Source organism: Bos mutus, chromosome 23 (assembly GCF_027580195.1).
Source record: "Bos mutus isolate GX-2022 chromosome 23, NWIPB_WYAK_1.1, whole genome shotgun sequence".
NCBI lineage: Eukaryota > Metazoa > Chordata > Mammalia > Artiodactyla > Bovidae > Bos > Bos mutus.
This window is the reverse complement of record NC_091639.1, coordinates 4111138-4354871: the sequence shown is the minus strand read 5'-3', so window position 1 is coordinate 4354871 and position 243734 is coordinate 4111138. Positions and strand designations below refer to the sequence as shown.

At 50.4% G+C, this 243734-nt stretch overlaps 1 protein-coding gene across 5 annotated transcripts; it reads right to left on the bottom strand.

Annotated features, from left to right (window-relative positions):
- Positions 1-7952: 7952 nt before the first annotated feature.
- On the bottom strand, positions 7953-174767 carry RREB1 (ras responsive element binding protein 1). Of its 5 annotated transcripts, XM_070360938.1 has the most exons (14): positions 129185-129291; positions 113709-113962; positions 69473-69588; positions 65806-65928; positions 65002-65214; positions 60702-60791; positions 59470-59633; positions 41046-41190; positions 40449-40585; positions 27731-27920; positions 24041-26900; positions 17782-17943; positions 12333-13133; positions 7953-11282 (listed from the first exon to the last, which is right to left on the bottom strand). In XM_070360938.1, exons 5-14 carry the CDS (start codon positions 65170-65172, stop codon positions 10771-10773), a joined length of 5232 nt encoding a protein of 1743 aa, XP_070217039.1. In that variant the 5' UTR covers positions 65173-65214; positions 65806-65928; positions 69473-69588; positions 113709-113962; positions 129185-129291; the 3' UTR covers positions 7953-10770. The 5 variants fall into 5 exon arrangements, with proteins under 5 accessions (XP_070217039.1, XP_070217040.1, XP_070217037.1 ...); XM_070360939.1 differs by lacking the exons at positions 113709-113962; positions 129185-129291 and adding an exon at positions 174647-174767; XM_070360936.1 differs by lacking the exons at positions 113709-113962; positions 129185-129291 and adding an exon at positions 129940-130210.
- Between the last annotated feature and the right edge of the window lie 68967 nt (positions 174768-243734).

Sequence of the window (243734 nt, the reverse complement as noted above, 5' to 3'; positions counted from 1 at the left end):
AAAAAAGCAAAAACATAACAGGAAAAACTGGGCTGGGTCAGTTCAGTGTCAATAAAAATGAGGAGGTGTTTCCCCTTTCGTGTTCACCCCTCGCCCCTGCCCACCTGGCCCCCACCCCACCGCCCACCTCTTCTCTGAGGCTGGCAGGTCCCCTGACCCTTTGCTCAGGGTCACAACGTGGGCACCTCTCAGCCCCACCTTCCTCAGCAGGATCCAAACCCTGGAGAGTCAGCGCTTAACTTGGGCGGGGGGTTGGGGGGAGCTGGGGTGGGGGCACTGGGCCCTGGTGCTGATGAGCGGGGAGGGAAAACAGCTGGGAATCATCTGGAAGGTTCTAGAAGGGTGCAGGCCAGGCAGGCCAGTGTTCTGCTGGCTGGTATAGCCCCGAGGCCCACCGAACCCAGGGGACGGTGCACAGGCCGTCCAGGGCAGACCCCAGATGTCACAGTGGCCTGGGCTGGCCAGGGCCATGGAGGTCAGGGCAGACTTGGCATCTGGTCCTGACTGTGAAGCCAGCCCCCAGCCGCTGTGACTGTGCAGACCCCGAGAGAAATAAACTGGGGCTTGAGGTTGGAAGAAAAGCTATGACCAACCTAGACAGCTTATTAAAAAGCAGAGACATTACTTTGCCAACAAAGGTCTGTCTAGTCAAAGCTGTGGTTTTTCCAGTGGTCATGTATGGATGTGAGAGTTGGACTATAAAGAAAGCTGCTGCTGCTGCTGCTGCTAAGTCTCTGCAGTCGTGTCCGACTCTGTGCGACCCCAGAGACAGCAGCCCACCAGGCTCCCCCATCTCTGGGATTCTCCAGGCAAGAATACTGGAGTGGGCTGACATTTCCTTCTCCAGTGCATGAAAGTGAAGTCTCCTAGTCGTGTCTGACTCTTAGCGACTCCATGGGCTGCAGCCCACCAGGCTCCTCCATCCATGGGATTTTCCAGGCAAGAGTACTGGAGTGGGGTGCCATCATCTTCTCCGAAATAAAGCTGAGCTCCAAAGAACTGATGCTTTCGAACTGTGGTGTTGGAGAAGACTCTTGAGAGTCCCTTGGACTGCAAGGAGATTCAACCAGTCCATCCTAAAGGAAATGAGTCCTGAATATTCATTGGAAGGACTGATGCTGAAGCTGAAACTCCAATACTTTGGCCACCTGATGGGAAGAGCTGACTCATTGGAAAAGACCCTGATGCTGGGAAAGATTGAAGGTGGAAGGAGAAGGGGACGACAGAGGATGAGATGGTTGGATGGCATCACCAACTCATGGACATGAGTTTGGGTGAACTCCAGGAGTTGGTGATGGACAGGGAGGCCTGGCATGCTGCAGTCCATGGGGTTGCAAAGAGTTGGACACGACTGAGCGACTGAACTGAACTGAGCAGAGGTTGGGGGGCAGCTGCCCTAGACATTCGGTCAGTCCGGTGAGGCACAGCATTTAATGGCATCTAGAATGATGAACCCTTTCCAGAAGATTTTCAGTTTACTTTGCCCAGATCCATCAGAAAAACTACTATCTATGGCAGCTTTAGCCTTAAGAAATGCATTTCTTAAACAGTGAGACCTGAAAGCTGAAACAACTTCTTGGTCCGTGGGCTCCTCAACGGTGGTTTAGAGGCATGAAAACAACACAAACCTCAGGACGGGAGGCGGGTGGAGGCACCTGCTCCCTGAGCTCGGGGCCCAGGTCGGGTCGCAGCTTCTCGGAGCTTCTCTTCCTGAGTATGGCCTGGCCACAGGGCCCCGTGGGGCCCCTGTGCTGATACAGGTGGGTGAGTAGCCCCACTGGCTGGAGAAGAGGTCAGGTGGGGTGCTTGAAGGAAGGTCCTGGCGTGTTTCCTAGATCTGAGATTTACTGCAGCCTGAACAATGGCCTCGAGGTTCCTGCGGGGCAGCTGGTGGGCAGGAGCCTGGGATAGTCTAATCTCTGCGACCCCATGGACTATATAGTCCACGGAATTCTCCAGGCCAGAATACTGGAGTGGGTAGCCTTTCCCTTCTCCAGAGGATCTTCCCAACCCAGGTATCGTACCCAGGTCTCCCGCATTGCAGGTGGATTCTTTACCAGGTGAGCCACCAGGGAAGCCCAAGAATACTGGAGTGAGTAGCCTATCCCTTCTCCAGGGGATCTTCCCAACCCAGGAATCGAACCGGGGTCTCCCGCATTGCAGGTGGATTCTTTACCAACCAAGCTACCAGGGAAACCCAATCTCTGGGACAGTGGTTTTCAAACTTTCCTGGGCTTCAGAATCCTCTGGGAATTTTCCCTCCTAAGATCCTTTGTCGCTTTTTGGTGGGCAATTTCATCCTAACAAGGCTGCCCATTAGCTGGCTGACCTGGGTAATTCATTTCATCCTCATCTCTGCTCCAAGGTGACAAGGAGTTTTTTTCCTTCCTAGTTCACTGGATGAGGGTGAAGACAAGAGACAAAACTCATGGGAAAACAAGCTGCAGCATGCAAAGTGCTGTATAAACACGTCCGAGAGGGAGAGAGGAAGGGACGTTGGGCCCGACTGAAACAGCAATATTCAATCAATAAAAACAATGCTGAGAAGCAAGATGACTGTGTTAACCCCCACCCCTCCACCCACTTCGTATTTACGGGCTTCCCTGGGGGCTCAGACAGTAAAGCGTCTGCCTGCAATGCGGGAGACCAGGGGTTGATCCCTGGGTCAGGAAGATTCCCTGGAGAAGGAAATGGCAACCCACTGCAGTACTCTTGCCTGGAAAATTCCATGGATGGAGGAGCCTGGTGGGCTATATAGTTCAAGGGGTCGCAGAGTCGGACTCGACTGAGCGACTTCACTTCACCCTCGTGTTTTCCTGCAGCTTCCAGAATCTGCACACTGAGCAGACATCACTTTTGCTTCACAGAGCTGCGGTCCTGGCACGGAGGCCAGCTGAGCCGCTGCAGCCTGGCGGGCCCCGCTCCCCTCACTGACAGCCGGCGGCGGGCACGGCGGAGGCCAGTGCCGGGCAGGCAGGCGGGCCCTCCTCCCGTCCTGGGTCTGTGGCTTCCTGCCAAGCGAACTGGGCAAGGAGTGCCCGCTGGTTTCTTATTTAGGACACCGCCTTGGCAGCCAAGAATCGGAGGGGCCGGTTTTATTATTGTTAGACAGTAACCTTCAATTTCAAGTTTAAAATTAACCTGGCCCTCTGGCCGAGCCAGGCCGCTCCGGGAGCTGGGGGTGGGAAGGGCCCCGGGCGGCCTGGCACCCGGGGCGGGGCGGCGGTGGGGTGGTGCGCCCCAGGGTCCTGCTTGCTCCTCAGCCCCTTCAAGGGGCCTTCGGGGTCTGTGCCTCGGGCAGCGGGACTCTCAGGTGGCTTGTGTGCAGGCTGCAGTAGGCACGGGGTGGGGGGCTGGGGGGAGCCCCCAGAGGGGCCCGGGTCAGCCTGGTCCTCTGTTCCTCGGAGGGGGGCTGGGCTCTCACGTGTCCCAGCTGCTCAGCTGGTCCCTGAGCTCCCGGGGGGGCCACAGTGCCCACCCTCTCTGGGTGCCCACCTGCACCCCAAGTAGAGAGAAACCAGCTCTGCCTCAGAGGAGCTTGTGATAGGAGGCTAGGCTGGGGGTCCCCCTGGGCTGTGAGTGCGTGTGGGGGTCTGAGGGAAGCCGGGGAGCTCACGGGGCCCCCTCCCGCCTCACCAAAGCTCCAAGGCCACCTCGGGCCAGCCTTGAGCCCGCAGCTCTGGATCACAGAGCATGGGGGCTCGTGCTCCGGGACCCTTGTCTGCAGGGAGCAGCTGGCTGGGGTTGAGTGCCTGTACTTCCCAGTCTCCCAGGCGGTAGGACACGGGTGCCTGGGTTTGGGGGTACGAGGGGAGGCCTGTCCTCCTCCATCCCTGAGGGCAGAGACCTGTGGTTCACGCTGCAGGAAGAAGGCGTCCTCAGAGGTGACGAGACCTGAGCTCCTCCCTCATGCGTGTCTGCCAGCAGGTCCCGGGCTGAGAACGCTGTGTATTACCCCGTGGAGTCTGCACGGCTATCCCTGGAGGTGGGCACCGTGGTCACCCCCTCCTCAGGGGTGAGGGAGCAGGCAGGAGGCAGCCTCGCGGCCAGACCCAGCCATCAGCCCTTCCTGCGCTCGCCCTGCACCCCAGCAAAGGGGCGGGCAGCTGCTGCGTCCTCAGGCAGGGGGACCCCCAGCCCAGGCGTGCTGCCTTCCACCTGCCCCCTGCCTGAGTTCCAGGTGAACACCCCCGTGTCTGAGCTCCTGCCTATCAGGCATTCAGTCGCTCAATCATGTCCGGCTCCTTGCGACCCCGTGGACTGTAGCCCGCCAGGCTCCTCTGTTCGAGGGATTGTCCAGGAAGAATACTGGAGTGGGTTGCCATTCCCTTCTCCAGGGGATCTTCCCCACCCAGGGATTGAACCTTTATCTCCTGTGTCTCTTGCATCGGCAGGAAGACTCTTCACCACTAGCCCCACCTGGGTTTCCCTGGTGGCTCAGTGGTAAAGAATCTGCCTGCAGTGCAGGAGACCCGAGTTTGATCCCTGGGTCAGGAAGATCCCCTGGAGGAGGAAATGGCAACTCACTCTACAGTCTTGCCTAGAAAACCCCATGGAGAGAGGAGCCTGGGTGGCTTACAGTCAATGGGGTCACAAAGAGTCAGACACGACTTAGTGACTCAACCACCCACCATCCTATCAGACTCTCACTAACAGGGTGTTGAGTAAATTGTCTTTCAAACACGTGATGTTCTTTCCACTTCCACAAGAACCCAGAGCAGCCAAAGTCCCAGAGACAGAAGGTAGGCGGTGGGGGCTGGGGGCTGGGGGCTGTGGGCGGGTACAGGGATGAGTGTCTCATGGGGACCGAGGTTCAGTCGGGAAGAGGGAGGCTTCCGCGGAGCACGGGCGTGATGGCTGTACCACGGAAACACGTTCAATGCCACAAACTTAAGCTCTCATGAAGAGGTCAAGATGGTAAACTTTATGTAGTTATTCTAGCACACACAAAAGAACACACACGCATGTGAGAAGCAGCAGCAAGAGGGAAGCAGCCCCTAATGCTGTTTCTGGGGATGGGAAGACAGTGACAGCAGGCATTGGACCTGCCCTGCTCGGACCTAAATTTAAAGGTGCAGAGAGGCTGACGGGTCTCCGGGTAGGCCAGGAACACGGACCTTGGAGTCAGGCGAGGCAAGGTCAAGCCCAGTGCACCATTTACAGACCTTGGCTCCAGCGAGGGCCGAATCCGATGAGGTCGGAGGCGGGAGAAGTGGGGTGGTGATCGGCACAGACGGTGAGGGATGTGTTTGAGTCCCTGATCCCTGTCTGGGGACGCAATCAGAAATCGAGGCCAGGACCACCTGGGTTAATGTCCACTCGGCCCATCAAAGCCGGTCCTGTCCAGGAAGAGTGGCCGGGCTGCGTCGGGAGCTGGACATCCCCAGGCTTCCCCCGCGCTGGGACAGAAGTTTGGGACGCGGCGCCTGGGACTCCGGCTCCCTGTGCCCTCACTCGCGTCTCAGGGCACCCGGATGAGGATGAGGGCTGGGGGTCAGGGTGGTGGTCGGGGCGGGGAGTCACACTGGGGAGGACGCTGCTGACCCTGGGGACCCACCCCAGACTCACGTGGCCCTGGCACCAGCCACTTCCTGGAAATGGGGCAGGAACGACCAAGGACTTATTTCCTTTCTCTTTTCTTGGCAAAGTACCCTCTACTGAGTTTAAGAAAAAAAAAAAAAAAAAAAAAAAGAAAAGTTTACTTTAAAAAAACAAGTGAAGCCTCCTCTTGTGTGAGTTCATTCTGAGGACCCGGGGGTGGGCCTGACCTCTGAGCTCTGACCTCTTGCCGGTCAGGGGTCTGACGTGCCATCTCCTCCTGTTGGCTCCGCTTGAGAACACAGCCTAGATGGGCCCCTTGTCAACAGCTGCCCCCGCTGGCTCCAGGCTGCCTCCTGGGGGTCTCTGTGCAGCCCCCGACCTGCCCGCGTCCTGGGCGCCCCCCAGTGCACTCATGACCCCCCTTCTGCTAGGACCCGGCCTCTCCCTGTCTGCTCCTGCTGCAGTGGCTTCTGGGGGGCCAGGCTGCTTCCAGAACCTTTCCTGCGGGGGCATCCCCAGGCGCGGCCCCAGTGGGTGACTTCCTCAGGGCTGGCGGCCTGCCCCCTTGAGGCTACTCTGCCCTCGGACTTGGCCTGACTCTCCGTTTCCCGCGTTTCACCGTGAAAACCCGCCTTCCCACAGGGAAAGGCCTCTCCCGTCTTGCTTGTTTTGTCCCCCGGGGCCGAGGGCAGCGCCTGGCAGACGGCAGAGGCCTGGGCTGCAGCTGGTTAACCGGACCCTGGAGAAAAACGAGCAGCAACCGCCCCCGAAGCTCCATTCAGTTCAAGGCCTCATCCTTGTCTTGACGGGTGCAAAAGTAAAACTGATCTTTACACGTGAACATCTCTGTTTCCCCAAATCTCAGAGGGAAGGTGCACCCGAGGAGGGGGTCTCTAACGGGAGGAGGCTGAAGGGGAAGCAGAGCTTGCTGAAGAAGGCCTTTGCGTCTCTGGGGCCACCTGCGCCTCACCGGCTTCTCTGCAGAGACAGCGGGAAGCCCGAGCCCACGTGTTTACCTAATAAACACGTCACCCTGAATGCTGAGGCTCACGACAGAAATCGCCCTGAGAGGCCAAGTACACACTCTGCCAGGAACGCCCGCTCTGCAAGACCCACAGGCTCCAGCCTGCAGGATGGGTCCTCCCCTCCTGCCCGGGGTTGGCGGGAGGTGGGGGCCTGCAGGAGGGGCCCACAGCTCACTCCCCAGAGGGAGGGGGTCAGCTCACAATCCCGAGCAGGGGAGGTGATGGGGCAGATGAACTCAGCTCCTCTTCCTAAGGAACGGGCTTGCTCTTTTGACAGGTCCCATCTGGCGCCTCCTGTAGGCTGCTTTCAGCACTACCCGCCCGGGGCTGCACGCAACACGCACACACACAGACATGTGGGCCTTTCCTGGAGTCTGCGCCCCATCTTGGGCATCCTATTCCAAAGGGGCTGACCCTTTGCCCTTCACATTGACCACGCACGGTCCTGGTTCCCAGCCGGGAACGACCCCATCCGCAAAGAAGCGGGGTGGCCGTCAGCGCGGCTCAATGGCCCCACGGCTGGACAGTTCAGAGGCCTTGCTTCCTGGGAGCTGCTTGTTTATGCAAAAGTCGCTCCCGAGTTATTTGGTTGTTGTATTAATACAACTCAGGACCCCTCACTGCACCTCCCCACAGTCAGTCTCCTGAGGCTAGTGTGTGTAATATGGGGGTAAGCAGCGGGGGTGGGCGCGGTCCCCGACACCGGGACCTGGAGGCCTGAAGGACCCGAGCACTCTGCGCTCAGAATTGTGACACAGTCACCTTGCTGGAAACATTTACAATCAGCTTCCCTGAACCCCGCTTCCTTCCAAGCTGCTTTGAGATCCACTCTGGGCTTACAGGATCTGGGCCTTGGCCCTTCTGTGGCTTTGTGACAGCAGATCCCGCAAATGTGGCTTCTGACTGGCTGTGTCCCCCAAACTCTGGAGTCACCGTGCTGTCCAGGCCCCTGGCCTGTGCACACCAGCAGGTCTGAGTCGGGAGCTCTCCGCCCAGGGGACAACTCAACCCCACACAGCCTGACTGGAGGGGGAGGGCCAGCACAGTGTGTCAAGGGGGTCGTGGCCCGGAGACACAGCCCCCCGTTTCAGCTGTTGTGAGCGAGGCCTGAGCTGCTGCCGCCGACCACTCGGGGCCCCGAAGAGACCCCCCGGGTGAGCGGGGACGCGGGCCCGAGGCTGAGAGATGCTGCCTGGGTGAGGGCTGTTGTGGGAACCCCAGGTGCCCAGCAGGCAGCAAGCAGGTCTGAGGTTCTCCCACCCACCGCCACAGATGCCCACGTCCAATGATGGCCCCCCACCCCCACCCCCAACAGGCAGCGGCCCGGGTTGGGGACGAGCTCAGAGGACCACAGCAAATCAAAGGACGGCCGCAGGATCAGCAACCTGCCGTTTTTAAAATATAACATTTATTGCTTGTAGATGGTTTGATACAGAACAGCGTTTCTTCTCATTTTGAATCTGGAAGTCTATACAACTGGACACAAAGAGGGACGAGAAGTACCAAACCCGGATCTGTGATTCTCTGTTCTTGTGGCATAAACCAGTTTTGTACACAACATGTAGCAGCAGTTTTTTAAGTTCCCTTTAGAAAAATATGAATTCTACACATTTATTATTGTTTCCTGTTTAATGCATGGGCTGAAATCACCAGGATCAACTTCCTTCTGGAGGAAAGAGAGGAACAGAGCGTGCAAAGAACGGTGAGACTTTCTGAAACAAACGGGCATCCGACTGCCACACGGCTTCCCCTGGGGGCTGGTGGGAAAAACAGCCCCAGGTTTTCGTCTTGTTTTCACAGCCGGGAGTTTCATGTAGTGATTGAATCTCAGCATCGTGTTCATAAATCAAAGAGAAAAAACAAAAGAGAGAAACTTGCACCTCAAAAAACTTTTCAGAAGATCCATATATATATATTTCTTTTTTTTTTTTTTGTAAAAGCCCTGAGAGAAGGAGAAAAAGAATCAAACAAAATGTATAGGAACAAATGAGCTGGACATGCAAACTAAGCTATGATTCACCCAGAGTTTAAACAAATCACAAATTTCACAGTTTAATACTGGGGGAGGGGACAGAACAACAAACAGATGAAACATCTCTCAACCTCACTAATAAAATGTGGCAAGACCTTATCGACTACGAGGGTACAGATGAAGGCTAAATAAAGCTTTAAATCAATAGTGATTATTGCGAGCGGCAGCCTTGGCCGCAGTGCCGGGCTGGTTCCGGCGACATCTCACCCCAGCGCAGAGTTAACTCGTGGCTTCTCCCCACAACGTTCCGAGTTTTAGTGTGGAGAGCTGCAAAGGAAAACAAAACACCCAAATAATAATAATAACAATGAAAATAACAGCAATCGTCTTAAAAAATTAAGGGATGAATGAACTGGTTTTAGGCAAGCACACCACACTTCGTATGAAGTGATACAGGGTCGGGGGCGGGGCGGGGGGGTCATTGGTTCTGATTCGTCTTCACCTAGAGTAAATAAAACCTCATTTTGAAACTGGTTCACACATCCCTAATACAGTTAAAAATCTTAATATACCTCAACCTTTCGCCTTTCACATGCAAAGATACCGCTTTTTCATCACATCAAGAACACACAGCTTCCTTTGAAGTCTGGGCGGTTGGATTTTGGCCACCGGGAGTGGGTGAGGAAGGGAGGGCGGGGGTCCCTGTGGTGGGCACAGGTCTGAGGACAGAGGAGCCCTGGGTCCCGGGGGGGGCCTGAGGCACTGAGGCTCGGGGGGTCCCGGGGGGGTCCCGGCTAGAGGACAGGCCGCTGAGCACAGCCCAGCTACAGTAGGGTCAGTTTCCAGTCACTGCTGGCAGCTACAGTGAGGGGGTCTATTGCCTGCATATGATGCTCACGAAAAGAAAATCCACCTCTGTACGCCCAGGGGCTCGGGCGACCCAGAAACTAGAGACACGTGTTTCTCTTCAAGCACCAACCCCAGATTACAGGAAGGGAATGTACATCCCTCCTCCGTCTCCCGTGTGCAGTTTTGTTACCAGTAGTAGAACTCCCTCGCTCTGCAAAGGACGGGGGCGCCGGTGGGTTTGGGCTGGGTTTGGCAGGAAGACCTGGCGAGCAACGGGTCCTGCCGCCCGGCTTCCCTGGAGGCCCCGGCGCCCACCTCGCCTCCTCTCCCCTCCCCACTGCCCCCCGGCCCCCCAGGGGCGGGCGGAGGACCGCGGGGCCCCTGCTGGGTGCTGCAGTCACAGAAGAGAGGCGTGTCTGAGTACAGTAGAAGAGCTGCCGCCCCAGGGGGCCTGGCAGAGGCTGCGGGTGGACGCTCACGCGCGGGGAGGCCCGGGCGGGGGCGGCCCGGGTCTCCCAGGACAAATATTGCCCATTTGTTTCTGCTGACTGCAGAGACCAGCAAACTGATGAACTACAAATAATAATAATAATAATAATATTATTAATACATATACCGAAAAGGGTGGGGGTTGGGGGTAGGAATCAGATATATGACATCTATGCATGTTTTCCGCCGGTTCAGTTGCCAGGGGGACTCTCCTCTGTCTGGAAACTGCAGCAGTAACGGCATGTCTAACGCTGAGAGTGGAAATGTGTCCCAGGTCGAAGCTAGAACCTTTCCTGGTTTTGGCTTGAACCAAATTGGAAACCTTCATCAACCACATCCTGCAGTACACCGAGGACCAGATTACAGCTCCACCATGTAGCAAACAGAAAAAAAAAAGTCTATTTGAGAAATGAGCATCTTATCCACATTTCCTCTGGGAATTTACATGGAATTCGCGTCACTTTCTTCCAGTTATTGGCCATAGGTATCCAAGGGCATGTTTTTTTTTTCGTCTGTTTCCAGCTCATAGAACAAACGTGACTATCACAGATTTGCAAAAACAAGCTCACACACACCAAGACAGAAGGTAATGTTAATGCTTAAATGAAAAGGTCCTCTCCAAATAATTCATTAAAATATTTGCTTTGTTTTTCAAAAAGTCGTTTTGGAAACACAACATCCAGGAGGACACGAAGGGCTGTAAGTAGTTAAGGCACTCGAATCGCTGGTGCGGCCCTTCCCCGCGGTCTGTAAGGCGATGGCACCCGGGGGCGACCGCCCCCTCTCTCTCTGGCCTCCCAGCAGCCAAGGGGCACTGAGGGCACCTCGGGAAGCAGATTCAGGGCGCTTTGCTCTGCTGGCTCTCGTCTGCGTGCTGGGGGGCGGGCCGGGTCGTCATTCCAGGCCCAGGAGCGAGGCACTGTCGGCAGTGGGCAAGAGGGGGTGGGCGGGCCTGCGGCCCGGCAGCTCCAGCAGGTCCTGCAGGAGGCCCGCGGGGCTCTCCCGGCCGGGGTCGCCCTGGGGCGCTGGCTCCGGGGGGCTGCCTGCGGCGGCGGCCCTGGGCGTGCTCCTGCCGGCCGCGGCCTGGCTGGCCCCCGCCGTCCGCGCCGCCGCCCGCTCCTCCCGGCGGCCGGCGTCCTTGGCGGCCAGGCTCTCCCTCCGGCTCCGCGTGAGAGCCACGTGGGCGCTGGCGTGCAGGCCCGCGTCGCCCTCGCCCTCCGACACGGGGTGCGGGCCGCTGTGGGCGGACTCGCTCTCGCTGTCCTCCTCGGCGTGCTCCTCCCGGTCGCTGTCCCTGCCGTGGCGCTTGGCGTGCCGGGCCTTCTGGTGGACCCGCTGGTGGCGCACCAGGCTGTGCTTCAGCGTGAAGGTCCGCTCGCAGGTCTGGCACTTGTACGGCCTCTCTCCTGGGGAACCGAGAGGGATTCAGGGCTGTGAGCCCGGCCGCCCGCGACCACTGCCCAGCTCCGCCCACGTACAGCCACGGCCCGAGGGGTAGCGTGCTGGGCCGCTGAGACCCCGGTCCGCTCACAGGAGCCTCCTCTGTCCCAACCACAGCACAGGAGGGGGAGCAGGGCCGCACGGAGCTTCTCCTCAGCCTCGGTCCGGTCTGCTTTCTCACCCCCGACCCGGGACCCTCGGGCACACAGGTGCCGGACAGGGCCCCCAGGGCTGGCCCCACTGCAGAGTCAGAGCTACAGACCCGCTAGCGCCTGGACGCAGAGCAGCTGAGGGGACCACCTGGCCGGAGCCCACGAACACCTCTGCTGGGAGCCCAGTGCAGGGGCTCGGCAGGGGATGAAACCTCCTTAGCCACCGGGAGTGGAGGGAAGCACAGACCAAGACACGGGGGTGTCTTCCTGCTCGGTGGGGCAAGGCGTCCAGGCCTCCTTTCTACCCAAGCAGTGGCCCCTGCAGGGGCTTTGTGGCCTCATGCCCAGAGGTGGTGGCTTCCAGGAGGAGCGGGGCTGTGCCCCGGGGAGCGAGCAGGTGCCCTCTCGGTTTAGCCCCATCAGCCCTGCGGCCAACCCAGCACCTGCTGGCTGATGGGCACACCTGGGAGCCCCCCCCCACCCCCCGCACAGGCCCGGGCAACTAGAGCTGGCTGACGGGCACCCCGTCCCCCCCCCCCAACCGCGTGCAGGCCCAGGTGCAACGAGCCCAGCCCAACTCCCGCCACACTGTTGCTCCCTGGGCCACCCCGCAGCCCTTCCTGGCACCCGTACTCCTCTGGAAGCTTCCAGAAGACAAGGGCAGCCATCACCCCCCTTTCTAGGGATAGGAAGACTGAGGTGCAGAGGGCAAAGAGGCTGATCAGAAGGCTCTGGAAAACACCACTGCCGCTCCCCGGGCCCTCTGGGTGTTAAGAGGACGGGCCTTCTGCGTGCCCAGTGTGCCCGGGGCCGCCAGCTCCATCCCCGCCCCCCCGCCCCGCCCAGTCTGCCCCGCCCCCTCACCTGTGTGCGACCTCATGTGCCGGGTCAGGTCCTGCAGGGACCAGAACCTCTTGCTACACACGCTGCACACCTTCTTCCTCTTGTCCGCCTTGCTGGCTGCGCTCCTGGGCGTGTCTGTCTTTGGCTTCTTGTCGTCGTCACTCTTCTCCAGCGGTCTCTTCTCGGCGGGGCCCTCCCCGTCCCCGTCCGCGTCCGAGGGGCCCTCGGCTGCCTCGCTCTGCTTCTCCGCCGGGGCATCGGGTGTGACCTCCGCCTCGGCCGGGGGCTCAGGGGCGGGGGGCTCAGGGTCAGCCGGGTGCGGCCCCTCGTGCTCCCGGGGGGGCGCGCTCTCGTCACCGGGCTCCTCGCGGTCGTGGGCCTTGCGGTGGCGGCTGAGGGTCGTGAGGAACTTGAAGCTCTTGCCGCACACGTGGCAGGTATGCTTGTGGTCCTGCGCGCCCGCCTCGCCCTCGGCCAGCTTGAAGCCCATCAGCGTGCTGGCGAGGTTGAGGTCCAGGCTCTTGTTGCTGACCGTGTCCTCCTCGGGGCCGTCGGCGGCCTCGGCCGGCTCCTCCTCCGCGCACTCCTCCTCCGCCTCCTCCTCCTCCGTGGGCTGCGCGTCCTCCTCTTCGGGATGCACGTCCTCCTCCGCCGCCACCTGCTCCGCCTCCTCCTGCGCGCCCCCCGGGGGGTCCTCCGGGGCCGGGGCCGCGGCCGGGCTGGGCTCCGAGGCGCCTTCTGGGGTTGGCGCGGGCAGCTCCCGGGCGGTGAGGTCCAGCACTTCGCTGCCAGCCGCCGAGGCCTCTGCGTCCGACTGGCTGTCTGCGGAGCAAGCACGGGGCAGGCTGAGACCCGCGCCCCCAAACACACCCCTTCCGAGGGCTCGCCCGTGACCCACCCCTCGGGGCCTGTCTCCCAAACCCCAGCAAGGGTTTCTCTCACCCGAATCCTTGTCACCCCTTGCATCCCCCAGGCGGATCTGAGGTTAATTTTAAAAAGGAGCCTCCACATGGGCGCACACACAGGCTGGGGTCCCAGGCTGCCTGCGCCTGCGCCCTCCGCCTTCCCCTCCACCCCTGGAGCTGTCCCCTCCACCCCCCCCACCCCCTCCCCGGGAACACACAGGGATGCTCCGGGTCCCCAGGGGTGGGCGAGCGGCTCAGGGCAGCCAGACAGACAGGACCGCGAGAGGACAGCGGGCGCATTCCAGAGACTCGCAGCGCGAGGGAGGTTGAGGAAGCCGAGCGGGAGAAGTTATTTTCCAGAGCAGAGAGCCGTATACACATGCAGCATACAAAGGACCAGCCCCCCGGGATCTAGGGGCTCACGGGACGTGGCAGAGCCAGGGTTCGGTGTCTGCAGTCCAGAGGCTCCCACCTGACGGCTGGTCTCCGGGAGAGCTCGCGGGCAACAGGAGACACATGCACACCTGTGTGCACACCTGAGGGCCCCCTGGCTGCTGTTGGGACCCGGGTAGGGAGCGGAGACGTTTCCTATCTCTCGACTGGTTCCTACCTGTCCACTCTCCACAGCAAAACCAGATGTGGACAGTCCGCCGGTTTCTATCGGCCTTCTTAAGGGCGGGCCCCCTGGGAACACTGTCGACACCCAAGAGATGACGGTATTGATCAAAAGCACCATCTCCTCGCCATTCTAGTCGAACAAGGTCTTAGCCCCTTATCCATCATGAGCTCTGACGGTGAAGCTGAAGCTTGCTGAGCCCAACTTTTAACTATAGTACAACGGCCGGGGGACTGCTGCGGCGGCAGGCTGACGGAACCCATTCTGCGGCAGACACGGCTCGCGCCGCCCTCACAAGGCCCGTTCTCTGAGCTCGGGTTCACACACCGAACCCGGCCCCTCCCCTGCCGTGTGCAGACCAGCACCACGCCGGCCTGAGGCACAGGCTCTGTGATCTGGGCAGAGATCAGGGCTGTGATCTGTGATCAGGGCAGCCCTGGGCTGGCGGCGAAGCAAAGGCATCGGCTCCACCAAGGCCCGCTACACGGCTCTCCCGCTTCCTTCTCTCCGTTGGTTTCACTCTGACTACTTTTTGGCAGCCTCTGTGCAAGTATCTCAGAAGGTTTCAGAAGGAAGCAAGTAATTGTGGGCTGAGTATAAAATTTCTGACAATAAATGGCTTTTGGCAATTACCCAAAAGATTAAAGAAGACTCCCGAGATACATACATATATACACACCCACACCAACATCTAGGCCATTTTCCAAGGAAAAATCAGATGCTCATTTTCTTTAATTGTTCGGAGAGCACCTTTTAAATGGATTTTGGTGTAAACTTCAAAATAAAAAAGTACAGAATGCTTGGTTTCCTATTTATTGGTTCGGTGGGTAGTTACATTAAAATCAAAGGTGTGGGGGGGAAGCCAAGGGGTATATGTGTGTGTGTGGTTACTTCCTGTCTCAGAACATTCTAGCCTGTTCCACTAATCACTATTTTTCTTTTTCACCAAAAGAACATGGGTTATTTAAGATTTCGATTGCAGTAGAATATATTTAAGATGATAAACTAAGTGAATTCTGAAACCAAACCCAAGTCAACATACTCAGATCAGTGTTTTGACCGCGGGGCCTTCCTCAGCGGGGGTGATGCTCTCTTTGAAGGCAGCGGAGGCCAGCTCGTTTCCTCTGGGGAGCTTGGCCGCCTTCTGCCCGACGTCCACCAGGGGGCGTTTACAGCAGCCGGGCCCTTGCAGTTGCAAGCCACTCCAAGAGCTTTTTCTTGAGCGCAACGGACTTAACCTCTTGGGTCTCGTGGACGCGCAACGTACAAGGCCAGGCCCTACGCGGACCTCGCTCTCCTCACCACGCGCCCTCCCCAAATGCAGGCGGCTGAGCTGGTGACTTTTGTAAGCCATGCGGCTTTAAACATTTTCTGTTCCCGTCAGCCAGGCCCTTGTTTGTGACGCGAATCTAAGAAAACTGCTAGAGGAAGCAGACAGCCTCTGAAGGCACTCGTAGATAAAGCTCCTCTCTTGTGAGAGTGAAGACCTCCGTGTCAAGCGAACAAGTAAACATCTACTGCTTCTGAGAAATCTCAGGCTCTCCAACTGAGCTGACAACCTACGTCCTAAACATCCATCTGCCTGGGCAGGGGAGAGGCCGGGAGTAAGGGGCCCGGCCCACACGGGCATGAGGGGCTTCAGGGCAGCAAAGGGGGCCACCTTACAGCGACAGTTTCAAAACACCCATGCTGGGGAGTTCCCTGGCTTTGAATGCGGTGGGCCCTGGTTCAACCCCTGGTCAGGGAAGTTAAGATTCCAAAGGCCACGCAGCCTGGCCAAAAAACCCAAAAAACTTCATGCTAACATTGATTTGAAAAGTCACCCGCAGGTGCCCACAAACAGGAAGGCTGCGACAAGCATCACCTGAGGAAGACCCAGGAGCATCCTCCGAGGGGACAAAGTGCACCTCAGTCTCAGCCTGGCTCTGAATGATCAACACGTCCCTTTCAGCTAACATTGCCCCATCCCAGCACTGTCCCCGTTCCTCTGGGGAAAATCTGGGGCACACTGTGATGAGAGACCTTCTGTGATTGAGAAAGTCAGACCTATGTTGCAAAACATGTTCTGGGATTTTTCCGAAAATGCAACCCAGGCATATAAACCTAGAAATCCCTCAAGAACGGCCTGGGTCGTTTCCTGCCTTTGTGTTTTTATGGTTTTTCTCCAAAGCCTGACTTTTTTCACTTCATGGGAAGGAGCCTGAAAGAAACCTCCACCCTCCATCGCCCTCACCTGGTGTGAAAAGCTCTCGAAAGCACGGAGCTCCTGCTCCCCGACCCTCCTTCTCTCGTCTTCTCTCTCAGCCTTCTTTCTCACCGCGGACTGTGACCACAATTACACCAAACCTATATTTTCTCTATGCTGGTTTTTCGTTACAACTCTCACTGAATTTTCTTTTTCTAGAGGCTTTGTCCCTTAAGGGAAACCTATACACCCTCCGGGCAGGGTCGAGGTGAGGAGGGTGCTGTGAAACTTGGAAAAGCCAAACTCATAACTGCAGTTTATAAAACAAGTACCCCCACCGTGAAGACGTGGAGCTACCCGGAGGCTAAGACTAGCTTCGCATCTGCAGGAGCCCTGGTTTGGGTGCTCCCTGGTCACACAGCTCAAGATGCTGAACCCAAAGTGTGCATCGTGGCTGTTACACTTTAAGACTCGTCTGCCAGCGTGGGCGCCAAGGGCGCCCCGCGGCCCCCTGGGAACCTTGATGGGCTGCAAGAGTGGGGCCGGGCAGAACCTGACGTGGCAGCGGAGACTCAGACACTGGCAGGGCCGTCCCAACGAAGCTGCGCCCTGCCAGCCCAGTGGCCAGCTTCGCGGGGTGAATGGCAGGTCACCCAGCACCATGGGCCCGAGGGCAGCAGTCACAGCAAGACTCCGTGGGCGCCCGGACTCCTCTCCACTAGCAGATCCTGGCCAGTCACGTGGGCCTGGAAGCCGGAGGGTCTGACCACGGCCGAGGGCATGGCGTCTCTCTGGCTGGGGGGAGGCGTGGCCCCGAGAAGAGGTTCCGCACCGACGCCCTCCCCGTCTCTGACAACACGGACGAGGCGGCCGGGGGCGGGGGCTAGAGCCGGCCCTCCAGTCCACGCTCACTCCCAGGAGAGGGGGACCCCCGCCCCACTCAGTCTGAGGGCAGGAAGCATGGGACACAGTGACCAGGAACAGTAGGAAAACACACCTGGGGGGAGTCTCCTCGGCTTCAGAAAATGGGGAAAAGTCAAGCTTTCGCCATCCGTCACACTGAACCCACACCTGCAACACTTCCTCAGCGTCAGCCCCCGGCCCCGCGTCTGGGCCACCCAAAGGCAGCGATGCTTGGTGTTGTTTCGGGGGTGAGGGACACAAACCCCCAGCGGTTGGAGATAATGGAAGGCACTCAACAGAGAACATGAGTAAATACAGAAGCTGGAAGGGAAAAAGGCGGCGGGGGACGCACGGGCAGCCGTTAATTGCTCTGGAGGGCTGGAGGAAGGAAGCGCGTATCAGCACACGAGAATAATACCCGGATTCGGAGCAAGCGGAGATGGGATTAGAGAAAGGACATGCACAGTGCTTTCTCAAACAGGACTAAGGTTTTTACTGGGAAGAGAGTTATTGAAAACACTCCGCCTGGCCGGCCCCTCCCCGTGGGGGGCGGGGCATCGCGGGTTCCTGCAGGACCTTCCCAGCCGGCCCATCCCTGCCCTGTAGGACAAGGCCCCCGCTGGGGTTTCCCAAAACACCAGCCCAGCGCTTCCACATCCCTCTCAGACGTGTTCCTACAAAGAGCGGGACTGCTCACCCTCCCGCACCGCCCAGCTCTAGGGGGCAAAGGGCAAGAGCAGGCGTGGGGGGGTGGGGAGGGGAAGGTCAGACCTTCCCCAGCAGCTGGGACACGCGGGCTCCTGCAGAGAAAGGGAGGCCGGGCGGCTAAGGGCGCCCCTCTCCACCGCCTGGAGGCACTACCTGTGCTATCACGGGCTCCATCACTCTCTTTTGACTGGGGGATAAGCCCATTTCTTCTCAGGGAACAGGCAGTAACTCCGTGTTTGCGCAACTGGTGTCGTTCACAGTTAGATTTGGTGGAAAAGAAGGCACCGCATTTTTGACAAGGGAAGGGTTTCTGACCTGAATCGGGGGAAAAAAAATACATATTTACCTGGCTTTCTACTGCAGCGAAAAAGGAAAGTCTGCTTCCGGTTCCTTCTCCGGGGATCACTGGCATTGGTTCCCACCCCCCACCCCTTTCAAGAAAATAAACAAAACACAGTAAGAAATGAACCCCGAGAACTTCAATAAGGCAAACGGTCATCTTCCCTCATCCTGAGTGGATAATGGGTTTGTCTTTAAAATACTGAAAGTTAACAATGAAAGCAAGACACATATCTTTAAAATAAATCTCACAATTAAAAAAAAAAAATCTTACATAATAACAAGAACAGAGGTGAGAGGAGGGACGTGCGCAGGCCCCCGCCCGTGGCCGCCACAGCGAGGATGCCAACGCACACCCCAGCCTGGCAGCACCGCAGACGCGGGGCACCGAACAGGATGGAGGGCCATCTTGAAACCCCGGGGGTCTCTAGGGGTCTGACCCGCCCACCTGGACAGGAAGAGCTGAGTCCTGGACTTCCCAGGGTGCCTCCCGCCCGACCTCTGCTCAAGGGTCCTGTGGCTCTAGCCAGCTAGACGGCCTGGGCGGGGGTGGGGCGGTGTCGGGTCTGCCCCCTCACTTTACACTCTTGCCGGTGGGAGATGAGGGGCCAGCAGGGACGAGTCTCCCCAGAGACCACGTGCTCCACTCAGCACCCCGAGTGTGAAGAAGCTGGGTCCCCGAGCGCCCCCCCAACCTGCCTGACCTGGCCACTATCTGCTGTGACCAGCGCCCCCTCCTTCTGTTAGGATTCCTTCTGGGGGCTCCATGGTGCCTGATCTGCGCCTGCAAGGATGGACGCATGGCAGAGCCAGGGCACAGAGTGAGGAGGAAGAGAAGCAAAGAAGAGGGGGGCAGGGAAGGGAGGGCGTGGGCTTCAGGGCACGGGGCGTGCTATCATCTCCTGCCTCACTGGAGTCCTCTGCTTTCCCCAGCTGCCACGTTCCAAGGTCACTGGGAAAAGGCTTTGTATAGCAACAAACAGGGCTCACCGCTATCTCATGACCCCAGGGCTGCCCTGGTTGGACACATACACACCCTCCGCCCCCGCCGCAAGACACAGCAGGCAGCCAGCCAGCGCTGCTCCCTCGACCTGCCGATGGGGGCTGGCCTTCCATTTCGATCCCCACGCGCATCACCAGGCCCCAGAGCCTGGTGAAGGCACACAAGCCCACACGCGGGTAATGGACAACATGGGCCTGGCGCCGAGATTCCCAGGACGGGAAGGGCTCGCACTGCCTGAATCCACACAGCCCAAGTTTGAGCATCAGCTGTAGCCAAAGAAAGGGACGTCCATTCTCCTCTGAGAGATGGTTCCAGACTGCTGGTAGAGGTTTTTAAATACAGATGTCTAGAACCATCAAAGACAGTGCAATTAGAAGGACGGGTAAGTGGAATCAGAAACCAGTCATGTGCAGGGCTTCCCTGGGGGTTTGGCGGTAAAGAATCCGCCTGCCAGTGCAGGAGACCGGGGTTCGATCTCTGGTCCGGGAAGGTCCCACACACATGCTGAGCAATTAGGTCCTAGGGCCACAACCACTGAGCCTGTGCTCTGGAGTCCAGGAGCCACACCTCCCGAGCCCAGACGCCTTGATCCTGCGCTCTGCAACCAGAGAAGCCAGCACAGTAAGAAGCCAGTGCCTCATGACCGGAGAGCAGCCCCACGCGCTGCGACTAGAGAAAAGCTCGTGCACAGCAACAAAGACCCAGCACAGCTGCAAATTTTAAAAACAGTTACTCTAGGGAGCTCCACGTGGGCCTGAGAGGATGAACTGGAGAACCCGTGCTTCGCAAACCTTGCAGATGTTTTGTGCTAAATTTATAAAAATTCCCATGTTAAAAAAAAAAGTCATGGCTTTTTGTGTGAAGACGAGTTGTCAAGTATTTTAATGTTTTCTTTGTGTGTGTGTGTGCCCTTCAAATTACTTCTGTTCACTAAATGTCAAACCTAATGTTTAATAATTATTTAGGCTCTGTTGTAAGGAAGAAGAAAATATTTTCCCTTTAACATTTCATTCTCCAAAAGCAACAATCACAGTCTCCCTGAGTCAGGCCAGTGTGAAAACACGAGAAACAGGCCTGAGAAGAAAACAAGTCAGAAGCTGTGACTGTGAGCTGTAATCTGGTTCTTGATTTCACACAGAGCGGCTGGCTTCTTGCTTCTCCCTACTATACGAGGTACCCTACGATCTCCACACTGGTAAACGCTTCACTTTTACAGCCGGTTTCAAGAGCCAGGCGGATATCTCATGATGAGGAAGATTCATGCTAAGGTTAAGTTTAGAAACCAACTCAATGACCTGGAAGTACTGTATCCAATTAGGAAGATTCCCAAAGTGACAACCAACGGGAGTCTTTAAAAGTCCCCCTTTCACTGCGTAAGTCACACATTTTTAAATAGCAGCGTGCCCTCCAGACGCACGGACAGAGGAAAACAAAAACCCTTCTAGTATTTTATTGTCACAGTCTTCAGAAAAGCCTTGCTGACTGGTGATCCGTGTCGAAGGTATCTGATGATTTTACCCATTTGGTAACAGCCACAGAAGACTGCGTTAGCAGGGCTGTTTCTAAGCGCACCTGTGACCACAGGCACCAAAGACCTTTGACACCAAATGCACCTTTGCACCAAAGACCTATGACACCCTGCGACTCACACTCGCGGTGTCGGAACAGGCAAGAAACGAGAGAAATTTTACAAGAGGCACATGGCGCTGTCTGGCAGGCAGGGCAGGAGGGAATCAAGGGTGAACGCCCAGAGTAAGTGTGATGACCTGGCTTCACCCCCTCAGCCAGCTCTCCATCGCCCTACTGCCCCCGGGTCTCTTTCTTTCAGGATTGGGCAGAGACAACGCAGGGCTGGCCAGGAAGACGCTCCCAGACCTGCTGCCTAAGAAGGTGAAAAGCAGTCAAACCCCAGCGAGGTTGGGAGCGCTCTCCACACAGAGGTGTGCATCCCACTGGGAGCGCGCTCCAAACTGAGGCGTGGATCCCACTGGGAGGGTGCTCCACAGAGGCATGCATCCCACTGGGAGCACTCTCCACAGACGTGTGCATCCCACTGGGAGCATTCTCCACAGAGGCGTGCATCCCACTGGGAGCGCGCTCCACAGAGGCGTGCATCCCACTGGGAGCACGCTCCACAGAGGTGTGCATCCCACTGGGAGTGTGCTCCACACTGAGGCGAGCATCCCACTGGGAGCCCGCTCCACACTGAGGCGTGCATCCCACTGGGAACACTCTCCACAGGTGTGCATCCCACTGGGAGCACTCACCACAGAAGCGTGCATCCCGCTAAGAGCACTCTCCACAGAGGTGTGCATCCCACTGGGAGCACTCTCCACAGAGGTGTGCATCCCACTGGGAGTGCGCTCCACACTGAGGCGTGCATCCCACTGGGAGCCCGCTCCACACTGAGGCGTGCATCCCACTGGGAACACTCTCCACAGGTGTGCATCCCACTGGGAGCACTCTGGGAGCACTCACCACAGAGGCTCCCTGCACAGAGGCGTGCAGCCCACAGATTCCAGCCCCAACGCAGTATCTGTGAACAGAGAGTGGGAAAGGTAGGTGGGATCCAGGCTGGAAGAAACATCAGTGAGACCAACCACGAGGAAGCGGGCGAGGCCAGGGACTAGGACCGGCAGAGCTGGAGGCACCTCAGCCCTCACAGGGTCCCGACGCTCCATTTCAGCAGGAGGAAGTTGGGTGGGGCTGAAATGAACCATTTTCTGGCACTGTCTTTTTTACCTGTAGCCTGAAAACACACGGGATGCGCACGAGGGGAAAAGGCGGAAACCAGAGAGCCATCTTCTGAAGAGGCGGACTGGTCAGGCCGAGAAGGAAGGAACCAGGGCGGCTCCCCTCAACTAGATGCCTCGGGCCAGCAGAGGAGCGGAAGGAGGAAGCAGCTGTGAGTGGAGACCACGCCAGGTCACGAAGTGCGCCAGCCATGCCAGCTTCCTCCTGAGACACGGTTCCTAGAACCCGAGTCACGCAGAGAGGGCTGCGACCACACGCCCCTTGCCTGAGCAACAGTGAACCCCCAGCTGGACACTCAGCCTCTGGGTTGCTTAATGCTGCCTGTTTAGGTGGTGGGATGGCCTGCAAACATGTCTGGGAGATCCTGCAGAGATGATGGAATTCCCTGTCCCTGCTGCTGAACACTCTCTAAAATCACTAGGCAGCTTGATGCAGAGATTGCCTCTGGAAGCCGAGGCTGTGAAACAGCAGAGTAGGGTAACTGAGCCCCCGGGGCGCCGGCCTCTGTCCGGGCCAAAGTGTGTGGCTAACACCATCCTGTCAGCAGCTTGGGGTCCGCAGCCATGCTGCACCTTGTCTCAAACCACCTCCCCATCCTATGCCTTGGGGATGGGTCAGGACACGCACGCCCCCCCTACATGCTCAGACAGGGCCGGGGCGGCGGCAGGGGACGCAGCCAGGCTCCCAACCCAGGACCACCACTGAACGCCTGCAGGCAAATCACTCAACCCACCCTGGGCCTCGGTCTCCTCCGGGCAAGATGGGGACAGCATGGCCCTCGTGGCCTGTCACCAAGACCAGCTCTGGACAGCTGCTCCGCCCTCCAGAGACAAGGCCTGCGATGCCCACGGCAGCAACACAGGGCAGACAGACAGGGACAGAGCCCTCAGGGGCGCGGTGACTGAGCAGGGAAAACAAGGTCCTGCCTGCCCCCACCTGCCCTGTCTCCCACTCCCCTCTCCCCCGCTCTGTGCCCACGCCTCCAAATCATAAACCAAGAGGACGCTTGGGCACTTGAAGGGAACTTCTGCCAGATGCCTACAGAGACTTGGCACAAGTCTGGAGAGGAAGTACCGGCCGCACGGTCCTCTCAGGGAGACTGTGGGCTTGCCGGGAAGAGAACAGAACGTCCGAGAGTCGGGGGGACCTGCTGGGCCCGGGGCGCCGGGGGAGGAGTGAGTGCGCAGGCAGCGCCGGCTCCTCAGACCCGACCAGCTGGCTGCTGAGAAGTCGGAAGAGGAGTGTTCACTTCTCAGAGACCCTGCAGATGACAGGTGGGCACAACCCCAACAGGGCGGCAAGAGAGACTGCCGTGGGGGGTGCCTTCTAAGAAACACTTTCCTCCTGAAGCCCCCCAGGGCCCCCGTCACCCGCAACGGCTCTGCCGCCCCCTCCCCATGTCCCCCTTCAGCCTACCCCAAACAGTGCATGGGAGATGCATACACTAAAAACCATCTGTTGCTTATTTGAAATCCAAGACTTAACTGGGGTCCTGTGTTTTATCTGGCAATCTTGTACCGTACAACTCTTTTGTTCTGTTTCAGGTCCGATCACTTTATATTTGGGTGGTCATCTCCAAAAGGTTAAGAATCTCACCCAAACTACCCTTAGTTCAAAGACATAAATCCTGTTTGAATCCTCAGTGACTCAGAATTAAGATGGAAGTTGCATGGTCACTTGACCATTAACTACCTGGAGTCAAATTACTTAAAGTGTGTTTCTTATCTTAAACTTCTCTTTATAATATATGAAAACATTTGAAAAATACTCTGGGGCTATCTGTTTGACAACTTAAACCTGTTACTTAGAAGAATATATTCGCATGTTTCTCTGGAACAATCCACCTTAGTACAAGTAAAAAATTTTTAAATTCTAAAACTAGTCTGACACTAATGATCATGATAACCAGGAGAAGGTGTCATTGCCTCATTGCACTGAAAAGTGGCTGCACAATCTGCAATATTTCCCTTTAGAATACACAGCAGTCAAAAGAACATCACAGAATGTTTGCAGTTTTAAAAGCTGCCTTGAGGATGGGATGCAAAATCTTCTGTCAAAGTCCCCGCTCCCTTAGGTGCCTCCTCCCAACCAAGGGATGAGATGGCCCAGGACCACCGCACCTGAAAACACCCCACCACCTCCCTTTTCCAGATGCCCTTGGGGGCCCAGACGACGGAGACAGGCCATTCTGGTTACAGACTCTTGGGCCATCAGGCAAGCCCCCCAACTCCTGGGACTGAAGAGGAGGACAAGCTGGGAATCGGGGTGGGGAGGAGGGCCGCCATGGCTCCCATTCCTCGCCGCCCGCTCTCTTACCAGTGTGCGTGAGCATGTGCCTCTGCAGGGAGCTGGCCCAGGGGAAGACCCGCGAGCAGTGCGGGCAATTGATCTTCTGCAGGCAGTTGGCGTATGAGTTGCGCTTCGCCCTCAGCAGCCTGTCCTCGGGTGGGCTGCCCTGCTCCTCGTCGCTGGGCCCGTTGTGGTCTGCGGGGGCTGCGGCCACCTCGTCCTGGGCGTCGTCCTCCGCGCTCTGCAGGAATGGGCTGAACTTGTTGGTGTCCGTGGTGGCCAGCATCTTCTCGATACTGGCGAACTCCCCGCTGGAGTCCAGGTCCACCCCGCCGCTGCTGCGCGCCCGGCTCCGCGCCCCCCTCTTCCGGCCCCTCTTCTTCGACAAGCCGGCTGGTCCCTGCTCGGTGGGCGAGGCTGCCTCTGGGCTGTTGGCGGAGGGGGGTGAGTCACTGGATTCTTTCAGGCTGGTGATGTCGGTGGTGGCTTTGGGGAGGGCACCCCCGATGCCATCTGAGGCCGCGGCAGTACCACTGGTTCCTCCCGGCCCCGGGTCGGCCACCTTGGTCTTCAGCAAGGTGGGGGCCGAGGACACAGATGAGATGATCTGGGCGATGGAGGCCAGTGGGGGCAACTCGTCTGTCACGGGGGGCTTTGGCAAGAGCAGGGGGGGCTTGGGGCGCAGCGGCCGCAGCAAGGCCGGGCTGCCGAGGGTTGAGCTGCCCAAGAGTGGAGAGCTGTTGACTAGGGCTGAGGAATAGAGGGGCACGGCGAGTTGAACGGGGCCCTGCAGGGGCAGCGCTGCGGCTTCCAGAGGGCTGGCCGCCGAGGATGCCGCGGCAGGGACCCCCGGCTTCTCCAGGGGCCCGCTGGCACCCAAGGTCGCTGGCAGCGTGGGGCAGGCTGGTGGGCCTGGGGAGGCCTGCTCGCTGCTCCCAGGTTCCTGCTCAGGCTTCTTGGCCTCCCCGGGAGCAGCCGAGTCCTTGTCTCCTCTCCGGAAGTTCTTGGGGATAGACAGGTCGATGGGCTCCATGGAGCAATCATAGGGAGCGGAGGGGCTCAGGAAGGCAGCTGCGTTCTCCTGCTTCACTTGGATCAGGGCCAGGCCCTTCTGGGAGAAGTCCAGGGGCTCGTTGAAGTCAGTGGCGAGGTTATTGGCGGGCTCCACTTTGACGGCAACGTGCGCGGGCAGAGGCTGGGCGGGGCCCGCGGGAAGAAAGCCGTTCTGGGGCTCCAAGAAGGCGGCCAGGGGCTTGCGCTCGCCCTCGTCGGTGCGGCCCGGGGCCTCGGCGGGGGTGTTGGCGGGGCCCAGGCCGTCGGCCGCCAGGACGTAGCTCTCGATGTCGCGCTCGGGCACGTGCAGGTGCTGCTTGAGCACGTGGTGGATGCAGTTGCGCTTGGCCGAGAAGGCAGCGCTGCACTCCTTGCACTCGAAGGGCTTGCGGGGCTTGGGGCAGCCGCCCAGGCCGCGGCCGCAGTGCGCGCGCATGTGGACGCGGAGCGCACGGTAGTGCTTCAGGTCCTCGCCACACAGCCGGCACACGGTGTCGGGGGAGCACAAAGTGTCCACCAGCTCGGGCGTGCTGCTCGTCACGTACTCGATGTTCTTCTCGATGTCCTTCCGTGTGGCCTTGAGGTGCTTCTTGCGCAGGTGCCGCTCGCAGTTGGCCTTGACCGTGAAGGGGTAGTGGCATATCTTGCAGATGTAGGGCCGCTCGCCACTGTGCGTGCGCAGGTGGCGGATAAGCGCGGCCTTGTCGGCGGCAATGTAGTCGCAGATGTTGCACTGGTAGGGCGAGATGCCCAGGTGGGAGCGCACGTGCGCGCGCAGCACGCCCGAGAAGGCGAACACCTGGCTGCAGAAGCGGCAGGGGTAGAGCACCTTGCGCACGGCCGGCGCCTTCTTGCCGCCGGGGCCCGCCACGATGGCCTTGAGGTCCCCCTCCGCGATCTCCTGCTTGATCTTGGCCTCCACGCTCAGCGGCAGCAGCGCCTCCAGGAGGCTGTCCTGCTCCAGCTGCGTCTTCACCTCGGCCTGGCCAGGCAGCTCGAGGCGCGGCGGCTGCAGGAAGAGCTGCGCCCCCGACTTGGGCGGCAGCAGGTGGGCGCCAGGGGCCACCTCCGCCGTGCCCTTGAGGAGCTTCAGCGGCGGCGGGGGCAGGCTAGGGCTGACGCAGCCGGGGGAGGCCTGCTGGGTGTTGACCAGGGGCGGGGGTGTGGAGGTGGCCACCACCGTGCGCGGCGCGGCCAGGGGCTTTGGCTTCAGAGGGGGCATGTGCTTGAAGACGGCCTGCAGTGGCGCGGCGGGCGCCTTGGCCAGCGGCGGGAGGCCGACCTGGGGCGGCGCGGCTGCAGCCATCTTCAGGATCTGCTGGATGTCCGCTAGCTCGATGGCCGGCTCCCCGGAGATGGGCTTCACCACGATGCTGCTGTCGGGCTGGATGATGAAGCCCTTCTGGAAGGGCTGCAGGGCCAGGTGCTTCACGCTGTCCGAGGCGGCCGGGAGGACGGCAAGCGCCCCGCCCAGGGCAGCGGCGTCGAAGGGGGCCAGGCTGAGCAGGCCGGCACAGCCGGGCTCCTGAGGTAGCTGGCACCGCAGTGCCTGGAGCTGGATCGCCTGGTTGTCGTCTGGCGGCGGCTCCTCCGCCGGCGCAGGCCGCACGTCCTCCGCGTGCTGCAGGCCCAGCACCGCCAGAAAGACCTTCTGGTCCAGGTCGTCGCCCGGCGGGGCCCTGGCCTGCAGCCGGTCCGGGCTCTGGTTGGCAGCCACGTGCGTCTGCTTGTGTAGGGTGAGCGAGGAGAGCATGGGGAAGGCCTTGTCGCACGTGTCGCAGACGAAGCGGTGCTGCTCACTGATGCACCTGCGCAGGTTCGTTTCACACCAGGCCTGCGGGGAAGCCGGCAGAGAGGAGTCAGCAACTGCTCCCGGCTGCACTGCAGGCCTGGCCAGGCCCTTATCCCAGCCCGAGGGGAGCCCACCCTCCCCTGCCCGCAAACACCCCTCGGCCTGAGAAAGGAGCACCAGCTACAAAGCACCTTAGGAACCCCAGCTGCCCAATGAGGGAGGCAGTCTCCAGGGCCTCTGGGCAGAGTGGCAGGAAAGTGCCATGAAGTACCACCACCACAGAGGCTGGGTTCTCTCTTTAAAAACGTGGTCCCTACAAACCTAAATGATGGTAACTCCCTGCCATCAGTGGAGACTGGGCTTCCTCTGACTGTGGGCGACAGGCACCGCCTGAGAAGGGCCTCCAGGGAGAATGAGGGGGTGGCGGCTGGGGCTACAAGAGCGCATAGACGTGGGTACACACGCGGATATATGCATGCGTATACATGTGGGTGTGTGCACACAGACGCATGCACATGAGTGTATACATACAGGATAAGACACTGAGCCTGGGGCTTCTGAAGAATTTCACTGTTGGTATCTTTTACCTCGATTTTTGAAAATTTCAAAGAATGACCGCCAAAGTAGCTTTGGCAGGTATTTTATAAGCAGAGAAGGAATGCAGCTCAGGTTAACAATGACCCAGAACGTTTGAACAGAAACTACAATGCCAGAGATATTTAGCCGTGATATGCATGTTAAAGAACCACTATTAACAATACAGATTCAATTCAGCTAGGGTTGTGAGGGGCAGACCGAGCCCAAAGGGCAGCGTCTTAAGGAGAGCCTGCCTCGGGTGGGGAAGCTGGGTCCCGCCTTGGCCAATGGCGTACCTGAGAGATGCGGGGAAACTTCCGACAGGAGAAGTCGGTGAAGCCCAAGTCATGGAAGCCGGCGGGGATGGCAGGGTTGTTCTGGATGAAAGGCCGTCCCAGCGCGTCCCTGGGGAGCTGCCTGTGGACCAGTGCATTGTGGCGCAGCAGGCCGCGGTGTGTGCGAAAGGTGACGCAGCAGACGTCGCACCTGCCAGGAGAGAGCACAGGCGATGAGGCGGCGGCCGCGGCCGTGGCGCTGCCCGTCCGGCAGCTGCGTGGGGTTCCCTCCTGCTTCATTTCAAGCGAGCAAAATAAAGAGGCTGTGATGTCAAGAAGCCAACCAGCTCCTGCTGAGCGACACCAAACTCCTTAAATAAAAAAAAAAAAAAAAAAAGGAGGTCCTCCCGGCCCCAGGCACTCCATCTGTGTAGACGGCACAGGTGTGAACAGGGCTGGCAACCTGAGGCCACCTGCTCTAACCTGCATTTACATTATGTGGAGCAAACACATCCCACCCCCAGCTCCGTGGATTCTGATGATCAGAAATGTTCGGATGCCAGAAAACGCAGATCTCCACAGCAGCTGGAGCAGTCACAGCAGGATCCCTGATGTGTGACTGGGGGAACGGTGATCGAGCCCTCCAGCCAACTGGAGTGGGTGACGGTGGCCGTGCAGTCCCGCTGCGATGCCCCTGGCCTCTGAGTAGTAACTATAGCTCCCGAGGGCACCCACAGAGGCAGCACGCCACCTGACCTTCATCCTCCAGAGGGAAACACGGACGCGCGACAACAGCCGGCCACGCGGTGGAGGCCACGCAGCCCGGAAGCAGCAAAGCCGAGACACCAGCCCTGTTCGCGTGCCCACCCTCCCCTGCCACCAAACTGGCTCCCTGCCCTAGAAGGCTCTTACAAACGCAGTCCACCAGAAGAGGAATGTCGTGCTCCACCTCAGAGACGATCGCATACACCTGACCTGGCCTGGGCCACATAGATGCATCACAAATACCACTTCATAATGTAATGGTATCTCCGTTTCCGCCACGTTTCAGATCAGGCTCCTAGGTCTTCACTGAGCCCAACCACCATGAGGACATCACCCATACCCTCCGAACCTGCACTGCATACAGACGCCATGAGAGCCTTATTTAAATGGAACTGAAACATCCCCAGTCACAGGGGTCCGTCTCACAGGCCCAGCCACGTCAGGCAGTGTAGACCTGGGGTGCTCCCAGGATCACAGGCGGTCCCCCTGGACAGCACCTCTTTCCAACCACATTCACATCCGCACGTGCTCCCACAGAAATCCCAGGCAGGTCTTTTCCCTGCCTTTCGAGAAGGAACCTGGGGCGCAGAGGGGCACAGCAACCTGCCCGAGCTGACACTGCACACACCTGAGGGGAAACTCTTTTGGCTTTGAAATTCTCTGCAAACCAAAGATGACACCTCACTTGTGAGGCGGCTGAGCTTCACAGGTGGCACCAAGGCAGCACCAAGTCTGTGCAGCTCCACTCCTGTGTCGGGCCGTGATGGCCCAGCCATCGTGGTCCCGTGTCTCTACCCCCCCACCCTCTTGACACGCCTACCCTCTCACTGTTGAAATTCAGTGTTATCATTCTGTTAAATTTAGCACAGTGGGTGCCTGTGAGCCACTTGGAACACAACCCCCTCTTGAGGGGCTGCTGCTTAAGCTCACCAACGGTGATAAAGGCTTAGGGGCAGTGATGGCTGCAGGGAGCCCAATGCCTTTAGGTGTGGAAAGATCTCGCAGCTGTGGCCTGCACAGCGCAGCTTCCGTGTCCCCGGACCCTGCTTCCTGCCACTGTTCAGATTCTCCCGCCCCACTGCCCCCCTCCCCCGACCCCACATCGTCAACTTTCCTCTCTGTCCTGTCTAGGCCCGGAGCAGGTGAAGGTACCGCCTGGAAGCTGGTCTGTGCCTTCTCTGGTAGGTGAGGTGAGAGGTAAGGAAGACAGGGAGCTGTCTGCGGCGGGCCCTTGGGCATCTCACCTGAGGTCTACGATGGCTCCCTCCTCCTAGTTAACCATTACCACTAACGACATATATTTTGTGTAGAATATTTGCAGAGTATTTACAATTAATCTTTACCAGCACCAGGACCTCGCAACATCTAAGCTCACAGCCTGCTAGCAACCCAGGGAGTGTGTGATGGCCCCATCACACTGGAAGTCGAGGCCCTGGCCCCACTCAGCGATGGAAGACAGCAGGGCGCGCTCCATCTGCTGGAGGCAGGCTCCTCGAGCAAAGTCAGGTAAAGGGGGTGGGGTGGGAACTTCATTTAAAAAAAGTCACGCACATTATTTTACTCAACCCATTCAGTGGACCCTTATTATTTGCAGATTCCGTGTTTGTGAATTTGCCTCCTTGCTAAAATCTGCAAACCCACATTTTTTGTGGCATGTTCTGGGACAGGGTGGGAGGAGTCAGCCGCTCGACACACATGTTCCCCGCTGGGCTTGGTCAAGGAGATGCTCAGCTCTGACTGGAAGCGAGTGTCCTTCTCGTCATCTGTTTCCCGCCACTTCTCTAGCGCTTCAGGGCCTCTTGTTGATGATTCTGTTTAAAATGGTCACCAAGAGCAGAGCTGAGCGCCGCTCAGTGTCCCCAACAGCTAGAAGCCCGTGACGGGCTTTGTGGAGAAAAATACGTGTGTGAGATGAGCTACAGTGCCATCAGCTGTTTGAGTTCAGTGGTCATGTGTCAATGGTATATATTAAACAGAAATACACTTAATAAAACAAGTTTATGTACTGATTACTACATGAAAATGTGAGCAGAGGCTTGCAGGAAACAAACCCCACGTTTCCTCCAGGAACAATGGTCCAGTGTCTGCTAACTCTGCGTTCCTGGAACCCTTATAGAACGTACCTACTGTGGAACGAGAGCCCACGGCTTGTTCCCTCACCCATCTTTTCTGGGGGCCAAGGTCTAGTTCCACCGAGTGAAAACCGATGTCCTTCTCACGGTGTGAGGTGCTGTGATACGACATCTCTGCTTTCTGGCTTTAGACGATTTAAGGTAGAGCAAGAACTGAGGTTTCTGCAAACCAAACCCAACCAGCACCTAGGTTCTCATGATCAATCCTCTCGCCTGTTCACACAGGTCTCGTTCACCCTACATTTGACAGAAAAACAAATAACTACAAAACCTACCCAATCTGAATTATCTGCAAGTCTGCCCAAGTTCGTTTTCATAGAGACTATTAAAAAAAAATTCACTGGCTTATACAGCAAATAATTACAAGCATTACTGACATAAACAGGTTGGGGAGAGAGAATCCTCTCAGCAGCCGGCACGTCAACCGCAGGTGAGCAGGTGGGCGTGGGCAGAGGGCTGCATTCTTGGACTTTCAACCTTAGAGTTGAAAGGTTTTTAAGCACATGTCGCAAATAGGCTTGCTGTCTGAGAAATGTGTGTGTTATGTATATTTTTGTATTTATATATACACATGTATTTGCATGCATGTGTACCAGGCATATTCAGTTCAGTTCAGTTGCTCAGTTGTGTCCGACTCTTTGTCCAACCCTGTGGACTGCAGCACGCTAGGCTTCCCTGTCCATCACCAACTCCTGGAGTTTACTCAAAGTCATGACCATTGAGTCGGTGATGCCATCCCACCATTTCATCCTCTGTTGGCCCCTTCTCCTGCCCTCAATCTTTCCCAGCATCAGGGTCTTTTCCAATGAGTCAGTTCTTCGCATCATGTGGCCAAAGTATTGGAGTTTCAGCTTGAGCATCAGTCCTTCCAATGAACGTTCAGGACTGATTTCCTTTAGGATGGACTGGTTGGATCTCCTTGCAGTCCAAGGGACTCTCAAGAGTCTTTTCCAACACCACAGTTCAAAACTATCAATTCTTCAGCACTCAACTTTCATTATAGTCCGACTCTCACATCTATACATGACCACTGGAAAAACCAAAGCTTTGGCTAGACGGACCTTTGTTGGCAAAGTAATGTCTCTGCTTTTTAATATGCTGTCTAGGATGGCCATAGCTTTTCTTCCAAGGAATATATTAAAATATAAAAATAGAAAGTTTTAGAGGATGAGCAAAAAAAAAAAAAAAAAAAAATCCTGTTACTTTGCTCTTGTGCCCCAGAGATCTTTTTGGGCACCCTCCTCTTTTGAGCCCACAGCCTCAGTGTGGGCTGCTCTGGCATTCCGTGTGGGGCACCACACACGGGTCACACGGGATGAGGGTGCCTCGGAAGGTGGTGATGTGGACTTACTGCCCGCTCCCACACCCGTGAATTTATCTAGGCGTATCTATTTCCTCCTCCATTCTCTTGTTGACCTTCAATCCCCTCCCGTTTCTGGCAGGTGGGACCAAGTCCCACCCATGGTGAGTGCTCAGCACACACGTGGCAGAAGCGCTCGGTGCCAGCCATAGGCCGCATCCTCGAGGGCGGGTGCGGAGCGGTGGGGCCTGGGCATGGGACCCAGACGCTGGGAGCCGGGAGTCAGAGTGGGTGGCCTTGGACAGCTTGTTTCATCTGTATTCCAGCTGCCTGCTGTGAAAAACTTCCCAGACGTGGCTGAGATAAGACTCCCTCAGGACCTTGTGCAAACCAGGCTCCCAGGGCCACGGCAGATGGGCTGGCATCAGAGGAACTAGGGGAGGGACCCAGGAATCTGCAGGTGAGCAAGCACACCAGGTGCCTCTTATGTCAGACAAGCTGGGAAAATAAATGACAGTGAGAAGTAAGCAAGAGGTCTGGAATATCTAGACAACTGTGGCTGCAGGCTGGGAGAGCTCTCTCCCTTGCTGCAGAGCCCTGTTCTCTCCCATCCGTATGTGGGCACCTTCAGAGTTACTCTGTTAACAAAGGTAACACTATGCTTGGAGAACTGCAAGGTACTAGACCAAACCTCTCCATTACTTTACCATGCTAGGAACAAAAAAACCATAACCCATTTCCTGGGAACTATCAGCAAACACAAAAATGCAGAAAACGTGGCATTTCAGTTTCAAAGGGATGCCCTGTCCTGTGCACTCGAGAACTTCACAGAACAGCAGAGGGTCTCCCCTGACGCTGGGCCACCTGGGGACGCCCTGGGAGGAATGCGTGCCCTTTCCAGTCCCTGCCCCGTGCCCTCTGCCTCCTTCCTCAGCAGCCCTCCGCCACACTTCACTCTGGAGCCACAGCCCCAACTCAGAGCCTCCTCATGACATGAAACGAGCCCTCCATCCACCACATCACACCTCTGTTTCCACAGGATTTCAACCAAGGTGCTCCTGTTTCACTTCTGATACGATACAGCCTGTCATCTCACAAACAAACTTTTCGAAAAGTGGCAGAGGAAAAAAAGCAAAATACCCTGCTTTGAAATCTGAAGCACCTCCAAAGGCTGGCTGAACGGAGGAAAGAACCCTCCGGGGGAAAGCGCCGCCTCCTGTCACACTTGGACCTGTCTGTGGACAGACTTTAATGAAACCACAGCAGAGGAACGTCGCCCAGAGATGGTTAGGCTGCCTTTGTCAGCCAGACACTCGGTTCCTCTGGAGGTCCAGTGGGGGTCACTGCAAACCTCCGGGCGGCGCTGCTGGCTGCAGACACAGGCCTGGGGCTGGCTGCTAACCTCACTCGGGCCTGGCGCCCTCATGAGGGCCACAGCCTCTGGTCGGGTGGTCCCCAGCACTCTCCCCTCACCCCCCGGTTTGCGGGGGGCGGGGGATCTTGCAACCCTGCCAGGAACTCGTGAACAGCACGCTGTAAAATATTTAGGTGAAGTGGAATTGTGCTTGGAGACACAGCAGAGGGAGTGCTGCAGGACAATTTCATTTTGCAAGTGATCTGACGACACGCCAGAGGGAGACCGCACAGATCCGAGAGGCTGCGTGTGGATTTTCTGGCACTGGAGATGGCCCAAAGTTGGAAACTGAGGGTGACTTTTCCAAGTGGAAACTCACTTCGCTGTCAGTAAGATAAATGCATTTAATGGGGGGAAGTTTATCTAGCTGTAGGGCTTCAAGAAGGTAATAAAATTCCATCCACTCTTCAGAGAACACACCTTTCTTGTTTTCAAGCCACACACTGAAATAGACTGCCATAAAGACGACAAATTTAAGTAAAGGTGAGATTACTTAACGAAACTCAGGGATGAAAACTAATATGGACATCCTGCCTGCCCTTGCCTTACGGAAGAACGATCACCTACATGTGATTGCCAAATCCTTCTGCTCACAGGAGTGGTGTTTCTGTGCCCCCTGCAGCTCACCAGGGCCCGCTGTACCCAGAACACTTGAATTCCAGCACATGCTGGCCAGTGCTTCGACGAGAAAGGAAGCCCGTTTGGTCCAGAATGCTGGGAGGGCACCCCACTCCTCCAACTGTGGGCTCCTTCCTCCCACGAGGATGCTCTTTTCGGGGGCAGGGGCAGCAGTTTACTGGGGTGGGGGTGGGGGGCTCAGGTTTGGGGGCCTGCAGAGCTGGAGCTTCTGGAAGCGGAGGGGGAGGCCGCTGTCTGAGGCTCGTCTGTTCCACCCACCATGGCAGCACCTGCAGCGTCACGGAGGGGTGTGGGGAGGGGTGAGGTGGAGACAGGAGGGGCTGGGCTGGGGGTCCCAGGGGAGAGAAATGCCTCGGGGCAGCTCGCAGCAGAGGGAGCCAAGTTTCCATCGTGGCCCTCGGGATTCAAAGGAACAGATGGCAGGACTGGGGGCTGCCAGCGCTGGGCCGGAGAGAGGCAGCGCCCAGGCGCCCGCAAGACGGGCCCACCCTGTCCCTTCTTGTCCAGAGACCACAGAAACTCACGGTCCCTCGGCACTGGGGCTGTGCCCCAAGACTGCCGGCGCTGCAAAGAGTGCACCGTAGACGTGGTCAGAGAAGGCTGACCCCCACGGGAGCGGCAAGCCACACTGATCCTGAGTTCCCTTGCTGGTCCCAGCTCAGCTTTGGCCCCCGAAGCAGGCGGACAGGACAGTGAGGCTGGGGCGGGGCCGCAGCTCCAGGAGGTCGGGGAGTGCTCGCCCAGAGGCTGGGATCAATTCGTTCAGTTCTCACAGGACTCCGATGCAAATGAGTGACGTTCAGGCCCAGATCCACGACTAGTCTCAACAAAGCAAGAGTCAGGATCTTAAAGACACGGGGTAGAAGACTGACACGTACCACCGTGCAGCCAATGGGGCAGAACACCGCGGAGGCCGTTCTTTACAACACGTGCCCTTCCTTCCTCCTTGGTTATTTTTCAGACGAAAACTGCAGAGTCCTGGGCTGGTGTGGGCTCTGTGCAGGGCGAGGGGGACAGGAAGGAGCTGGCCTCAGAGTAGGGCTGACAGGGAATCGGCAGGACTGAGTCACAATAAACGCTTCAGCCATGAAGCAGGGAACCGGCAGCCACTGTTGGCGCAGGTTTCCCGAGTAACCTTCCTGAAGGATCCACAGTGGGAGGGGAGCTCACACGCTCACAGAAGACAGAGTCAAGTCAAGATAAATGTGGAGGCAAGATCGCCAGCAGCAGAATCTAAAGTGGAAAACAAGGCCATGAAAGAGCTTTTAAAAAACGTGTTTTAAGCCTGTGGCTAAACAATTCTGGGCCTAACCCATCGCGGGGTTTGCTCGGTAACTCCTTGTTCATCTGGTGGCCCTTACTAGCACCCTGTTCCATCACGTTTCCCAGTTAAGGGACAGACAGCTGACCCCACCACTCCAAGAAAGGGTTAAAAAACTTTTTTCTCCTCACTCCGCTAAGCATATTTTCGAAGGACTGCTTTGGCAAATTTCAAACATCAGGAAACACATTTCTTTAGACTCTCAGGTTTCCCCAACCATCTAAGGGAGGCAACGCGCGGTAGTTTGAAGGCACGAAGTCCATTCAAGCTTCTGACCGCCGGGGGTTCTGCGCAGTTGGATCACGTCATTTGGGAGGCAGGACGCAAAACGAAATTTAGATTGCCATTCAGTTACCCAATCTTTACAGAAGTGAAAGGAGGTAAAGGTGCCTCTTTATCACGCTAAAGACTAAAGGCCAAATTGCTCTCCTGTTCTCAGTCAAGTAAACATCAGCAGGACCTAGAGAAGCTCTGGAATTTGCTGCCTTCTCTCTGTCACTGGAATGGGATTCCCAGGGAGCGACGGGAACCAGTAACTCTAAGTGTTGTGAGATTTAAAACATTAAAAACACGTGTTCTAAACATTAGTATCAGAAGTAAATGTTCACTGAGTATGACAGTCTGAGCACTGTGGCTGCCCCCTCATCCTCACAATGGTCCCCAAGTCTGTCTTCCAGACGGGGAGGCTGAGCCCAAGGCCACTGAGATGCCGGCCACAGGTCAGACTACAGGGGGCTGCCGTTCGGAGCACGGAGACAGCAGGTGCCCCCGGGCTCTGTACGCCCCGGGTCACATCCTTACCCCCTGGGCCCTGCATAGCGGCTTCTCCGGGAGTCCGCCCCACACCCCGTCATCAGAACCTGTGAAACGCCTTGCTGAGAAAGCGGCAGGCACCCACTCACTTCCTTGAGATACTGAACGTCTTGCTCATTATAGTGTTTTAATTGAGGGACTGACGTTGCTCTTTTAAAAGGATTTCATGCTTCGTTTTTCCTGTTCTGTCTTCAGAGGCGAGAAGGGGTGAGTGCAAACAACCTCTCATCTGAGCCCCACCCGCCTCAGACATTCCTCTCCCCTCCTGCCCACCCTCCCTGCCCTCCCTCGTGTCCTGGCCAGAGAACTGACATCCGACAGCTGCACTAATCTCTCCCAGTTGCTGGGAGCAGCGGTGAGGGCCCTGTGACAGGGCCCTGGCCCGCGGCAGCCTGCCCTCCCCACGCCCAGGAATCTGCGGGGCTGCACAAGGCGTCCCGACGCCCTGCAGGCCTGCTCGACCCAAGTAACGCAGGTGAAGCTGGGCAGGCCCAGGGACTGGCTTAGCAGGGGCCGGGGTGAGCCCGGGATCGGGGGCCACACTGCCCCACGGGGCTGAGTCACCCCTGGGCAGGGCAGGGGTGAGCCCTGATGAAGGCGCTCCAGCTTCCGTCCAGTCAGGGGAGGGGTCTTCCCCCGCTCGGCCCCCAGCGTGTTTCAAACCTGCCTCCGTCTGGCTGGCCCCGGGCCCCCTGGGATCTTGAATACGCGATGCTGAAGAGTATTCTGTGATGCCCCTTTCCTATATTTAGGGTGACATTTAGCAAGTGTGGGACCAGCGCCATGTGCGTTGGTCTCAGGGCCCCCGTGCAGGTGACGAGTGTGCGGGGGAGGAGGCGCAGTAAGGGAGGCGGCCAGTCCTGGGAGCCCAGCAGCAGGCTCTGGCGCCGCCCGCCCCCCGCAGCCCTGCCCTCCTCTGGTGCAGCCGCACCTGTAGAGCCCCCCCGGGCGGCCACCCCGTCCCGCCCCACGTGACCACTGCACCGTCACGACCCCTCTCACTGTCTCTACCGTCGCTGCTCTCCTCTTAAGTCTGGTCGCGGGCCTGGCACACAACAAGCACCCGTTCATTTGCTGGATATGTTTTAATGGAATTAAAAAATTATTTATTACCCAGTCTCCTTTAATTAAGAAGCCACGTAAGATTATACAAGAACTTCTGGAAAACTTCCCCCTCAGCTGCAGCTAACACCCTCTATGACCACCCAGCTGTCCCCTCTCCCAGCCAGGCCCCCGTTAGCCGGAGACCAGTCACTCAGACACTGAAAGGTGTCTTCTGCGACAAAGCCCTCCCAGCTGCATGTGGGCCTGGCTGAGGCCCATGCATGCGTGTGGACTGCTGGGGGCTTGGAAAGTGCGTGTTCCAAAGGGATGGGCTGCTCCCTATACTGGCTGGCAAAGACTGTGAGAGTGAGAATGTAAACCACGTCACTGACAACTTTTTACTGACGTTATATTTGGGACATATCGATACATCAGCAAAGCGAGACCCCCTCCACGACTTTCTCTTCCTTTTTAGGGCGTGGCTCCTAGAGAACTAAACGTGGCCCTTGTGGCTTCCCTCGTGCTCGCGCTGGCTGCTGCTGACCCGGACTTCCCTCCCGCTGACTCTCCGCGGGCGGTGGACAGCCTGCTACTGTTCTATTCTTATAACCAGGCCTGATATTCAACACCAGCACAGCCCCGCACAGGGATGTCCCCGCCGCATCCACCTGCTCCTTCAACACTCTGGCTTATCATCTCCAGTCCCCGGGGCCAGCTTTCAGGAGCTCTGCTCCTCGTCTGGGGGGCTGGACACGGGGCCGAGTCACTGCTGGTCACGCCAGAGCAAAAGTGAACCCAGCACGCGGAGACACGGTTACCACAGCGGCTTCGCGTCCTCCTCCTGCTCCAGCGCCCACTTTGTCAATGTGAAACACAGGGACTGCAGGAGAACGGCCTCGGCGTTTACACCAGTTTGGATTTCCAGTGATTTTTATTAAGGAACAGTGGGCACCTTGCCAGCTTTGGGGGTGGGGGGTAAGGGCAGGAGAGCTCGAGAGCGAAGCCAACAGCTGTTTCGAGTTATAAACTTCTGTCTAAACTGGTAGCATCCCACTGTGGTTCTGTTGCCTCTGGGGTTTGCAAATGGAGTGGGCGCCTATTTTAGCTCTGGGTTAACAAGCAGTCTCTCCCACCAGCTACTGTCACAGTTCCCTGCCCGGCTGGGCCCTGCTGGCTCAGGCCTGCCTCCAGGCATCCTGAGAGCAGGCGACTGCGTGGAGGGCAGAGCGGAGAGGAGAGAGGGAGGTTAACTCTGTTCTGTAATTAACTCCTCTGGTTTCCAGACACAAGCCCCACCCATTAGACCGGGCCGGCTGGTGGGCCCGTGGTGGACGCGGGGCAGCCTCCTCTCACAGCTCTGCCAGAGGGGCCCGCCGGCCACAGGCCTCCTGCGGTCTCCTCCCCAAACGGAGATAGCACCAACAGGGAGAGGGAGACGGGCGGTACTGGAGGTTTACCATCACAGCCGTGGAGTCCTGGGTGAACTGTATCCCAGATCACGTGGAGCACTGAGCCAGCGTCCGGGGCAGTCCCCGTTCCCATCCTCTCCGAGCGGCAGGCCCCGCTCCAGGAGCGCCCACACCCTGGGCCGGGCAGCACCGATGGGAGGCACCTCACCTCCCCTAGTCACCGCCACCCACTGCAGTGCAGGCTCCAGCTGCCCAGAACGCTCTCCCGAGAGCCAGGCTGCTTCCCGTCAGAGAAAATCTCCTAGAAGACAGTCACAGGGTAGTTCCAGAGACGTGTCTGATCATAGACCAAAGCCCAGAGTGAGAGAGAACCTGGGGAGGGCAGACACGAGCGGCGAGGGGACCAGGCGCCCCGCGGAGCCAGGTCGGGGCGCCAGCAGGGGCCAGGCTCGCCGAGGCGACGCCTGCCTCTTCCCACGACGCAGCGCATGAGGTTGGTCTGGTAACATGGGCTCCGCGCGTACGTCCTGGCTGCAGAGGATGCTGTCAGCCCACAGCCGGGGTGCTGCGGACGCTTAGGAAACCAGGAAGTCAAGCTCCTGACTCTCCCGGGACGACAGGGCCTATGAAAGGAAGAGCTCAGGGCTTTTCCTGGTACACAGAATGTCAACTGTGAAGAGGCGGGTTTCAGAGTCCGAGGATTTCCAGCCTGAAAGGGAACCTGGGGCGAGCTGGCCCAGCTCCCTTTCGTGGCTCCGACGCCACTGGTCCAGGCCCACGAGAGCAGCGGCGGGACGGGCCCCGGCCTGACTGCCCAGCCATGCCCGCCCGTCACACTCCTCGATTCCCTAGGACAGGGCAGTCACTTGGAGACATTTTCTAGCACTTCAACTGCTCAGACTTTAATCTCCCCATAAATTCTTTTTTCTCTCTAATAGAAAAATGTCAAGCTAATGTGATGAAGGATAATGGAAACTGACACGGCTTTAACTTGCTGGATAATTAGGCTTCTCCCTCGAACACAAACGTCTTTACTGCCTCGGACCTTTTCACTCCTCAGACACAACCAAACACGTGCCCCCAGAAAGGAAATCTGGTCCATGGATTGGTGAGTCAGACAAACAGATGTCCACATTTCCGCACTCCCAAGCTGCCTTCTGAAACCCAAAGCTGCAGCCATGTACGCCCTGGCCTCTGTGCTGGGAACCTTCAGCTGGGCCTCTCAGGACGTGCTACTTTCAAGTCTCACGAGGCCTGGGGCTCCCCAGGGTAGCCCATCTGGAGGCAGAGGGGCTTGCCCAGCAGGATCACTGGGCTCCCTGCCCGATGACAACACAGCGATGAAGGTGGGGAAGGAGAGCCGAGGCCCTCAGCCCAGCCCCAAATTCTGCCAGAGGCTTCATCACCACCCGCTCGCCCCGCCTGGGACCACCGAGGATCAGAAAATCCACCTCCCGTCACTGCGGCTGCAACAGGCTTCATTCAGGTGCCGTGTCCTGCAGGACAGAACTCGGCCTTGCTCCCAAACGCTTTCCTGGCTTCCTGTGCTACTGGCCTAGTCCACGTGCCCACGAGCACTGCCCTGCCCTCCCATCCTTACCACCCACACGGGTGCACCTAACGAGCACTGCGGCTGCAACATCTTCTGTGCAGAAAACGTGTCTGCTGGCCAAAGTCCTATGCTAGGAGGCTCCCTGTGTGCAGGGACTAACAGGGTGGCCCAGGAGCCTTGCTCAGAGTGCAGGAAGCACTGGGACCCTGGGGAAGCCTCCTGCGGCCACAGCCACCTGTGTGGCCTTGCCAGTGCCCCCAGCGCTGTGACGGGCTCAGCCACAGGCTGGAGGGACGAGAGGGAGGTGCGTCGTACCCTGCACCAGCACGGCCTGCCTGGCTCGCTCCTACCTCAGCGGGTTATCCGAGTGCGTCTCCAGGTGGGTCTCCAGTCCGTACTTGCACACGAACTCCTTGAAACAGAGTGGGCAGTGAGACACCTCCTCCGCTTTCCTCTCTGCGTCGCCCAGCGACCCGTCCTCCACCATCTGAGCGGAAAGGAGAAACACGGAGTCACGAGGGCCCCCACGCGCTCTGACCAGGCGGCCGAACACGCCCCTGGCCCGCTCCTCCCTGCTCAGCCCCCTCATTCAACTGATGTCCATGGAGCGCCCAGTATCTGCCAGGCGCTGGGCATAAACGGGGGACGACAGGAGAGGCCCCAGGGCTGGGGAAGCCCCCATTCTAGCTGGAGAAACAAAAACAGCCTCGAACAACAGAACACGCTCTTTGCGTCAACAGCGGGCTCAGCCGGGGCTCCACAAAGCAAGGGCGGGCAGGCACGCTTTCCTCCAGGTACCCTATGAAACAGCGCAGGGAAACACAGCTGAAAAGCCTGGGGGTGGGGGTCTGCCAAGTCCCCAGACTGAGAAACTTAAGGCTGGGGGGATTTCGGCCAGGAGCCCCTGGGCTGCACGCACATTCGTGCGGGGGCGGGGCCGGGAGGACCTTTTTGGCTGGCGCTGGGTCTTCCTTCTCCGACTCCGCGTCATGACTCAGTTTCCTCTTGGAGGACAGCCGCCTGCGCTTCAGTGGGGATGGGGGGGCTGCGGCTGGAGAGCTGTTGGGGTCCTTCTCGTGGATCTTCATGTGTCTACAAAGAACACACACACATACAACGTGATCTAGGAAAGAAAACTGGGTTGGTTTCTTTAAAATGCCTTCTATTTGGGCACTGGTACTTAAAAGTTTTCCTTAGTTAAGAGATATGGGGGTGTAATTTATACAGTGACTTCGTTTTAAAAGCCTTATAATCTCCTTGAACCCCTCTTAAAGCTCTCACAACGAAGTGCTGGCCAAAAACGTGGCTCAGCACCTTGCTCTCTGTTGGGAGATGTTCATGAACTTCGCTGGCACCGAAGAGAGGAAAGCAAGCCATCTGATGATCTGCTCCACATATGCAGACAAGCTGCACCATTTGGGGACACATAATTCTACAGGCAAAAGGAGTCCCAGGTACCACCACCAGTTCACTCGGTGGCCCCGGAACCCACCCCCTGTCTACCAGGAGAGCGTGTCCTCTCTTGCCTTTGGAAACATGCTGGGATCAAATGTGAGAAGAGCTGACCGAGCACATGTCTGAAATGCCTCCGACCTGAAAGCCTGCCCTCGCTCTCTGAGGTCTTACGTGAACTCCCAGATCATGAGAGTGGCTGGGACAATGGTTAAGTTACCTGTTCCAACCCTGACATCTACAGGACCAGGAATATACGTACAAGGAAGGATTACATTAGTATGCACATGCCTGCTCCAAAAAGAGTGTTACGGGTGACCTGACTTAAGTGACCTTACATTATCAAGTTCTAAAACATTCTAGGAACCAGGTCCCAAGAGCTACAGGAAAGAAAGAATGGCATTACAAAAAGATAGTCAGTCTCAATTTCCTCGCTTTGTGACATGAGAGGTTGACTTTTCCTAATGACAGTCATCATTGGCATCACCATCTCTGAACAGGGTTAAACTGTGCCAGATGTGGGAATGTAGCCACGGCGCTTTATAAATAACTCTGATGGGATTATCGTACTGCAGACATTCTCAGGAATGGGAAGAAACAGCAACGTTTCCATAAATGATCCTGTCACACTTCTAAAAAGAACTTCAGTTCAGCTCATGCTCATTCTCTGCTGTACTTTATTTACCAGAGACAGGCTTGGGAGGAAAGGGCTGAGAAGCTCATGAACCATGAGGAGCAATAGTTCAGGCTCTCAGGCCAGTGATTCAACCCGGAAGGCTAGATTCTTCATCTCTGCCTCTAGGGACACCTGTGAGTCCTCCTCCTGTGAGTGTGTGGAGGTGAGAGCCAGGGCTTCCCTGGTTCTGATCCCGCAGACATATTCTTGAGGCTGGAGGGGTCCCTGGGCCAGCCCCTGACCACCCTAACCCCTGTCCAAAGAGCACCAGCCCAGTCATCCCCCAGCAGGTGAGAAGTGGCCTCATCTTTGAGGAGTGGGTTCAGGGAAGGTGGCTCAGGCCAACCCTCTGCTTTCTTAGGGGGACTCAGTGCGGTGGGTCAGAAAGATCTAGCGGGAGAAAATGGAAAAGAATCACAGGCAACCGTCATGCCCACATCCACACAATTCCTTGCTCAGGTTATCAGGGAATGAAGCTTTATTATTCTTCTTGGCCTCTTAAAGCCTTCAGAGAGTTAATGGGAGACAAACAGCTTTGTTCTAAGCACCCCCTCTATTTCAAGGCGGCTGAGAGTTAGGGAGACCATCACTTAATATCAGTGTATGGAGAAAAAAAATGGCTGGCAAGTTTCTTTCAACATTCCAAGTTTCTTTCAAGCGTATTCCACTTTCAGAAGTGTAAAAACATTTTTTTTTTTTTTAGGCATCTAAGAATTGAGGACGCTTACTCCTTGGAAGGAAGGTTATGACCAATCTAGATAGTATATTGAAAAGCACAGATATTACTTTGCCAACAAAGGTCCGTCTAGTCAAGGCTATGGTTTTTCCTGTGGTCATGTATGGATGTGAGAGTTGGACTGTGAAGAAAGTTAAGCGCCGAAGAATTGATGCTTTTCAACTATGGTGTTGGAGAAGACTCTTGCAAAGGAGATCCAACCAGTCCATCCTAAAGGAGATCAATCCCGGGTGTTCATTGGAAGGACTGATGCTGAAGCTGAAACTCCAATACTTTGGCCACCTCATGCGAAGAGTTGATTCATTGGAAAAGACTCTGATGCTGGGAGGGATTGGGGGCAGAAGGAGAAGGGGACGACAGAGGATGAGATGGATGGATGGCATCACCGACTTGATGGACAGGAGTCTGAGTGAACTCTGGGAGTTGGTGATGGGCAGGGAGGCCTGGCGTGCTGCGATTCATGGGGTCGCAAAGAGTCAGACACGACTGAAGAATTGAGGAAGTATGATAATACTAAGGGATGTAAATTAGTACCAAACCCATCGTTTCAACAGATCACTCAAAATTAACTTCAACAATGAACACCCTTTCTACAGCCGACAGGTTACTGGTATGATTAACACGAGGCCACGATCACTGTGAGGACACTGGGAATCAGAGCTGATGACTGCAAGCAGTTCACAAGCTCATCTCAAGCTACACCTTTTCTATCACGTGACATCAATGGTCATGAGATTGGTGCTTTACCATCTAGCTCCTAGGATTTAGGAGGGAGGTGGTTTTCAGGGAGCAGAGGAAGAGGGGGAGACTGGAGCCGGAGACCTCACCTAGACTAAGATCGATTTCGCAGATGAGGCCGGCGAAGTGCAGAGGCTGACGTGCCAGGGCCAACTCCAAGGTCTGTGCTATCTCCCAGACTGCCTCAAAGGCCGGGCCTCTGCCTCTCTGTTCCAGAGCACGGGCCGGAACCTTGGGGCTCTTTCCTGAGCCCCAGACACTTCCTCCCTGAGCGGCCGTGGCCCACTGTGTTGCAGTTGTCACCCAGCTCTAACCTGCAGGAGAAGGAAGGGCTCCAGGTTGGGCCTCGAGGCTCCCACCTCCAGTCCTGGCTTGTTGCTGATGGCAGCGGGACAGGACAAGGGCAAGGTCGTCTCCGGGGCTTGGAGGCGAGGACAAGGCTCCTGAACATGCTCCAGCTCCCTCACTGATCCCAGCTGGAGTTCAGAGCCATGCTCCTCCAGAGTCAAAACCTGCTCACTGGCCAAGACACAGGGGTTCCCAGCCTGTCCTCGTAGCGACGGGAGGCCCAAGCTCTGGAGGTACACTTAAGAGCTTGATTCGGGGCACTTCTGGACTTGGATGTGATCTGCACTTACAGACTCTTCCTACCCTGACCCCTCTGCTTCTCTCCAACAGCAGGAGTGGTCACAGGAGTGTCCACTTCCTCCCAGACGCTCACAGGAAGTGGGGTGAGTCGCCATGAGGGGCCACCGATGGCCTCTTCCCTGCAAAGCAAGGAGGAGACGACCCCATTTCTCTTCTTTAGAAGACCTGGCTCTGTTGTTCTTTCAGGTTTCATTTCAAGGGCTAATTCATCTAATTTCTAAGTTTCATCCTAAGAACCAACAAATTACACAAGCCTCAGGCCTGGAAGTGGGGTGAGATGCTGTCCAACCACCCACGTGGCACAGGAAGTCCCTCAGCCCTGTGCCGCCATTCAGTTCTGACTGAATAGTTCCAGCCACAAGGACTCTCCATTTCAACAAGGCCAAGCGTTAAAACCATCCTCCTTGCGTTGAGTCAGAACTTCTGTCCTTCCTTTAAACACCTGTCCGTCCTTGGGTGTGAAAGTCAGGCTGCTTCTCTGCTGCAGGGCCGCTCCTCACACAGTTCGCAGTGACGTCTGCGTCTCTCCCAAGTTCCCCTCCTTGGAACCAAGCAGCTCTGAGTCCTCCAGCCAGCGCCTCCCAGTTCTGCCCTCCAGAGTTCTCTGCTGGTAGAACCGGTCGCTACTCATCTTGGAATACTCTCCCGTTTGTGAATACCCTTCGTGAAGTGACGGGTCAGAAGTAAACACCTGTTTGCATGCGGTCTGAGTGTGGGGCACACACCAGGCTGGGACGACACGTCCTGAGGTCGTGCAGATGGAGCTGGGGTTCTGAGCGGGGGTGTAACAGCGACGTCACCCCCTCAGCTCCCGCTCAGACCCCCACAAGTCCTATCAAACTGCTGTCGAGCCCCGTGTGCTGCATCCCACAGCTGAGCAGTGAACAGCTCTTCTCTCTCCAGGGAGGCAAGAATGGGAAAAGTTGACGGTTTCTGTGGTACAGGAGCCTACACAGTGCGAAGGCTGCTGTGGTGCAGGAAGCTGGCTCTCACGCGCTATGGATGGGGCTGAACCCTGGCAGCAACTTTCCCCCAAAGCAGCTGAGTGACAGGGATCTGAGTTTTAATCCATATGCCCTTTATTCCAATAATTCCACTCCCGGAAACTTGTCTTGAAGCCTAATAACTGGAAAAAGGTTCAAAGACCTATGCAAAAGGATGAACACAGATGGAAACGCAACAAACGCTGCGAGCCGCAGGGTTCCTGGCTGGTCCTAACACTGAACGCTGACCGCGCCGCTGTCCCGCTTGCTCCTCCTCCGTCCTGGGCCGGGTGAGCTTCTAAAGCACGGGTTCAGGCCCGCGCTCTTCGTCAACGCCTCTGGTGGTCCACTCGTGCACCTGCCCGCTTCTGGGGCCTCCCCCGCGGGCCCCTGCCCTGGTCCTGGGCACGTTCACTCCGGTGCTCCCCACGCCTGCTCAAGCACGACAGCCGCCAGACCCCAGTCATGTTCTTTAACCCTTCACGCTGCTCACAGGGCCATTCACTACCAGAGCGGGAGGCTGACACTTTCTGGACGTTAAGCGTTACACCTCTCCCAGGCTCATTCTTCAGTGTACCAGCAACCTTGCATAAGTCCACCAGGGAGAAAAACAGCCCAGAGAACTGGGAAATGAAACCTTCTTATCTCGGGGGTAAGAGTCCTTGAAAAACCCTCCGCAAGTTTAAAGGAGCACCTTGTAGAAGGTGTCCCCATAGCAGGTCTCAAGCCTCCTCCAAGCTTGCCCGCGTCTGATTTACGAGTGAAGGTCAAAGCTCAGGCAGGATCTAGATAGCGCCAGGGTCTGCTTGCATCTCAGTCTGAACTTCCACACAGGTTTCAGTGATCTGGGCTCTGAAAGACCTGACCCTCTGAGTGAATGGCATTGTGAGGAAGGTCACCCTTTTCGGTCAACGGACGCGAACTGTACACTAAGCTAGCCCCCAGCACCACTTGGGGCCCCGCCCGGTTCCCACCAGACCGCAGCCAACAGGTTCACACAGGTTTTTACAGCCTCATTACAGACGGCTCCCCATCCCTACCCGGGCTGGCTGTGCTTTTACAACAAAGCCTCGTGATAACCAGAGAGGGAGCAGATGAGATTAAGAGGCACTGCAGCCCTACGGCCTACTTTCTGGGTTGAAGAAAAGTTAAATCTCCAGAAGGATTTGTGTGTTTTCCCATCAGAAGCTGGGGGAGGAGTTCCAGGGTGCGGAGAGTGACCGTGTAAGTCAATCAGGCCCTGGGCTGGCAACGCCTGGGTGGAGAGTGAAGACAGGCGGAAGTGGGCCCACAGGCACCTTCTGGTGAGCAGGTGTGGTCAGGCTCGGTCACGCTCACCCAGAAGCAGGCCCGCCAGCCACAGCGGGGTGTGGGGAAGGAGGCGTGATCCGCCTAACAGGCTGAAGGGACGGAGCCTGGGGAAGGGTCTAGAAGGCAGCAGGGCATGAGGCACAGGACTTGGAGAGGCGTCCCCCGCGGTCTGCATCCTCTGGCGGCAAGGTGCTCCGGGTGGAACAGCTGGACGCTGCACACCCCCAGTGGCCAGGCCCCTGCAGTGCGCCACATGGCCAGTGGAGGCTGCGACCACAGAGGCTTCCTCCTCGTCCCCGACACTTGAGGGAAACGTGTCCTGAGACCAGGGGCCGCCTGCTCTCCTTGTGCCGACCATGGCCTGGTCCTCTGGCGCTGCTGTGCCAGGACAACTTGGCCGTGTGGGAAGTCAGGGGATCTCAGCTCAGGGCAGGCACAGCTGGGGCCCAGGGCCACGGGACTTGTGAACACACACCTGCCTCAGCCCTCTCCGCAGCCCCGCTCCAGGTTCCTGCTCCGTCTCAGTCTCACGGGAGGCCTTGGAACAGACACTTCTGTACCGATGGGCCAGGCTGGGGTCACGACACCTGAGGAGCATCTCCCCTCCCGCCCCCCCTTCTGCAGGCCATGTTCCTCTCCGATGTCCCGCTGACACTGGAAGCCACCACTTTCAGAAAAGGATCTCAGGACAAGCCTCCGGCCGACTAGTCAGAAGACAGAGCCTGTAATGCTCCTTCTCAAGTCCTCCCCTCCTGACCTTCAAATCCAGTGCGGGGAGCTTGGCGGTCAGCCCCGCTCAGTGAATACCAGCTCGTAAAAACCCCATTCTAGGCCTGCTCCTCATAGCCCGGCCTTTCAATATGACTTCCCTGAACCCTCTTGTACTTTCCCCCTTTACCTGTCCTTGTTTTGCTAAAATAATCTTTCACTTACTGTAATGCTCCCCATGAGTTACTTGGCTCCCTTGTTTAGAACACTCACGAAGACACTCAGTACCCATTTCCATGTAAAACTATGGATTCTGAAAAGAACAAAGGGAAGACCCCAGAGGCCGCGTGAGCTGACTGCTGTCCTGGCCCATCTGGTGTTAATGCAGAGAATCAGAGTGGCCGCTCTCCTCTCCGACAGCCCCTGGCAATTTCAGGGCAGCCGCCTGGTGCGTGGACTCTTCTCACCCCCGGGCTGAACGCCTCCCTGTCTTCAGCCTCCCGTACACCCAGGGCCGGCTGTGGCCCAGCAGGGCCTGGATCTGGGGTCTTCGGCGAGGGAGGCTTTCAGCTGGGAGCCATCCCCTCTGAGGGCAGCATTTGCCACCTGTGCCCCCGGAGAAGGCCCTTCCATGGCAGAGAGCTAAGAACCAACGCTTCAAGGCGGGAAGGGAGCACACGAGGCGCCCAGATCTTTCCTCACTTCGGCCCCGAGGGGAGCTTGCCTTCCCCTTCTACCCAGATGGCAGAACCCAGCTGTTCACATCCTTTTTCAGTGAGGAGGAGGAAAAGACGACTCTCTGGGGAGGAAGGGGGTGCCCAGGAGCTCTGGGCTGCTCCCCAGCCTTTTAAAAAGAGGAACGAGAAGTGCCTGGGCTGGGCCATTCGAGACGGCCTGCCGTGCCACAGGAGGAAGGCTGCCATGGGTGCAGGAGGCCACCACCACAGCAGGGGCACCATCTAGCATGACCTGGGGGCCGGCGAGACACAGAGAAAATGAATAGGGCCCCGCAGATGAGCCTCACCTGGGAACACCAACTAGACCACACAACCCTGCCCCTGAGTGCGGCTTATGGCCCTGCATCTGAGCAGAATGAAGACTCGCCGGGGGCAACACAATGGACCACGTGACATGCTGTGGGGAAGGAGGGTCCAGGTGTGCCTGTGCCCTCAGCTGAACCCTGAGCCGTCGCAGACCTCAGTCATACCGCCTGCAAAATGGGCAGGCCTCCCAAGGGCGCTGGGTTACAGAAGCCGAGAGCGAAGCTGGAGAGCAGCTGCTGCGTCCCAGTGACCCATTACGCAACCGCATCTCTGGTTTAAGGAAACACGCTCTCCCGGCTGAAGGCCAACGAGCTCTCCATCAGCCCGGAGTCCTGCAGGAAGCAGAGGAGAAAGGCCATCGAGGAGGAGGAAGGTGTGCATGCACACCCCCGCCACAAGTGGGATCTTGTGTGGTAGACACCCGTGCTAGGACTTCTGTGTTGCTCATTCACTCTTTTATTTTTTTTGCGGGGGGGGGGGGGGGGGGAGGAGGGAGTGTAAAATTTGCTGCTAATCACCTTCCTTAACAAATCAAAAAAAAACGTTGACAGTTTCGATGTCTGCTAGCACCGGCTTGTTCAGCCCAAACAGGTTGGACAAGTTGAATATTTAAACAAAGGTGGAAAAATGCGAGGTATAAAGCAGGACGTGCTGAGTGGCCTACAGCCAGCGCCCTGCAGGTTTAAGTTTGTGATCTAAGGCTGGCTCCCTCTCTTCCTCTGCCCTCCTCGCTTTGCTGCTTTCACGGTTATCAAACTGAATGGGACACAGACTCGGCTCAAAGTTCCTGGCTGTCAGGTGAGGGGGGCGTGTGTGAGAGAAGGGAGCCGAGGCCGCCTCCCCACGCCGCATCCTGTTCCAGGGCCTTGCCACCCGTGACCTGACTTCCACCAGGCACAACTGCCAGGCCGCTCAAGTGTGGGCAAGCAAGGATGCTCCAGATTTTGATGCCATTCGCCACTTTTACCTGGTGCAACCGAGCTTCCGAAATGTTTAGACAAGATAGGTCAAGACACCGTACCACCTGCACCCAACGTTTCTTCTGCGTCTGCTTAATCCCCAACACAAACTAAGAGACAAACACCACCTCTGCCAGAACAGAAGACAAGCTAAGTTGTAAACCTCAGCATCCAGTCGGCCAAATGGTAGGAGACAATTTAATTAGGAAGCAGATCATAAATGTGAGAAACAGTGATGCAAAGAAAGAAACGCCTGGCTGGTGTTTACCACCTGCCCGTGCTGGGACGGTCCTGTGAACAAACTCTCTCCAGCGTATGGGGACTTAAGCTGGTCCTTCAGAAGAAAAGGCAGAATCAAACTGAGAGACATTTTTCAAATATCCTTTCAAAAAATCAAATAAGCTCTGCTGGAGGAGTTGAAGGGGTCGCTCTGCCATTTCCTTATACTTGGCGTCTCACAGGAGGAATAAAATCCTATGACAAATTCCTGCCACCTGTTCTTTTTCTCAGAGAAGAGTGGTAGCTTTCTACCACGTGCAGACTTCTCAAATGTACAGTAAGAGTTTTGCAAAGGACTGCAGATGATCGCCAACAGCAAGTGCACATCCAAGTGAAAAATGTACAAACACCACAGAACAAGCAGTTCAAAAAAAGAACAACAACGAACTGGAAGTCTGCAAATAGCGATGAGGCTGTGCACAACTCAGAGAGGATACAGGAACAAGAAATCCTGTGCTCACGCTGTCGCGTCCTTGGGACGCAGCCTGCAATCCTCAAGGTGAAAGGGCACAGGGTCTGCTCTCTCGGCTTTGTAAATACCCGTGCTCACTGTCACAGAGGAGGGACTAGTGGGTTAGACTTTCCTCGGGGAGAAGAAAGAGGAAGCAAACTACCATCTGCTGAATATTTGACGTGAGCCAGAGGTGTCAGTATGTATTACAGCATTTAATCCTCGTAAGAACAACTTCTCCGAGCAAAGCACCACCCCCGTTACAGACGAAGGGATGGAGGCCCCTGTCCCCGTTCTGAGGAGCATCCTTACCAGCCTCAGCCAGAGAGGAAGGAAGAACTCTCGGGGGACCCACAGAGAGGCTGCCTTTATTTCAACAATGACTGAAGTTGAAATAAAAGCGTACAAATTTCAATTCCAGCCAACAAGATGTAAAGAGAGGCTGAAAACGTTTAAGTATAATCAAACAATAAACCATTTGGTGAAAGATTAATAAAGCTATTGGGGAAAAGTGGTAACTTAAGACATTCTGCTGTGATAAATGGACTTATAAATGTTCACTCTCAAGGGGAAAGTTCTGGGCCTCTTAATAACGCAGACTTCCAAGAGACGGAAAAGCATGTTAAGTGGAATGATCAAGGAATGGGGTAATACACTTCAATGACTTTTTTTTCCTGCTTAAAGAGAAAAAAAGGTTTCCACTTTCATAATAGAAAAGGCCTTTAAAACTGTACCAGAAGTATGCCCATTCCAGTAGAGAGTCCTAAATATACTGAAACCGCCTTGTAACCAAGTACTATCACGGAACAACCAACTCTTCACAGGACAGCCGCCAGAGCTGAGGGCCACGCGTGCAGCTCAGTCACACGGTTGTGCTGACTGCACAGACGACGAAGTTAAAACCTTTCACACAAAGCCCTCAGTCTTCAGAGGGCTGCCACGTACATCATCTTCTAAGGGCACCCGAGAGTGGAAAGGCTCCTGAGCGCCCCCGAAAGGCGTTTTCCCTCTGGGGAAGGGAACACTAAGTTACAGGTAAGAACTGTGTTAGCATTTTCCCCCTGCTTTTTAATAGGAATATTCTCAAGAAAACAAAACGCTCACATAGTCCTGGGTAGGGGGACCCCCAGACTCTCATCCTACAGTGACCTCCTCCTGATGCCTCCTTCTTCCCTCACAGGGACCGGGGAGCAGGCACCCGTGACTGAGACTCGTTTCCAGGTGGGGTGGGCCGAGCCCCGCGTGCGCACCTCCACTCCTGAGAAGGGGCAGGCATGAGGCCAGAGAGAGCGTGCCCCCAGGCACCTGACCATCACCATGGCTACTTTTCACAGGGCGCTTCCTCTTGCTGGACCCGGAGGGTACAGAAGCAACCCTCCTGACGCGCGGCCTGGTCTCCGCTCCTCCCACCTTCAGTGCCGGCCACCTGTTCCGACCCCAGCGCAGCGCAGACTCTCAGCCCCAGCGCAGCGGCAGAGGCCGAGGCCTGGCTGCTCCTGAGCGGCTGAGGGTGCCGTGCTAAATTCAGAGCCTCCGCGCTCTCATCTGTCACGGAGCAGGTCACATTTCTGTGCGGCCAATGTTCTCTTCCAGCATAATAGGAACACAGAAGCCTCTGTTCCTGAAGACGGCCCATGATGTGGGGGCGTCCCCGGCCTGTCTCCTGTGGGGAGGGATGGACTCAGGCATGTCCACGGCAGCAGGAGAGCGAGGCAACCGGATGACTGACACTCCAGGGGCGTCCCCGCCTCACCTCTACCTTCTGCACGCAGGGCTAAGGACACAGCCTGCTCTTTCTGCACTCCCCTCTCAACAACGGGGAAGTCGGGAAAGCGTGCTCCCGCCAGCGTCTCCCTCCTGTGTGTCCCTAACATGACAAGGACTCCGAGACTCTCTCTACAGCTTAAAGGTCTACAGTTTGTAAGATGAGGAGCAAAGGAGAAATTGATTTCCTATTTTCCGAGGCCATTATAGCTGCAAAAGGAAAATCCCCGTCTCAGAGGTCTGATTCTTTCCAGAGGAGACTTGTTGCCATTCTCTCTTTCAAGCATCATCGCTTCTTCACAGCTCTGCTGTCCAGCACTTTCCGGAAAGTTTTTGCACATTGCAAAGCTCAGTGCCCTTTTTCCTACACTGAGCTCTCCCAGAGGGCGTGCTCTGGCTCAGTTTCCCAAGTTTGTTTTGGAAGACAAGCACTGCTCAATCCAAAATTTCAACATGGGAGCAACTGATAAAGAGTTCTGGGAAGTTCAAAGCTGGAGCTGCAGCAATGTTTCCGTGATACCTGTTTTGCACTGCGATGGCAACCTATTAGTCTGCTCAGGAACTAAGCTGTGGTTCGAAAGGTTTGGGATAAAGGATTTTCAAACCTCAAAAACATGAGAATCCGCAGACAGGGAAGTGGTAACTTGAAAAACCGTCCCACATATGGTAATAAATTGAGATAGTCTCCCCCGAAACTTCTTTAAAATAAGCTGGAATCTGTATCACTCCAGTCTCCCTGTTTACCAGATATACAACTACTTTAAAAATAATTTAAATGCATTTCCTGGAATGACATTATAGTAAGTTATGGGCTGTACCTGAGCTACAGGGCAACTATCAACATGACGACACATAATTTAACCTGCTGATTCAGCGGTTTATTTTTCTTTTTATTAATATGATATTTCTAAAGGGTTGACTACAAGGTGATGGTCCTCTCATAAAACTAAGGTAAAAGAAACTACAAAAAGGTCGATTAACCTAATAAATGATGATAACAAACACACTCTCATATGAGTACGAGTGGCTGAAGGAGACAGAGTGACTTGCCTTTAGACAGAGGGTGGCTGCAAAGGGCGCCTCATTAAAATTAGCTAAGAGGAAACTGAACTGAAAAGGGCGGAGCTCCAGGGGTCCGTGCTGTGAGATGGATGAGCCCCTCTGGGTGCTGAAGCAGCCAGAGTCCGGGGTGGAGCCCAGATCTGCCTCCTCCACGGCTGCTCAGCTCTAAATCCGGGGAAGGTGGGGCTTATCCAGGGGAAAGGGCACATGGAGGCCGGTGCACCACGCGTGTGCGTGTGGACGCCCTCAGGAACGGGGTGAGCAGGAGGCCGATGGCAGGGGTCCTACGAGTTCCCAGACCAGCCCTGGCGAGTCAGGGCTTGGCACTCTGGATCTAGAGATCCACACCATGGGGGCTCATGTTTCGGCAGGGGTCTTACTGAATCTGCACCCCCGAGGGGAGGACACAGCAAGGAGCTGTGTCATAGGAGGCTGGCGCAGGAAAGGGGGCCCAGGACGGGTTAGAACAAGGCAGAGCAGAGACAGGGGCGGGAGTCTAGGCTGTACACGCCCGGCCTCCGCCTGGGCTCCGGAGCCCCCAATGGGGAGTCCCCGGCTCTCCTGGCCCAGATGCTGCGGCGGACCTCGGGGAGCGGCAGGACGGCCGCGGAAGGCAAATGAGAAACAGAGCTCTGGTCCTGAGAAGCAAACACACAGCCCACTGACTTCCTCCCAGGCTAGGAAAGTCAAGCAAGGATGCGACTCATCAGAACCAGGGGGCGCACTGTCTTTTCAGTCCCAGAGCAGCTCTGGGCCCTGACGAATGTAACATAGATACATGTCCAGGAGAGACCACAGCTCACCATCCCGGCATCAGATCTGGAACAGATCCACCGGACCAATGAATCTACTTCTGCTCTCTCTGGTACATTTTTGTAAGTGTTTTCACATTTTTATAATTTTGTCCCCCCAAAAGTACAGTTTCACCAACAAACGAAGGTGGTGATGACTGTGACTGATTACCAAACACCAAATGTTCTTTTTAACCCATGGTTTGCAATTTTCTGCAGCAAAGACAAAAAAGGAGTGTAATAAGCTCAAATATCCTAAGTAAATTCTTTAAAATTTAAGTTATAGGTTTAGGATAGCAAAAACAGAAAAAACCTCTTCATTTATTTTCTGGCATCTTACGACTAGTCAGCCAGCCGCTGTGCTTACTTCAGTAGCACATGCAACCTTAGTGAAGCACTAATGAGCTGACATTATCTTATGCGCACTGCATGTGCTAATTCCCACAGTCAATTCCCACTGAATCTCCACAACGCTCCCATCGGTACAGACATCACTGCCTTTTACGGATGAAGTAACCAAGACACAGAGAGGTCAGTTAACCTGCCAGGGTCACACAGCGAGGAGTGCATGCCGCTCAGAGATTATCACAGGATGCCGTCAGCTCTGAAAACACAAACTCAGAAACACCCTTCAGCCAGGACATTCCCCAGGTCGCTGCAAGCCTTCACAACGCTTTCACAAACACTGCACTTGAGTGCAAGTTCTACGTGAGGTTTTACCATGCCACTTTGGTGAAGTACAGAAAAATCAGAGATTTCTGAAAAGTTCTGCAGAAGTAAAACTAGAATTCAGTTCCCAACAATTAGTCCTCTCCTGTAAATCAAGATGACTCACACAATAAAATCAGCACAAAATAAAAAATTAGCACAAAATAAAATCAACACAAAATAAAAAATTTCTGCTTTAGAAGAAAAATACTCATAAACAGTAATGTACATAGATGAGAATCTCAGGGTAATATCAATGGTTGGTCTAGAAAAAATTCAATATAATTTTTAAGAACACACGCATGCTAAGTTGCTTCAGTCATGGCAGACTCTTTAAAAGCCCATGGACTGCAGCCCGCCAGGCTCCTCTGTCCATGGGATTCTCCAGGCAAGAATACTGGGGTGGGCTGCCACGCCCTCCTCCAGGGGATCTTCCTGACCCTGGAATCAAACCCGCGTCTGTTATATCTCCTGTATTGGCAGGTGGGTTCTTTACCACTAGCTCCACCTTATAAAAATCAATAGAAAGTGATTTCAGGCTCACCAAATAGAGTGGACTATGCTAGTTGGATGGCTCAAATAGTTTAACATCGAAAATGTTTTACTACTGGAAATTATTTTGAAAGAGGGTAAAGCTTGAAAGAGTGCTTTTTTCTAATATACAAAGTGACATATATTTTTTCTAATATACAAAAAACTGTATCAATTATTTCTCATGGCCTCTAAGCCTGACAGCCTATGTTCAAACCTTGGCACTGACTTTGATCCTAAGCAAGCTTCCTCATCTGCAAAATGGGATGATAACTGTACAAACCTTACAGGTAAGAGCACATGAAGATAAACAAAGATCTATGAGGAAACAGAAGGACGATGTATAAATCAGCTGGAACTGACAGTACTGCTAAAAAACACTCCACCCAACAACAGCAAGAACACACGCCCTTCTCAACAACACAAGACGTTCTCCAGGATAGACCATGTGCTCAGCCATAAACCTAGCCTCAATAAATTAAAGGAAAAAAAAATTGAAATCATGGAAAGCTTTCTTCAATTAACAATGCAATGAAGTTCAAAATTAGTAATACAAAGAAAGCTGTAAATATGTGAAATCAAATATACTCCTAAATAACCAATGGAAAAATCACAGAAAAATTAGAAAATACTTTGAGATGAATGAAAAGGAAAATACAACATACAAAAATTTATGGAATGTTATGAAAGCTATGTTTAAAGAAATATTTACAGCTGTAAATACCAGTCATAAAAACATTCTCGAATAGTCTTCTACCTGAAACACTAGAAAGAGATGAGCAAGCTAAACTCAGAGCAAACAGGAGAGAAACAGTCATGCTTAGAGCGGAAAATTTTAAAAATAGAGAACAGAAAAGCAACAGAGGAAAATAAATCAACAAACTGAAAAGTTACTTCTTTTAATGCTAAGTCGCTTCACTACTGTCTGACTCATTGCAACCCACTGGCTGTAGCCTGCCAGGCTCCTCTGTCCGTGGGATTCTCCAGGCAAGAACGCTGGAGTGGACTGCCATGCCCTCCTCCAGGGGGTCTTCCCGACCCAGGGATGGAAGGTCTTTTACGTCTGTGCGTTGGCAGTCGGGTTCTTTACCACTAGCGCCACCTGGGAAACACCTGTTTCTCTGACGAGACGACCAATAAAATTGTTAAATGTTCAGCTAGATTGACTACGGAAAAAAACTGAAAAGACTCAAATTACTAACATCAGGAAGGAAAGAGGAGACGTTACTGACCTTACAGAATAAGGAGGACTGCAAGGAGACACTAAGGACAACCATACGCCAACCAAGCAGATAACGTCCATGAGATGGCCGAGCTCCTGCAAAAGTCGCAACTACGGGAACTGACTCCGAGAAGAAACAGAGAACGTGACGAGACCCATCTCAAGCAAAGGACCTGGATTAGTCCTATACAAACCTCTCGGGAAGAAAAGCCCGGATGGCTTTGCCGATGAATTCTACCACGTATTTACATGAAAGGAATTAATATCAACTCTTCACGAACTCTTCCAAAACAGAGAGGAGGACGACAGAATATTTCACACCTCACTCTATGTGGCTCGTAATTACCTCAAAGAAATGCAAGCAACCCGGAATATCCAAAACAATCCAGGGAGAGAACGAAGTTCAGAGATTCGCATCTCCCAATTTCCAAAGTCACCCAGAGCCACAGTGATCGAGGCCGTGTTAGGCCTTGGGAGAGACACACAGACCAACGGAAGAGACCTGGCAGCGCAGATGGGACCCTCACGTTTACGGGTGACTGAGTATTGGTAAGGGTGCTGAGACAACTCAGTGGAGGAAGAGAAGGTTTTAAACAGACAGTACAAAAGGCTGAACCTGGATTCCTTCCTTACACTCTACACAAATGTCAACTCAAAATGAGGTGTAGACGTAAATGTGAAAACATCGAAATTATGGACTCATGGGGCTGCACTTCACACCTGGTGGGGTGGCTGTCATGAAGAAGACTGACAGTAACCAGTGTGGGCAAGGGTGTGTAAGACTGCAGTCCTCACACACTGCTGGTGGGAGTGCAAAATGATGCAGCTCCTCTGGGAAACAGCGTGGCTATTTCCCAAAATGTTAAACATGACCCCGCAACTCCCCTCCTCAGTGGCTACCCAAGGGAAACAGAAACACATGTCCACACATAACCTGTACAAGAATGTTCACAGCAGCATTACTTGTAAGGGCCAAAAAACAAAACCACTCAAATGTCTGCTGACTGATGAAGAGGTGAATAAAACGTGGTATGGCCCTACAATGGATTGTTACATGACAAGAAAAAAGATGCTACAACGTTGATGAATGTTTGTTTAAAGCGTTAAAGCTAAGTGAGAGAAGTTGGTTAGGAAAGCCTGCGCGTTCCATGAGAAGTCCACAGAAGGCGAAGGCACCGGGGAAGCAGGGCTCGAGGGTGGGACGTAAGGAGAAGCCACTGTGAGTGGCTGTGGGCTTCCTTCTGGGACAATCAAAGTGCCCTCAAATGGGGTAGGAGAAAGCGAGGAAATTGCCTGAGAAAGTAATACTTCCAGGATTAGATTTTGATACAGAAGAACAAAGAATTTTTTTTTAAGCAGGAGGAATAAAAGAGAGCAAGCAAAACAAAACAAATGGCACACAGAAGGCAAAATGATACTAACAGGCTAATGTGGAAGCAAAAAGCTAAAGCTAAAAATTATTGCTGTTTAGTCTCTAAGTCACGTCTGACTTCTTTGAGACCCCATGGACTGTAGCCCGGCCGGCTCCTCTGTCCATGGGATTTCCCAGGCAAGAATACTGGGGTGGGTTGCTATTTCCTTCTCCAGGGGATCTTCCTGACCCAGGGATCGACCCTATGTCTCCTGCATGGCAGGCAGATTCTTTACCACTGAGCCACTTGGGAAGCCCAGAAGCTAAAAAATTAAAATAAACATTCTTAGGAGATGAGGGGCAAAAAGAATAGGAAATTATGTATATATATATAAAAAGGTAACACCTTTCACGGAGAAGGCAATGGCACCCCACTCCAGTACTCTTGCCTGGAAAATCCCATGGATGGAGGAGCCTGGTAGGCTGCAGTCCATGGGGTCGCTAAGAGTCGGATACGACTGAGCGACTTCACTTTCACGCACTGGAGAAGGAAATGGCAACCCACTCCAGTGTTCTTGCCTGGAGAATCCCAGGGACGGGGGAGCCTGGTGGGCTGCCGTATATGGGGTCGCACACACAGAGTCAGACACGACTGAAGCAACTTAGCAGCAGCAGCAGCAACACCCTTCATCAAAATCCTTTAATATACTGATACATTCCACAGCATCATACTCTATCCTGCTTCAAGGAATTCAGACTGAGACATCCATAGGATTCAAATTATTGAGTTACTCAGAAATGCAAATAACAATAATAAGTAACACTGGTTGCCTGCCAACCATGTGCTGAACTCATTATCTTCTAATCCCCATCCTAGTCCAACGAAGTGAATACTATCAAAAATTTCAATTTAAAAAGGAGCAAAGTCAGGTACCAAGGTTATGCAACTTGCTCAAGGATGGAAAACTTGTAAGTAGCAGAGGTGAGATTTGAAATCAGGACCTAATTCCAAAAATCCATAAGTTTACCACCATACCAGTGTGTATACCACCACACCAGTACACCATCAGGGGGTCATAATTTTATGTAGAATAAATGGGACCGTCTCATTTGAGTACTTACATATGATAAAATACCAATTTGACAACTATGCAAACTTTTCTTTTGAAATACACATGTAAAAAAAAGTTAGCCAACTTTTTAAAAGAAATCAATATAATGCTTAAAATGGAATATGGAAAAATAAAAACAGCCTGATTTTTTGAGAAGGTGAAATTTGGGTCCCTTTAAAATGTTTTCCTAGATTTCCAAGGTTCCTAAAATATTTGTGTAAAAAAAGAAGACAAGTTTGTTCTGACCCCTAAATCCTAAGTCCTCTTTCTATTAAGAATATTTTCCATTGGTTCCTCCCACAATATTTTTAACATGCCCACCACTGAGCTTTCTCCCACTTCAGAGCAAGCCTCCTTCTCCCTCAGGAAGTAAATTCCTGACATTTATCAGATTTTTCCCTTCATTTTATCCTATCTTATCCTGAAGCTCTCCAGCCCACTTAACTATTTATTCGATGCTCCAGAAATGTTTCGCCCTGCAGGGAATCTGTAGGCATATGCAAATAGTTTTAAAAAGGCAAGGGTTACTACGCTAATCCTCTAGGGTTTCTCTGCGTCTGATAAGCTGCCCACCTCCGTATCTCAGCAAAGAAACTCCGACTGGCCAAGGGTCACCCTGAGGATTCCCCCATCAGCCACAGACCAAGCCTAGGTATCGCTGGCTCCCAGGAGCAGACACCTCTGACACAGTGGAGACTGTAGAGGCAGGCAGACAAAACCAGCGCTGGCTTCTCCACACAGGAGCGGACCTCCTCTTGCCTTTGGGCAAGACGGCCGGAAGGCCACTCTGCTTTCGGTCAGCCCCCTGCGGGCTCCAGGCTGCGGACGCAGGCCACCCGCACCCACCTGTGCATGTTCCCGTTGGTGGTGAAGGACTGCCCGCACACGGTGCACTTGTAGGGCCTCTCCCCGGAGTGCACCAGCATGTGCCGGTCCAGGGAGCTGGCCGAGCTCAGCGACTTCCCGCAGATGCTGCATGAGTGGTCGGCCCCGCCCGTGTCCGTGTTGTGCTGCGGAAAGCAAGGATCACAGCATCACCGAGGGGGACGGGTCAAGACTCCGCAATCGGGAGGGTAAGTTCAGAGCTTCACAAATACACGCACATATAAACACACACACACACGTGTATTAAAACACCAGCAATGCTTCTTGGCTGTTTTTTTGTTTCATTTTAAATGTCTTCCCGAATATCAAAATCCATCGGGACCAGAGACAAATCTTTGGTTCGCTCTTCCGTTTCCGTGTTCCAGGAATAACGAACAGTTCTTCCGCCAGGCTCAAAATGAAGGTGGGGTCTTTGCAGGTCTTTTTCAGAGGCACATGTAGATGAACTGACCACAAAAACGAACGTGAGCAGGAAGACTGAGCTATGCGGCAAACGCGAGGACAGGCCTCACTGAGTTCTTCTGCTTGATGCCTCGGTCTAGTGTCAGAGAGAGAACTGAGACCCGCCCGGCTTAGGGTTCCGGCCTCTGACGCCTCAGTCTAGTGTCAGAGAAGAGAGCTGAGACCCGCCCGGCTTAGGGTTCCGGCCTCTGAAACGTGTTACGAAGGAACATCTCTGTCCGAGCCCAAGTTACTAAACGGTGCTATTATTCAGCACCACTTATGATGTGACTACTGTCAGTCCTTCACCGTTCTGGGGTCAGTACTATCTCATGAACCATCCACAGCAGGCAAGGGAGAAGGACAAATCTCCTAATAAAGAAGAAGAGCCAAAAGAGATCCCAAATCAAGGGAACTCCCTGCTGCATGATGTAAGTTTACAGCAGCGCAGATAATCGGGATCTACATCTACAATCTCTGTGCTGTGAAGAGTCTGGTTCACGTATGATGAGAAGTCTGTTATTTGTGATCGGTTAGCTAGATGTTTGCTGAATTCTGAAAAGGTGTTCCGTGTGCCCTGGGACTCTGTCACAGTAACACGGACACACGAAAACTGTCTCATAGCCGCGCCTCAAAATTCTCAGGGTATTACATTTAAATTAAACAGCCACAGTTCATCCATTAAGATAAAAAGTCGCCTCCCCTCTTAACGAAGAGCTATGTGAAACAAAAACACAGGAGAGTTAGCTGACCTGGCGAATGTGCATGGTTAGCTGGTGCTGGGTGGTGCAGACCTTCTCGCACAGGGGGCAGTTGTAGGAAGACTTCTCCTCTTTCGTCTCCTGAAAAGAGAGGATAAAAGCATCCGCTGCAACCCACAGTGAACTGATGCCTCGCATGTGTGTTACACACACCTGTGTCTCATGAGCTGCAGCAACAGAGCAGCTGAGAGCATGGGCTCTGGAGCCTGGCTGGGTGTGAGCTTGTCTGCCCTCCATTTCCTCAGTTATAAAATGGGGAAAGCCATAGCATCCACGGCGTCACGCTACGATGAGGAGTAAGTCAAAGAGCTCACAGAAGGCACGAGCACAGTGCTCGGTTCAGGGGCGAGTGCTCGATAAACGGCAGTGTTCTCGTTAGACACCACTTAGTGAATCATCGGGGACAGTGAAAAATTAAGCGTCAAGTCACAGCTGAGCTAGAACAGGGCTGTACTCCTCCCCAAGTCTGACCCAGGCTCCAGTCACTTGTTTCTGCCTGGTCTTGAGCCCCCAAGATACATGAAAGGGAATGGAGTTCTCATGACAAAACCCCACCCTCCTGAGGGTGGAAGGCCCCAGTGCCCACCTGGGTGCCCAGTGGGGAATCAGTGGGACACTTTATGGCTGGAGCACCTGCCCACCACTGCTCATAAATGGTAACGAAGTGTGAGGAAGGGAGGGAGCCAGCTTTGGGGCTGGACCCTCAGGCATTTTCAACAGCCGTCTTTCTACTTGCACTCATTCAACTGAATTTCTGTTCCTTGTGAATAATACCAATTATTAAACAGTTACTATGCACACGTGAAATGGTGGTTTTTTTCACACAACCATTAGAAATGGCCACTGTTACAGATCTCATTTTCGGGATGAGGAAACGGGTACACAGAGGCAAGTAACCTGCCCCAAACCAGAGCCAGGATTAACACTCAGGCCAGCTGCTCAGAGCCCATGCCCTAACCACTAGGCGACACAAGTCTGACCCAGAAAGGATTGACCCCAAGGCACAGAAAGCAAACACCCTTGTGGCTGGCTCATGAGATGATGATGATAAAATAAAAGCCACCCTGAAAACCATAGAGACAGATGGCCCCGTGCACCATGCGGGGTGGAGTGGACGCACGAGGGGGTCTTGTCCTCAGCTCCCACGGGAGGCCCCTCTCGCTGCTCAGAGGTGAACAAGCCCCCTGGTAGGTCACGCACGCCTTCTCTCCTTGGGTCTGAGAAGTAAGTACGCTACACATCTTTACTCTCTTATTAAAAAAAATCACAGATACGTATTTTAAGGAAGTATATTAACCCAGAGACAATTAAAAAACAAACAAACAAAAAACTCCAGCCCTGCAGCCTCACTCGGTCATTATCCGCCTCTACCCCTCCCAGAGGCAGAAGGTGTGTGCACGCCGGGAGGCAGGTGCTCTCCGGTCAGGATGCAGCTGGCCGAGAACCACCAGACAGAAAGCACTAGCAACAGGCTGAGGGCCCTCGCCTGGCACTGCGGGATGCCTCCGGGCTGGCCCAGACTCTGTCTCTGGGGTGTTTTTGTTCAATTATTAGATTAGCAACAATGTGTATTAAAAAGCAGTTCTGGGGGCTTCTTCCCTGGGGGTCTGACTCCACACTCCCAGCACAGGGGCCTGCGTGCGATCCTTGGTCCGGGAACTGGACCCCACGTGCTACAATGAAGATAAAAGGTCTCTCTCATGCCACAACTAACACCCAGCACAGCCAAACAGACAAATGTGTTTGTACGTGGTTTGTTTTTTGCTTCCACTGTGTGGCACGCAGAACTTCCCTCACCAGGGTCAATCTGTGCTCCCTGCAGTGGAAGCGTGGAGTCTGAATCCCTGGACCAGCAGGGAAGTCCAAAAAGAACTTTTTTTAAAAGAGATTCACTGGAGGACGTAAATAAATGTAAAAAGCCAGGCCCTCCAAGTAGCCAGCCTCTTGAGGATGAAAATTCCCTAAAAAAAAAAAAAAAAAAAAATCACCCTGTGAGCCCCATGAGGCAGACACCAGAAGCGCTGAGTGGCCCCTGGGACTAAAGGGATTGACTCCGGGCTCTGCCATGAACTGGAGCCCGATCCCGTTTGGAGGCGGGCAGCGGTGCGCTGCGGCCCTCAGCACAGAGTCATGACATCCACGATGATCTGGGAGGAGGAGTCTCCAGACTCAGATGCGATTTTAAAGACAAAGCAGGCAGAAGAGGAAGCACTGCGACGCTGGCGGAGCCCTGCTGGAGAGGCCCGAACCCAGAGGCTGCGGCTGTGCTGGTAGAGGGAGCTTGCTTCCCGAGCTGACAGATAAAATTAGCAGCTAATGTGATAACTAACCATTCCATAATGAAACAATCTGGCACCCTTGCTGGCTTCCAGAGGTGGCTAATCTGCCCTGGAACTCTGCTCCTCAGGGCGCCCTCCAGCCCTCCCGTCCAGCCCGGTAGGGACCACGCTGCGTTTTTCTAACGCGCTATCTTCCCCATCCTGCCTCTCGCCCAGACCTCCTTTCAAAAGCCTAAGCCGGTGCCCTGAGGAGCCCAGAGGACACAGGAGGCGGGTGACGAATGGCCCAGACACCCCTGTGGGTCCCCTGCACGCCCCACGTGCAGACAGAAGGCCACGGGTCCCTCCACGGCTCTACCTACTCTCTGAATCCCTGGGACGGGACCGAGCCTGGACTTGGGCTGGCTCTGCCCCTGCTGGGTCGTGCTGGGCTCTCTCAGAAAGAGCTGGCACCCGGCACACAGTGCCTGGCTGGAAGGAATGAGGGGCAAACACTGTGAAATGGGGGGATGGATGGATGGACGGACGGATAGATGGATGGACGGACAGTCACGTGAGACTGAAAATAAACCTTTTCTTCCCAGAGCTAGCGCTCCTTCTTGGCTCAGGCCACAGTCAAACAGGCTGAGAATTTTCTCAGGTACCCACAGGAAGAGAGGCACGCGGAGAAAAGGAAAAAAAGAGAGAAAAAGTATCAATGCCCCCACCCGACAGCATCATTTAACTCCGAGTCTTCAGCCTTGAGGACGAGGTGGAGAAACAGACCCACCTCCGTCGCTGGAGGGATGTGAGGCTGGGACTTTTTCTGGAGGGCACCCTGTACGGGGCCGTGACTCACGCTGGACTTCTACCAGTGTATAGGGGACCATCACGCTGGGCTGGAAGGACTGTGCTCAGACAATTCTGCATAAGGACAGTCACTTTGGGATTATTAATAAAAAAGAAAACTAACTCACAAAAGCCCAACAGGTTTACCTTCCTGCCCATCCCCGGTCTCCAGATAGTCAGAAGGCTGCCTTCTCCCAAGGGTGTGGTGGGACTCCACCGAGTCAGGGAAGCCAAGCAAAGGATGTTCACACCATGTGGACGCAGAGCAGAAAGGGGAACGGCCACCTCGCTCCTCGGGCACTGTCGAGCACACTGCTGCAGGACAGCAACACTTTCTCAAGTGCGCCATGGGGACATTAAGACTCATCTCATTTCCCAAGGGAGGAAACACGGCCTTTCATAACATCCCTGCCGTTCTATGCCCCTGCCCACTGCGATGATCTCTGAAAACTCAAGAGGAACACATGGCATCCCGAGGGGGATCCTCAGGCACCCAGGTGCGTGCCTTGTCAAGGCTGGAAGGCTGGAGAGCAGTCCAGCAGAACGAGGACTCACTGGCTATCTGTGCTGCAGACACTTAAAAAATCAAGGAGGAGGCATCGTAGAACCAATTAACCAGCTGTGTGAGTGAAGAAAGGAACCACGTCACAGGAGAGGAGCAAGTTGAGCTCTCTGCCTCGCCTGTACCGTGAAGAGAGCATGTGTGTGTGTGTGAAAGTCGCTCAGTCGTGTCCAACCCTTTGCGACCCTATGGACTGTAGCTCACTAAGTTCCTCTGTTTCTGGGATTTCCCAGGGAAGAATACTGGAGTGGGTTGCCGTTCCCTTCTCTAGGAGATCTTCCTGACCCAGGATCAAACCCAGGCGTCCTGCATTGCAGGCAGATTCTTTACCCTCTGAGTTAAGAGACCTTGGGTTCAAATCAAGTCACAAGGTCACAGGGTGGGGCTGGGGGGTGCCGGTAGGGGTGCTCTCATCAACACTGACACTTCAGCACAGAAAACCTTCTCTGCGAATGGAAACCGACCTAAGTTACAATTAGCACCTGAAAAGGGATCATGGCCTCTGGGTGTGTCTGTGCCGTTCAGACCACGTCCAGGGTTCTGGCTCAGGGAGCTGGGGCTCAAGGGGACATCCCTCCCTCAGTGCTCTCACGGAAGCCACTGCACGCGCACGGACGCTTACCTGGTTCCTTCGGCCAATCCGATTTGGTCCCGGAGGCTTCGTGGGGGACTTGACGCTCTGGGGGCTCCCGCCATTCTCGGCGACCTTCCCCACACTCATGACTGCTGACATCATGGTGTTGATGGAAGACAAGTCTGAACCCTCCAGGCCAATGGGCGAGCTTGACGTCATTGGGACAAGGGTTTAAGCTTCTAGAAAGCCTCGGCCACAGAACTGAAAGTGAGAAACTGCTGATGTGATCGCTGGGAAGTTGAGGCACCGGGCAGGCAGGTGGCAGGGGCCACGGCTACCACCGCTGCAGCCAGGTTAAGCCCTCCCCTTCAGTTCAGCCGACACACGTGCCCACGTGACTGAAGCTTCCATCTCAACCAAGCGCTGTCACACTGAACTGACTGCCTTGCTTCCTTTCTGAGTATGGGCCACCGACGAGGTGACCCAAGGCAGGTCCTCTTCCTTTGCTAATCTTTCACGAGGCAGAGTGGGAAAGGCTCCAACAGTTAATAAGGCCGGGAGGGCCCATCTGGCCAGCGGCCTCCTAGCAGCCTACTCACTACTGCAAGCGTGTTCTAGACCCAAAAACGGAAGGTGAGAAACCTTGGCTCTCACCTAACTCCAGGCCGCAATACCCGATTTTAATGCGGGAGTCCAAACTGTAAGACAACTGAGAAGCCACACCACCACCCAACGTTACAATCAAATTTCAAATCAGCATAAAAAAGGCTGTTTCTTAAAACATATGAAGATGTAATGTACCTTCCCCCAGAAAATGGAAGGAAGGAAAACCCAGCCCGCACTGGCGATTACCTCCATTCTCCGCCCCAGCTGATGCACTATGAGCGCGTCATCTGCTGCAGGGGTTGGGCGCACGGACGAGGCAGCGAGGCTGGGGGGCTCCTTTTTCTCTTCTCTTCGTATCTCTCGTCGACACTGGAAGGGAAGCAAGGGCAGAAAGGTTCAGAAGGAAAAACAGAAACCACATTTGCTGTAATCTCAGACCGCTGCACTCACCAGACTACAGGGAACCGTACGGGAGATGTCTGAGTCTTCTTTTTCTTCCAAAACCACATTCTGTGGTTGTTTTTCACTCTTAACTGATGTTCCCTACAGCGCATCGCCCTCACTCCCAACAGCCAAAACGATTCTGTGGTGTTTTATTTTCTGAAGCTCACATGGTCCACATACAGCGAACTTTCTCTACCCTTGTTCCCCACAAGGAGTCTCAGACTCCCTCTTGACCCGTGTCCCGCCTCCTAAAACTGACCAAAGATGAGGCAGGGAAGGAATCCGCTAAAGACTCAGCGTCTAGGAGGGAACAGGTCAGACCTTAAAAAAACCTGGTAATACGGAAGGATGACTGCAGGGAACACTACAGCCCCCGGACAATCCAGCTTTACTTCTCCAGGCCTCTTCTAGTCATGCTTCTTCCACACAAGTACTATTGGCTATAGGAAGTTAAGTCTCCAGGTAACCCGTTTCCTTTATTTTATCTGGGAAGATTTTCTCTGGCCACGTACCCTGTTACCCTCCGGTGTGCCTTAAGTTCTGCACATCCACACTGCCTCAGTGATCAAGCGCATTATCTCAGGAGCAAAGTGAATGCTCAGGAGCCCCCCTGGAGAGGACATGACTGCCTGTGGTTCCCCTTCCGCCTCTGGGAGAAGTGACCCGGGTAGGGCGTGACAAACGGGGACTCCTGGAGCAGCCGCGAACGTGTCTGGCAGCAGAGCAGGAAAGGCTGGGGACACAGCCATCTGACGGCTTCACACAACGGACGGGCCATCAGCTGACAAGCCCCAAGCTAAAACCTTACCCAAGAGCCAAAGAGAACCTCAGCAGTAACACTCTCCTTGTCGAGAGACAAAATCTGCCTTCCTTGTTAGTAGACACTTTGAAGAACATGTGTGTGTGCGTGCTAAGTCGCTTCGGTAGTGTCTGACTCTTTCCGATCCCATGGACTGTAGCGCCCCAGGCTCCTCTGTCCATGGGATCCTCCAGGCAAGAATACTGGAGTGGGTTGTCGTGCCCTCCTCCACGGGATCTTCCTGACCCAGGGATGGAAGCCGCGTCTCTTGTGTCTCCTGCATTGGCAGGCGGGTTCTTTACCACCAGCGCCACCTGGGAAGCCCCAGACATTTTGAAGATATGAACCAATGGTTTTCCAAATGGTAGGTAAAAGGACTAACTGCCAAACACACAACTGTTCAGACCACTGACCCAGCCTCACCCTTGCATCTTCCACATGAAAAGAGCAAAAGGAAACCTCGGTCCCAAATTAAAACAAACAAAAAAACAAGACAAGCCCCTCAACCCCAAAGCTGTTTTCTTTCCATGAAGCTTCTCCCATATGGAAGACCATTTAAACTTATTAAAAACTGTGCTTCCCATTCTGACTGTCTATGAAAGTTCATTTGGGAAATTCCTCTCTGGGAAAAACATTCAACACAGGTACACACACAGAAGTATACATGTACATACCTCATTTTCTTTCTTTAAAGGATTTCTAACGAAAGTATCCTCAGTTCCCTAGAACTGTAATCCAGTCAGTGAACAATTATTTCCTTGATTCGTGTAAGGGGCACCTTCTATACTAAAACCCTCTCATTCTTTTAAATATATATCGCCCAGAGGTTTGTTTTTTAAAATACTTATTTACTTGGCTGTGCTGGGTCTGAGTTGCAGCACGTGGGGTCTAACTCCCCGACCAGGGATCAAACCCAGGTCGCTTGCGTTGTACGTGTGAAGTCTCAGCCACTGGGCCACCAGGGAAGTCCCCCTATCCCCACCACAGTTTCAATATACATCAAATCGTAAATGACTAGAAATCTTTACTGTGATTATATCATGTCAGTAAAAATGATCTCAACCTTTCTACCATTTATAGTGGGATAGTTTCAATGATCTTGTTTTTGTCTTATTATGGCACTTAGAGAAGAAAAATGTGGTAGAGTTTTTCAGACTAGGACTAGATTTAAGTCCTTTCAGATGGACATAAAATTAGAAGTTACAAACAACATGGTCCACGTCTCTCACTGAGGAGGGAAAGAAAACGGGACAGAAGGGAAACAGTCAACAAGAAAATCAACGCAAATATATTCACCAAGAAGAGGTAAAGTGCTAGTAAGAATTTGTCACAATCACTAAGATGGTAAAGAAACCTTCCCTGCAGACTCTGTAAATGCCCTAAGGACAGAAAACCCAGCAACAGTCACAACCGCTCACCAACCTACAGGCTGAAAGCTGCAAGTGCTTACATCCCAACTGGAAAATGAAAAAGTCAGGCAAATTTGCTGTTTCCCACTTTGTCTGGACAGGAAGACATTTGCTAAATTTACTTCCTCCTTTGGGATAAAGTGTGAAGTGTGACCCTGCCCAGTGATGACGCCGAGATCACCGACATTTACTTCCTTTTCCTAGTTCAAATGTAAGTAAATAGTAGTAGAGACTCTTCTCATCTCTGATCAGAAAGTGCAATTAACAAAATGAAACTCCTAGTTACACTGTTTGAAAAGAAAACGGTCAGTGGACTCATCCTAGGCAGCCCTTTCAGAAGCACCCATGCCAGCCTGCATAGAAAATCTTTTCTGAGATTTTTCTCCGGGTGTGCGCTTGTGTCTTATGTGTGACTTCTCCTTCTGGGAGGATGGAACAGGAAGAATGGAAGGGACCTGGTGTAAAACAATATAGCTCATTGTTCCCAGTTAGAAAAAACAAATCCACCTTAATATGAAGGTGCATTTATCCACTCATTTAACCAGAAGCCAGCGGCTAGAATTAGTCAGTCCTCCCTGCCCACGCCTGACCCTGGCCCACACTAGAGCAATGACCCAACTGACCAACCTACACCTTCCGATTCTCAATCTCAGGGGATGAAAGGAAGGATTAACAGTCTCAGGTCCATTTACAAAGCACATTTTTCTTTATAAATATTTACAGTCCTAATATTTTCAGTCTCTGCTCCCTGACACCTATCTATATATCTGCTCTATTACTGTAAATAAAAATAATAATAATAGTCATAATGAACAAAATAAAAATCAATGACCCCATGCTAGTATCATCTCCTTTATCTGGGACCAGAGAGGACTGGAAACCCAGATGAGATTCCCAAGTCACAGATGTGAGAGGAAATCCCTTTGACATGGCCAAGTGGACAGGACTGGTGTTCTAGTTTTAAACACAGAGTCCAAATCTGGGGGTGGCAAAGGAGAAGCAGGGAACAGGGGTGCCTGCAGCGTGGCTTCCTGTGAGCCAGGGCCTCGACACCCTTTCCAAGACTTCTCATCCCACGCCCCAGGCCACTAGCCCAGGGAAAACCCGCAGTCCACCGTGAAAGCTTGTCTGTGGTTTTGCATCAAAGCCTCAGGAGGACCCCAAGCAGAGGGTGGACCACTCCAAGGGGATGTGGGGACATGAAGGAAGACAACACTCAAAGTTACTGTGACTCAAGGAAAGTCAATCAAGTTAGACTGACCTGTCTTATTCGTCTTCTCAAGCGGGCCCTCCTTGCTGAGGAGCTGGTGCTGGCGGGGCGAAGCGTGGGCAGGGTCACGCCTCAAAGCCACCGCCTCTGGAGCAGAGTGCAGCAACCTACAGAAACGAGAAGCAGAGGCATGAGGAGGGGGTCCACACCAGAGAGGGTCCTGGCCCTGCAACACGTTCTGCACTTGCACCGTGGGAGCCACCAGCTAAGGACCATGGCATCCCCCCGCTCCCCGTGTTTCTAAGCAAGCTTCCAGCAATGAGGCCAACTCCACGTGAGCAAGAGCGACTGGAATCCAGCACGACCTGGAGAGAAGGAACCCTAAAGCACATCCCAACAACATCGCAGGCAACGCCACACGGGAATGGCGCCAAGGGGAGCTCTGGGCACCTTACTGGCGTGCTGGCAGAAGGCAAGGATGGATGGCCAGTTTCAAGGTGGAGAAGAAAAGACAGCAAGCACTCAGTGCTGGCAGAAGCAGGAGGAGAGAAGAAGAGAACTGAGAGGAAAACACGGAACTAAACAGCCTCTTAACGTAAAGCAGTGACGATTACACCTTTTCCTGAGTGATGGAGAAAGTGTCCTAAAGTGTATCTTTCCTTTTCTGTAAGGGACACACAGAAAACTCAAATTACACACACCCTTTGAGGGTCTGAGAAAGTCGGCTCAGGGGGCGCCACCAGGGGTCTCGGACCCCTGATCCGGGAGAAAGCTGTGTCTGGCCCTCTGGAAATTTAGAGAAACCTGGAACGTAACCTTTCCCAGAGCCACCCAGCCAGCACGTTCTGTCTCTGAAACAGCCTCTGAAGAGGGCAAAACTGGGCAAAGGAGGGAAGTGGTAGCCACGCGAACAAGCGCTGGAGAAACGTTCGCTCGATACGCTTCTATCAAACCCTGCGGAGCGCCTGCAGAAAAGCTGCCTGGCACGACACACGCCCAGTTATCACCCTGAATCTCACTCGCGTTGTCCGCACGGTTACTAAGCACCTAAGGTGGGCAGGCTCCCGCTGGACGGGTCTGCGGTGGGTCAGAAGCAGATGCTCAATGATTTCTGACACCACAACAGCTTCTCTCTTTACACCTCACTGCCTCAGGGCTCCATCGTTTTCTTTGTGCCTTTCTCTTTTGAAAAGGTCTTCAGATTTTGAACAAAGTGTCAAAGAAACCAGGAGTAACAGGGACAGCCCCTGAAAGACCAGAGACCGCCCCCTGGCCCTGGTAAACTAGGAGGAACCCTTATTACTACTCCAGTAATTGTCTCCGTGCTTCTTGTGAGCAAGACCCTCCTTGAGGAGCTGATGAAAATTATGGACCCTTCTATACATAAAAGGATATACGCCCATACCCAACATTTTCCTTCAGTATCAAAAGGATCAGGGACCCCAGAAACTCATCCTGAATAAGCAGGGTAAGAATCTTGGTTTTACTTAATATATATGAATTAAGACCATTTTATTAAAATTCCCATGAGGTTTCAGAAACAAACCAGATTATTCCCACCCATCTAAATTTAAAGATGCCTAAAGGTGAAATTACAAACTGTTTAAAAAAAAAAAAAGCAAGCAAAGTTTCCCTTTTTTGTTACTCATTTTTATTAATGGCAAATATTATCAGGAAGAAAATCTGGAGAAGAATAGCTCCGTGGTTTTTTCCCCCTCGGAACTGCCAAGATTTCCAATTGTAGTTTGAACTATAGTTTTTCACATAATGAATAAAAACGTACGTCAGAGAGACAAGTCTCTGGAGTTGAAACTGTCCAGAATATAACTAAGATTCCCATTAAAATGAGGACCCTCTCCCTCCCCTCACTTAAAAATGATACTTTAAAAGCCCACCAAGTAACCTCTTCCATCCACTCAGGGGAACCAACGAGAGGAGAGGCCAACCTCACAGACTTGACCCTGGAAGTTCCTGCCTCTGATCCTGGATGTAAATGATCTGAATATCAAGAACGTCGTGTGATTAAGCTGACTAACAAGAGTCACTGCCCTGTTTGTTTTGGGTTCCACCAGGCCTAAGGGACTCACACAACTCAGAGAGTGGAAAAGTACAGGACAGTCTTTGGAAGGAAATTCAAGATACCTTTTACTATCACCAGCACCTCAAAAAAAGGGGAGGAGGGGAAGACACACCAGGAGAGGCAGTACCTAGAGACAGGAATCCAGGAAGCTGGAGGTGGGTCTCCGGCTCTGGGGAAGGAGCCTGCATTTCCGGATCGCATCTCCGCCACCCCCCGCCCCCCCCCAACAGGCTCTGCCCAGATCAGACTCCAGGGAGGCAGGGTGGCGTGGAGCGGGCAGAGGTCCACGCTGGGGCTGCGGGGAGGGGCGGGCCGGCCCCAGCCCCTGAGGAGATAAGGGACCCTGCTATGCTCAGCCAGAAAGAAGAGATTAAGGACCCTGTCTCCAGGTCCAAAGAGATAGCACAGGAAAGATGAGAGATGAAAGGGAAGATAGTCCAGAAGCTAGGCTCCCAGCCTGCGCAAGCCCGCAGGCTTCTCGACGTGAGGTCTACAATCTGTCCTGAGCCCCCAGGAGAGATGGGGGAGGCTTGCATGCCAAGGATGACAGCGGGAGCCCGAGACCAGGCGGTGGGGAGCTTTACTGCAGCGGCCAGGTTGCCGCTCCTCCAGATACCGGGGACGGCCGATCCCCTGGTGGGAACAGCCGGTTCGGGCCGACGTGGGATGGAACCCGGATGGGCTAAATGAGTGTGAGTTTAGAGGAATTCAGATACTAAAGTGCTCTGGGCTACGACAGGGCTTAACCAGCAGCAAGGACATCTCTCTCAGGATGGGCTGACGCAGGAAGTCTTGGTTAGACTGGGATGAAACCCAACCAGGCAAGCTGTGCACCAAGGCCGTGCCTGTAGAGCTTGGGGCAAAACCGTCTCCTCTAACCAGGACAGCTTCGCGTGTGCTCTGAAGGCTGACAGCTGCGCTGACTGCTCCGAGTTCCAGGAAGTTGATGTGTTTCTTGGCTAAGGGTTCGGTGTGTGCCTTGGGTAGGGCGGCAACCCGTGCACAGCCCCTCCCCCTCGCCGCCTGGGCTTGGGTCAAATGGCGCAAACGGAGGCGCGGAGCGTCACTAGAGCCTCGGCGTGGACCGGCGCACGCCTAGTGCGGAGGGCCCCGCGAGCCGCTCCAGCCAGTCCTGCATCCTCCCGGGGTGGGGTGGGATGGCGCATGGGGCGGCGAGCAGAAGCACCCTGTGGCACAGGCCACGATCCAGAGAGCAGAGCTGGAGGTGAGGGGACGCGGCCTGCCCCCTCTCCACCCCACGCCCCAGCTGTCTCCTGAGCTCTGCCCCCACGACGCGTCTCCCTCTAATGGAGGGCTGTGACCCGCCCTCACAGCTCCCCATCTCTGCCCGCTTCCCTCCGGGTCTTCCTGCCCACTGGGCCCCACTCTGCTCAGTTTCCTCCCTCAACCCCATCCTTCAGGGGCCGCTGCCACCGCAAGCCTCCCTGATCCCCAGCGATGGAAGATTCTCGGCTCCAAACTCGACCCCCACAACACTAAGAGACTAGAACGAGGGTTTATGATAAGAGCGGCGAACAGTCTCTGAACACGCCAATATTCTTCTCTGAACACTGCTTCTTCTCTGAACACTGCTCGCTGCACGCTGAGCACATCATCTCATTTAACCCTCTTAACAGTAGCCCCGTGAGGCTGAGTCCCACCGGGCAGCCCCCCAAGACCATGGTGGAACAGTGAAGCGAACCCAGACTCTCCACCCTGCTCAGCGTCTCTTGGCCACACTCCCGAGGCCTGGCGCAGGCCTGAGAGCCCAGATGCGCTCCTGCAGTCACATTCTCGGGCTTCTAACAACTGTCTCTGAGTCACTCCTGCCCCTCGAGGCGGCTCAGTGCCCGACCTCCCACTTCCGCCCTTGTAGGCAAGAAAAAGGCACCCTGGACTCCCACCTTCGTCCTTGGCAGGAGCAGGAGTGGACCCGCACCCCACCCTGCTGCGCACTGGGGCCCACAGTCTGCACCCTGTTTCTCCGAGCAGGTGACTGGAAGGATGCCACTAGGCTCCTGAAACCCCAACAGCCCAACCCTGTCCGGGAGGCTGAGTCCCACTGATCCAACCACCAAGAGCTCACGCGTGGAGGGAGTGCTGGGGGGCAGGAGACATGAGCCCAGACGGCAGAGTGAGAACCGCACAGATCAAACCAGCACCAGCACCCCGGGGAGGAAACTGCACTCTCCTCCAGCCGCTGAGCTCCTGACCCTCCCTCCAGCACAGCCACCCCAGAGGCTTCCACAGCAGCATCACAGATCTTGCTTGGAAATGCAGATGCTCAATTCAAGTGAGTCGATCACCACCCTGTCCACCTTAAATCCACACAATGCTGTGTGTCAACTGCATCTCAGTTAAACTAAGAGAAAGAAGGAAGGCAGGTTCCCAGGCCTGGACACTGCCCTGGACCCTGTGTACTGGCTCCCGGGGGTTCAGTCCAGCTTTGAGAACCAGTGCTTCATACAGATTCTAGAAGAAAGGCGAGGGATCTCCCTGAAAAACGTTCTTTCTATGATGACCTGGAGGAAGGCCCTGGTTTATCATACTCCTGGGAGCAAAACTCATGGCTCTGGAGCAGAGACTCAGACCCCAGTTCTAACTTTAGCTTTATTTACCACAAAGAAATAATTTGGGGGGCTTCCCTGGTGGCTCAGACGGTAAAGAATCTGCCTGCAATGCAGGAGACCTGGGTTCGATCTCTGGGTTGAGAAGGTTCCCCCTAGAAAAGAGAATGTCAACCCACTCCAGTATTCTTTCCTGAAGAATCCCATGGACAGAGAAGCCTGGCAGACAACAGTCCATGGGGTCGCAGAGTCAGATAAAAAAATAACAGTAAGGGCAAGAGGACAGGGATCAGGCCGGTGTGCGCAGGGTCTATTTCAGCTTCCGCAGGAGCAGGGGACGAGCAGGCTGTGAGCTTCGGGCAGGGCAGGGCAGCCTGCAGTGCACAGAAAGCAGAACCACTCGGTCTGGGCCCCGGGCAGCTCTGGATACTCAAAGGCCCTCCGCAGCTACAGCCTTCACCAACCTGTGTGCCCCTGGAAAGCCTCCTTCCAGGGAGCTGGGAGCCGGTCTCCATTTCTGGCCTGGACACCTCCGAGGTCCCCCAGGTCCCTCCCTTCTCTGACGCTCCTGGCAGGGGTGGGGGGGCGGGGGGCAACCTCACAGCTCCCCCAGCCTCAGAATGAGCTCACATCTCCAGCAGGTTCTCTCTTAATGGGACCCCATCTCCAGCGGGTTCTCTCTTAATGGGACCCCACAGTGGAGGGAGGAAAATGGAATGGACATTGTCCCCAGAGCCTGGAGTGTCTGCCCCTTCCTGCCCAGGTACTGGGGCCCCCGTGGAGCCCAGGGTTAACAGAGACTGTGATGCTACCTTTTGGAAGGAACGTCTGCTGTCTTCACGTCAAGAGACACTTTAATGCTCAGGAGAATGTGGTAGGAAGGAGAGCCTTAAGGGACAGGGACAGTCTCTCTTTAAAAAAGAAAAACCACTTGGATGTTTTAATTGCGACATTACACACACTGTCAGCAAGGAGGCGTGTTGGCTGGGGAGACTGGGTTCTGCTCACCAAACCTATCTACGTGAGCCTGAGTGAATTCACTACTTAACACATGAACCGCGGGGAAGGTGGGGAGATGTCCTGGTCCCCGCTGGAAGGAGCCGTCCTGTGGGACCCACGTGCCTCCCGTATCCCTCCTTGGGGCCTTTCCTGTGAGGAGCGGGCTCCTCTCCTGTGCCCTCCCCCGCCCCCCACGTGCAGGATGCTCTCACCGCTGCCAGAGACGACGTGGGCCCCGCCACTGCGTGGCCACCACTCGCTCCCAGGGGCCTCTGTGGGGAGAAGCCTGGTGGCTCGCGGGCACAGCTCTGTCCCTCTCCCCAGGTGAGCCAGTCTTTTCCTGGCCTCCAGGATCTAGTATTTCATCACCTTCTTGCCCAACTTGGCAGAAACCTGTATGGCTCTCTGATCCACAAGGAAGCTGCTGAGAAGGGAGGTGGGGGAGCCCTCGGGCTGAGCAGAGGGACAGAGGACCCAGAGCATGCTCACCTACCCCTGGGGCAGGGCAAGGCAGGGTCTTCCCTAAGGCAGGAGACTGCTCACAAGAGTACCTGCAGGGGATAAGGTTTAGGAGCCTCCACCCCACCCACCACTCTTAGATCTGCTCTGATGGCTTATCAGGAAGGGTGGGGAGAGGTCTCCACAAGTTACCTTGGCTTGAGGAATTTATAAAACAGAAAAGAAAGCTATTGCTAAAAGAGAAAATAGTATTTTAGTTAGAGTATGTCACAAGCCTAGTGTTTATCCAATGACCTGTGTTTCACAGGATCCCTTCTCTAATAACTATGGGGTATTATCTATTGTCTCTTTTCAACCCCATGGAATGTACCATGGCTCTTCTGTCCATGGGAGTCTCTAGGCAAGAATACTGGAATGGGTTGCCATTTCCTTCTCCAAGGCATCTTTCCAACCCAGGGATTGAACCCAGGTCTCCTGCATCGCAGGCAGATTCTTCACCGTCTGAGCAAGAGGGAAGCTTTTTGGTAAGGACCTAATAGAAGTAGAAAAGATTAAGAACAAGCAGCAAGAAAATATAGAAGAACCATACAAAAAAGGTCTTAATGACCCAGATAACCATGATGGTGTGGTCATTCACCCAGAACCAGACATCCTGAAGTGTGAGATCAAGAGGGCCCTAGGAAGCACTGGAGAAGGAAATGGCAACCCACTCCAGTAATCCTGCCTGGAAAATTCCATGGATGGAGGAGCCTGGCAGGTACAGTCCATGGGGTTGCAGAGTGGGACACGAATGAGCGACTTTACTTTCACTTTAGGAAGCATTACTGCAAAGCTAGTAGAGGCGATGGAGTTCCAGCTGAGCTATTTCAAATCCTAAAAGATGATGCTGTTAAAGTGCCGCACTCAGTATGTCAGCAAATTTGGAAAACTGAGCAGTGGCCCAAGGACTGGAGAAGGTCAATTTGCATTCCAATCCCCAAGAAAGGCAGTGCCAGGGAACGCTCAGACTGCCAGACAACCATCCTCATTTCACATGCTAGCAAGGTTATGGTCAGAATCCTTCAAGCCAGGCTTCAAGTAGTGCGGGAGCTGAGAACTTCCAGATGTTCAAGCTGGATTTAGAAAAGGCAGAGGATCAGACTGTCAACATCTGTTGGATCATAAGAGAAAACAAGGGAATTCCAGAAAAACATCTTCTGCTTCACTGACTATGAGAAAAACTTTGACTCCGTGGATCACAACCAACTGTGGAAAATCCTTAAAGAGATGGGAATACCAGACCACCTGACCTGCCTCCTGAAAGAGATCTGTATGCAAATCAAGAAGCAACAGTTAGAACCTTATATGGAACAACTGACTGGTTCAAAATTAGGAAAGGAGTAAGACAAGCCTGGGTACTGTCACCCTATTTATTTAACTTACACGCAGAGTACATCATGAGAAATGCTGGATGGATGAATCACAGGCTGGAATCTAGATTGCCAGGAGAAGCATCAACAACCCCAGACACAACTGAGTGAGTGCACACGCACACTGCTTGAAAGGAAAGCTACGACAAACCTAGACAGCGCATTGAGCAGCAGAGACAAAGGTCCACACAGTCTGAGCTGTGGTTTTTCCAGTAGTCATGCACAGATGTGACAGTTGGACCATAAAGAAGGCTGAGCGCCAAAGACTTGATGCTTTTGAATTGTGGTGCTGGAAGAGTCCCTTAGACTTCAAGGAGATCAAACCAGTCAATCCCAAAGGAAATCAACCCTGAATATTCACTGGAAGGACTGATGCTGAATCTGAAGCTCCAATACTTTGGCCACCTGATACGAAGAGCTGATTCACTGGGAAAGACTCTGATGCTGGGAAAGATGGAAGGCAAAAGAAGAGGGCGGCAGAGGATGAGATGGTTAGACAGCATCACGGACTCATTGGACATGAATTTGAGCAAACTCCGGGGGACAGTGAAGGACAGGAAAGCCTGGTGTGGGGCAGTCCATGGGGTCGCAAAGAGTCTTAGTGACTTCGCAACTAAACAACAAGAACAACATTATCTACTGGGGCATAAACTCTGGGCCAGAAACCAGGGTAGGTACTTTGCATACATTTAATCCTCCCCAAGCTGTAACAGGTAATGAATGCTCTGCAGGGATGGGGCCAGGATTCTAGACCAGTTGTCTGACTCTGAAATTCTTGCACTTTCTGATGCCACAAAAAAGCATCATGGAAAAATCATTTGGAGACGGTGATTAGCAAACTAGAGTCCTGGGAAACCAAGTGAAGGGGGAGAATGGTTGGAGGAAGTGGAGACACCTGAAGGCCTGGCACATGGGAGAGGCACACTCGACCCCCATGTCCACCATGACAGGAACCCGGTCTCGGTGGGAGGCACCGAAGAGCTGGTTGGAACGCCGTCATCTTTTATACCAGGGCTTTGAACAGCCAGAGCTGCCCACAGATGGAAAGAGGCCCCGTAAAGTAATGAGCTTGCGGTCTCTGGAAGTAATCAAGCAGAGGGTGGATAACCACAACCCAGTCCTGCAGGGGGGCAGGAGACCAAGTCAGATGAGCCTTCTGACTTCCAGAGTCAGTGCTTCCAAGAGGACAGTCCCCTCCTCATCCCACTGTGAGTCACAGAAGGACGCACAACAGCCCAAGCAGCACGTGCTGGGCCCCCAGCCTTGCACTGGATGCGGCCTGCCACGGTGGAGCAACTTCCACTCCCTGAGCTACAGTTCTCTCATCTGGAAAATGCAGCTGGTGATACTAGCCCTCCATACTTTACAGAAATCAGTCAGAGGAATATTAACTAAAACACTTCACGAACAGGACGGCACCTCCTATGAGCTGCTGACGGCACCCGCGACACTGCAGGCTAGCTGGGCCTGGGGCCGGCCCTCCCCAGCCCCTCCACCACCTATGGCGGCCATGCCCTCTTAGATTGCCAACACTTGGCGGGCAAGGCCCAGTGTGCTGATCTTAAAAAAAAAGAAAAAATAATTTCTGCTCCAGCCCCTAAGTGTAACAATGAAATATAAATATAATTTAGCTTATCACAAATGCAACCCCATCCACAATTAGGAGTGGAACAGCTGCTGCCAGCTTGAGGGGCTCTGTGGCCAGCAGGAAATAAAACGCCTCCGGCTTCAAGTCGCTGCTGAAACAAATCCTGGCCGGCCTCACATATGCTTAATCGGGGAAGTCTGCGCCCGGCTCTGCCCACCCTGTGCTGCCTCTCCTGGCGCGGCTGGAGCGCCCGGCTCGGGGCAGCTGCCACCCAGCCTGCCCGCCTCTCAGCAGCTGGGCGGGAGCGCCTGGGCTGCTCTGGACACTCCTCTGACCGGGGCTCGGCGCCTTCAGTCGCATTTACAGCCCGGGGAGGAAGCTGGGGTAAAGTTCAGAAGCAGTTTGCAGGGAGTTTTAGGCAATATCCTGCAACTCTTTCACAGGCCCTGAGCTGGGCGCTCCTCTCCCACAGGCTCGGTAAAGGGTCAAGCTTCAGAAACAGGATTCTCCCCTTCTCCCTCGAGGGGGAAGGAGCTGGAGGCGAGCTGAGCGCCCCGGGGCAGGTGGTTAACCCCGGATCTGACTGCACATTCCCAGAATTCAGGGGGGGGTGGTCCGCATGACGCCCCTTAGAAGACCCCAGTGACTTTGTGGAAGATGCAAGTGCGGCTGGAAACGCTCAGGGGCAGTGGAGCCCACCGGTCAGCTGGGGTCCTCGTCCCACAGTGGCTGAGGGACCTTACAAGCTGTCAGCTGAGATTGACTCCAGCCACGGAGCCGGCACTCAGCGGCTCGGAGGGCTGCCCGCTGCGCATCCTCACGGGCGGCCATTCTCCCTTCTACTTTGCCTCTAAGAAAATTATTCACTTACTCTGTCTAAGAAGAAAAACAAACACTCTTTGAGATATACGAAGCTCATACGTGTTTATCACCGGCCAGCCAACCAAAAACACTAGCAAGCAAATGGTGTTTCTTCATGTAAACTGAGGCAACCCCAAAGTGGCTCCGGGCAGGAGAGAGGCCCTTGGGGTGCGGTGCCTGTCCTCCAGCCCCCAGCTTTAAGGAGCTGCTGGGCAGAGGCAGCTGGGGAGTCAGGCGGTGGTGGGCCAGCCAGTGCTGGAGGAAGCCTGAGGCTCGCAGACCATCTTGGTACTTCTCCCCACAGCCAGGAGGGTGATTAGTTCACGACAACTGCACTTCCTGGGGTGTCTGACTGAAGCAACCCTGAGGGCTAAACCCCTGGCCCCGTGGGTCTGAGCCAGTCACCACGGGCCGAGAGCATGTCCTTCTCTGCATCTGCCTGAGCTCACGCTGCCCAGGCCCCGGCTCTTCAAGGTGGGGGCCACACTTCACAAGCCCCACCCTGAGAAAGCCACTACCCCCCTCCAAGCCCTTAGCCCTCCCCAAAGTAACACGGGACAGGAAGGGACACCTCAAATGGGGGATCAACACCAGGGCTCCTCCCTTTGGCTCTGAGACCTGGCTGAGAACTCGGCCGCCCCAGAGAACAGCAAGAAGTCAAGGGCACGCTGGGGCCTCGGGTGCTCCCTCAGGGTCTGCGGTCTGCTCAGGCCCGGTCCCTCCTGTGGGTCCCACACCTCCGCTTGGAAAACCTCCACCAGGAGTTGGAAACCCCGGCTGACGCCCACTTAACTTAAGCTGACGTGATTGTTACCAACACTACAGACGTAGGGCCGCTGTGGCTGAAAAAGCCCGGCCCCTGCCAGTGTTCCCGAGACACAGACCTGACCTGTGTGTTTGGGAAACCCTGTCGGGGTCCTCCCGCAGAGCTAACACGTGTGTGCGTGTACAGCTAAGGGTCTCCCGCGCACCCCTGGCTAGACTTGCGTTCCTGTGATAAAGGCCCCCTCGTGCTGCTCAGAAAGAACCTCCCTGTTCCCCCCTTTTATCTTCCCTCCACAGTCTGCCAGCCAGCGATAGGAGGGGGCTCGCCTCAACAGTCCCGGCCTTTTATCTCCCGCTGACCTGCCCGTGCAGCAACACGAAGCCAGCGCCGGGCTTCCTGCAGCTCGCCGAGAGGGGCTGTTTGACTCGTTCAAAGTATGACTGGCCTCCAAAACCCTGGAACCGTGCCGAGCAACACCCACCCAACATCCATTTCAGTTCCAGCTTTAAAAGCCTTTGAGCGCGGGGGCCTAGCCCTCCCTAGGCCTGCGAGTGGGAGAGGTGGCCGCTTCCCAGAACTTGCTTCCCAGGCTCACACACACATGTGCTTTCGGTCCACAGCTAAACGAAGGGCCTCTCTTCATCCAAGTCCAGAAAGCCCAGGAGTCAGCTACAGTAGCTCCAGTTAATGTCTGCGTTTACACTGCTATTATTAAAATAATTCAGGAGCATTTAATAACATCCCTTGATCACGGGAACGCAGGCAGCACACCACGTGCTCCCCTGTGTTAATAAGCAAGCAGCCCGGGACACTCAGACCTCTCCTCTGCAGAGCGAGGACAGGCCGTGACCTCTGACGGCCTTCCCAGGCCTGACTCGCCTGGGAGACTCAAGTCTGCCAGGACGCCTGGGTATCCCCAGGCCTAGTCCAAAGACTTCCACCTGCCTCATGCCCGGAGAGCTCCCGTGAAGTATCCGGGCCCAAACTCCGCCTCTTATGAGTGAAGGCGGATGTGGGGCTGTGTGCCACTTCCAGGGTGGGACGACCATAGGGCGTGCCCCCTCCAGAGCACACAGAGGGCCCGGGCTCCCTGCGTTCAAGGCCAGGACTTCCACTTTCTTGGCATCACACCAGCATGTGTGAAGTTAACAGGTTCTGGGGATGACCATAAGATCAGATGTTTGAACCAGTCCCCCAGAATTCCTTTCTGGGATATGAGGAATCCTTCCAGAGCCAATTAAGAACAAAAGAAAAAACTTCCTGGCCTAGTAAGCAAACAACCCCCCAGCCCCTCCCGGTCTCAGAGGTGAGAGGGCCGGGTGGGAGAGGTGATGGAGCGGTGACACAGGCCAGGCCATGGGGAAAACGGTGGCAAACGAGCGACAGAGGCACAGTCACGCATTAAACCCTGACACCAGTCCCCGTGCCCATGCTCCACAAGGGAGCTGGCACTTTCAGGGTCTTTTCTGAGGCTAGATTTCAAGAGTAAAAATGTCTGCAGAGACCGGAGCGGCCGCGCTGCGCCCGGCGGGCCCCTCTCCTGTTGTCAGAGGACTGGGCCGGGTCGCTGGCCCGACTGAGGACAGGAGCCAGCCCCACGGCCAAACGGCAAGCGCTCCACATCCTCGATTTCCTCCCAGCCGTGAAGGCAGGAACAACCTGTACAGACAAAGAAAATAGAAAACTTGCGAAACAACGGCGTCTGCCGTGCTCCCTGAATATGCCCGAGGAAGCCTTTCAGAGCTCTGTGGGGATGCCTCACTGCCGTTCTGGAAGGAAACGCAGTCGTCCACAGCACCCAGGCACTCCGATGTCCACACAGACCCGGTGTCACGCTCTGCCGGCCCCACAAGGAAAACGCAGAAGTCAAAATGTAACCCAAGAGAGTGGCCCCCTGGTTACTTAACAGATCGGAATTGTAACTGACACTTTTCCAAAACTATATGAGAGGCCAGGGACATCTTGGCAGGTTTCCAATCTGGAAACAGAATTTTCCTAAGGGTCGGTGGGGGGCCGAGGTGGGGGGTCCTAACACATTATATAGTTTGGTACCTGGCTGCAGTGAAAACGCTGTTCACAGGAAAGATGGGGAGGTTGGGGTGGGGTGGGGGGAGACCTCAGCGTCTCGTTATTCTTTGCAGTTAACCCCTCATGCTGTGCTGGAGCCAAAGCATAACCCTTTCGGAGGCTTCACCCACAAGCACCTACTAACTGTGGTGACGACTTTCTTCACTCTGTCAGCCAAGAGGCTGTAATGGGACCAGAGTTTGGAAGACAGATATGCAAAGTAATTCTAGTCCCGCCGGCCTTACACTGAGATTTTCAAAGTACTGTGCAACTGGTGCCAGTCACACATTCCGTACAACTCAAATGTACAGTCAAGCATCATTCTCACTGACAACACTAGGCAAATTTTTGTTGTTTTAATTTTTTTAGCTCGAAGAAAGAGAAAACAAAGGGACACATTAATCCATCAGAGTCGTCAGGCCTTAAAACTCTCGCACTTATCATTTCTATGTCCTCAGTCACCAAACAGGTTTCATTAAAACACACACACACACACACACACACACAGAAAAACGAGTGCTTTCAGCTTTCCGCAGTTGGGAGTTCCCGGCCCATTCTCACTGCCCTCAGAGCCAAGGCCTGGCTGCACACACAGAAAATGCATGTCCTTGCGGGGGTTAAAATGAGTTAGATGCTCCATACTATTTTTGTGCCCGAGATGTAGGGCAAGATTGGGTCTCGTTGTGAAACCCTGAAATGGAATGATGCTCAGTCTCACACGTTAGTCTACTCAGGTTCCAGGTGTCAGAACCCCTGAGAGTGGGGGGACAGGAGTAGACAAGACTCAAGAGGCCCATTTGCATCCCAGGGAAAATGGGTTATGAGCCTAAAGCTTTGAAGGCTGCAGGGCTCTCCAGAGGTAAGTCATCAAGTGTGAGGGCAGTGGAGCAAAAGCAACCCCAAGCGTGTGGAACGATCCATCTTCCAGAAGGCAGGGCATTCCAGTTAGAAGGACACGCACGAGCGAAGAGCAGGGGGACCCTAGAGGAGCTTGGCGGGCACCAGCCCCTACAGGCCTACGTTTTCACGCTTCCCCAGCGAAATGCGGAAAGTCAGACCATTTACTGAGATTCTCACAATGCTTGAACATGTTCTTTTTTTTTTTTTTAGGTTAAAATGCCCTCTTTTAAGAGGAAATGATAAAGACAGTAGATGGTTCAGACAGTTTTTTTTAATGCCCTTACTTGGCGTAAGAAAAAAATGGCAATCCCCTGTGTAACTGCCAAAGCTTTGCCTTCAGTCTCTGCCCCGGCAAACAAAAACCCTTGGGAGCCCTGGGCTGCACCAGCCCACTGTGCAAAAGAGGAAGCGCGGAGGGCGAGCATAACCACGCGGGGGTCACGGCTCCGGCTCACAGTGGTGAACTTTACCCCTGTGGCTGTGGGAACCCACTGAAGACCCCACCCCCTTCTTAAAAAAAAAACAAAAACCAAAGAGAAACCTTTGGGATGAAATAATCGTAACCATATTTTCAAAAACTCTTGGCAGCAGTTTTAAAAATTGATGATCAGAGCATATAACCCAGTCAGGAAGCTACTGCAGTGCAGTCTAGGGACGGACCTGAGGAACAGGGGTGGGAGCGCCAGGAAAGCATCTCCGAGGGACCAACCTGACTGTGGGGAGTGAGGGCGAAGGTCAGGGAGCAGCCACTCGGCAGTTAGCTTCACGCAGGAGAAATTTCCAGCACAGGAGATAACAAAAAGAATACAGCAGGAAGGGACTGGTTACTGAGAAGCAGGATTAAGCAAGGGATTCTGTTTAAAAGAAAACCAAAGACTGTCCCTAGCCAGAAAGGAGCAGATGGAAAAAAGGAGAAGGCTCTGGAGGAGGTGAGCAAGGAGGGGAGGTGGGAAGGAAGGGGGCGCTGCCAGGCACTTGTGGGGAATGGAATAGGTAACATGCAGCTATGTACGTGTAGGCTTTCATTGTCAAATTGGCTGCTGGCGTGGGAAGGAGCGCTTCAAAAGCCTTCCCTTACATGTTACAAGTCTACACAAAACTCTAACAAATATAAAACAAGAGACCGACAAGACCATCCTTCTCTCTTTTTCCAAGAGCCTAGCCTGTAAGACACGTTAGGTGCTGGGTAGAACGTTTTATTGAATCGATATGGTCTAGAGCAGCGCTGTCTGAAGATGAAAAGAACCTTTTTTGCTGTCTAGTCTCGTAGCCTTGAGCCAGGCAAGGCCCATGAGCACATGACGTGAGGCTGATGTGACTAAGAGACTAAACTGTAAGTATTCACTTCAGTTAAACCTAAAGGGCCGTGTGTGGTTGGCAGGCTGTTGTACTGGACAGTGTAGGTCTACAGTACTCTTTTTCTCCAGTAAGCTTGAGTTACTAGATTGGAGTCCTTCACTCATTTGCTTCCCAGGGTTTTCAAGCCCTAAGTGGAATCACTCAGTCATGTCTGACTCTTTGCAACCCCATGGACTGTAGCCTGCCAGGCTCCTCTGTCCATGGGATTCTCCAGCCAAGAATACTGGAGTGGGTTGCCACGCCCTCCTCCAGGGGATCTTCCTGGGTCTCTGACACTTGGGTCTCTTGTATTGCATCACAGGTGGATTCCTTACCATCTGAGCCACCAGAGAAGCCCTTTCAAGCCCTAAAGCAGGAATAAAGATGATCATGTATGGTTTTAACTGTCAGGCATGGGAAGGCAGTGAGCTGACCCGAGAAGTAATTTACTTTTTCACTATGATTCTTCATTCTCCCCAGGGTTTATCAGAGCTTCAATGTGTGAAGGCAAATAACCCACGAAACCAACAAGAGAAGGACATCTCCTGAGCCAGGCTGACTTCTTCCAGGTGAGTCACCAGCTCCCTGCCCCGTCTACCCAAAACCTGCTCAGGCCCGGTCCCACCTCACACGTGAAGGTCAACGTGTGAAAACACGGGGAAACATCTGTAAGTCAGACCAAGGTTAAAAAGCAACCTAGGACACTCAGGCATTCTGTATTACACTCACAGACAAAGCCTGCAAAAGGCAGCCTGAAATGAGACGGCATCAGGGGACTAGAGTGACTCTTTATAAATAAAAGTATAATTTAATGTCACTGTAAATTTGATTTTTATAGTTTTTTTTTTTTTAAAGATACAAGAAAGAAATCCAACTGCATTCTTTTTAAGATGTGAAACTGTTCCCTCTTTCTCCCTTCTGACGTATCTTTAGTCGAGGCCCAGGGCCCGGCACACAGTAGGCTTCTGTTTAGTTTATCCTAAAACTCCAGGCCTATTATGGGCCACCTAGTAGGGTGACGTGCTCAGGCGGGTGAGCCCACTCTACAGGCAGGTGCAAGACTCACAGCCTCGAAACTGTGTAAAACTGGTGTGGTATCATTTGGGGCCAGCACTGACTTGACCCGACTTTCAAACCTTCCTTTTTCCTCTGAAGATGAGATTAACCATGCAATTCATTTCAAATAGTGTCTGATACATGACAACAACTCAGTAAAAGTTAGTGCCATCAATTCCCCCAACACGCTCCTAATGCGTGCTATGAGCAGCTAACTTTTGGGACAGAATTCGCCCTCCAGAAAGGGGGGGCGAGGCCTTTGTGAGCCCTCTCTGCGCCACTGCTTACGTGCTTTTGTTCTGTTTCTGTGCTTCCAGGATAACCAGTGGAACCAAGGTGGTTTCCTGATGCCCTTTGGTTAAGACAGTGCCTATTCTCACCAACTCTAGGCCATCAAAGGCACTGAGGAGGTTTGTTCCAAGATCCACGCATAGGTGTAAATGTGGCCCAAATACTAGCAATTCCTGGGAATCTCAAAGGAGTCCCAGAATAGAGGGTGGTCTTCTGGAGGATGTTTGTTTTGCACTTAACAAAAGGTAATGGGGGCATTAGTGAGCCTCTTAAATAGAACCAAGAATTAAAACTGATTCCCTCTATGTAGTCCTTGCTTGAATTGCAATGCATAAATAAAATAAATTGGTTATAAAAAGGGGGATTATATCAGCTGCAAAATTCGAGAGTCACAACCAGGGGAAAGTGATCATGGGGCGTGTGACTGAAAGGTGGCTGTGGTGGGGGGGGGGCGGTGCTGGCTTGGTCCTTGTTTTCTTATGTCTCCTTTGAAGGTAAAAACTAACCAATTTTTTTCTGGCCTTCAAGCTGTGAGAGGTTAAAAAAAACCTGTCTGTAAAAATAAACAAATAAGACCTGCAATCTCCCTTCAAAAGGTGGCGGGAAAAAATACTCCACCTAAGGCCCATAAATATTTCCTGATGATTGTTCCCTCAATTAGTAACTATCCATCTGCTATGAGACTGGAGAGGGCAGGTGGGGGGACGGTGGGGGCAGGGGAGAAGAGGCGCTCGGGAGCTTAGCACCTGGATGAGCAGAACAAAGAAGAGTCCCTAAGAAGGTAAGAGAACTCAGAGTTGCCTATGCGATACTCAGTTTCAAGTCCAGAAAAACCACCGGCTTGTCTAAGTGGAGGAGTGTCCAAGGTGGCAGAGAGGATGGGGGAGCTGATACCCAGAAAGGACCACAAGCAGCCGGGGAGCCGGGTCCTGCCTGCACAGGATACGAGGGACGGTCACAGGGAGCTGGGGACACCGGGCCGGGGCAGCAGCGGGTGTGGGCTTGGGGCGTGCACGAGATGATGAGGTCAGAGTTTTAAGGAAACCTGTTTGAACACGGCATGGGACCGCAGGGGAGGGAGACCAGACTGGAAATGGGAACAAAGGGAACAGAGAGGGAAAGATAAACCTGAATGCCTTTCAAAGAAGTGCAGAGACCTGTAAGCTGGCTGGATCACACTGCCGAGCAGAGGGAGCTGAGCAGGAAGTCACTCTGGCCACAGGCTCAAACTTCCTGGAAGAAGTTTTCAACTGTTAAAGGGGTTGGGCTCAATTATTTTTTAGACACTTGGCAAGTGAAGAAATGGAGTGGGTGAGAAGGGAGGGTCTTGGTACCAGAGTGAGAAATCAGGGCTCAGATTCAGAGATGAGAAGGTACAGGATGGGGCATGAAGAACAGCCATTCTGAGCCACGGATGTGGAACAGAACCAGGGCTGGGAGGAACGAGGTCCCCAGTAGGGAGAACGAGTGTGGAAACGTCGGCAACGACAGGGTGTGGAACCCTCCCGAGGAGAGAGATCAGGGGAGCTGAAGGAGGCGCAGAGGTGGAGGGGCCTAACCTCGAGCAGGCACGAAGCGGCACTCGGACACCCTGCGGATTAGTAATCTCAAGAACACAGGCAGCGGCCGTATGCTGCGAGGAGGAGGAAGAGAAAAGGGGAACTGGTAGCTTCAGGAGCCAGGACCCCAGAGAGGGGGCGAGAGGGGGTGAACGGGGCTGGGGGGGCTGGGGGTGCTCTTAGCTTAGGTCTTTACAACCATGTGACCGCGAGAATGGGCCCAGGAGAGGGGCCAGGGACCCTCTGGAGCCCGCTCCTCCTCCTCAGGTTGAGTCCGGCATTCTGTTTCCGACTCTGGATAGCTGGCTAAGAGGAAGGGAGAAAATTTCAAGGGGCTGCATCTTTCTCATTCCTGCTATTTGCTGCAAGCCTGTTATGTTTCTTCCAGCAGATGCCTGATTCACACAAGTAGCTGCTCCCCACCAGTAAACAAGTGTATGCCATCTACAAACAGCAAGGGCGCCAGGTCTGCGAAGGGAGAGAGAAACCTCCAAACGCCCAACCCACTCCAAATGGCTTTGATGGTGTTTTTTTTTCACCAGGGCTGAACTCTGCAACTCTCACCCAGATGCGCCTCGGTGTGGAATGCAGCCGGGAACCGCTGGGGACCAGGGAGTCAGCCATTCCTGAGAGGCACGCGGCCCACCCTGAGCATGGGCACCGTGTCCCGAGGTCAGCCGGTCCCAGCAGATCTGCATGCAGGGCCCGGTGATTCAATTAGCGTGACTTCAGTTGTTCTTTTTCAGGTCAGTTTTCTCTTCTTTTGTTTAGACCTGACTCAAGATTAACTTCAATTACCTACACGTCTGCTAGAGCACCTCAACAAATTAAAACTGCTGAAAGTGATGAAGGAGAGGAAGGACCTGGGTCTCTGGAGAAACAAATGGTCTCCTCCCTCCCCCACCATCATCTCTGTTCTCTTAAATTACTCAACTAAACAAGCAACTGTTTCTCACAGGAAAACTCGAGACTCTGAGTCTGAATGTGAAAACCCCGTGGTTAAGCCCTGGCTTGCAGAAAACTAAAAACTTCAGTGACTCTGGAATGAGATGTTATGTTCAGAGCTATACGAAGCGCTGCAGCTGTTCTCAGCCAACATGGAAACCGAAAGGGGTGATGCTATCTTTATCCTCTACCTACGGCCAAAGCTGATCCCATCCTGGGCAGGAGTCAGCTCAGTTCTAGGCTGCTGAGCCCAAGAGACAAGAAGGGAAAGGAAAGCAGGGGCTGGCAGGGCACACCTCAGCAACAACACACAACAGACCCACCGGGAAGAAAGAACATGCAGTTAATCATTAAAAATTTGAAAACGATGCAAGGAAATGGAACCGCCTGAAAAGCTGTTTCTAAACGCCATTTGGAAAACCTGTGTCAATCGGGTCAAAATTCAAAAGACTGGATCGCATCTGACTTGACCTGAATTTCCCAAGTGGAAAGAGAACCCTTTTATCCATTTTCTTGGAAGAAAAAAAAACATACTTCCCTATGCAAACTCAGACAGCGTCTTCAGACCACCTCATGGAGTCAGGCCCTAGATGAGCATCTCAGAGAGGGCAGATGATGAGGGAAAATGAGCCCAATCAGGAGGGAAGGTGCTGGGAACGGGGATTCATCCCAGCCCGGAGCTGGCACACAGGCTGACTGAAGAGCACGTTCCCCGGTGCAACGGCACCGCCTCACTCTGAGCAAACGTCTCCCCCGCCACTCCTGGCCGTGCACCCCCAGCCCCAGCCGGCCTGTCGGCAATGCAACCACCAACGAATGGAACTGTGGCGAGGGGCTTGGCACGGTGTGATCTGTCACCGACACACCACGCTTCCTGCTCATGCCGCCGGCCCATCTTCATTCAAGAGACAGCAACAAAACGGCCGTGGGGTGGCCAGCAAGCAGGACGGCACAGGGGCTGGCGAAGGAGCGGACTTGGGAGCCACGCTGCCCAGGTTCAAATCTGGCCTCTTCCCCTTGCCTGCTGTGGCGGAACCACCCTCAGCTGCAGAACCTGTATCGGCCTTGGTTTTCTTAAGACGACAGTAACGCCTATTTCACGTGGCGGCTGCGAGACCGAGGAGTTACCCGGGAAAGTGCTTAAACAGAGTCTGAAGACTTCCCTGGTGGTTCAGTGGTTAAAAGACTCTGTGCTCCCAATGCATGGGGCATGGGTTCAATCCCTGGTCAGGGAACTAAGATCCTGCATGCTGCACCGTGTGGCCAAAAAAATAAAAGAATACACACAGTCTTGGGGGGAAAGCATCAATTCCCCCATGTGCATCAGGACTTCAGAGCTGAGCTGCTAACTAGCAGCCCAACAGGCCCTGAAGACATTCCGTTCACCCAGGGCCGTGCTTCTCAAACGTTAACACGCTTCCAGAAAGCTCACTGAAACAGATCTGGGCCCCACCTCTGGTTTCTCACTGGAAGGTCTGGGGTAGGGCGTAACCATCTGTGTTTCCAACAAGCTCCCAGGTGATGCTGCCGCTCTGAGCCTCACACTTTGAGGACCACGGCTCTGTGGACCACTTGACTCCTTGTGTTCTATGCTTCAGGCCTAAGCCTTGGTTTGTCTATCTGCGCAGGGAGCCTGGATGAGACAACCCAAGGAGAAGGGCAACGTGGCTCACTGCACGGAGAAGGCCCGAGGGTCCTTCCACACCGCCCAGCACCCTGCGCCTCCACACCCTGCAGGTGGTAGGTTCTGGACAAGGGGCTGCGAGCAAAGACGACACACACCACTTCCAGTCTGAAGCTTTAAAGCGCCTGCTGGCCTGCGGGCTCTCTCCTTACAGTGGCGGCCTGGGGGCATGCGCAGAGCTGGGGGGTGGGGGGTGCAGGACCCTGGGTCACTGCCTGGAAAGGAGGTACTCGAGAGAGCTGCCGGCCTGCAACAGACTTCACATGAAAAGCAATGCCATCCTATGTGCTGTGCCACTGGGGTTTTAATATTTGTTTGATCGCTTTAGCTTAAGCCCACTGAAACAATTCCTATCACCAGTATAAAAAGGACCTTTACGCCAGCCGTAAGTCCATTCTATCAAACACAGATGTAATGTATCTTGTAACAAAACTGATTAGCTAGGATTTCTACTCTCATTCACTTATTCAAATGAGTTTCTTTTTTTTTTCTCCAACATCCCATTTTGGGGTCTGTTTTTCACCAGATATAAAACTTCTTCACTGCAGCATGATTGTGTAACAGTTACCAACAATTTTGAACAATCTAAATATACTAAGATGCACTGAAGATGTGAAAAATAAATACAGTGAAGAACATGAAACTGTGTGTATGTGTGCGTGCGCGCGCACACACACACACACACACACACACCAACCAGAATCCCTGGACTCTAAAAGGCAGGTCAGAAGAAAAGGGTTTTAATTTTATTTATTAAATCATGAGCAAACTGATATCATATTTTGCCCAAACAGGAAAAGGTAATCTCTTTAAGGTAAAAGCATCACCACTGAACCACAAAACTGCTCCTTAAAATAATAATAATAATTTCTAGTTAACCTAGAAAAATTTGCCCATCCAGGTTGAGCCGTCCACAGTATACCACCTTCCATTTTATGTGGAAAAAACAATAAATCCCCACCTCCAAGAACCACACAGCCAAAACAGAATGTAATCTACAATAACCCATCAACTAAAACTAGAAAATTTATGAAATACACAAAATTGAAAGAACTGGGGAAAGAGAATTTTTAAATATGCGCTAGAACCACATACAGGTCCTTCTGGTCTGTGAAGCAAACAGCACTTCTCTGGAGGGCTCTCTGCGGAGGACTTAGCTAAGTGGGATCTATGACGCACCTCAGAGGTGGGGGGCTTTCTTGCTGGAATTCTCCCTAGCAGGAGGAAAAGCCCCTTGAGCACACAGAAACATTTTAAAACTCAGCTCCTCGGGGGCTGGGGGGTGCTCTGCTTCCCCGTGAGCACCGGCAGAGCTGAGCTGAGGATGAAGAGCCCTGCTGCCCTGGCCTTCTCAAGTTCCTAGGCCCTTGAGCGCCTCATGCTCTGGGTGTGTCACATTCCACCTCTTGAGGTACTTCCACGTGGCCAAAAAGGAAAAAAAAAAAGGTAAACACTCGTACAATGCATTTGCTCACCTATTATAACTCAGCTGTAAAATCAGAGCTAAAAATAAGGCCCAACACTAATTTCTCTAATGTTTTATAGCTGTTCAGCAACTGCTGGATTTTACTGGTGAGTAGATTTTTTTTTCTTTTTTCACTTCTTACAGGAGATATGTAAAAGTCACCTTAAAAAAAAAAAAAACCTGAAAATTGAAACATTTCTATTTTCTCTAACAATCTCACATCTACCTTGAAAACACTAGGCAGAACAATAGAGTCTCCATGTAAACCAAAAAACAGGGTTTACTTCTCTGCTTTTCATTAAGGAGCTAATAACCCTGGGGAACCTTCTCTTAGGATACAGGCTAATAGGAATAATGTGCAATCAGATAATCGGCAGATCTATTAGTAATCACGCAACTAAAGAAACTCAGCAGCGCATCCATCCTGCCAGGACCCTCCAGCAAGGCCCCTGAAAACTCCTCTTACTCAGTAAGCGAGCTGACAGCGGGCATCATGGCTGGTTCCTGATGCATCCGCACGTCAGAGTCAGTGTGTGCTACTGCAAGAGACGCATACTAGGAAGGCCCGCGTTCAGAAAACGAAAGCCAGAGAAAAGCAGTCTCGTGTAACATTGCACTCTCATTTGTTCATTTCTTCCATAATCCTGTTCCTATTGAGAGACTCAATCTATAAGTCAAGGGCCAGGGGTTTATAAACACGATGCTTTATACAGCCCAAAGCCCCTTTCCACTTCTTATACCCGAAGAGGTCTGCGTGGCCGAGTCCTTCCTCCCCCCGTCCGCGTGTCCTGGTCCTTCACAGGACGGCTCTCCCCCCGGCAGCTCCTGCAGCTGCCTCCTCCACCTTGCGCCCGAGTAATAAATCTCAGGCCATACAGACATCACGTCCCTGTGAGGTGCAACTTTTACGCAGACCTGAGACTACGACCAAAACCAGTTCTGGCTCCGTGACTTCCAAGCCAGCCCATCCCACGCACTCCACAGCTCACGGTCTCCGTGGATGCCCCAGCTGCCCGCAAGGCAACTTGGGGGCTGGTCTGCAGATCATATGACAGCCCGAATCCTTCGGACACAAGCAGCCATTGTCCACTTTTCCTTGAAATCTCAAAATCCTGGATAAGACCAGCCATCAAGTTAATGCTTCAATCCTCCGACAACCTTAACTCCACTGACCCAACTCTTCTCTCTGGGTCTCAAGGCCCCCTTTATAAATAACGCGATGTCCAGGAAAAGCCATTTCAGTTGGCTTTTAAGGCAGACCCATAGCACTTACTTTCAATAAAACATTAGGATTACATGAAGGAGGGTAAGCACTGAAACAGTGGACGTGATGGACTAAGCTGCTAATAACGGACCCACAATTTCTGTCATGTCTTTAGAGTGCTCTGGGGACATCAGAGTATTAATGGATGCCTCCCTTCCACTCCACAGCAGCCTTCAGGCCCACGGGTGAGGCCTCTGTGACACACACAGGCTGAGCTCTGGGCAGCCAGCAGCTGCTCGAACCCATGCCTGGAAGCTGCCCCCCTGCTCCTCCAGCCTCACCATCCCAATCTCTCAACAGGTGTCCCGGAGCTGGCCTGCCCGCGGTGGGTGCCGTGCGGACACCATCTCAACCGAGCCAGCACGAGGGGCTGTAGGTCTGCACAGGCCATCGCAGAGGAGACCAAACCCTTCCACCCCCCGCCACACCCTTCCCTCCCGCAGCCCTCTCTGCGCTGTCCACACCCCAAAGGCCAGCCCGAGACCCGCTCCTTGCTTCTGGAGAAGTACTGGGTTTTACTGCTTTTCCATCTGCTGTGAGTGTCTAACATCCAGAGACCTCATTCTTATTTCTTACACGCAATTCATATACATTTTCCTTCCCTGACAGAGTCACAAACATCCAAGTCTAAGAGCATGCGTTCCACCTTTGGCATGGCAACCAGGAGGTGCAGTTCCCATGGATACCCAGAAGACCAAATTTCAAAACTAATCACATTTCTGAAAGGAACAATTTCTCTTGGTTAAAAAAAAAAAAAAAGCAAAACCAAGTGCACAAAAGATACAAATTTAATACTGTTAGAAGCTAATATGTATTTAAAATACATCTATGAGTATGATTATTAAAGTTCAGGCCCAGCAATGCTCTATACTTAAGTAGATAAAATCAAAATGCTTGGGAACTACTAGTAGGTATGAGCTACCCTGGGGAGTTTTCTACTCTGGGATTTCCATGAGAATATCTGCAAATACTTAATGATGCCAAGAGATGTTTGGTGTGTCACCACAGAGTGCCACAGGGACCTCCGTCTGTAAAATAGAGCTGCTAAGAACAAAATTAACAAAAAACTAAAAAATACACAGTCATTTCTGCCAAGTGAGCACATTTAATTTTTCAAGTTAGGATTAGTCCTCCTGCCAAAGAAACCACGAAGACGCTACCCCAGTGACATGGGCATAGACGTGAATTGTGGGAGAATACTCAGTGAAATAAAGGCAAACTTCTAAAAACAGGCCAAGTGACCTCTAAAGTGACCTTCCAACTCTTAAGTCCTAGGGTTCTTGGAAAGAGACTCGAGTTGGGATGAGGGGGGGGAAAACACTCCTTCCTTCTGTCCTTTGATGACTTACACTTAATTTTTTTTACTGTTTAAGTTTTCTGAGGCTTCCTTTACACTTGCAACTCCTTTTCCACAGAGACTCCACCTCCCAGGGTAACTATGACATCTATAGTAGCCACCAGATGGAGGGGCTTCTCTAGTCCCTGCTTTAAAAACTCTATGACATTCTGTGTATTAATATTTCAATTAAAAATCTGAAAGAACAATTCACATTAGGAATACAGAAAAGCAACCCTCATAAAAGTATCTGAACATCGTTTGAATCTGTTACTGCATCACTTTTTTTCCCTGCAAATTTGGTCAGAACAAGTAATATTTTAGTATGTATCTGAACCCACTGGGTTCGAACACTGCACGTTAGCTCATAAAGCAGCTGCGTATCAATGAGAATAAGGGGGAAAAGTATCAAGAAGTTCATTTCCCACATAAAACTCGTGGGTATAAATCTCTCTAAAGTATCTTTCAAACTTCCTCATCCCCTTAAGCACAGCGCGGTGAATCAACGTATGATTAATCAAGCCTTTTTGGGTGATGACTCAGGATCACTACGATGAACAGCATCACACAAGGCGCCTGTGGGAACCACGCAACAGCCTTCCTCCTCCAGCACTGCTCCTACGCCAGCCGGGCCTCGGCCGGCCATGCGTCCCGTCTTTTTAACTGAAACTGTTACTGAGAGCATGTGGGTACAGAGGCAGCTGTAAGAAACAGCACAGAAGGCGCCTCTGTTCACTGGGGACCAGCTGTGCTGCGCGAATGTGCCCGTCTTATCTCCTGAGAGCCTTTCTCGCGTGGCTCTCAGAACCTGTCCTTCTGATGGGTGTTTTTCACCCCCAACCATCAATTTGGCTTCTGATTTCTTGTTGACTGGAAAAACGGGAGACAAGGTGGTCAGGGCTGTATCTACAGTGAGAATAAACAGTACTAAATAAAAGTGTGGGTCTAAAAGGACCATCAGGAATCAAGGGGAGGAGTCTTAGTACTAAAACTTCCTAAACCTGCCTGGACAGGCTTCTTTACTTTGCATTACCTCCCCCCCCCCACTCCCGCCCCAGCACAGGCTAAAGATTCTGGACCTCAGAATGCCAAATAAGTGACCTGCACGTAAGTGATATATTACTTTTGAGTCAACTGAATACTAGCTAAGCAACTGCTGCTTCCATAACTGGTAACTGGCAGTACCCACTGTCTTACTCTGAACATTATCTACCAAGCACTGTTAAGAGCTTGACATGAAAAGACACAGCCTAAAAGATATTTTTTTTTTTTTCCTATCCTGGACACACTGATTTTTTTTAGGAAAGTTTTAACTTTGTACTACTTGGAACACTTCAATTATGTAAGTTAAAGGAATGAGGTTATTAAAAAGATAACAATAAAGAGCATAATAAATGTGCCTTAGAGACTTCAGTCAATAAGAAAACTGTCACTTTGTTCTACTGTGTTAGGAAGTTCTCAAACAAAGAAGCTTGATGTAGGCAGACAGAAAGGGGCTTATCAGCTTAAGAAACGGGAAGGATGGTACAATTAACTGTCACACAGTCAGATACAGTTCATGCTGATGAGGCCCATGACAGAACAGAAGGTGCCCGTCTTGTCTCTCTACATAACACCCAAACTCCCCAGAGTGGCAGACTGCTGTTCCCCCAGGGTCATCCATACACGAAGCCTGAGAAGGCGTGCAGCAGTCTTTGGAGGGAGTGGGTAAGGAAGGAAAAGAAGAGAAGAGAAGGAAGAGGAAGAAGTCTCTATCTGAACTACAAATGCCTCCCGCAGTCGGCTCCCTCCCTCCCTCCAACAGGCTGAAGTGCTGTGGCCTAGGTATTCCAGGGCGATTAAACGCGCGCGCGCGCGCACACACGCACATACACACACTCACTGCATTTCTTTCTTATTACGGTCTCCTCTGCTCCACAGACCCAGCCCTGCCAGGCGGAGAACCACTGCCCTGGGCTTGGCAGAGAGCTGGCACTCAGGCCTCGCCGAGCGGAGGTGAGGTGTTGTGAACGGGTGGGACGGCCCAGCGAGGACGCTGAGGAAACACAAGGGCAACTTCTCCTCCAGCCACGACAGTAACGTGTTCCGGGGGGAGCTCACCCTCGCGGCGTTAAAGGATGCTCCAGAAACAAGCAGTGGACGACCAGGGGCCATGAAACATGAACCGTGTGTTGTGTGAGAGGTACCAAGAAAAAGAAGGGTTCTGTTCTAAAACAGACGTACAAAGAGAATCCAGTCTCTCTTCATGTGACGATACAGTTTCTTGAGTTTTCACCATGCCAGACACACTAGCATCAGAAACATGCTTCAAACAGGGTGAGGATCAGAAAGAAAAGAGACGCCTCCTGCCTCCTCCCTCCAAAGGAGAAAAAGGAAAGCGGCGACAAGCCAGAAATAGCCCAAGCCTGCTTCTGGGCGCCGGGCGGTGCGTCGGGAGAGGCTCCCCTGCAGCGTGTGTTACAGTGGCTCCGCATGACTATATATGGTATGTTTACGGAGGGGTTCGACACAAACACCACAGAACTCGTGTCAGATCAGAGCTGCCTTCTCAAGAGCTCGGCTCCCCCGAGCTGATGGCCACAGGACATCCCTGAGGCCGACGTGCTGCTGATGCTTCAGGAGGCAACACTCTGGACCCACGGGCGCTGACTGGGGGCGCGGGGACGCCCCTCGCCGCCGCCCCTCCCTGCCGCCCCCCACCCCCCATCGCAGGCTGCGCACCCCGCAGAGGTCCCACAGAGGCATAAATGCACACCCAAGAATGTCTCTGGTGAATGGGGCCTATGTTACATGACGACAGGCACAGACGGCAATTTCTCCAGAAACAGCTGGCAAGGCCGAGGCCTCTCGCACAGGCTCCTCATTGCCACAGAGGATTTTCATCACATCAAATGTCCTGCCCGGGAGAGGGAAAGCCAGACACTGGAGTGGGGAGGGGGCAGGGGGGCAGGGGATGGGGTGAAGACGCCTCCAAGTCCTGGGAGAGGAGCAGGGAGCAGAGGAGGAAGGAGAGGGAGAGAGGGGAGGCTCCATCACCGGCTAACAGTCTCGCCCAACCTGTTCTGCGGTGTGCTCTGTTAACTCCTTTCTGGCAGAGGGACGGACAGAGCAGCCCGTTCTCCTTCTCTCCCCTCAGCCAGGCTGCAATGGAAGGCAGACTCGCAGAGAAAAGTCCCAAAGAGAAAGGCTAAACCCATTCCTGACTGGACTCAAGCCCGTAATTTGCATCCTGCAGCGGGAGACCTTCGCTGCCAGCTCCCCAGCGTCTTCTCCACCAGCTTCCCAGCCCTCTCCATCGCCTGACTCCTCTCCTCTCCTCCCCTTGGAAACGAGGAATTCGAGGCTGGGCCCTCGAACACAGCCAAGTACAGGTGAGGCTGAGCGAGGCCCGGCTTTCACCAGCTGGAACACTGCACTGTGTCAAAAGGAAGCAGAAGTTGGTTTTCTTCTTGATGTTCTCTGCTTGACATTAGGCACTTACGGGGTTAACAGACAGCCTGCAGACCAGAAATTTACCTGCTTAGCAACAGAAGCATCAACTAAGCCACTTTGGGTGTTTTGACACAGGAAAAGCAGTTTCTACCTGGTGAAAATACCTGGTGATGTTTCAGTTGCCATTTTGAGCAACACACATATTAATCACATGAGAAGGGCAGTCAAGAAAGCACAGACAGGGTAGGGAGAAAAGTCCATAGAGAGGTTACCCAGCTTCAATGGGCAGATCAAAACCAAGCATGAAAACACTGGGCTAGGCAAGGAAAGCTGTTCTGGAAGCTAAGAGCAGACTCCCAGGTGAGAACTGCCCCTGGAAGCCCTGAAACCTGGGCTCACTGTCCTCTTAACTTGTTGCTTAGTCTTTTGGCAGCCCTAAGGATTCTTCAGGCAGTGGGACAGGCTTCACAAAAAAGACAGATTTCCCCCCAACTGAATGGTGAGATGAAAGCATGAATCTTACAAGCGATCACACGTTCTTCCTTACACAAACCTTTATGTCTAAATTTTAACAAAAAGGTTAAGTGCAACCCGGGGCATCCATATCCCCTTTGAAAGACAACGAGTGAACACAGTCCTTGAAACCTAAATATCTACTGTAAAATTCAACCACAGAAAGCTGCTTCATTTTCGGCAAATGGCTGTTTCATTTTTGGAAGCTCCAGGATGCCAAGGTTTGTAGAGTTGGTTGCTGTAGGATGTTTACTGCTATTTCAACAGAAACGTGTCTCCTTAGCCAGAGCAAAGCCTAAAAGCAATGAGAACTAACAATCTGGTTCAGTTGTTAATACATAAAGTACAGCAGAAAAATACACTAACACGTTCTTTCACCCAAAATACAATTAAATAAAATGTAAAGGAGGAATAATGCCAATGTATGCATATATAACACATACATAATTACAAAGTCAAAGAATATATGCAAAGAGAGAGAAACAAAACAGAAGTGAAAATTTTAACATTACTGGTATCATTTGGGGATGGAACCTGGTTTTAACAATAGAAAGCAATGATAAACAGTCATTTGTAATGATATATTCAAATACTCTGGAAAACCACATTGCACTTTTACCAGCTTTCCTTAAAGTCTAAATTGAAGACAGTACTTGATGACAAAGAGATTTTGTGTAAAGCATAGGAGAGACTATGATCTAGGAAAAAAACCAAACTTTCTGACTTCAACGCAGTTTAAAATAAAATTTCAAAGTCACATGCTTCTTTGATACTACCAAAAAAAAAAAAAGGAGAGAAAAAGCACATATGCAAAAACCAAGCCACCAAAGTAACCTCCTCCTTTAATAAAATAAAATACTTGCACTGCTTCAGAACCCCTATACTAACAGTTAGAGCAAATTAAGCCTATTTCTGAAATTTACATTTAAAAAATGTAAGCTGGGTCAAAGAAACTAGTGTGGACAAAATGGTGGTATTTAAAGCAAAAATTTGGCCTATGCAGAGGCAAAAAAAAAAAAAGGAAAGAAAAGGGAAAAAAAAGACCACAGTGATGTACTCTGGTCGCAGGCAGAGTGGGCTGCAGGGCCAGTCGTATCTAACAGTTGTGCGCCAAGCAACAAATGGTGCATTCATAACAGCGAGAGCAGAGGCTGCAAATCTGCACACGAGCTGATGAGCGGCTGACTTTCCTGTTGTTTCACAGTCAAGGAGTGAAAAAAAGACTGGACTCAGTTAGAGGCACAGGCTGTCTCTTCAGCTGTGGCAAAATGGTGAGCAAGAGGGTCCAGATAAAGAGGCCCAAGTACCATTTATCCTCTTCTAACAAGAGCTGGGCCTGATGATAATTGAGTAAACACCTCGCCAGAAGATAATACCGCAAGAGCTGTGGGGGATGGCAGGGAAGGCCCAGTGGAAACCAGGACAGCCTCCCCTACCCATTTTTTTAAAGAAAATATTCAGCACCCCTAAATCCACAACCTCAGAACAAAGGATTAAACGTCCACAGCTTTATGACCTGTGTGTGACATCACCTCTCCACGGCCTTAACAAAAGAAACATCCAGTACCAGATACTCAGCATCCCTGATAATTCTGTCACACTGCCAACTTCTTAAAAAATTAATTAGTGGCATTTACACCTGCCAGTGCAGACGGCCTATCAGGGGTCTAGCTCAGGTACCACAATACCTTGCTTAACAGGAAACTCAGGGTTGCAACAAGCAAGCATCAGATAGGAGAATTACAAGGTCTATGTATCATGTCCTAACTCTTAAAAAAAAAAAGACCCAGTGGCTGAAATGTATTCATTGGTCTCTCAGACATAAATGTATAAGTAGTAGCCTGTTTATAAACACATTCTTTGAAAGCTGATTATTAGGGGTGTTCGCTAATCACCCCCAGAAGCTTTTTCAAATGGACAAGCCCCAGCCTTACAAACAGATCTGAATCTGAATCCCCTGCTCTTAAGAATCACTGGATGCTGCAGCCCAGTGAAGAGTGACCACCCAAGAAGGCACAAGTCAGATCTGAGGGGGGCTCACCGGAAGTGCTCTGGGTACCAAGCTGCTCATGGAAGTGGGGCCGGAGCTCCTGGGTGCAGGAGGCAGCAGTGTCCTCGGTGGGTGAACCCGCCTCATGCTCGCACAGATGTGCACGCCCACCATGCCCGCTGGGGGCAGGGCCCGCGGGGACACAGGGCATACTGGCAGGACGCCTGGAGCCCCGGGGGAGCGAGCCCCAGCTCCCACAGGTCGTGCTGTCCCCTCTGGATGGTGGGGCCTGAAGCACAGAACAAGGGGCCGGCGCCAGGCTCAATGGGCTGGTCACTCCGAGGGCCACGTGGACCCCGGAGGGGGCCTGGGGAACAGGTGCCTGCGGGGGTTCCGCTCGGCTGTGAGAGGGGATTTAAAACCTGAGGCTACGGGGGCTTGTTCTGAAGGCGAGTCACGTCGGAAACCAGACAAAGAGCCGCCCAACACTCAGGGCAGGGAGAACCCAACGCCGCCGGCTTCCCGTCGGCCAGCAGCGACGCTGCCCCTGTCCGTCCTCGTCCCCTTCCTTCCCTGTCCTCAGGCTCCTGGTCGTCAGCCTCCAAAGGGCTCGGCAACATCTTTTTTTCAGCCCCGCGCTGTTCTCACTAGAACAGCTATCAGGTAAACCCAAGCCCTTTAAGGCGTACTCATTCTGGGCCGTACCTCAAAGTGCGAGTGGGCGCGCTCACGCCTATGCAAAACTTCTGGAAATTTACCTGGTCACTGGCTAAAAATGGCCTCAAACTAACACCAGGGGCGGTGGGGGGGAAAGTGGGAAGACTTCTCTCAGGGCGCACAATTTTCTAAACTCCCTGTGAGGAACCCCTTTCTAAACAACCAACTCAATTACTAGACAGGCTCTTCGAAGGCCTCCGGCTGTCCACGGGATTGCCGCCCCGGCCACCGCGGGCCGAGGAGAAAGCTGCTCAAGGTCTTCGTGGGGGCGACGCCGCCGCGGCCCACGGGAAGGCGGCCGAGCCCCGCCCCCGGCCGCCCGCTCGGCCAATCGGCGCCCGCCGCCCTGACTGACGGCCCCGCCGCCCGCTCACCCGGACGCCCCGCGCGGGGCGCCGAAGCGGGCGGGCGGCGCCGAGGCCCGGGCTGGACCAGCGGCGCCCCGCGACCCCGCCGCCCGGACCGTCGTCCGCCCCGCTTCCCGCCGGCCGCCGCGCGCCCGCTCCTGTGCAAACGCGCTTCTCTCAGACAGTCCCCAGTGTGCTCGAAGGCTCCGCGGCCCCAGGAGGGCCGGCTGCCTTCCGCCGCGTCCTCCCAGGCCCGGCCGCCGGAGCCCCAGGACCGAAATCCATCCCGACGGCCTCGATGCGGGGCCACCGGGGAGGGGACACGACCCTCGGGGCGCAGCTCGCAGCCCCACCCTCCGTGTCGGTCACCGGTGCGCAGGGGCAGCCTGCAGTGAAGGACGGGAAGAGGGCAGTTCCTACTGTCCCTGCAGTTTTTAAAATGTGCAGATACTCTTCACTAAAAAAGAAGCACAAATCACATTCCTATTTTCGGAAAAGAGACACGGGCGAAAGTTTTAAATAATACACGATTTCCGAGGCCAGCACATTGACTCTGTATCTGGCCATATTTCATCTAGCAGGCTTGACTGTGCTAACTCCGGAAATGAAATTACAGCACTCAGAGGGCCATCCCAATGAATCTTTGAGAAAGGAAAAAAAAAAGGAAATCCCTGTAAAAACAGATATCGTCAGAATTGTCACAATATATGTTATAGTACTTTGCTGGGACCTTGAGAACTTTTCATCCTAGAAGGTGGGTCTTCAGATTTTTTTTTTTTTTTTAATGAAAGGAAAGAAAAAATAATGTTTTTTAAATTACTTTTCTTGCCATTCAGAAGGAGCATCTGAAGAAATGGTTTTAACCCCAGGACATAGAAAGAGCAGATCAAGCAGCCCTGTTACAGGCCCACATAACTGAAGAGAGGATATTGAAAGTGTGAAACTTGATGTCTTTCCCCCTAAATTCTCCATAATTTTTTAAAATTCAACACCCATGTGACCTTGGACTCTCTCATTCTCATCTGTCTCTTGCAGTACACTCTTTGCTAGCCATTCAGCACACTGCACACCCTGATAAAAGTAGTTAATGTTTACTGAAACCTGGGCATGAACTGTACTAAACCTGATAGCAGTGAAAAGGCAAAGTTCTGCTAACAGCATCCATGCACAATAAAAATTAAAAAAGAGGGGGTGCAACTCCAGGAAGGGAAACATTTTTCTCTTTCTAATTTGAACTTAAAATCTGTCACTGATGAATATGTCAGTTATTCATCACCAAAAGATGCTTTTCATCTTTTTCATCATCTCTCTGGAATATTTTCAACACAAGTACACTTCAACCGTTTCATAGTTTTCCAAATTTTTCTTTATAGATTTTATGACTGAAACCAATCTCTTTGTATCTCTTGTTCTGACTTTTTTTGGAAGGTCCGGCGACCTGATTTAATGATACTACTCTCAAAGATTTATTCATTTGAATAGCTGCTTACAAGTCATAGATAAACAACTATATTTCATGCAAAAATAAATTTAACATTTCAGTGGATATCATCTAAAATATTTTTCTTCCCTTGTTTTTTAGTTTATCAAATGTGAAAACAGTTAACTGCAGGATAATCAGATCTTTAATTCTAACATTTCTCACACCATTACCTTCTAAGTATACTGTGTATCAGAACTTAGTGATATTTTAAACCCACTGATATCTATTTCTTCCTCCCATTTCCACACTATTCCTCTTCCTCCCATTACCTCAGTAAAATAATAATTCAACTTACACACATACACACACAGAGACTGTATCCGCAACAGGATGCTCTCAGGTGTTAAAGCCAACTTTCTCTCTCCCCACCCCCTCTTGCTTAAATGGCAGCAATAGAACCAGTCACCTTGGAAACAAACACCACGCAGTGTTTGCAGAACAAACAGCGGTACCTTTTCAGCCAGTACCACGCAGGCAGGCCAAGGGAGGCCAAGCAACTCTGGGCTGCACAGGAGTTTCACACGCTGCATTCATCCAATGCACCGAACAGTAGCTCAGTGCTGAAAACGAAGCGCCCGCACACGTGTGAGCCTCTGGCCAGAAACCACAGACAAAGCCAGGAAGGCTGGAAGGCCGACACGGCTACCCTTAGTTAGAAGAAAATCCTTTCATTATTTTTGGAATTGTTTTTACACACCTCATGAATGAGGTAAACAACACTCTTGTCACTGAGAATTTACCTTCTCTGGCAACTGGTAAGAAATTGCTTAAATCTTTTTTAAAAGCATGTTTTATCTAATTACTTCTATAAAGCCATCATGGCATTTAAAAAATATATGCCACTAAATATTGGTTTCTAAAACTTGTCTGTTGCTTGGCACCTAAACCCTATTAGACGGTGCCAAACATATATGAATCTGTAAGGACTCTAGATAGTAACATACCAACTTTTTGACCTTGGATAACAACAAGTATTAAACTTCCATTTCTTAAAGACTTACCAGGGCTAATCATCTGGGGTAGCTCAAGTGTGAGAGGAGATTCTGCTGTTACTCTGTTTAAAAAGCTCAGCTGGATAGTTAATTAAAACACACACACGAGTGTACTTCAGATCCTTCAGAATGAAATTTTTAAATGTTAAACGCAACAGTTTCCTCCTTATTCTGGGTGTGTGCCTAGCTTTCCTTCCCACCAATTAAAAGAGAAGGCTGGGCCCAACTGAATTATTTGGACAGGAGTTTGATGTCAGCTAAATACCACAGTAACTGGCGTTCTCTATCACCTCCAGACTTGAGGGACAAACGCCTAATTAGCATGGACCAACATGCAGCTTAAACTGGAAAAGTGCCTGTCCTTTTTCTTTCTTTTCTTTTTTTCTCAACGATTTAGGTCTTTAACATCCTTGAGTTAAAGTGCACAAAGAGGGTCTAATGCCATCTGACTTGAGGTGTAAAAGTCTAATTAACTAATGCTTTTTTTGCAGCGACAGTAAATCAGTTAACATTATTAATCTTGCTGACTGGGCCCGAGGAAGGGAGGGAGGGAGGCTTTTGAACAAGGGAGCTAAACGGTTAGACTGGATGCCCTTGAAAATGAAAAGGAACCCTGCAAGCGATGACCGATAATCCTAAAAAAACGACTGAGAAATACTTTAAAATACCACCGATGGGCGTAGCAGCAGGCTGATCCTCTAGAAACTGAAGCTGTGGCTCCAGGGCCACGAGAGGAAGAGGAGGCGTCTCCCCCATCCTTCCTTCCAGCATCACAGAAGCAGAACTGCTCTCCCTTCTCTGACCCTGCACTTTTCCCAGGAATGGTTTTTTTAATTTTTTTTTTTTTTTTAGTAGACCGAACAAAAATGACTACTGAGAGCAGCTGGGGCAAATGAGTCCTACAGTTTAGGCTAGCTTCAATTTCTCGGGAAAACAACCATCTGAGTATTTAGATGGTTTGTTTTATCTGCCTATTCAAACTCCAGCAATGCACATGCGTGTCACACTCAGGTTAGGAAACCATAAAGGGTCGCCCGAATGCCAACTTCCAAGACAACAACTTCCAAACCACAGCCTGGTCTGTACCCAAACAATGGCAGTGACTGCCCTCCGCCTATCCACCCTCTGCTCAGGCCTCCCCCTCCCTGTACCCCATTCCAGAAGGTGGCTCCTTTCCCCAGGGGCCCAGGGGCCCAGGAGGTACCACACCTCAGCTCCCCCCCGGCCCTGCCGCCTCCCAGGCCTTCTCTGGAAAGCTGGGGATAGGAAGAACCAACGCTAGGCTTTGGGGAAGGACTCCCAGTGCCCAGTCAGAGACACAGGGACACCCAGGGTCATGACCCCAGCTTGCTCATCTTCTCAAAGAATATCTCAAAGAGGCAGAGCTGGGAAAGAAAGAAAAAGGAGGAGGCCTAGGTACCAGGGCAGCTTTATCCTCTCCTGTCCCCTCAGTATTTCTGTAATAGTAAGTTTAAGTTTCTGTGTCACTGTCCCCTCTCCCAAGGACTATATAAAGTGATGCGTGCCTTTTAGTGAAATTCTGTGGGAAACACAACAGGTCTGATTAACAACGTGCTCTTACAAGCCACCCGATCATAAAGCAGTCTTGAAAGCATCAGCATTCAGAGCTCAATCTATTTCTGAATAAAGATATATATGCTTTTAACAGATTTAAATGTCTTTAGAGAGTGCTACCCATTACTTCGTGCACCCTTATACCTAAAGTTCATGTTTTCTCCTGTTCAGAAAGGAAGGTAGGTTCACAGAAAACCTTACTTATATATCCCTAAGCTTATTATGTTTTAACCTCCCCTCTTCAAATAACATCACTTACAAAAAGCTTGGTTATTTACTATCACTCCATACTGCTTAGGCATTGGGACCTGAAACCAGCTACTGAAGTGGGGGAAAAACTCCAGCTGATTAAAAAAAAATTCTTCAAAATAAACTCGGCTAAATTCTTCAGATTGGAGAAGGAAATGGCAACCCACTCCAGTATTCCTGCCTGGAGAATCCGGTGGACAGAGGAGCCTGGCGGGCTACAGTCCGTGGGGTCGCAAAGAGTCAGACGCGGCTGAACAACTAAACAACAAATTCTTCAGAGAGAATTTATAGCTTACTTCTATTTTTTTCAAAAAGACAATTACTAACATCTATAACACAAAGGCATGAGAGGGCACTGATGGAGTCCCCTGTCAGAAATCAAACCTTTCTTAGAATCAGAATTATGAAACTGCTTTGGAATTCTGGAGATTATGTCTGGAGGGGGTTTTGCCCTTGGAAACACCTTTGAGGTCATCATCCATCCAAAAATGACCACTGCCCCATCATGGTGAGTGCTGGTCCCACTGTACAGATGGCCACAGCTCTGTAACTGAGGTCAGCTGACTTGAATTGTGATCCCATTGTACAGATGGTCATAGCTCTGTAGCTGGGGTCAGCGCCCCAGGCCCACTTCATGAAAGTAATTCTTCTACATTGGGCCTAGCTGATATGGGCTTACTGTGCACCTTGTTTTGCTAAGAAACTCTTGAAGATTTTCCAGAGCAACTTGGAAAGGCTACAGAAGCTTCAAACAAAGATGATGGTCAACATTTTTTGAAAATACAGACATCACATAAAACTTAAGCATAATACATGCCCTCAGCTCTGACTCCTAGAAAAAGGGAATGCTGGGATGATTCTCCTTCATCTGATGATACAGAGACACCACAAATGAGGCAGCTTCATGGCATCTGGTCCCAGCACTTCATGGGAAATAGATGGGGAAACAGTGGCTAACTTTTATTTTTGGGGGCTCCAAAATCACTGCAGATGGTGACTGCAGCCATGAAATTAAAAGACGTTTACTCCTTGGAAGGAAAGTTATACCAACCTAGATAGCATATTAAAAAGCAGAGACATTACTTTGTCAACAAAGGTCCGTCTAGTCAAGGCTATGGTTTTTCCTGTGGTCATGTATGGATGTGAGAGTTGGACTGTGAAGACAGCTGAGCGCCGAAGAATTGATGCTTTTGAACTGTGGTGTTGGGGAAGACTCTTGAGAGTCCCTTGGACAGCAAGGAGATCCAACCAGTCCATCCTAAAGGAGATCAGTCCTGGGTGTTCACTGGAAGGACTGATGCTGAAGCTGAAACTCCAGTACTTTGGCCACCTCATGTGAAAAGTTGACTCATTGGAAAAGACTCTGATGCTGGGAGGGAATGGGGGCAGGAGGAGAAGGGGATGACAGAGGATGAGATGGCTGGATGGCATCACCAACTCGATGGATATGAGTTTGGGTGAACTCCGGGAGTTGGTGATGGACAGGGAGGCCTGGCGTCCTGGGATTCATGGGGTCGCAAAGACTCAGACATGACTGAGCGACTGAACTGAACTTCCACCCGAATCCTGTTGGGGCTAAACAGTGCAAGAACTTTGTTCTCAGAGCTCAAGACTAGTGCTATACGAGGCATCACTGTAACAATCACTAAGAGAAAAACAACTCTAGGAGAATGGAGACAAGATTTTTGAGGAGGGTCTCACTCTGCTGGCAGGCCTTGCTCTGTTGCCCTGCCCTAAATAAGCTTTTGAGATGCTTAGAATTTCTCTAATGTTATGGTACTTTTCCTGGGACAATCGCATCTAGCCTCACAAAGGTTTTTCTTATTTGTTTTCACTGATTAAAAAGAGACAAAAATGCTGCTTGGGGGCATCAGTGTGTCACCTCCTAAGAACAAAAGAAAGATTCTGCGCATTTTACAGATGGAAAAACTGAGGCCCAAGGTCTAAACTGACTCATTGGAAAAGACCCTGATGCTGGGAAAGATTGACGGCAGGAGGAGAAGGGGACAGAGGATGAGATGGCTGGATGGCATCATTGACTCAATGGACATGAGTTTGAGAAAACTCTGGGAGTTGGTGATGGACAGGGAGGCCTGGCGTGCTGCAGTCCATGGGGTCGCAAAGAGTCGGACACGACTCAGCGACTGAACTGAAGGTGTAACATCTTTCCATTAACTGTAATTAGGGTTGGGCTTGGGTTTAGAACCTGAGCTGACAAATCCAGTCCTCTCTCTAGATCATGCAGAGTGCGTGAAAAGGGCCAAAGGAGATAGTTCATCAGGTTTGTTCAAGTGTTCCTGATTCAATTCCTCCTCTGAAATGATGAGGAGAGCAAGGTGGGGTGGGACCCTCTGGAAACTTCAGCAGTGAGCAGGTGGGAACAAAATGCATCTTCCTGACTTGTCATTTAATGGCCCCCAGGTCATTCTTGGAGTTAGAGAATTCCACTTGCCCTTCAGAATGGATCTGATTATTATCTACCCAACATTAGGCCTCAGAGTGATTCACATTCAGGCTCTATCTTCCTCGAGGGCAAGGGCGTCCTAGAAGCTATTTTGGAGGGTAAACGTCCTCATAGGCCCATCAAGCATCTACAAACCTCGGAAACTGTACACAGGTATGTGCTATCGTTGGGCAAGATGTATGAAGATGTATGTATGAAGATGTTGTTGTAATTTAATAAAGAGAAGTTCCACTAAAAGTATTATTTTTCAAAAACATTTTATCAGAGGTTCTCAACAGAGTCTAAAAATACAACTAAAATTATGCTTACCCCGGAAACATTTTTTATTAATACATTAAGAGAGGTCCTTATATTAGAAAAGACCCCATGGGGATAGCTGCACTAAAGTGTCAGATGACGTCGATTAAAGCAAAACATCCGATTAAAACCACAACCAAAGGAACCTAACCTACCATCAGCCCTCTCACCCCTGTGACCTAAGAAGATGGAAAACACCTCCTTATCAAGAGAACTGGACCCTTTGGAGGGACTTTTTGAACTGCTCGATCTGCTTTTCACCGGTGTTTGTTTGGAGCAATAGGATGACACATCACAGGCTAATCAAAAAATAAATAAATGCATTGTGTCAGTTCAGCATTTTCCTCTTTAGAATAAATCAATTTCCGCTTACCTATTCATAATTTACGTAAAAATTTTAACGCTAAATTGGCTTTATTTAACCTAGGACCAGTGGTTAAGACTCTGCACTTCCACTGCAGGGGACACAAATTCAATCCCTGTCCAGGGAACTAAGATCCCACATGCCACACAATGCAAGAAAAACAAAAACAAAACCAACCGAATAAAGAAAACCCCAAAACTAACCTAGGACCAGTGAGTGCCAGGGAGTGCAAAATAATCAAAATATTAACCTACAACTCTCCTCTCCTCAAATTATGCCACATCAAAATAAAGTGATTTTCTTGGCAAAGAACATTTGGATACATCAGAAAATACTTATCACATTAAATTTTTAATAAATAGGGTATAATTTAAAGGCATATACAAAAATGGGCTTTTTATTGTTCACAAATGTAATAAATCCCATTTCTGTAGTAAGTGTATGTATTAAGAGGAAGGAGATACACAACAAGGAGACTTGTGACTCATGAAAGTAATTTTACTTTCTTACATGCTTTACTCGATTTTTCTTTTTGTTTATTTAGAACTTTTCTATAGCTAAATGTGCAAAAAATAAAACTCTAATAGGAAAAACCCTTCTTAATACTTAGGGTTATGGATATAATCTGCTCACTAACATCCCTGATGAGAATAATGGTGGTTCCACCACAGAAATGTTCAGACAACCCCCCGTCACAAATACAAAACTCCAGGCATCTGGACTTGGCGGTATTGCTGCCATCGAAGAGAGTGGGCCATGTAAGACCTCTTACGTGGTCCCCCCAGCCCTGCCCCCGCAACTCTCCTGGCCTGATGTTCCTCACCTGGAAACTAGGGGGCCTGGAAGGAGACAATCTGGACGAGGATCCCGGAGGCCCCTCCCAGAACAATATTCTGACTGGAAACAGAAAAGATGAAAATCAAACTAATCCACACCTTTCCAGTGGTGACCACTGGCCCTGGGTAGCTTTAAACGGATTCCATCAATGTTACCACTTCCATCACTTACTAGATAGTACAGCCAACACAGCAACCTTAGATGAATAAAAAGCACTTTCCCAGATGAATGAAAAGCACTTTTTAGAAGTTTGGTGGACAGCACATTTGAGCCTGGCTAATCGGTATGGCAACCCTGCCCCAAAGGAAGACAAACACAGACAAGGGAGTGGAGACAACCCTCCCAAGGCCACTCTTCGATGGCTGGCGAGGTGCCAGGCACTGCTAAGTATTCATAGTGTTTTATATCATGCCCTCCAACCCCAGGACATAGATCCGATTACTCCCGAAATTTTACATGTGTAAAAAAGGTCTGCTGAGAAAACAAGAGATCTGAGGTGTGACCAGCAAGAGTTATTTGTGCCTGTGGGCAAGGCACCAAACTACTCTGTCTGAGTGCCCCCACCTCGGACAGGGGTATAAAACGATCCGCTCATCCATTCATTCAGTGCTGCCTGAGCACCCAGGCTGTGCCAGGCACTAGGGTGGGTGCCTGCGGGCATGGGTGAACAAACAGGGAAAATGCAGCAAGAAGCTCTCGGGAGCTTACACTCTGGTAAAAGGAAAGCAGATAACCAAGCCTAGAACGGAGTGGGGTGAGCTCCGGAAGCGGGTGATGGCCAGGGAGGCCTGGCGTGCTGCAGTCCACGAGGTCGCCAAGAGTCAGACACGACTGAGCGACTGAACTGAACTGAACTGCACATGGGAGTGGGCTCTTGACAAACAGCTCCTCCCTCCTCCTTTAGGAATGGGAAGAGCCCGGAAAACAAATCCAAGAGAAGCCATCAGCTCTAAGCCAGCCCCAAGCTAGCAAGTTTTACTTCATAAACAAATACAGAAGAGCAAAGATTAAGGAGTACACCAGCTCAGGCTCAATGTCATTTACCCTGGAGCGGCCTCAGGCAAGTTCTTTAAACTCCCTAAGCCTCAGCTTCCTCACCTGTAAGATGGAGATAACAGTGACCTCAGAAGTCGAAGCAGAGGTTAAATGAGAGAAAACACAGAAAGGGCGGGGGGAGGGTCCAGTGCCCCCTGGACCTTCAGGGCATGATTCAGTGCCTCTGTACCAGCAGAACGTGGCTAACAACACCAGCCTGGTGGGCTTGTGAGCAGTATGGAAATCAAGCACGAAAAGCATTTACGGGACTGCCTGCGATGTCCACGTTTGCGTCTTTAAAATGCCAGTGACACCGATGAATGGGGAGGTGACCGTGATGGCACCCCAGGCCAGAGCTCAAGACAAAAAGCTGGGGAGACCACACCAGGGGCTTTAAGAGCCTCATAAGAGCACTCTGCTTCAAGCACAGGTGGGGAGGGCACCTTTGGGGCAGCAGCAAATACCAGAGGAGAAAGAGGCGACAGAGGACGAGATGGTCGGATGACATCACAGACTCAATGGACAGGAGTCTGAGCAAACGGGAGACACTGGGGGACAGAGGAGCCTGGTGTGCTGCAGTCCACGGGGCCGCAAGCAGCCGGGCACCACAAGGACACAACTTAGCAACTGAACAACAGATAACACAGGAAGTGTGAGTCACTCAGTCGTGTCTGACTCTTTTCGACCCCATGGACTGTAGCCCACCAGGCCCTTCTGTTCATGGGATTCTCCAGGCAAGAGTACTGGAGTGGGTTGTCATGCCCTTCTCCAGGGGAATCTTCCAGACCTAGGGATCAAATGCGGGTCTCCTGCACTGCAGGCAGATTCTTTACCATCTGAGCCAAAGACTTGGAAACTGGATGCGGGGGAAGGATCAGGAGCCGGGGCTCAGGCCCCACCCCACACCTGGGGCCGGGGTAGGTCCTCGTAGAAGTCTCAGGACCCATCAGGAAAGGCTCTCTGCCCTGGTTTCAGTAAACCAGGGTTAACCTCCACACCAACATGCCAACATTATAAACAAGATCCAGCATTTCAGTGGACAAGCCCCGCAAAGAGGCAAACCAGAACGCAGAGATCTGAGCCTGAACTGTCTCCATCGGGGCCTAAACTGGAAGCAGGTCTGCTGCTGCCCTGGGGTCCTTCACCCTCTCGCGGTGGCTCCTCTGGAGCTGGTTAACTAAGAAGTGAAATGTTAAGCCAGAGTGTGTGAGTCAGCTTTGAAACAAGTCTGCGGCTGTAAAGAAAGCAAGCCCCTCGTTTGTGGACGTCAGTCCGGCGGAGCGATGCAGGGATCTGCCTGCTGCCAGGCTCGTTCCGGACCAGCTGACCAGGCTGGGCTCTCTGCCTCGGGCCAGCAATCAGCAGTGACAGGGCCCCCAGCAGCCACCCGGGGGACAGCCGTGGCCACACTCCCTCCTTGAGGATGTCTCCCAAGCCTTATCAGGTGGCCGGTCGCTCCTCTGCTCCAAACCTTAGGACTGCGTCCCACGGACAGAAGGAAAGCTCCAATTCTGCCCCACCCCGCCACCCCCCAAGGAACCCTCCAACTCCACCACCTTGCAGGTCGTGGTCCTCCACCCCAAGTGACCCCCAGCCTGCCCCTGCCCGTGGGAGCAAGGCTCGGGGGTGACCCTGCCCTGCACCTTTTCATGATGGGGACTCCCCCAAGGCAAGAACCACGGGGCTTCATCACGCCTCAACCCAGTGTTCTACGCGTAGAAGCACTCAAATGTGTTGAGCTCAATCCCAGCGAACTATTAAAGAGTCCAGATCAAGGTTCGCAGTTGCTGGGCTGGGAACTCTCTCCAGGCACCCACCTGTCCCGAAGTCCCATGGGACCGGAGAACATCTTTCAGTGTGCGGCTATGGCCTAATGCTTCCCGGCGGCCTGACACCGCCTGTGTGATCTCAGAAAAAGGTAACTCCCCTAAGCCTCAGTTTCCTGTCTTTAAGAAGAGGAAGATGATAGCTCTGCCCTACCCATGGGGTCACACCAGCAAACACCCCTGGGTCCTGGCCCCAAGCGGGCTCTCCTTCCTTAGTGATCTGCCCTGGCTGGTCACAGGCAAGGGAATCCACTCAGCACTCTGAGAGCCCCCCATCTCTGCTGCAGCTCCCCGCCTGGCCCCCCAAAGCCCACCCCAGCTCACAGCATCCCACCTCCTCCCGCACGATCCCAGCGCCAGCGAGAGAGCACGGTTAAGAAACAAAACAGAACGAGAGAGGCTGCCAGCAGTTCATAAAACCTCACCATATAAAAATCAGTTTTAGGTGACGAAATTATTAACCTTAAGGTATGCGTTCTGTCCAACCTGCAGGGGCCTCCCCACATTTTCCACAGCTCTCTCGGCCAGGTCCCTCGGTCCCTGAGTTCAGGCCTTGAACGTATGAACATATGAAGTCACGCGTATTAAAAAAGGGACCTGTTCTCCCCAGGGGTAGAGGCAGAAAGTGCCTCCACCGTAATTAATCAACCACGAGCGTCTCTGGGGGCCACGACCTGCCCTCACGCCCTGCATCCCTGTGGGTCTTTCCTGGCCAACCTCACCACTGGGAGGAAGTGAAATCTCTGCAGAGGACCCGGAACAGCGGGGTGGGGGCCGGGGGGGGGCGGACAGGGCAAGGGCAGGGGCTACCCAGGTGAGACACCCCTGCTCAAGGCAGCTTCATCTTTGTGAGCAGGTCCTACATCCATGGCAACTTCCAGAAATCTTCATCCACAGGCTCATCAGCTCGCCCTTCAAGCCCGCCTTCACTCCCAGCTGACAAACCAGTGATCCTAACGAGTAAGTAGCTCCCCTGGACTCCCAGGATCCAGCCTCAGTATTCTCGAGGAACAGAAGTGAGTCTAATTCCCTGGATGAGTCTATTGCTCTCCCTGATGAGCTTAAGCACCAAGCAGTAAAACACAGCCTGGGAAGTTTAAACCTTGGTGAACTGCATTCTATTTGCTGAAAATCAAGCTCCCACCTTTGAATGATCATTTAACATCACCCCAGACAGCAGCCCCCATGTCCTGGACTGAAAAAAATCTCTTTGAAAAAAAGGAGAAGAAATAATTCTGTTTAGTATGGCACCAACGTCAAGTTCGTTCTGCCAGACATGCCTCCTCTGCAACCTGATTTTTCTAAAGGGTTAGCTGAGTTCTCTCCAGGACAGAACTTCTCACGTGGCAACCCAGCTTCAAAGCACTCCTGGTGCACGACTGCTTCCACAACTGACCAGAGACACCTCTCAACACCCCTTCCGCCCCGACTCGACACAGCACCCCGACCCTGCTCTCTGGCCTCATCCCACCGCCCGTCCATCCCATCCCCCAGGAAGCCCCGTGCTGTCGTCCCCCAGGGCCTCTACTCACACTCCTCTCAGCCTAGACGTTCGTTTCCCCTTCCCTACGTGCTTCTCCACGTGGCCGGCTGTTCACATCTGAGGACCCCATCACTTCCTCTTTTCCTGACCGCTTCCACTGCCTGTCCCGCGCGGTCTCTGCCGGTTGTGACGCACTGGTGCGTTTCAGGACTGGACCACGTCTTAGGCATCCTCGCCTCCCCGGAGCCTACTGCCTGGGGGAGGTGTCGAGCAGCATTCCGATGCAGGAAGCTGATTCCAACCCTGAGAAAGAGACAGCATGGGATGCTGGTCTTCAACCGAGACTTCTTGCCCTGCTCTTTCACTGGAACTGTCAAACTGCCACCAGCAAAATAGCAACGGTAAGAATCATGGTGGTAGTAAGGGGAAGCTAGGTCGGTTACAGTCAAGCTGGTAACACAGGACACTGAAATTCTCTCTTTGTTACTAAATTTCAAAACAACCCTTCTCCAACAGACCCACCGGAAACAGGAAACAGGTCATGAAGCCCTCATCACAATTTAAGACTTGCTGGTTCCACAACTTGCTCGAGTGGGCCCCCATAAAAGGGCAGGACACCCCCCGCCCCAGTAACATCCCAAGGGAGACAGGGCGTCCTCCACTGCTGTCCCGCAGTCCCTGTAGCTCCTACTGCTTAAGAAGCAGGGGGGAAAAAAACCTCTCCTTGAGGCTATCTCCCTTAAATAAGGACAAACTCAAACATCAGGTTAGCAATTGTTCAGTCGCTCAGTCTTGTCTGGCTCTTTCCATCCCCACGGACTGCAGCACGTCAGGCTCCTCGGTCCATGGGATTCTCCACGCAAGAATACTGGAGTGGGTTGCCATTTCCTTCTCCAGGGGATCTTCCCGACCCAGGGATGGAGCCCTTGTCTCCTGCACTGCAGGTGGCTTCTTTACCGCTGAGCTACCAGAGAAGCCCCAGGTCAGTAATCAGATCAATTGCAACGACCTCCCTGGATCCACAGACCAGTGGCCCCTTAGATCGCTGACTCTGAGGCAAAATGTTGATTTTATAAATTAAATGAAATGGGAATGCCCTGTTATGACAGCAAAGAACGAGGGACCTGTTTGGAGGAACCAGGCTCTCCAGGAACCCTCGTCCCCAGACACTCACGGAGCCGACAGTGTCCCGGCCCTTCCAAAGTGGCCGACACACCATGCTTACTTGGAATCGGTGATCAAGCACTTTCAGCGAGGTTAAACGTGGGTGTCCACAACAAAGAAGCTGAGAGGCAGGCGTGTACCCCACTCCCCACCTCACACAGGACCAGCAGAAGCCCCGAGTGCAGGCCCACCCTCCCCACCCCCCGGAGCATCTGATGGGAACTTGGGGACAGTGAGGCCCCCAGCAGGATAATCAGGGCCTCTCCCCAACTCTCCCGGGCCCCAGATGCTCTGAGACAGCCATTTCCCACTGGCTGATTTGTCAACCAGCAGCATCTCTGCAACCCATGCCCTGGTGCTCAGTGGTAAAGAAACCACCTACTGCAATGCAGGAAGATCCAGGTTTGATCCCTGGATTGGGAAGATCCCCTGGAGAAGGAAATGGCAACCCACTCCAGGGTTCTTGCCTAGAGAATTCCGTGGACAGAGACTGGTGGGCTACAGTCCATGGGGTGCCAAAAAAGCCGGACTTAGCAATTCAACAACGAAGCACCTTTGCAGGCCTCTCTCTCTCTAGCAACCCTTCCCTCCCCCTTGATCTTCCACAGAAGTGATGGCCTAACTCACTTTGTCTAAAAACCACATACAGTCTTTTCACAGGTTGGGTTTTAACCTGCTATTTCCAAGAGCCAGCAGCTCTGTCCCATGCATGTCCCTGGCTTTCCCCTTGCCGTGTACCACACGGCTCTGCACACAGCAGGCTTCTGGGGCATATTCACTTGGGGACAATGTCACGGCATCGCGGGAGAAGTGGAGCACTGGCCGCCAGCATGGGCTCTGGGCTCAGGCTGTTCGACAACGATGAGCTGGCTGTCTCACTGGGTCTCTTCCTCCTCTAAATAAAGGGGATAATGATCCTACCTACATCACAGGGGCCACGAAGGGGTGTGAAGGCGGAATGGGATGACCCACGTCAAGAGTTCAGGAGGACATAACTGGTGTGTGCCTGAAACCTTAGTTCACACAACCGCTTCCCCCACCACGCGAGTGGTTTTCCAGATGAAAAACCCAACAACCATAGAATGGTGAAAAAGTGCGGGAACTTGAGATTTTTGACTTAAGATTGGAGTCATATATGGATTAAGTCTAGCACGGGCAGGAGACAGCCTAAAATACAACATCTGGTTTATCTGATTTAAAGCAAATACAGGTGGGCTTTGACTACTGATGCTTTTTCACCAAGGGCGGACTGCTGACTGTATTTAAATACACTCTCAGTGATTTGTTTATAATATGAATAACCAGGTCAGTTTCTGCTGGATTTCTATGTCTTCTGCCGTCTGTAGATACAGGACACAGCAGGAGCAGTCACTAGACTTCCCAGCCAGCCAAAGGAACCTCCCCAGATTCCATCCGCTGTAAAGGCAGCAAAACCCACCAAGCCATTTTGGTTGTGATCTCTAAGTGCAATAATTTACCACCCCAAGCCCGTCAAGAACCAACACCAGGGATTAAACACACAGCGGTGTAAAGAAAGAAACCACCCAACAGAGAGCAAGAACTGTCACCATTATCCAGCAGTTATGGGCGGGTTATCTGCAAGTGCGCTTATACCTTCGTCACCATGAACTGGCTACTGGACGTACCACCCACCGCAACTCTGGACACGTTACAAGGCCATCCCTGTAAGCTATTTTTGTGACAGATGTATTCGATCTCCAAATCCACGCTTCGGCCTGGGTCATGATGAGGTGAAGGGTTGAGCTGCGTGCAACTGAACCTTAAGATTTAAATTTTCCAAAAGATGCCATAAACTCAGTTTCTCAAGTTCCCTTCCCAGCACACCCTCACCAAGCTGTTTCAGCTGGAAAGAGTGGGAGGGGCAAGGTCTCTGTGGAGCTTTTCCCTTCATCAGCTCATCTTATCAAATGTATGGCTGGGATAAAGTGTGCCATCCATACAAATAAGAGTGAGGTTGCTGATGCGGGAACATCCGTGCTCTTTAAGCAAAAGATGAAAAACCCTGTTCTCCCCAAGTGGGGCAGCGCTCTCTGGGGACCAGCGGTGGGGCGACCTGGGTCAGGATGGATCCCATAGAAAAGAGAAGTGGTGGGGGGCGGGGAGCAGCAGACTGGGGCTCATGGATGGTTTGGATGAGTCATTTCTATGACTTCGGGAGAAGCTTTACTCAAATCCAGCAGCACTGTTCATGCTTTCTTGGGGGCTGTTTGAAGAAAGGAGTCCTAGCTCACACCCAAGAGGATGGCCGTGCAGGCCAAGTGAGGCAGGACCCCCTCCCACCCCCCCATGAAGCAGGAATTCGAGTGCAGGAGGAAGTCAGGAGGGTGGCAGTCAGTCCCCAGGGACTCTCTGGGGGTCAGATTGCACCAGGCAGCGGCCTGTCCTCCAGCTCCTAGCTTTCACCAACTCAGCAGAAAACACACCACTTTCTAGCTCCATTCCAGAAAGATTCTGTTTGCCTTGAGAAGACTTAAAAAAAAAAAAGCTAACTAACGTAGTAAAACTCCATGGACTGCCTCGGAGCAGACAGCAAATCTGCCATCACCGGAGATGGTCAGACACAGGCGGGACCGCGGCTTGGTGGGGACCAGCCCTGGCCAAGGACGGACTCTTCCTTGGGCACCCTTGGGAGACACGCGGCAAATTTGCTTCACTGAAGGGACTTTGTTTCCACACACATCACTGGTCAAGCAAAATACTGATGTCGTTCTAAGGCACTCAGAGCATCAGTGGGGACTAAAAAAGTAAGCAGAAAGTTGGGACAGTCAGGTCAGCAGAAGAGTTCTGACCCTCTTCAGTGGACACCCGGGGCAAGTTTGAGAGTCCTGCCTTGGTCTTACCCGGAGCCTCCGCCCCCGAGCCCCAGGCTCAAGTCAAAGAGATAAAGCATCTTTAAAGCAAACAGAAACTTAAATGTGCTCAAGACTTTAGTCGTATGTCTCATCTGAAAACCATTCGGAAGCTCGGGCTACTGGCAAGAACTCTTCCAACTTCCTTTTGGCCTCAGGAAATTAAAAAGGAGAAAAAGGAAAGAAGAGGAGGGAGAGGAGGGGAGGAGGAAGCCATAGGGAAGAACCTCACTTCTGTCTCTCATTTTTATAGAAGTCCTTTCCGGGAGTCATCCACGCCAGGTACATTAACGTTTTAACCCATGAAAACAGTCCAAGTAGAGAAAATGGTGATAAAGTTCAAACACATCACTTCTTTAAAGAGCAAGGAACGTACCTGGTTCATAAACCTGGCTTTATCCCGCAACCTAATCCCGGAGAGGGGCAGCACCAGCCGCCCGCCAGGGAAGCCAGAGGCCTGGAAATCATGTCGCCCAGCCTCCAGCCCTTTCTCTGGCCTCCAGCTCCACCGAAGCCAGCCTGGCTCCCACCTCCACTTCCAGCCAGTTCGCACTGCCGCTGCTTCTCAAAGCCGCGAACCACTAACCTTCTCGACGGTCTTGCAAACAGAAGGCGGAAGAGCTGCTGCCTTCTGCTCTAGATTATCTTCCACTCTGGCCAGGAGCGGTCTTTAAAAATGCAAATCTCATCATGCCAGTCCTTGGCCTGACACCCTGCAAGGATTCCCAGAGTTCTTCAGGGAAAACTCCAAATACCTGCGAGGGAGGCGCCGCGGCTCCGGCCCCGCCCACCGCACCACGCGGTCCTCAGGCCTGGTGGGCTCCTCTCCGCACTTCGGCCTCCTCGCCAACCTCGGGGCGTCAGCCCCACCGTCTGTGCCCCTGCACGCTCTTTCCTCTCGGCATCCTCCACCCCGCCAGCACATCACACGCCCCTGCCGCACCGAACACGCCGCCCGGACGCAGACCACTCAGTGGTCCAGGGTCTTTCCATGTCTGCGAAGCTAGCCACTGCCTCTTTCTCACACTAGTAATATCCTTGGTGCTTATCACAGCTGTCGTATTGCTGAAGTTCAAATTTGTTGAATAAATAGAGATCTATGAGTTTAAAAAACAAAAAAAAGCGCAGCACTACGAGGTTTGCAAATTCAGGGGTGGAAAGTGCCTGTTTTCCAAAAGGAGGCTGAAGGTAAGTCACTTCAGTCGTGTCCGACTCTGTGCGACCCCAAAGACAGCAGCCCACCAGGCTCCCCCATCCCTGGGATTCTCCAGGCAAGAACACTGGAGTGGGTTGCCATTTCCTTCTCCAATGCATGAAAAGTGAAAAGTGAAAGAGAAGTCGCTCAGTCATGTCCGGCTCTTCGCGACCCCATGGACTGCAGCTTTCCAGGCTCCTCGTTCATGGGATTTTCCAGGCAAGAGTACTGGAGTGGGGTGCCATTGCCTTCTCCGAAAGGAGGCTGAATGGGATACTAAATCCAACTCGATGCAGTATTTTAGGAAAACAGGGTAGTAAAGCTTCATTAGGGGCTTCCCTGGTGGCTCCAATGGGGAAAGAGTTTGCCTGCCTGACCCCAGTTCAATTCCTGGGACGGGAAGATCTGCTGGAGAAGGGATAGGCTACCCACTCCAGTATTCTGACCTGGAGAACTCCATGGACTGTGTAGTCCATTGGGTCATAAATAGTCAGACATGACTGAGTGACTTTCACTCAGCAATGCAGGAGACCCTGGGTTGGGAAGATCCCCTAGAGAAGGGAATGGCTACTCACTCCAGTATTCTTGCCTGGGGAATTCCATGGACAGAGGTAAGCTCTCAAACAACAAACGGTTTTCAGAAACTTTATTTTCATGATTTTAAAAACAAGGGTAACTGAGACTAAGGTGTGCGAGCTGAGCCTCCTTTAAATTATACTTGGTTCAAAATTTTTAAGTGGAACAGTTTGATCCAACGTAGTTTTAACTGACCAAGTTGTGAAAACCTGTTTGAGATGCTCACTAGGCAGTTTTATGTATTACCCTTCCAAACGATTAAAAGCCCTAAAGCCGAAGAGAAAATGGCTTAAAACAAACAAACAAACAAAAAAAACCCCACCTTTTTTCACATGAGAGGAAAATATACAAGCCTCCTTAGAAATAAGATGAAGTTGGGCTAATATATTTGAATGTATCTGCCAGATCTGAGCCTAAACTTTAGTTATCAGGTGAGGACATTAAGGAATACTTAAGGGTAGCAATACTGTACTTTTAATCGACTAGGATTTTATCTTGTATAAAGGATAGTAAAAAAAAAAAAAACTTAATTCCTTATTTGAAAAGGAAACCTATCCACATAGTTACAAATATAAAGGTATAAAAGGATCCATAAAATGCCTCTCTCACCCCATCTTTGCCTTGTCTTCCATATTCCCCTATTTCTGAAGACATATGTACCTCTTCTAGAAGAAAGCTAAGAAAAGATTTTGTGTATTTGCAGTATTTGTGTGTGTGTGTTTTTTAACAATAAGGTCTCAGCGTAAAGGAATTTCCCATAGAACAGTGGAAATGATTCTTTCTGTAAATATGATCTATAATCAACTTCTATCACGTAAGTATGAATGTATATTGTGCGCACACAGACACAAATAAAGCAAGATCTGTACCCTGTAGGTTGCTGGTTTGGCATTTTGTGTTAAATCCAAGCAGTAATGGCAAAAAAGAAAAGTTAAATTATATACAGACCAACACTCCTATTAACTCATACCACTAATGAAACAAAAATCTAACTAAGCAGAGAAAATGGGCCCACACATTGGAGCTCTGAAATGATTCTGGTCTTTGATCTGTGTGCCCATCTCTCCTATTTAATATAAACTTCAAACCAAGAGCCATGAAAAGTGGTTATAATTAGTAAGGGCCCCAGTGTGACAGCTTTTAGAGCAATCAGGCATTAACAACGTTTTCTTTCTCTTTAATTCTGAGTAAATTAAGCTGAGCAAACTTTTATTTTAAGATTTCTGTAATTCAAAACACTTTCCCACCAGTGTGCACTTAGCACCCAATTTCTGGGAGACGGGTTTGCTGGAAAACTTTAGTTTCCTTCTCTTAATCTGTACCAATATTTAGGACTTAGCTTCTCAAATTATAGTGCTCTTTTCCAAAAATAACCTGCACCTCTTCAGAAAAACTCTGTTTTTTGTATTTGAAAATGGATTCAACAATAATTACTAAATAAGCATCAACTACGCAACCCTTGAGGCTTCCCAGATGGCTCAGCGGTAAAGAATCTGCCTGCCAATGCAGGAGATGCGGGTTCAATCCCTGGGTCGGCAAGATCCCCTGGAAAAGGAAATGGCAACCTGCTCCAGTCTTCTTGCCTGGGAAACCCCATGGACAGAGGAGCCCTGGCGGGCTACAGTCTACGGGGTCGAAAAGGAGTCGGACACGACTGAGTGACTAAACGACAACAAACGCAACCCTTGAGCCAGGTACAGAAGATGGAAAAATATGATTTGAAGTCACTGCCTATTCTCCAGATGGGGAAAACATGCCAACAGGTAAATTACAACAGACAGACCGGCCAGATGGGGTAAGGGTTATTCTGATGGAGGACCTGATTCTCCGTGCAAAAGGTGGTATTTAAGATGGGTCTTGAAAGAAGAGTGAGGAAATGTTTGCAAGGAGACGGGGGGGTGGGGACAGAACCAAGTGAGTGATCCACGGAGAAGCAGAAGCTCCTGCTGTGGCTGCCTCGCGGAGCGGGAGTGGGAAGGGCTGGAACCAGGAAGACCGTCTGGGAACCGCCAACGAGGTCCTCGTGTGCCAAGTTGACGAGTTTGGATTTCTTCCTGCAGACAGCAGGGAGCCAAGAGATGTTTTTCGGCCGGCAAACCCCACGCGTGGCTAGTGTCCACCAACGGAGGGTGGACAAAGGTGCCAGGAAATTGACTTGGGAGGTGTTTGTGACCCGAGGAGAGCCTCAGTCAGGACAACGGGGCAGCTGACCCTGGAGTCGGACAGCACAGGGGTGTCCAGGGGGGACAGGTGTCTGGCTGGGGTGGGAGAGACCCGAGTCAGGGACTGGCCTGGAAGGCTGGGCGGATGGTGAGTTTCAGTTCACCTTCCAGAAGTGGGGGGAGGAACTCTTCTCTCTACAAGTTCCCTCTGATGCACCTGCAGACGACCCTCCACCTGGCAAAAGCTGTCAGTGGAGACAGGCAGGGGCAGTGGCCAGTTTATGGGGTGTGGAGGGGGCGGCGGGGCACCAGATGCAAGGCTCTTACCACCCCAGGAGCCGCGTGGTAAAGGTGGCTTCCGGGCAGGTCATTGCCACCATCGGCCCAGAGGGACGTGAACGGAGGGACCCTGACAGCCTGTTGGCAGGACGAGGATGTAAAGAAAGCTGCCTGCAGAATGTGCAACGCTTCTCTTAAGTAAGTGCCAGCCCAGATGGTTTTGGGGGCAACCGTCACTTCCCACCACAGGCCGCCCCGCCCTTTCAGGAATCGTTCCCCCCTCTCTTCCTGCCTTCTTATTGCTCCAAAGCTTCCCCTGACCCCTGCCTCCGAGCTGAGAGGTGGGGAAGACCAGGACACAGGTCAGGTAAGTGGCACCTGTGGCTACAGATGGCTCCCGCCACTCTCCTTGGAAGTGTCTGGTCTGGGAAAACACAATTCAGTGTTTGTATACCACATTTCTTCTTCCTTCAAACCAACCTCCTTTTGGGGTCTTTGAGGCCCCGGAGCCCCCAAAACATAAAACTCACTATCGTCTCTTCCCCGCTTCGATCCATCCCCAGCCCTCCCTGGGGTCAGCCAGGTGCCCACTCGAGGGGAGACGTGTGGACAGAAGCCCCGGTCCCCCCAACACTGCACTTTAACAAGGGTGGAATGTTATGTAAGAATTTTGCAAAAACTTAGGAAAACCTAAATAAGCAAGACTACAAGGGTGAAAACATGAACTGTCAAGCAAGTAGGGGCTTGTTCAAACACTGAGGAAAAAAGCAGTGGTGCGGGGGGGCGGGGTGTAGTGCCCTCCACACAACTTAGAACGCGAGGGAGAAGGGCGGATGACAGCACGGGAGTCAGTTTCCCAAATGAGCGAAGAAGTTCCACCTATCAGAGCAGCTTCCCAGCACCCACGAATCTGGTTTGTTTTAGAAGCAGAAAAGTTCTGGAACTTTTATTGACTAAAGGGGTTTTTAATATACAGAACGCCACTGAAATATCCTGCCCAACCCCCAATCTCCTGTGAAATCTTGGACTTGCCAACACGGCACCTCATAGTCCTGGAAGGAGACCTTACTCGCTCCATGAAATTCCAGATCCCCAAATATGCCACATGCAGCACAGCGAGAACACCAGGCTGCTTGCACACGTGACGCGGGCCTACTGACTTTTGGGGCTACTGACCTTTGTGACCCCACGGACTGTGGCCCACCAGGTTCCTCTGTCTATGGGATCTTCCAGGCAAAAATACTGGAGTGGTTGCCTTTTGCTTCTCTCGGGGATCTTCTTGACCCGGGGATCGAACCCCTGTCTCCTGCAGTGCAGATGGATTCCACCTACTGACTTTTGGAGCTGGATGAGCCTTTGTTTCAGGGATTCCCAGTGCATTGTGGGAAGAACAGCAGCATCCTTGGCCTGGACTCACTGAAGGCTGGTGCATCCCCTCCCCCAGCAAGGCAATCAGTCTCCAGACGTTGCCAGGCACCCCCTGGGCCAGTGGGGGGAGGGGGCGGCGGGGGGGGGGTGGTGGTGTGGGGGGGAACCACCAAGCTGAGAGTCACTGCTCTAAAGAGTGCACCCAAAGCTTACCACCTGCCTGTCCCTTAAAATTCATCCCTGAGTGAAGGCTCAGCAGGGAAAGAATCCATCTGCACTGCAGGAGACACGGGTTCGCTTCCCGGGTCAGGAAGATCCCCGAGCGAAGCAAAAGGCAACCACTCCAGTATTCTTGCCTGGAAGATCCCATGGACAGAGGAACCTGGCTGGCTACAGTCCATGGGGTCACAAAGGTCAGACACTACTGAGCGACTAAGCACACAAGTAAACTTCACGAAGAATAATGTGCTGGCCTGTTTGTCTCTGGGCACTGGAAGCAAACATAAACTCTGCCTGAGTACTGGAGTTGTGCACAATTCTGGAAAGGAAATCCAGAGTGGATACCCACAAAGCTTCCTGAGCTCAAAATACACCACTTTCTTCCATATATAGATTCTGACTTTCTGAAACATTTATTTTATCCTTACAATGATCTCACGAGGTAGAAAAAAAAAATGTCTATAATCATGTTCATCAAGAAAAACGCTGCCAAAGGCTAAAAAGGTTTCTTTTTAAATTGCCTTACATCTTCGCATTCAACCACAGAATTATTGTCAAAGGATCTGGTCTCATTGAAAAAGCACACACACACAGATAAACAGGCCCTGTATATTTGATGCTCTGTCTTCTGAGGCCAAGCTGACTTGAAAAAGCAGGTGTTGTTTGGAGTGAGGCTGGAGCTGGGAGTTCTGGGTCCTGGGCTTGATTTATTACCAGCCACAGGGTGGAGGCTGGCACAGCTGGAAAATGGGTTAATATACCCACCCAACCCTCACACTGTGCCGCTCCCGCTCTGAGGATAAAATTCAAATCTTTGTTCAAGGCCTCCACAAAAGCAGGGTGAAGTTCACTTTGTCCAGGGTCCGCCCTAACGAAAAATGAAATGTCCCAAGTAATGAAACCACTAACAGCCTCCAACACTCTTAGGACCGTCTTACCCGGCAGCTTCTGAAAGAGGGGGGAGAAGAGATGAGATACCAAACCAGCCAGGGAAAAAACAAATAGAGCCATTTAAAAGCTTTATCTAATTACCCCCACTGAGGCTTTTTCTCCGCCCGTCTGGCCGGCTGACAAAGAATGTGGGGCTTTTGCCTGGGCTTTCTCACCCCCATCAGGACCACCCGCCCTCGGCGAGTCTGAAAGGCCTCAGGTGAATCCCGCCGGACCGCCAGTACCCAGACTCGGGGACTTCACAGAGGCTTTCAAATTCTATTTAGCACTGCTTGCTTGAATCACACTGAACAAACAGTCTCCACCCTCTCCCACTTCTTTTGTCTAAGCACCTATTCACTGGCAGCCACCTTTATTGATGGGCAGACTGGCTCACCTGTACCCAGAGTACCATCCGAAACAAGATGCAGCAGTCGCCGCAAGGGGCAGCTCCCTGCGCCCTCCTCTGGGGCGTCCCTCCCCTCCCCACCCCCGCCCCCAGTCTCCACCAACCACTGCCAGCTACTCTCAGCTGCCCTTCCTGCAGCACCCGGGGAAGGTGAGGAGGGAAACGGAGACCAGCACAGCAGGTGACTCCGTCCCAGAGGACAGCTAACAGAAAAGGAAAAAGCCCATCGCCCTCCCGCCCCATCTTCTTCAGTCTTCCACTTCGGTCATCAAGACAACCCCACAGATGGTTTTCCTCTCTGTATTCCGCCTTCCTTGGGCGCAGGGGAAATTAAAAATAAGTGATGCATTTCAGAAGGCACAGTGTATGCCTCCCTCTTGTTTCAGAGGGTACACCTTTTCCCTCTGGTTTATAGGTAGGCCCCCCAGGGTGCGGAGATCACAGGCTGACCCCTGCTTTTTGAAGAGAGCCATGGCTATTTCTACTCAGAATCCACTTTGTAAGTCTAAAAGACAGAAAGAAAACTCACTAACCTTGCCCCTCCCAAGAAAACCCATCTAATTTCTTCATTGTATTTGGATATAAAAAACATTACTCAACTTTGCCTGTTTGGCAGGTCAGATGCACACAAGTAACCTTGAGACAGGGAAATTTCTGAGCTGCAGTGAGCTTGCTTTTCAGCCAAGAGATGGTTACCAACCACGGCTTTGGTTAGACTATAATCCTTTTTCTTCTTACTGAAAAACTCCAAAATCCTTCAAGTGTTGCTTCTGAATACTTGGTCCCAAAGATACTCTACATCTAATGGAATTATTTCCAAAAAGGGGCTGAAATAAACTGAGATGGGGAGGTGGAGTGAAAAGGAGGCGCTCTATCAAAACTTAATCTAATAGCAGAAAAGGGGAAGACCACTGTCCTGGGTCAGGAGGGGCTCTACTGCCTGTGTCCTGCTGATTGTCTATTGCATTTCTAGCTTCCAAACGCAAACCTGTTTAGTAAAGGGCAAAATAAGACATCACTTCACAGATGAGGTATGTTTTCCAAACTAAGCCATCTGTTATTAATAAATGAAATAAGGTGATGTTACACACACCTTTCCCAGGGAAGCGAGGATTTAATCTGAACACACAGGTTAACAGACAAGACGTTCACCCAGACAAGCTGCCATCTGACACCAGGTCTGGTCAGAGCATGAACTTCAATAAGAAGACACTTACAAAAGAGAGATTATTTAAATACGATAACAAAAACAAAACAAACTTAACATCCTACTTTCCTAGGCCAAGGGACATGAAGGATTCAGAAATTAATTAAATCTAGTTAAATAATGTAAAACAGGGGAGGACTCCCTTTCAAAAATGCTTCAGTTAATTTTAGCATCCTTCTGTTTAGCTGCTTAGCAACCCTTATCCTATGACCTTTTAAGCACCACCTACTTTTCAGAAGGATAATGAATAGAAACATCAAAAGGATTCACTTCTGACTACTTCGAGTGAGACTTTTAATCAATTTTCTGCAGGAGTTAAATTTATATTAATTATGCCATACAAAACCCCCCAAAGGGTAGACTTTTCTCTTAATTTCATTAACTGGGAAATGTCCTTCACTGAAGGTAATAAATGGTAACAACTAAGCATAACACAACCAGCAAAGATTTCCAAACTGATTTTAGGAAGTGGACTAGTACAGCAGTGCAAAATTGGGTAAAAATGCAAACCACATAATGGCGACTGCATAGGGCCCTGCACACAGCAAAGAGTCCATCAGCAACTGCTACAGGACGATGCAGACTGGCTCAGGAGCCTTATTTTCCTCCTTCAACATTCTGCCCCTATGCTGGATACAGAATGAGAGCTCGGGAGCCTGCCTGAAGGAGTCTAAAATAAAAGACCCTTCCATCAAAGGGTCATTTGTGAGATGATGCAAACAGTTAGGAATGGATGCCCCACCTGTGCCAGCTGAGTCAGACCCATCTTCCCATCACACAACAAACGCTTGTCTGCCATAAGGGCCCAGGCTCTGAATTTCTGATGAGAAGCAAAGTGATATCCAGAAAAACCCCAGAGAATGATATGCCATGTAACAGAAAAGGTCAGCAGCATTTTCTTAAGAGTATCACGTAACCAGCAAATCCTCTTTAAAAACAAAACATCCTAAAATGCAACCTGTTTGGCAGTATTTTTAGGAATAATAAAACAGTGCAAGTTCATTAACAACCTAAAATGAAGCACAAGGTAAACAAGGAACAAATCAAAGGGCTCTCCCTTTCTTTTGTAAAGGGGGTGGGTGGGAAGGAAGGTGTTTTTTCACACATTTCAAAGTTGATAAAAGCCATTCAAATGTTTAATTCATCAGTGTAACCAAAGCCCAAAACACATCAAAGCAAGATCCATGAGAGGATACCCAGAAGTTTCCTCCGAAGGGCAAAGGTAAAAGTTGGGGGGGGGGGGAATAACTAAAATTAGTGACTCACCTTTGCATATATTACTTGAAGAATAATTTGTGTGATTGTGTGACTCTTGAAGGAAGAAAAGAACTACACGTTTAAAAAAAGAAAGCCAGAGGAAAAAAAGTGTCAGCCAAGGCTTCATTCAGCCTCTAACAAGACTTCCGGGTTACATTAGGACTTAGAACCATACCTGCCTACTCCAAAAGGCACCAACCCTAGAGGATGCTTTTAAGGGCCGTGGGGAAAAACAAAACAAAAACCATCCTTTTCTTTGCAGTCCCCTTTTCTCCGCTTTCCACATCAATTAAATTTGAATACACTCGCGCGCAGGCACACACCACTGCATATCTAGAAGAAAACTATCCGGAAAACATGGGATGCACATTAACGACTTGGTAGCCTTTGCAGAAATCACCTCCAGTCTCTTCTTCAAGACAGAAACACCTCGCTATTTCCAGCATCTCTATCCAACAGGCAAATTTCATTTCCACTGGCTTTTAAATCTAAACTCTAAAACAAGCGTGGGGTGAATGTTTCTGCTGCTGAAAACCCTCAGACAGGTTTTTCAGCATACCCCAGAGTTGTGTTGTTGTTTTTTTAATTCGCCTTTCCATCTCTCTCCACCACCACCATCCCCAAAAAAGAAGCCGAAAAAACTCCAAAGTGGCCCGAATGTGTGCTGCTGCTGGCTCTGAAGCCGTGTAGAATTTCGTAATGGAATGTGAACTGCTCGTCCGGATCTGGGCTCACGTTCTATCTTCTAACCAGTAAGGAGCCAGGCAGGGCAAATGTGCTGAGCAAGGAGAAATACTTTTCTCCTCTTTTATAACCCATCACGGATGCACCGCGGACGCGGGACGCGAGTTGCACGCGGCGCCTGTCAACCGGCCCGCCCGCCGACCGGTCCCCGCGCCCGGGGGGGCGTCCTCCGCTGCCCCCCACCCACACATCGCCCTACCCCCGGACCCCCGGCCCGTCCGAAAAGCAAAGTGGCCCCGCCGAAGAGTGGACTGGACCAGCGCGCCCCGCACTCACGCGCCTCCCCGGGCCCGGCGGGCGGCGGGGAGCGAGCCCTCCCATCCTCGACGCGACCCTCGGCCCGGTCCAGAGAACGCGCCGCTCCCAGGGAGGGGGCCGGCGACGGGAAGGACCTCCCCTGCTCCTTAGCAACCATTAAGGTCGCAGTTTCCTAAGAGACCGCGAGCGAGGAGGTGGGGGGCGGGTGGGCGCGGGGGGCCGGGCCGAGGAGGAGGGGGGCGCGCGGGGGGCGCACTGGGTCCCCCAGCCCCTGGACGCCAGGTCCTCCCCCACCCCCGCATCCCGGCCTTGCTGGACGCTACGGGGCTGGGATGGGAGGAGGCAGGGAAACCCCACAACTCGGCAAAAAAAAAAAAAAAAAAAAATTGGTCCAGCGGGCTGCGGACAAAAGTTTCCGAGCGCGCTCCACAGCTGGGCGGCGAAGCGGGCCCCGGCGGCCCCGCCTCGGATGCTCCCGGCCTCCTTCCTGTGCTCGTGACGGCGCCGGGCGCCGAGGTCCCCCCCCACCCCCCCCGCGATGCAGGCTCCGCTCCACACCGATGGCTCCCACGAAAACACGTACACCGCCAGCGGAAAGGCCAGAGAACAATACGCGCGGACGCGCCCCCCCGCCCCTCGCGCGGTCACCCGGGGCGCGGTGGTTGGGTGGGGGGGGGCGCGATGGTCGGCGTGACCAGCAGCCACGAGCCGGGAGCGGCGAAGGCGCAGGGCCCCCTCCGGGGCCGGCGCCGTCCGCCGGAGACGATCAAAGTCCGCAGCGCAGGGCGCGGCGGATGCTTCCCACCGCGCGGTACCCCCCCACCCCCAGCGAGCACCCACCCCCACCCCCGAGCGTGGAACCCCCCGAGCGTGGCACCCCCGGATACCTGGCGGCGGCGGCGGCGGCGGCGGGCGGGCGGGCGCCGTCATCTCCGCGCTCCTCTCGGCCCGAGAGGGACTCGAAAGTATGTAGGAGAAGAGTTTCCCCTCCCACATGGGGGAGGAGGGGATGTCGGGGGAGAGAGAGAGAGAGAGGGCGGAAGATGGAGAACTGCGCTGGGAAGATGTCTCTGGCCGGCCGGGCGCGCACCCTCCGAGTCCCCCCGGCGGGGCTCGGTTAAAAATAAATGCGGCGGCGGGCGCGGCGGCGCGGGTCGGGCCGGATTCCTGCGCTCGGACGGCTAATATGGATGCGCATCAGGTCCCCCGGCGGTGGGGCGCTGCGGCCGGCGGCTCGCGCTGGGAGCTGGTTGGCAGAGCCGGCGGCTCGGGAAGGGGAAAGGGAGCGGAGGAAGGGGAGGAGGAGGAGGGAGGAGGGGGGAGGAGGGGGGAGGACGCGGGGAGGAGGAGCGGCCCGGCGCGCAGCAGCCCGAGGGGCGAGGGCTGCCCGGCTCATCCCACGCCGGCCCCCCGAGCGCACGCAGCGCCGCGGCCGTGGGGTGCGGTGGGGGGGTGGCTCCTGGGTCCTCGCGGCCCCTGGGGGAGACGCGGAGTTCGAAAAGTGCGGCGCGCCCTGCGCAGACCTCACCCTCCCCACATCCCCAAAAGTTCTTCGGAAAGGTCGCCGCTCCCGGCTCAGCCCCGGACATCTCGCGGCCGCCCGAGGGACCGCGAGCCGGAACGCCCGGGGGCGCGTACTCACGGCCAGGCCAGGGCGCTGGGGGCTCCCGGGCGAGGACGCCGAGGGGACCGGTGGGCTGCGGGAAGGGATCGAGCAGAGATGCAAACTTGTTCCGGAAAAGGAATCAAAATGGCGTTTCTGGATGTGCAAAGTTCATCAACTCCGCAGTCGCTTCCCCCCCCTCCCCGCTCCGCTTCGCCCCGCGGGGAGGGAGGTGGGCGAGGAGCTGGCGACCCCGGCGCCCCGGCCGCCGTCGTGGCCCCCGCCCCGGCCCCCCGCCCCGCTTGCCCGCCCGCACGCTCGGAGCCCCGCTCTCCCCCTCTCACCCTGATAAGTAGACACATCACGTGTTGCTCCTGCGCGTCTCCTGGGGACGTGTTACTGAGCGGCGGCGGCGGCGGCGGCGGCGGCTGCGGCGCTCCGGCCGGGGGTCGGGTGGGGGGTGCGGATCCCGACCCCCGCCGCAGCCCCCCGCCCCGATCTTAGTGGGGTGACTGCAGTCTCCATCTCCGGGATGGAGGGACGCTGCAGTCCCCCACCCCACCCCCACCGCAGCCCCAGGTTGGCCCCCACGCCCTCCGCGGGCGCCGCCGGGGCCCCAGGGGGGAAGAGGGCTTGGGCCGCCCCCCACCCCGGGGAAGGGTCTCGGCGGCGGAGGCCGCGCTCGGGCCGGGGGTTCGGGGAGACTGCGGGCCCCGCCGCAGCCCCTCGCCCCGATTTTAGCGGGCTGACTGCAGTCTCCATCCCCGGGATGGCGGGACACTGCAGCCCCCCACCGCAGCCCCAGGTTGGCCCCCACGCCCTCCGCGGTGCCTCCGGGGGCCCAGCGAGAGGAGGGCTTGGGCCGCCCTCCCCTCCCCCATCCCCGGGGGAAGGGTCTCGGGGGCGGCGGCCGAGCGCGATGCGACCTGCGCGGCGTTCTTTGCGGGCGAGCCACCTTCATGGACCACCGCGCGCCCCCCCTCCCCACTCCAGCCCCTCACTGCGGGCGACTCCCCGCCCCCGGCTCTCCATCACTTCACTCAGTGGTTTGTTTCACTGTTTTAACGGAGGAAGGGAAGAGGTAGCGACGCCTGGGAGGCGCAAGAGGGGCACTTCGGAGGCCGCGAGGGGGTGCCGCGGTGGGGGGGCGGGGTCCCCCGATCCGACGCCGCCCCTCTTGGTCTCAGAGGCAGATGGGGGAGCCGAGCCCCACCCTGGGGGAGCCGAGCCCCACCCGCGCGGTTCCCTCCCCACGCGGTCCTCGCTCTGCATCCAGGTGGGACAGGCAGACGACGGGGCGGGAGATGAAGGAACTGGCGCTTCACCCCGCCCCCAACTCCGGGCTGTTTCTCTCCCAGGGCCCAGTACTTCTTGCTCTGGGACTGCCGCTCCGGCAGCGCGTTCTCCATCCAACTCATTCACCGCTGCCTCGGCCTCTGTCACCTTCCCTTCCCCGCGCTCCACAACTGATGCTTCGGCGGCAGGGGCTGCCTTGCCCCCAAGGAGCGGCCCCCTAGATCCCCACCCCGCGATGGCACGGCTGATGCTGTGTCATACTCGTCGCCCTCCGAGGGATCAGGGAAGCCACATGCAATATCTCTTTCTCTCAGAGGGCTCCTGTTTCAGCTCAGAAAAGCTGGGGCCCTCCTCTGAGCCGCTGGCCATCTCCAGGGCTCCAGCCACCAGCTTCGCGTTGGCTGCGGCGGCCCAAGTTATCACCCAAGCCCAGAGAAACCAGGCCTGGGCTGCGCTTCCTCCATAAAGCGGCTGACATGTTTCCACCTGTTAATACTTTTCCTACGAAGCTTCTGAAAGGGGCCTGTTGTCAGCCTTTGGAAACATCTCCAGACAGATAAGGGTGATTGTGGTTGTGGAAAACGAACATTGCACACCCCCCAAATCCTAAAGATGACGGGGGCCTCTCCACTAGGTGCAGAGAACTCTACTGTAGAGTCTCCCATGTGAGGTTTGTTAAGCAAAATGATGTTATACAGACAGAAAGCTGGCTACTATCTACTTACTATGACCTTCGACCCTGTTCTACGCCAGTTCCTCTGAATACACTTGCACACCATCCAAAGTTGTAAGCCCAGTCCCAGGCCTTTAATTGGTGGCCTTCAGTGGATCTCTGGTTTTCAGGACAGCAGACTGAAGTGTGGACCCAGGGATGGATTAAATGGATGGGTTCTGGCCAAGACAGAACTCTCTAGAACCAAGCAAAAGCAGTTGCACCATTACCTCTGACTTGAGATAATCAGCTGCCCAAGAGGGAACTGATTCAGCTGGCTGTTTCTCTGATGTCCAGAGTCATCAAAATTAAGTTTTCAGAACCTGTTACATTTCCCAGGGTCTGCTGTTGACAGAGGAAAACTCAACCCAGAGAAACTTTAGCAATGGCATTTTTCTAAGCCTCCTCTCCAGCCCCACTGCATGCCCCCAGTTAGAAGTTACCTTTCCTGGTCTCCCCACTCAGTGGTAGGTTTTTGAGTAGGAATCATATCAAAATTGGAATTTTGCTTGTAATTTAGCTTATTCTGTAAAATACATTCAAACCTGCAAAGCTACATGAATTTTTAGGACAAATCACCTCGATAGCATCACCGAGGTAATACTGGCAACCTATTTAGTTAAGAAAACAGCCTAAAAGTAACTTTTGAAATGATACTGAGCTCTGCATTCACCTTTTCCAGCTAATTCATAAACTTGGAAGTCAAATGATCTGTCCAAACGTCTGTTTGTTCATATTACCTATAAATATCCTTGATCCAACAAATATTTTTTGAACATCTTAACAGGGAGAAAGAGTCATGCTATCAAAATCACAATGACCCTGAGGAAACCAAAACTGGAAAAGACACATGTACCCCAATGTTCACTGCAGCACTGTTTACAATAGCTAGAGTACGGAAGCAACCTAGATGTCCATCAACAGATGAATGGATAAAGAAGCTGTGGTAGATATACACAATGGAATATTACTCAGCCATAAAAGGAATGAATTTTAGTCAGTTCTAATGAGGTGGATGAACCTAGAGCCTATTATACAGAGTGAAGTAAGTCAGAAAGAGAAAGAGAAAGCGCATATATATGGAATCTAGAAAGATGGCACTGATGCATTTATTTGCAATGCAGCAGTGGAGAAACAGACATAGAGAACAGACTTATGGACACGGGAGAGGGGAGGAGAGGGGGAGAGGTATGGCGAGAGTAACATGGAAACTTACATTATTATATGTAAAACAGCCAATGGGACTTTGCGGTATGTCTCAGGGAACTCAAACAGGGACTCCATCAACCCAGAGGGGTGAGATGGGGAGGGAGATGGGAGGGAGGTTCAAGAAGGAGGGGACATAATGTGCACCTATGGCTGATTCATGTTAGGTTTGACAGAAAACACTGAAATTCTATAAAGTCATTATCTTTCCAATAAAAAAAAAAAAAAGAACCATGATGAGGCACCACTTCACAACCACTAGGACGGCTGTAATAAATAAGGCAGATAATAACAAGTGCTGTCAGTGGGAAGATAGAATTCTCCTTACACACTGCTGGTGGAAATGTAAAACTCTATAGTCACTTTGAAAAGCAGCTTTTTGATGGGGCGTTCCCCTGGTGGTCCAGTGGTTAGGAATCCACCTTGTGACGCAAGGAACACAGGTTTGATCTCTGGCTGGACGCCGAGGAACAACTAGGCATGACAGGCCCCAACTACTAAATCCACACGCTCCCACAAGATGCAGCAAAGGTACTGTGTGCTGCACCTAAGATCTGATGCAACCAAATAAAAATACATTTAAAAAAAATAAACAACTTGATTGTTCCTCAAAACATTAAGCATAGAGTTACATCTGACCCAACCACTCCACTCCTCCTCCGTAAGAAATGAACACATACATCCACACAAGGACTTGTTCACGAATGTTCATAGCAGCATTATCCATAGCAGCTAAAAAATAGAAACAACCCGAATACCCATCAGCTGACGAGTGGATAAACAAAATGTGTTGCATGGAATATTAGTAAGCCATAAAAAAGAATGAAGTACACACTATAAGGCAATGGCACCCCACTCCAGTACTCTTGCCTGGAAAACCCCATGGACCGAGGAGTCTGGTGGGCTGCAGTGCATGAGGTCGCTAAGAGTCAGACATGACTGAGCGACTTCACCTTCACTTTTAACTTTTCACTTTCATGCATTGGAGAAGGAAATGGCAACCCACTCCAGTGTTCTTGCCTGGAGAATCCCAGGGACGGGGGAGCCTGATGGGCTGCCATCTACGGGGTTGCACAGAGTCGGACACAACTGAAGCGACTTAGCAGCAACAGCAGCAGCACACACTACAGCATGGATCAATTTTGAAAACACAGTAAATGAAATAAGAGAGAGAGAGTTGCTCAGTCCTGTCCGACTCTTCGAGACTCCATAGACTATACAGTCCATGGAATTCTCCAGGCCAGAATACTGAAGTGGGTAGTCATTCCCTTCTCCAGGGGATCTTCCCAACCCAGGGATCAAACCCAGGTCTCCCGCATTGCAAGTGGATTCTTTACCAGCTGGGCCACCAGGGAAGCCCAAAAATGAAATAAGGCAGACCCAAAAGGACAAACGCTGTTCTAATTCTGTTTATATGGTACATCCAGAATAAGCAAATCTATGGAGACAGAAAGTAGATTAATAGTTCCTAGGGCTGAGGGTTTGGAGGGAATAGGGACTGACTGTCATGTGTACAGCATTTCTTTTTGGGGTGATAAAAATGTTCTAAAATTGATTGCAGTGATGGTTTACCAACTCTGAATACAGTAAAAGCACTGAACTGTTTGCTTTAAATGGGTGAATTGCATACTATGTAAGTTATACCTCAACAAAGCTGATATATATCTATGTGTAGATAAATAGATATACACACATACCTGAAATTGCACTATGTTCTGTAGTGAAGTGATACAAAGATGGATAATTTATAATCCATTGCTTAAAAGAGTTTACAAGCTAATCTCTGCATCCATAAGAAATAATGATGAAATGCAAGCCAACATATAAGAACCATTAAACAGGTACAAAATTCAGAGGTTCTGAGAAAAGAGATCACTTCAAATAAGTCATCAGGGAAGGCTTCACAGAAAAGAAAGTAATGGGGGGTTGAGCCATGGAGAATGGTTAGAAATTTCATAGATGGAGAGGGGGATTAGAAACAGCAGAGGAAAGTCGTGGTGGCAGCAACTCATGGGCCCTCTTCAGAGACCAGGAAGGATTCCACTGTGGCTGGATCATAACACTTAAAAAGCAGCAGGTGATGAGAGCAAAAGTCAATGGGCTGAGGCTAGGGGACTTCCCTGGTGGTCCAGCGGCTAGGACTCCACACTCCCAGTGCAGCAGGCCCAGGTTTGATCCTTGGTCGGGGAACTAGATCCCATCTGCTGCAACTAAGAGTCCAAGTGCCACAGCTAAGGCCTGGGGCAGCCAAATAAATAAGTGTATATATTTTAAAAAAGTCAACAGGCCAAGGCTAGCCCACAAAGAGCTCTGAACAATATCCATAGGAAACCTCAGGGATGTGGGCCTGAACTAGGGTGGGAAGCGGGGGAAGGAATGGAGAACAGATGGTCAGGAGTCACTTCAGGAAGGACCAGCAGAGAAGCAGCTGGTGTGGGGATGGGGGTGAAGAAGTAGGACTGAGACGATGCTCCTGGGTCCCAGCCGGGCGATGGAGAGAATGCAGGTCTGATGAGAAGGGCAGAAGCTCACTGGAGACGGAGGATGGCAGAGCAACTGACACTGAGCTGGAAGTGGAAATAATGGAACCCACAGAGCTATGCCGTGGAAGAAAACCAAGGAGGAAAAGGATGTGGACATTGGAGAAGGCCCCTAAGAATGAGGTGATGCAATCTGCTGAATCTCAGAAGACATGGAGGTGTCCCTCCTGCCAAGAGAGAGGAGCATGCAGGGTGCTCCAGGCAGAGGGAGCCGTGAGCAGGAGGCACAAGGGCATGCATGTGTCCTAAGTTGCTGAGTCGTATCCGACTCTTTGCGACCCCATGGACTGTAGCCCACCAGGCTCCTCTGTCCAAGGGATTCTCCAGGCAAGAATACCGGAGTGGGTTGCCATGCCCTCCTCCAAGGGATCTTCCCCACCCAGGGGTCAAACCTGCATTTCTTAGGTCTCCTGAATGAGCAGGTGGGTTGGTTACCACTAGCGCCACCTGGGAAGCCCATGCTCAAGGGCACAGAGGCCTGAAACAAAGTCAGTTTCCTGAACTGCAAACCCCTGACTCTGGCTGGAGCAGAGTGGATGGGGCGAGGCAGCCTGAGATGGAGCTGGAGAAATCGCTCATGGGCTGGACAGCCGAGAGCTCCGTGCACCCCTTGTGGCTGACGTGCACTCTGTCCTGAGCTGAGGCCCTGAAAGAGCTTGAGGAGGTAGACAGAGCCTCCCTCGTGGGACCATGGAGAAAGGTCTGGAACACTTGGGATGGGAAGACTAGCTGGGAATTAATAGAAGAGCCCACCTAAGAAATGATAGGGACTCCATCAGTCGCTGGCTGTAGAGGTAGAGAAGAAAGGATTGGTTTGAGACATAATTAGGATACAGATGCAATAGAATTTGTCCAGTTTGATTTGGGAGAGAAGGAAAAAAGTCCCTCTGCAGCACTGACCATGGGGCGTGACATCAAATGAAGGGAATCCACTCCAGCATCTGTAGAGTGACACACGACAGCACAGGGGTTAAGGTAAAAAGGGGGACAGGGACTTCCTGGTGGTCCAGTGGCTAAGACTCCATGCTCCCAATGCAGGGGTCCTGGGTTCGATCCCTGGTCAGAGAACTAGATTGCACGTCCCAAAACTAAGGATCCTGCATGCCACGATGAAGTTCGAAGATCCCATGGGCTGCAAGTAAGACCTGGTGCAGCCCAATCAATAAATATATATATTTTTTTAAAAGGCAGGAGGGGTATTTCCCTGGCGGTCCAGTGATAAAGAATCTGCCTGCCAGTGCAGGAGACACGGGCTCAACCCCTGGTCGGGAAAGATTCCACATGTTGTGGGTCAACTTAAGCCCATGCATCGCAACTGCTGAAGCCTGAGCACCCGAGAGCCTGAGGTCCGCCAAGAGAAGCCACTGCAAAGAGAAGCCCACACACCCCAACTCCACAGTAGCTTCCTGCTCCCCACAACCAGAGAAAGCCTGTGCAGCAACAGAAACTAAAAGTAAACAAAAAAAAAATTTGTTTTCCTTTGTTTAAAAAAAATAAAACATAAAGAAATAGTCTCTTCTCCCAAACACACCACGCTCTATTTCAGCCCCTTGTGGGCTTTCTTAATAACACATCGGCACTTGTCAGTGTGATATAAAAAAAAAAAAGGTGGAGGGAAGAGCGGCGGTGACTAGAGGTGGGAAATGGTAAAGAAAACTGAATCCACTGGGCTTGGTCTCAAGTGGTTGTGGAGAGTGAATAGTTCTGAATAAGTTGCCTCCCTGGTCTCAGTTTGGGACCCTGGATGGGTGGTGGGTCCACACATCAGCGGGGATGGTGTGTGGAAGACGAGAGGAGACTGGACCCAGGAAAAAGGCCTGAAGAGACATCTGAGGGGCAGAGGGGACCAGCAGGAAAAGGCTAGAGGCTGACCAACCCCAGGGAAACCGAAGGAGCAGAAGGCTAGTGGTGGTGGATGGGGTGCAGGGTGGGGGGGCGTGCTGCCAATGAAAGGTGGTCAATGGTGTTAAGTCACAGACACACCAAGACAAGCAGCTGACAACGGGGTGAGGTCTGAGTCAGTAAATTGACTTAACAGGGGAAGGCAGAGGCCAGAAAGCAAGGGGTTAAGGAGCCACTGGAAAAAAAGGAAGTGAAGGCCTGAAGCTCTGAGAAGTTAGGAGAGAAAGGAAAGGAACCATGGCAACAGAATAGCAGCTAATAGGGACTGGCCCCCTACTATGCGCCAGGCGCTGCTCTAGGAGCCCCGTGTGGATCATCTTGCTCAGTCCGCTCCAGCCTCCAACCTGGCAGGTGCTGTCGCCACCCACGACCTACAGCTGACGGAACCCAGGCGGATTCCCGAGGTCCCAGGCGGCCTGGCCGGGACCTGGCAGAGCCGAGCTGGACCCCCAGGACCCACTCTCCGCGTGCTGTCATCACCCCTGTTGTTAGTCAATCGAGAATTAAATCGTTTGCTAATAAAAAATGCCTACCTGAGTGTCTTGAGTAATCTGACTAGAATGCCCTTGACCGGAGTCTGGCAGAAGGGCCGCTATTGTCTGCGCTGTCACTTTGGGAAAAGAAGGGGATGGCCGGCTTTCAGTGTTGCTCATTTGGTTTATAACCATCCCTCCTTCGCATAAACCTCAGGTACAAACCCCTTTCTGTTCTCCATAGACATTTATGTCAACAGGAAAGGAATGTAGATCCGGAGAGAGAGAATAGAGATGTTACAGAACACAGCTTGTGAAGGTGTCTGTCTGTCTGTCTATGGCAGAGGAGAAATGGTAGACGGATCAGCCTTGGGGGGGAAAGAGGGCTAATTCATACTCCATGGCAGGCGGGAAGGGGGTAAGATGCTAGAAGCCTAAGTCCCGGGTGAGGTCGTGGGCGTTGGCGTCCCACGGCCTTGACTACAGAAGGCAGTCGGACGGCAGAGCCAGGGAGGCCGAGGCCCCAGGGCGCGGAGGGGCCTGAGGCTGGCGGAGAAAAGCAGCTTCGGCGACCCGCGGGCTGAGGCGACGGGCGAGGGGCAGGCGGGCGCCTGAGGGCGGGCGGCGCGGAGGGAGACGCGGCGGCGGATGACTCGCGAGAGGCATCCTGACGGGGGGCTTCGGGGACCGAGGGGACGGTGGAGGCGGGACGAGTCTTCGTGGCTGAGAGGAGGCTGAGAGGAGACAAACGTGAGGCTGGCCTCTTAGGCCCTGTGCCGGGGCGTGTGCGGATGGCGGCGCGCGGGTGAGAGGAGGCGGCTGTGGACGGGTGATCCCTGAGACAGGAGGCCGCAGAGGCTAACCCGGGCGCCCCAGAGGCATCTGCCGAAGTCGCGGCCCCGCGGGTGGCGGTGTGGCGGCGCGGCCCTCCCGCCGTCCTTCCGTGAAACGAGGTCACCCGGAAGGACTGGTGTCCTCACGAGAAGAGGGGTCGGGGAGTTCCCTGGTGCTCCATGCGTTCGCACTCCTAGCTTCCAGCTCAGAGGGCCCGGGTTCCATCGCTGGTTGGGGAACTAAGAGCCCACGTGCCCTGCGTGTGTGTGACTCACTCAGTTGTGTCCCCCTGGACTGTAGCTCACCAGGCTCCCCTGTCCATGGAATTCTCCAGGCAAGAATACTAGAGTGGGTTGCCATGCCTTTCTCCAGCACATGCCACAAGGCGAGGCCAAAATAATAATTTTTAAAAAGGAAGAGATCAGACACACAGAAGATGCCAGCCATGTGAGGCCGCAGGAGAAGGTGGTGTCTGCCAGCTGAGGAGAGAGGCCTACGAAGGAACCAACCAGCACTTGATCTGGACTTCCAGGCTCCTGAACGGGGAGAAAGCACGTTTCTGTCGTGTCGGTCCCCAGCCTGATGGGCTTAGTTTCAGCAGCCCAAGTGACAGATGCAGGGAGGAGGGACCCAGCGGTGACAAGGGCGAGGAAGGAGAGTAGAAAATACGCCATCAACTCCACGGCCTCCCCATGAACCGGGAGAACCTGTCTTATTGAGGAAAGGCTTTTGCAGGAAGTGATATCTCTAAGGACAAATGAAGTTTCCATCAGGGTGTTGAAGTAGGGGAAGTGTGTGGAGAAGCCTGGGAATTCTTAGGATGGGGTGCACAGCCTCAGTGGGGCCAGGGAGGCTTGACATTGGGGCCTGTTATGGCTAATGCCCCCTTTACACTTAGCGGAGGGCTGGCACAGTGCAGCTTCCTTTTTTTTTTTCAGGCTGTGCCATGCGGCATGAGGGATCCTAGTTTCCCTACCAGGGATTGAACCCAGGCCCCCTGCTTTGGGAGCATGGAGTCTTAACCACTGGACCACCAGGGCAGTCTCACCATACAGGTTCTTTTTTTTTTTTTTTTTTTTTACCATACAGGTTCTTAATGAACATGATTTGCAAAATATGAAGAGGTGGGACAGATATGAAGAAACGACGGGGAAACAGGAAATTGAGGGAGGAAAGTCTTCCTGGGATTGGCAAATAGAACAGAAAGCCAAGAGTCATGGCGAGACGTCATTTCAAATGTCCAAATCCCCTTTAGTACAGCAGCCAGTGAAATCCTCCCACTAAGATAAGCTGAGCAGCATCTTGGGGATGGGCCACCTTGACAACTTCTGTCATACTCAGTGTGTTGTTACTTCAGCTACCCAAATACCTTGAGGGATGTGTTATTTCTGGTTTGATGGTTTTCCCTTTAAAGATTAACCATTTGGAGCCAAAAGTTTTCCTAAAATGTATTATGCACTGCCTTGCTTTCTCTTCCTTTTCTGAAAAATAGGAAAGTTAATATCTGCACAAAATGATACTATCATAAGCTTCAAATATTTTATTGGATTGTCAAATAAAGATAACTGTTTATAAACAAGGCATACTAGGCCACAAGACTTGCATCTTCAAGAAGCTACTCATCTGAACAGGTAGGTCCTAGCTGTTTGCTAGCATCCCCAAGGCCTTCATAGTAAAGCCCAGCTTGAGGGGTTTTTGTCTGCTTGTAGTTATTTGTCCTGCCTCACTATCCGGCTGTGACCTGTCACTTCTTTCTGGACTCAGTGTGCCTGCCAATAGTAACCTCCTCTTCCCTTTCTAACTGATCGTTTCTTATCTATGTGATTAGGCTTCCCTGGTAATTCAGCTGGTAAAGAATTCGCCTGCAATGCAGGAGACCCCAGTTCAATCCCTGGGTCGGGAAGATCCCCTGGAGAAGGGATAGGTTACCCACTCCAGTATTCTTGAGCTTCCCTGGTGGCTCAGATGGTAAAGAATCCACCTGCAATGTGGGACCTGGGTTCGATCCTGGATTGGGAAGATCCCCTGGAGAAGGGAACAGCTATCCACTCCAGTATTCTTGCCTGGAGAATCCCCATGAACAGAGGAGTCTGGTGGGCAACAGCCCATGGGGTCACAAAGAGTCGGACACGACTGAGCAACTTTCACTCACTCACTGTCTGCATGGTTAGAAAACTGGGTAACCAAGATTGCTTGAAATGTGTGAAAAGTAAGCATATGGACCAGCATCTCGTTTTGCTGCCCAGAAGCCAAAAGCTGCTGACGTCCTGATTCTCAGTTGGGTTTTAGACTGATGCATTGCTAGCATACTTCTAAACCATTAAAGTTTTTTTCGGAGATATCAGAATAGCAGGGAAGGTCAAATAACTCTTCTAAGTCATAAATTAGACTTAGCTTCCTCCAAGATGTAAGTTTATTGCTTATGAAATTTTTAAATGATTGAATTTCACCCCTCCATAGCAAGGGCCGTTTCAAAATTCCACTTCAGACAACCTGGCAGATATTAGAAGAAAAAAAAAAAAACTGCTCTATTGTCACTGGATGCAGATTCTTCCCCTAAAAGATGTACTCCAAGTTCAACATTTATTTTGCTGTCAGATAGCACTCTTTCATCATGAAACAGAGTACAAATAAGTGAAATAAATACTCCTTCAATAAGTAGTAAGTATGTGTACCTTTGTGGGTTCAATTGAGGGTGGGCAGAAGCAAAATAAAATTTCTGCAGTTTCAGTTAAGTCGCCCCCCACATGGTATTTGTCAGTGGAACCCACGGACAGTGTGCAAGTACCTCTAATAACTCTGGCCACTGGTCCTCTTGCTCACAGGTCAGGTCCCGTGGCCCCAAGTCAAAGGAGCAGAGAATTTTTAATTGTAAAAAGTGCTCGGGAACGGACTTCTCTGGTGGTCCAGTGGTTAAGAATCTGCCTTCCAATGCCTGAAACTCGGGCTCGATCCCTGGCTCGGGAACTAAGAGCCCATGTGTTACTGGGTAACTAAGCCTGCAAATGGCAAACTACAGAGCCCACGTTCTCCAACGTAGACCCCGTGTGCCGCGACTAAGACCCGGTGCAGCCAAAAATAAATGTCAAAACCAAAACCAAAAAAATGTTCTTACAGTGCTCCAGAAGCTGCAGTAAATTACACAACTAAATAGCATGAAAGATGCTGATGATCAGAAACACTGACAACAACTGCCTATCCTAATGGACAGAAAACTCTTTCCCTCAGGAAGAAATAAAGTCATGTCTAGTACACGGGTGTCATTCCGCCGTGAACAGGGCGTGGGAATGATCCCACTCAGTGCCTCGGATTCTTAGGAGGCAACGCACTGAGCAATTTCAGGCACACGTTTTCATATGCACACCTCAGCTAAGTAGTGGAATCCACACTCAAAAAATAAGATATTTTAGAGTCTATGGACTGACTTTATGTCACTTCTTTGCATTACTAAGGAAACCTGACATTCATCACTCACTCATTCAACCAGCAATTGGGTGCACTGGCGGTGTTCCAGGCTCTGAACACAATAAATAAAGCACAAGGATCCTTGCCCCAGTGGGTCTTACAAGCTGAAGAGTTATATTTGCTTTCTTTCTTTTTTTTTTTTTTTTAAGATTTATTCATTTTTGGCTGTGCTGGCTCTTCATTGCTTTGTGTGGGCTTTTCTCAAGTTGTGGCGAGCAGGGGCTATTCTTCATTGGGGTGCACGGACTTCTCATTGCGGTGGCTTCTTGCTGCAGGGCACGGGCTCTAGATGTATGGGCTTCAGTCCTTGCGGCATGTGAGCTCGGTGTTTGTGGTGCGCCGGCTCAGCTGCCCGGCAGCACATGGGATCTTCCCAGACCAGGGATCAAACCCATGTCCCCTGCATTGGCAGGTGGGTTCTTACCCACTGGGCCACCAGGGAAGTCGTAAGTCTATAATTAAAAGGGCAGGGGGACTGTGCAAGAAAAAACTTAATAGCAGAACAGAATAGATAAACTAGGAATGAATCTGTCTGTTACACTTACTAGAATACATATAGGATGCACCTGTAACCATCAGAGAAGGACAGAATTATTCAGTAACTAATCATTGTTAGAACATTTGATTAGCAATATGAAGGAAAGTGTCAAGGTAAGTTCTTACCTCAAACCATACAACAAATAAATTCCTTGTGGATTAATTAGATAAATAGGGATGTATTTTTAAAACTGAAAAATAAGATTAAAAACAAAATTTGTCATACTTCCAGAGACAAAAAAATGATACTGTATCATATCTCTGGATGGGGAAGTTTTAAAACTTGGAAATAAAGAATAGACAAATAAAGAATAAAGAATAGAATACGCAAATATAAAATTAGAAATAAAAGGGACATTTAAAAAAGACCATAGAAAACTTGACCACACAGAAATATGAACCTTCTCTATGTCAAAATTAAAAAGCAAAGGGATTTCTCTGGTGATTCAAGAGCTAAGGCTCTCTGCTACCAACGCAGGGGGCCCTGGGTTCAATCTCTGGTCAGGGAACTAGATCCCACATGCCACAACATGTACAGGCAAATAAATAAATAATAGAAATAAAAACCCATTAAAAATAAAAATTAAAAAATTAAATTTAAAAGGGAAACATAATTTTTTTTACAGAAGATATATAAATTAACCCAAGTAGTTAAAAAAGTTTTATCTATTAAAAGTTAGGAAAAGAAATTCTCCAAGTCCACTAGGATGAAATGAAGTAAGTGGAAGCTTTCACGTGTTGAACTGCTACTGGCATTGTAAATGGACAAAACCTTTTGGAAAGCTTTATTGGCACATTCTGCGCGGGCGCAGGAGGGCCTAGAGGAGCTATCCCACGCTGAAGATCAGGAAGGGCGGCGGTGAGGACATACCCCTCGTCCAAGGTAAGGAGCAATGGCTGAGCTTTGCTGGAGCAGCCGTGAAGAGATACCCCACGTCCAAGGTAAGAGAAACCCAAGTAAGACGGTAGGTGTTGCAAGACGGCATCAGAGGGCAAACACACTGAAACCATACTCACAGAAAACTAGTCAATCTAATCACACTAGGACCACAGCCTTGTCTAACTCAATGAAACTAAGCCATGCCCGTGGGGCAACCCAAGATGAGCGGGTCATGGTGGAGAGATCTGACAGAATGTGGTCCACTGGAGAAGGGAATGGCAAACCACTTCAGTATTCTTGCCTTGAGAACCCCATGAACAGTATGAAAAGGCAAAATGATAGGATACTGAAAGAGAAACTCCCCAGGTCAGTAGGTGCCCAATATGCTACTGGAAATCAGTGGAGAAATAACTCCAGAAAGAATGAAGGGATGGAGCCAAAGCAAAAACAATCCCAGCTGTGGATGTGACTGGTGACAGAAGCAAGGTCCGATGCTGTAAAGAGCAATATTGCATAGGAACCTAGAATGTCAGGTCCATGAATCAAGGCAAATTGGAAGTGGTCAAACACGAGATGGCGAGAGTGAATGTCGACATTCTAGGAATCAGCGAACTGAAATGGACTGGAATGGGTGAATTTAACTCAGATGATCATTATATGTACTACTGCGGGCAGGAATCCCTCAGAAGAAATGGAGTGGCCATCATGGTCAACAAAAGAGTCCGAAATGCAGTACTTGGATGCAATCTCAAAAACGACAGAATGATCTCTGTTCGTTTCCAAGGCAAACCATTCAGTATCACAGTAATCCAAGTCTATGCCCCAACCAGTAATGCTGAAGAAGCTGAAGTTGAATGGTTCTATGAAGACCTACAAGACCTTTTAGAACTAACACCCAAAAAAGATGTCCTTTTCATTATAGGGGACTGGAATGCAAAAGTAGGAAGTCAAGAAACACCTGGAGTAACAGGCAAATTTGGCCTTGGAATACGGAATGAAGCAGGGCAAAGACTAATAGAGTTTTGCCGAGAAAATGCACTGGTCATAACAAACACCCTCTTCCAACAACACAAGAGAAGACTCTACACATGGACATCACCAGATGGTCAACACCGAAATCAGACTGATTATATTCTTTGCAGCCAAAGATGGAGAAGCTCTATACAGTCAGCAAAAACAAGACCAGGAGCTGACTGTGGCTCAGACCATGAACTCCTTATTGCCAAATTCAGACTTAAATTGAAGAAAGTAGGGAAAACCACTAGACCATTCAGGTATGACCTAAATCAAATCCCTTATGATTATACAGTGGAAGTGAGAAATAGATTTAAGGGCCTAGATCTGATAGATAGAGTGCCTGATGAACTATGGAATGAGGTTCGTGACATTGTACAGGAGACAGGGATCAAAACCATTCCCATGGAAAAGAAATTCACAAAAGCAAAATGGCTGTCTGGGGAGGCCTTACAAATAGCTGTGAAAAGAAGAGAAGCAAAAAGCAAAGGAGAAAAGGAAAGATACAAACATCTGAATGCAGAGTTCCAAAGAATAGCAAGAAGAGATAAGAAAGCCTTCTTCAGTGATCAATGCAAAGAAATAGAGGAAAACAACAGAATGGGAAAGACTAGGGATCTCTTCAAGAAAATCAGAGATACCAAAGGAACATTTCATGCAAAGATGGGCTCGATAAAGGACAAAAATGGTATGGACCTAACAGAAGCAGAAGATATTAAGAAGAGATGGCAAGAATACACAGAAGAACTGTACAAAAAAGATCTTCACGACCCAGATAATCATGATGGTGTGATCACTGACCTAGAGCCAGACATCCTGGAATGTGAAGTCAAGTGGGCCTTAGAAATCATCACTACGAACAAAGCTAGTGGAGGTGATGGAATTCCAGTTGAGCTATTCCAAATCCTGAAAGATGATGCTGTGAAAGTGCTGCACTCAATATGCCAGCAAATTTGCAAAACTCAGCAGTGGCCACAGGACTGGAAAAGGGCAGTTTTCATTCCAATCCCAAAGAAAGGCAATGCCAAAGAATGCTCAAACTACTGCACAATTGCACTCATCTCACACGCTAGTAAAGTAATGCTCAAAATTCTCCAAGCCAGGCTTCAGCAATATGTGAACTGTGAACTTCCAGATGTTCAAGCTGGTTTTAGAAAAGGCAGAGGAACCAGAGATCAAATTGCCAACATCCGCTGGATCATTGAAAAAGCAAGAGAGTTCCAGAAAAACATCTATTTCTGCTTTATTGACTATGCCAAAGCCTTTGACTGTGTGGATCACAATAAACTGTGGACAATTCTGAAAGAGATGGGAATAGCAGAACACCTGATCTGCCTCTTGAGAAATGTGTATGCAGGTCAGGAAGCAACAGTTAGAACTGGACATGGAACAACAGACTGGTTCCAAATAGGAAAAGGAGTTCGTCAAGGCTGTATATTGTCACCCTGTTTACTTAACTTATATGCCGAGTACATCATGAGAAACGCTGGGCTGGAAGAAACACAACCTGGAATCAAGATTGCCGGGAGAAATATCAATAACCTCAGATACGCAGATGACACCACCCTTATGGCAGAAAGTGAAGAGGAACTCAAAAGCCTCTTGATGAAAGTGAAAGTGGAGAGTGAAAAAGTTGGCTTAAAGCTCAACACTCAGAAAACGAAGATCATGGCATCCGGTCCCACCACTTCATGGGAAATAGATGGGGAAACAGTGGAAACAGTGTCAGACTTTATTTTTCTGGGCTCCAAAATCACTACAGATGGTGACTGCAGCCATGAAATTAAAAGATGCTTACTCCTTGGAAGGAAAGTTATGACCGAACTAGACAGCATATTCAAATGCAGAGATATTACTATGCCAACAAAGGTCCGTCTAGTCAAGGCTATGGTTTTTCCCGTGGTCATGTATGGATGTGAGAGTTGGACTGTGAAGAAGGCTGAGCACTGAAGAATTGATGCTTTTGAACTGTGGTGTTGGAGAAGACTCTTGAGAGTCTCTTGGACTGCAAGGAGATCCAACCAGTCCATTCTGAAGGAGACCAGCTCTGGGATTTCTTTGGAAGGAATGATGCTAAAGCTGAAACTCCAGTACTTTGGCCACCTCATGCGAAGAGTTGACTCATTGGAAAAGACCCTGATGCTGGGAGGGATTGGGGGCAGGAGGAGAAGGGGACGACAGAGGATGAGATGGCTGGATGGCATCACTGACTCGATGGACGTGAGTCTCAGTGAACTCCAGGAGTTGGTGATGGACAGGGAGGCCTGGCGTGCTGCGATTCATGGGGTCACAAAGAGTCGGACACGACTGAGCAACTGATCTGATCTGATTACAAACATTTTTTTTAAGTAAGAAAACAAAACAGAAATGTACCATAATGATACAGAAATCATGTCAGAGTGATGGGAATGTGTTATATTTTTTCTATTTCCCAAATTTTATGTAATTGCATTACTTTATTAGTTTACCAATTTAACTAGACTTATTCTTACCCATATGAAATTTATGTATTATGTCCTTATATTACAGAATTTTATCAAAGAATTTTATAACACCAGAAATCTGGTGTTGAAGCCACAATTTTCAAAATAATCAAAAAACAATCATTCCATTTAAAATATAAACTTGGCCATAGACAGGTCTTTCATTTTTCCTATTTACCCTGGAAAACTGGTGCTTCTGTGGTAGGTGAGCATCTTTTTCAAAAGCAGGGACTTCCCTGGTGGTCCATCAGCTAAGACTCCACTCTCCCCAAGCAGGGGGCCTGGGTTTGACTCCTGGTCCAGGAACTAGATCCCACATGCTGCAACTAAAATCCCGCATCCTACAACTAAGACCCGGAGAAGCCAAATAAACAACAACAACAATAATAAAAATAATAAAAAGCAGCAGGAGGAGCAGGATATCTTTGTAAAACTCAAAACTGTGTCAGCAGTGAGTTAGTCTTCTGATGAAAGCACACCCCCCAGCAAACTGATCAAAGAGAGCGCCTCTGCTCCTGCCCACAGGCTTGGAAGAAAGATCTTCAAGGCGTCCCAGCCCACTCCAAGATGCTTCCTCTGGGACGGAGCTAACAGCAGCCGTGTTCACAGGCCTCTTACATGCAGTTGCCCAAAGAGACACAGGGCTTAGCTAGAGTGGAGGAAAACGGGCTCAGAGATTGACCCCAGGCAATGGAAGGGTAAGGAGCCTTCTCCTCCCGCCTGTTCCATCACACAGAAACACAGAAGCGGGATTCAGCTCTGTACACCATCAAACACTCACATTACCTACCACTCTCCCAAACTCCCATGAGACACCAGCCCACTGCCAGTAGGAGGCCTGGGACCCAAATACCAGAAGACAACAAGAGTCAGCAAGCATGTGGAGAAAATGAAACCCTTGTGCACCGCTGGTGGGCATGAAAAATAGAACAGCCTCTATGGAAAACAGTATGGCAGTTCCTCAAAACATTAAAAATAGAATTACCCCATGATCCAGCAATTCCACTTCTGCATCTATACCCTGAAGAATTGAAAGCAGAATCTCAAACATATTTGGACACCCATTATTCACAACAGCTAAAAAGTGTTCACAGATGATGCATGGAGAAACCGAATGGGGTCTATACAGGGGAATGTCATTCAGTCTTAAAGAGGGAGGAAGAACTGACACAGGCTACAGCTTGGATGAATCTTGAGAATATTATCCTGAGTGAAATAAGCCAGACGCAAAAGGACAAATACTGGATGATTCTACTCACAGTACATCCCTGGAGTGTCAAATCTACAGAGACGGAAAGAAGAATGGGGGCTCCCAGGGGTGATGGAGAAGACAGACTTTAAAGTGGGGGAGATGAGAAAGTTTTGAAAATGGATGGTGATGATGGTTGCACAACAGTGAGCAACCACTTAATCCCAGTGGAGCGTACGCTTAAAAATGCTGAGGCAGTAAGTTGTACGTAACGTCTGTTTTATCTGTAATAGGCCACTGCCACATGAATGCTAAAGGCACCAGGCCATTCGGCGGCTCTTTTATTGGAAGGTGCAGATCGCTCCTGGGGACAGCCCCGTGAAATAGCACACACCTGTGCACACGAGACAGACCCAGGCAGGGCAGGTGACCGAGGGCAGGTTCACACTCGCATTTTAGGCCTCGCCAGGGGACAGCACAGGAAACAGAGCACTCGCACCATAAAACTGCAGAGCAATTTCCTTATCACCATCTCCACGACTCAGAATTTTTTTTTTTTTAACAAAAGTCGTTTACCAAGGGGCAAAGTTCTCAGCCCACGGAACTCCCGGGGCTGGGCTCCCCCGCTGCTGGCAGAGTCCTTCCATGTCCCGCAGAGCTTTCTGGGGGCTGGGAGGGGGCCCCTGGGTGAGGCGGCAGACGATGCCACCGCACCATAAATGAGGGGCTGAAATGAAGCTGGTCAAGAGGTCTGGTCTGGGAACTTGCTTCAACTGCCCAGGTTCAGGGACTATTTTGAGAATTTCATTTAGCCAGAGTCAAACAAGGCAATTGGTAACTTGCCTAATTTAAGTCACCTGTCCCCAAGCCGGGGTCCCATTCAGTTCCTCCTGCATTGTTGGCTGGACAAAGATCTTAGCACATTTTTCTTTTTAAAACCCGGTCCAGTGGCTCTCTGAGGCTGTCTTCAGTCTTCTAAAGACTCTCTGGCCACCTACTGGATTTTTTCAGCACGAGGGCTGGGCAGAAAAAGAGCAGCTCGTTGCCCTTGTTCAAAGGAAAGCGAGAAGAGACGCAGACGAGAAGCTGGTGAGACTTCACCATCAAGTACCCAGGGGGATTTGCAAGAGAATAGCTCAGACACGGCCCTACTGCCCTCCTCTCAAGGAAAAAGCCAATTATTCCTCCTACCTCAAGAGTTGAGCAGGAGTGTGGCACCTAAGAGCTCTTGTGACATCTTTATCCCGGGCACCAGGAGAAAAGAAAAGTGACAAAAATTCGAGTCCCTTGGCTGCTTTTTTTTCTTCCCTAAGTTACCAGGAAGAAGAAGGTTTAAATGGCTTGTCAGTTTTTACACATATAAAACAGGATTATCAGCTACTTTCACTTTCTCACAAACAGCTCTAGTCTTCTAAATGAGTCCTGCATAAGGCGTTTAGTGTAAACCAAAGTCGTTTTGATTAATAAAGAGACGTTGAAAAAAAACACCCTCCCCCCCTCGTTTTTTAAACAGGAGGATTCTGTCAGATGTGGTCCTTGAGATCAGAGAGCAGAGTTAGGAGAAAAAAAAAAATCGAAGTGACGACTCATTCAGGAAGAAGACACCGAAAGTGAAAGATTCATTCATGAGTTTCTAGCTCTCAGCCCGTGTCTTGGAAGAGAAGGAGGTTCATGGTGAAGGCTGAGAAAGGCTGGGCCGCGTGGGAAGCGGTGGGGTCGCCAGGCTGTGCTGGGAACTGTTGAGCTGTTTCAGCCAGCGTGGTCACAGTTATGCAGAACAGGGTCCCCAAATGACAACTTCTCAAAGCCGCATCGGAGCTGGGGAGGTGCTGGTCGTTGGAGACCGTTTCCCCCTCCCCCCGGTGCTCATCCTGGCAGGTGGTACCGCCTAGGGGGTGGTGCAGGAGGAGGAGGTGGCCTGGAGAGCTGGTTTCAGACACATTCGGCCCCCATGGGGAGGGCCAGGGGCCTGGCAGCTCTGGTTGACACATGTGCGCCCAGCACTCACAGCCCCCATGCACACAGGAGGAGACTGGGGTCAGAGGGTGACTGGCTGGAAGTCCAAAGCTACAGGAAGCTGGGGCTTGCCTTCAAGGCCGCCCACCCCGGCTCTCAGGGCTGAGTATTCTCACTTCTTGAAATCTGAAAGCCCTCCCGGGGACTCAGAGCTGCCAGAAGGCACTTGACAGGGCCACGTGGCTGTGCAGCGCCCCCAGCAGCTGTGCGTCACCAGGAGGTGGGGCCCGGATGCAGACTCCCCGGGGGGCTGAGGGCAGAGTCAGAGGAAGAAGTCAGGCAAAGAGGAGAAAGCAGCTCAGTGGTCTGCAGGCTGGGGCGCAGACACCCACAGACCTCCTCCTGGTCGCCCTCTGCCTCCAGCCTCCCTGAGCTCTCCTGGCGACTCAGGGTGTCAGCCCTGCTCCCTTCCGTTTGCCCAGCCGCTGAGGATAAGCCCCAAGACGGGCTCTCCTTAGTTTGGCGGCTGCAAGGCTGACTGCAGTGAGTTGTCCCGAGCCACAACAGCTTGCCCTGGAAACAGGTCTGGATTGTGAAGCCGGATACAAAAGGAAATCACCGTGTCCTGAGAGCGCTGACCCCATCTTGAACCATGTGGTCTGCCTACAGGATCGCACTCAACCTTCGCCACACTCCCCGACGCAGATATCTGCCCCCATCTTGCAGACCGGAGGGTTAGTGGGATTGGATCTCGCAGGATCAGAGTGAGCCTGTCTGGCCCCAAGGTCCCTGCTTTATCACCTGTTCCTGAAGGTGGCTCAGACGGTAAAGAATCTGCCTGAAAAGCTAGAGACTCAGGTTCAACCCCTGGGTCGGGAAGATCCCCTGGAGAAGGGGATGGCAACCCACTCCAGTATTCTTGCCTGGAGAATTCCATGGACAGAGGAGCCTAGCATGGGGTCACAAAGAGTCAGACATAACACTTTCCCAAAATCATCCCAGCAGGGTCCCTCTGACTGGTTTGGCCTCTACTTGAAATACGGATTCGGACTCTCTTCAAAAAGGCTGACGTTAAAACCGACCAGCAAATTGAACTTTGTCTGCTTTGTTCAGACACCTCTGAGCTGCCCCGATCTGCTGAAGGTCTGCCCTGCCTGCGTGCCTTGCCTTAAGAATGGGAAGTGAGAGGACCATGAATGCCAGGTGTTGCCAGGGAGGAGCCGGCTGAAAACACCTGCAGCCGTAAAGACCCGACTGGAATGGCTCTTCCTGCTTTCCCCAAAGGCAAACCAAGACATCAGGAAAGCTGGGGAAGGGCCCTGATAGAGCCCAGTGGAGGGCCTTCCCGGGTGTCCAGTGGTCTCTGCTCCCAGTGCAGAGGAAGATCCCACATGGCGCGTGGCGCAGCCAAAAGGAAAAAAAAACAAACAGGGTGGAAAGAGTTACCAGCGGGCTGGAGGACCGCTGCTCTGAACACAGACGTCCTCTTTTCCTGCTGCACCACGAGTGTGTGGAGCTCCGCCAAGATAACAGGACAAAGGTTAAGGACGGCTGATAAGCTGAGCCAGAGGTGGAGGCTGAGAGGCTATGAATTTGCAAAGCTAGGAGGAGCAGCCCCAGGAAAGGAGAGGGACATGAGAGGTCCAGACATCACTTGCACAGCGAGGGGGCTCCGCCAGCTAGCTGAGTGAAGCAAGGCATTTTCCAAGAGAAGTAACCAGCCAGAGGAAACGGGTCGAGATGCACGTTTTGAATTCAGACAGATGATCAGTGGTTGCTCCCCACGCACGGCCCACCGTGGCCGGCCACCCCGTAGGCCTTGTGGGCGGCACAGATAGTGGCTGTTGCAAATAATAGAGCACCGTGAATGTGGTGAAAATGCAACTCAAAAATCTGGCCAACCAGGGCCCCGATTCCATTCGGAATTGAAGACTCTTGTGGGTGGGGATGCCAAGGTGCTCTCCTTTTAGAAGAGACGTATTTCCAGCTCCCGGGGCCTCTGAGAGATTCCAGAATCGGGCACAGGTTTTTAGACTGCGGAAATGGCAACCTACTCCAGTATTCTTGCCTGGGAAATCCCACAGACCGAGGAGCCTGGCGGGCTACAGTCCATGCGGACTCAAAGAGTTGGACACAAGTGAACGACTAAGCATCCTGGAGGGGTTGACAAACTAAGCAGCCACAGCACTGGGCTCTGACCACAGGTCGCAAGGCTTCCTGGCTGTTGGTGGAGAAGGTTCTCTGGGGGAGGTAAGGAGGTCCATCATATAACTCAGGGTCTCCGGGACCTACCTGGCACCTGCCACGAAAACCCAAATGGCAGTGAATCCGAAAGTGTGCTGGGCCCCTAGATCAGGCTCAGCACACCTCTCAGGGTCCCAGTCAAGACATTTACAGGCCCCAAGAGGTCCCCTCCAGCTAAAATCTGTGCCTGCAAAGACAGAAGTGATTTGAAATTGTAACTGGCTGTGCAGAAAGATGGTGCAAGGAAAGCAGCCTTGCCGTGGTTATTTCAGTCTAGTACCCTCTGGGTGGGCTCGGCTGGTTGACCAGGTTCCACACTGTCCAAACTCCCGTTGCAGATGCTGTCAGTCCCTCGCGCCTGGCTGCCTCTGCAATAGAACATTCCCAGCCCGGACGTGAAGGCTTCCTCACCACTGCCCTCTGCATCTGTACGAGAACGTGGTCCACAGATGCCCTGCAAGACAGCAGCAAGCCCAGGTCCTACCTCAGTGTGGATGGGGGGAGAGAGAAAGGTAAGAGACACTCTTTCCTTAAAAGAGAAAGACGACCTAGAGCGAAGGTGCTACAAAAAGGCACAAACTCTGCTTCTGTCTCTTATCAACGGACTCTAGACAAAGGGTCCAAACCCCCTGAGTTTCACTGTGTGCGCTTATAAAGACATATGATGACATGTAACATATAACACCGCGAGGACTGGGCTTCTCTGGCGATTCAGTGCGAAACAATCCTCCTGCCGATGCAGGAGACACAGGTTTGATCCCTGGTCCAGGAAGATCCCACGTGCAGCAGAGCAACCAAGCCCGTGCACCACAGCTACTGAGCCTGTGCTCTAGAGCCTGGAGTCACAGCTACTGAGCCTGTGCTCCAGGGCCCGGGAGTCACAGCTACTGAGCCTGTGCTCCAGGGCCCGGGAGTCACAGCTACTGAGCCTGTGCTCTAGAGCCTGGAGTCACAGCTACTGAGCCTGTGCTCCAGGGCCCGGGAGTCACAGCTACTGAGCCTGTGCTCCAGGGCCCGGGAGTCACAGCTACTGAGCCTGTGCTCCAGGGCCCGGGAGTCACAGCTACTGAGCGTGTGCTCCAGGGCCCGGGAGTCACAGCTACTGAGCCTGTGCTCCAGGGCCCGGGAGTCACAGCTACTGAGCCTGTGCTCCAGGGCCCGGGAATCACAGCTACTGAGTGTGTGCTCCAGGGCCCAGGAGTCACAGCTACTGAGCCCAGCTCCTGCAACCACTAAAAAGCTCGCATGCTCTAGAGTCTGTGCTCTGCAACGAGAGACGCCACTGCGATGAGAAACCTGCACACGGCAACTGGAGAGTCGCCCCTGCTCGCCGCAACTAGAGAAAAGCCCATGCAGCAACGAAGACTCAGTGCAGCCTAAATAAATAAGTACAATTATTATAAAGAAAAGACTGCGAGACCCACCACTTTATTAGTGATGACGAGAAAACACCACATTTGCTGCTACTATTAAGGATGGTTTTATTCGAAAAACATCTGAATTTCAAATTTCAAAATTAAAACCCACTTCTCATCATTTGCCTCTGTGTATATGCTCTCACTTGGTTGACAGACTCTGTCAGATCTCTGTGTAATGACAAGGGTACGGATTCACAGTGCGTGTGTGCGTATGCTGTAGAAAACATAACTTCCCAATGGGGGCACTGCAAATTCAACCTATCCCAAACTGATCTCTTGGCCTGACCCCTGAGCCTGCTCCTTGGTGGTGAGGAACTACAATTTTTCCAGTGAAGCACATTTCTCCTCCCCGCAAAGTCAAGTCCTGCAGGCCCAGCCCAAACGGTCTCTCAAATTAGAGCTCACACCAAGAAAGACCACTTCTCTTCGGTTTCTCCCAACCCCCTCTTCCCAGGCACGTCCTAAAGATTCGACAGAGTCTTCTTTAGAAGAGAGGTAGAAAATTCTTCTTGCCCTGTCCAGCCCAAACATCAAATTCCCATGTACCAGGCTGCCGCGTGGTAGCTTTGGAAACCTCACAAGTGAACAGAGCTGTTATGCATAACCAGCCTGTATTGATTTTCATTGCATCATTGAAATAAACTGGAGAATAGAATTTCATTAGTTTACGGTCATTTATAAAACTGCTTTTACTAAATTAGATGTTGGCTTTGGGCCACATGTGTACGGAGAGGCAGAGGCTAAGACAGCATTATAGAGCAGATCTTCTGATCAGTTACAGGGCATCGCACCATGTCACACCACATTCTCCTTGTGAAGACCCACAGAAGGAAGGTCTTGGTACCAAGGGAAAAATCGGGTTTCTCCTGCACAGCTGATTTGCTTTCACCCCACAAGGACCTTCTGAGTCTTACTGTCAATCATTTCCCCCATCTGTTTTGAGTGCTCAGAAGCCCAAAGCCAGCTCTGGGGCCCACGTCGAGCAAATGGCCTGGATTTCACAACATCATCTTGGGAATCAACCTCATCCCTCATCTCTACTTTAACCCAGTTCACCTCCTTATTTACTTTTCTTATATACTTTTCTTTAAAATATGTTTTAATTTTTTTTCCTTCCTTCTTTATTTTTACCACCTTACTGATTTTTACAATGAAGGAGACCCGGGTTCAATCCCTGGGTTGGGAATTCTTTCACTTTACTGATTTTTAAATACTGTTGTACTATGCATATTTTTACGATTCCCTTTTTGGAATGAAGGGCTTCCCTGGCAGCTCAGATGTTAAAGAATCTGCCTGCAATGCTGGAGATCCAGGTTTGATCCCTGGGTTGGGAGGATCCCCTGGAGAAGAGAACGGCTGCCCACTCCAGTATTCTTGCTTGGAGAATCCCATGGACAGAGGAGCCTGGAGGGCTACAGTCCATGGGGTTGCAAAGAGTGAGACACAACTCATTGACTGAGCTTTTTGGGAATGAAGCGAGGCATATATGAATTTGCTGTTGTTCAGTTGCTCAGTCAGGTCTGACTCTTTGCGACCCCATGGACTGCAGCACGCTAGGCTTCCCTGTCCTTCACCATCTCCCAGAGCTTGCTCAAACTCATGTCCACTGAGTCAGTGATGCCATCCAACCATCTCATCCTCTGTCATCCCCTTCTCCTGCCCTCAATCTTTCCCAGCATCAGGGTCTCTTCTAATGAATAGGTTCTTTGCATCAAGTGACCAAAGTACTGGAACTTCAGTTTCAGCATTAGTCCTTCCAATGAATATTCAAGATTGATTTCTTTTAGGATTGACTGGTTTGATCAACTTTCAGTCCAAGGGACTCTCAATAGTCTTCTCCCACATCTATGAATAAGCACCGATAAATTGGGTGAAACTTTAACCTACTTCAAACCAAGTTTCTCCTTGAAGACACTGAGCCAAAATCAGTCACAGTCATTTGTTTTCAATGGTCTATATTGTCAACTACATTTCCAAACACACGTGCGCAGTTACATAACATTACATGCTTCCAACTACCCACTTTGAGAGTGTTGGTTTGCAGAGGCTGTCCTGGGATTAGAAAAAAGAAGAACTCTGGGTGAGCCACATATGTTATCTTTACTCTTCACAAACACCTATGAAAAGCTACTGCCAAGTGAGAAAACTAAGGTGCAGAAAGGTGTCATAATTTGCCCACGGCGACACAGAGGGTAAAGGTGGCACCAGCTTCAGAAACCAGGCCTGTGCCACTCGAAAGCTCTTGGGGGTAGCTTCATCTGGTGAAAATTCAGGGAGCTGTCCCTTTATGCTGTGTGTGCTCATCTTTTTTAAAGAAAATTTTATTTTTAAAAGCTTTTTTTTTATTTTAAAAATTTCCTTGAAATATAGTTGGTTTATAATGTATGAATTTCTGCTGTATAGTAAAGCAGTTCACTTACACATGTGTCTATTCTTTTTCACGTTTGTTTCCATTACGGTTTATCAACGGGTGTTGAATATAGTTCCCTGCGCTGCACAGCAGGACCCTGCTTATCTGTGTACACCATCCTGTGCGCACGCTACACTTCAGCAAAATGCTGCAGGCGAAAAGAAAAAGAAATGTTGAGGAGTACAGAAAAAGGCCCTGGGCTCGTCTGTATCTCAGTGTGAAGTCGGGGTGACGATGACAATGTGACAGAATTTGCATGGAGTAGAGCAGAACACAAAGCCTGGAGTCACAGGCCTGGGCCCTGATGTGACAGCCTTCACTGGTCCCCACTGGTGGGGTCATTTTTAATGAATGAAACAGCCAACTTAATGAACGGGTTCTTTCTTAGGTCTCCTCCACTCACAGGCCTGTTCTCCAAGGACACCGGGTCAGAGGGAGGCGTAAGTTACAGCCCACACTTGTATGTCTGAGGCCTCGATCATAAGGTCAGGGGCCTAGAAGATTAAAAAGTAATAAAGATGTTCACAACGCCATAGTATCTTTTTGTTAGGTTTTCTTCTTTTCCACTGAAAACCTGTATAAGCAAATGAATATCCATAAGGAGATTTCCCACTTTGCTGGGTGTGGACCTCTGCAGCAGGCCTGGGGATATTTCAGAAGAGTCTCTCCCGTCATCCACCCACCAGGCTCCTCTGTCCATGGGATTCCCCAGGCAGGAATACTGGAGTGGGTTGCCATTTCCTTCTCCAGGATATCTTCCCGACCTAGGGATTGAACCCGAATCTCCTGCATTGCAGGCAGACTATCGCTGAGCCATCCAGGAGAGTCATCATATGATTGATTAGAAACAAAATAATTTTATCAGCAGCCTAGATAATTCATAATAAGGAAGGTAAGCCTGCCTTCCAAAAGAAAGCCCTGCCATATGAATCATTTTGAAGTTGAAATTCTTAGGGCTTATTCATAACATGATTCAGCTTGATGAGAGCAGTGCCGGCATGAAATGGGATCAAGGAGGCAGAAGGAAGGTACTGTGGCGGGTGCAGGGAGCTAGGTTCTAGACTTGCCACTAGCTATTACCTGGAGCGAGTCTCTCAATGCGTAAGGTTTTTCCTTCCCTTTTCAGCAACAGGGAGAAATCGAGCTGGATGTTTTCATGACCAAACACTCTATGATCCTAAAGAGGTTCAAACATAATCATATTGAATGCCTACGTGCGTATGACACAATGCCAGATGCTGAATATCCCTCGGGAAAATTAAGGAGCGCTCTCAGGACACAGAGAGCCGCCCCACCTCTGCCCAGTGTGAACACATGGTGTACTTGTGGGCAAAGCTAGGGTGCTCATTCAGAGACCAGTTCTGGGGGACTTCCCTGGTGGCCCAGTGGTTAAGAATCTGCCTTGTAATGCAGGGGACCATGAGTTCAATTCCTGGTCTGGGAACTAAGATCCCACCTACTGCGAAGCCACTGAGCCTGCACACCCCAACTAGAGAGTCCATGCACGGCAACAAATGATCCCGCAAGCCGCAATTAAGACCTGATGCAGCCAAATACATAAATAAAAAAATATTCAACAAAACAAAACCAGTTCTGGGCCTCCTCCAGTCCCTAGACCTCCCTCAGTCTTGTTATGAACCTGGCCATCATCATATGAGCTCTGAAGGATTCTTACCTGGCCCAGGGGCCAGGCAGAGACAACAGAACCAGGGGACAAAGTGGGGAGGCCAGGGAAACGACAAATGACATTATAAGCCATGGAGAAGATCTCTCTAAAACTCAGAGTGATCTTAGGGACTGGGCTGAGTGGGTCACTATCAGATGGATAGTAATTGTCCTCTAGAAAACAGAAAATCCTGTTTGAGGGTACAGTGGCTCCAGGCTGTGTTCTGGAGAGACACAGGCACTGTCTTCCTATCACAACCTAGGAGCTATGCGACCACGGGTGAGTTTCTGTACGTCTCTAAGTCTGTTCAATCAGTGGTCACCTGAAGCCGATGAAGAGGATTCTTGTGAGGGACACGTGAATAATTACCTGTAAACACTCAGCACAGGTAACAGCTTGACGGACGGAAGCCCGCTATTCCACCCCGCCATCCTCTCCTCTGTCCTCGGCATCTGCTAAGAAGTCGCAAGCCCATCTGACACACTGTACTTCCCTGAGTGAGCCTTCCTGTCCCCAATCCCTTCCTCAAGCCATGGGGACTCCAAACGCTCTGTAAGGACTTGCTGAACAAATGGATGATTCAAAGGCACGGGACACAGTACGAAGGCACGATTCTGATCCAACTGGACCCTTCGGGTCCATTTCTGCTGGAGTCCAGCTTATTTTATAAAAAAGAAAGGGCAGGGTTTTACTTTGAGGATCCACAAAGACAACGACAGTTCCCCATCGGAGGTTTGCTGTGCGCTAGGCTGTCGTGTCTGACTCTTTGGACACCATGGACTGTAGCCCGCCAGGCTCCTCTGTCCATGGAATTTTCCAGGCAATACTGGAGCGGGTTGCCATTTCCTCCTCCAGGGGATCTTCCTGACCCAAGGGTCAACTCACGTCTCTAGCATCTACCTGCGTTGGCAGGTAGATTCTTTAACCACTGTGCCACCTGGGAAGCCCTTCAGATGTTTGAGCAATTTATTTAACCTCTCCACGCCTCCGTTTCCTGTTCTGTAAAATGGGGCTAATAATCGTAATTTACTTATAGGCTTAAACATCAAGTGCCTGACACATGGAACCTAAGAGGTGTTACTACCCTATATTAAGTCTCTCTGAAATTGTCCATTAAACGTAGGTGATGAATGAAAATCTGAGCCCACCATGCCATCAGCGCCGTCACCTGGTCACACACCATCTGCCTGTTAGCACCACCAGAGAGTCATTTAAAACATGCAAATCCCGCCTCCTCCTCCTCCTCCTCCCGCTGTCTTCTTCCCTTGGTCCAGGTCAGGCCCAGGAATCTGCATCTTCAGTAAACACCCCAAGTGAGTGAGCCCCAGAAGATAATCACTGAACCAAGAGGCACCGCCTGGAACATGCTAGAGAAACCCGATCAGACGCTGGGTGCTTCCCCTCTCCCTCCAAGAGACGGATTTATGGTTTGGGTAAAAACCATTAAGAACACATTGGTTTTCTCATGGGTTTCACTTTGAGTTTCTGCCTCCCTGTGACGCAAAGTGAAATCATACAGAGTTTGGGGCTTCACCTCCCACGTGGGGCAGATCCACCATGTGATCAGAAGGCTGAGAACTGAAACCAGAGGCAGGGAAGCTGAAGGGAACCTGTGTGAATACACATATATATTTACATACACACGCACACATGCATATACACACATATATTTATATACACATACATACATGCATATACATACATATATATATATTTTTTTTGCTGTTGTTTAGTCACTAAGTAGTGTCTGACTCTTTTGTGACCCCATGGACTGTAGTCTGCCAGGCTCCTCTGTCCATGGGATTTCCCAGGCAAGAATACTGGAGTGGGTTGCCATTTCCTTCTCCAGGGGATCTTCCCAACTCAAGGACTGAACGCACGTCTCCTGTATTGGCAGGCGGATCCTTTACCATTGAGTATATATACACAGATATATGTATATAAATTTTCTCTTTTCTTTCTTTTTAAAAAAAATTATAACTCCTCAGAGACGTGTGTGACATGTGACAAACGGCAAAAGAACAACGTGAGTTTTCATCCAGAGAGCTGTTCCTTTACAGGATGTGAGCTGAGTTGTGAAGCTGTGACTCCAATCCCAAAGGGTGTGGCATCTTTAGGACAGAATTTAGGGGAAAGGAAACCCACAAGGGTCTCAGGCACATGATCAAGCTTGGAACTAGAATGATTTCAAAAACTGAAAAGAAGTAACAAAACTGAAAGCAGCCTGATATGTAAGACAGAACGAACCAGCTTTCCAGAATGTTTGCATGTGTTTCAACAACAGATGTCAGTGGGATACAACACTTTAAAATTGTGCAAAATGGGAAAATGTTCAATCCTATGAAACCAAGGGATGTGGGCAGTCACCCAGACAGAAGAGTCCACATTTCTTGTCTGCTTCAAGCAGTGTCTTATGCAACATGAGCACTTCATACTTCATCAGAGATGACCATAATCAGCTCACAAAACACACTAAAAAACACCACAATATTGTACACCCCAGAAAAACTTTTAAAATACCATTTACAGTAGTATCAAAATGCTTAAGGTTCCTAGGAATATTATTACACGTATTTCTATACATCATGTGTGTAAATAGCAACGTATTTTATATACTTTTTTCTTTTTGCCACACCACTGGACATGTGGATTCTTAGTTTCTTAACCGGGGATGGCACCCACACCTCCTGCATTGGTATTTTGTGTGTTTTATATACTTTTTTTTTGTTTTTTTTGGCCACACCACTTGACAGGTGGATTCTTAGTTTCTTAACCAGGGATGGAATCCATGCCTCCTGCATTGGAAAAGCAGAGTTTTCCCACTGGACCACCAGGGAACTGTTATATATCGTTTTATACAGACTATTCTAAAACTTTCTTGGCACACTGAAAATGATATAAATAAACACGTTTGGAAATCAGTGCTCACGTACTTATGCAACGTGTACTTACTGCATGCCAGACAGTATTCTAAGCATCTTCCACATATTACACACAACACGTTTAATCATTCAGTCCTCTCCATCACCCTGTAGGCAGGTACTGTTAGGATCCCTAGTTTACAAATAAGGAAACTGAGGTTCTTCAGGGCCTTGTGGCCAGTGAAAAGTGGGGTCAGGGTCTGAACCCAGGAAGCTGAGTGCCATTCTTGATTTATTTTTATTTTCTGTAATTTTGGGCACACTTCTTTAAAGACTACACACCGCCTTTTGATGTGGTGGGCTCGCTATTGTAAACATGTCAGGCCCACAGATTCAGTGCAGTCCTAATAATAACTACACCAGGTTCTGTGAGGGAACCTGCTCTGTTTCTAAAATTTATATGGAAGGGCAAAAAGCCACGAACACTGAGACATGCTTCATGGGAGCCCATGCCCTTCCAGGCATCAGGAGGCTGTGATAACTAAGGGGGGTCGACAAAGAGACCGGTGGGATGGAGAGGAGAGCACCGCAAGAGACGGGCACAGATGGCCACGTGGCTGAGGACGCCGGCGGTCGGTATTCCTGGCTATACGCACGCACAGATAGACAAACTGCACCGGCGCAGCCAGGTATCCCTTACGACAAAAAATGGCACACTCGCAAAACTCGCAGACTTGCAGATGATTGAATTACAACAGAATCACATGTGAAAGGCACAACTCTGAAGAATACAGGAGAATAGCTTCATAAACCTGGGATAGGGAAGAATTTTTTAAACAAGATAGAAAAGTATTGATCATAAAGGAAAAGACTGAGAAGTCAAATAATGCTGAAATTAAGAGTTTGTGGGCTTCCTTGGTGGCTCAGTGGTAAAGAACCTGCCTGCCAATGCAGGAGACACAGGTTTGATCCCTGGTCTGGGAAGGGCCCACGTGCTGCAGAGTGACCAAGCCCGTGTGCCGAAAGAGAAGCCACCACGATGAAAGGCTTGTGCATCGCGACTAGAGAGCAGCCCACGCCACAGCGGAGACCCAGAACAAGCCAAAGTAAGTAAATAATTAAAAAAATTAAGAGCTTGTGAGCATCCAAAGGATGAAGTAAAAAGACAAGTCAAAGTAGGAGAAGTTATTTGCAACACCTATAATCGAATACAGACTCCTTCTGTATGAATAGAATATATAAAGAAAGTCTATACATTAACATATAAAAGAAGTCTACAGATTAGGAAGAAAAAGACAATCCATAGAAAAATGGGAAAATACTTGAGAAAAAGGGTGTCAAAATGGCCAATATAAGCCTTATTATGAGTCAGGGGAAACAAAACCAGAACAAGGCACCAGTTCTTACTTGCCAGACGGGCAGACATGACGTCGGACAACCTGGTATCAGAACTTGGTTTCTGGTGAACGTGTGGAACAGTAAGAGCTCCGTTCACTGTGAGAAGAACAAACCGAACCAAACACTTTGGAACACAGGTTGGAATTACAGTGAAGCTACAAAATATCAAACGCTTTAAATACAATTAAAAATACAAATACCCTGCAACCCAACAAATCCACTGCCCACACCACATGCATCCCAGAAAAACCTCTGCACAACCGCACTAGGAAATGGCAACCCACTCTAATATCCCAAGGACAGAGGAGCCTGGCAGGCTGCAGCCCATGGGGTCACAAAGAATTGGGCAGAGTCAGGGACTAAACAACAATAAATAGGAGATATATATATATATGAATGTCCTTGACAGCCTTTGTAGTAAGAGTCAAAGGCTGGAAACAGTTCAGATGTCCATCAACAGGACAGCAACCCTGAACAATGACAACGAATGAACCACAGGTACAGGCAGCAACGTGGTTAAATCATGAGATTATATCATTGATGAAAACAAACAAGTAAAGTGTAATATACACCTAACACTTGCAAAACGAAATGATGTCGTTTAAGGATAACTACACAGCTGTAAACTTTCTATGGCCAGAAGAGGGACGTGGTTTTAAAACAGAGGACGTTCGAAGGCCACATTCTATTTCTTAAATCAGGATGGGGGTTAGTGCACGTCTACTTGCTAATTAAAACATATATAGCTATAATTTTTTACACTCTTCTGCGTATATGTTCTATTCTCTAATTTCTATCTTCTTAAGAAGGTACCTATGTCCTGAATAGGAAAAGAGGCCAGCTTTTTAAAAAAGAATAGCACATCACAAGCAAACTTTCAAATATAAAAAATATACTTCAAAAGATAATCCATTAAAGATGTAAGACTGCTCAATTGTAAGGAATCCTAAATAGAAGTAACACTAGCTTACTAAAGCCCGACTATACTACTACTATTTTTATAAAGTCACAAGATGAAGGCTGATAATTAACGCGGATGCCGGATGATGTGACACGCTGGAGGAATTACCATCAAAATAATGAGAAAGGAGGGAGCAAACGCAGAGCAAACACCTGACAATGGTTTAGGCTCATTTAAAGGCGAGCTGCAACATTGAAATATGCAAAACTAATCTTTTTAATGATTCTTTTATATTTCTTCATCTTTCGCCTCTAAAAGAAAAGAAAATTCAGAGCCTTTACCCAAACCGAAGATCTTCCTCTCTGACTGAAACTAAGTACAGAACTCAGTAGATGGTACCAGTTACCTCCCCAAATGTCTAAACGCACACTCTAACAGCAGCTAGACTTCTGCTCAGCTGAAGTCTTCTGAGAATGGTTCTGCCTTTGTTTTTACTAGCAGGCCACTTAAATCCTACCCACTTGTTTAGCTGCAAGGATTGAAACAAAATGTTTGCTGGCAAAACAAACACTGGTTTTTAAAATTCTCCACTTGGGCTGCTGGGTAAAACACTTGTTTACCGACACAAATGTTTTATTTGGAAAACGCCTGCCGGTGTGGACGCTTTCCAAGAAAAGCACCAGGATGTGCTAGGATGGTGATGTCACGCCCTGGACAGAAGTTGGCATTTTCGGGTAACTGCATAGAGTTTACCGTCAGAGAAGAGAACAACGACAGGACAACCAGCCTTTTCTTATTTTCTTAAATCAACCCCCAAGGCCTAAAACACTCTCACTGGGTCCTGAAATACGCCAGTTCAATCCCCACGCCTCAAAGCTCATCTTTTCATACAATCAAATTAGTTTTATAAGTGACATAGTAAAAATAATTGTTATCATCACCATCATTATTATTATTTTAGAGCTAAGCCTCTCCCTTTCGATTCATTCATTCCAGGCCTTCTGGCTCCCCTATGTGACACGGCATGAAAAACTCTATCTCTTAATAAGATACACTAGAACCCTAAAATGCCACTATGAACCACAAAATAGAGTTGACTAGGGGCAAGTCTAACTTGAAAACCATCCAAAGAGATCTACTTTCTTATGTACCCAAAGAAAACAACCCCAAAGACAGTCTTGGGACCCTGTGGTTAGTTTCATATGGAGGCTCCGGTAAACATTACTATTGACCAAATAAGATTCGCACCCCGCCTCATCCCACCCAAGGAAGCTTAGGAATTATCATGGATATTTTCCTGCTAAGGTTAGGCACCAAGAAATAAAACAGATCATTGCTACAGTTCCTAATAATGGTCTCCAAACTTAAAAAATACATCTTCCATCTTTAAAAGACACTTCGCATATATCCAAGCATATGTATATTTTAATGTATAAACTATATACTACTATTAGGCATTATAAAACATATATAAAAATGGATAATGCAGAGGTCTTGATAGGTATTTCTCTAAAGGAAACGCACACTGGACCAACAGGCTCGTGAAACGACACTCAGCCATCAGGGAACTGGAAATCAAAGCCAGAACACACCACTTCAGATCCACTAGGGAGGTTACAATAAAAAAAGGGAAAATAGTGGGCCTTCCCTGGTGGTCCAGCAACTAAGACTCCGAGCTCCCAGTGCAGGGGGCCTGGGTTTGACCCCTGGGCAGGGAACTAGACCCCTCATGCCGCAACTCATGGTCGGCATGCTGCAACTGAGATGGAAGATCCTGAGTGACGCAACCAAGACCTGGAGCAGCCAAACAAATAAATTAATTAAAATACTTGAAAAAAAAAAGGTGGGGGGTGGATAACAAGAGCTGGCAAAAATGTGGAGAAACTGGAACCCTTGCGTGTTGTTACTGGGGATATAAAATGGTGCTGCCATGGTGGAAACCAGTTTGGTAGTTTTCCAAATGTTAAACACGGGGCCACCACATGGCCCAGCAAGTCCACTCCTACACACACGCATACATATGCACACACATATACCCAAAAGAACTGAACCCAGGGTGCTCACAGCAGCATGATTCAAACTAGCCAACGTGGAAGCAACCCAAATGTCCATCACCGGATGAACGGATAAACAAAGCACAGTCCACGCAGACCATGGGATATTATTCGGCCATGACAAGAAATGAAGTCGTGGCACATGATACAGCATGGATGAAGTCTGAACACTTCATGCCCAATGAAAATAAGCCAGACCCTCAAAGGACATATATCATGTGATCCCACTCGTATGGAGTATCTAGCACAGGCAGATAGGAGACAGAAAGTGGATTCGAGGCTAAAGGTGGACATGGGGAGTTATTGCCTAACAAGTGCAGGGTGTCTGTTTGGGGTCATGAAAAACGCTGGAAGCAGACCATGGTGGCCATTGCTCAACGCTGTGAATTAAGTAATGGCGCTGGATCGCACACTTAAAAAGGACCACGATAGCAAACTTCGTGTCTTTCTTTTTTACCACAATGTTAACAAATGGGAAAAGAAAAGGACAAGCTAAAAATATATGAATGACTGAGGTTCTATTTTCTTCTTAAATTCCAGTGGGTGGGTCAGGGGTAGGGGCAGAGCCGGAGCAAGAATTAGTGAACTGCACACGGGGTAGAGGGGATACCAGGGAGAGAATACATGGGAAAGCCTACAACTCAAAAAGAATCATATTTTTAATCCTGAAGGAAAGAGGACCCTGTTCTGTAGCCTTTCCATAGAACTAAACTGCAGACCACCCGTGAGCTCTCATCACCCTCACCCCACACACCTGGGCACCGAGTCACTGCAAAAACACCAGGAAAACTCTCCTCATTCCCCTGCAAAGCGCCCACTGGGACCTAGCTCACTGGGTGCTGGTTCTGCCAAACAGACTGTGCCTTTTCCATCGCTTTATAGTCTCAGGTGAGACCCAAGTCCTTTTATACTCCTTCTCAAAACGGTTTTCAAAGTCATTTCCATAATTCCACCCCGCCCCCCACCCTTTGGCTCAAGAGGATCAATCATGGGCGAAAGTGACAGGAAATAATAAAAAGATTAACAGCGCGACATCAAGAAGCAACTCCAGTGCCTATGCTGGACGTGTCAAATACGAGGCTGGCCGGCAACCAAGGTAATCAAAAGGAAAACACACACAAGTTTGAGGGCTGGGCTGACATTTCAGGAGGCTGGAGGCCCTGCTCAACTGAGAAACGACAAAGCAGAGGGCACAGCAGCGGAACAGCACCGTTCTGTACTCACACGCAGCACAGGGCTGTCCTGCGCTCACTGTCACAGGGTTTCAGCGTGAGACGGGCACCTGCCGATGGCTGCATTACTCACTTTAAGAGCTGGAGTATTTTTCTAGTAAAATGCAAGAACTCAGCTTTCAAAGCAAACTCAGAATTGAGCTATGCTAGACTCCCAGGACCATCTGAACTTTTATTTTCTGTAGATTAATGATGGAGCAACATGAATTAACTGCTGCTTTCCTTTGGCAACTCAATTGAAACTCGTGGCTTCAGAGACAAACATCTTCTAAAACTGCAATACGAAATCATTAACGCATACCTTCAAGTCGCTTGAGTCACTGTTATTATTATTATTATTGACTGTTACTACTTGAGTAATAACTCCGTGACTCCCAACGTAATCCTTAGAGACAGCTCTCATTTGAAAATTGTATTTCTATACCATTAGAGCACAAAGTCGTTAAGCATCTGTATAAAGATTGCTTCTAAACCGAATTCAGTAAATCACAGGGGAGGGGGGCAGGCATGGGCACAGGATTGTAAATATGTAGGTATCCACACAAAAGAAACCACCTTCCGAGTGCTTGGTGAAACCCTGCCTTTGCTTGTTGCTGGTACCACAGGAAAACCTACCACTGCTAATTCAGTCCTACCATGAAAACTTGACTTTTAGCAGATGAGTCCTCCAAACCCAGAGACATATAGGAGGATTCTTGTTTAAAAGCATTCCGTTTTGGTTCCAACACTGATATTGTTTCAAAACTCTCTTCTCAAGGCCCTCCAGCTTGCTGTATTAAAAAAAAAAAAAAAGTTGCCAAGCTGGTTTTAACACATCTTCTCAGGACTGATAAGCAAAAGTTTACTAAAGCAGTTTTGAATAAGAAACTCAGAGCCATTCTCTAAGTTTTCTCAAATTCAGCAGCACTTTCTAAATGGAGGGTTGTTAAACAAGTCCTACATTTCCAAGGCTGGAAATGAAAGCATCTCTCCTTTGGTAAAACATGAACCCATAGCTTCTTTGGAACTGCAGCTGACATCCTGTTGGACTGAGCAGCTTCAAACCTGTTTTGTGGGTATTATGAATGAGTGCAAACAGTAAGGGGTTGTGAAAATAAATTTTCTAAAGGAAAAAAAAAAAGCAGTGAACTGTTACTAGTTTGGGGTTGACTAAGAACTTCCAATCTTTTTGCAAATCTCACCTATTTAACCTTAAAAATTTCATTTAACCATGTAATCACTGACACGCTCTAACACTTAGAGCTTCTTGCTCAGTAAGAAGTTTTTTGGCGGTTGATACCCATATTTTCATAAATAATAATAAGATACAGGTCACTCGGAAAACTAGGGTAACAGCAGTAAATATTACCCACTCCTCGTGTGAATCAAGAGAGTGCAAAACATATACGAAACTCTATACATGCCACAGAGTATGGGGCAAAGTTTGGAGGAAATTGTGTAAATTATCAATAGATTCTGTAAATTTTCACTGGAGCTCTTTCTCTCGTTCTACACTCAGAGCTTTAAGGAAAATTTAAAATCGGTGTATCAAGATGCTAGCCCCATTTTTGGCTTCTTAAAGAAATCTCAAGTAGAAAACTGCCGCTTCCCCCCTGCACTCTAACTTCACAATTAGTCGCTGAATAGGATGCTCTCAGGCAAGCCCATCCAACACAAGGGCCACCCATCTACCTGTCACGTCTCTCCTCTCACCCGAACGCTCTAAGGGTCTGCGTTGTACACCATCCTCTCTCACAGTTTCCTGGGTACCCTGGGCTTCATTTTTCTGACATTTTTAGAACACTCCCTTATATTCTAAATGACGTTCGAGACCTAGGTTTTACTGCATAACAATGTGAATATACTTAGCAGTGACTGAACTGCACACTTAAAAATGCTGAAGAAGGACTTCTCTGGTGGCCCAGGGGTCGGGAGTCTGGTTGCCAGTGCAGGGGACACGGGTTTGATCCTTGGTCCCGGAGGACCCCACATGCCACAGGGCAGCTAAGCCTGTGTTCCACAGCTACCGAAGCCCACAAGCCCCAGAGCCCGTGCTCTCAAGAAGAGAAATCCCCGCGATAAGAAGCTTGCCCATCGCAACTAGAGAGGAGTCCTCACTTGCCGCAACTAGAGAAACTCTGAGAGCAGCAATGAAGACTTAGCGTAGCCCCAAATAAACACATTAGAAATATGGATGAGAAATATGGCTAGTTTAAGCTCTGTACATGGAGGGAAGTGGGGAGGGGACACTGCCCACCCCCCAGTTTCCACCATCAGTTTTCATTATTAGCGTCTGCCTGCTAGTCCACCGGACACCTAACAATATGGACGTGAGAATTTCTCTTTATAGCTTTTAAACAAGGAAAAAAAATAAAGAGCAAATGACAACTTGCACCCAGATAATCAGCACCTGATTACCTGAAAGTGACAAAGTGCTGCTGCTCAAAAGGGCAGACACTGTTTTTTTGTGACAATAATGCAAAGAGATGGTCTTCCAAGGTGGCTCAGTGGTAAAGAATCCACCCGCAAGGCAGGAGACTTGGGTTTGATTCCTGGGTCAGGAAGATCCCCTGGAGAAGGAAATGGCAACCAACTCCGGTACTCTTGACTGGAGAATCCCATGGACAGAGGAGCCTGGTTGGCTACAGTCCATGGGGTCGCAGAAGAACTGGATATGCTGAGCACACATGCACGCAAAGTAATCAGATATGTAGATAGACAGGTATTCCTTGAAAAACGTGTTAACGGCCATCGCCTTTTAGAAGTCCAACCCCAAATTTCAGACTATCCATTTCTTGCTAGATTGCTTCTCTCTAAACTCTGGCCTGGTGTTGAGAGCCCACAGCTTGCCTCGCCTTACCTCTGACTACCCAGCTTCCTGAAAAGGACCAGCCAAATGGTTGCTCTTGAGAATATTGCCAAACACCACGCCCCGGGTCTGTGTATCCAGAGGCACAGGAAGTGATCTGCCTGGGGCCCAGTTTATTGCTTCATCTCAACACACTTTGATGGACGGAGTTTGAGTCAGCTCCATACATAGCACGTCACCCCCAACCTCCTTCCTACCCAGCAGGACAGAGTTCTTCTGACACACCCATCCAGGCTTCTAGACCCCCTGCTAAATTTGGAAAGCAGCAGGTCCTGTAGATATCAAAAACCTCCAGTACTGTCTATCACTGGTTGTCCATCAGATACCAAAGCACAAGAACAGGTTGAAACCAACCCCTGAAAAGGAAGAACTCCCGCTCTCCCGGAGAGAGACGGGAGGCTTTGCGGAGATCTCAGACTGAAGAACACACCGGCCCTGGCACTGGTTCCCCAAGACGAATCCACATCAGAGTGGCCTATGACACCTGCAGAAAACGCAGCCTGCTGGCCCAGGAGGTTCTGATTGGGTGCCTGTGAGGTAAGACCCTGGTGCTGGGAAAGACTGAAGGCAGGAGGAGAAGGGGACGACAGAGGATGAGATGGTTGGATGGCATCACCAACTCGATGGACATGGGTTTGAGGAAGCTCCGGGAGTTGGTGATGGACAGGGAAGCCTGGCATGCTGCAGTCCAGGACACGACTTAGCGACTGAACTGAACTGGGCCGGGCTGGGCCCCCTGAATCTGCTGAGCAGGGTTGGGAGCTGCTGGGCAAGGCCTTGGGTCACAGCAATGCTGGTCCAGCAGACTGGCTCTAACCAAGCCTCAGGAATGATCCAGCAAACCGGCTCTAACAAAGCCTCGGGAATGACGGCCTTCTTGTGCTCTACAAGGAAGGAGAAGCTTTTGGGGGGCTGCATGGCTTGTAGGATTTTAGTTCTCCCAGGGATCGAACTTGATTGTGCCCCTAACAGAGTCCTAACCACTGGACCACTCAGGAATTCCCAGGAGAATTTTGAAATGTATACATATGTATGTGCATATATATTGGGTTGGCCAAAAAGTTCATTTGGGTTTTTCCATAAAGAGGGCATGTGAAAACCTGAATGAACTTTTTGGCCAACTCAATATATATAATAAGTTCTAATAGTGAATGTTCCCTAAAATGTGTCCTTTGCTACCATGTTCAAACTCAGGACCAATAATCACCTACTTCTACGTAGATGACTCACACCTCTACTTTCGGCCGAGACCAATCCACCCTGCCTAAGTCACCTAAGCCAGCTGCCAATCACGGCCTCGAACTCCACTTCTGAAATCAACCCTTCAATTACCTGAAACACTGGCTTCCTGTTCCAATTTCGGTTGATAGTACGACCTGCCAAGGCATCTGGATTTAAATCCTGGGTCATCTTGGATGCTTCAAGTTCACATCCAAACACTACAAAATCCTGGCACTGTTCCTTTTCCGACTCACAAAGCGCCGCCCTTACCACCTGGCCCACAGGACACCACTGTTCTCCAGGCCACGTGTCCCCGCGGACCTGGACCCTCACAGTCCCTAAACTCCCACTGCAGCTGAACTCACAAGATTAATCTTCCCCCAGTGATGACTCTGACCATGTATTTCCCTTGCTCAAAATCCTGTTTCAATTCCCCTCTACCTGCAGATACAGTCCTAACACCAAACCTGGTCCAGGCATTCCAAGGCCTTAACCTCTATCATACTGGGGCTTCCCTGGTGGCTCAGACAGTAAAGAATCTGCCCACAGTGTGAGAGACCTCGGTTTGATTCCTGGGTCAGGAAGATCCGCTGGAAAGGGGAATGGCACCCCACTCCAGTATTCTTGCTTGGAGAATTCCATGGACAGAGGAGCCTGGCGAGCTACAATCCATTGGGTCACAAAGAGTCGGACACGACTGAGGAACTAACAATACTAACCTATCATTCAAGTGACAATTTCATACTCCATCAACCTCCAGCAGCAAAGCTAATCTAGTCAAATTCCCCCAACGTACCTTGCAACCTCCTGCCTCGTGCTTTATCTCCCTTCTCCCACTAGGAATGCCTTTCTGTCTCTAGCTATAAAAATCGTACACATCCTGTAAGGCCCAAGTTCAAGTTCTACCCACTCCCTTGGGAGCACTTCCTGATGGCTGCCACCTCACAGCGACCCTCCCAGGGCACACCCAGCACCCTGCCACATCTGAGCCTCTGCTAAGTAAGGGTGTGTCTGCTCCTTTTTACCTTCCCTCTCACCCTCTGCTCTCTGCCCCTCCCTAGCACTTAACCACTGACTTCTCATCCACAGTCAGTTGTACACTAGCTGTCTGGCCGCATCTCCTTGAAAACAAGCAAACCCTCATTCTTATGAAGAAGCAAGACCTGTTCACTGCTAACATGTAGAGAAGAAACAGAAGAAAAAAATTTTTAAGTCTCTCATTACTGCACTTCTCAACTCACTTAACTTTCATCTGTGAATCTGTCATCTCTTCTTACCCCTATAGGCACATAGTTATTTACTGGTGTTTTAATTTAACCCCTAAATAGTTACACTTCTTATATTTGTCATCTAGCTGTCACCCCTAATAGGACATATTAGACTTGAGTCTTTTTAGGAACATGGATATGACTCTCTGTAATCTTCACAGGCCTTAAATTATGGTTCTAAACAAAGTAGGTAGCTAAAATGTTTAAAGCATATGTTCATTGAAAAAAAAAAAAATTCTGCGGGTGCATTTGCTATAAATGCATTGTCCAAAATAATCTATGTGAAAATCTGCTTACACATAGGCAATTTCTTGAAAATTGGACCCCCCCTCAAATTACTTAACAAATATCTTAAATATCCAAGACACGATATTGAGGACTCTATTGTTGCTGCTTTCTTAACTGATATTCATTAATTCAACTTGCTTTATAAATCTGAGTTATAGCTAAAATGAAGATCACCCTGTACAGAAACGTTTAAAGAATGCAGAAGAAATTGAAGAGGGGGGAGGGGGGAGACGGGATGGGAGAAAAGAGGAAGTTGGCTACTTCATTTTCTACTTAAAATTTCAATTCAGTTCCATAGCAACAACGCCGGTTTGCACCAAGATTTGAAAGTCTCATTATCTCACACAGAAGGAAATCATGCTAAGAGGGTGACAAGATCTAAGATCATATTTTTTCACGTTTCCAGAACGCAAGACTATTTAGCATATGGAATTGGTTCCTTTCCAACTTCAGCTGTTCTACAGTTCAGGAAAACATCATAAGTGAAAATAAAGACTTTCGCCCTTGGAAATGAAGATCCTCTACCTAGAAAGCAATGGAAAAAATCCAGTCTGTCACCCCGAGCAAACCACCTATTATTATCTTAATCCCATTTTACTGATGAGAAAACTCAGCGAAGTTAAAAAAAATATAAAAGAAAAATAGAGTTGGGATGATTAGATCTCCATAAGTTTTCACTGCAAAATAACCCCTTTTATACATAAATGTACAATTCAATTTACAGAAATTCAACTGATCAGTTTTTGCTTCCTATGAATAAGGATTCTTTAATGCAAACTGCATCACAATTTTTAGGTTTCTTTATCACTAGTTCCCTGGGAAACAGAAATTTACATTGGTTGCTAAGTCAACTTTCCAGATAGCCCTTAAGATCTCTTTAAAGGGTAATGCTACCTTTGGGCTTCTGAATAAAACTCCAGCAGTTTGTTGGGAGTCTGAAGCTTCATGGCTCTTTGGGCTCTGCTTCAGCCCTACCCTGCACTCTGTAATTGAGGTCCCAGGACAAAACCAGCAGAAGGGAAAAAATGCAACAACTCCCTGGAAGGGTGCTCACGAAGACTTTGGACTGCAAACTCCACAACATTAAGCTTCATCTCTGCAGGCTCATCGTTTACTATTATTTCTTCTTGACTCTGCTTGTGTTACCAGCATGCAAAGCCCATCACTTTAAAATCTGGGTCCTCCATCTCCTGATCACGTGCTTGGGGTTTGAGGAGCCCCTGAGCTCCAGAGGAAACTTAACTGGACTGCTCTCACTTCTTCTGCTTTGAGGAGTTTTAATAAAGGCCTTTTCATGTTTGCTTCTCAGGCCTTCCCCAAATACAAAACTGTCAGTGTCCCCTGCCCCTTCCAAGTCTAAGATATCAACTTCAAACCTTTGTAGCGACTAAGTGAGCGTTTGTTAAGAACTTGGGTGAATTTATGGCAGCCCAGGCCTGTGTTTGGGAGAAGGCAAACACCGCTGGATTTATGTTCTCTTGAGACGGTAAAACCACAAACACGAAGCAGGGCAAAGAACCCATCATCCTCTCCAGCTTTCCTTCCATGTCTGGGTTCAGTAGTAAGACAAGGGAGTCCACTCGCTCAGGCAAGTGTAGCCTCCTCACGGTCAGGCTCATCTAAAACATCCACCGCATCATCGCATCCGAGCCAAACTCCGTTACTGAGGCAACCGGGTTTTTCTTCCCCCAGGGTCACAGAGAAGCACACCCCTCGGGATCCCCTGGTAACCGTCCACCGGTAATGCCGGGGAGCCACAACAGCGAAAGACTCGCTTTCCAAGGCTGGCGCGGCCCGCATGGGGTGGGGGGGCGGTGCGTGGGGGTGCGCAGCGTCCAGTTACATTCCTGACCCACTTTCGCATCCCTCCCTCCTCTTCCCCTCCCTCCTCCTCCCGGGCAGGCCGCGAGGGCACTGGCGTGCCGAGAGCCACCCTCGAGCAGCAATCCCTAGGCCGCCGGCGGCGGGGGGCACCCGCAGTCGGGCTCTGCAGGGGACCGGGAGGAAGGGGGAGGGGAGAGGTGGGGAGAGGGGGAGGGTGCCCTCCTCCCCCCGCACCCTACCCCCACCCCGGCTTCCCCTGCGCGGCCCCTCCCCCGTCACATGGGCTCCAGAGCACCTGTTGGCGACCTCAGCCCCTAGCGGAGCCCCTCCCTCCGGCCCGGGCAACCCCCACCCCGCACCCCCCACCCCCAGCGGGAAGGGATGGGAACGCCGCCCGGTTCTCGCTCTGCCAAACCCGCTTCGCCCCAGGAGGGTGCGGGGGGCCAGTGGGCGACCCGTGCCCAGCTACTCAGCTTTGCAAAGTGCAAAAGCGCGCTGGCCCGGCGCAGCGATCTGCAGGAGGGGCTCCTGCCCGCCCCCGCCCGCTCCAGCCCCACGTGCCCCCCTCTCCCGGGCGGAGCGGCTAGGTGGGGTGCCCCCGCCCCCAGCCCTACTCCACTGGAAACCTGGGCTCCGCGCGGGCGCGGGGAGGGGGTGCTGCGAGTCCTGGCCGGGGCGGCGGGGGCGAGGGCAGGTGGCGGGTGGTGACGGGTGGGGTGTGCGTTCCGGGCCGCCAAGTCCAGGAAGGGGGCGGGAAGCTGCCGTCTCAGCTGCAACTTCTGAGCGTGCGAAGCGACTCAGCAACTCTGCGTGCGCCGCGCCCCTCCCCCGCGCCGCCGGCGGGGCTGGGGGCTGCGCGGCGCCGGGGCCCCCGCGCCCGGCACCGCGGGGCGCAGATCGGGGTGCGGGCGAACGGGCCAGGGCCGGCCTGGGCTGCCGGAGGGGCCTGGCCGCCCTGGGGGTAAGACAAGGGGGCACCGCCGGGTGCCCGCGCACGCCCCCCGCCCCCCCCCGCACCGTCCCCACTGGACCCCGCGCGGGCAAGGGGGCGGAGGATGACGGCGGAGCCATGGAGACTGCCCGGTGGATACAGAGGAGAGGGCCGGGCCGTCCGGGGCTGCCCGCATCTCGGCGGCCGATACGGCGCCCAGGGGAAGGGTGGCCAAGTGTCCGTCCCGCCCGGAGCGAGGCCGGCGGTGGAGATTGCCCACCACCCCCCCGACCCGGGAGGGGAGGGGGCTGCGAGGTGGGCGGCAAGGCGAGGGCGAAGGCCACCCGGACCTCCGGGGTCAGCGGCTGTTTGTTCCGCTCCCAAAGGACGGAGCGAGGCCCTGGCCTACCAGCCCGGAGACCCAGCGAGAGCCCCAGCTTCGTGTTTGGAAAGATGGAGCGGTCTAGTTCAGACATCGGGAGGGGCTCAACTTGGGCACCTGGATGGAACGCCTGGGCCGGTCTCGGGTGGGACACGCGGAAGCCCGGCCTGCAGCCCCTCTGGGGGCGGACTGGCGAGATGGAGAAGGATGAAGACGGCTGACCGGGGCCAGGCCCTTCCACTCCTGCAGGGGGGCCTGGAGAGCCCCAGCCGCCGCACCCTTCCGCTAGGAGCAGGTTTACGAATCCTCCAGCGTCCCCGCAAGACTCACAAAGTTCATCTGACTCACTGCAGACTTACTGTGCTTTACGCCCAAGCCTGTTGCTTGGAAAGCGCTAAGGCTTTTAATGGTGGTGTTAAGAACTTGAGTCATTTCAGGGTGTGGGGCTCTCTGAGAGGCAAAGGGGTGGCTTCAAGTGAAAGTCAACTACCTGTCGACCAGCTGAATGATTTAATTACACGCCATCTGAATTTAAAGAGCTTCACATGCTCACTGAGGACAGCTGGACAGTTAGATTCTGAGGTGGACCCGGAAGTTACTTTTTAAGTGAACAAAGTCTGTTTTGCACCAAAACCCCCCCGAGTGACCGGTACAGTGGTCCCTTGGTGTCAGGGAGGTTGGTTCCAGGAACCCCTGCAGATACCAAAATCCAGGGATGCTCAAGACTCATGGAAGATGGTGTCGAATTTGCATATAATCTGTGCACATCCTCCCCTGTGCTTCAGATCGCCTCTAGATTACTTAATAACCCTAATGTAAGATAAATGGTCATAAATACAATAAACGTTCCGTAGACAGTTGTTGGCCTTCAGCAAACTTAAGTTTTGCTTTTTCGAACTTTCTGGAATTTTTTTTTTTCTCAAACGTTTTCTGTTCGAGGTTGGTTGAGTCCACAGGTTACAGCAGGGCCAATTATCCTTTTCTTTTAGATTCAATATATTTAGTTCTTTGACTTCTTTTTAATTAATTTTGTATTTCTTGCCTGTGTGGAGAGGCATGTGGGATTGTAGTTCCCTGACCAGGAGTTGAACCTGTTCCTCCTGCAGTGGAATTGCAGAGTCTTAACCACTGGACTATGAGGGAAGTCCTTTCATCTACTGCAAGATACACATATTTTCAAACTTTGCCATCTTTAATGTCCTATTTGAGAGCATCCTTGAGCCTAGTTTAACTGGCACTGGTTTTCTTTTCTTTTTTTTTAGCAGGACATGAAATTAGGAAGTTTGAGAAATGCTGAGTTAAACAAGTTTATTTGTAACCAAGAAATGCAACAAACAGCCTCGTAGCCCGGCCTTTTGGAGTTCTTGTGTGTGCTTAGGTGTTTGTGAATCACCACACGGAGGTTACGCGTCACAGTTTCCTAAATGTGTGTGTGCGGTCACTAGCTTTGTGAGCATCACTGCTGAGGACTTATACTCCTTTCAGGAAATGCTGCTCTAGGGGTTGCCCCAGATTGGAACACAGCGGAGGAAAGTGTTCACATTTCAAAGCTGTGCTTGAGGATAATCAGGAATCTGTAAATGATAAACTAAACTTGGTGACCTAACAAGAAAGAGCCCATTTAAGGAAATCAGGCAAAACTCTTCCCACTCAGCTGTAGTAGGAACTGAGTCAGGATCAGCTTTAGCGAATTAATTCAGTGAACATTTAGTTCATCAGAAAATGCATGTATCTTAGGACTTCCCTGGTGGTCCAGTGGGTACGACTCTTGAGTTCCCAATGCAGGGGACCCAAGTTCGATCCCTGCTCAGGGAACTAGATCCCACCAGCCACAACTGAGAGTTCTCACCCCACGACTAAGACCCAGCACAGCCAAATAAAAAAAATTTAAAAAGGCAAATTTATGTATCTGATATATACAGTTACTGTTACATTATCTCCTGCATTATTTTGACTTGTACTTATTTAAATCAGACTGGCCTAAGCTACTAGTCAATTACTCCAAAAAATTCCCCCAAAAGATCATTATGGGAAAAATTAAAAATGGTGATGAATACCTAGAAGTGTAATTTTAATTTAAAAAAAAGAGGTATAAAAAATTTCCAAAGAGATTAAATTTAGTATAGGAAAGAAAAAAAAAATGCTTGTCATTCATCCCTTAATAAAGGTTAGAGGCAAGGTTGGATTGTCATAAGTAGCTAAATATTCTACTTGGAATGTTTCTAATATAAATAACAGTGTTTAACATTTTTTAGTATGTAACATAAAACGTTTATTTTCATATATTAGGGTATTCACCATACAATAATCCTGCAAGGTAGATGGAGCAGTCATTCATCCTCAGATTGTAAACTCAACCATTCATTTATGTAACAAGCATGTACCAAGTTCTACACACTAGGCGTTGATGACAGAAAGATGAATATGAGAAATTCCCTCTCTGTGGAAGTTTACATCTGGTGGGAGAGATGGATAAGTATTAATAAAATAACTGTAATACAGTATAGCATTGAGACTTAGAAAGGTTAAGGACTTAAGGAAACTAAAGTAAGGATTTGAGTGGTCTTATGATTTCACTCTCTCTCCTGTGATAGACATGCTCTCATCCTTGCAAACACCCTCATGAAGATAGAGTATTCGAAATAAATAAAATCAAGTATGTTGAACCTTAAGAGCCAAAAAGAAATGTAGAGATTATATAGGCTAACCCACTCATTCCACAGGCTTAGAAACTGAGAGAGAGAAGAAAAATGGATTTGCTCAGGGTTGTACAGTTATGTAATGACCGAATTAAGATTAGAATCAAGGTTTCCTGACTTCCAGCTCTTTGTACTATAAAGAGCTGCCCTACAGTAAGAAGTGGTAAGAAAAGTTTAGTGGAGCCTGTCTCTACTATCCAGCGATGTGTGGGCCCATCTCAATAAAGGTCCAGGGTGATTGTTGAATCTGTGATAAAATACCCCATGACTAAGCACTTATTTAAAGAAATATTTCTAAGCGGAACTGCAAGGGGATTTCAGCTATGTGAGTTCCTTAAAAACAGTCACCATCCTTAAAAGTTGAAGATATATATCTGATAAAAAGTTAATACGGGACATTTGGGGAAATTTGAACACTGGCTGACTACATATTAGAGACTATTAAAGGATTATTGTTACTTGTTTAACCATGAGTGGATTTGTGATTGTGCTATTTCAAAAAAGGAGTTCTCATGTCTTAGGTGTATATTGTGAAATGTTTGCACTGAAATTATATAATGTCTGGGATTAAAATAATCCAGTTTTTGGGGGGAGTAGGGGAGGAGAGAAAATGAAAACTCTTAAGTCCATGTGCTGCAACTGGAAAATAGATATGTGAGCATATATAGTATGTATATTAGTAATTATATACATTATATATAGTAACATAAATGCCACTTCTGTGTGACTTCCAAATTTTCCAAAATAAAGAGACTCTTCTGAGTCAGTGAACTCCGGGAGCTGGTGATGGGCAGGGAGGCCTGGCGTGCTGCGTTCATGGGGTCGCAAAGAGTCGGACACGACTGAGCGACTGACCTGATCTGATCTGATAAAAGAAAAATTAATTAGTCTGCCCCCCACCCCCACCAACATCCACTCTCAAGGAAAAAAAAATATCTTCTTAAAGTTGAAATGCCTTCTTGTAAGTTTCATGAAGTTATTTTCCTAACAATGGAATCAAGGTTAGGGAGAAGTATGATGCTAATTTTAATTGCTGGCATTTGCATAGGCTAGTACCTTATAATTTACAAAAGATTTATTTTTCTGATTAGTTTAGGCCTGAAGTTGAAAGGCAAAGCATCCCAGTTGTGTTCTTCAAAGAACAAGGCCTGAAGCCCTGTCAGAAAATTAAATTTTCTTAGCATTTTTAAATGGTAGTAAAAATCCAAAGGATTTTCAGAAGTGCTGAAACTGGGCACACGCTGAGCTGCTTCTGCCTTGCAAGAAGACGTTTTTCCTTTTCATTTTAGGTACTCAGAAGGCAATGTGCTCTGATATATCTCAGCCGGTTGACATTCTTCCCAGGGAGTATTAAGTCAGTCCCAAAGCCATATCACCATGGAATCTATAGTATTATTAAGGGCCTCTTTGTGGCTAAGAAGCATTGGTGTGTTACTGTTTTATTATAAGATTTATAGAGCTGGTTTACAATACTGCGTTCTTAATTGTGTGCATAATATATTTAAAACACATGTGGTAGTGCAGTTTGTGTCCCATATTGAGTGACTTTGGGCTTTTTTCCCATTCTATTCAATAAGGTATACCTGTTATCTGAAAATTATCAGAATATCAGACAACACAAGGAATGTGGTGAATTTAAAGGTGAATTTAAAATTTAAATTCACTATCATTCAATAAATATTTTATTGGCAATACTTCTTATTTTGTAGAGAGCTAAAAAACTCTACCCGTGGTCATGTATGAATGTGAGAGTTGGACTGTGAAGAAAGCTGAGCGCCAAAGAATTGATGCTTTTAAACTGTGGTGTTGGAGAAGACTCTTGAGAGTCCCTTGGACTGCAAGGAGGTCCAACCAATCCATCCTAAAGGAGATCAGTCCTAGGTGTTCATTGGAAGGACTGATGCTGAAGCTGAAACTCCAATACTTTGACCACCTCATGCAAAGAGTTGACTCACTGGAGAGGACCCTGATGCTGGGAGGGATTGGGGGCAGGAGGAGAAGGGGACGACAGAGGATGAGATGGCTGGATTGCATCACCGACTCGATGGACATAGGTTTGGGTGGACTCCAGGAGTTGGTGATGGACAGGGAGGCCTGGTGTGCTGTGATTCATGGGGTCGCAAAGAGTCAGACATGACTGAGCGACTGAACTGAACTGAACTGAAAATACTCTAAGGTGGGTAGAATTTCCAAGCACATGGAAATGAAACTAATTGCAGAACGAGACTGCCTTCCTGTGCTCAGAGGTTTAGGGGAAAGTAGTTTCATCTCATCTTGCTTAAATTATTATTTAAAAACATTTTTTTTTAATTGGAGTATTCATTTTGTTTGAATGACAGAAAACACTCTAAGGACATGTTGAGCATCCCGTCCTGCTTTCTGCTCTAAATCAGGTCCCCAGCTGGTGGCTGAAGATGCCCGTGAGGTCACTGAGTCACTGCAAGGGCTGCTTTATACTCATGAGGTGTTTTCCATAGACCAAGAAAATGATCAGTGTTGGAAAGTTGTTCAGTCGCTGTGTCCAATGCTTTGCAACCCTGTGGACTACAACACACCAGGCTCCTCTGCCCTTCATCATCTCCCAGAGTTTGCTCAAACTCATGTGCATTGAGTTGGTGATGCTATTCAACCATCTCATCCTCTACCGCCCCCTTCTCCTTTTGCCTTCCATCTTTCCCAACATCAGGGTCATTTCCAATGAGTCGGGTCTTGGCATCAGGTGGCCAAAGCACATGTTTGTCATTAACTAATAAACTGCAAATTTAAAGTTTTCTTGAATATAAAGTATGACTTTGTTCTTATGTATCTTTTAAACTACTGAGTACTAAAAATAAAACTATCTTGTATTTGGAAGGAGGCTAGAAAGAAGAACCAGCTCTCTCGGTGAGAGGCTCTTTGTCAGTTTTGTAAAGCAAATTCCCTCTCTAGCCTTTTTCTACGTAACACATAATACTCTTTCATCGTTGTTGAATGCATAGTATATGACACTGCGCCGAGGATAAGCCAACGCACTGACCTGAGTTGTTTCGTCCTTTGGAATCAGAACTGGAAGTTCTAGGCGTACCATCCTTTATATACCTGCCACTTTTTATACCTACCTAATAGACTCACTTTCCAATCCCAAAGAAAGGCAGCGCCAAAGGATGCTCAAACTACCGCACAATTGCACTCATCTCACAGGCTAGTAAAGTCATGCTCAAAATTCTCCAAGCCAGGCTTCAGCAATACGTGAACCGTGAACTTCCTGATGTTCAAGCTGATTTTAGAAAAGGCAGAGGAACCAGAGATCAAATTGCCAACATCCGCTGGATCATCGAAAAAGCAAGAGAGTTCCAGAAAAACATCTATTTCTGCTTTATTGACTATGCCAAAGCCTTTGACTGTGTGGATCACAATAAACTGTGGAAAATTCTTCAAGAGATGGGAATACCAGACCATCTGACCTGCCTCTTGAGAAACCTATATGCAGGTCAGGAAGCAACAGTTAGAACTGGACGTGGAACAACAGACTGGTTCCAAAGAGGAAAAGGAGTACGTCAAGGCTGTATATTGTCACCCAATTTATTTAACTTATACGCAGAGTACATCATAAGAAATGCTGGGCTGGAAGAAACACAAGTTGGAATCAAGATTGCTGGGAGAAATATCAATAACCTCAGATATGCCGAGTGGGGAGATGACACCACCCTTATGGCAGAAAGTGAAGAGGAACTAAAAAGCCTCTTGATGAGAGTGAAAGAGGAGGGTGAAAAAGTTGGCTTAAAGCTCAACATTCTGAAAACTAAGATCATGGCATCTGGTCCCATCACTTCATGGGAAATAGATGGGGAAACAGTGGAAACAGTGTCAGACTTTATTTTTTTGGCCTCCAAAATCACTGCAGATGGTGATTGCAGCCATGAGATTAAAAGACACTTACTCCTTGGAAGGAAAGTTATGACCAACCTAGATAGCATATTCAAAAGCAGAGACATTACTTTGCCAACAAAGGTCTGTCTAGTCAAGGCTATGGTTTTTCCAGTGGTCATGTATGGATGTGAGAGTTGGACTGTGAAGAAAGCTGAGTGCCAAAGAATTGATGCTTTTGAACTGTGGTGTTGGAGAAGACTCTTGAGAGGCCCTTGGACTGCAAGGAGATCCAACCAGTCCATCCTAAAGGAGATCAGTCCTGGGTGTTCATAGGACTGATGCTGAAGCTGAAACTCCAATTCTTTGGCTACCTCATGCGAAGAGTTGACTCATTGGAAAAGACCCTGATGCTGGGAGGGATTGGGGGCAGGAGGAGAAGGGGACGACAGAGGATGAGATGGCTGGATGGCATCACCGACTTGATGGACATGAGTTTGAGTGAACTCCAGGAGGTGGTGATGGACAGGGAGGCCTGGTGTGCTGTGATTCATGGGGTCGCAAAGAGTTGAACATGACTGAGCGACTGAACTGAACTGAACTGAACTGAGTAGACTCACTTTAGTGTCCAAAGCCAAGAAACAGTTTCACAATCTGTGCGTACTCCTGGATCTGAATTTTCCAAGGCATAGCTTTCTACAGGAACTCTTTATAGGCTTGGAAATGGTCAGAAATACAAATGTTGTCCAGAGTGTTTTGGAAGGCTCTTAATACAGAGTCAAATTTTATTATCTACATTTCTTTACTTGGGCTTCCCTGGTGGCTCAGATGGTAAAGAATCCACGTGCAATGCAGGAGACCCGGGATTCAGTCCCTGGGTCAGGAAGATCCCCTGGAAAAGGGAATGGCAACCCACTCCAGTATTCTTGCCTGGAGAATCTCATGGACAGAGGATCCTGGTAGGCTACAGTTCATGGGGTCACAAAAGAGTTGGACAGAACTGAGCAACTAACACTACGCTTTTTTCTTTACTTGCTGTTTATCACTTTCCCGCCCTCCCTCCCTCCCTCCATCTCTCCCTCCCTTCCTCTTTCTTTCTTTCCTTTTAATTCTTGGATTATTACAACAAGCAAGCAGATGGCATCATTGCCGAGTGGGGTTCCAGGGTGAAGGATGATACACCAAGCTCCCTAGTCATAATTGGAGGTGAGATTAGTTGGGAGAGTCTTATTTATTAGCAAATCCTCTTCATTTCATTTATTCTCCCATGATTATTTGCCACTTCCTAAGCCCTTATGCTGCACCTGGCCTGTTATCGTAATCTTCACAACAATCCTACCAGGCAAATATTCTTATTTTTCCATTTTGCAGATGAGGAATTTGACATTGAAAGAGGTAAGTAATTTATCTAAGTGACAGAATTAAGATTTGAACCTTGCTCCGTGACTCCAAACCCTTAACCAGCTCAGATGACTCACTTTCCTCCTCAGGAAGAGTTGAAACTCACGTGGGGCCTCCTTACCTGCTCTCTAGTCTAAAGCCTTGAGCACCTGCCTCTTCTTATCTTCAGAAGGGCAAGAATTGCTGTAAACTGAACCAGAATAACAACAGCTGTTTCCTTGGACCATCCATCATTAGCCACTTCTTCCTTCATCCCTGCCCAGCGAATAGTAGGTTGGTAAGTGGCTTAACTGCTACCAAGATCATCCATTCTACGCACAGATGGCTCTGGGCTAGTTATGACTTAACCTAATTATTCTGGCCTTTCTAACTTTTCACTTCTAGAAATAGTCACTTAAAAGGGGGAAGATTTTGAAAGACTTATTTAGGTCTTACTCTCTTATGGGAGAGGGAAATTATTTTTGAGGCAAATGAGCCCTCAATTTCCCAAAGAAGGGGAGATTATTATTTGTCTAAGTAGAAGTTAATTGGGAGAATTGACACATAAAAGCTGTTAACAGTAATGGTCCATGGAGGCTGAAAGGTCACACTGTCCAACACATATGGTGGCTAAAAAATGGGCCATCTTCCTGGCTGTACTTCATCCCGAGGCTCTCTTGGGTGTCTGGATATGGAACTCACTCTCTCACCTTCTAAACTCTTCTCAGGACCCCACGCTGTTTTACCATCCGTGGAAGACTTGGGTCTTCTTCAGTGTGGCTCTAATTTTGAGCCAGATGGAGATGAAACCTTTCTAACCACCCTACTTTAAATCCAATAGGATTGTCTGCCAGAAAAAAGCTCTGCCCCTTCTTGTATTGTTGTTGTGGTTCAGCTGCTAAGTTGTGTTCAACTCTGCAACCCCGTGGACTGCAGGATGCTAGGCTTCCCTGTCCTCCACTATCTCCCGGAGTTTGCACAAATTCATATCCATTGAGTTGGCGGTGCTACTAACCATCTCATCCTCTGTCGTCCCCTTCTCCTCCTGCCTTCAATCTTTCCCAGCATCAAGGTCTTTTCCAAAGAGTCAGCTCTACGCATCAGGTGGCCAAAGTATTGGAGCTTCAACATCAGTTCTTCCAATGAGTGGTCAGGGTTGATTTCCTTTGGGACGGACTGGTTTGATCTCCTTACAGTCTAAAAGTCTCCCAGTCTTCTCCAGCACTACAGTTTTTGTACTAGAAAGACAAAAACCCTTTGTGGGCAGGATGAGCTGGCATCTATAATGTCTCCCATGTGCTGTATTAGAGAAGGAAATGGCAACCCACTCCAGTGTTCTTGCCCAGGAAATCCCATGGACAGAAGAGCCTGTGGGCTACAGCCCATGGGGTTATAAAGGGTCAAACACGACCTCGGGACTAAACAACAACGCACTGTATACGTTGTCACCACTCCTTTGGGACAGAAATAAGAGGAAGCCACTCACATCTGGGAGATGGGAAGAAGGGGCGTGTCTTAGCAAGACCCGAAATCCTGGTCCTAGGTTTCTAGGTCCAAGGAGGCGGTGAGACAGCTTGCAGACGGCAAGTGGTCAGTGTCAGGCAGCAGCGCCTGCACGGGCCCTGGAGGTGGGGTGGGGGCACTGGACAAAGAGAAGACCAGACCCTGACTTTCAGAGCTGCTAGCATCCCTCAGCCAGCTGAATGGCTGCATCCTTCATGGAAATAGCTGAGACTATGGCATCAGGTCAGACCCTGAGAACTGGCTGCCTGCCAGTGCCCAGGGAGAGGCCGGGGTCTCCCACCCAGGAGACTAAGACAGTAAGCTGGGCTCTTGTGCCCGCCCGGGGCCTGACACGCCTGCCTGCCTGCCTGCCTGGGATTCCGGCTCCCAGCCCTGCCCTGTGGAAGGAGCTCAATGTTTTCAATACTGTTTGTCCTCTTGCCCGAATAGCAAAGAGATTGAAGTCAGAAGATGTGACTGTGTGTTTTTTCCCCCTGGACTTGGTTTACAGTTGCACTTTACACTGTGCTGATGTCTTTCATGTTGAAGCAAAAGCAGCATTTCAATCCGAGAATTCAGGTGCTGAGAGTCTGATCTGACTATTGCTCTTGCCGGGAGGAGGCAGGTTCAACCCTTGTCAACCGTGTGCTGACTTGTTAACACTACCCATGTCCGAAGTAGCAGGCTCCAATGGGTCTCAAAATAGAGCCAACGCACATGGCCGATAAGATCCCAGTGCGCAGAGGTAATGTTACACCATCTATGACATAACTTCTAGAATAATCACTGCTGCCCTTTGCTCCAGAATCCAGCTCCAGTGCCTGAAAAAAAAAAGTGGAAAGTCCTCAAACAGTTCGGGGCTCAGAACTGTGTGTACTTTCCTTGAAGTTGGTTAAACTTCCACTCGCTTCGGAAGCTGATAATAAGCAGTGTGCAGCCAGCCCTCGCTTATTCTTTCTTCTCCTTTTTTGCTTTAGAGGGACAGATCCCCAAACAAGCCTTCTGGTGGCCATTAAGAAGGACACAGTTCTTTTCTGAAGCGCGTGCCGGCGTTTTACAAAGCACAGCGCACAGAAGAAGCGGTTGGCACACAGGGGCATGGTCGGGTTCCCGGGGACAGAGTGTGGCTGATTTCGGGCAGAGACCCTGCTTTAGCGTAGTGATGAGGGTGCGCTCACTTAAGGAGCAGGGAGTCAGGGCATCTCAGTACATTGGTTTTCCAGGCTGTGCAACGACGTGGCTGAAGGAAGGGGGAAGCCCTATCTCAAAAGAAACTTTAGACCTGGGGGCCTGAGGTCAGGTATCTTGCCCCTCCCCCCAGAAAGACCTGACTCTCCATGCCTGCGCTCCTGGAAAGCTGCCTGTGGGTGAGAATGTGCTCTCATATTTATAGAGGAAACCAGGAAGCGGGGAGTCGCAGCCCGGGCTTCCTGGTCCCGCTGCTGACTCACTCTGGTATCTCTGGGGCCATTTCCTTCATTTCTCTGTACCTCAGTTTCTCAGTTAAATGAGGGTGGAAGTGGAATTCCCCCCGGGGCGCTGGGAGCACCTAATTCATGTTTATGCTTCTTGGAGATAACTGGGATCAAGAGGTCCTCGGGCCAGGGAGCATCACTCCCTGAGAGATTACATCTTTATGGTCTCCTCTAGGCAGTCACCAAATAAATGGCATTCAGTCTGGGGTCATCTTCCTGACGGTCCAGCTCTCTACTCTGTGACGCCCCCGCCCCTCCTCTTCCCCCCTGACCCCCAGTTATGTCCTCTGCAGGAAGCACTGTGTCTAAAGGGAAGGAGACTTCAGTGTCTCTTTGCTCTTTCCAGAATCCTGCTGGCCCATAAGTGTAGGCGAGAGAGGTTTTGGAGGAAAGGGCTGGGAGGCTGCCAAGCGCACCTCGTTCAGGCACAACCCTCCAGGTTCTTTTAAGAAATTTTGTCTGGCCCTTTGCACTTGATTTCCTTTTCCCCTTTCAGGGTGTTGACCTCAGTGGCTACAGCGCATACATCACTTCCTCTGCAGGGGGGTCTGTTTTGTCTCCTGCTGGGTCTGAAATGTCACGTAATTTGTCGTGTTTTGCTGGATTAGTTGGGGGTTTGTTTGTTGGGTGATTTGTTGTGCTGTGCTCAGGCTTGTCTGACTCTGTGTGACCCCATGGACTGTGGCCACCACGCTCCTCTGTCCATGGAAGTTTCCAGGCAAGAATGCTGGAGTGGGTTGCCATTTCCTTCTCCAGGGGATCTTCCTGACCAAGGAATCGAACCCACGTCTCTTGTGTCTCCGGCATTGCAGGTGAATTCTTTACCACTGGCGCCACCTGAGAAGCCCTTCTTTGTTGGGTGGTATTCACAAATTGTGGACTTCCCTAATAGCTCAGTTGGTAAAGAATATGCCTGCAATGCAGGAGACCTCGGTTTGATCCCTGGGTAGGGAAGATCCGATGGAGAAGGGATAGGCTATCCACGCCAGTATTCTCGGGCTTCCCTTGTAAGGGAAAGAACCTGCTGTTCAGCTGGTAAAGAACCTGCCCGCAATGTAGGATACCTGGGTTTGATCCCTGGGTTGGGAAGACCCCCCTGGAGAAGGGAAAAGCTACCCACTCCAGTATCCTGGCCTGGAGAATTCCATTGACTGTATAGTCCATGGGGCCTCGAAAAGTCAGACACGCTGAGCGCCTTTCACTCCCAAACTGTCACCTGGGCCCAGCCCCTCGCCCTGTCTCCCTCCCAATGAGCGAGGTGACGGCAGTTTGCAGCCCGCAGCATTTACCGAGAGACAGACCTGTGTCTGTTTCTCTCTGTTACCGGTGTTGGTGCCTCTACAGGGAGTTCCCCTGCGAGGGTGAAAGACCAACAAAGCCCACAGGGCTCTTATCTCTTCTTCCTGCTGTGCCAACTGGCGGCTCTGGGGCTTTGCTCATTTTCTGAACTTCGTTGCAGGGTGGCTCTCCAAGCCTGCCATCCAGAACAAGGTCAGAGCTCCGGTCTTTTCCTCTTCAGAGGCAGCAGCCTTTCCATGGTTTGTCACAGATGGCTTTTCCCATTCCTGGAGGCAGTGTTTCCCTGCTCTCATAAGTACGTGTTGGTAGGTACACTTGGAATTTATTAACTCATTCTGCAAGCTTTATTTACTTACCACCACGTGCCAGGCACCCTAGACGCTGGGCCTGTGACAGGAATTAAGACTGAGCTGGGCTCTCTGAGAGCTGGGCTGGGGGCAGGGCCGTGGGCTCGAGGTTGCAGGTAATGATGGGCTGGGTTGAGAAGGACATGCAGACTCCCAGCTGACAATGCGAGGCAAAAGATGATTAGTGCTAGAGCCTAATACTATTAATAGTATTCTAATATCATATCGAGTGTGGTATCATTATTTATTATAACAGAAATATTTCAGGACTTCCCTGGAAGTCCAGTGGCTAAGACTCCACACTCCTAGTGCAGAGGGCCTGCATTTGAACCCTGGTCAGGGAACTAGAGCCCACATATGGCAACTCAAGATCCCCATACTGCAATGAAGACCTGGTGCAGCCAAATTAATAAATCAATATATTAAAAAAATTATATAAAAAAACTCTCCCTAGGCTCTTACTGTGTGCCAAGCACTGTGCTATGTAATCTCATCTAATCCCCACTCCACCCTTCGTGTGGAGCTGTAACCTCATCCTGATTTTCCAGAAGAAAGGAGCAGAGACCAGGGAGGCTCAGTTCTGAGCTCAGGGTCACTAGCTGATTTCAGCTTTAGGTGCGAGGATGAGGATGTGCGGCGCAGAGAAAGGGAAGCTCGCAGGGAGTCCTTCAGGACCGGAGCCCGCCTGCCCCCGGCACAGCACGCGGATGAAGCCTGCCCCCGTCTCCCTGTGTTCTGGGTGGGTGATGTGCTCCGCAGCACATCAGCGTCTTCAGAACTGGCCCCTCTGGGGCCGTCCCAGCTCAGCAGTGTCTCAGGGAGCTCTTATTGGTCTTAGGAAAACTTCGGACCTTTCTGCCAATCCAGCAAGGGGGAACCTGCTTAGAAAGGGACTTCTGGCGTGATACCAGCGGCTGAATGCTCCCCCTTTATCTGTTTATAAAGAAAAAAAATCTTGGGTTGGCCACAAAGTTCTTTCCGGTGTTCCATACCATCTTACTGAAAAGCCTGAACGCACTTACTTGTTGGCCAGTCCAGTACCTAAGACGATGAGGATGACTGGGTACGTAGACCCCAGATGAGCATGCCTGACTCGAATGTGCTTGCCAAGGTCATCAGCCCTGTCCTTCTGCTATGTTCGAGGACGCAGCCCAGTTCTTATTTGACCTGCAGCGTAATTGGCTGCCAATGCTGTCTTCAGAATGAACCTCTTCTCTCGATTCCCCGTCCTCTTCCCCTCTCTCCGGGCAGTGTGCTTGGTCTTCAGGGTGGGTTCTGTCCGAGGACGCACTGTCTGGTTCAGGTGCTGTGGTTTTCAGAGCTCGTTCATTTCCCTGGGCCTCAGTGATCAGCTTGATGGGAATGGCTTCAGGTCTCTATCTGCGGACTGGATCATTTTTTCCTAAGGCGTTGGAACAGCTACCCATCCAATCTGTGTGGTTCTCAGTAACTTCCGACTCGGAAGGCCCAACACCAGGCTTGTCCTCTGTATCCCGAGCCTTCTTTTTGTGTCCTCCTCTGGGAAGGTCACCACTGGCCATCCTTTAGTCTGAGCCAGGGGACATGGCTGCATCTTTGATTCTTCCCTTTCTTCTCCCACAACAGCTCTTCCTTCAACAGGCTCTGTTGCTGCTTCCTCTTCCTCCAGTCTTTTCCTTTTCGCAGTCCCATCACTGCCCCATTAGCTCATGCGCCATCGACATCTGCTGCCTCAGGGGCTAGTGGTCTTCCTGTGTGAACTCCTGTTCCTGCCAACTGATGCTCAGTCGGGCAGCTGGAACCAAGTTTCCAGAATGCAAATCCCATGATGCGACTCCCCTTCTCAAGGCCCTCCAACAGCTGCTAGCGCTCTTAAGATGGAAGGTAAGTGCTTGGACAGGGCTGGAAAGACATTCTATGACCTGGCCCCAGCTTTTGCTGTTTTCTCTCAGTTTACAATCATACTTGTCCAATTTAACGGGCTCCACCTTGCCCGCATAGTCTTTTGTATGTGCCCATCCGTGTGCCTGATGGCTCCACCTGGTGTTAGGGGTCCAGCTGTGTCCTCCATCCCTCCACCCCCCCTACCCCATCTGTATGTTGAAGTGCTACCCCCTAGTACCTCAGAGTGTGACCTGATTGGAGATCGGATCTTTACAGAGGTAATCACACTAAAGTGAGGTCATTTGGGTGGGCCCTAATCCACTCTGGGACTTCCCTAGTGACTCAGTTTTGAAGAACCCACCTGCCAATGCAAGAGATGTGGGTTCGATCCCCTGGAGGAGGGAATGGCAATCCACTCTAGCGTTCTTGCCTGGAGAGTCCCATGGGCAGAGGAACTTGGCAAGCTACCATCCACGGGGCTCACAAAAGAGTCGGAAGGACTGAGTGACTCAACCACAACAACAAATCCAATATGACTTGTGTCGTTACAAGAGGGGGAAGTTTGCATACAGAGATGCACACAGAGAGAAGACAGGAGAGGACACCCAGGGAGATGTGTCTATAAGCTAAGGAGAGGAGCCTGGAGCGGGTCCTTCCATCACTGCCTCAGGAGGAAGCCCCTCTGGGGACACCTTGGTCTTAGGCTTCCAACCTCCAGACCTGATGAAGCCCCCTCTCCCGTCTGTGTCCTTTGTAACAGCAGCCCCCGCCCTCTAACACACCTGGATACTCCCTGCTTATCTTTTATAGACATGCAGCCTGGTTACCACTTGGCTTTGACCTCCTAGAACGGGCTAGGTGGGCCTCCTCTGTGCTCCCCTGCTTCTCCCCCTCACTGGTGCCTCATTCTTTCTATCAGAGCCTGTTTCCCTCTCTGCTGCTGCTGGTAAGTCGCTTCAGTCGTGTCTGACTCTGTGCGACCCCATAGACGGCAGCCCACCAGGCTCTGCTGCCCCTGGGATTCTCCAGGCAAGAACACTGGAGTGGGTTTCCATTTCCTTCTCCAATGCATGAAAGCGAAAAGTGAAAGTGAAGTTGCTCAGTCGTGTCCGACTCTTAGCGACCCCATGGACTGCAGCCTATCAGGCTCCTCCATCCATGGGATTTTCCAGGCAGGAGTACTGGAGTGGGGTGCCATCGCCTTTTCCGTTTCCCTCTCTACTGGTTGTTTTTTCGTCTGTGCTGCTTATTAGCTGCGCCCTACGAGGGCAGGCAGAGAACTGTCTTCCGAACTGTCGTATCTTCGGGCCTTTGCCAATGGCGGGGACAGGCCTGTATCGGCATCAAATACTGTGTAACAAATGACCCTGCAACTTACTGGCCTAAGACAATGAAGATTTATCATGTTACAGGTTTTGCGGGTCAGGAATTGGGGAGCATCTCTGCAGGGTTGTTCTCCTGGGAGGCTGAAGTCAAGGTGTCCCCAGTCATCTGAAGACTTGACGAGGCTGCAGCTTTTCCTCCAGGTTGGATCTGTCTTGTGGCTGTTGGCAGGAGGCCTCTGGTGTGCCCTGACTCCATCCCAGAAGCTCCTCCGTATGCTGTCTGAGAGCCCATGACTGGGCGGGATTTCTCCAGAGGGATCGACTCAGGAGAAAGAGCTGTGTGTGTTCTAACCTCAGAGGGACCGTGATTTCAGCCACACTGGCCACACTGCTGACATTAGCAGTGACTCAATACAGTTGCCTGTGATGGGAGGGAAATTAGCCTCACCTCTTGGAGGTGATGGAGAAGGCAATGGCACCCCACTCCAGTACTCCTGCCTGGAAAATCCCATGGATGGAGGAGCCTGGTAGGCTGCAGTCCATGGGGTCGCTAAGAGTTGGAAACGACTGAGCATCTTCACTTTCACTTTTCACTTTCATGCATTGGAGAAGGAAATGGCAACCCACTCCAGTGTTCTTGCCTGGAGAATCCCAGGGACAGGGGAGCTTGGTGGGCTGCCGTCTATGGGGTCGCACAGAGTCCGACACGACTAAAGTGACTTAGCAGCAGTAGCAGCAGCAGCTTGGAAACGAAGAATAGCAAAGAATTTGGGGACTTTTTTTTTTTTTTTTTCTGGCTGTAAAAACAGGTACAAAGGTTATTGTCAGAGACATAGCATGATATGGGAGAGCACATGGAGAAGCAGTTGTATTTATGTCAAAAAAGCTAGGCGGAAACACACACTCAGAGGGAAAGGGCATGGGCATCCTCTTTAGTGAGGAGGACTGCAGTGAAGAGACGACTTAAATCACTACATAGGACAGTCCTTTGGGTATTTATTATTATTATTTTTTACATATTTGTTTCTCATTCTACGATTTTATCTATTTTTTCCTAATATATGTATTTGACTGAGTGCAGCTGACTTCCAGTGCTGCCGGTGCACAGCAAGGTGATTCAGTTATACATACACACATGCGTTATTTTTCAGGTTATTTCCATTACAGGTTATTACAAGATACTGACTATAGTTCCCTGTGCTATACAGTAAGCCTTTGTTGCTTGTTGCATATCTATTTTTTAAAATTAGGAATCTAGCATTCTATTCACACCAAGTTAAACAAGTGGAAGCAAAAATGTCAGGTTTTTAGTTAGGCGACAGTTCATACGTTTCTAAAATCTATGTGGTGTACATACTATATATATATATGGATACAAAATCTTTTCTACTACACTTGATAGAAGTTTGAGAAAGAACATCAAAAAAATAAAAGAAGAGATGGAAAAATTAGAAAACATAAACGAAATGAAATGGGAGCACTAAATATGACATAGAAAAGGTGAAACTGACTAGATACAAGTAAAAGATCATCGTATGATGTGGACCTATTTTTGAATACATGAAAGGGTTTGGAATCAATGCACTGAGACAAGACTCCCCCATCCACGGATTCAGCCAGATTCTCCCCGAGCACCCCGCACTGCGTTACTGCCTCCGGCTGGAGGAAGGCTGAGATCCTCCCAGGAGAGCACAAGACGCACAGCAGAGGCGCCCTCGGGGCTCCATCTCTCAGAATTGTGTGTGACGAAGATCAAAGGCCACCCTGCCCTGGGAGCCCTGTCCCTGCTGCCCCCACACTGTCGGATTCCTGGTCTAACTCCACCCCCTCCACCGTTGCTTTCTCTCCTCTCCACCCCTAGCTTTTAATAACAGCTGGTTCTTGTTTTTATTCTCTGATGTATATTTTGGAATTCCTGGTAGCTCAGATGGTAAGGAATCTGCCTGCAATGCCTGAGACCCAGGTTTGATTCCCAGGTTCGGAAGATCCCCTGGAGAAAGAAATGGAAACCCACTCCAGTGTTCTTGCCTGGAGAATCCCATGGACAGAGGAGCCTGATGGGCTACATTCCATGGAGTACCAGAGTCAGACATGACTGAGTGACTAACACTTTCATGATTATTTGTCCCACGTGACCTCAGATCACCAGCTCCTGGGAGACAGAGCTGAGGTGAGTGATGTTTAGGGCTGAGCCTCGTACACATTGAGCACTGAATAAATGTTAACAGACTGTATAGGTCAGTGTGTCACGCACAAGCCTGTGCACTTAATAGCCACCTCAGTTTACATAGCACAGGGGCGGCTGCTGTCATAGCTGGGGGAGCCGGAAAATCACCTTGGCCCTCCTTCCACCCCAGTCCTATTGCTCAGCTTCCCTGAAAAGCTCCACAACCTTGACTTCACTTTTCTTTTCTTTTTTTTTTTTGGCCAAACCTCAGGGATCCTAATTCCCCAGCCAGGGATCGAACCTGGGCCCTTGGAAGTGAAAGCACAGAATCCCAACCACTGGACCACTGGAGAATTCTCTTCACTTCACTTTCTGATGGGTGGCCAGCCTCTGACACAGCCCTTTCTATTTTGTAATGTTCCTTTGCACAGACTGCCTTTTTTCCTTCCCCAGCAATTCATAAGAGTCCGGGAAGTCAGAGGTTTCTAGAAAATCCAAAAGGAAGAGGAGAAAATGGTGGCGGAACATTGTTTGGCCAAACATCTTCAGACCTTCTGCCAGTTTACTCAGTGTCTTAGAACAAGGTGGTAGCGAGGAGCAGAAGCAGGACTCTGGTGGGAGAAGGGAGGGAGGTTCCAGAGGGAGGGGGCATGCATATGCCTATGGCCGATTCATGCTGATGTATGGCACTTCAGTTCAGTTGCTCAGTCGTCTCCGACTCTTTGCGACCCCATCAACTGCAGCATTCCAGGCCTCCCTGTCCATCACCAACTCCAGGAGCTTGCTCAAACTCATGTCCATTGAGTCAGTGATGCCATCCAACCATCTCATCCTCTGTTGTCCCCTTCTCCTCCTGCCTTCAATCTTTCCCTGCATCGGGGTCTTTCCCAAGGAGTCAGTTCTTCACATCAGGTGGCCAAAGTATTGGAGTTTCAGCTTCAGCATCAGTCCTTTCAATGAATATTCAGGACTGATTTTCTTTAGGATGGACTGGTTGGATCTCCTTGCAGTCCAAGGGACTCTCAAGAGTCTTCTCCAACACCACAGTTCAAAAGCATCAATTCTTTGGTGCTCAGCTTTCTTCACAGTCCAACTCTCACATCCACACATGACCACAGGAAAAACCATAGCCTTGACTAGACGGAGGGAATAATAATGGCACCTACCTCCTGGGATTACCGTGAGGCCTGAATGAGGTCATCCATTGGGAATTTGGCATATGACAAGTGCTCAGTAAATACGAGCAATTATTACACCATCCCGGCCTCTGTTTTATTGGGGTAGGGAAGTAGGCAAATCAAAAGATTCCTTATTACCCATGTCAGCTGAGAATCCATATTTCCTCATTTACATATTCTAAATCAGCCATTCCAAATAATTAAACATGTATATGGGCTTCCAAGGTGGCTCAGACAGTAAAGAATCTGCCTGCAAAGCAGGAGATCTAGGTTTGATTCCTGGGTTGGGAGGATCCCTGAAGAAGGGATCCCCTGAAGAAGGGAATGGAGAAGGGAATACATATATAATATATATTTAGTAATAATATATTATAATTATAACAATGTGATCTATAAATATAATAATTATCATTGTACCTAGACATATATATATATATATATATATCTGTTTTTCTAAAGGAAAAAGCTTGCTGGGAACAGTCTGATAGTTTAAGGTGGTGTGTGTGTGTGGGTGCACACCATTTTCTTGATATTTTGCAGAGAGATTCTTACTCTCAGCCTTAGATTGTGACACTGTGTTGGTGGAACCGCTTCCATGAGATCGTGGAGACTCCTCGCCTAAACACGTGCAACCGAGTGAGGCGGGGAAAGAGGTGGATTCTTTTAGATTCTGCCTGACGCTCGTGAAAACCTAGGCTTGGACAGAGTGGACTAGCGCATGAGTCATAGAGAGTAACCGTGAAAGGGTGGGACCTGTTCTCCTGAACTATTTAGATCAGGAGAGACAGGAGAAGGGGATTTTTTTTGGTGGATATCGGCTTCTGAGAAAGAAGTCACAAATTAGGACAATTCCCCATTTCGGTGAAATTTCTTTGTCACGAAGCTTTCTGGTTTATTACTGAGCCCACCTCCACCAATATTTTTCCTCAACTGAAGCCAATTAAGGAAAATTTTTGTCTGAGAATAGAACAACATTACAAGTCCCCAAGCTGATGGTGGAAATCATGAGATTTATTTAAGTGAGGCCCAGGAATCCCTGGGCACCTCTCTCCCCCAGACGCCGTGTCCAGTGCGAGACAGCCTGGCTCCCACACCGACTCACCTGCTACCTTTCCCCCTCCTGATGCTCTTTCTCATGCCTCATTATTTTCCAAAGCATCGGGGTTTCTTTCTTCTAATTTTTCCAAAGGGAATTTTTTGGACAATGGTGTAGCAAAAAAAAAAAAAAAATTAGAGAAAATAACGTAGCTACATTATTTTGTAGGAATGGAGTCTAGTCCTACCTAACCCCAGTTACTTTAACACAGGCCTTAAATTCCCTTCGATTCTCTTATCCCCCTGCAGATAAGATAGAAACTTCAGATATAGTCTCAGGCGGCAAATGAATTGAACAAGAGGAAGAACTCTTGGCTTTCTTTAACTCTAATTTCAACGGCATTTCACTAAGGACATTTAGAGATGGTGGCAGCGGGGTGGGGACAGAGGTTTGTTTTCCTGCTTTTAAAGTGCTGGACTGCTCTTTGCCCTCTCTGTCGCCTTTACCACTCAGCATGACTTCTCTTTTGCAATCGGCGTAGCCTGGCTGTTCAGGATGCCGCCCGTGGGCGCAGCACACGCCCTTCTGAGCCAGAAAGCCAGTAAAAGTGAGGGCTGCTGTTCTGGAAACTTGAATGCACTTGTTTGGGAGGAGTCTCTATGTTGAGAGTCCCACTGAGTAATTTTCATTGTGTTTTCCTAGTTTTTGCCTTCCTTTTGTTGTGTAAGTTCTGGGTCTAAATTCCAGAAGTCAGGTGAACCTGAGTTCGCCGCATCACACCACATCACAGTAGAGAGGGACACGTGAGCCGGGGCCCACCGTGTGGGCGGGAGGCCCTGCCAAGCACGTGCTTGGCACCAAGAGATGGTGCGGCTCTAGTGACGACCTTGACCTCCTGCCCTTTGCCTTGGACCACCTCTGCTTACCAGAGGGGGCCGGTCTCTCCAATTCTCAGGGCGCCTTCTCAGTCTTTGGTTTTTCTCCCCGAACTTGATCATTTCCTTTAGGTCCTGCCCCAGCCTGTGGCTCTTCATTTCTCAGATTCCAGAAGCCAAGGAGGAAGAGGATACGGAGCCGGGAGGGGGCGGGGGTAAAGGGCTCAGACAACCTTGGCCGAGAGGGCTTCGAATTCAGGGTTTCTCGTCCTTCACAGACGGCCGATACGGAGCACAGCAGAGCGGGCTGCTGCGAGGGGACACTTTTTCAACATTAGCGTATCCCCAGATGTGGACTGCCTCAGAGGCAAGGCCCTGGTGTGTAAACTCATCAATATTGCTCAAAACACCTCTGTGTGCATTGCAGGTTAGACTGTGTCTCCCTGAAAGGAAACTTCTTTACAGAAACACAATCTGATCCTGAGGTTCCCGAGTACCAGAGAATGAGGAGGAAAACCACACAAAATGGAATAGGAACACACAGGACAGATGAGGAACAACGACACCCGACACGGGTCACAGGGGTCATGCATGGTTTACATGGGAATGGGTCATTAAAAAAAAAAAACTCCCCAAACAGAAAACATATCATACTCCCAGAGTCTTTAAGGAGGCATTTTGTTACTTTTCCATGATTTCTTCCCTGTAAACTTTGTTTCTTTTCCCCTGGACAAACTCCTCTTTTGCAGGGTGTGTTCATTTACTACGTATGAATGAAATGCATTGGAAAAGAATTTCCTTACTGGAGGGATTGAAAAATCATCAACCTTAGAACTGTATAGACCTAAATTGGAATTGTCATGTTAGCTACCTGTGTGTTGTTCAATATATTCTTGACATCTGGGAATGCACCTGATGGCACGTGTGTGTCCTCCCTACATTCCCCCGTCACGAGTTTTATTTTGGGACTTCAGAATTAGTTTCTAAGAAATGACTTACTGAATTGCTTGTCAAAGTAAAATTAAATTCATTAAAAAAAAAAACCAACAACTGCTTTGGTTTGTATATATTTAATCTACAAATCACTGCAGATGGTGATTGCAGCCATGAAATTAAAAGACACTTACTCCTTGGAAGGAAAGTTATGACCAACCTAGATAGCATATTCAAAAGCAGAGACATTACTTTGCCAACAAAGGTCCGTCTAGTCAAGGCTATGGTTTTTCCTGTGGTCATGTATGGATGTGAGAGTTGGACTGTGAAGAAAGCTGAGCACCAAAGAATTGATGCTTTTGAACTGTGGTGTTGGAGAAGACTCTTGAGAGTTCCTTGGACTGCAAGGAGATCCAACCAGTCCATCCTAAAGGAGATCAGTCCTGGGTGTTCTTTGGAAGGAATGATGCTAAAGCTGAGACTCCAGTACTTTGGCCACCTCATGCAAAGAGTTGACTCATTGGAAAAGACCCTGATGCTGGGAGGGATTGGGGGCAGGAGGAGAAGGGGACGACAGAGGATGAGATGGCTGGATGGCATCACCAACTCGATGGACATGAATTTGAGTGAACTCCGGGAGTTGGTGATGGACAGGGAGGCCTGGTGTGTGCAGTTCATGGGGTCACAAAGAGTCCAACACGACTGAGCGACTGAATTGAACTGAGCTAAACTACCTAGTGAGACTCCAGGTGTTGTTCAGTCGTTCAGTCGTGTCTGGCTCTTTTTGACCCCCTGGACTGTAGCACGCCAGGCTTCCCTGTCCTTTACTATCTCCCTGAGTTTGCTCAAACTCATATCCGTTGAGTCGGTGATGCCATCCAACCATCTCATCCTCTGTCGTCCCCTTCTCCTCCTGCTCTCAATCTTTCCCACCATCAGGGTCTTTTCCAATGAGTCAGTTCTTTGCATCAGGTGGCCAAAGTATTGGAGCTTCAGCTTCAGCATCACTCCTTCCAATGAGTATTCAGGATTGATGTCCTTTAGGATGGACTGGTTGAGACTTGCAGAGAAACATGAAAATAACAGATGGCTCTGCTGTCAAAAGCTCTTGGTCTATTTGACCGAACCACATGAAATCTTGTAGGACAAACACAGCAGAACATCAGTGGTTTCATAAGGTTTGACCTGAGGTTGGAAGAGAAGAGAGAGGCTTCCAGCTGAGGATCGGGGAAGGCTTGAATGCGACACGGCACCAGGCCCTCAGGGGGCCACCCCTCTGAGCATCAGGTACCACATAATAGGAAAGCTCCAGCACGATGGCTGTGTCCACACGCGTCCTTCTGAGCTGTCTGCTTCCACTGATTTCTTGCTCTCAGCATTCCAGCCTGGCCCTTGGGATAGCCACTCAGATGTGAGCTCTGACCTTGGTCCTCTCTCCAGCTGGCTCAGGTTCCATCTCCCTCTGGACCGTCTTGGGAAAACAAGGCTCCTTGATTGGACTTGGCCGCAGAAGACCTTCCTCAAGGTCACCCGTTTGAGTATGTGGAATGCCATTTCAATCCGCCCGCAATGCAAGAGACAGAGGAGACAAGAGTTTGATTCCTGGGCCAGGAAGATCCCCTGGAGGAAGGTACAGCAACCCACTCCAGGATTCTTGTCTAGAGAATCCCATGGACAGTGGAGCCTGGCGGGTTACAGTCCCTGGGGTCACAAACAGTCGGACACAGCTGAGTGACTAAGCGAGGCAACACCTCTTCAGCTGCTGAGACGACGTTTACAAAGGTGGGGAGGGGAGTGGCGTCCGGCCAGCGCTCCAGGTGGGCAGCAGTGCAGACTCCTGGCTTGGGACAGGCCCCACGGGGCGCTTCCCTGACCTCTTCCTCAGGACAGAGTCTCCCCTCCGTGAGATGCCCTGCCCTTTGGCGTGGACTCCTGCATGCAGGGCTTCCTGTTACCACACTTGCTGGTGACCACCTTCTTCCTCCTGAGAGGGACTCCCTCCCTCCCTGCCACTCAGGTCTCTGGCTCTCGCAGAGCCGCATGGAAAGAGCGCCCACCTGCTGCAGTGGGCCTTTGGGCTCAGGTCAACCCGCAGGACACCCGAGGTGGGTACATGAAGAGAGGGGAGGGGCAGATCCATAACGCTTGAGTTCACCCATCAGGGCCTTCCCAGGTGGCTCAGTGGTAAAGAATCTGCCTGCAAATGCAGGAGAGAGACCTGAGTTGCATCCCTGATCAGGAAGCTCCCCTGGAGAAGGAAATGGCAACCTACTCCAGTATTCTTGCCTGGAGAATCCCATGGACAGAGGAGCCTGGTGGGCTACAGTCTGTGGGGTCGCCAAGAGTTGGACACGACTGAGCACACACAGCAACAACAACAACAAGGATGTGTTTAGGCTTTTTCCTAAGAATGATGGGATTTCAAGGTCAGATGTTAGGCTGGGGGCAGAGTGGCTGCAGGGCTGGTGACAGAATCAGATTTTGAAAAGGCCTCCGGCGGCAGAATTACAGAGAACAAGAGTGGAGGTAGGAATTGAGTACTTATTTATACATGAGGTGAAGTGAAAGTCACTCAGTGTGTCCAACTCTTTGCAACCCCATGGACTACACAGTCTACGAAATTCTCCAGGCCAGAGTATTGGAGTGGGCAGCCTTTCCCTTCTCCAGAGGATCTTCCCAACCCAGGGATCAAACCCAGGCGGGTGGATTCTTTACCAGTTGAGCTATGAGGGAAGCCCCAAAAGACAAAAGTATAATCTGATTAAATACTATACAATCCATGGAATTCTCCAAGCCAGAATACTGGCAGGGGCAGCCTTTCCCTTCTCCAGGGGATCGTCCCAACCCAGGGATCAAACCCAGGTCTCCCACATTGCAGGCGGATTCTTTACCAGCTGAGCCACAAGGGAAGCCCAAGAATACTGGAGGGGGTAACCTATCCATCCTCCAGCGGATCTTCTCGACCCAGGAATCGAACCAGGGTCTCCTGTATTGCAGGTGGATTCTTTACCAGCTGGGCTACCAGCGAAGCCCTTTGTTTATACATAATGGAGTCCTATTGTATGTATTGTTCTGTAACCTGCCCTTTTCTTCTTTTTGAAGTTGTTATGTCACATTGATTTATCTCATTGAACTGCCACTGCCGTCCCGTGTCCATGGTGTGGACGTATAGTCTGGGAAACCATTCATGGTTTACTGAACTTTTTCTGTTGTTGCTCAGTCTCTCAGTTGTGTTGTACTCTTTGTGACTCTTTTTGAGATGCTTCTGATTTTCTACTTTTACACACTCTACCGGCAGGAACGTTCTTGACCACCGATGTGTGTCTGTGCGTGTTCAGTCATGCCCGACTCTTTGTGGCCCTGTGGACTGTAGCCCACCAGGATCCTCTGTCCGTGGGATTTTCCAGGCAAGAATACTGGAGTGGGTTGCCATTCCCTACTCCAGGCGATCTTCCCAACCTAGGGATCAAACGTGCGTCTCTGGCGTCTTCTGCATTGGCAGGTGGGTTCTTTACCACTAGTGCCACTCGGGACAGGTGGAATTCTGAGACTGCCCCAAGGTGCCCACCCCTGCTTCTCTCGCCCATGCATGAAATGGGGTAGATGCATAAAATGGATGCAGAAAGTTGATGCAGGAACCTATGCATAAAACGGGGCGGAACCCCTGCGATTTGCTTAATGGACTTGGATTCTGCTGGGCGAGCCTGGTGTGAACGGGACCCCTTACAGGGGAGATTGGGAGAGTGAGGGACTGAAGGGCTGAGCGCGACAGCCAGCAGGAGATCAGGGTCTCCGCTCACACAGCTGCAAGGGAATGAATTCTGCCAACACCCCCTCCTCTTCACTCCAGTCCTGGGAGATCCTGGGCAGAGGACCCAGCTAGAACGTGCTTCACTCTTGACCCTCAGAAATTGTGAGATAACAATTTTGTGTTTTGTATTGTTTTAAGCGGCTACGTTTGTGGTGATTTGTTACGTAGCCGTAGAAGACTAGTTTCGTGACTGTTTGAACACGTTCTCTCTAGGAGACGGAGTTCCTGGGGCTCACAGGTATGCATGTTGACATTTTTAATAACTGTTCCCCCAAAGGTCACACCAGTTTAACATTCTCTCCAGTGGAGAATAAAAATATTTCCCTGGACTCTTACTCACTATTACTGATTTTTAAGTTTTGTTCATCTGACAGGTAAACATCCCGTTTTTGTTTCCATTTTTAACTGCCATATCAGCTTCCCTGGTGGCTCAGTGGCAAAGAGTCCACCTGCCAATACAGGAGATGCAGGAGATGTGGGCTCGATTCCTGGGTGGGGAAGATCCCCTGGCGGAGGAGATGGCCGCCCACTCCAGGTATTCTTGCCTGGGAAATCCCATGGGCCGAGGGACCTCCTGGACTGCAGTCCATGGGGTTTTTGAAGAGTTGGACATGACTTAGCGACTTAACAACAATACATTGTTATGGAAGGTGAGTCTCTTTGGATAGCTATCCTTGCCTATTGATATCCTTTGCTTTTTATTGTATCATCTTTTTCTTCTGTGGAGAAAAAGTATAGAAAGACCCTGGTAAGTGATAAGTGCTCGATAAACGTTAGTTATAATCATCACCATCATTACTGATTTATAAGAATTAAACACATAACTACCCTCTTAGTTCTTTCTCACAGTTGTTACATGTATCTTATTTCAGTCTGACTTTTATGAAAAAATATCCCAGTTTTTAGTTTTATTTTTTGGCCAGATCACGTGGCTTCTGAGATCTTAGTTCCCTGACCAGGGATTGAACTAGGGCCCTCAGCTGTGAAAGCACTGAATTGTAACCACTGGATTGCCAGGGGATTCCTTAAAAATATCCCAGTTTTTGGATTTTGGCAGCAAACTCAGCCAATAAAAACTCAGAGATAGAGCCAATCGTGTGGGTCTGACAAACCCTGCATTTCTGCTCTCCCTCCCTCCTCTCCTCTTCCTTCCTTTTGCTCCTCAGCTGTCTCTTAGGACAGTGATGTTTATCCTCATGAGATGAGGGAGACAGCCTTGTCTATCTTCGTATGCGTAGAAACATCTGTGAATAAGAATAATCTGTCTTTGGAGGATTGGAAAACTCACTTATAATCCTATCTGCCTTTGATGCTCTTTTTTGGAGGTGGATGGCGTTGAGGTTTATTTTTTGCTAACTTTTAAATTTCTTATCTAGCATGGTCTGGTTTTCTACCTTTTTTACAAGTCAGTTTTTTGACATGTTTATTTTCTTAAACATTACCCTTTTCCTTTAGATTTGCTTATGTATTGGTATAAATGTTTTGGCGACCTTCTTGAATACATTTTGATCTCTTGTAGTTATGACCCTTTTGTTATTCCTAATGTAATTTCTTTGAAAATATTATTTCACTTATATGTTTGTGAAAAGTTTATTATAGGTGTGGTACAAAACCCAACAGGCACACAGCACATATTGTAATATATATATATGTGTGTGTGTCTGTGTGTATGTACAAGGGACAGCTTGTCCCCCAGCTGTTAAGTTCCCCTTCCCAGAAGATGCGACTGTAACTCTAAAACTGTTCTAGAATCCACCACAATCAATTCTAAGACATTTTCATCATCCCTCAAAGAAACTCTGGGCCCATTAGCTGTCAGCCCTATTTCCCCCCAAACTCCTCCAGCCCTAGGCAGACACAGATCTACTTTTCATTTCTAGATTTGCCCTTTCTGGACGTTTCATATAAAAAGTATGATAAATCTGCGGTCTTCATATAAAAAGTATGATAAATCTGCGGTCTTCTGTGATGAGTTTCTTTCACTGAACAGGACGTTTTCAAGGCTCATCCATGCTGTATCAGTACTGCGTTTTTATTTACAACCATGTAATGTTCTATTGTTTGGATACGTCATGCTTTGTTTATCCAGTCAACAGTTGAGGGATATTTGGTTGTTCCTACTAATTGGCTATAATGAATGACACTGCTGTGAATATCCTTGTTCAACTTAAAAAAAACTTTTTTTTTGGCTGTGGGATCCCACTACCCGTGGGATCTCTTCCCTAACCAGGGCTTGAACCTGTGCCTCCTGCAGCAGAGCATGGAATCCTAACCACTGGACCTCCAGGGGATCTATCTTACACGACCTTTTCTGTGACTATGTTTTCATCTCTCTAGGAGAAGAATTGCTGGGTCACACGATAATTCCCTGTGTAGCATTTCAGGGACTGCTGAACTGTCTCCCGCAGGGCCTGTGCCATTGTGCGCTTTCACCAACGGTGCACAGGCTTCCTATTTCTTCACATCTCTCCAACACTTACCATTTTCCCGTAAAAACAATTACAGCCGTCCTGGTGGGTATGAAGTGGTGTTTTATTGATTTCGATTTGCGTTTCCCCAGTAAGTAATGATATTAAGTGCTGGCTATTGTGCATCTTGTTTGGAGAAATTTACATCCAAATCGTTTGCCATTTTTTTCCATTGGGCTCTTTGTCTTTTCATTGCTGCCTTCCATTGCTCTCTTAGGAATAATTTCCTAACAATGACATTAAGTTTTATTGCCACAGATCTCCAATTATTTTAGGCCACCACAGTTTAATTGAAATATAATGGTAGTCAAAATACAAGCTGAATATGTAAATTTGTCTTGTCGCCACATTAAAAACAGGCAAGATGAAACAAATAAAATTAATTTTAAGAATATGTATTACTCAACCCAAGTATCTGGAGTATTAGCATTTCAATGTACTCTCTATGCAAAAATTATTTACATCCCTTTTTCTTGTATAAAATCTTTTAAGGGTAAATTTTATGCTTGTGTTGTTGAGTCACTCAGTCACGTCTGACTCTTTGACCCCATGGACTGCAGCACACCGGGTTCCCTGTCCTTCACTATCTCCGAGCGTTGCTCAAACTCATGTCCAACAATGTCATTCTCTGTTGCCTCCTTCTCCTTCTGCCCTCAGTCTTTCCGAGCATCAGGGTCTTTTCCAATGTGTCGACTCTTCACATGAGCTTGGTCAAAGTATTGGAGCTTCAGCGTCAGCCTCAGTCCTTAGCTCGCGTCGGTTTAGAACACTCGCATTTCAAGTGCTCAGTAAGTCAGGCGGAATCGTCTACCCTGTAGATGATTCTTGTTTAGATTTTACCCTACGGTTTATAACAGGAAAGACTCCTGCTTTGCCTGTTGCTCTTTCTTCAATTCCACCTTTTCACTGGCTTCATATTTTGAGAAGTTGAGAAAACTCTAATCTAGTGGCTCTTTTTACTTTGAGCAGCATGGGTTCAGCTTACAAGTGGAGGTTGGGACCTGAAATGAGCGCAAAGAGAGAATAAAGAAATAAAACGAGGAGCAGACTGGTGGTCAGTCATCTGCCATAGAGGAGATGACTGAGAGCAATAATTTGGACAGTGGTCGTGGAGACGGGGAGGAGGGAAGAGATGCCAAGGACACCAGAGAAGGGGCTTAACTAACCAGAGAAGAGTTGAGAATGATGGGTGATGCAGTCTGGGTGAATGCAGTCATGGAGAACTTTAGAAGGAGATGACTTGGGGAAGACTGTGAGCAGTCTGACTTCATGGGGCCAAGATGCCCACGTGACAGCGAGTGATCAGCGTAAAATGCAAATAAAATAACCACTGGAACTTCGCTGGTGGCCCAGTGGCTAAGACTCTGCGCTCCCAATGCAGGGGGCAGAGGTTCAATCCCTGCTCAGGGAACTAGATCCCACGTGCCAGAACTAAAAGATCCTGGGTGCCACAGCTAGACGCAGTGCAGCCAAATAAGTAAGTAAATATTGAATAACAACAATAAAATTATGGCATTAATTACATAGTGGGTCACTATTCCCCTTCTTTGGAGAAAGCAATGGCACCCCACTCCAGTATTCTTGCCTGGAAAATCCCATGGATGGAGGAGCCTGGTGGGCTGCAGTCCATGGGGTCGCTAAGAGTCGGACACGACTGAGCGACTTCACTTTCACTTTTCACTTTCATGCATTGGAGAAGGAAATGGCAACCCACTCCAGTGTTCTTGCCTGGAGAATCCCAGGGACGGGGGAGCCTGCTGGGCTGCCGTCTGTGGGGTCGCACAGAGTCGGACACGACTGAAGCGACTTAGCAGCAGCAGCAGCAGTCCCTTTCTTTACCCAGTGAACTCTAGAGAATGAGGAAACTCTTGTTTCATGTGTAAGGAAGTGAGAGCTATTCATGAATTATAGTAAGTCTGAAAGATTGTATATTTCCAGTCTTTGAGGATAGAACTATTCCACATGCATGGTCCTTGCTGTTTGGGAATCCATGAGTTAATCCCACCCACCAATCCAAACATCTTTGAGTGAGTTGTGTCAGTCTGAGTGGCATCAGTCCTTCCTGGAGGCCTCCAGTGGCCGGTGGGAACCTTGGTGGTCTGGCCCCGGCCCGCAGCTGCGCCTGGCCGCACAGGGGGCCGCACTCCCCCTCGCAGGAGCCGCCTCTGCCAGGGCCTTTGCATGAACTGCTTGTTTCAAGTGGTCTCTCTGCGCCGTTGCCTCACCAGGCAGCTGAGATGGTCACTTTAAAACACAGATCTGATCACGTCACCTTCACTTTCCACGATGACTACGGTAAAATCTAAACCTGTGACAGTCGTCTGTGCGGTTTTGTGTGATCTGGTTCTTGCCTCTGGCCTCGGTCCCTTCATGTGCCTTGCCCCATTCTGGGCTCTTCTTTGCATCCCCAGAAGCACCTGATGCCGGTTGCTACAGGCCATTTCCTCTGCCTGAGAAGCCCTTCCCTCCATCCTGTCATCGGGTCTCAGATTCCTTAGGCCTTTCTGGCCACAAGGTAACTCTCTGGCACAATCCACTACCTTCTAGAGGGATGTGAGTTTCTAGAGAGCAGGATCTCAAGTCTTGGGTCCGCGGCTCTGTCTCCGCTCTCAGAGCAGTGGACTCAATCTCAGTCTAATGGATGGAGGTGCCAAAGTTCACCTCCTCCAGGCAGTCTTCCCTGACTCCTGCTCTACCCTAGCCTGGTATAGGCTCTGCTCTGATGTGCTCACATGGAGTCTGGGCTTATTTGGGGTTCAGTAGCTTCTACATTGGGTTGTAACTGCCTTCCTGCCTGATACCTCCCTGCCTAGGGAGCCTGGAGGCCCAGGAGGGCTCATCATGGTGTTTCCAGTTGTGGCAGAGTTCCTCGCTCAGCACAGTCTGTGCTGCACACACTATTTGTTGGATGTTGAAAGAAGGAAAAGTCCTTTCTCCTCGTGACTCCAGGACAGCATGCTGTTCCCCAAGTCTCCACAGCTATTCTCCCAAAGCAAAGGCCCCTCCCGCGCCCTGGGCATGTCATTTCCCCAAGCATCTGTCCCAGTGAATCTTCCTGGGGGAGGCAGGTAGCTGGAGGGCCTCTGGGTGGGATAGGTCAAGAGGTGCAGACTGCCCTGGAGGCCTGTCCCACGGCAGAGAGGATAGTGTTCCGAAACCAGCCAGGCTGATTTTTATCAATCTGCCTTTCAGTGAAATTGAATGGCACGAAATGTAACGATGCAATTGCTTAACAATCACTGTCTGCAAAAGCATTTTAGACAACAGGGAGCTCAACCCCACGCTCCGGGACAACCTAGAGGGGTTGTGGGATGAAGAGGTGGGAGGGAGGTTCAAGATGGAGGGAATATATGTGTACCTGTGGCTGATTCACGCTGTTGCATGGCAGAAGCCAACACAACATTGCAAACCAATTATCTTCCAATTGCAAAGGAATTTAAAAAAGAAAAACCAAAAACCGTTTTACGCAAAAGCAGTTTTTATGCCACCCGATTTTGGTGAAGTAATCATGAAAACTTGAAAAATCAAATGCTTGAAGTTTAAGTGCCAAACACTATTTCAGAATTAGTATCACTAACATTTAGCTTCTCTTTTTTTTTTTTTTAAAATGGTACCCTTAGGCATTACCCTTATTACCATTTTATAAGTGTGGGGCTAAGATTGAGGTGGTGAAATTAGTTAAACAACACGAGCTGGGAGATGTTTGGTTCTTACTGCTAAGAGGAAATACGATCCAGCAGAGTGCGTGGAAACAGGAAATAAAGAAAAGGAAATCCAGTTAAATGAATGTCCCTTTGTGCTTCTCCTTCCACGTCCTTCTCATTTCTGAACTTTCGGAGCCCTTCTCCTCACCCCTCCTCCACCAATTCTTAGCTCCAACTCCTCAAAAAAAAGGCTGATGCCAAGTCACACTTCCTTGTTCAAGATGAGAGCCACAGGCCTCACCTCAGAAGGCTGGAAGGAATTCAGATTGTGAATCTGGCTGTGACAACAGCAGGGGGAAAAAATGGGTGGCAGATTGGAGCCTTGGGAGAGAAAGAGGATAGAATAAAACAGATTTATTATGTATCTAGTGTTGGCTACAGGCCAGAGCAGCCCAGAGACAGACTGAGCCCGAGACCCGCAAGGCCCTCCCGCGGGGCTTCCGCTCACGTGCCTGGAGGGGCAGGGTGTCCCCCAGACTCAGTCCCCTGGTCTCCACGTGCTGCCACACCAGAGGACCTTCGCTTGGTGGACTCCTCAAGGCACTTCCAAAAGTGCGGTCGGCACAGCTGACTTTATGATTGTTATTTTACATTGAAAACACACACAGCATTGCCCTTCCCATCCATCTGTGTATTTGTGTGTTTTTTTTTTTTTTGACCTCACCCCATGGCATGCAGGATCTTAGTTCCCCAACCAGGGATCGAACCCATGCCCCCTGCAGTGGAAGTGTGGAGTCCTACCTACTGGGCCACAAGGGAGCCCCTGTTTGTCTGCCTTTTGAGAGACTTGTATTCCTGCTGCTTTGGGGGCAGACTGGGCAGAGGCGCCAGCCCCCATCCCTGGCAGAATCTGCTTTTCCTGGACAAAAACCTTCGATCCACCTTTGCTCTCGACTTCTGTTGTCCCTGACCTTGGTTGAAAGGGACATCTTCACTGCTCTTGGCCAGCAAGTCAGCCTAGCTGATCAGACGGGCCACCTGGTCAACCTCGAGCCCAGCTCCTTCCAGGGACACTTGTGGAAGCTTCTTCCAGAGTAGAGCCTGCATCATGCCACGTGAGACTCCAATTGAATCCTCTGGTTTTTGTATTTGCTCCCACGCGGAGAAGGAGTCATGGTGTCTCCAGGTAGTTTTATGAGGCTTTTACTGACTGCTAAGTTACAGGGATTTTGTTCCCTTGTTCCTTCCTCCCTGAGGAATAAGCTCCATTTACATTTTTATAGGGCTTCCCAGGAGGCACGAGTGATAAAGAATCCACCTGCCAGTTCAGGAGACGTAAGAGACGTGGGTTGGATCCCTGGGTTGGGAAGATCCCTTGGAGAAGAGCATGGCAGCCCGCTCCAGTATTCTTGCCTGGAGAGTCCGCATGGACAGAGGAGCCTGGCGGGCCACAGTCCACAGGGTCTCAAAGAGTCGGGAGTTGGACACGACTGAAGCGACTTAGCGCGTGTGCACGCGTATTGTTATAAATGCTCTCCATGAGATGGCCCAGAATTCCCTGTTTTGGGCTAAGATGCATAGCTTTGCTCCATCTTTCCTCACTTGTTCCTTCCTCCTTTCCGTGTCTCAGTTGTTCCCCGGGCATCTTGGACAGACACCATCTCTCTGACCATTTTAGATGCTTCTCTCAGCAGCCTCGCCTTCCCTGAGCAGGTGGCCCTCAGGGATCCTGGACTGACCCCAGCGTCTCTGCTGATCTGGTCTCTGCTGTAGCTGGAACTCTGGGTTGGCTACCAAAGCTGGAGCTGGCTGTTTTCCCAAACCTGATAGCCTTTTGAATACCCTGTAAAGTGCTACAGGATGACAAAGACCAATGGGCTTCCCTTAGCGGGCACAGAGCCTAGCGGGAAGGTAAACAAGTTTGATGACCCCAAGGAAGGGGAGTGTTAGGACCTGACTTTCTCACCTAGACACCCTTCTCCTTCATGGACACACCACAGTCACCAGGAGGAAAAGTCGACCATTGTCTTTTCCACAAAGTGTGTTTGCCCGTCCGTGCCCGCCAAGCCTATCTCTGCAGCTGTGCCACCTTCTCCCCACTGTGGGTCCCTGGGGGCCCTGCCACTCTCATGCCCCCAGAATGCACCCAGGAGGCTCTCCCTCAAGGCTTCCCTCTTCCACCTCACTTTTCTGCTTTCTCCCCACTCACTGTGCCCTTCCTCCCATGGCCTCCTTCTGATGCACCCCCTCCTGGACTCTAACTTTTGAGGCCAGCCTGCACATCACGCCCCGTCCCCATCGATTGATTGGTCCCGAGCCCTTGGCTCTTCTGGGTGCTCAGCACCGTCCTCCTCTGGCTTCCTGGACGCACTTTCTCTCACCTGCCACCTTCACGGGCCCTCTGCTCTCCAGCCTGGTTTCTGGTCTGGCCAGAGCCCACCCCTCCCGGCACAACCTTTTGTAGAGACAGACAGTTCCTTGACTTTGATATGACTTTTAACTCAAATGAGAGGGGCTAGACGGAAAGACCAGGATGCAGTGATGCTGTAGGGCCAAAGCCCCAGCTCACATTTTTGCACAAAAGCTTACAGGGAATTTATGGCAGACCTAGGATCTGAGCCATGCCTGTTAAACAGAACACATTCTTTGTAGAACGGTACAGAAGAGGTGTAGAAATGCTTAGAAAAGATACTAGAAGAATCTATACCACACTGATAAGAGAAGTACCCTGTGCTTTCTTTTGTATAGTGTTTTATAACAAGAAAGCACATAGAAGTCTGTTTTGTATATATAATTTTTTAATGGAAAATAAAGCCCAGCCTTCTAGCGCTCATACCAGCGTCTCTGGCAGTGGTATCTTGGTCTTCAGTGGCCGCCCACACTGCTATAGGACCCAGAGAAAGGATTGTTCTCTGGCTCTGTCAGAGCGGGGTTGGCTGAAAACTGGCCAGCGTGCCTCTTAGGCTGTACGACACGGAGGATAAGGAGGCCTCTGGGAACCACTTTAGGACATATCGTGAGCTTGGCCTCCTGGGAAATGTGAGAGAATAAAGCAGATGGGGACTCAGTTAACTTGCCGGTGAAGCAAATCAAACATTACCACCTTGGGAGTTGGATTAATGTCACTGTTTTATTTTTATTGCTTAGGCTAATTTGATGTGAATCGATTTTGTAAGTGTGGACTTTACTTATCAGATACTATATACATCACCATAGCAGGAATGTGGAAATACTGTTTTCCGGATTTTCATCAGAGCGTGGTAGATTCCTAGTTTCATAACCTATATACCTAATGAGTATCAGTTCAGTTCAGTTCAGTTCAGTCGCTCAGTCATGTCCGAACCTTTGCGACCCCATGAATCACAGCACGCCAGGCCTCCCTGTCCATCACAAACTCCGGAGTTCACTCAGACTCAAGTCCATTGAGTCAGTGATGCTATCCAGCCATCTCATCCTCTGGCGTCCCCTTCTCCTCCTACCCCCAATCCCTCCCAGCATCAGAGTCTTTTCCAATGAGTCAGCCCTTCGCATGAGGTGGCCAAAGTACTGGAGTTCCAGCTTTAGCATCATTCCTTCCAAAGAAATCCCAGGGCTGATCTCTTTCAGAATGGACTGGTTGGATCTCTTTGAAGTCCAAGGGCCTCTCAAGAGTCTTCTTCAACACCACAGTTCAAAAGCATCAATTCTTCGGCACTCAGCTTTCTTCACAGTCCAACTCTCACATCCATACATGACCACAGGAAAAACCATAGCCTTGACTAGACGGACCTTTGTTGGCAAAGTAATGTCTCTGCTTTTGAATATGCTATCTAGGTTGGTCATAACTTTCCTTCCAAGGAGTAAGCGTCTTTTAATTTCATGGCTGCAGTCACTACTAGTATGTGACTTTCTTTTATTAAAAAAAATTTTTTTGGCTGCATCATGTGTCATACGGAACTCCCCTGACCAGGGGTTGAACCGTATCCCTTACTGTGGAAGCCTGGAGTCTTAGCTGCAGGGATGCCCTGGCTCTGTTTTAATGACTCAATTTCCATATCCTCTCGAATTTTCTGCATATAAAACAGTACATTTACACATGCTAGTGCCCAGTTAGTTGTTTCTGTCATTTTAACAAATAAAAGGGTTTCTGGTGTCCTCTGAAAGAGGATTGCAAAAATGTCTGTACCTTGCCTGTGTTTCTTGTCAAGTTCATCGGTAGGTATTGGTTTTCCCTGGGCTCCCATAGTCCTTTTTTCTAACCCCTTGTTCTTCAGAGATCCCATAGAACCACCTCACGACTTTGGAATTGGATACAGAAATAACACTCCCTGTGAGAACCCAACCTTGTTATTACGGGGCCAATATGGCTACCGTGTTTGTGGAAAGCACTTTCCGACCCGAGGAGTGTTCAGCTGCTTGTGCCCGTGGGGTGTGTTATGCTGGGGTTCTCCTGGTCTTCAAACACCTCTTTTGACTGACAGAATTACCTCAACTCCATCGTGAAATGTGTCTGACCACTGGAGAGGATGAAACCTGTTGAAGAGAAATGAGTAATGAGTCCCTCAGTTGGTCATCCATCTGAGTATTTTCCATTCTTCTTGAAAGAAAAAAAAAATCTTTCTTTATATAGCTGAGGAAACCTAACAAAATATTTTGTTATTATCCAGAACTTACTCATGGACCCCAGGTCATCTAAAGAAGACCTGTACTTTGGCTTGAAGTATAATATTTAGGATCAAGCTAGTCAGAGAGAAAATTGGCCTGTTGCCTGAGTTGGGCTTTAGTTGGTCTCTTCTCACTTCCCACTTCCGGGTCTTCAGACTCTCAGTGCTGGTTCTGACTGGCGCTGGGTGCCTGGAGCTCCTCGGGAGATGACATCTCCCTGTGGAACACTTATGCTTAAAATCCCTCATCACACTGCCTCCCACCTTCTGCATCGACTCTCCCATAGGGAGGACTCTCTTCCCTGAGAACCTGACTCTAAGTCTTCTGTTCTGTGGAAAACCGGTCTTTCAAGACAAGGCGTATGGGTCAATAATGACTTTCCCTCAGAGCTATTTTTATTTTATTAGGAGATTCCTGGTAAAAGGACCAGTACCTTTATCTAAGTAAATAAATCTCCAGTGTCAGGAATTTGAGGTATGTGGTATGACAAGTTGGGTGGATATTTTTGCCTGGGAGAGGGATTCCCCCCTCCCTACATGTAGGAAGTGAACATTTCCCAAACCATTCTCGTTAAGTCACTTCATGTGCCTTTCCTCATCTATGGATAGATATAAACGATGGTTTTATAACAGTTTCCTGCTTTGCCATTTTCTGATTCCATGAAATGAGTGATTTCTTGGCACCGATGAGACAGAAGTCACCTACTTAATTTTCCTGAACACAAACAGCTCAGCAGTTCCTAAAATTTGCATCCAACGTTTGTCTACCTGAGTTCATCGCAGTTTTATTGACAACAGCCCAAAGGTGGAAGCGATCCAAGTGTCCATCAATGGATAAACGGTTAAACAGAAAGTGTTACACAAATGCAGTAGAAGATGATTCAGCCTTAAAAAGGAAGGAAATTCTGACACCTGCTACCACATGGATGACCCTTGAAGACATTATGCTAAGTAAATAAGCCAGTCACAAAAGGACAAATGCTCTGCGATTCTACTTACATGAGGTTTCTAAATCAGTGAGACTCACAGAGACAAGGCTGGGAGTGGGAGGAAGGGAGGGTTTAATGGTGAAGATGAAAAAGCTCTGGAGGTGGAAGGCAGTGAGGACTGCCCAACAGTATGAATGTACTTAATGCCACTGGACTGTGCCCTTAAAAATGGTTAAGAAGGTAAATTTCATGTCTGTATTTTGCCACAAAAAAACATTTGTATCGACCGCATAGTCGGCTTCCCTGGTGGCTCAGGTGGTGAGCATCTGCCTGCAATGTGGGACCCAGTTTCGACCCCTTGGTTCGGGAAGATCCCCTGGAGAAAGGAATGCCTACCCACTCCAGTATGCCTGCCTGGAGAATTCCATAGACAGAGGAGCCTGGCGGGCTACGGTCCATTGGGTCACGACTAAGGGACTAACTCCAGAGAGCTCAATACCTGATACTTGATCACTATGTGAACACGAGTGGAATCGTGCTACAGTTTCCAGTTGGTTTATACCTGCTGAACACGGCTGAACCATGTTGCCGCAACTCTTCAGCTGTTCTTGTTTGTTTGTTACTGCTTTTTGTTTTGACTGTGCTGGGCCCAAAGGCTTCCCTGTTGGGGCGCTCGGGTTTAGTTGCCCCGAGGTGTGTGGCATCTTAGTTCCCCACCCAGGGACTGAACCCACGTCCCCTGAATCTCACCCACTGGCCCCCCAGGGAAGCCCTTCAGTTGGTTTTTAAACAGCAGCTTCTCAGCCAAGGTGGACTTAGGAAGGCCTGGGGATGAACGCAGCGGTGACTGCCGCAGCCTCCATTTGATGATGGTGGAACTGGAAAGCGGGGCATGGTTTTGCCAGCTCTCATCACTCATATCAAGGGAATAAGTGCAGCCATCCAGAAAACTCCCAGGCAACGCGACACGATCCTCAATTTCTCTTTCTTGTCGTTATGCAAAACAGAATTTTTTTACAAAGACAAGTGTATCTTATACTTGTAACTTTAACCCCGAGTTTAAATATGGAATTTCCTTTGTTCCTTTGCTGTCTCTCTTCGGCTCATACTTAGTACAAAATGTAAAGCGACTCATCAAAAGGAAATGATTCGACTTCATTCTTTCCACCTAAATAAGAGCCTCTCCCTTCTTCCCATTGTTGGGCAACCATCCCCACCGTCATCTCCAGAACTTTCTCATCTTCCCAAACTGAAACTCTTGTTCCCATGAAACGCTAACTCCCCATCTGCTCCCCCAAACCTCTGGCACCCACCTCCCTCTGTTCTGTCTCTTTGAACTTGATTATTCAAGGGCCCTCATATAAGTGGAGAAGGCAATGGCACCCCACTCCAGTACTCTTGCCTGGAAAATCCCAGGGACGGGGGAGCCTGGTGGGCTGCAGTCCATGGGGTCGCTAAGAGTCGGACACGACTGAGCGACTTCACTTTCACTTTTCACTTTCAACATGGCAACCCACTCCAGTGTTCTTGCCTGAAGAATTCCAGGGACGGGGGAGCCTGGTGGGTTGCCATCTATGGGGTCGCACAGAGTCAGACACAACTGAAGTGACTTAGCAGCAGCAGCAGCAGCAGCATATAAGTGGAGTCACACAGTATTTGTCTTTATGTGACCGATTTAGTTCACTTTGCCTAGTATCTTTAAGATTCATCCATATTGTAGCCCGTATCAGAATTTCCTCCCTTTCCAAGGATGACCCATATACTATTGTATGTACCTACCACATTCTGTCTATCCATTCACCTGTCAATGGATATTTCGTTTTTTTCTTATTATAGAGAATTTTGGAAAATACTGAGACAAAGAAAAAACTAAAGTTCTATAGTAAACGCATTGCCAAGAAGCCATCACTGTTCACACTTTCCTTTAGTCATGAACACGGACATGTATGGCTAACTCTTCCCAGTTGTAAGGGGCGGTATCTCCACGTGTGTCTCTTTGTCTGAGTTTCTGCTCATGTTTCTTAGAAAGGGAATTACTTGGCCAAAGGGTGTAAACATTTTTAAAGCACTTGATGAATAATGCCAAAATGCCTTCCAGAAATAACTCTAATTTTAACACGAGGAAACAGGGGAGCAGAAAGGCTTCTTTTGTGTCTCTGTGGCTGCCTTTCCAGTGAAAAAATATTCTGAGTAAAAACTGAGTTTATACATTCAACTGAGAAATTTCACATGTGCCTACTCTTGGTATCAAATAAATAAAATATCTGGCCACTTGACTGATTTCTTTCCCCCCATCATTGCATCTGCTCAGGATGTGGGATCAGAATCTGGAAAGGGCTCAGGGGTTTTTGCGGATTTACATGAGGTGGTGACAGCCAGGGGGAGGATGTGAGCTCTGGGATATCAAGGGCTCTGGGTCTAACCTGCCTTCCTGCAGCCCTGAGAATAAAGCGAAGATGGAGCGGCTCCCACTCGAATGACTGGTCTGAGGTCCATGCTGTGTGGTGGGGAGCCTGGCGCTCAACCCCACCCTCGGGAACTCTCCATGTGATGTTACAAGCAAGCCCAGCAGCAGTCCTTGTCCTGACGAATCTTTGTCCGCAGTGGACAACCGCTGACTGATACTGGTCTGCCCAGACGTGCTGGCTTCTTTCCAGAGTCACCGTGGTTTTGTCGACAGAGCAACGGAGCACTGAAAGTCCAATCGTAGTGTCCGTTACCTTGGTGACCCTGGGGAAGCTGCTGGCTTCCTTGAGTTTGGGTTTCTCACTGGTTTCCTTACTGAGCATCAGTTCAGACAGCTGTATTCAAAGGACTTGGAAACCAGACAAGCTCTAAGAATAAATATACGTATTTGGTGTTCATATCAGTCCGGGGTAACTATTCAGTCCTGCAAAGATGGCAGTGCTTTTTAACTTTGAGAGTCGCTGTTTCTCATAGATTTTATTAGCATTATAACAGTATCATTTTAAAAGGAATATGGGGATCCTGATGCTGGGAAAGATTGAAGGCAGAAGGAAGAGGGCAATAGAGGATGAGATGGTTGGATGGCATCACTGATCCCAGGGACATGAACTTGAGCAAACTCAGGGAGGTAGTGAAACACAGGGAGGCCTGGTGTGCTGCAGTCCACGGAGTCGCAAAGAGTTGGACCCGCCTTGGTGACTGAACAGCAACGACAAATAGCAAAAATAAAATAAAAGGAACACAGCCTTTCTTACTCATATTATTGCTTCAAGCGTTTCATGGAATATCATTTTACATTGACCCAGGCCTGTTACTTATCTCCTTTAATCCCTGTGGTGAGACTCTGAAGGGCTGCTACCACGTCTAAGACAGAGGAACGGGCTTCCCACGAGCTCTGGTGTCATCCCAGGTCACAGAGAAGAGGGGGGGTTGAGGTGCTGGACTCTTGCATTCAAGGGCTGTGTATCCATCCCAACCCCAGAGGCTGAGTGTCCTTGGATGGGACGGTTCTGTGGGCGCTTCCTTCTTTACCTCGTGTGAACCTGGGCCAGTGACGGCCAGTGGAGGACCAGGGACACTGCAGCTCAAGGAAGAGGAAGGTGCTCTCCAGGCGCAGCCTCTGAGGTTCTCTGACGTCACCTCTTTGGGCGGCTTTGCTCTTGTTACCGCGTTGCGTGGCCCACTGCGTGGGAAGGAACGTGAGGACAGGGATAGGGTCTGGGCCCCTCCTGCCGTGGCCCCGGCCCCCCGGTGAAAGCCACTTCTCGCTGCAGTGCTCTAAATAATACGCTTCTTCTCCGTTGTTAATTTTGAAGGCAAGATGCTTATTATTTATTAGTCATTCCGAGACAGTCTATTTAGAGTCATTATTGCCTATTTTGCAAACACACTTTAGTGATATGTACATATTGTGGTGTTTGACCCTGTCAATAAGAGTTTATTCTTATCCCCAAATGCTCACCCTGCCATATAAAAAAAGCAGCATTAATATCTGACATTTTCCCTCGCTGTGGTTAGCACTAACTAGCAATCTGTGTTAACCATCTTCAGACTGCCCTCGTGGAAAGAAAAGGGCTTCTTATGCTATTTGGGAGCGGAAAAGAGGAGCCAGTTGTGGGGAGGGACGGGGTGGGGGAAAGAAGGTGAATGGTTGAAGTTTTGGTGTCTTTTCCATTTTCAGATGTGTGGTGCCCTCCCTAGAGATTCCTTGCTGGGTTTTGGGGTGGAGCCACCAAACTTTGGTTCTGACTTTCTGCAAACCTGGACCTCTGCCCAAACTTGGTTTCAGCGTGAGAAGTCCAGACGGCGCTCTGTGGACCGTGACCATAGAAAACCGTGTGCTGAGACGAGCAGGTCCAGAGGCTGCTAAATACCGGCAATTGTGCTGCCGAGAACAGTCCTGTGCTCTGTGGGGCTGCCGACGCGAGGCGAGGAAATTATAGGCTGCCCAGCCACCGGGCCTTCAGGAAAGATTACGGGGTGACTTACTGATCTCTAGGTGGGTCAGGGGTTTTGAGGGAAGGTTAGATTTCAAAGCATGTAGTTAGAGGGGAAAAGACTAGGTTGGAAATCTTAAGAGTTCAAGAGACAGGGCCTAGAAGCTCAGAGAGATACAGGCAGAGTGGAGACCTCCAGGCAAAGAGAGATGCGGGCCGTAGTCCGGGATGTGATACCACCGGTAGGGCAGCCCTCGGTCCAGCCTGGGCGGCCCCTCCAGCTCACGGAGCACAAAACTGCAGCTTGGCCAGCGGCCGCCCACATCTCTCCAGTTGACTGCTCTGCGGCCCACTTGTCTTGGCGTCCAGGCCAGGACACCTTGTATTACCTGAAATAATTTCATTTCAGTGAAGAGCCATCAACTTAACTATACTCTCTTGGAGATGTTCCAGATATTGCAGTTTTAATACATTTTATATTTTTAACTTATTTTATTATTATTTGAACCTCTGTTTGGCCTTCCCTGGTGGCTCAGAGCCCCAGGGGTCCTTGATTCTGTGCAGCAATTGCCACAAGGCTCCTCTTCTTGTGCTCGGTCCCTCTGAGGCCCACTCTCCTGGCTGCATCTTCGACTTGAGCTGGTCACTGGGGAGCCCTGTCTCAGAGGGAGTGGCGAGGCCCCTCTGCAGTCAGGGCCTCACAGGGCTGGCCTGGCAGGTGACCGTCAAAGGCTCGAGGGCCACCCTTGGCTTTGTAACTCCATCTGTCCACACTGAACTATCCTGGTGGCTTCGTGAGATGGAAACTGAGAGGGGAGCCGGGTGGAAAGCCGCACGTCAGGAGGTGTGTACCTTTCTGGGCATCAGGGTGCAGATGTTGCCTGGTGGAGGTGGGTCGGAACAAAGTGGACTGGTACACCCAGGACGCCCCAGGACCACCCCTGCCCCACGGAACCACTGAATCCTCATCCCTGTGCAGACCGCTCTACTTCTGTTACCGAAATTCCTCACACAGGTTCACATGCAATTGATTAGGTTAAGCCTTTTCTTTAATTATATAGTCAGCTATATGAGATTACCGTTTTTGTAGGTAAAAAACAGTCCGGGATAGACATATTCGTAGAATTCCACCTAAAAAAATTTAAAGCTTTTAATTATAGTTTATAGATGAGCCAGAAGTTACAAAAATAGAAGTTCCCCTGGACCCATCACCCAGACTCCCCCAGGGGCAGCATCTTCCATAATATGGTTCACTGTCAAAATCAGGAAATGGATCCTGGCACCGTACCATCGGCTAGCTTCAGGCCAAACTTGAACCTTACCAACCTAACGGATTTCGAGGGCTGTTCTAGTCACTTCCACGGTGACACACTGAAGAAGCTTCTAGGCTCTGCTTATTTTAGAGATTATAGGGCTTTCATTTTTATTTTTATAGTTTTGCACATATTACATTCTCAAGACAAAAATTCAAACAATATAATGTGTGTAATTGTGTAGGGTGTGAAAGCATTCTCTTTTCTCTCTCATCCTGAAGAAGTAAGCATGGGTACAAGTTTGACGTGAATCTCTCTTTATGTTTCTTGTATGGATATATACTGTATATATATCTGGCATCACCAACTCTATGGACATGAGCTTGAGTAAGCTCCGGGAGTTGGTGATGGACAGGGAAGCCTGGCGTGTGCAGTCCATGGGGTCGCAAAGAGTCGTACATGCCTGAGCTACTGAGCTGAGCTGATATCTGTATTTTTAATCTATCTCTATCATCTATCTATCTATTCATGTATGTTGTTCAGTTGCTCAGTTGTGTCTGACTGTTTGTGACCCCATGAACAGCAGCGCACCAGGCTTCCCTGTCCTTCACTATCTCCTGGAGCTTGCTCACACTCACGTCCATTGAGTTGATGATGCCATCCAACCATCTCATCCTCTGTCACCTCCTTCTCTTCCTGCCCTCAATCTTTCCCAGCATCTATCCATACAAGATTCATATACATGCATATACATATGTAGCTTCTTTTGAAAAATCATACTTTGTAGACTTTTTCTCACTAACATGTTGTAAACATTCTTCATTTGTACCACGTCTACACGTATTTAGAGCTCAACTTTATCTTCCAAACTTTTAGCCAATTGAACTAATGCAATGTACTGAATTACCCATCTTTCCCCCCTTGATTCCAAATTCCACATTTATCACACATCTGATTCTTATATCTATTCAATCTCTTTTTCAGTTTTATATTCTGTTCTATTGATCAGAACCTATTGATCAGAATCTATTGATCGGTCTATTCCGAGACTGATACTACAAAATGACTATGTATTGCTAGAAAAGCAATGAAAGTTTACTACAGAAAGATCAGAAAATACCCAGATACAAAGAAACAAAAAAACACCTGTGATTGCATCCAGTCATAACTACCATTTTACCTTGGTGTGTTGGTACATATCATTTCAAATCATTTAATTTATGTAAACATGTATAAATGTATATTCAGAAAGTAAAGTTAAGACCAGGCCATATAAATAGCTTTGTAAACCTTTTTCACTTTGTGATACTTCAGGAATGTTTCCTTGCCAGCAAGTACTCTTTTTAAAAACTGTTTTTATTATATTTAATATCTATTTCACTGAGTGAAAGCTAAGATTCTGCTTGTGACTTCTTCCAGCCTCCTTGCTGGGTCCCCCACTCTGACCCTGTCCTTGAAGCCAGCGTCCGGGCTGTGGAGGAGACGGTCTTCTCTGAATACGCTGCCTCCTGTCGTTTCCTCCAGATGGGACTCCATTTCCAGTGTGCGCTCCGGGGCCCCCATGCCTGCTGGCCTCCCCGCTCCCCTACCCCGCCTGCTCCCCTTCTCCATCGCAGCCAGACGCGTGGCCGGACCAGTGCTGACCTTCCTTCTCAACCTGCCTTGTGGGCCACGTGGTGCTTCTCACTTGCTGGTCTGGTGTCACTCCCAACATTATTAATTTGGGGCAAATCTATTCAATCTTTACCGACTTGCGTTTTCTCACCTATAGAAGTAGAGGCCTCTGTCACCTTCAAGGCTACATGGTCTAGAGCAGAGGTGGGACAGTGTTTTTCTGAAAAGGACCAGGTAAAAAGTATTGTACACTCTGGTGGCTATATGATTTCCCGCCCAGCCACCCAACTCTGCCAACAGCAACATGCACAAAAGCAGCCATAGACAATATGTAAATAAACAGGTGTGGCTATGTTCCAGTAAACATTTATTTATGGACACTGAAATGTGAATTTCACACCATATTCGCGTGCCACACAATATCCTCTTTATTTATTTATTTTTGACTGTTTAAAAATGTAAAAGTTATTCTTGACGCACAGGTGGGATAAAAATAAAGGTGGTCAGCTGGAGCCGGCCATGGACTGTCGTTTGTCTGCTGCTGATCCAGTGGAAAGAGACTGAACCTTGGGGTCAGACAGATAAGGATTTGAGTTGCTTCTGTTGCTTGCTGGCCGTGTGACCTGTCCAGGTTATACAGTCTTCTGAAACTTCAGACCTGGCAGAGTTGCTATGAAAATGAGGGATAACTGGTGTCGTTTCTGACATACAGAGGACACATAGTAAGCGCCAGTTCCTTTCTTTCCCTTGAGGATCTTTCCAGAACTGGAATTCAGCAACCCAGAGCACAAAGCCGAGTTCTGTCCCAATCCTTGTAGGCTGCCTTCAGCGCACTCTCTGCCCTCATTGCAAGTGTCCATGTGGGTGTATAGAGCTCTTATATTTACATATGGGTTCCATGCGTCTTCGTGACAGCAGGGAGAAAATGAGCTTGCACCATGTCCATCTATAAGAGGTTCTGAAGTTTATTTTAGTTTTAAAATTAATTTTCAAAAACGTTTATTTGTTTATCTATCGGGCTTTGCCGGGTCTTCGCTGCAGCACGTGGGACCTTCCATCTTCACTGTAGCGCGAGAGATCTTTAGCTGTAGTATGTGAGATCTGGCTCCCTGACCAGGAAGGGACTCAGGGTCCCCTGCACTGGGCGCTCAAAGTCTTAGCCACTGGACCACCAAGGAAGCCCCTGAATTTTAGGTTGCTTACGAAATGTCTCCATTTAGCAATTCCTTAATCTCTTAATATTTTATTGTTATTGTTCATTCGGTATGTCATGTCCTACTTTTTGTGACCCCACGGACTGCAGCATGCCAGGCTTCCTTGTCCCTTACCATCTCTCAGAGTTTGCTCAAACTCATGTCCATTGAGTCAGTGATGCCATCCAACCATCTCATCCTCTGTCGCCCCCTTCTCCTCCTGCCCTCAATTTTTCCCGGCGTCGGTGTCTTTTCCAATGAGTCGGCTCTTCCCACCAGGTGGCCCAAGTATTAGAGCTTCCGCTTCAGCATCATCCTTTCAATGAATATTCAGGGTTGATTTTCTTGTTTTTTAAAAGTCAGGAAGCTTCAATAAATTTTTAAAAGTCTATGTGTTTTATATAGTGTATAAAAGATAAATTTCAGTAACTCAAAACTCCCATTATCCTCAAGTGCCCTGGCACAAAATTCTGGAGGTTACTGTCCCAACTCTCCTGCACTGACTCACTTCTGTCCAGCCAGGCTCTGTGCTTGGACATTTCAGCTCAGAGGATCTAAAGCGATTTACATGGGTTATTTCAATTGACACTGAAGACCAATTTTATTAGCAACTATTTTACCTGATGGAATAGGCTCAGAGAGGTTAAGGTGATGGCCAGTGTCACACAGCGGGGGAGGAGACCAGGACGGAGGCCCTCAGCCTCTGCGTCTGGGCCTCTGGCTGCTGCGCAGCCCATATCCAACACTCCTTCTAAAGCTGGTATTCGGTCCATTCTGCTCTTTCAGGACATGGTTTTGGGACGTTGCAGTCTACACAGTTTGCGTGTGTTCTGAGAGACCCTAAACAAGGTTTTAAATGTGATTCATCAATGGGTGTCCAATATATATCATTCATTGATTCAGACATTCAGGAAGTGCCATTTAGTCATTGTCCTCCAGGCAGGGGCTGTGAACATTTGTTGAGGGCTTCTGTGAGCACGGGGTGGTATCAGAAATGCTGTGTCTGTCAGGACTTTCTCAATTTGGCAGAACGTAGTTTTAAGAGCAGGAGCCTCTGGCGTTAAACCAGCTTGGTCCAGTTTCTCTGAAGAAGAAATACAGATGGTCAACAGATACATGAAAAAAAAGGCTCAACATCGCTAACTATTAGAGAAATGCAAATCAAAATTACACTGAGGTAGTACCTCCCACCAGCCGGAATGGCCATCACCAAAAAGTCTACAAACAATAAATGCTGGAAAGGGTGTGGAGGAAAGGGAACCCTCCCGCACTGTTGATGGGAATGGAGATTGGTGCAGCCACTATGGAAGGTCCTTAAAAAGTCTAAAAATATAGCTACCATATGATTCTGCAGTCCCACTCCTGGACATGTATCTGGAGAAAACTGGAATTCAAAAAGATACATTCGCCCCAATGTACATAGCAGCTCTATTTAAAACAGCTAAGACATGGAAGCAATTCAAATGTCCATTGACAGATGAATGGATAAAGAATAGATAAAGAAGATGTGGTGTATATCTATATCTATATCTATATCTATATCTATATATAATGGAATACTGCTCAGCCATAAAAGGAACAAAATAGTGTCACTGGCAGCAACACGGATGGATTTCGAGATTATCATGCTACCTGAAGTAAGCCAGGCAGAGAAAAACAAATACCATATGATATCACTTACACGTGGAATCTAAATAGGATACAAATGAATTTATGCATGAAACAGAAACAGATTCACAGTCATGGAGAATAGACTGGTGATTGCCACAGGGGAAAGTGTGGGGGAGATTAATTAGGATTTGGGGATTAACATATATGTACTTCTATATATAAAATAAATGAGCAACAAGGACCTATTGTATAGCACAGGGAGCTAACTATATTCCATATCTTGTAATAACGTATAAAGGAAAAGCATCGTATACATCAATATACATACATGTATGACTGAATCACTCACTCACTTTGCTGTACACTTGAAACTAACACAAGATTGGAAATCAACTAGACTTCAAAAAACAAAACAAAACAGCTGGCCAGGTCCAGGTCTCAGGGCTGGCTTGAGCAGTCCCTTGCCTCTGTGGGTGGGTCTCCCCGTACCTGTCAGGTGAAGAGGTGAGTACCTAGTTCATGGTGATGGAAGGATGCGACTGCTTGGCTTGTGAACAGTGTTTAGAAAGCAGCTGTTCTTGTTTAGTCCCTCAGTCATGTCCAGCTCTTTGTGACCCCACGGACTGTAGCCGGCCAGGCTCCTCTGTCTCTGGGATTCTCCAGGCAAGAATACTGGAGTGGGTTGCCATTTCCTCCTCCAGGGGATCTTCCTGACCCAGGATGCAAGCCTGCGTCTCCTGCATTACAGGCGGATTCTTTATCACGAAGTCACCAGGGAAGCCCCTAGAAAACAGTAGCTATGACAATAACATGGAATTAATAGTCAAGTGAAGCTACATTTTGGCCAAAAGGGCCCCAGACCCAGCGGCTTAGCACTTTTCTTGCTACTTATTCATGTCCGTCGTGGGTGAGCTATGGCTCTGACCCAAATTCTCTTTTCTTGGGACTCAAGCTGATGGAGAAATCTCCATGTTTCCACCAGGACAGAGGGAAGATAGCCTGGAAGAACCCTAACTGGCTCTTGTTCAATTGCTAGGTCGTGTCCAACTCTTTGTTACCCCATGGACTGCAGCACACCAGCTTTCCCTGTCCTTCACTATCTCCTGGAGTCTGCTGGCTCTTAACCTTGGCCATGACTTTACCTCTCACCTTCAGTTGGCCATTCTGTCAAACCTCTCCACCATGACCCGTCCGTCTTGGGTGGCCCCACATGGCAGAGGAACCAGAGATCAAATTGCCAACATTCGCTGGGTCATCGAAAAGGCAAGAGAGTTCCAGAAAAATATCTATTTCTGCTTTATTGACTATGCCAAAGCCTTTGACTATGTGGATCACAATACACTGTGGAAAATTCTGAAAGAGATGGGAATACCAGACCACCTGACCTGCCTCTTGAGAAATCTTATGCAGGTTAGGAAGCAACAGTTAGAGCTGGACATGGGACAACAGACTAGTTCCAAATAGGAAAAGGAGTACGTCAAGGCTGTATATTGTCACCCTGCTTATTTAACTTATATGCAGAGTACATCATGAGAAACGCTGGGCTGGAGGAAACACAAGCTGGAATCAAGACTGCCGGGAGAAATATCAATAACCTCAGATATGCAGATGACACCACCCTTATGGCAGAAAGTGGAGAAGAACTAAAGAGCCTCTTGATGAAAGTGAAGGAGGAGAGTGAAAAAGTTGACTTAAAGCTCAACATTCAGAAAACTAAGACCATGGCATTTGGTCCCATCACTTCATGGCAAATAGATGGGGAAACAGAGGAAACAGTGTCAGACTTTATTTTTCTGGGCTCGAAAATCACTGCAGATGGTGATTGCAGCCATGAAATTAAAAGACACTTACTCCTTGGAAGGAAAGTTATGACCAACCTAGACAGCATATTAAAAAGCAGAGACATTACTTTGCCAACAAAGGTCCGTCTAGTCAAGGCTATGGTTTTTCTAGTAGTCATGGATGGATGTGAGAGTTGGGCTATAAAGAAAGCTGAGCACCAAAGAATTGATGCTTTTGAACTGTGGTGTTGGAGAAGACTCTTGAGAGTCCCTTGGACTGCAAGGAGATCCAACCAGTCCATCCTAAAGGAGATCAGTCCTGGGGGTTCATTGGAAGGACTGATGCTGAAGCTGAAACTCCAATACTTTGGCCACCTGATGTGAAGAGGGATTGGACTTCTCATTGACTCATTGGAAAAGACCCTGATGCTGGAGGGATTGGGGGCAGGAGGAGAAGGGGACGACAGAGGATGAGATGGTTGGACGGCATCACTGACTCAGTGGACACAGGTTTGGGTGGACTCCGGGAGTTGGTGATGGACAGGGAGGCCTCGCGTGCTGCGGTTCATGGGGTCGCAAAGAGCGACTGAACTAAACTGAACTCAGTTGGCCAAATTGGGTCACATGACCTGATGAGATTTGGAAGAGGAAATGGAAATCTCTCCTAGGCAGAGGCAGAGGCAGTGAGTATTTTTGAACACTGTTACGGTTTAGCACAATATATCTGCAAAATAACCTGAGGAAGCACAAGAGTGTGCTTCAGAAAAGACGTGTGAGTGCTGAATAAACATGAATGTGGAGTGTGCTTTCAGACTTAATTGCTTCTTTAAGAATTTTCTGAGAAAGGCTTGTCATTGTCACTCTCTTGGCAGGTTTATATAAAACCAAAGAAGACTGTACATACACTCCCAACAGTTCTCAAATACACAGAGTTCTATGCAAGCCAGGCTTCTGTTTATCTTGAAGACTTTCAGGGGCAAACCCAGATCAAAGCAAATAGTTCCTTTGTCAGCCAATCTAAGCTTTTAAAATAAATTTGGAGAAATTAATAGCATTTTGGAGACTCATTAACCTAAGCCTGTGCACACATACACACTCAGATACACACACACGATTGTCAACTCTTTGGATCCCGTATCCATCAGGGTCTTTCAGTCACAAACAACAGAAACTGTTCTGGGGGGAAATTGAGTGACGGCAATTAGGTTGCTCAGAAAATGCCCAGGAGAGTTTTGTCCTCGGAAACAATGGCTGAATTATGTTGATTGCAGTGCCTGACTGTTCCAAGGGAGAATGAACTGCTCCAACGCTGAGGACCGGGTGTTGTGGCTAGAACTTCCGCCAAGTTGCCCCTGAAACCCAGACGCCTCCTTGTCTGCACTCTGCCTCTTTCCACACGGGGTTCTGGGTGACTTTCTCCTCTTTCTTCAATTTTAACTTAAACAAACAAACAAACAAAATGTTGTGTATTTGACTGCACCAGGTCTCAGTTAAGGCACACGGGATCTTTAGTTGGGGCATGTGGGCTCTCGTTCCCTGACCGGTGATGGAACCCAGGCTGCTGCATTGGGAGTCTTAGCCACTGGACCATCACAGAAGTTCTCCAGTTTTAGCTTTTCCAAATCAAAATCTCATGTACTCACCACCTTAACCAAGTGATCAGAGTTTGCATCCTAATCACGAGAAAATCACGAGAAAATCATAATGCATAATGAGATGCATTTATGACACACACAACATCGCCTATGAGGTGCTCTTTTACTGGGATGCTCGGTGTGTCTATTTGTGTGGTGATTGCAGCCGCTGGCAATTGTTGTCTAAATGCATTAATTTGTTGGGGGTTGCAAAACGATGATCTTCTAATTTTACTATTTTTAAAAAGTTTTTTAGTTTCAAAAATTTAAAAAAGATACTCTTCACCTTACCTACTTTTGGGTTGCCCAGTTGTTCAGCTCATAATAGAAAGGCAGGATAAGTGTTTGATTTTGATTTCTTCCTTTTATTCATTAGTTTTCAAGATCATGAGTTGGTTCCTTTTGACCTTGTCATTCTCTGAAGATGATCCACTAGCTTTAAAATGTGTCTATATCATCACGACCCCATGAATTAAAATGTATTTGGTGAGTTTCAATCAATCACAGTTATTTTTGAAGCTCCAATTCCTTTACCTTTTGCTGGTGGGAGCCTCTTCAGTTTGGTTCCTGAGTCCTCTGGATAGGATCTTTGTGGTCTGTTTCCTCACTATCTGCTGTGACCAAAGTTTCAGGCTCATTTTCTACATTTTGTGCCTCAGACCAGAATCGGTCATTCCTCCAAGAAGCCCTGGTTTCTTTTAGTGAGAACTAGCATTTCAAGACCATGATCTGGCCACTAATAATGTTGATTGCTACTGATTGGACATTTTTTTTAGGTCTCTTCAGTGAACAGAGCTAGGATATATATATATATATATATATATAAAATGTAATATAATATATTACATATATTATATATAACATTTACATCATACAGTATAATTATATATAGTATAATATTATGTATTATATATTACATAATATAAAAGCGATATATACATTTTTAAGCTAAAAATAAGATAAAAGTATCATGAGTTTATAATTGGTACTTCTAATTCAAATTTATGACTAGTATGATGAGTATTTTTCAGCTCGCATTTTCTATATTAAATCAATCTATCCTTTCATACTGAAAATCCTGATCTGAAAAAAATACAAGTGATGATATAATTATAATTGAAGACTTTCAGGGGCAAACCCCAATCAAAGCAAATAGTTCCTTTTGTCAGCCAATCTAAGCTTTTAAAATAAATTTGGAGAAATTAATAGCATTTTGGAGACTCATTAACTTAAGCCTGTGCACACATACACACTCAGATACACACACACACACACACACACACACGATTGTCAACCCTTTGGATCCTGTATCTGTCAAGATGATATCTTATAATTATCCATTCATTTTATCTCATCTTGGGCATGCACATCAAACGCATGATTCAAATGATACTCAAATTTAAAAAAAAATAGAATTCCTGAAGTGCAGGGAGAGAGGACTGTACTTTTAATAAATGGTGCTGAGTCTGCAGGATATCTTTATGGAAAAGAAAGAGCAGTTTAGACCCTTGCTTCATCATGTGCAAAAATTAGTTCCAGTTATCCCAAGTGTTCAAAATAAAGTGTAAAGATTATTTAAATGTGATGAACTTTCTTTAAAAAAAGAGAAAAGGGGGAATAAGAAGAACAGTTTTCTTTAATTCTTTCATCACAATGGCCCCAGTTGCACAGGGATTGAATAAACACGCAATAGACAAAGCTGACAAATTTGAGACACACAGCATCTGTCTGATCTTTTCAGACTCTTCATTTCTGTACCGACTGAGGGTTCCTGGTAGAACATGTTATTTATAGCATGACATACCAGTGCCAGCAGTGAATGTGGGCCAACGTGACACATGGAGGTTGACTCCTTGGGAAGGAAAGTCTCCTTTAACTTTGCCTTGTTTCCTGTTTTTGCAGCTATATTTGCTGAGCGTGTCTGAAGCATATCATTTAATGAGTGCCTAGTCTGAAACCAATTTTACCAGCCAAGCTGGGACTACCCCTGACCTTTTCTAAGGACTTGTTGATTGCCTGCAGTAGAGCCTGCAGAGTGGGGATCACTATGAATTCTGAGAGCAAAAGGAGGTGAGCAGCCAGGAAAAAAATCTCGCAGGCCCAGAGCTCTTGCTGTGTGTCAGGCTTATCACACATGTGTTTATCATTTCATCCTCCAGAGAACATTAGGAAGTAAGGACTACCATTTTCACTTTCCAGAGGAGAGTTCTGCAATTCAGGGAGATGAAACGAAGCAGACTCACGAGCGCGCGATCTGTGTTGTTGCGCTGGTCCCCAGCTTAGAAGGGCCCTGCCTTGGGTCTGATGCTCTATTATGCCCGTCTTGAAATACGTGGTAAAGAATCTACCTGCTATTGCAGGAGATGCAAGAAACACGGGTTCAGTCCCTGGGTCGGGAAGATGCCCTGGAGGAGGGCATGGCAACCTACTCCAGTATTCTTGCCTGGAGAAGCCCATGCACAGAGGAACCTGGTGGGCCACAGTCCATGGGTTCACATAGAGCTGGACACAACTGAGTGAGTGAACACACATATTAATATTTAGTTTACCTGATGAAGCCATGATATTGTAAATCTCAATATGTGTTTACCAGCCCCAAAGAGAATAACTTCCAGAGTCCAGATTTTACAGAGCCTGCCCATCTCTGGTATTAGCTAGTTGTGTGTCTGATTTTTCAATGCTTTAGGGCTGGTATTGGCCAGACGGAGGGCCAGCACACAGGGCTTACCTCCCTGGCAAGTCCAGGTGTTCGCTTGAAATTTAACACATGGTCAGATCGCTAAAGGCTTCCCTGGTGGCTCAGAGGGTGAGGAATCCTCTTGCAATGCAGGAGACCCAGTTTTGATCCCTGGGTTGGGCAGATCCCCTGGAGAAGGGAATGGCTACTCACTCCAGAATTCTTGCCTGGAGAAGCCTATAGACAGAGGAGCCTGGCAGGCTACAGTCCACGTGATCACAGAGGTGGACAAGACTCAGTGACTAACACACACTCGGATCACCAAGTCCTCTGTTTCTAGATATCTGTAACCGCACAGCACTACACTTTGGGGAGGGACGTTTTCTCCCTCTCCCCACACCCAAGAAGTGCCAGCTAGCAGGAGCGCTTTATTTTGGAAAATCTCCTAGAAGAAAGCAAAAGTCAAGGCAAGGAATGTTCATAGCACTTTTTCTGCAGGCATGCAAGCCCTGGATGACGGAGAATGGAGCGTCTGACTCGAGGACCAGGAGATTTATAGTTCATGCTTTTTCAGCCTTGGGAGAAGGGCATTGTAATGTCACTGAGATTTAGGCTGTTATCAGTGAAATAATTCTTTCTTGGCAGATATCTGAGGTTCAGGGAAAACTTAAAAAAAAAAATCTGGAACCGCTGCAGGGCACAGTTGGACCTGTATAGAGGTGGGAATGGCTTCAGCTGGGGAAACAGGGTGTAAATACATGAAAGCTGAAATCATTTTCCAGGCAGAAAGATATTTGTTTTCAAAAGGGTGATGGAGACCAGAATCCCAGAGAAGAAGTTCTTCCTGGGCTACAAGGCTTTAGGGGACAAGAGGTTACCTAAACCAGGTCCAGAAAGGTGAAGGGAGTGTTAGGGGACTGGACACACGTCCTGGACACAAGCACACATGTGTGCAGGTATCGGGGTCTTAAGACCACGTGCTTTTTACCCTGTGTTGCTAGGCCATGTCCACCTCTTTGTGACGCCATGGACTGCAGGCTTCTGTGTCCTTCACTGTCTCCTGGAATTTGCTCAAATTCATGTCCATTGAGTTGGTGATGCCGTTCAACTTGCGTGGGGCCTCTCATTTTTTGGACTTGCCCCATGAAGTGTCATGCTGCTAAGTCACTTCAGTCGTGTCCAACTCTGTGCGACCCCATAGATGGCAGCCCACCAGCCTCCCCCGTCCCTGGGATTCTCCAGGCAAGGACACTGGAGTGGGTTGCCATGTCCTTCTCCAATGCGTAAAAGTGAAAAGGGAAAGTGAAGTCGCTCAGTCGTGTCCGACTCTTTAGTGACCCCATGGACTGCAGCCCACCAGGCTTCTCCGTCCATGGGATTTTCCAGGCAAGAGCACTGGAGTGGGGTGCCATTGCCTAGCAAGTGCTAAATATATCTTCTTTTAATTGAACCAGTGAATCATTTGTTTTTGCTGAAGACCCTGAAGTCTCTCAGCCCTGGATCTGAGCCCTAACTCTGCCTCTTGTCAGTTTTGTGTCCCTGGGCGAGTCGTGGACCGCCCGACCCTCAGGCCCCTCCTCTGTCCAGTGGGGGTAACACCTGTCTGGTCCATCTCCAGATTTATCGGGAGGATGAAAGATGAGGATGTACATGAGAGTGCTTGGAAAACTGTAGATTTCTATGCAAACAGGCTAGCAAATTATTATGGTCTGAATTGTGTCCCTCCCCACTTCGCTGTTCATATGTGGAAGTCTGGACCCCCAATATGGCTGCATTTGAAGACACGGCCTTTGAGGAAGTAACTAAGGTCGACTGAGGCCACAAGGCAGCCCTAATGAGATGGCACCCGTGTCCTCGTAAACGAGGAAGAGACCGCAGGACTCTCCCTGAATGCAGAGGCAGGGCTGTGTGAGGACTGAGCAAAAAGGTGGCTGTCTGCAAGCCCGGAAGAGAGGCCTCCCTGGGAACCAACCCTGCTGGGACCTTGAGCTTGGGCTTCCAGACCTGTCAGAACATAAACATCTGTTGTTTAAGCCCTCAGTCTGTGGTTTTTTGTTATGGCATTCCAAGCTGACCAGTACAGAATAAAGCCAGTGTTTACCCAGCCATTTAAATCTCACAGAACGTTTTTCTGTATATCTTTTTAACTTCAAACTTATTGTTGAAGGAGATAGGAAAGCATTATCAAGTAGTGCGTAGAGACTTGTTTTTTCAAGTGCTCGTGTTTTTTGCATCACGAAGCATTGAGAGTGGGTTTGTGCCTTGTCTGCCTGCTGCCTTGCCATCTATGAACCAGGTGGAAAGTCTGACCATAAACACACAGCTAAAAGCACAGAACAACTGCTATTCTTCAGAAGACGCGCCTTAAGATTTGACCCTAAATCCTTCCCCCTCCCCCTCTGGCATGTTGTTAGAGCTTCTAGGGCTGATGTAATTTTTTTTTTTTTTTGCAGCTGTGATAAATGCTGTACATTGCTGGTTTAAGATCGTGGTGGTGGTTTAGTTGCTAAGTTATGTCCGACTCTTGCGACCCCATGGACTATAGCCCTCCAGGCTCCTCTGTCCATGGGATTCTCCAGGCAAGAATATTGGAGCGGGTTGCCATTTCCTTCTCCAGGGGATCTTCCCAACCCAGGAATCAAACCTGGGTCTTCTGCATTGCAGGAAGATTCCTTACCAAATGAGCTACAAGGGAAGCCGCCGCTAAGATAAGAAAGAGGCTACAATTTGGTGGCAAGAGTTTTTAGAAACACAAAAATGCCTGCAACCCTGACTCCGTGGACTAGTAAGTAAGGACACTCTGGTTACAGTCCGATTTGCTGCTCCAAGTGGTTGATGGGACTTTTTGTGCCTTTCCCCCACCCCTTGTTTGCTCCGTACTAATTCCTATCCTCTTGCACTGACACCAGCACCTGGGTCTCCCTCTTAATTATAGTGAGAACTGTAGAACACACAGTTCAGAGGGACCACCTCCTACGCTCACCCAGGAGGGCCCTGGAGCGCTGAAAGAGTCAGCTTGTCCTGTCGGTAAGTGCACTGGGCACTCCAGCACTTGGCTTATATTGACGCTCTTTGGATTACCAACTCAGGGAGGGAAAATAAGGGCTCTTCTGGTCTTTTCTCTTCCATTTATGAGATATATTCAAATAGAGATTTGTGCATCAACATTCATAGCAGCATTTTGCACAGCAGCCTAAAGGTGGAAATAACCCAAGTGTCCATCCACAGATGAATGGATAAACAAAGTGAGGTATTCTCATTCAATGGAAAATTATTTGGCCTAAAAAAGAAAAGAAATTCTGACACAGGCTGCACCGTGGATGAACCTTAAAGACATTATGCTCTGTGAATAAGCCAGATACAAAGGGACGGATACTGCCTTTGACCGCTTCTGTGAAGTGTTCAGCACCGTCAGATTCACAGAGACAGAGAGTAGAATGGTGGTTCCAGGGGGTGAAGGGAATGGGGCGGAGAGTTAATGTTTGACGAGTCAGCTGGGGAAGATGCAAAACTCTGGAGACAAGTGGTGGAGATGGTGGCAAAACAAGGCGAATGTACATAAAACCGCTGAAATGGATGCCTCAGGAGTTAAAATGGTAAGTTTCACGTACATACGTTTTGCCAAGATAAAAAGAAAGGGCAAGTGGTACCTGCTTGAAGCTACTGCTCCCACCGAGACCAGCCCACCAAACCCTTAGGACTCTGACCCTCCCCACCCCGACCATCAAAACCCTCGCCCTCACTGACAGGTGGCTGCTTTGGGCACCTGCCTAAAAGTGGGATGGCTGGGTCATATGGGAATTCTGTGTGTAACTTTTTGAGGAACTGCCGATCTGTGTTCCACAGTGACTGCACCATCTTACACTCTTGCCAGGGATGGCAGCGTCTTTGTTACGGGTCTACACCAGTGATTTACTGGATACCTTCCGATGCTCTATTAAAGCTATAAAAACAGATACACATTCTACAAAGCACAATGGCACATGGGTCATTATTCACCATGTAAAGATGTGTTTTCTTCCTCTTTTCCCATCCAACTGGGTGGGAAGGGCAACAGCTTGGGTTGAGGGGTTCAGTACATAAAAATATTTGGTCAAGATAAACCAAACTCCTCGTCATCTACTGAAAGTAACCTTCTCTTCTAGTGAATAAACTCAAGGGATGTATGTGTGACCTTAGCACCTGGGCAGATTCCTGATATGGAGCTGCACCCTCAAGAGTGGCTGGGGGCAGCAGGTGGCCCCACACCTGGCCCTTCAGTGTGGCTCCTGTATGGGCTGCCGGGGGTCAGCAGTGACCCTGAGGTTCTCCACTTGCATGCCTTTGGCATGGACCTCCTGATCCCTGTGCAAATAGAACAGAAATCCACACCTAACAAAGCGGGAGGTCCATGATCTGTATTAGTTTCTTTGGTGTTGAATCTATTTTTCTTTTTTCTTATGCCCACTTCACATTTGGCTTTAACGTCTTTAATGAGGCAGCAGCCTCATTGTGGGTCTTATTTCTCTGGCTGGGTGATTGTCAGGCTCCCGGATAAAGAGCTTTCTGGCAGGACGGGTCCATGGTGAGAATGCCTGGGCATCTGCATCCTGAGCATCCTTTTGGGAGGTGCAAAGGAGCCATTCGGTTGAGCTGGGTGAGACCAAAGCAGATTTTTAAAATGTTTTTCTCACTTTTTTACATATTTGCTTTCCTACTGCTGACGTTCATTAGCCTCCTGGAATCTGGACGAGTAAGTCAGCTGAGCTGAGGAAGTCCAGGGAGGTTTCACCTTTTTCTTTCCACATGTTTTACACAAGTTTTCACTGCTTTGTGGCTGAGTGGCTGCTGTTGTTCAGTCGCTCAGTCACGTCCGACTCTCTGTGACCCCGTGGACTGCAGCATGCCGGGTTTCCCTGTCCGCTATCTCCTGGAGTTTGCTCAAACTCACGTCCATTGAGTTGGTGATCATCCAGCCATCTCATCCTCGCCAAGAGAAAGGGTAATAGCTCCTGGGATTCTCTCTCTCTCTTTTTTTTTTTTTTTTTTTAACAATTTCTCCAAGAATTTTTCTTCTGGCTGATGTTTTATTTCCTCACTTTTCACAAGGCAGAACATGTACTGAGAGTGGGTAGATTTTTCTGTGCATGTGTGATTGGTTAAGAGCTATTGTTGGTATTTGAAGTACTCTTTTGACCTTGATGTGCTGGCTTGGCAGCAATCTTTATTGTGTAAGCTGAAGCAGAAAAACAATCCATGTAAAACTCCGTGTCCTCTGTGATACTGGGCACGCTGTGCTCTTTATATATGAAACGCCACTAATTGCAGTACAAATAGGAGATGCTGTGAATTGGCGATGAGGGTGGCGGTGGCGGCGGCGGTATTATCCTCAATGTAATAATGTTTTCTGGCCAGAGTCAGGCTCACCCTTTTCTCTTTGCACATCAGTCCCCGAGACCTCGCTATGCACCATGTTCCGGTGGTATAAGGAGAAGACAGGTGTCCTGGCCTCCAGAAGCCTGGGGCGACACTGACAGTAAGCTGTGACAGATGCTACTGCGGACTCTTGCCCCTCATGGAGAGAGACTGCCTCTCCATCTTTCGTGGAGAAAAGAGGAGCTTTTGGGGAGCAGAGAGAGGGAGGGTTGGCAGAGCTGTGTCTCAACAGGGCTTCCAGAATTGCTGGCATTTTGGACCAGATGATTCTCTGTCCTGGGGGCCGTGCTGCGCTTGGGGACAGATCCCAGAGGCCTGGGCCGAAGACAGAGATCTGTGGGTGTCGGTTGCGGACACTGTGGGTGAGATGGCCCGGGGGCCGGGGGCTGTGGAAAGGGGAAGCGTGAGGTGGGTGGGATGGGTCTGGAGAGTGGCAGCTGGGTCCCATTACTATACAGTCCGGTCTCTCACGAGCCCGTCCCAAACCCACAGGACATCGGAATTTTCTCCTGTTTCTGTCTTTTAAAATCCAAAGCACCCCTGTTGCACCTAAATGATGACCATCCTGGAGACCTTTCAAGTCTGACTGCTCTGTATTTCTGTTAGCTTTTCTGGGGAACCCCACTGTAAGCTCATTAAGTCTGGGGGGCCATTTCTGTGCCCTCTTGCTCTTTTTTCTCAACCAGTTAAACCCAGTTACAACTCCTCCTCTGAGGGCTGCGGGAGGCTTAGCTGACGATTCTGGGCTCAGCTGAACATTTTGACTGGGGACAAAGTTCAGTTCCCCTCAGAAGAGCCTGACACCCATGTCCTTCCTGCCAGCACCCGGTGCTCGGGGCGACTCACTGATCAACAGGATTTGTTTGGTGACCCCGAGCCCTGATCCATGAGCAGCCTTAAAGAAGAACCTCTGTGACCTTATCTCTGAAAACACCCCTTGGCAGACCGGTGGTTTATTTTAATAAAAATAAGAAATGGGTGAACACTTTTTTTTTGGGGGGGGCTACTATTTAAATAAATTGAATAAAAACAAAAAAAATCAGCTGGAAATGGATAAACAGCAAGGTCCTACTGCACAGCACAGAAAACTATACTCTGTATCCTGTGATAAACCATAATGGAAAAGAATATTAAAAATGTATATGTATGTAACAATCACTTTGCTGTACAGCAGAAATTAACATATCATTTTAAATCAAGTGTACTTCAATAAAAAATTTAGCTGGATGTTGAAGCAATGTGTTAAAAAATAAAGCGCTGGCTCACTGTTTATTTTGGAAAAAAACATTAAAATTCGGTGAATCCTGTTGTAACTGGGGCTCAGCACCAGGACGTCTGGTTCGAGGGTTTCCTAGGTGAAGCTGCTGGGAGGACCGGGGTGCTGTGAACTGTCTTCTCTCCTTCTGGGCTTATCTGCTGGGAGATGGGCAGCCTGTGACCGACGTTTTCACCTGGCTGCTTCTGAACTTTGACCCACTGTTGCAACAGGGGTCACGGCAGAAAGGGCAGGCCCCAGGCCCCCGTGCAGCTCACCCGCCTGTGGGCCAGGTGTCAGCGGCGTGCTCCGTCCGAGCTGGTGAGAGGTGTCAGTGCCCCCACTGGCTGGCTTTGGCGCATGGAAATGGTGTGATGCAGGGGGAAGCGGCATCTCCCTGGAGAGGCGAGTGTGGCCCACAGGGAGCGAGGCTTCTGCCGTCAGGGCGTCCGGGCTCTGGAGGGACTTGCAGCATTGTCTGGGCCGCTCACCCCTTCTACTTACCCATCCAGTCTGTCCACGTGTTCTGGGTCACGCACTCTTCAGGTTAAAAAAATTTTTTTTTGGTTTAATTTTTTTTAAAAAGCATTTTTAATTTTATATTTGAGTATGGCTGATTAGTGACTTTCCCAGGTGGCTTAGTAGTGAAGAATCCACCTGCCCAGGTAAGGCACTCAGGAGACATGGGTTCGATCCCTGGTCAGGAAGATCCCCTGGAGGAGGGAATGGCAAGCCACTCCAGTATTCTTGCCTGGAGAATCCCATGGACAGAGGAGCCTGGTGGGCTAAAGCCCATGTGGTTGCAAAGAGTCGGACCCGACTGAGGGACTAAGCATGCACACACATGTAGCTGGTTACAGTGTGGTGATGGTTTCAGGTGTGCAGCAAAGGGACTCAGCCACACACCGACATGGATCTGTTCTCCCCCAAACTCCCCTCCCATCCAGTCTGCCATGCACTCTTTAGCTTTTGCCCAATGCTGGGCCCTGGCTGATTTTGCTTCTTGTCCAACTTGCTGATTTAATAATGGCATGAATCAGAAGGCAAGATCAGCTTGCACCCACAGGCCGCACCCGGGTGTTTCAAGGCTGAGGCTCGAGCTGCATTCGTTCTGGCTGTGTGCTGCCTGCATGCCCACCCGCCCCACCCCCCGCCCTTACCTGGCCACGTGCCCAGCCCCCACGACTGACAGGTCAGGGTGGAGAGTGGCCTTCTTAGAAGTGAGGTTTCAAAGCTCCTTTGGGATGGGAGTGTCAGAGCTGAGAGGATGGGTGTGTTCATGCCAGTGTCCCCAGAGCTGTCAGCCTGGCCAGGATCTGGGGGGCTTTAAAGCATCTGGAGAAGCAGGAGGGCAGACCCCCCACCTTGGGAGTGAGTGCTTCCATTCAGAATAACGTGATTTTACATCGGTAGGTCCAACCACGCTCTCCTGTTATTTCCACGTGTGCCAAGTTTATAAAGTTGTCAGTTTCCATAACCTCAAGCGCACACAGCCTTTTCATTTTATTTAACTCAGTTTGCAGCGGGAGGTACACGGGAGCAGTAAGAGAGGTGCCTGGCGCCCAGCTTCTCCATCCTTGTCAGAGACCCGCAGGCACACCTGCTGTAAAGCCAGCCTCGGGTCCTTTCCCCGGGGCAGGCTGGGCTAGGGCTGAGGGTGGGGGCCGAGCAGACTGGACTTGTTTCTGGAACCTGCAGGAGCTAGCTGGAGGGGCTCAGCCTTCTGCAGATGCGTTACAATCCAGGAGACGTTAAAGCTTTCTAGTTTGCGCCAGGGAGCTTTTTATGTCTTCCTTCCACAGCACGCACCTCCCTTGTGTGGGAGCTGACACGACTAGGGAAAATTGGATAAACCTTTGGAGATGCAGAAGGTAGAGGGGGCCACAGGGGGCCGATCAAGGGACGCTTCGGGAACTTCCTTCTTGCTCCCTCTGATGGAGACGCAAAACCAAGGCCTCCCGCCTGCACCCTGCTTTGCTCAGCATGGAGCCAGCCCACTAGCCTGCCAAGAGCTGTGGAGACACGTGGCTGCCGCAGAGGCAATGAGTCAGCATCCCACCTGCCTCGGAGGCCCCGTGAACCCGCAAGGGTGCTTATCCCCCTGGGTTAATATTAACCGTCCAGGTGGGCCCCAGGCAAACCCAGGAAGTGGGGCGTGGCGACCCAGGGCAGGAGGCTGGGGAAGCCAGGAGCCCAGATTCCTCTTAACCTGGCCCTTCAGCTCGCTCAGCTTCCCTCTCCTGAGATTCATTTTCTCCTTCCCTGCTTGAAACGCTGCCATTGGCCTGACCCATGCTGGGGAGGGGCCTAAGACCCACGGTGTGTTTGTGAATTTCCAGAAAGGCTTGGCACAGGGGACTCTGCTCTGTTATGTGGCAGCCTGGATGGGAGGGGGCTTTTAGGGGAGAATGGATACATGTACATGAATGACTTCCTGGAGACCCAGAGATAGAGAAAAAGCAGGAGACTCGGGTTTGATCCCTGGGTCGGGAAGATTACCTGGAGAAGGAAAGGGCAACCCACTGCAGTCTTCTTGCCTGGGAAATCCCATGGACAGAGGAGCCTGGTGGGCCACAGTCCAGGGGGTTGCAGAAGAGTCGGACACGACTGAGCGACCGAGCACAGCACGGCACTTGGCTGACTCCCTTTGCGGTTCACCTGAAGCTATCTTAACGTTGCTAACGGGCTATACCCCGGTACAAAAGAGCTAGTTTAAAAAGAAGGAAGGGCTTCGGGCCAGAGCTGGGTGAGAGGTCAAGGTCCATGGCTGATGGCTCAGAGGCCTTGTGAGGGCTCTTCTCTGAGCCTCAGACAAGGAAAACCCACTTCAATGCGTGTACAGCAGTGCCCCACGAGTGGGGGGCAGCTGGTACCTTCCTTCCATGAGGCTGTTTCCTTGCCTCTTTCTCCAAGGTCTGGCCTTCTGGCCACTTTGACCTAACAGGGGACCTTCTCAACAATTCTGCCGTGAAAGCTGGAGGTGGATTTTATGCCCGGTAGTGAGTGGCTGGCTTCCCTTCCCTAGATGGGTGGGAGGGGAGGGTGGCCGTGTGCACACAGGGCAGGGGCCACCCGGGGGTGCTGTGCCGGGCGGCTCTCACCCACCACCAGTGTTGCCGGCGCTGCAGAGGGTCGATTCCCCTGTAGAAGGGCTTTCCTTTGCCAGCCCACACCCCATCGCTGGGCCCGCGATGTCTCGACTCTGCCGTTTGGAAAAGTGAATTCTGATGGCCGTGAGCGAGTTCTGGAGATTTGGGGGAAAGGCTGAAGGGGGCCAGATGGGGTCGCAGCTCTTGTCCTTGGAGGCTTATCGCCAGCCGACAGATAAACAGACTTGGCCCACATGACTCACGAGGGTGGCTTGACTCCTTCCGGGATTGTTCATGGCCAGTTCCCGGGAAATTGGGGGAAAAACAAGCAGAAAGAGGAAGGTTTGTTTGTTTGCTCAACAAATATTTACCGAGCTCCGTGACGTGACAGCCTGTTCTCAGCCTCGGAAGATGCACAGCTCCAAGCAAGACTGGCAAGTTCCCGGTCGTCCCGCCATGTCCACTCCAGGGAGAGAGGACAAGACATAGATTAGGCATCCAAATCAACAAACAAGAGAATCTGCGAGCAGCCAGCGCCCTGGAGACAGAGAGCCAGGCGGTGGCTCTCAAATGTGAGACCCCATCACACTCACGCAGCGGCGGGGGGGCATTTAGAACACAGATGGCCTGGCAACCCCCCACAGCGTTTCTGGTCCAGTGTGTCCAGGGAGGGCCCAGATAATTTGCCTTTCTCACAAGATCTCAGGTGATGCGTTGATCCTGGTCCCTGGACCATACTTTGAGAGCGACTGAGTAGGGTCTCAGGATAAGGGGGTGGGTGGGGGCAAGTTTAGAAAACCACTCAGGAAAGATCAAGGATGTTAGGGCTGTTCACTTTTCTGATGGCTGAAGTGGCAGGGGTGGAGGCTGTATGTTATTTGCTGTATGTTACAGCCTTTTTGGGACGGACAGCTGCAAAGAAAGAAAAACAGAGTGTTCCTCTCATCTCTCTCTCACTCCACTTTCGTCCCTATTCAGATGAGCATTTGGAATCTCATTGTTCTGCGGAGCTGGCCATCTAGCTGGCCTCAAGGCATGGTGCTACTTTGTGGCCTAGAATATTCCCATCTATTTGTTAGTTCTCACGAAGCAGCCATTTAAAGCCTATCTGAGTCTAACCATTTCAGGAACATCCCTGATACCAAAGGGAAGGAGGTCCTCGTTCCGGTTGTAACCAGCTCCAGGGCTCCCTGGGTCCAGTCTCCTCAGTTACCCATTGGGTAGTGGTGTGTGTATGTGTGTGTTTTCTTTTTTAAAGTTACTGAAATACAGTTGATTTATATGCGTTAATTTCTGCTGTACAGCCAAGCGATTCAGATACATACATATATACATATATTATTCTTTTCTCTTACGGTTTATCACAGACTAGTGAATATAGTTCCCTGTGCTGTATAATTGTTGCTGTTGTTGTTTAATTAAGTCATGTCCGACTGTTTGTAACCCCATGGATTGTAGCCTGCTCAGCTCCTCTGTCCATGGGGTTCTCCTGGCAAGAATACTGGAGTGGGTTGCCATTTCCTTCTTCTGTGTGTTTTTTATAGATAGATATATATATATCAGATCAGATCAGATCAGTCGCTCAGTTGTGTCCGACTCTTTGCGACCCCATGAATCGCAGCACACCAGGCCTCCCTGTCCATCACCAACTCCCGGAGTTCACTGAGACTCATGTCCATCAAGTCAGTGATGCCATCCAGCCATCTCATCCTCTGTCGTCCCCTTCTCTTCCTGCCCCCAATCCCTCCCAGCATCAGAGTCTTTTCCAATGAGTCAACTCTTCGCATGAGGTGGCCAAAGTACTGGAGTTTCAGCTTTAGCATCATTCCTTCCAAAGAAATCCCAGGGCTGATCTCCTTCAGAATGGACTGGTTGGATCTCCTTGCAGTCCAAGGGCCTCTCAAGAGTCTTCTCCAACACCACAGTTCAAAAGCATCAATTCTTCGACGCTCAGCCTTCTTCACAGTCCAACTCTCACATCCATACATGACCACAGGAAAAACCGTAGCCTTGACTAGACGGACCTTTGTTGGCAAAGTAATGTCTCTGCTTTTGAATATGCTATCTAGGTTGGTCATAACTTTCCTTCCAAGAAGTAAGCGTCTTTTAATTTCATGGCTGCAGTCACCATCTGCAGTGATTTTGGAGCCCAGAAAAATAAAGTCTGACACTGTTTCCACTGTTTCCCCACCTATTTCCCATGAAGTGGTGGGACCGGACGCCATGATCTTCGTTTTCTGAATGTTGAGCTTTAAGCCAACTTTTTCACTCTCCTCTTTCACTTTCATCAAGAGGCTTTTGAGTTCCTCTTCACTTTCTGACATAAGGGTGGTGTCATCTGCATATCTGAGGTTATTGATACTTCTCCCGGCAATCTTGATTCCAGCTTGTGTTTCTTCCAGTCCAGCGTTTCTCATGATGTACTCTGCATATAAGTTAAATAAACAGGATGAAAATATACAGCCTTGACGTACTCCTTTTCCTGTTTGGAACCAGTCTGTTGTTCCCTGTCCAGTTCTAACTGTTGCTTCCTGACCTGCATACAAATTTCTCAAGAGGCAGATCAGGTGGTCTGGTATTCCCATCTCTTTCAGAATTATCCACAGTTTATTGTGATCCACACAGTCAAAGGCTTTGGCATAGTCAATAAAGCAGAAATAGATGTTTTTCTGGAACTCTCTTGCTTTTTCTATGATCCAGCGGATGTTGGCAATTTGATCTCTGGTTCCTCTGCATTTTTCTAAAACCAGCTTGAACATCAGGAAGTTCATGGTTCACATATTGCTGAAGCCTGGCTTGGAGAATTTTGAGCATTACTTTACTAGTGTGTGAGAAGAGTGCAATTGTGCGGTAGTTTGAGCATTCTTTGGCATTGCCTTTCTTTGGGATTGGAATGAAAACTGACCTTTTCCTTTATTTGTTTGGCTTCACCATATCAGGTTGTGGCATGTGGGATCTAGTTTTCTGACCGGGGATGGAACCCGGCCCCCTGCTTTGGGAGGACAGAGTCTTCGCCACTGGACCGCCACTGAAGTCTGGTAGTTGTGTTTTTGTAAAATAAAGATAACAAGCATCACAGATTAAAAGATTATAATTGACCTGAAGACAGAAGATATAACTTCTTCATCTCTTCATCCTCAGAATCTAGTAGCAAGCCTGCCCTAACAGTAAGCCATGCCTGCTTGTTGATTGCAAGTATTCAATCAATGGTTTATCCACAAGCAGGCACTGCACTAGGTGCTGGGGTATAAAAACCAGGCAGACCCGGCCCCTGCTCCCACGGAGCGCACGGCCTAGGTCAGGGATACAGACAAATCAACAGTCTCCCTGATGGCTCAGACTGTAAAGACTCCGCCTGCAGTGGGGGAGACCCAGGTTTGATCCCGGGAGTCGAGAAGATCCCCTGGAGAAGGGAATGGCTACCCACTCCAGTATTCTTGACTGGAGAATTCCATGGACAGGGAGCCTCATAGGGTCACAAAGGGTCAGATATGACTAAGTGACTAGCACTTTCACCCCACACTACCGTGTAAGGTGCTGTCGTAAAGTCCATACTAGGAGTGAGACAGGGCACTATGGAAATGTGTGGTCTAGGGAGGCCGGGAAGGCTTCCTGGAAGAAGCAGCAGATAACATGGAGGATGAGTGCACTGGATAAGCAGGAGTGTGTGTCTGCTCATGCCCAGAGGTGGGAGGCACACTCCCTGACTAGCATCAGCTCAGGACAGCTGGGGCTGAGAACTGGGGTGCGATCCCGAAGGGCCCTGTAGCGAGGGGCCAGTGTTACGGCATGTGGAGGACGCGTCTTAGGGGCCTCACTGGCTTGTTGCCATTTACACCAAGCACAAAGGTCCCGCCTTATGTACCCAGTGGCAGTCAGTCAAATACCCGGGGTGGGGAAACTTGCGGCGGTGCTGGCTGGACTCTGTTTTGAGTTGGCTGTGTTTGAAGGTCCTGGTTCCCAGCCTCCACTTCCTCCCACCTGTTGGACGGGGAGGGCTGGGCAAACCTGTTTGGGTGAAGGAAGAGCTTGTTGAACTCTGCACCTTCAAAGAGCCTTCTTGGAAGAGAAGTGACAGCTCTATTATAATGTGGTTTGGGGGTGAAAGATCGTGTCCAAAATGGTTGCTGAAACACTAAAATATGATTTTTGTGCCCAGTGAGGCATAGCTGCCTTCCCGTGAGCTCTGTCTGCTCGCCCGGTGTGCAGGTCCTGGCCAATGACCTGTGACCTGGGGCAAATCAGTTAGTCTTTCAGCACCCAACTTTTTTATAGTTACAAAATGGAAGGTCAGGGGATGTTGTGTATAGGAAGGAGACAGCGATTGTGAAAACACTGGACTCTTTCTGGACAACATCAAGAGTCCAGGGCATGGGCTGTTAGAGGCGTTTAGTTTCGCTGATGTGGCAATGGTCACCACTTCTTCTGTGTGTCTGGGTGTCCTTAACAGTTAAGTATGCAGCCCAGAATCTGTACCTGGTTTATTTCCGTAAAAATACTTTCTCCTTGCTTTTATATAGACTTTCTCCTATTTTATTTATTCAGAGGCTAGTATGTTCAGAAACTTCAGGTTAATAAAACATCCCCAAAAGAAAGAGAAGGGGCCAGGTACAACTTTTCCAATTAATTTTTGATACACTTGGAAAAGCTGTGGATTTGCAGTGAGAAGTTTGTGTTTTGTGTGAGAAGTGTGCATCGTCTCAGAAACTCTTTGGATCCCTTGCTGTCCTTTCAGAAAAGGTGATTGAGATTCCCTAGGGCACCCCACTGCTGTCTCCAGCAGGCTGCACCCCCTTTTGAAGAACTCGGGTCTTGTTCAGACTTGCAGATTGAATAACTCCCTCTGTCCCGATGGACTTGTTTTCCGGCCAGGCTTTCTTCTGCTGCAGCTGACCTGGATTTTCTCTCTTCCACTTGGGCTTTTTTTTTTGACCCCAAGAAATACTGAGGTTCAAATGGGCGTTACCTGGAGGGGAGAGGCATGCAGCATTTTCTAATTGTTCAGGATGTTCTATTTCTTGGGCTGGCTCCCATGTTCGTTTTGCAGGCATGAAA

What these genes read in the sequence shown, in the direction of transcription:
- RREB1 (XM_070360939.1), bottom strand. Translation starts at nt 65,172, where the DNA reads ATGACGTCAAGCTCGCCCATTGGCCTGGAGGGTTCAGACTTGTCTTCC. An exon ending in ACCAACGGGAACATGCACAG is followed by an intron (nt 41,191 to 59,469) that starts GTGGGTGCGGGT and finishes TGTTCTTTGTAG; the next exon opens with ACACATGAAGATCCACGAGA. An exon ending in GCACATGAGGTCGCACACAG is followed by an intron (nt 11,283 to 12,332) that starts GTGAGGGGGCGG and finishes TCGGTTCCCCAG; the next exon opens with GAGAGAGGCCGTACAAGTGC.